We start from the raw sequence: 288,358 nt of genomic DNA on the forward strand, positions 1-288,358 counted from the left end.
GGTAATGGTCGTGGTGTGGTGGTATTCAGTCATGATGCAGAGGTAATGGTAGCGGTGTGGAGGTATTATTCAGTCATGATGCAGTGGTGATGGTAGTTGTATGGTGGTATTATTCAGTCATGATGCAGTGGTAGTGGTGTGGCAGTATTATTCAGTCATGATGCAGTGGTTATAGTGGCAGTATTGCAGTATTATTCAGTCATGATGCAGTGGTAATGGTAGTGGTGTGGCTGTATTATTCAGTCATGATGCAGTGGTAATGGTAGTGGTGTGGTGGTATTATTCAGTCATGATGCAGAGGTAATGGTAGCGGTGTGGAGGTATTATTCAGTCATGATGCAGTGGTGATGGTAGTGTTATGGTGGTATTATTCAGTCATGATGCAGTGGTAGTGGTGTGGCAGTATTATTCAGGCATGATGCAGTGGTTATGGTGTCAGTATTGCAGTATTATTCAGTCATGATGCATTGGTAATGGTAGTGATGTGGCAGTATTATTCAGTCATGATGCAGTGGTAATGGTAGTGGTGTGGCTGTATTATTCAGTCATGATGCAGTGGTAATGGTAGTGGTGTGGTGGTATTATTCAGTCATGATGCAGTGGTAATGGTAGTGGTGTGGCTGTATTATTCAGTCATGATGCAGAGGTAATGGTAGCGGTGTGGAGGTATTATTCAGTCTTGATTCAGTGGTGATAGTAGTGGTGTGGTGGTATTATTCAGTCATGATGCAGTGGTTATGGTGGCAGTATTGCAGTATTATTCAGTCATGATGCAGTGGTAATGGTAGTGGTGTGGCTGTATTATTCAGTCATGATGCAGTGGTAATGGTAGTGGTGTGGCAGTATTATTCAGTCATGATGCAGGGGTAATGGTAGTGATGTGGCGGTATTATTCAGTCATGATGCAGTGGTAATGGTAGCAGTGTGGTGGTATCATTCAGTCATGATGCAGGGGTAATGGTAGCGGTGTGGTGGTATTATTCAGTCATGATGCAGTGGTAATTGTAGTGGTGTGGCTGTATTATTCAGTCATGTTAGAGGTATTATTCAGTCATGATGCAGTGGTTATGGTGGCAGTATTGCAGTATTATTCAGTCATGATGCATTGGTAATGGTAGTGGCATGGCTGTATTATTCAGTCATGATGCAGTGGTAATGGTAGTGGTGTGGTGGTATTATTCAGTCATGATGCAGTGGTAATGGTAGTGGTGTGGCTGTATTATTCAGTCATGATGCAGAGGTAATGGTAGCGGTGTGGAGGTATTATTCAGTCTTGATGCAGTGGTGATAGTAGTGGTGTGGTGGTATTATTCAGTCACGATGCAGTGGTAGTGGTGTGGCAGTATTCAGGGGCGTTGCTAGGGTGGTCAAAGATCCGGGGCACGGGCCCCAATGCATATGTATCACACTTTTAGTAATGCCCACCCTTGTACACAACCTATACACAACACATACAGAAACAGAAAACACAAGAGAAATCCCTACCTGTTACATCCAGTGTCAGGAGGTGAAGTGTAGTTGTCCTCTATCTTCTCTGTTAGGCCCAGCATCACCACGTCTCCTCTTCAGCCACAAGTCCTCCCTGTGGAGTTCACCACACAGACATCTTATGTTCTTTATCGTCCCCATCATCTTGGTCCCCTAATGGTGTTATCCTGCTGCTACCCCTAACACTCTGCCTCCTGTACTGTAAGGCCCCTTTTGCAGGCCAGGACTGCTTGACTGGGGAGGTGGAAGGGTAACAGCTCTTCACCCCTCCCCTCTTCATAAGAAGCCCTGCAGCTGGGCCGTTCTTATGGAATAAGATATTTTTTCCGGCAATGCCACAGTGACACACGACTGCTTACCCTAATAGAGATACACAGAAAGTCCTCCTGAAAACACTGTTAACACAAAAATAATAAATGCTTCCTAATATAACATGTTAAAAAAGCGATAAAACCTATATTACCTATAAATCATATATAAACATATATATATATATACATATACATACAATCTGGTTTACACACAGTACATGGTCCCCATTGTGGGGACACTTTATAATAAAGCCCCATAATTTACATTATACCTCACCATTGTGCCACCAACCTAATAATGTTCCCTAATCGTAAACTAACAAGTAAGAATGCAATCTACACTTAATAACTGTGGCTCCCCACTAAGAATCCCCTCACCTAATACCTACCCTGCAATGTACCCACAGCCCCACTAAGAAGTCCCCTACAGCCACAGTAATGTCCCCCACAGCCCCCCAATGTTGTCACAGACCCCGATGTCCCCCACAGCCCCACTAAGAAGTCCCCTACAGCACCCCGAATGTCTTCATAGCCCCCAACTAATGTTCCTACAGACCCCCAGTAATGTCCCTAACATAGCCCCCCAATGTCCTCATAGACCCACTAAGAAGTCCCCTACAGCCACAGTAATGTCCCCCACAGCCCCCCAATGTTGTCACAGACCCCGATGTCCCCCACAGCCCCACTAAGAAGTCCCCTACAGCACCCCGAATGTCTTCACAGCCCCCAACTAATGTTCCTACAGACCCCCAGTAATGTCCCTAACATAGCCCCCCAATGTCCTCATAGACCCACTAAGAAGTCCCCTACAGCCACAGTAATGTCCCCCACAGCCCCCCAATGTTGTCACAGACCCCGATGTCCCCCACAGCCCCACTAAGAAGTCCCCTACAGCACCCCGAATGTCTTCACAGCCCCCAACTAATGTTCCTACAGACCCCCAGTAATGTCCCTAACATAGCCCCCCAATGTCCTCATAGCCCCACTAAGAAGTCCTCCACAGACCTCAGTAAAATTACTGGAATCCCTCCGTATGGTGCCCCCGAAATAACCGGGGTAACTCAATGGGGGAGGGGGATAGAAAAGAGAGAGAGAAACAAACAGGCGCTTTCCTAGTGTAGTAGGTTGGTACAGAGAGTACAGGTGTATAGGGTAAGTATCATGCGCTCACCTTGTAGCGCTAATGTTAGCGCTTATATGCAGAGTTGTCCTATGTGGCTTGCCGGTTCCTCCTTCCTCACGGTTATCTGCTCCAAGGATTCAGACGACGCTGTGGTAATATGTAGAAGAGCCCAGAGATCTGGATTACGGAAGGTACCTGGTGTCGGCGCTCATGGACGGACTGCTCCGCGAATAGTTGACTGCATAAAATCGTGTTTTATTGAAAATGCAACGCGTTTCGGCCCGGGAAACGGGCCTTCGTCAGGCATAAAACATTGTGAAGTACACACATTCTCAGTTGTATATATACATGTATCTGCCCGGTGACCGGAAACGGTCATAGGGGGGGCACGTTAGAACTGCCGGTCAGTCTAAAAAAGTATTAAATACATTGAACATAAATAAATATAAAAATGATAGAGTTACTGGTTGTAAAAGACAATTATAAAAGACAATTATATAATCATAATTAGTCCAAATGCAGGTCTAAAAAATGAACCGGATGGTTGAGGTTACTTGGGGTTACTTTTGACGTCCGGCTTCCGGTTTGCCGATTGACTTCCGGATAACCGGCGTCCCGTTGCTAGGCAATGTGGCTGTTACCTGCCGAGCTCAAGACCTTCTGGTGTACGTTTGGTTGCGAGGCAACCCTCGTGCTATGGGATAATCAGCACGGGAGGGAGATACAGTGTGGATACACAGTGTATTTCAGTAAGTAGTTTAAAAATCTCAAAAGCTTAATGGGTAATTATGGGTCAGGAAGGGGATGCATGTGAAGAGTTCATATTGTGGAGTAAGATCTTGTTTTTATATTATATATATACAAGTCTAAACATAATTGGAATAAAATATTGATAATAATGAATAATGAATATGAGGAAAGATTAATGCGGATATAGAAAATAATTATTTTGTTATATTGTTTCGAGTTTTTCATTTAGACCATTCGGTGTTAGGGTATTTAACTTATATATCCAGAATGCTTCCCTTCTATTGAGGGTTTTGGTTCTGTTATGTTGATGGACAGAAATCTGTTCTAAAGGAGTCACAATGAGGGTTTCAAAGGAACAGTTCTTTTCTACAGTCAGGTGCTTGGAGAGACTGTGTTGTAAAAAGCCCGTTTTGGCTCTGTGTCTATGTCCGTTCAATCGGACTCGAAGGGATTGCACCGTCCTCCCCACGTACTGGAGACCACAAATGCAGTCTATTACGTATATGACGAAGTTGGAACTGCAGGACAGATTCTGTTTGATCGTAAACCTTTCTCCCGTGAGTTTTGATGTCAGGTGTTTTGCTCCCACGTTAATGTTTTTGCAACAAAGACACTTTGGATGTCCACATTTCTTCACTCCGTTAGATGTATTCTTAGTTGTTTGGTTCATTTCGGTCTTTCTTAGTTTACTAGGGGCTAAGATATTTTTGATAGTTGTTGATTTCCGGAAGGTTATTCTGGGTTCATTGGGGATAATTTCCTTCAGTAGGGGATCCCTTAGGAGTATACCCCAATGCTTGTTGAGGATGCTCCTAATTTTCTTGTTCCCTTTATCATAGGTTGTAATAAAGCTAAGGGTATGGCCCTTGGTTTCGATTGTTTCTACAGAATTCTTTCTCCGTGGTTCCAGGATTTCCTCTTGTCCTCTGTTGAGGTTTAGTTGATAGGCTTTTTTAATCAAGCTTTCCGGGTAGTTTTTTTGTAGAAACCGTCTTTCCAGGATCGAGGATTGTTTTTTGTAGTCCTGTGTTTTACTACAATTTTTACGGATCCGATGAAACTGGCTGAACGGTACATTTTTCAGCCATTTAGGATAATGTGCACTTTTATATTCAAGATAACTATTGGTATCTACTGGTTTAAAGTGCGTCCTTGTAATAAATTCATCATTTTCATGTGTAATCTCCAGATCAAGAAAGATGATTTTTTCACTTTCCAGACTCATAGTGAATTTTAGACCCCAGTCATTCGTGTTCAGGGACTCCACAAAATCCATGGCCTCCTGTTTCTCCCCTTGCCATAGAAAGAATAAGTCGTCAATATAGCGCTTATAATATTTTATGCAGTGTGACCAATTGGGGTTTGTTTGTATGAATAGGGACTCGAACCGCCCCATGAATAAGTTGGCATAGCTAGGGGCGGCCCGAGTCCCCATTGCGGTACCCTTCTTCTGGAGGTACCATTGGTCTTCAAAGGTAAAAGCATTGTGTTCTAAAATGAACTTTAGACCTTCCAATAGGAAGGATTTTTGTGTATCTGGTATTTGACCATCTAATTCTAGTTGCCATTTAATTGACTCGAGCCCTTTTTGGTGTGGTATGTTCGAGTACAATGCGGAGATGTCCAGAGTTAAAAACCAGATGTTTTTCTCCCATTTGATCTGTTTGAGATCACGAATGAGGCTGGTAGAGTCCCGTAGGAATGAAGGTAGCTTGGAAACTAGGGGTTGCAGGAAGAGATCAATGAAGTGAGACAAGTTGCAGGTTAGGGAATCAATTCCCGATATTATGGGGCGCCCTGGTGGGTTTCTTTCATCTTTATGGATTTTCGACATCACCTAGAAACCTTTGCATCACTAATCACCGATGATTTTAAAACCATCAAGACCTCACAAACAAGAGGAAAAAACCTTACCAAGGGAGAGGAAACAGCTCTAAAAACCCTGAAAGAAAACACTTCGATAGTCATAAGATCGGCAGATAAAGGAGGGGGTATTGTCATCCAGGATCGAGAAGACTACTTGAAAGAAGCCCTGAATATACTTAGGGACAACGAATTCTACGAACCCCTCCAGACCAACCCTCTAAAAACTCACCTAGAGGAGTACAACACACTCATTAAACGAGCAAAGGAAAAAAGAATCCTTAATAAAAAGGAAAATAATTTTCTAACAGTAAGCCATCCTGCGACACCCATTTTTTATCACTTGCCGAAAATCCATAAAGATGAAAGAAACCCACCAGGGCGCCCCATAATATCGGGAATTGATTCCCTAACCTGCAACTTGTCTCACTTCATTGATCTCTTCCTGCAACCCCTAGTTTCCAAGCTACCTTCATTCCTACGGGACTCTACCAGCCTCATTCGTGATCTCAAACAGATCAAATGGGAGAAAAACATCTGGTTTTTAACTCTGGACATCTCCGCATTGTACTCGAACATACCACACCAAAAAGGGCTCGAGTCAATTAAATGGCAACTAGAATTAGATGGTCAAATACCAGATACACAAAAATCCTTCCTATTGGAAGGTCTAAAGTTCATTTTAGAACACAATGCGTTTACCTTTGAAGACCAATGGTACCTCCAGAAGAAGGGTACCGCAATGGGGACTCGGGCCGCCCCTAGCTATGCCAACTTATTCATGGGGCGGTTCGAGTCCCTATTCATACAAACAAACCCCAATTGGTCACACTGCATAAAATATTATAAGCGCTATATTGACGACTTATTCTTTCTATGGCAAGGGGAGAAACAGGAGGCCATGGATTTTGTGGAGTCCCTGAACACGAATGACTGGGGTCTAAAATTCACTATGAGTCTGGAAAGTGAAAAAATCATCTTTCTTGATCTGGAGATTACACATGAAAATGATGAATTTATTACAAGGACGCACTTTAAACCAGTAGATACCAATAGTTATCTTGAATATAAAAGTGCACATTATCCTAAATGGCTGAAAAATGTACCGTTCAGCCAGTTTCATCGGATCCGTAAAAATTGTAGTAAAACACAGGACTACAAAAAACAATCCTCGATCCTGGAAAGACGGTTTCTACAAAAAAACTACCCGGAAAGCTTGATTAAAAAAGCCTATCAACTAAACCTCAACAGAGGACAAGAGGAAATCCTGGAACCACGGAGAAAGAATTCTGTAGAAACAATCGAAACCAAGGGCCATACCCTTAGCTTTATTACAACCTATGATAAAGGGAACAAGAAAATTAGGAGCATCCTCAACAAGCATTGGGGTATACTCCTAAGGGATCCCCTACTGAAGGAAATTATCCCCAATGAACCCAGAATAACCTTCCGGAAATCAACAACTATCAAAAATATCTTAGCCCCTAGTAAACTAAGAAAGACCGAAATGAACCAAACAACTAAGAATACATCTAACGGAGTGAAGAAATGTGGACATCCAAAGTGTCTTTGTTGCAAAAACATTAACGTGGGAGCAAAACACCTGACATCAAAACTCACGGGAGAAAGGTTTACGATCAAACAGAATCTGTCCTGCAGTTCCAACTTCGTCATATACGTAATAGACTGCATTTGTGGTCTCCAGTACGTGGGGAGGACGGTGCAATCCCTTCGAGTCCGATTGAACGGACATAGACACAGAGCCAAAACGGGCTTTTTACAACACAGTCTCTCCAAGCACCTGACTGTAGAAAAGAACTGTTCCTTTGAAACCCTCATTGTGACTCCTTTAGAACAGATTTCTGTCCATCAACATAACAGAACCAAAACCCTCAATAGAAGGGAAGCATTCTGGATATATAAGTTAAATACCCTAACACCGAATGGTCTAAATGAAAAACTCGAAACAATATAACAAAATAATTATTTTCTATATCCGCATTAATCTTTCCTCATATTCATTATTCATTATTATCAATATTTTATTCCAATTATGTTTAGACTTGTATATATATAATATAAAAACAAGATCTTACTCCACAATATGAACTCTTCACATGCATCCCCTTCCCGACCCATAATTACCCATTAAGCTTTTGAGATTTTTAAACTACTTACTGAAATACACTGTGTATCCACACTGTATCTCCCTCCCGTGCTGATTATCCCATAGCACGAGGGTTGCCTCGCAACCAAACGTACACCAGAAGGTCTTGAGCTCGGCAGGTAACAGCCACATTGCCTAGCAACGGGACGCCGGTTATCCGGAAGTCAATCGGCAAACCGGAAGCCGGACGTCAAAAGTAACCCCAAGTAACCTCAACCATCCGGTTCATTTTTTAGACCTGCATTTGGACTAATTATGATTATATAATTGTCTTTTATAATTGTCTTTTACAACCAGTAACTCTATCATTTTTATATTTATTTATGTTCAATGTATTTAATACTTTTTTAGACTGACCGGCAGTTCTAACGTGCCCCCCCTATGACCGTTTCCGGTCACCGGGCAGATACATGTATATATACAACTGAGAATGTGTGTACTTCACAATGTTTTATGCCTGACGAAGGCCCGTTTCCCGGGCCGAAACGCGTTGCATTTTCAATAAAACACGATTTTATGCAGTCAACTATTCGCGGAGCAGTCCGTCCATGAGCGCCGACACCAGGTACCTTCCGTAATCCAGATCTCTGGGCTCTTCCACAGACCTCAGTAATTTCTCCAACAGCCCCCCAATGTCTTCACAGACCCCAATAATGTTCCCACATAAAGAATCCCCCCCACCTAATACCTACACTAAGTAATGTCCCCACAGCCCACAGTAATGTCCCTCACAGCCCCCAATAAGATGTTCCCCAGAGCCCCCTGTAATGTTCCCCAAAGCCCTGATTACAATGTCCCCCACAGCCCCCCAATATTGTCACAGCCCCCAATGTCCCCCACAGCCCACTGAGAAGTCCCCTACAGCCCCAGTAATGTCCCCCACAGCCTCCCAATGTTGTCACAAACTCCGATGTCCCCCACAGCCCACCCAATGTCTTCACAGCCCCCAACTAATGTTCCCACAGACCCCCAGTAATGTCCCCAACACAGCCCCCCAATGTCCTCACAGCCCCCTTAGAAATCCCCAAAAGCCCCTGGTACTGTCTCCAACAGCCCCCCCCCCATGTCTTCACATCCCCCAATAATGTTCCTAAAGCCCTCCCAATGTCTTCACAGCCCCCCTGTATTGTCCTCCACAGCACACCCCCAATGTATTTACTGCTCCCAGTAATGTGCCCAAAGCCCCCTGTAATATTCCCCACAGTCTCCAGTAATGTTGCCTCAACCTCCTATAATGTCTCCACATTTCCCATAGCCATCAATAAAGACAAAAAACACACTGATACTCACCTCTGTGTTTCCCACGGCTTCTCACCTTTCACTCCAGCACTGAGGCGCGGTGACGTCATCACCCGGCGTCTCCTGCTCCCGGCAGCTGTAGTGAGCTGCTTGAAGCAGGAGACGCTGCGTGACTGCGTCTCCTGCTCCCTGTAGTGGAGAACGGAGCCGACGGCTCCTTCACCACTACTGTGCTAATCAGTGCCGTCGGCTCCGTTCATCCACTCTTCACTCCTCATCGCTATCTACGTCCTGAGGACATAGATAGTGATGAGAGTGAGGAAAATTGGCCAGGACAATCGGGGCACAGGTCAAAAGATCCGGGGCACGGGCCCCGGATCTTTTGACCTAGCGACGCCCCTGGCAGTATTATTCAGTCATGATGCAGTGGTTATGGTGTCAGTATTGCAGTATTATTGAGTCATGATGCAGTGGTAGTGGTAGTGGTGTGGCTGTATTATTCAGTCATGATGCAGTGGTAATGGTAGTGGTGTGGCAGTATTATTCAGTCATGATGCAGTGGTAATGGTAGTGATGTGGCGGTATTATTCAGTCATGATGCAGTGGTAATGGTAGCAGTGTGGTGGTATCATTCAGTCATGATGGAGGGGTAATGGTAGCGGTGTGGTGGTATTATTCAGTCATGATGCAGTGGTAATTGTAGTGGTGTGGCTGTATTATTCAGTCATGTTAGAGGTATTATTCAGTCATGATGCAGTGGTTATGGTGGCAGTATTGCAGTATTATTCAGTCATGATGCAGTGGTAATGGTAGTGGCGTGGCTGTATTATTCAGTCATGATGCAGTGGTAATGGTAGTGGTGTGGTGGTATTATTCAGTCATAATGCAGTGGTAATGGTAGTGGTGTGGCTGTATTATTCAGTCATGATGCAGAGGTAATGGTATTATTCAGTCATGATGCAGTGGTGATGGTATTGGTGTGGTGGTATTATTCAGTCATGATGCAGTGGTAGTGGTAGTGGTGTGGCAGTATTATTCAGTCATGATGCAGTGGTTATGGTGGCAGTATTGCAGTATTATTCAGTCATGATGCAGTGGTAATGGTAGTGGTGTGGCTGTATTATTCAGTCATTATGCAGTGGTAATGGTAGTGGTGTGGCAGTATTATTCAGTCATGATGCAGTGGTAATGGTAGTGATGTGGCGGTATTATTCAGTCATGATGCAGTGGTAATGGTAGCAGTGTGGTGGTATCATTCAGTCATGATGCAGGGGTAATGGTAGCGGTGTGGTGGTATTATTCATTCATGATGCAGTGGTAATGGTAGTGGTGTGGCTGTATTATTCAGTCATGTTAGAGGTATTATTCAGTCATGATGCAGTGGTAATGGTAGTGGTGTGGCAGTATTATTCAGCTTTTTAAGTTGTAGATTTTGAACCTAAAAGTAGGTATGGATGATTATGGGTACGAACTTATCATTGGGAATTGTTACTCCTCCTCCTGGTTAGGACATCAAAAACTGCATCTGAAAAAGTGTGGCTCATGCTGCGTTCACAGGTTGCATCTGAAACTGCATCACAATTGTGAGGTGGTTTTAGGTGAAGTTTTTGTAAATTTAACAGATGAAAGACCGGTGAATTTCATTTTGAATGGGAAACATGCTCAATAAATGTGTTTCATTTGTGCAGTTCATGTCTTTCACCTGTTAAAATAAGAAACTGCACCTAAACCTCAAAACTGTTTGCGTTGCAACGGGTAAATGCTGCCTCCTGGAATGGTGGATTCCTGCATGGCATTTTTAAAAGGAACCAAAATTCAAGTGGTAGGGGGTTTTGCCAAAAAGCATGTGTTTCATGGTAAACACATGCGTTTTGGCCAAGCCCCCTCAAACTTGCGTTTTGGTTCCCTTTAAAAACTTAACAAAAACTGCCAGTTGGGAATCCGCCCTGTCCAATAACACAGTGGGATATTGGTGCCTTTTTGGTTGTTTACCATGCGTTTGGTAAATTATATGGAGGGACAGCATAGCTCCCAACCGTCCCGATTTTGACGGGAAAGTCCCGTTTTTCTTACCTCTGCCCCGCGTCATGGGCAGCTATGAGATTGTCACAGATTTTCCCCCCAGGTCCCGCATGTCCCAGCGCTGTGTCCCCATAGAAAATACTTTGAAAGCCAGAACTCATAATACAGAATGGCTTCTACAGACATCGGGCAGGGACCACGTCATCAGCTTCAGATCAGCATCTGTCCATATATGGTCTCCAGGGCTTCCCCAGACACAAGCTCTTTATTTAATTAAATAAAGTTTTGCCCAGGCTGAGATTCAAACCTGGGACCTGCTACACTGTAGACAGGAGCCTTAACTAACTGAGCTATAAGCCCAGTGATACTTATCATAAGATTTCTGGTAACTAAGAAGAGTTATCTGCCACTGTCACACTGTGACACAGACTTAATGAACTGATAGAAAGGGATCTTCACAGAGATTATTATTGTAATTATTGAGACCATTATTATTATTATTATTATTATAAATTTTATTATTTTTATTATTATGGAGACGATTATAAATAATAGTAAAAATAATAATAATCATCTCAATAATAATAATAATAATAATAATAATCTCCATAATAATAATAATAGTCGCAATAATTACAATAATCTCTGAGAAGATCCCTCCCTTTATACCAAGGCATTAAATCTGTGTCACTGAGATGATTTTTATTATTATAATATGGCTAAAATTTGGGGCGTGGCCAGGGAGTGATTGGGGGTGTGGCTTAGGGGGATGACACAGTGTGGTCAGTTGTCGTGTGAGGGGTATATATGATATATGTGGGGGCATAGTGAAGGCAGTTGTCGTGTGAGGGGTATATATATAATATATGTAGGGGGCACAGTGTGGTCAGTTGTGGTGTGAGGGGTATATATGATATATGTGGGCGGATTACAATGGTCAGTTGTGGTGTGAGGGGTATATATGATATACGTGGGGGTACATCGTGTTCTGTTGTGGTGGGTATATATGATATATTTGGGGGGCACAGTGGTCAGTAGTGGTGTGAGGTGTAAATAAGATATATGTTGGGGCACAGTGTGTTCAGTTGTCGTGTGAGGGGTATATATGATATATGTGGGGGCATAGTGAAGGCAGTTGTGGTGTGAGGGGTATATATATGATATATGTAGGGGGCACAGTGTGGTCAGCTGTGGTGTGAGGGGTATATAATATATATGTGGGCGGATTACAATGGTCAGTTGTGGTGTGAGGGGTATATATGATATACGTGGGGGTACATCGTGTTCAGTTGTGGTGGGTATATATGATATATTTGGGGGGCACAGTGGTCAGTAGTGGTGTGAGGAGTATATATGACATATGTTGGGGCACAGTGTGGTCAGTTGTCGTGTGAGGAGTATATATGATATATGTGGGGGTACAGTGTGGTCAGTTGTGGTGTGAGGGGTATATATGATATATGTGGAGGTACAGTGTGGTCAGTAGTGGTGTGAGGGGTATATATGATATATGTGTGAGCACAGTGTGGTCAGTAGTGGTGTGAGGGGTATACATGATATATGTGAGGGCACTGTGTGGTCAGTTGTGTATGTGAGGGTCAGATGTGAGGAGAGTATAGGTTGATGTCAACCATGTCTGTTTTATAAACTTGCAGAGATTCATGGCTGGAAGAAGTCTTCTGAAAGATCAGACAGGAGGGAAGATACCACAGGGACGTCATCTGGAAGTCATTGGATCACACTGCAGCCTCTGTTCAGGACTGGTATCTACTACTATATAGTCACTACATGCTGGCAAATACTGCTCTGTGTATAGCTTATCATTTAGTATTGCAGTATTATTAAGTCTTCATATAATGTGTCAGGGTTCAGGGTCAGTGGACCCCCTGGACCACCGCGGGAGATGGTACTAGCCAACACCTGGGACCGGAGTCTAAGTGGCACCTGGTCTTCACCCGAGCCCGCCGCAAAACAGGATGGTCTTGCTGCGGTAGGATGCCAGCAGGTCATTTCAAAGGTCGACAAGCCTGCGGTGGCAGCCGAAGTCGCAGTACAGCATCAGAGTTCAGACTCTAAATCAGACATGAGCAGAAAGACAGGGCAGGCGATAGAGATGCAGAGGACAGAGGTCAGGTCCGAGGTCACAACAGGAATTGAGCAGAGAAGGGAATAGGAACAATGCAGGGAACACAGGAACAAACTGGAAACTTTCTCTAGGACTAATGAGCGCAAAGATCCGACAGGGAATCCTGGGAACAGCCGGCCTTTAAGGAAACTCAGGAGTGCCCAGAGTGCTGGCGTGCACTCGTGCGAGGGTAAGGCCGGACATGAGCAGGATCATGGAGATGTGAGTTTGGTGCTGGGGCCGGGGGCAGTGCCACTGAGAGGGTCACGGGTGTGCCCACAATCTGAGACATGTATAGCGGGGGCACCCGTGACAGTACCCCTTCCTTAGGCCTCCTCCTCTTCTTCTTTGTCCCAAGAAACCTCTTCCGGAGGGCAGGTTGTACAGGAGAGATGATATGCCAAGGGACTGGCCCTTCTCCCACAACATCCGAAGACGTCCGGACAGATGGAGGTGACGCCATGCAGTGTGAGTGGCAATCTGGACTCCAATGCAGGATCTCACCAGTCTTCCGGTTGAGGACCGGAGCATGACGTTGCAGCCATGGAAAACCAAGGAGGACAGGTGAAGTGGAGCGTGGCAGCGTGTTGAATGACAAGATCTCCAACTTGAAGAGAAACAGGTTCAGTGCGGTACCAGACCAGATTGGACAAGATCTGTCCATCGACTGAAGATATGGACAGGGGATTCTCGAGAGGAACCACCGGAATGCGATGCCGGGAGACCAGAGCAGCACCCACAAAGTTCTCCGCAGAACCAGACTCCAAGAATGCAGAAACGTGCACAGGAGTGCTGGTACCATCGCTCAGGAGAGCCGAAACTGTCAAGCGAAGAGAAACAGTATTCACACCTAGGGATGTTTCTCCCTAACTCAACTAACTCAACAATAAAATCATAATTGTGTAGGGCACTTTATTAGCTTTTCAAACATACCTTTCCTTTTTCGTTTGATGTTTTTATAGAGAAAATTCTGTTTTAACATTTATGCAAATTTGAATCTCCTGCATCAAGATCAAACCTGCTGGCACACCTGTTTACTTCTCTAATAAACTTCATGCATTAACCACAGATTTGAAATGCAACTGGTTGGTAAGCAACCATGTCAACAAACCCGACCAGGTATAAATCATTAACCTTATAGCGTAACTGTAAAGTTACTAGACAATAAATAGTTTAGCACACTGGAGATATCTTGTTATGTCTATCATTCCTTTCTGTAAAATGCTCTCAACTTTTCTTGAAGGGGGCAAGCGCTTCCACCTTGTGACTTCAGCTCTGGCAGTTAAGCCAAAATTACTCCTGGCATCCCCATGAACAAGTACAATCTTATGATACAAGGGGAGAATGTGTATAGAAAATCTTAGCACCCGCAACCTAAGTCCCAAGCCGATCACCATCCCCATTGAAAGCAGGGACAGGAGGAGAGATGCAGCATTCGGCCACAGGTGGCACTAACGAGCCGGCGTTCACTGACATGAATGCACAGTCCTACCAACTTTATGCACGTCGCACTGTTGCTTCTCTTTTATGCAAGAAGTGCTTGTAAGAAGTCCTCGCTCCCGATCAGCGGCCCAATGCAGGGGCAGTGGAAGTGGAGCGTGCACTAAGCCTTATGATGTTGCCTAGGAGATCCAATCCAACCTAGCGTGTTGCAGGCTATGGATTCCCTTTGGCAACGAGCAGAGGATAAGAAGACTCGGGGGGGGGGGGGGGTTTGGGGCTGGTAGTATGTAAAGGCATGCTAGCAGGAAAACGATTTCTTTCCTAATATGCAAGTAAATTACAAAAGTACTTATTTCTGCTTATTGCAGGGATGGGCAAAAGTTTTCTAACTTTACAGTTACTCAGTTACAGTTAAAAAGAGCCCTGAGTGAAGCAGTGTTGTGCAAAACAAGTGATGGGTCTTTGCTTCCTCTACCCCCCCCCCCCCTGTTGGTATCATGCTATTATGTTATTCTGATCATGCTATTATTTATATGCTACTGTTTATTATATATTGCTAATGCCCTCTGGGAGGCTTGGGGTATACTATAACTATACCGGCTTAATAGTGCAAAACAGAGGAAAAATACATACACCGAATCTTATAAATAAATATATTTTAATATAAAATATCTCTGAGCATTACATGCATGATTGATTGACAACAGTTTTTGTCAGGTTCGCAGGGGAGAACGCTCGGACATCTAATCCTTCCTCCGATGCTTCTGGTGGTGCTAGCGGCGTTCTCCGACCTCCAGCGCCTCTCCACGCAGACTCCATTTCTCATCCACTACCAGCGGTCTCTGGCGTATGCTCTGGGCAGCAGCTGCAAAGACCTTGCGCTGTTTAGGGTTTGTGTTCTGGACTGTTGGGAGTTGTTGTACCTCCGCATGGTGTCTGCTATTGTGCTTTGTTGTTCTGTACCATGAGGGGTTAATTATTGTTTGTTAGTCGTTTCGTGTTGTTCCCTTCCTGAACTTAGTTATTGTATTCCGAGTCTTCACCCCACGGTTTAGCATGGGGTGGGGCTATATGAAGGACCAGAGGTTGGGGCAAGCTCAGGGAACACTTTCCCCTGTCTTCATTGTTACCCAACCCTAGCAGTTTTAGTGTAATATAAAGGCCAAGGTAGACACACTGGTAAATTGAGACAAGTTAAAAAATACAGAGAATAAGCAATAGCTAATACTAGATATGAATCCCACTTACCGTATCTAAAAGAGCAATTAGGGAAGACAACGGAAGTTGAGAAACACAGAAAGTTGATAAATCACGGCAGTAGCAGAGGGGGTAGAACTCTACTCTGAGGAAGAGAGACGTTGCTCTCGAAAACGCGTTTGGTGCAAGTTCACCCTTCAAATCAGTTCTAAATGCATTTGTGCACGGTCGCAAGAAAATGACTCATGCAAAACTTGCAAATATTATCACCCTGGGTAAAAAACAGCACTGCGCAAGCTTTATTTGGTTTCACAAGTCTATATAGAAAAATAGGAAAGAAACAGAAAAGGGAGGAGAATACAAATCGTAACATCAGAGTTCCCAGCTTATGTAGTCTCTTGATTGGAGAACTTCCCTGCTGTCGCACATTGACATCATCATAGTGCATTTCTGAAATTCTTCAGCATGGAAGTGTTAGGTATGGTCTAAGATAGGTTTACCTTAACAGTCCCCCCTAAATCCTGGAATTTCTCTCAGCTACTCTTAGTCTAGAATGACCTACAGATCTGCCCATATGTGCATCGCTCTCCTGTTCACCAGTTGGATGACAGCATACCCCTGTTGAGTGTGTCCCCATTTAGTGGACTTTCACATATGGGAATCAAATCTCTACTCTACCTCATGTCCAAAGCCATGCGGGTCTGGAAAGCATCTCCGATATAATTCACGAATCTCTGTTGAATAAAAACAGTTAACCCAATCAACATTTTTGCTCATAGTTATCTGGGGAATAATGGACTCTAGACCTGCCCATATCTGATTGTGGGCCTTGAACTCATCTGGGACCCCCTTTGGTACTCCTACTGTATCTATATAAATGTTGTTATATACACTCACCGGCCACTTTATTAGGTACACCTGTCCAACTGCTCGTTAACACTTAATTTCTAATCAGCCAATCACATGGGGGCAACTCAGTGCATTTAGGCATGTAGACATGGTCAAGACAATCTCCTGCAGTTCAAACCGAGCATCAGTATGGGGAAGAAAGGTGATTTGAGTGCCTTTGAACGTGGCATGGTTGTTGGTGCCAGAAGGGCTGGTCTGAGTATTTCAGAAACTGCTGATCTACTGGGATTTTCACGCACAACCATCTCTAGGGTTTACAGAGAATGGTCCGAAAAAGAAAAAACATCCAGTGAGCGGCAGTTCTGTGGGCGGAAATGCCTTGTTGATGCCAGAGGTCAGAGGAGAATGGGCAGTCTGGTTCGAGCTGATAGAAAGGCAACAGTGACTCAAATCGCCACCCGTTACAACCAAGGTAGGCAGAAGAGCATCTCTGAACGCACAGTACGTCGAACTTTGAGGCAGATGGGCTACAGCAGCAGAAGACCACACCGGGTGCCACTCCTTTCAGCTAAGAACAGGAAACTGAGGCTACAATTTGCACAAGCTCATCGAAATTGGACAGTAGAAGATTGGAAAAACGTTGCCTGGTCTGATGAGTCTCGATTTCTGCTGCGACATTCGGATGGTAGGGTCAGAATTTGGTGTCAACAACATGAAAGCATGGATCCATCCTGCCTTGTATCAACGGTTGAGGCTGGTGGTGGTGGTGTCATGGTGTGGGGAATATTTTCTTGGCACTCTTTGGGCCCCTTGGTACCAATTGAGCATCGTTGCAATGCCACAGCCTACCTGAGTATTGTTGCTGACCATGTCCATCCCTTTATGACCACAATGTACCCAACATCTGATGGCTACTTTTAGCAGGATAATGCGCCATGTCATAAAGCTGGAATCATCTCAGACTGGTTTCTTGAACATGACAATGAGTTCACTGTACTCAAATGGCCTCCACAGCCACCAGATCTCAATCCAATAGAGCATCTTTGGGATGTGGTGGAACGGGAGATTCGCATCATGGATGTGCAGCCGACAAATCTGCGGCAACTGTGTGATGCCATCATGACAATATGGACCAAAATCTCTGAGGAGTGCTTCCAGCAACTTGTTGAATCTATGCCACGAAGAATTGAGGCAGTTCTGAAGGCAAAAGGGGGTCCAACCCATTACTAGCATGGTGAACCTAATAAAGTGGCCGGTGAGTGTAGGTGCTTCTCTCTTTGACCTCCAGAATCCCTTGGGATTCTCTACCTTTTCTTTATGTGTCTGATCAAACTTATCCCTGGGGATCACGAGGAAGGACTGCACAGATTTTATCACAGTACACTCACCTTCCGAACATCTAGGCCGGCTTGACCTGGCTCTCCTATCCCTACAAATCCAGTACACATCAGGCACTGCTAATACAGGGTTACCTGTGCTATCAACGTTAAAGAAGGTCAATGGGGTCATTTACTAAGGGCCCGATTCGCGTTTTCCCGGCGTGTTACCCGAATATTTCCGATTTGCGCCGATTTTCCCTGTATTGCACACAATCGGATTTTGGCGCATCGGTGCTGGCATGCATGCGACGGAAATCGGGGGGCGTGGCCGAACGAAAACCTGACGGATTCGGAAAAACCGCAGCATTTAAAAAACCAAAAGTGTCGCGGAGCTTGTACTTACCTTCATCCAGGATAGGCCGGTGTATTTGAGTGCGTTCCGATGCTCTTCAGCGCAGCAGCTCCACCTGGTGGACGTCGGAGGAACTACCTTAATGAATCCCGGCTGGACCCGAATCCACCACAGAGAACGCGCCGCTGGATCGCGAACGGACCGGGTAAGTAAATCTGCACCAACCATAGGTAAAGTCTCCTACCTGGGGGCATCCTGGTCAGCTCTATAGGTACAGTCATGGTTGCAAGTTTGCAATAGAAAGCGTGGAAGCATGCTGGCTTCCCTCTAGCTTCACAGACGTGGCACTGGTCAGCAGAGACTCTCTCTCTGGTGTGTCTCTTTACCACCACGTAGTCTCCAGGCTTCAGGTTATGCATCCTGAGGTCTCTGTTTGGATCTGAAAAGGAATCAGAAACAGTTTTGCGGACCTTTTCCAAGGCCTGGCTCAACTGTATGGCATATTCCACCTGGTTTCCTGCCATCAGCTATAGGGTCTGTGGAAAGTAGAGGCCTAGTCTGGGTGCACAGCCAAAAAGTACTTCAAAGGGGATAATCCCATCTTTCTGTTGAGGGTGGTCCTAACTAAATAGAGGGCAGCAGGAGGGCACTTGGGCCATGGTTTCCCTGTTGCTTCCATGGCCTTCTGGATCTCTAACTTAAGAGTGCCATTTAGTCTTTCTATCCCACCATTAGCTTGGGAAAGGTAAGGGGTGTGTATGGCCTGTTTTACACCCAGGAGGGACAAGGTTTCAGGTCTTTACCTGTCCAGTGAAGTGGGTTCTATGACCGGACTCTATGGTCTCTGGAAGTCCAAACCTGCAGAAAAATCTCACTCACCAACTTCTTGGCTGCAACTCTGGCAGTAGCCTTGTTCATGGGAAAAGCTTCTGGCCACCCTGGAAAGAGATCAATGCACACAAGCACGTATTCCTATGTCCCACTTTTTGGTAGCTGGATAAAATCCATCTGCAGTCTCTGGAAGGGATACAGCGGCTTGGGTGTCACCTTCTGTGGGGTCTTTACCACCTTACCCAGGTTGTGGCGCATACAGACTATACAGGGTTTCACTATTCTAGTGACAGGGGTAGTAATGCCCGGGGAAAACCACTTGCGGTTTGTGAGCACTAGCATGGCCATTTTGGATATTTGTGTGTGTCCGTGAGCTACTTGACTTACTGTCGGGTGCAGGGCTACGGGCAGGCACACCCTCTCTCCCAGCATCCAGGTCCCATCGGCATCTGGGCTCTAGCTTTCCTCCACACTTCCTTCTCTTCTGATGACACTCGGGCCACCAGGGACTGGAACACTTGTGGATCAAACTTTCCAACTCAGAACTTCAGGACAGTCTCTGGGTTCCATCTATGCAGCTGCCTTCGCCACCCTATCAGCCACATACTTGCCCTTGGCTTGTGGAGTTACCAAATCTTGTGTGCTTTTACTTTTACTATCCCCACCTCTTGTGGAAGTAAGAGAGCATCCATGAGCTCTTTAATCTTCGTGCCATTCTTAAAGGGGGTCCCTTAAGACTACACCTTGAGCAGTGTCGGATTGAAGTACCTTGGGCCCACCAGAGAAAATCTTTTGTGGGGCCCACCTTTCATGTAAATAGAAAGAATACTACAGAACCGAAAACATGTTGGGGCAATGAAATATAGCAGTGAAAATATAGCCATAGCAATACCCATATAAATACCCACTGTAGTCAGTATCATAATGGTGCCATCACAGTAGTCATTGTAGTAAGAGTATGCATACAGTAGCCATATCATTAATGCTGGCCCCTCTGTAGCCACCATAGTAACCGTGTCTCCAAAATAACCATTATAGACATAAGGTCCACAACAGTAGCCAATATAATAACAGTGCCCCCAATGTAGCCACTACAGTTTTCCCACAGATGATAAAACTTTAACAGTGCCCCCAATGTAGCCAAGATAGCCAAAGAATCCCCTTAGTAACAAATATAGTCACAGAGCCCCTCATAGAAACCATTACAGGGCCCCCCTCTCCCCACAGCATCAATTCCAAAGACCCCCACAGCATCTATTACAGGGCCACCTCTTCCCCATTCCGCCTCCCCTCCACAGCATCCATTACAAGGCCACCTCCCCCCACAGCATCCATTACAGGGCCCTCTCTTCCTCATCCCCCCTCTACCCCACAGCATCCATTACATCCCCTCCTCTTCCTCATTCCGCCTCCCCTCCACAGCATCCATTACAAGGCCACCTCCCCCCACAGAATCCATTACAGGGCCCCCCCACCCCCCTGCCCCCACAGAATCCATTACAGGTCCCCCATCCACCCCTCCTCCCCACAGCATCCATTACAGGGCCCCCATACCCTCCTCAGCATCCATTACAGGGACCCCTCATCCCCCTCCTCCCTTCCCCCACAGCATCCATTACAGGTACCCCATAGCATCCATTACAGGGCCCCCCATCCCCCTCCCCCCACTGCATCCATTACAGGGCCCCCCTCAGCATCCATTCTAGGGCCCCCTCCCCTACAGCATCCATTCCACTGCCCCCCTCCCCCCATAGCATCCATTACAGGGCCCTCTCCCCCCATAGCATCCATTACAGGGCCCCCCACAGCATCCATTCTAGGGCCCCCCTCCCCCATAGCAACCATTACAGGGCCCCTCTCCCCCTGAAGCATCCATTACAGCCCCCCCCTCCCCCCATAGCATCCATTACAGCCCCCCCCCCATAGCATCCATTACAGGGCCTCTCCACCTCATAGCATCCATTACAGGGCCCCCATCCCCCCATAGCATCCATTACAGGGTCCCCCTAGTCCCCATAGCATCCATTACAGAGCCCCCTCCCCCCACAACATCCATTACAGGGCCTCCCTCCCACCACAGCATCCAATACAGGGCCCCCTCTTCCCCACAGCATCCAATACAGGTCCCCGCTCCCCCCACAACATCCAATCCAGTGCCCCCCTCCCCCCACAGCATCCAATACAGGGCCCTCTTCCCCCCGGCAGCACATGTCGGCAGTACACTGCGACCTGGTGCTGGCGGAAACAGTGTCCTCCAGCGCTTTGTCACAGACTTTGTTTTAGTGTCGGGACTCGGAGCCCACCGGAGGTTTCTCCGGTACTCCGCTGGGCCAGTCCGACCCTGACCTTGAGTATAGATGTTTGCCCTTTTACCTTTCCTGAGTGCTGTCAACTCCATCTCCTGCGCTGACCTGTGTGGAGGGAGTGGTTCTGCTTGTACTACCTCATGTGCGCCACTGACCACTGTATATCCAGTGTAGAACCGTCTGTCTTCTCCTGCAGACCTGGATCCATCTACAAGAAAAAACTCAACATCTGGCTTAAACACTCAACATCTAGTTAAGCTTAAGCACCTCCCCCCCCCCCCCTCTGAATCCTGTAAGACTGGAGACAGAATGTCAGGATTCAGAGCTGTGCACCTTTTCAGTGTGTACTAGGAGTGCAAACTGAAATCTGAGCTATCTGGCCATTGCTCAGATGCTTGGGCTATACTTAGGTGAGGACACTGTGCAAGTCATGTGGGGTTTACACAGTAACTGAGTGATTTAGGATCTGGGATTGACTCACTGGCCTTGCTGAGCAGATTGCTGGCTGCAGCTACTGACACATAAGGGGCTCCCCTCATGACCGAGTCTAACCGGGCTTAATAGTGGGCCACTGGGGAGGCCACCACGTTCCTGGACTAAGAAACCTGTGGCGTGGCCTAGATACTCAGTGCAAAATAAAATAAAAAGTCCGGTTCAGTGGGATGTGCCTAGGGCCGGGGCAGACAGGATTTGCCAGCTTAAGGCTGTGGAATGCATCAATTGCCTCCTGACTAAGAGCAAATGGGGAAGAGGCAATGCAGTCCTAAGAGGCGTAGGGCCTCAGGGCAGGGGCATATTCTGGACTGCCAGCTTTCTTTCTTCTGTCAGGTGTCGGCCTGTGGCTGAGAAGCAGTTACCTAGGAAGAGCACCTTGCCCTGACAACACTGGAGTTTGTGTTCGGAAAATTTGCAACCCTTCTGGAACAGAACACACACAAGGTCAACAGATGCATCCTGGCAAACCTGAAAAATAGAGGTACAGAAACAAGAGAACATCATCCAGTAGGGGGCTAGTCTGCCAAATAACTCCCTGTAGGGCCTTGGAGTACTGGCTGGGTGAGTTTTACCCCCCCCCCCCCCTTGTGGGAATCTGCACCAGGTAGGCAAATAGGTACTGTAGGGGCAAAGAGAGGAAAACATTTGCCAAATCAGTGAATAATATGTCACTCTCGGGGACTGCTGCCAGTGACATTTGTGGGTTAGGAACCACTGGGCTTCAGTACACTCATAGGCAGCGTGGAGGTCATGGACCATAGTACATGTATCCGGCTGTTCTTTCTGGGTCTTTTTCTTGACTGGGAAAGAGTTAAATCTTCACTGGGCTAGCAGGGGAGGACTCAAACTTCAGTTCTACAATGATAGGAGCTAACTGTGTCTTGGGGAGGGTGTGTCTGCTGACGTCCTCGTCCGTTACCAGTCCCCTAGTCCTGTCCTTTCTGGGGCATCTCCGTGAATGTGGCGACTCACTTCAGTCCCTTTAGTTATGTCTCCTCCCCGCAAGTTGAAGAACGCCCCCTTGAACTGGGCTCGTCCGGGATCGGAACTTCTTTCAGTCTTACTTTGGTAGTGGTCTATTAAACCAGTCTCTGTTCTTCCTGGCTTTCTGTCAATCTTATCAGTCCCTCTGTACACAAGTCTGGCAGAGATATCTCTAGCCCGTTAACACCTTTGGTAACAATCCGTTACAAAACAGCTGGAAAGTGCACTAGATGTACACTACACTGTTAGGTCATCCCCTATGTGTCCAAAAGCTGTAAACAGTTCCCGTGGAACTCTTCCATGACCGTTTATGTCTCCGCTTTATCCCATCTAGACATATGGGATCTATAAACTTCTGGCCAGACTGCAGCATCTCAAACAGAAGTCAGGTACACTTACGTTGTTTTTTAGTCAAAAAGTAACAAAAGTCAGTCATAAGCTCTGTCATACAGTTGGGGGGCTTGTACTTGCTTAGTCTGTTCGTGGGGTAAACAGGGGAACATCACATCATACTGTATTCTTGTATCACAAGCAAATTCCTTCAAGTCTTTTAGGCTGTCAGCTCTGTCGCCCCCACTTTTTATAAACACTTACACTTGCAAGGTCACTGTCTGTTCTGTTCTAAAACAGACACAGCATTCCAGACAAAGCCCAGCTGCACAGCTACCCCCACGATCTCCCTCGTTAACGCTATAAACTCCAGAAAGCAGGTACCAAAGACATTGCAACAATTTTTTATAGTAATTTTTCTACAATCATCGGGATCAAATAGGTCTTAACTGGACCATAATTAACAACTTCACACTCCAAGAATTATCCTATCACCTGTTGCCGGTGTTTATTCCAGACACGTGTCAAGACCCTCCAAAGGTGCTCAGCTGCTAAACTACAACAAAAACCCAGGTGTTTTCTACAACTATTTTCCTCAACCAGCCTTTATGGCTGTCAACAGAGTAGAGTCATAGGCAATTAATTTTCAGGTATTTGAAAGGAATATAAACTGTCCTAAGATGGCCCCCACTGAAAAATAAACTGTTCTAAGATGGCCGCCGCTGAAGCATAGTAGGGCGTGTCATCTTCTCTAACCACCAGATACAGGGGTGGAGTCTGCATCCCAGATGCCATCTTTCCCTCTCGAGAAAATATAATAAAATCTCTTTTTCTCAAATTCTCTCCACATCAAAAACTTTGAAATGTCCCTATCACCTATCTCTTTCTTCAATGGGCACTCTGAAGGATTCCTGTCACTCTGTCCTAGTCCGTCCGTCAAAGCCCCTGACACCCGGCCTATTATCCACTATCCTGGCCACCTGTATCAGAATCCCAGACACTCATTCCGACTCTCTGCTTATTTCAGAATCCCAGACACTTGTCCCATGTCTCCTTTTTCAAAGTCCCAGACACTTGTCCCGTGCCTGCTTTTCCCTGCGGTCTCTCTCTCTCCATTCCTCTCAGTATCTTATCTGCACAAATAACAAAAATTTCACAAAAGCTCAAACCTTAACCTATTATGTAAAAGAAAAAACATTCGATAAGGGGTGGGGGGGGGCGGCGCAGGGGAACACAGGTGAGAAAGTCCAAAACACCTAAAAGTTCAACCGAAGAAAAAGATATATTGTTCACCGCATCAACGTCCTTGCCCTCTCTCTATTAGCGCACATCAAGCGCCGAGAGTGAAGTTAGATTACACAGTACCTTTCTTGATGGAAAAAGGTGTGTTCGTATTCCACGCTCTCACTTAGCTTTCCTCCGGTCTTGCTGGACGAAAACTCCGGATCGTTGTTTGTTACCGGAGCGTGGGTAAAATCCTCCGACCAGGAACTGCTGCCACCGTGTGGTGTGTTCCACAAATTTCGCGGTCACTCCAGTTCCCTCGACAACTTTTTGGGTAATTAAGTTGAAACATTTATTCAATATACTCACAAACAAAAGTTAAAATAAGGCCTTTAGTAATTTAAAAATGCACGTTCGGTTTTCCTCGCCCGACTCCAAGTTTCGCCTACACGGCTTCTTCCGGGGCTTTCCGACGTGCATGCATTGTTAGCTCTTTATAGTAATTACTCTCCCAGAATACATCAGTGAGATTTACTTGGATGAAACATCCAAGTGGAGGGGGAACATACATATTAAAAATGTATTAAAAGCATATCAAACTATATAAGAAAGTGTTAATACTAAAAAATTATTTTTCATCTTATCAGTAACTTCCTTCTTATATGGATTCCGTAATGAATGTTGATATATATAATAGCAAAGTATTATTCCATTCTAACATAGATATATATGTATAACATTAAACATAAAATACGAGGTAGATTATGTATTAATACTAATGTGCAAAAATTAAAGTGCTCTGTGTTTAGTGTTCAGTAGTGATTATAAACCTCATACTCAGTTGTAGGGGGATACTAGAGGAAACATTTAATCTCAAAGTCTGCATTGAGTCCCATCGAGATCAGGGTTTTTAATTGATAAATCCAAAAGGATTCTCGTTGGCTCATTTTCTTTTCTAAATCATCTCCTCTCCAATGTGGGGATACCTGTTCAAGGGTAAAGAACTTAGTACCCTTGGGATTGTTTTGATGAAATTTCACATAATGGGCAAACAAAGAATGATCTAATTTACCATTTTTGATGTTCCTAAAATGTTCTCCAACCCTAACCTACAGTTTCCTTATGGTTCTTCCAATATATATATGCAACTGAGTATGAGGTTTATAATCACTACTGAACACTAAACACAGAGCACTTTAATTTTTGCACATTAGTATTAATACATAATCTACCTCGTATTTTATGTTTAATGTTATACATATATATCTATGTTAGAATGGAATAATGCTTTGCTATTATATATATCAACATTCATTACGGAATCCATATAAGAAGGAAGTTACTGATAAGATGAAAAATAATTTTTTAGTATTAACACTTTCTTATATAGTTTGATATGCTTTTAATACATTTTTAATATGTATGTTCCCCCTCCACTTGGATGTTTCATCCAAGTAAATCTCACTGATGTATTCTGGGAGAGTAATTACTATAAAGAGCTAACAATGCATGCACGTAGGTAAGCCCCGGAAGAAGCCGTGTAGGCGAAACTCGGGAGTCGGGCGAGGAAAACCGAACGTGCATTTTTAAATTACTAAAGGCCTTATTTTAACTTTTGTTTGTGAGTATATTGAATAAATGTTTCAACTTAATTACCCAAAAAGTTGTCTGCACTATTGCGTGTTATCTTCTCTTCCTTTTGACGAGTGAACCGGAGTGACCGCAAAATTTGTGGAACACACCACACGGTGGCAGCAGTTCCTGGTCGGAGGATTTTACCCAAGCACCGGTAACAAACAACGATCCGGAGTTTTCGTCCAGCAAGACCGGAGGAAAGCTGAGTGAGAGCGTGGAATACGAACACACCTTTTTCCATCAAGAAAGGTACTGTGTAATCTAACTTCACTCTCGGCGCTTGATGTGCGCTAATAGAGAGCGGGCAAGGACGTTGATGCGGTGAACAATATATCTTTTTCTTCAGTATCTTATCTGACCTTCAAACGTCCTCCCCCTACCTTTCAGTTCTGGCTCAGCAAAGCGCTTACACACAGCAGCCAAGGCACTTGTTTCAATCTCACACAGAGATGTCTAACAATTCTGACCCCGCGCAGGACACCAGTTGGCTATACATATTTACGCTCCAATCCTGGCTGTCTACAGCCACAGGTATCACCACCCCTCGTATCACAGGCAAGTAACAGGTTAACATATGTAATCTGAAACTTACCGTGATCGTGGGTTGATCAGTCCCAGTCTGGAAGCGGTGACCCCGAGGCTGCAGATGGTACAGGAATGAGGGGGCGTCCTGGCCCTGCTCATGGGGTTCTCAGCAGTGCCTCCAACTGTTAGGGTAGGATTTAAGATATCCTCTTTTAGTGTGTGTTGGCTGTCTTTCAAATCAGTTCTAAATGATTTGTGCACGGTCGCAAGAAAATGACTCAGACAATTGCTGATGCAAGACTTGCAAATGCTATCACCCTGGGTAAAAATTAACACTACGCAAGCTTTATTTGGTTTCACAAGTCTATATAGAAAAATAGGAAAGAAACAGAAAAATCATAACATCAGAGTTCCCAGCTTATGTAGTCTCTTGACTGGAGAACTTCCCTGCTGTCGCGCACATTGACGTCATCATAGTGCATTTCTGAAATTCTTCAGCATGGAAGTGTTAGGTATGGTCTAAGATCTCTGCACCATCTTCATTGTTTCTATTACAGTACTTTTTAGGAAAATAAGACAAGTAGAAATGACAGGATTTGATCTATCAGCTAGGTTTACCTTAACAGGTGAACCCTGAAAAACTTGACAAAAATGTAAATTTTGCACCACAATGATACCACTGAAAAAAACAACTCAACACATAAAAAATAAGTCCTCAACCACCTTTGTAAAAAAAAAAATGCTAATCTCGAAAAAGATGGAAATAGAAAAACAAATGAGATTTTCTCTATATTAGTTTTACTTTAAAATTGTATATTTTGTAAAATTGTAAAAGTATATAAATGAGGTATGACTGTAATCGAATATTTATAGAAAAAAGAGAACATATTGGGGAACATTTACTAAGGGTTCCGTCGACCACATTTTCGTCAGGTTTCCCAACTTCTTCCGTTTTGCGCCGCATTCAACTGGGGTTTTTGGCACACGCAATCGGATTTTGGCGCAATTGCGACGACTTTCATGCGACACAAATCGGGGGTGTGGCCGTCGGACAACTTGACTGATTCAGACCAAGTGCAGGATTTCACATTCAAAATTGTGTTGCAAGCCATGCACTTACATGCACTGGGAAGAAGATGATGAACTCCGGCAGGCCTGTGCGGAGAAGCGACACATGTGAATCGCAGCAGCTCCGAATCCTCAGCGGACAATGCACCTCGGGATCGCGACGGGACAGGTAAGTAAATGTGCCCCATTATTTTTATGTTACAGTGAACAGTTCCAAAAAAGTGCAAAAAATAGGATACCAGAATTACAGATTTTTCTTTTCCTCAATACCTTCTAGAGTTAATAAATTCCCATGAGTAAGCTAAAGATCCACTAAAATGAAGTATTTTAAAAAAGCATCTAATCTCGCACAAAATAAGCAAAATAGACTTTAAAAAACGTGGCAATGCAAATCTGCTGTGAATGGCCCACCTTTCATTCATTGCCATGGCGTGTGCCCATATAGAAGTTTAACACCACATATAGTGTATTGTTATACTTGGGAGAGATTGAGTATCAAACTTTGTGGAGCATTTTGGTTTTTTATCCACTGAGAATGTATAAAGTTTTAGAAAAATCCATTCATTTATCCAAAAAAAATATTCAAATGTCAAAATTGTACCACATTTTTTTTAACCCCTGTAAAACAATTAAAGGGTTAACAAACTTTCTAAAAATGTTTTACATACATTGAGGGGTGTAGTTTCTATAATTGTGTAATTTATGGAGTTTACCTATAATTTAGGCCTCTCAAAGTAACTTGAAAGCCGAGCAGGTCCTTCAAAGTATGAATTTGTGTTTTTTATTAAAATGTGAAAAATTGCATGTAAAGTTCTAAGCCTCCTACATCCTACAAAAATTAGAAAGCGCATAAAAACCATGTCAATATAAAGCAGGCATTTGTTGAATGTTGGTTATCAAGTTAGTTTGCTTTTATGTGTCAAATTTATATGACAAAAAAATGAAAAATTTTCAGTTTTAAAGGTCGGGAATTTTTCTAAATTTTCACCAAATATCAGTTCTTTTCATAGATAAACGCAAAACACAGGGGCGTCGCTAGGTCAAAAGATCCGGGGCCTGTGCCCCGGATCTTTTGACCTGTGCCCCCAATGTCAGCTGTCCGGATGGATTTCCCCACTCTCATCGCTATTTATGTCCTCAGGACGTAGATAACGATGAGCACGGTAGTGGTGACCGAGCTGCCGGCTCCGTTCTCCACTATAGGGAGCAGGAGACGCGATCACCCACTGTCTCCTGCTGCAAGCAGCTTACCACAGCTGCCGGGAGCAGGAGGCACCAGGTGATGATGTCACCGCGCCTGGAGTGAACGGAGAGAAGTCGTGGAAGACACAGAGGTGAGTATCAGTGTTTTTTTTTTAATTCTGCAAGGGGGAGGGGGCACATTAAGGGGACTTATCATTACTGGTGTCTAAGGGGAACATTACATTACAGGGGGCTTTGGGGACTGTAAAGACATTGCAGAGAGGTACTGTGGAGGACATTACAGAAGGCTTTGGAGACATTACTAGGAGCTGTGAAGACTTTGGGGGGCCATGGGGAACACAACAGTGGGCTTTGGAGACATTGCAAGGGCGTGTAGGGGACATTGCAGGGGCCTTTGGGGATATTACTGGCAGCTGTAGGGGGACTGTGGGGAACATAACAAGGGGCTTTGGAGACATTACAGGGGGCTGCGAAGACATAGGAGGGGATGTGGGCGACACTGGGACAGCTGTGAGTAACATTACAGAGGGCTTTGAGAACATAGGGGGTCATTCACGTTTTCCCGACGTGTTACCCGAATATTTCCGATTTGTGCCGATTTTCCCTGTATTGCCCTGGGATTTTGGCGTACGCGGTCAGATTGTGGCGCATCGGCGCTGGCATGCACGCAACGGAAATCGGGGGGCGTTGGAAAAGCCGCCGCATTTAAAAAAAAAAAGTGTTGCGGGACTCGCGCTTGCCTTCACCAGGTATAGGCCGGTGAACTTCAGTGCATTCCTGCGGGCCTCGCAGCAGCGCCACCTGGTGGACGTCGGAGGAACTACTTTAATGAATCCCGGCCGGACCCGAATCCACCGCAGAGAACGCGCCGCTGGATCGCGAATGGACTGGGCAAGTAAATCTGCCCCATTATTGGGGGGATGTGAAGACATTGGGGGAGCTATTGGAGAGATTGCTGGGGGCTTCTTAGTGGGGCTCTGGGTGACTTCTAAGGGGGGCTGTCAGGACATTAGAGTGCTGGGAACATTACAGAGGGTTTTGGGAACATTACTGGGGGCTGTGAAGATATTGGGGAGGCTATTGGAGACATTACTGGGTGCTGTGGGGAACTTCTTAGTGACGCTTTGGGGGTCATTACAGGGGGCTTTGGGAACATTATTTGGGGGCTGTGGGGGACATCGGGGCTGTGATGACATTGGTGGAGGTTGTGGGGGACATTACTGGGGGCTGTGGGGGACTTCTTAGTGGGGCTGTGGGGGACATTGGAGGCTCTGATGACATTGTGGGGCCTTGGGGGACTTCTTAGTCAGGGCTGTAGGGAACATAACAGGTGGCTCTGGGGAACATCTTATTGGGGGCTATGCGGACATTACTTAGTGTAGGTATAAGGTGTGGGGATTCTTTATGTGGGCCTATGGTGGGGCAGTAATTGTCAGCTTTATTATAAAGTGTCCCCACAATGGAGACCATGTACTGTGTGTAAACCAGAATGTATGTATATAATATAATTAGGTTTTGTAGGTTTGTTCTTAAGATGAACTTGTATGTCGGAACTGTATATTTTATAATTGTATCTCCAGAGAGAATTTTTTTGGTCTCTGTGACAATTGGATTTTAAAAATGTTGGATTGTCATAAGAACCAGGATTAACAGTAAAGCTTAATTGCAGACACCTGATAACTGTTTATTGTAGCATAAGGCTAAAGTACAGTAAATTACCAACATCCAGAGGTCAGTTTATAACTAGGGGTCGGTTGTTCTTATGTAGGGGACTGCCTGTATATAGGTTTTATGGCTTTTATAACATGTTATATTAGGTAGAACCTCCTGGCACTGGATGTAACAGGTAGGGATTTCTCTTGTGTTTTATGTAGCTGTATGTGTTGTGTATAGATTGTGTACAGGGGTGGGCATTACCGAAAGTGTTATACATATGCGTTGGGGACCGTGCCCCGGATGTTTTACCACCCTAGCAACGCCCCTGGCAAAACATATGCAATGAGTCACAAGAAAACTACCGGTATTTCAAAAGCATCTGGATATTTTAAAGCATTCCAAAGTTATAACCACTTTTATTGACTCATGTATGATTAGAAAAAATGAGCCGTGTCAGGAAGGTGAAAAGTGGCTTCAGTGAAAAGGGGTTAAATAACGGCCTGGGCGGGGGGCGTGGCCTGATGCCGGACTGAGGAGACGTGCGCCGCGGAGCTCCCGGGACCCGACACCCCATCTCCCTCCTAAGGCAGCCATCCCTCACCTATACTTGTCCCCTTCAGCTCCGGGGTGCCCCACAAGCTTGCCGCTGTCCTCCGGTCCCGATTTGGAGGCGGCTACGGACTCTGCGCCGCTCCTCCGTACCTCGCCGCGGCCGACCACGTGACCCGCGCGGCGGTCCGTTCTTAGCCGCCCGGTGCTGCTGCACCGACCACCGGGGAGATTCTCCTGCCTCTGGCTGCCTGGACGCCGCTCCCACCGCCGAGGGCACTGAGGCAGCGCTCCAGCCAGCCCTTCATCCTGCTGGAGGCGCCATCCTGCGGACTCCCCTGCGCTGCCTGAGGCCTAGGCGCGCAGGGTTAACCCTGACACTGCTGGACTGATCCAGGACCAGGTAGGGAAGAAATTCCCCTGCTGCTGCCCACCCCTGCCCTGGGGACCCCAAGCTATACAGCCCAGCACTGAGTCCTCCATACTCTCAGTGATCCCCTGCCCGGGTTCTGTTTTATATTAACCCTTGCAGTGCCGCTGCAATACTCCACGTGGGTTTGGACTGTATCTCTGCTAACTACTGGACACTAGGCTCCTTGATTGTTTATCACTGGCCCCCCCTGCCCAGACGCCATGGGTAACCGGAGGAGGACGGCTAAAATGCTCAAAACAGCGTCCGGGGTGTCTGCGCCTCCATCGGATGATGAATCCGTCCATGAAGATCCTCCATTCCAGTCCCTGGAACCCCTGGATGCGCAGGATTGCTCCACATCCCAAGCCGTTCTAGCACAGATTCAGTCGAACGCTGCCAAAAAGTTAGGGAGATTCTCCCGCACACAACCCTGCTCTCCTCAGGGGTCCCCAAACTCCTCTCCCTCCCTCTTTGAAGGCTCCCAGAGCCCGCCGCAGCTTGTAAGCTATGAGGAGGGTGCTGATCTGCCTGACGCGGCTACGGAGTTGGATCGGAAATTTGCAGAGGTGCTGGCGGCCATTAACGGATGCCAATCCAAACTGGTTACCAAGGTGGATGAGCTGCGACAGGACTTTGTTCTTTTAAGACACGATGTCCACAAAGCTAAAGAGCGAATTACTGAAACTGAACGCAGAATATCTGAGGTGGAGGACGTCCAGAGGCCTATGCCGACACAGATCAGAGAGCTTCAGCGCCAAATGTCTGCATCCATCGACAGAGCTGATGACCTCGAAAACCGCCTGAGACGGAACAACGTCAGAGTGGTCGGCCTCCCCGAAAAAGTGGAGGGGTCTGACCCTGTATCCTTTTTTGAAAATTGGCTCAAAAATATGCTTCCTGCAGATACCTTCTCCCCGTTCTTCACAGTAGAAAGGGCCCATCGTGTGCCATCCCGCCCTGGCCCTCCAGGGGGCAATCCAAGACCCTTCCTGGCCCGGCTGCTGCACTTTAGGGACAGGGACTCTATCCTCAGGGCTGTCCGTACCAAGGGAGAAATTCTCTATGCCAACAGCAGAGTGTCCTTCTACCCTGATTTCTCTGCATCCGTCAGGAAACAGCGAGCACAATTCACCGAGGTCCGTGCCCGTCTCCGTGACAAGGGGTATAAATACTCCATGATGTACCCTTCCAAGCTCCGAATTGTGGATGGTCAGAAGACTCGATTCTTCACTTGCCCAACCGAAGCACTTCACTGGGCTGATGCAGCTCCACGGGCTCCAGCTGCAAGGCCCGCACCTCCTGAGTGACTGGACTCACATATCCTTTTATTTGATGTGCTATGACAATGCTGGACTTAGTCCTGAATAGTTATCCAGGGGTCCCAAATCACTGTTACAGTTTTCTAATATTTGCTTATACTTTACGTGCCTTACAAATGTACCCTGTGATTGATTTGCGCTTTCTTCTTGGTCATCTTGACCAGTGCGCCATTTACGGCACTCCATTCTCTCCCCACCTCCCCCCCTCCCCGCCTCCCCCTACCATTACCTCCTTGCGTCTTCCTTCTTCCCCCCCCCCCTCCCCTATTTCCTCTTGGTTCTCTCTAAATATGGCTGCCTAATAACCTCCTGATCATCTATTCATTAAGGGTTGAAGGTCCCGGGACAAATGGTGTAGGTTTGTCTTGAGTTAGGGACCACTGTTCTAATATTTGACTGTTATTGGGTCTAGGTCTACACTACTGCTGTTAGGGTGTTAGACAGGGGGTTTGTATTCTTGGGATTGTTAGTTCAGTTCTGTTATATTTGTTATGCTCACTGTTGTCTGTCTGTCTATGTCTTTGTGGTATGAAAGGTTGAATGCTTGGTTGCTCATGTCTCCTTCCCCACACCCCTTTCCCTTCCGCTAAGATGTCTTCACTTAAGGTAATGAGCTGGAACGTGAGGGGACTTAACTCCAAATTCAAGAGGGCCCTGATGTTAGATGTCATTAAGCGTCAGGCCCCCCATATTGTATGTATCCAAGAGACACACCTTACGGGTCAGAAGATCCTCTCCCTGAAGCGGGCCTGGGTGGCTAGAGGTTACCATTCCTCCTACTCTGTATACGCTAGGGGAGTATCCATACTCATATCCAAAGCGCTTCCCATAGAGGTCATACAGGTAGCACCGGATCACTTTGGCCGTTATGTGATCATACATTGTGCCTTGTGGGGCTTTACCTTTACTATTGCGTCTATTTATGTCCCCCCTCCCTTTGATCCAGCTGTATTGCACCTAATATCCAGTAAGCTGGCTGCTATGCCTCCAAGTCCGATACTCTGTATTGGTGACTTCAATGCAGTCCCTAACCCCTCCTTGGATCGTACAAGTGGTCTTGACACAGGCTCGGCCCGTCTGAACGAGTGGCTCACCTCTCTAGACCTCGCCGATGTCTGGCGTAGTAAACACCCTCAAGAGAGAGAATATTCATTCTATTCCTCTGTTCATAAGAGCTTCTCTCGGATTGACCTGGCCTTTGTCTCCCCTGATATGATGCAGCACGTTGACCAGGTATCCTATTGCCCGCGCAGTGCGTCAGATCACTCCGCCTTGCTCATCAGTTTCCTTATAGGCCCCCCCAGCGACTCCCGCTTATGGCGCCTGCACCCGGCTTGGCTCCTATCCCCAGCGGTCCAGAGTACTGTTAGGGCAGCGCACAGCGAGTTCTGGGATGTACACTCAACCCATCCTGATCCTCTTCTAGTCTGGGACTCGTACAAGTCCTCGGTGCGGGGGGCATTCATGTCGGGGGTAGCTGGCCATAGGAAGTCCTTAAATGCCCAGGAGGAAAGGCTGACGGCTGTACTGGTGACTGCAGAAAAGGATTATCTAGAGAAACCTACTCCGGGGAATAAAAAGACTTGGGCTCAGGCGCAGAGGAACCATCTAGCTGTAGTGAAGGAGCGCACCAGCAAACGCCTGCTAGCCAGGGAAGCGTCCATCTTTGAATTTGGAGATAAAAACGGGAAGCTGCTTGCGTATTTATCGCGGGCTGAACGCCCCTGTGCTTCCGTTCCCTCTATTATTGATGGTAACGGAGCATTGATCACAGAACCCCGGGCCATTAACATGGTATTTCATGAATACTATTCATCTCTTTACAGCTCCAGATTGTCCGCCTCTTCCGTTGAGATCTCCGGATTCCTTGACAGTCTTCCACTTTGGAGGCTCACACAGGCACAGTCATCGGAGCTTGATGCTCCGCTCTCGGCAGAGGAGGTGGAACTGGCCATCCAATCGTTGCCCCCCGGTAAGACACCTGGACTTGATGGGCTGGGAGGTGAGTGGTATAGGGATAACTGTGAGACTCTGGTCCCCCTTCTCCTCAGCCTGTACTCCGATGCGCTTGATAGCGGTTCCCTCCCTGACTCCATGCGAGAGGCCCTTATTGTAGTTCTTCCTAAGCCTGGCAAGGATCCCTTGCTTCCTGACTCATACCGCCCAATTTCCCTCCTAAATTCAGATGTTAAAATACTAGCAAAAATTCTGGCAACAAGGCTTAACAAAGTAATACTATCATTGGTTCACCCGGACCAGACAGGCTTTATGCCTGGGAGGGGAACTGACATAAATATACAAAGACTACACCTGAACATTGCAGAGGCAGAGCGGTCTCCAGACCCTGGGTTTATATTATCCTTAGACAATTGTAAGGCATTTGATTCTGTGGAGTGGCCTTATTTGTGGACCCTTTTGCCTAGAATGGGTTTTGGCCCTCGATTTACAGCATTGGTTAAGCTACTGTATAACGATCCCAAGGCTAGGGTGCGGACTAATCTTAACATCTCCCCTACTCTCCCTATGGCTAGGGGCACTAGACAGGGTTGCCCACTATCTCCCCTCCTCTTCGCACTCGCCATTGAGCCCCTTGCTGTGGCGATCCGCCACTCTGAGGGCATTAAGGGCATAACTAGAGGTACTATTATTGAAAAGGTATCTCTCTATGCTGATGATACACTTGTATACCTTGGAGACGTGGGCCCCTCTCTGGAATCCCTTCTGTCCCTGATAGAACGTTATGGGGGGTTCTCAGGCCTTCGGGTTAACTGGGACAAATCGGCCCTCTTTCCCTTATCTGATGTAGGGGTACACTCCCTCCCCGTCCCAGTCCGGGTGGTGTCCACCTTTAAATATCTGGGAGTCCAGGTGTCACGCAAGGTCCAGGCATTTACGGAGTTAAACATTACACCCCTGATAGCTGCAACGGAATCGCGCCTAAAAGCCTGGTCCACTCTCCCCTTGTCTTTGTACGGGCGTATTAATATATTTAAAATGATTTTTCTTCCAAAATTTCTATATCTTTTCCATGCCTGCCCTATACTACTTCCTAAGAGTCTGTTTAAACGCTTGGACGGCATTCTCAGGTCCTTCTACTGGCAGAGTAGTGCTCCGCGATTCAGTTTAGCGCTGCTTCAGGCTCCCAAGTCTAGGGGTGGACTGGCTGCCCCGGATCTGTACCTTTATTACCTGGCTTCCCAGCTAGTATATGCCCAGTGGTGGATAGATATAGACATGGGTAATGCAGCTACTGCACTGGCTGGTGCCCTGGTAGGTTCCTACGAGGCCCTTACAAACCTGCTGTACAGGTATAAGTCCCCATCTGATACCCCACTTCCCCTACGTACGGTAGCGGTGTGCTGGCGTAGGGCACAATCCCTGGTAGAACCGAGCTGCTCTCCCCCTCTCTCGCCTAGGACTCCATTGTGGCTCAATCCGTGGCTCTCTCACTTCCTCTCCCTCCCAGGCTGGACAATGTGGGGGGCGGCGGGGGTGAAATTTGTAGGTCAGCTCTTATCCCCGGAAGCAGAATTACTCAGCTTTAACGAGATAAGGGAGAGACATACGGTACCCAATACGGCTAGCTTCCATTACACGCAACTGCGACACGCATTCAAAGCCCAATTCGGCTCCTTCAGCCTGACAGTGAAATTCTCCAAACTAGAGACTCTGATGAGTACCCCGGACCTCCCTAAGCCACTCACTCAGTGCTATGCTCTCCTACAAGAGCAAAAGTCCAGACCGTTTGATAGAGCCTGTGAACGCTGGAGACAGGATATCCCTGACCTGTCAGATGATGACTGGAGGGAGGTCGAACTGTCCTACTTCACATCTGTAGTGAGTGCGAGGGACTTCCTGATCCAATCTAAATTCCTCCATCGAGTATATTTCACCCCTGCTAGACTATTCCGTATGGGAGCAATGCCCAACGACCTTTGCTTTCGCTGTCAGGCTGAAGTCGGATCCTTCCTGCACTGTGTCTGGTCCTGCCCTAGGGTTCATGCCTTCTGGTCCGAAGTGCTGGAGTTCCTTAATCTACACTTTGATTTCCCACGCTTACTGTCTCCCTCTGTGTGTCTCCTCGGCATCATAAACGAAGTTGTCAATGGCCACTATGACAAAATTTTCTTTAGGTTTGTCTTATATTACGCCCGAAAAGTGGTGGTGATGACCTGGAAGGACCAGGAGCCCCCTCCATTAAAAAGATGGATACTACTCATTAACAGTGTCATTCCCCACTACCGGTCCCTGTATACCAACAGGAAGTGTCCCCAGAAGTTTGATCGCATCTGGTCCAGATGGTGCGCGACTCCCCATACAGCCTTATAATCACGTGTGATATATACTCCTCTCCATGATGAAGGAGACTGAGCGTGCTGGTATGTGTGTGTGTGTGTGTGTGACTGATTGTCTATGTGTAAATAGTTATTTGTGTTGTATCAAGATGTCTGGCTGCAGTATCTGCTGTTATCTACTATGTAATATCCCTCAGGTAGTTTTGAAACGCAGTAAGAACCTGACTGTTACCATGGCTGTTGTATAATAATCCTGTATTGGGGGGAAGGAAATATGTGACAGACAATCTTGTTTTCTGGTTTTGTTTATTATGTTTGTATAAAAATTCAAAAAACTGCAAAAATAAATACTTTTAAAAAAAAAAAAAAAAAAAATAACGGCCTGGGCAGACATAAAGTCATGAAGAAGGGCTGATGAAAAGTTCTTTTTTACCACTTCCTAGTAAAACTCTGTAGGGCATTTCAAAACCTAATGCAGTGCCTTGCGAAAGTATTCGGCCCCCTTGAACTTTTTTACCTTTTGCCACATTTCAGGCTTGAAACGTAAATATATAAAATTGTAATTTTTTGGTGAAGAATTAACAAGTGGTACACAAACTATATCGTCCTTGTACTGCGAAGGGTGTATGGAGAAAGCTCACAAGCGGAACTCTCTCCATACACAGCGGGTGTCGGCTATATAACACAGCTGACGCCCGCCTGTTACTGCTGCGTTCGGTGCTGGCACTGATCGTGGCAGTTAACCTGTTTACCTGTTAACTTTCCTTTACATGGAAGCCAACATCTTGAATGGCCGATCGCTGCCCCCTGTGACGTCATTGGAGGGCAGCGAACGGTTGGCTTGGCAGCCTACAGTCTCATTGAGATTCGTAGGCTTGCCATGTGCAATGATCTCTAATAGCCAGCAGATGGCAAGCTATTAGAAATCATTGAAATATTGTTATATACTGCAATACAGTAGTATTGCAGTATATAGTATTAGCAATTGGACCCTGCATGGTTAAATTACCCTGGAGGATCTGAAATAATGGTAAAAAAAGTTTAAATTAAAAAAAAAATAAAATGAAAAAATAGTGAAAAAAAAGGAATAGTTTAAATCACCCCCCTTTCCATAGATCACATATAAAAGCAAATAAACAGTTCGAATCATAAACATGTTTGGTATCATTGCTTCCCAAAATGTCCAATCTATCAAAATATAATAACGATTTTTCTCGGCGTTTCACCCCGTCACGGATAATGGCGCCCAAAGTCGAAAGTGCCACATTTTTGCCATTTTGAACAATAAAAAAATTCAAGAAAAAGTGATCAAAAGGCCGTACTGTCCTAAAAATGATAGCATTAAAAATGTCATCAAAAGTCGCAAAAAATGACATCACCCACAGCTCCGTGCACTGAAGTATAAAAATGTTATTAGTGCCAGAACATAGCAAAATAAAGAATTTTTTTTTTGTACATAAGGTTTTAATGAATACATAATGTATGAATACATTATAAAACCTATACAAATTTGGTATCCTCATTAACGTACCGAACCAAAGAATAAAGTAGACATGTCATTTGGGGCACTCGGTGAAAGTTGTAAAATCCAAGCCCACAAGAATATGGCGCAAATGCATTTTTTTTTTTCATTTTAAGTGCATTCAGAATTTTTTTCCCGCTTCCCACTACACGGCATGGAATAATAAATACCATCACTATGAAGTGCAATTTATTACGCCGAAAACTAGCCCAAACACAGCTCTTTACATGGAAAAATAAAAAAGTTACAGATTTTTGAAGGTGGGGAGTGAAAAATCAAAACACAAAAACGGACCATGTCCTTAACCCCTTAATGCTCTGCGTCTGATATATCGGACGCTGAGCATAGTGACTTAGCGCTCAGCGTCCAATATACCGGACTCAGAGCTGATGCTGGTTCAGCTCAAGCTGTGACTGATAGCCGAAACCCCTGTGTAACACCCGCGGTCGGAGTGGGCTCCGATCGTGGGTATTTAACCCGCCTTTGGGGGGTCTTTCCCCCACAGTCGCCCAAACCCCCCCCCCACACTGTTTTCGGGGGTGCCAAACGTGGCTATGGCAGCAATGGGGTCAGATCAGGACCCCAGCACTGCCTGCAGGCACTGCCAGTAAGATGGCGTAAGTGACATCATCTTAAAGGCACAGTGTCAGCCTATGCATGTGCATAGGCTGACACTGCTAATACCGTCCAATACATCAGTATTGCAGATTCTTATCATGAACAAGCAATCAGATGATTGCTTGTTCATGTCCCATGGTGGAGACAGTAAAAAAGGGTTATTCAATAAAAAATAAAGTAAGAAATCAATAAAAATGCCCATAACCCCCATAACATATAAAGAGACATATAACGCCAAAAAAAAAGTCTAAATCATAAAACAAACCCCACATATATAGTATCACCGCGTCCTTAGCAACTGTGCCGGCGCTATGGGTAGGCAAATAATCTCTTCTTTCAAATGAATTTTGAATTGTGTTCCTAGGTGCTATGGATCTAAAGATATTCAGGTTTAAAGTGAGAATATCAGGTGCCATTTTTATATAAAAAAATCACTCCCGACAGCAGTTTAACAGTTAATATCTCAGTTTTCCTGACACTAAGAAACACAAACTTAGATTCATATAAAAGAGGAGACTCTCTTCTTTCATAGGAAAAAAAGAAGTGAGGTTCTATGTGTCACAGAGCCAGAAATACAGCCCCCTGAAGTGTAGTCCCCTCCAGATTCTTAGCCATCAGGCTACAGGGAGAATTTGCTGGACACAGGAGCTGCTGCACCTCACAGATAATGGAAATACTTCACATGTAACTACATTCTGATAAGGAATGTTATCAACTAATATTCATGTTTTTAACCCTTCTCTATGCAGAATTATCACACTTTCTTTTTTATTGCCTTTTATTTTGTGATAGTTTTTTTTTTGCGAAAATTAAGTGATATGATGAACATTCGATCCTCTTCGCCTAATGTCGCTATTATATATTAACACCGCAACCCGGAACATGTCCATAAAGTTATATGTAACACCAAAAACACACACATGTTCCGGAATAAAGTTTTTATTTCACACCATCCTCCATTATTTACACCTATGTTCTGACATTCTCACTCTCATTCTTCTGAAGCGCGGACGTTCTGTTATGGCGCAGCTAATACATTGGCGCACATTTAAATGTGACTTTTGCTATCTCATTAGTTTGGTTTATGGATATATAGTTATTTATTTGGGTTACCATTGTATAAGGGAGAATCTACAATGATAGATCTGTGTGACGCTCAGTGCAATTTTCTGCAAAAATTGTTTGGCATCCCCTGTGGATTTAAAGGACACCTGTCATCAGGTCTGTGTCACTTGTCCTGTCACCTCTACCTGTTGGAGCAGCTCACAAGGATCCCATCCCAGCCTTTATCTAGTTATTTCATACATTATTCATTGTAAAATCATCTATTCTTTATCATGTAAATGAGGCTGGTCACATGGTCAGAGGCAGTGATGTCACCCCTCTGCTCATGTCTGTGTGTAATGTATAGTAAAGTATTGCTAGTGTGAGTGCTGCATCTGCTGACATGCTGCATCCTCCTAATATACAGGTGAGAGACACAGACATCAGCTACACATGAATCTGACATACACATTCTGGTTTTACATTCTGGTAAAAAACAATCTCAGAATCGCTTTGATAAGTATCAGTGTTCAAAAGTTATAACCATATAAAGCGACGCAGGTCAGAATCCAAAAAAATGGGGCTGAGCCTTAACCTACAAAATGGCTGCGTCCTTAAGGGGTCAAAGTGCAGAGAGCATGAAGACCAAGAAACACACCAGACAGGTCCGTGATACGGTTGTGGAGAAGTTTAAAGGGGTATTCCTACAAAGACAATATTCTTAAACATATTCAGGATAACAAAATAACACATTCTCTAATTCGCTGTTATTAACAAAAATACAGTATTTCACAAATATATTAACTGTCTACTTGTCCAGGTGTACACAATTTAAGTTGCCAAGATCCGACCATAAATCTTCTGATTTTAGAGTCGGGAAGACATACTGGGGCAGATTTACTTACCCGGTCCATTCGCGATCCAGCGGCACGTTCTGTGTGGAGGATTCGGGTCTTCCGGCGATTCACTAAGGTAGTTCCCCCGATGTCCACTAGGTGTCGCTGCTGCACTGAAGTCCGTCGGAGTGCACTGAAGTTCACCGTTCTAAGCTGGGTGCAGGCAAGTGCGTGTCAAGCGAAACTTTTTTTTAAAAAAAATACGGCGTTTTTTCTTACAGCCACGCCCCCGATTTCCGTCGCGTGCACGTCGACGCCGATGCGCCACAATCCGATTGCGTGTGCCAAAATACCGGGGCAATTCAGGGTAAATTGTCCCAAAATCCCTAAGTAAATGACCCCACTGTTCTCCTGTCTGAAGCTGCACTGATCTACTTTCTGCAGCAGCCCCCACCCTTCCATTCTACGCTAAAACAGCAATAAAACTGAATAAAATTGTAAAGTAAGGGGTTATAAATGATCTTTATTATGTAAACATCCTTAGGGGATTGAAATTTGATAACTTTCTTTCATGGGCAAACCCCTGAAGCCGGATTTGGATACAAAAAGAATTCAAAAACTTTAACCCCTTGAAGCTCCGCGGTGAATATATCCGTCACTCAGCGCAGTGAGTTAGCGCTCAGCGGAGAATATATATATCAGCCGGCAGTGAGACATGCAGAAATTACATCATCCTGTCGCAAGTCGGGATGACAGACCAGCGTGACATGCAGGGATTGCGAGGGGACATCACCCCTCTGACATCACAGGACCGATCTGATTGGTCCGGTGATGTCGATCCCTGCAAATGGCCCTGCTGTACAGACTGGCCAATTACAGAGATCAGTGACTGTGGGGAGGGGGGGGGGGTGATTCCACTTCCCTGTACTATCCTCCCATCATCTGTATTCCCTTTCCCCCCAAACCGCACTTTTAAGTGCTAATTGTGTGGAGGAGGAGTAGTGGTTCTGTGGAGAAGGAGTAGCAGTTCTGTGGAGGAGCAGTAGTAGTTTTGTGGAGGAGGATTAATAGTTTTGTGGAGGAGTAGTAGTATTTTGTGGATAGGCATAGTTCTGTGGAGGGGTAAGCGTTTTGTAGAGGGGTAGTGGTTCTGTAGAGTAGTGGTTCTGTGGAGGTGGAGGCACTCTGTGAAGTAGGCATTCTGTGGAGGAGGAGGCTTTCTGTGGAGTAGTGGTTCTGTGGAGGAGGAGGCGTTCTGTGGAGGAGTAGTGGTTCTGTGGAGAAGGAGACGTTCTGTGGAGTAGAAGGTGTCCTGTGTTGTTTTGCGGAGGAGTAGGTGGTGTTCTGGTGTGTACTATCCCCCATCATGTCCCAGAAGACATGTACTGACTTGGAGGTATATTTTTATATGGCCTTTGATACGGAGTCTGCTAGTGTCCATTTTATTTGTTCACCTCGTCATCCCAAAGCGACTCTGAACAACCCCTGAGAAGGCGTTTTTGTAGTAGTGCTGAAGTGCCTGGGACTTCTGACCCCACATGTGTGACCCCCAGTAACTATGGGATATCCTTGTACTAACAACAATACATGGGCACACCACCACCCCTGTCCCTGTACGAGGAACCAGTGCAGAAGCCCCCAAGTCAGACTGTATTCTTGATTACAATAGATACATGGGAGGGGTGGATTTGTCGGACCAGGTACTTCAGCCATATAACGCCATGCGGAAGTCGAGGGTGTGGTACAAGAAGCTAGTCGTGCACATCATGCAGATAGCACTGTATAATGCTTACGTGCTACATCGATGTGCAGGCCAGAAGGGAACTTTCCTGGAATTTCAAGAGGTGGTAGTCAAGAAGTTGATTTTTGGAGACCAGGAAGGGGGAGTGCTAGTACGACTGGAAGCGAGGCCACATGTATTGTACCAGGGCAACACTTTCCAGAAGTTCCCCAAACTGCCAGCAAGGGTAGGAATAAAAAAAGGTGCAGTGTGTGCTCCAAAAGAGGCATGAGGAGGGAATCCATATACTAGTGTGATACGTGTCCTGACAAACCAGGTTTATGCATGAAGGAGTGTTTCAGGATTCATCACACGTCCCTGGATATATAATTGTACTCTGAACATTGCACTTTCACACAGCTTATACATCCTGCCACATGTCACACCGTCCCTGCTGAATCCTGCTGTGTGCACAACCTGTAGATTACAGTATTTCCACAAATGGGATATTGCCGTACCCGGGATAATCCGCACCAAGATGACAAAATAAATATTTTGTACTATGCACTATCCATTGTGCATCATCCTTGGGGTCCACCTGTGGGATTAAAATGCTCACTACATCCTTAGATTTATTCATGGAGCGGTGTACTTTCTAAAATAGGGTTAATTTTTAGGGGTTTCTACTTTTGGCATCTACAAATGTTTCATGATGCTAAAAAAGATAAAACATTTTTAAATGTCTGTGCTCCAAATGCTATTCTTTTCCAAGCCCTGCCGTGTCTCCATCCTGTAGACTATTGCCACAGATAGGGTATTGCCATACCCGAAATAACCCGCAGAATGATTTTTAGGGTGTTTATCCACAGTGGCATGAGTTGGTCTGATTTCATTTGTCACTGCAATGGCACATTTGAGAAAACAATGCAAAATTTACACTGCTCCATTAACTTTGTATTACATTTGGGCCAGCATCTCAGTGGTTAAAATGCTCATACCCTAGATCAGTGATGGCGAACCTATGGAACGGGTGCCAGAGGTGGCACTCAGAGCCCTTTCTGTGGGCACTCAGGACATCAGCCCAGGACAGCATTCACCAAACAGGACCAAATCTATCAAATCTTCCTTCTGTTCCAGGTAACTTGGAGAGAAGCTATAATGAAAGTCTCAATTTGCCCTCCTTCTTTCTACTGTATTGGAGGCCTTAGGCGGCCCATACAATTGAAAGAAGTGGAAGAACAGGTAGCAATAAGTTACTGCTTAAAATGCCACATTGGCACTTAACGGTAAATAAGTGGATTTTGGTTGTAGTTCGGGCACTCTGTCTCTAAAAGGTTCGCCATCACTGCCCTAGATCATTTCTTTGAGGTGTGCCCTTTCCTAAAACGGGGTCAATACTTGGGGGTTTCTATTGTACTGGTGCCTCAGGGGCACCCCAAAACCAGTCCAGTGAAAAGGCTGCTCGAAAAGCTAAATTTTGCTCCATCCCTTCTCAGCCCTGCTGTGTGCCAAGCCTGTCAATTATTGGGACATGTGTGGTATTGCTGACAACCCACATAATGATTTTTGGGGTGTCTGTCTAAAGTGGCATGGGTTGGGTACAATATATTAGGCAGTAAAATGACATTTTTTAGATAAAAACACAATTTTTATTCTGCACCATTTACCTTGCATTAAATTTTGGCCAGCAAGTTGTGAGTTAAAATGCTCACCACAACCCCAGATAAATTTTGTTTAAATTCTGATAAATTAGTTTCCTAAATGGTGACATCTTTGGGGGTTTTCTATTGTACTGTTACTTCAGGGGCTTTTCAAGTACATCACAAAACATTTGAAGCCAAAACATTTGCAGCCAAATTGGCCTGCCAAAAACCGAAAGGCATTAACTCTGTTCTGGACATCGCTGTGCGGGGAAACAGCAGCTGACATCCACATGTCTGGTACAGGCAGTCCCCGGGTTACGTACAAGATAGGGTCCGGAGGTTTGTTCTTAAGTTGAATTTGTATGTAAGTCGAAACTGTATATTTTATAATTGTAGATCCAGACAAAAAAAAAATTGGCCCCAGTGACAATTGGAGTATTAACATTTTTTGCTGTAATGGGACCAAGGATTATCAATAAAGCTTCATTACAGACACCTTACAGCGGATTATTGCAATCTGGGACTATAGTAAAGCATTCAGAGAGCTTCACCAGAGGTCAGAGGGGTCTGTCTGTAACTATGGATTGTCTGTAAGTTGGGTGTCCTTAAGTAGGAGACCGCCTGTATTGCCGCACTCGGGCAAGGCAAAAGTTGTAGGATGTATATTTACCTCAAATTCCTTCTGAATATGGCTAGAAGGGCTAAATGAGAATAAACTTAATCAAAATTGAAATTTCAAAATTTCCAATCCATTTTTGTTTGCTTCCAGAAAAAGAATGAAAGGGTTAACAGACTTCTCAAATGCTGATTTGAATAGTTTGGGATGTTAGGTTCATAAAATGGTGCTACTTGTGGGGGTATATAGTACAAAAGCCTTTAGAGGGCACTTCCAAACTGAAGTTGCTACTAAAACTTGAAACCTTTTCACATCCGTAAAAATAATGAAAACGTAAAACAAATTATGGAAATACAAAGAAGACCAATGGCAAAATGTTTCTACAAAAAAAAATTTGCAGTTTGACTTTTTGTCTAAAAAGTAGAACATTTGAAACTCTGAAAATTGTAATTTTTTAACATTTTTCCTAAATTGTTGAATTTCTACCCCCCCAAAAAAGAAACAGTAGTACTACTAACATAAACTACAATGTCTCACGAGAAAACAATCTCAAAATCACAGGGATATCTTAACCCCTTAACGCCAAAGCCACTTTTCACCTTCCTGACACGGCCCATTTTTTCAAATCTGCCCTGTGTCACTATAAGTGGTTATAACTTTGAAACGCTTTAACATATCCAAGTGATTTTAAAATTGTTTTCTCGTGACACTTTGTACTTCATGTTAGTTGAAAAATTTTGGTGGTATGTTTTGCATTTATTTATGAGAAAATCAGATATTTGGTGAAAATTTGGAAAAATTCTCGATTTTCGAACTTCAAAATGTTCTACTTTTTCCATACATAGTCATAACCGCAAAAAAACGTAATAACTAACATTTACTAAATGTCTAATTTATGTGGACATGGTTTTTTATGCATACTCTTATTTATGTAGGATGTTATGGGCCTTTGAACGTTATGTGCAATTTTTCACATTTTCATAAAAACCGCAAAATCCTGCTATTGAGGGACCTGCTCAGGTTTGAAGTCACTTTGATAGGCCTAAATAAAAGTAAAACCCCATAAATTACCCCATTATAGAAACTACACCCCTCAATGTATGTAAAACAACTTTTATGAAGTTTGTTAACCCTTTAATTATTTTACAGGGGTTAAAACAAAATCGGATACAATTTTGAAAGTACATTTTTTTTTGGCTAAATTAATGTGTTTTTCAAAAAATGTACAAATTCTCAGTGGATAAAATACCAAAACGCTCCACAAAATTTGATACCCAATCCCTCCCGCGTATAGCAATACCCCATATGTGGTGGTAACCTGCTGTATGGGCACACGCCAGGGCATTGAAGGGAAGCTGCGCCATTCAGAGCAGATTATGCATTGTCACTTTTTATTGGCTATACAATCTTTATTTTTTTGGCAATTTGGACATATAAGGGCTTATTTTTTGCAACATGAGATGCACTTTACAAATACTTCATTGTAGTGGGTCATTAGCTTATTGATGAGATTTTATTAACCCTTGAATGTATGTGTGAAAAGAAAATTGTCAATTTTGGCTTCTTTCTTTTTGGATTTTTTGGGGGTCGTACACCATACACTGAAAATACTATATTATCTTTATTCTATATGTCACTAGTCACTACGATTACGGTGATACCTCATTTATATAGTTTTTCATTGATTTTTACAATTTTACTGGAAAAAAAAATAATATAGAGGAAATCTCATTTGTTTTTGCATCGCCATCTTTTCGGAGACGTAACTTTAATATTTTTTTGTTGACAGAGCTAGTTTAGGGCTTATTTTTTACGTGTTGAGTTGTCCTTTCAATTGATACCATTTTGGTGCACATAACTTTTTTTGATCACTTTTTAGAACATTTTTGTGAAGAGATTTAATGAAAAATGTACATTTTTGGCGAGTTTTTCGGGTTTTGTTTTTACGGCGTTCAACGAGCGGGTCCAATAATAGAGTTATTGTACGAATTGTTAAGGACGCGACAATACCAAATATGTGGGGGGTTTTTTTGGCGATTTTGTGTTTTTTCCACTTTAATGCATGCGTATAGGGAATGTTTGTGTTTAGGGGACTTTAACTTTATTTAATTAATTATTTTTATAAAAAATGTTTTTATTAAATGTTTTTAACTGTTTTTTATCACTTTTACAGGTAAGCTTGAACGAGCGCATGATCAGTGTGTTACAGCCGGGTAAGACGTAATAGTACTGCATTTTGCGGGAACGCACCTCCCGCCATGCAGTACTATTATGTCAAATGTCGGGAAGGGGTTAAAGTGTTGAAAAGTTATTACTACAGGATGAGACACTGGTCACATTTTTGGACTGAACCTTAACGTACAAACAAGCTGCATCCTTAAGGGGTTAAACATCCCAATGAACAATGTGCAAGCGATCATATTGAAATGGAAGGAGTATGAGACCACTGCAAATCTTTCAAGACCCGGCCGTTCCTCTAAACCTTCATTTCAAACAAGGAGAAGACTTATCATAGCTGCAGCCAAGAGTCCCATGATCACTCTGGATGAACTGCAGAGATCTACAGCTGAGGTGGGAGGGTCTGTCGATAGGAGAACAATCAGTTGTACACTGCACACATATTGGGGCAGATTTATCAAGCTGTCTGAAAGTCAGAATATTTATAGTTGCCCATGGCAACCAATCACAGCTCAGCTTTCATTTTACCAGTGCCCATGAATATTTTAAAGGGGAGCTGTGATTGGTTGCCATGGGCAACTAGAAATATTCTGACTTTAAGACAGCTTGATAAACCTGCCCCATTGCCTTTATGGAAGAGTGCCAAGAAGAAAGCCATTTCTCTAAGATATCCATAAAAAGTCTCAGTCAGGATCAGAGGTAGTGGATCCTCTGGACCACTGCGGATGATAACGCAGTGGTAACCGGTTTTCACCAGAGCCCGCCGCAAAAAGCGGGTTGGACTTGCTGCCGCATGGCACCACCCAGTTGTTTCACAAGCACTACTTTGTCTGCGGTGGCAGCCAAGGCGTAGTACAAAATATAATGTTAACATTACATCAACAGTGAGTTTACATCACATTTACATGAATGGAAAGTAAAGGCAACATGTCAACACACCCTCTAGCTCCTTAACGACCCGCACAGTGCGGGTGCATATTGCAGCAAACACTTAGGCCCCTTTCACACTTGCGTTTTTCACGCGCGTTTTCTGCGCATTCTTTTGACGCGCAGAACTTGCATTGCACTCTGACCCATTATAATCAATGGGCTTTTTCACACTTCACTTGCATTTTTTTAACGCGCGTTTAAATCTCGACATGCTCTATGGAGACGCATCAAAAACGCATTACACTCTGAGACACATGCAAGTGCAATGGGTTTTTCACGCATCAATTGCCATAGAAAAAATAGAGCTCAGCCCTGAGTTCAACACATTGAAATTGCATTGAAAACGTGCATGAAAAACTGAGACACTGAACAAACTTTGACTGAAAACTGATTGAACTCTGATGCAAAATGTCAGTTTTTCACTGACCAAACCCTGATCGCACACTGATCAAACTCTTATGCGATCTGCAACGCAAGTGTGGAAGGGGCCTTACCGGTAACACCCGCGATCGTTGCTAGCACCGATCGCAGTAGTTATCTGGGTGAAGATCTTCGCTCACCCCAACGTCATAAGGGGCGGCAATCGGATGTCATGACAGGATTGGGTCTTCCGAGGACCCGAGGCTGTTTCGTTTTAACCCATTTATTACAATGTGCGATTTGCACATTGTAATGAATGGAGGGGTTGGGAATCCCCATAAACTTCCATACTGTAGTATGGTAGTATGTGGTAGAATCGATCAGACAACCTAGGGATAAAGTACCCTAGGGGGTCTGAGAAATAGTAAAAATAAAAAGTTATTTTTTTTATTAAAAAAAGAAAAATTCAAATCACCACCCTTTCCCTAGATGTCATATAAACAGTAAAAATCATAAATACATCAGGTATTGCCACCTCTGCAAATGCCTAATTTTTCAAAATATAATAACGGTTTTTCACTGTGTTTAACTCCGTAATGGAAAATAGCGCCCGAAGTCGAAAATGGCACTTTTTGCCAATTTGAAAATATTAAAAATTCTATAAAAAGTGATCAAAAGTTCATATAGTTCTAAAAATGGAAGCATTGAAAACAGCATCAAAAGTTACAAAAATGACACCTCCCACAGCTCTGTACAAATTAACCCCTACGGGCATCTTTTGGCCTAAAGGACGCGGCCCCATTTTTCAAATCTGACCTGTGTCACTATAAGTGGTTATAGTGTGGGAACGCAATGAGATATCCAGGGGATTTTGAGATTGTTTTCTCGTGACACATTGTACTTCAAATTAGTTTATAAAATTTGGATGAAATCTTTTGCGTTTAGTTATGAAAAAAAACAAAATTTGGCAAAAATTCTTTATTTTCAACGTTCTAAATTCTCTACTTTTGATACAGATAGTCAAAGCACCCAAATAAATTCATAACTTACATTTCCCAAATGTCTGCTTTAGGTTGGCATGGTTTTTTAAGATTCCACATATTTTACTAGAATGTTATGAGGCTCAGAATTTAGGTATCATTATTCACATTTTTTGTAAAATCACCAAAACCCGTATTTAGATGGACCTGCTCAACTTCTAATTGACACTGAGAGGCCTAAATAATAGCGAGACTCATAAATTACCCCATTGTGGAAACTACACCCCTCAACGTATGAAAAACCACTTTTAAGAAGTTTGTTAACCCTTTATGTGTTTTATAGGGGTTAAAACAAAATGGAGGTGCAGTCTGCAAATTGTAATATTTTGGGTGGAAAATTAAACATTTACAATGGATTAAATGAAAAAAGGCTCCACAAAGTTTGATACCCAATTTCTCCCAAGTACACTGATCCCCCATATGTGGTGGTAACCTGCTATATGGGCGCACGGCCGGGTATAGAAAGGAAGGAGGCGCCATCCAAATCAGATTTGCTGTGTCACATTGTACAGGCTATAATTTTTTTCTTTTTTTTATTGAGGACCTATAGGGGCTTATTTCTTTTGCCACATGAGATGCACTTTTCTGGTACATAATTTTGGGGCATCTATAGCTAATTGGTGAGATTTACTTAACTCTTTGTTGGTGGAGGAAATGAAAATCATCAATTTTTAGGAAATTTTTTAGGTGTTTTTTTTTTGGCCGTTAACCATACCATAAAAATAGTATATTATTTTTATTCTATGGGTCGCCACGATTACGAAAATACTTCATTTATATATATTTTTTATTTTTTCCCATTTTTACTGAATAAAAAGTAATTTGCCAAAATTGTTGTTAATTTTAGCATCACCGTCTTTCATATGCATAACTTTTTTATTTTTCACCTCACAAATCTGTTTAAGGGCTTATTTTTTGCAAGAATGATAGCTCTTTTTAGTGGTCTTATTTTAGATTGTGTGATAATAATATTACTCCTCCACAGTTTGTTTGTTATATATATATTTTTTTTTTTCTTTGTGTTTCATTCTGCCTGTTATTAATCATTAGGCTCCATTTGTTTAAGACCAGCCAGAAGATGAGCCTGGCAGGGTGGTTATAAAACCCCAGGGAGTCTATGTGTGATCAGAGAAGCATGGTCTTCCTAAGTGGTAAAATTAACACCTTTCGGCCAGAGTAGTCTAGCTAGTGGGGGATGAAAAGAAGCCACAGACTGCATGTTTTTCCCTCCAAATTCAGACAAAGGGGAATATCATAGCTGTCCATAACTGGGACATAATTCATAATTATAGGTCCCAAGTTACACATGACAGTTATGGGGTCTAGACACACTTCTGGACCGAAAATCAGAACATTAGCTGCAATGGAAGGCAGCCAATAGCAGAACACCCCTGATATTAGGCTAAGACACCCCGAGTTTGGTATGGGGTTAATGGGAATAACATACCCGTTTGGTTGGAAGCCATGGCACAATTGTGCCATCTCCCAATCAAAAGTTATGGGGTTCTGATAAAAACACAGACCCAAAAAGTAGCTCACTGATGGGAGGGGGATAGAAAAATCCCCCTCACGGTGACATCACAGCCAGGGGTGGGGGTCAAAAAATCAACTGGGCTTAAATTAATGAAGCAGCCACATAGTAGTGTTCAGACTGAGTGACTCTATGACAATAGAAGGCTGGATCGATGCTTATGCCCTGTCCTCGGGCCAAAGAATTTCTTCCTATTCCACTAGCAAAAATTTTTTGTTTCTTCTTCCATGACTGTTTGTAAGTATTGTATGTGTATTGTTTTAATCCTTTTTTTCATTTTATCTGACAATTTAATTCTTTGAGTGTACTGCATTTTTATGTAAATTAAAACTTTTTAATAAGCCTCTGCTTGTAGCCTTAAAGAATCTGAGTCTCTGAAGGGAATCACGTTACCAGAGGTCATTATTAGCATAGTCCATGTAGTAAGCGATTGCATGTTCTGTGTGAGTTTATAATTGTAATATCGTGTGTAAAGTAGTGAGTGCATGTGCTGAGTTATCATCAGGGTGCACTGTCTGTGTGGTTGAGGTGCCTACGGCCTTCTTTGCATAAGTAACTCGTGGGTGGTGGCAGTGCGGATTGGCTGGGGCTGAGATTCTGTGGAGTAAATTTAGCGTAAGGACGCCATTTTGTGGAAGTGGGCGGAGCTTAAGGGCTAAATTCTGGGACTCCATAGAGTAGGTATCCCCGTGTGTGAACTCCGGTGAGTCGCGTTCGTGACAGATTGGTGGCATAGCGGTGGGATAGTGTATAATTTTTTATTACACTGTTAAGGCTTTAAGTGTTTGGTTTAAGCAATTAACCCTTTCACTTAAGGGCTGGAGTATTCCTAATACTACAGTCCACAAGCAAGAGACTCAGTGCACTCAAAACTTGTCAGTCAATATACATACGTACAAAACAGTTCCCCTCCCCCTCTTTTCTTTTCTATCTTTTGTTTGCTAACTTGAGACCACTGCTAAGATGGCAGATGTATACAGAAACAGATCCAAGGCTGATCTGCTGACTCTCTGTGCGGAGAGAGGGCTAATAACAACGGGCCAGAACAAGGCGGAGATAATTCAAACGCTGGTGGAGTTTGATGTGCAGTCCCATCCTTCTGCGGAACCGGACCAGGGACCTCCAGCCTCAGAGGAACCGATAGGAGATGTCTTGCAGCAACCGGCTGGGCATGGCAGCGCCAGCGGTATGGACACTTCTTTTTCTCTAATTCTCCAGCAGATCGGTGACTGTGATCCTAGCCTTAGGATACAGCTGTTGATGCAAGAACGGGAGAGACAGGCAGCCCGAGAAGCTGCCCGAGAAGCAGCCCAGCAGCGCAAAGCAGAGCGTGAATTTGCTGAACGCCAAACGGCGCTGGAAGCTGCCCGAGCAGAGAGGGCGGCTGAGGAACGTAGACGTGAGTTTGCTGAACGCCAAGCAGAGCGGGAGCATGAGCTGCAGATGGCCCAGATACAGCTCCAACAACAGCAAAGAACTTCACCATCATCACAGAGTGAGTCCGTGGACAGTGTCTCTTTTAGGCCCCGCCTGGATCGTTTTCCTGTCCTGGAGAATGATGGGGACCTGGATATCTTTTTGCAAGGATTTGAGAGGGTCTGCAGGCAATTTCAACTGCCGCCTGCTGAATGGGCCCGATACCTTACCCCTGGACTTAAAGGCAAAGCACTGGAGGCGTTTGTAGCCTTACCTGCCTCTGTGGAGCACGATTATGAGGCTATCAAAAGGGCTCTGATACAGCGCTTTAACCTCACTCCAGAGTTATACAGAGAGCGTTTCCGTACTGTCAGGCGCACAGATACGGATAGCTATGCCGAGTTTGCCAGGAAACTGCTAAACCTGGTGAAACAATGGTCCAGAGGATGGGGTGTGACCACTCTAGAGGAGATGGATGACCTGATCGCCATGGACCAATTTATTCACCCCTGTACAGCGGAGGTGCGACAGTTCATACGAGAACGGGGGCCAAAATCTTTGGAAAAGGCTGCCCAGCTGGCAGATGTGTTTGCTGCCAGCAGAGTGCACGGAAACCTGCAGCTGCAGGATGGAAGGGGGGTAAGCCCCCTGTTAACTCTTCTACAGTTTCCCACAAAGCTTCTGGGGCATCCCCTTCTTCGTCATTTAAGCCAGCGGGAGACCAACGTAGGTGTTTTGTTTGCAACCGATCGGGGAACATCAGCATTACATGCCCAGAGAAGAGGAAGACCACCCCTTTGCCCAAACCAACATCGTCTTCACCATCTGTTTTGTTTGTGGGTGGGAGTAAGCGGGTGGTTGGTGACAACCTACAGGAGGTTACTGTGGGTGACAATGTCACAATGGGGTTGAGGGACACTGGTGCAGAAATGACCCTTGTGCACCCCTCACTTGTCAAGCCGGAGGATCTCATCCCAGGACGGACTCTTACAGTTGCTGGAGTTGGAGGCCTCACCCCTGCATTGCCCATGGCCCGGGTGTACCTGGATTGGGGGGCGGGGAGAGGGATGACAGACGTGGGTGTAACAGATAAAATTCCCGCCAATGTGTTGCTGGGGACCGACCTGGGGCGTCTGGTCTCTAGATATGTAATCCAGGATGCCAATGAGGACACAGGCATCCCTGGTGCCCCACGTGAGTTAACATCTGATATTGTTGGGACTGTGCCTACTGTAAACTGTGACGATGATGCATCCTGTGATATTGTTGAAATGTGTAGTAACCATTTACCTGTTTCTAACCTAGCTTTTATTGCCATAGACCATGAATGTGAACATAGTAATGATGTAGAGTTTAACTGTGTTAATAATGTGGCTAAGAGTGGTAGTATGTTAACACCCACAGCTCTGCGCCAAAAGCTGTAGTGTGGTGTGTCCATGTCCGCTGTAACTCGCAGTCGGAGTCTTCAGGAAGCTCACCGTTGCCTGAGTCCTGAACCTCCTGCTGTCCGGGTTACAGAGGAACAGGAGCAGACTGACAGCCTGTCACCAGTGGCTGAGACCAGTCAAGGGGTTAAACTATTAACCAGTACAGAGTCAGAGCGTCGCCAGTTTCTGGACGCCCTGCACTCAGATGAGAGTCTACACAAGCTACGTGAGAGGGCTGGTCAGACCCCTGAGGAGGGGGACAAGGAATGTATTACATGGGACCAGGGTAGGCTATATAGACAGAGCCTTCACACTGACCCCCAGCAGGATGTATCCCTTGATAGGCAACTGGTGGTACCTCGCCCTTTCCGGGAGCAGCGTTTGAGAGTTGCCCACGAGATACCACTAGCAGGCCATCTGGGGATAAGTAAAACCAAAAGTCGACTGAAGCTGAATTTCTATTGGCCCAATATGGGGAATGATGTGGCGGAATATTGCCGTTCCTGTATGGTATGTCAAAGGGTGGGGAAGGCCGGCCAGGTACAGCGAGCACCCCTCATCCCTTTACCCATAATTGAGGAGCCTTTCCAGAGAATTGCTGTTGACATTGTAGGCCCTGTGAATGTCACCAGCAGCTCAGGTAAACGCTTCATCCTGACGGTTGTGGATTATGCCACACGTTACCCAGAGGCCGTGGCATTGTCATCCATCCGGGCTGACAAGTGGCAGATGCGCTCCTCACTATATTCTCTTGTGTAGGGTTCCCCAGAGAGATGCTCACAGATCAGGGGACCCAGTTTATGTCTCACCTTATGCAGTGCCTCTGTAAGAAAATACAGGTGCAGCACTTGGTAGCCAGTCCTTATCACCCGCAGACCAATGGACTCTAGAGCGGTTTAATGGGACCCTCAAACAGATGCTCCGGACGTTTGCGGGTACCCATGGGAAGGACTGGGATCGTTATCTACCACACCTGCTATTCGCTTACAGAGAGGTACCGCAGGCATCAACTGGATTCTCTCCCTTTGAGCTTCTCTATGGCAGGAAGGTACGGGGCCCACTAGATCTCATGAAGGAGTCATGGGAGGGAGAATTAGGGTCACCAGAGGTCTCTGTAGTTGACTATGTTCTGAAGTTCAGGGACAGACTGCAGGCATTGACAGGGATGGTGCAGGAGAACCTGACTCAAGCCCAGGCCGACCAGAAACGGTGGTATGACAGGAACGCCAGGGAGAGAGTGTATGAGGTGGGCCAGAAGGTGTGGGTCCTGATCCCCACTACCCAAAACAAACTCCAAGCTGCGTGTGAAGGCCCATATCCCATTCATCAACGCCTAAATGACGTGAACTATGTAGTCACGATCGACCATGTTCGCAAGAAGCACAAGGTTTTTCATGTCAACATGATCAAGGCTCATCATGATAGGGATACGTGCGTCCTGCCAGTTTGCAGTATACCAGAGGAGGGAGAAAGGGAGGCCTTGCCTGACTTAGTGGCATCCGCACAGGAGGGAGGGTCCATTGAGGATGCCATAGTCAGCGCCCAGCTGTCTGGATCTCAGAAATCCCAGCTGAGAGAGACACTCAACCCATACCTTGACATTTTCACCGGTAAACCAGGAAAAACCCCACTAGCCTCTCATCATATAGACACGGGGGAACACCCACCAGTCAGACAGGGTGCATATCGGGTTTCTACAGAAGTAAGGGCTGACATTAAGAGGGAGGTGGAGGAAATGCTGGGACTGGGGGTGATCCAAGAGTCTCAAAGTGCGTGGGCATCACCTGTGGTGCTTGTCCCCAAAAAGGACAAGACCACACGCTTCTGTGTGGACTACAGGAAGCTGAACAGCATCACAGTTTTTGACGCATAGATGAGCTTTTGGATCAACTCGCCAGTGCCCAGTATAACACCATCATGGATTTAAGTAGGGGGTATTGGCAGATTCCCATGACAGTGGAGGCGCAGGAAAAGTCCGCCTTCATCACCCCCTTTGGACTATATGAGTTTAAAGTCATGCCCTTTGGCATGAAGAATGCCCCTGCCACATTCCAGCGCTTGGTGAACAAACTGCTAAGTAAGTCTGAAGGGATTGCTGTGGCATACCTGGATGATATTGCAGTGTTTAGCCAGACTTGGGAGGAGCACTTGACACACCTGTCACAGGTGCTCAAGCGCCTCCGGGAAGCCGGTCTCACCATCAAGCCTGGGAAGTGTCAGATAGGCATGTCTGAGGTGCAATACCTAGGACACCTGGTAGGTGGGGGGACACATAAGCCCGAGCCAGGGAAAGTAGAGGCCATTGCAAATTGGCCTACCCCCAAAACGAAGAAACAGGTGATGTCATTTCTAGGAACAGCTGGGTACTACCGTAAGTTCGTCCCTAACTACAGTACCCTGGCCAAGCCCCTCACAGACCTCACAAAGAAGAAACTACCACAGGTAGTCAGCTGGACTGCCGATTGTGAGCGGTCCATGGCGGCTCTGAAATTGGCTCTGACTAGCTCTCCAGTATTACAGAGTCCAGATTTCAGCCGCAAGTTCGTAGTCCAGACTGACGCCAGCGCCTACGGCTTGGGTGCAGTACTCAGCCAGGTCAACCCAGAGGGAGATGAGCACCCCATCCTATACCTAAGCAGGAAACTCTTACCCAGGGAGGTGGCCTATGCCACCATAGAAAAAGAATGCCTTGCCATTGTGTGGGCCCTACAGAAACTACAGCCCTACTTATATGGCCGAAAGTTCTGGGGATAACGGAAAACTGCTGAGATGGAGTCTAGGCCTACAGCAATATGACTTTACCATTCAACACAAGAAGGGCAGTGAACATGGGAATGGGGACGGGTTGTCACGGCAGGGAGAGCTGGCGGACAATGGCTTGGGATATTGATTAGAATATCAAAATCCCATGCCATATCTCTGGAGGGAGGTGTGATAATAATATTACTCCTCCACAGTTTGTTTGTTATATATATATATTTTTTTTTCTTTGTGTTTCATTCTGCCTGTTATAAATCATTAGGCTCCATTTGTTTAAGACCAGCCAGAAGATGAGCCTGGCAGGGTGGTTATAAAACCCCAGGGAGTCTATGTGTGATCAGAGAAGCATGGTCTTCCTAAGTGGTAAAATTAACACCTTTCGGCCAGAGTAGTCTAACTAGTGGGGGATGAAAAGAAGCCACAGACTGCAGGTTTTTCCCTCCAAATTCAGACAAAGGGGAATATCATAGCTGTCCATAACTGGGACATAATTCATAATTATAGGTCCCAAGTTACACAGGACAGTTATGGGGTCTAGACACACTTCTGGACCGAAAATCAGAACATTAGCTGCAATGGAAGGCAGCCAATAGCAGAACACCCCTGATATTAGGCTAAGACACCCCGAGTTTGGTATGGGGTTAATGGGAATAACATACCCATTTGGTTGGAAGCCATGGCACAATTGTGCCATCTCCCAATCAAAAGTTATGGGGTTCTGATAAAAACACAGACCCAAAAAGTAGCTCACTGATGGGAGGGGGATAGAAAAATCCCCCTCACGGTGACATCACAGCCAGGGGTGGGGGTCAAAAAATCAACTGGGCTTAAATTAATGAAGCAGCCACATAGTAGTGTTCAGACTGAGTGACTCTATGACAATAGAAGGCTGGATCGATGCTTATGCCCTGTCCTCGGGCCAAAGAATTTCTTCCTATTCCACTAGCAAGAATTTTTTGTTTCTTCTTCCATGACTGTTTGTAAGTATTGTATGTGTATTGTTTTAATCCTTTTTTTCATTTTATCTGACAATTTAATTCTTTGAGTGTACTGCATTTTTATGTAAATTAAAACTTTTTAATAAGCCTCTGCTTGTAGCCTTAAAGAATCTGAGTCTCTGAAGGGAATCACGTTACCAGAGGTCATTATTAGCATAGTCCATGTAGTAAGCGATTGCATGTTCTGTGTGAGTTTATAATTGTAATATCGTGTAAGTAGTGAGTGCATGTGCTGAGTTATCATCAGGGTGCATTGTCTGTGTGGTTGAGGTGCCTACGGCCTTCTTTGCATAAGTAACTCGTGGGTGGTGGCAGTGCGGATTGGCTGGGGCTGAGATTCTGTGGAGTAAATTTAGCGTAAGGACGCCATTTTGTGGAAGTGGGCGGAGCTTAAGGGTTAAATTCTGGGACTCCATAGAGTAGGTATCCCCGTGTGAACTCCGGTGAGTCGGGTTCGTGACAGATTGTGTAACTTTTTAAAATCACTTTTTAGAGCATTTTTAAAGGGCATTAATAAAAAATCATCTTTTTTTCAGACAAAGTTTTTTTAGGTTGTTTTTTACGGGGTTCACTTTGTGGATCTAATAACGATTCTGTTTTATTATACAGATTGGGATACCAAATATGTGGGGGTTTTGTGTCTTTTATTCAATTGTACTGAATAAAAACTACCGTATATACTCGAGTATAAGCCGACCCGAGTATAAGCCGAGACCCCTAATTTTACCACCAAAAACTGGGAAAAACTACTGACTCGAGTATAAGCCGAGGGTGGGAAATACATTGGTCAAACCCCCACAGTAGTATACAGCCTGCCAGCCCCCAGTAGTATACAGCCTGCCAGCCCCCAGTAGTATACAGCCTGCCAGCCCCCAGTAGTATACAGCCTGCCAGCCCCCAGTAGTATACAGCCTGCCAGCCCCTAGTAGTATACAGCAAGCCCCTAGTAGCATACAGCAAGCCCATAGTAGTATACAGCAGCCCCTAGTAGTATACAGCAGCCCCCTAGTAGTATACAGCAAGCCCCCTAGTAGTATACAGCAAGCCCCTAGTAGTATACAGCAGCCCCTAGTAGTATACAGCAAGCCCCTAATAGTATACAGCAAGCCCCTAGTAGTATACAGCCAGCCTGCCCCCACGGCCCTTAAAAAAATAAACTTATATATTCACCCTCCGATGTCAACACAGCTCCCCGATGTCGGCGCGACTTACCGATGTTCCCGATGTCAGCGCGTCCCGTCTTCTTTCTTCTCTGCGGCTCCTCTTCATTCTTTCGGCATGGACGCGGCCATCCCTTCTTCTAGCAGGCGCATACTATGACGCGGCCACTGCTGACATCATATTATGCGCGGTCACTAAGAAACCATGGCCGCCTCCATGCCGGAAGATAGAAGAGAGAAGAGGAGCCGCGGAGAAGAAAGAAGAGGGGACGCGCTGACATCGGGGACATCGGTAAGCCGCGCTGACATCGGAGGGTAAGTATTTAAGTTTATTTTTTTTTTAAGTGGGTAATTTTTTTGTTATAGACTCGTGTATAAGCCGAGGGGACGTTTTTCAGCACATTTTTTGTGCTGAAAAACTCGGCTTATACACGAGTATATACGGTAATTTGGAGAAAATCTTATTCATTCTAGCATCACCATTTTTTATATGCATAACTTTTTAATTTTTCGGCTGACAAATCTGGTTAGGGGCTTATTTTTTGCGAGAACAGTTGTTCTTTTTAGTGGGCTTATTTTAGAGTGCATAAAATTTTTTAAATCACTTTTTAGAGCATTTTTTATAGGGTATTAATTAAAAATTATCTTTTTTCAGAACGTTTTTTGCATTTTTTTCCTTCGGCGTTTACCGTGCGGGTCCAGTAACCATTCTACTGACTCGAGTATAAGCCGAGGGTGGGAAATACATTGGTCAAACCCCCCCAGTAGTATACAGCCTGCCAGCCCCCAGTAGTATACAGCCTGCCAGCCCCCAGTAGTATACAGCAGCCCCTAATAGTATACAGCAGCCCCCTAGTAGTATACAGCAAGCCCCCTAGTAGTATACAGCAGCCCCTAGTAGTATACAGCAGCCCCTAGTAGTATACAGCAAACCCCTAATAGTATACAGCAAGCCCCTAATAGTATACAGCAAGCCCCTAGTAGTATAAAGCCAGCCTGCCCCCACGGCCCTTAAAAAATAAACTTATATACTCACCCTCCGATGTCAGCACGGCTCCCCGATGTCGGCGCGACTTACCGATGTTCCCGATGTCAGGGTGTCCCGTCTTCTTTCTTCTCCGCGGCTCCTCTTCATTCTTCCGGCATGGACGCGGCCATCCCTTCTTCTAGCAGGCGCATACTATGACGCGGCCGCTGCTGACGTCATAGTATGCGCGGCCACTAAGAAACCATGGCCGCCTTACCGTGCGGGTCCAGTAACAATTCTGTTTTATTGTGCAGATTGTTACGGACGCGGCAATACCAGATATGCAGGGTTTTTTTTGTGTTTTTTATACTTTATTAAGTTTTTTATGGGAAAGTGACATTTTAGGGGCTTATATTTTTATGTATTTATTTTTTATTTATTATAATGTGTAGTGTTAAGTGTTTTTGCATATTTTTACTTATACATACTTGAACTTAAACCAGCGATGCTCTGATCACTGGTTTAAGTTCAATACACTGCTCTACAATACTATTTTATTGTAGAGCAGTGTAAACTGTCTGAGCAAGCTTGCGCATGCTCAGACAGTTTACAGTCAGACCCGGAAGGGGTCTGACTGCCATGGAGACCGGGCAGCTCCGGGGCACATGCCAGTCCTCGGAGCTGCCCAGAAGAGGATTGGATCCCCCGGTAAGCGGCACGGGGGATCCGATCCACAGCAGGAACACCCTTACACGCCGCAGTCATGCTTGACCGCGGCGTGTAAGGGGTTAACACCCGCGATCGGAGTCGGCTCCGATCGCGGGTGTTACAGCGCGGTGTCAGCTGTGTCCCAGAAGCTGGACGTTATACTACATCCCGTTGCGCTAAGCTTCTAGCCCCGGGGACGTAGTATAACGCGTGGTGCGCCTAGGGGTTAAAAAAAAACAATATGTATAGGTTTTAAGTTTTGTAAATGAAACTTTATAAAACCTATACAAATTTGGTATCACCGTGATCGTACAGATCCAAAGAATAAAGTAGACACGTCACTCAGGGTGCACAGTGAAAGCCGTAAAAACCAAGCCTACAAGAAAATGGCGCAAATGTGGTTTTTCACCATTTTCACTGCATTTGGATTTTTATTTCCGCTTCCCAGTACACGGCATGGAATATTAAATTCTGTCACTATGAAGTGCAATTTGTTACACAGAAAACAAGCCATCACAGAGCTCTTTACATGTAAAAATAAAAAAGTTATAGATTTTGATGGTGGGTCGTTAAGGGGCTAGATAGGTACAGGGGGATCACATTGTGCACTTCATAAAAGTCCATCTGACAATGCCTGCCACTGATTGGGCAGTGTCATAGAAGATTATCATAACAGCCTCCTCGGCTCCAGCACCTTCTTTCTGGCATTGGAGAGAATTACAATGGTCAGATACCAGGACTGATATCTCTGCAACTGAGGGCTAAAAAGAAAACGTGCCCCTGAATCTGTGTAGCAGCCCCTACCTTATCATTTGTTAAGCTCCATATTTGCGAGGTTCTCTTTAAAGGGAACCAGTCATCAAGTACTTTACTCCCCCCCCCCCCACTGAGCCTTTGTTTAAAAGTGCAGTGCGTGCATCCCAGCTAAAATCTACCTCCTCACACGAATAGAATCGAAATAGAAAATGACAACACAGTGAGTGAAATGGTAACAAGATCTGCAGTTTCCTACACTGTGATCACTGCTAAATTCACCAGGTGTGGGGGAAAGCATTCTGGCAAGGACAGGAAATGGTCAGCAAGAGGACTCCTGTCTGCTCAAGCTGAGATCTGAAGAGACACTTGGCTGTCAATCAACAGAAGGATTGGTGGTTCACTGGCAGCCTGGGGAAAGCCTGACTCTTCTCTTTAGAATTTCACTCTATACTTATTTGCATATTAGAAAAATGTCTGTAAGGTATCTCAGTGGTGGATAGTTTAGGTGATATGGGGAGGATCTTTAACCTTTTACCAGCAGGTATTACTGTTGTCAAGGGTATAATTCTGGTGACATGTTGTCTTTAAGGCTGAACAATAGTTCCATCACTTAGGGATTAAAGGGGCTGTTTACAATGCCAAATACTTTTGTTTTGTCATGCGTTATTAACCCTTTTGTGACCAAGGGTCATTGGTAACTTAATGTCCAGATCAATTTTTGCTGTAAAATAGCTTCTAACCAGATTGGGTGGGACAGTCTAGTTTTTTGGGGACTATCCTGCCATCCTGGACGGCAGGGAGAATGTCCCATGCTGTTCTGCCTCCTGGTCTCCGCCCCGACACACTAGAAGTGCAGAGCCGGGACCAGCTCCTGCTACCTCCTCTAAACAAACTTCACTTATTTCGCTATCGTTCCTCCGCTCCTATGGGCTCCGAGTAGAAGGGGATGTAGTCATTCAAGGGGAGGAGCTACCACTAGATGGCTCGCTCCTTCCGAGTCATCTGGGAGCCCCAAGTAGAGGAGGAAGCAGGACTGTGGGGGGAAGATGGAAAGGTAAGTAAGGTTTTTTTTAATAACCAGGAGAGGAGAGAGGCCACAATAAATGAGGTTGGAGGAAGGGGGCCACAATATTCAGAGGATGGAGGATAGGAGGCACAATATTTAGAGGAGGATAGCCACTATAGGATGGAGGAGGGAGGCCAGGAGGAGGCTTCAGGACATGAGGCCACAGGAGGATGCTAGAGGACAGGAGGAGGCTGGAGGACAGGAGGCTATAGGAGAAGGCTGGAGGACAGGAGGCTATAGGAGGAGGCTATCGGAGAAGGCTGGAGGAAAGGAGACTGCAGGAGGAGGCTGGAGGACAGGAGGAGGCTGGAGGACAGGAGGCTATAGGAGGAGGCTATAGGAGAAGGCTGGAGGAAAGGAGACTGCAGGAGGACAGGAGAAGTGTGGAGGACAGGAGGCTAAAGAAGGAGGCTGGAGGACAGGAGGCCACAGGAGCAAGCTGCAGGACAGGAGGAGGCTGGACGACAGGAGCAAGCTGCAGGACAGGAGGAGGCTGGACAACAGGAGCAAGCTGCAGGACAGGAGGAGGCTGGACAACAGGAGCAAGCTGCAGGACAGGAGGAGGCTGGAAGAAAATGGTCATAATTGTTTTCTCATGAATTGTAGCTTGATAAATGACCCTCACTGAACCCAGGTGTTTTGGTCAAAATGCAAACACATTCGCATTTCAAAATTCGATCCAACGCGTCACATAAATAACGTCTGAGATGCTGCGCTGGATAGCACTGGGGTATTTTGGGGGCTCCTAATTAATGCCCCGTTATTTGCCTCCTTTCCATTTTTTTTCCCCACATCGCTAAAAAGTCAGGTCCGGAATTATAATATTCAGCAATTGCCAAAAAACTGACATGTCCCCGCAGTATGGAAAGAAAGCTGCTCATTGTCCACGCTCCCTATGGTATAATTACGTAATGCTATGTAAAAATCACGGAGAAACTCCCCTCATGACGTATTGCTACTTCCTATGGATGTGCAGTTTTCCTGTACATCATAGGGGGGGGGGGTTTCTTTACGACAACTCGCCATAAAGTTACTGCTCAGTCGCCTGGCACTTGGCTCATAGGTTTTGACGAGTTCCGCCTTGTTTCCCGTCAGCGACATGGAAGGGCCGTCTTCTGAGGAGAAGGGGCGGCAGCTTATTGTGTGAGGCAGAGACAGGCTTCTCGGGCACAGTTCCGGGTGCAGCAGTACCAAGACACCGGGCGGAGAGCAGCGTCCGCTGGGCGGCGTTCAGGTACACTGCAAGGAGACGTTACCGGGCACCGGGCTATCTTTTCTCTGTTGGTCGTCTGCATAGGCGACTGTAGCCGCTGGTTTCTGCGCCATGAGTGCTGCTCCTGAGGGCACACCCTTGTGTCGTGTGTAATGCATTGCTGTGCTCCAGACATGCTAGATAAGGCTCTGCCGGTGGGGTCAAGGCGATGGTTGCTGTGCTTTACGAGCGGGTTGGTTGGTGCAGATGTTTCCTGCTGCTGTCTATAGTTAGGAGGGGAGGCTACCCCTCTTCACTTTGTTGTGCACCTGTTATATGTGAGTGCGGTAGTTCCCTGATACCAGAGGGGGTCTAATTGCCCCCCACCTCTGATACCCTTAAGTTTATTTTAAATTGCTTTTATTTTATTCAAGGGTCAAACTAAACCTTTTTAAGCTTGTCAAGTGCTCTCTCCCAATCACAACTGAGTGCAAGTGCCCCGTTCACATACAGTAGAGCAGTGGTCCCCAACCTTTTTGCCCAGGTACAGGCAAAAATTTCTCCAGGGACCGGTGGGTGGGGGATAGGGTCTGTTCTCTAGCCAAAAATGTATGTTATGTTGTCCCCTTTTCTGTTTGATGCCTCCCCTACTTTCATTGTATCTCCCCTACTTCCTGTAGCTTGCCCGCCTCCTCCAATGTCTCATTTCCTGCAGCATGCCCCCTTTGCCGGCCAAACTCAAAAAAAGAAATGCAATACTCTCCTTTCCCTTTCCCCTGCAGCCTACTCTTCTTTCATTTCTCTTCCGGGTTAATGCATGCGTTTTTTCACAGAGTTTGGCCATGGCCCGGTGGTTGGGGAACACTGCTGTAGAGAGAGCAGAATGAACAGGGACAACTTCTGTGGTGTTTCTTCTCTGAAGTTTCCACAAGTTATTAGAAACTGGAGGTGAACAGAATGGCTTTGGGGAAAGACTCCAGCAGCCTAGCCTCCAAGTTCAATTTCTGTGGTGCTTCCTTGAAAATATGTCCCACCCAATTGAGGAGAAGAGCCCAGGCTGCTATTGCCTGCCAGGTGGTATAGGCCCTAGACATCCTTGGCAAGATATAGTGGCAAGTATGACGATTGACGTACATGTCTAGATCTCTTCTTGCCGTATTTACGGCGAGGAATGCCATTTGGCATCTGTGCCCCAAAATCTCAAATCGTAGCTAGGTAATGGTTGGCATAGTCGTTAGCTACTGTGTAATTTAAAAGGATAGGGGAACATAATAGACAGTTATTTCCTGTTAGCAGAAAAGAATGGGTAACTAAAAGTCTCTTGAAATCTAGTTAAGTGGACTTTATGGACTTTTGATTCCCTTTTGAATCCAAAAAAGATGTCAATACTCACCTTTCCGATACCCCCCGCAGGTCCTATTCTTTCTTCCGGCAACAGCAGGTCCAGGCATGCTGGCCGCACATCCACTTTAATGTCAGCAGCTGTGACAGCAGCTGGGGGGATTTAAAAAGGTGACTATTGACTTTATTTTATTTATGTAGTGGGCATACTGGCTGCGGGCTATATACTGCATAAGGCCTGGAGGCGGGCTTGCACCAAGGCATTTTCCATGACTATGATTGGTCAGTGAATTCTCGACTAGCTGGTTTTCATGGAACAAAAAAATCTTGGGGTAGTCACAGAGACTGGGCTTTGGTTTGGATGCATTTCATAAAAACAACATGTGACTTGTCTGAGCTGCAGGCTGCCTCCTTCTTTGTGCTCCTGTACAGCTTGTCCCTCCCCAACTGATGTCAGGCTGACCAGGCTGTGACCTCTGAGAAGGAGCAGGAGGTTGAGCTGTACAGGAGCACAAAGATGGGGCAAGATCTGAGGAGTGAGTAACACAGACAAGGCACATGTTGTTTTTTGAAATGCATCCAAACCAAAGCCCAGCCCCTGTTTCTACCCCAGGTTTTTGTTAGGGTGCAAGAGTAAGTTATAACACACAAATATTTTGTAATGCAAATGCTTAGAATAGGCAGAAAGGCAGATTTGCACTGCACGTGTGATAAGCTTCAGCAACCTGTCTTTAGTGAAAATGAGGTCCCTGGTAACAGGTTCCCTTTAACCTCTGCACAAGTGTTATAGACGCTTGCACATGAGTTTTACTCCTTTGATAGTCTAATGTCTACAGTCATGGCCATAAGTTTTGAGAATGACACAAATATTATATTTTCACATGATCTGTTGCCGTCTGGTTTTTATGTGTGTTTGTCAGATGTTTTTATCACATACAGAAATAAAAGTGCAATCATATTATGAGTAACAAAAGCTTTTATTGACAGTTAGAATGAGTTAATGCAGCAAGTCAATATTTGCATTGTTGACCCTTCTTCTTCAGGACCTCTGCAATTCTCCCTGGCAGCTCTCAATCAACCTCTGGACCAAATCCTGACTGATAGCAGTCCATTCTTGCACAATCAAAGTTTGCATTTTGTCACAACTTGTTAGTTTTTGTTTGTCCACCCGTCTCTTGATGATTGACCACAAGTTCTCAATGGGAATAAGATCTGGGGAGTTTCCAGGCCATGGACCCAAAATCTCTGTTTTGTTCCCTGAAACATTTAGTTATAACCTTTGCTTTATGGCAAGGTGCTCCATCATTCTGAAAAAGGCATTGTTGATCAACAAACTGCTCTTGGACGGTTGGGAGAAGTTGCTCTTGGAGGACATTCTGGTACCATTCTTTATTCATGGATGTGTTTTTAGGCAAGACCGTGAGAGAGCCGATTCCCTTGGCTGAGAAGCAACCCCACACATGAATGGCTGCAGGATGCTTTACAGTTGGCATGAGACAAGACTGGTGGTATCGCTCACCTTGTCTTCTCCGAACAAGCTGTTTTCCCGATGTTCCAAACAATCGGAAAGGGGATTCATCAGAGAAAATGAGTTTACCCCAGTCCTCAGCAGTGCACTCCCTGTACCTTTTGCAGAATATCAGTCTGTCCCTGATGGTTTTTCTGGAGAGAAGTGACTTCTTCACTGCCCTCCTCGACATCAGGCCTTCCTCCAAGAGTCTCTGCCTCACAGTGCGTGCAGATGCACTCACACCTGCCTGCTGCCATTCCTGAGCAAGCTCTGCACTGCTGGTAGCCCGATCCAGAAGCTGAAACACTTTTAAAAGACGGTCCTGGTGCTTGCTGGTGCTTCTTGGGCGCCCTGGAGCCTTTTTGGCAACAATGGAACCTCTCTCCTTGAATTCCTTGATGATGCGATAGATTGTTGACTGAGGTGCAATCTTTCTAGCTGCGATACTCTTCCCTGTTAGGCCAGTTTTGTGCAGTGCAATGGTGACTGCATGTGTTTCTTTTGAGATAACCATGGTTAACAGAAGGGAAACAATGATGCCAAGCACCAGCCTCCTTTTAAAGTGTCCAGTGGTGTGATTCTTACTTAATCATGACAGATTGATCTCCAGCCCTGTCCTCATCAACATCCACACCTGTGTTAATGGAGCAATCTCTGAAACAATGTTAGTTGCTCCTTTCATTTTTTTGGCAATTATTGACTTTTCAATTAATTTCTGTAAAGCTGATCACTCTTTATAACATTCTGGAGTATATGCAAATTGCCATTATAAAACCTGATGCAGCAGACTTTGTAAAAATTAACATTTGTATGACTCTCCAAACTTTTTTTTTTATTTTAAAATTTTTTTATTGTTCAAACACTGTACATTACGAAATAATTGACATGTGTGCATCCAATAACACATTCCATGCAACAACTTTACACACAGTAGACAATTAAATAACCTATACAAGATATTTTTATCCACTCCCCCCACCCTCACCCCTACCTTCTGGCGACCACTAACCAATCCGTGCCTATAAATACATTTATAGGCATCCCCATCCCCTGCACCTCCAGTCTACTTGGGCTATTGTTTATTAAGTCTGTTAAGCCAATTGTCCCTCATCCCAACTCTCTTTATTCCATTTTCATATTCTTCATATCTTTCTGCATAGAATAAGGTATCCAGTCTTTCCTCCCAGACCTTAACCCTAGGCGCATCCTTGTCCTTCCAATGTCTTAGAATTGCTAATCTAGCCATAAGGAGTCCTTTCAATACTCTCGGGATACAACTCATTGAGCCAACAATACTTATTTTGGTGCCCAGGATACAAATCTGAGTACTTAAAGGAATAACACAGTTAAACACTCTCTGCAATTTATCCACAACATTGGTCCAGTATCGATGCAACTTTGGACACCTCCATAGCATATTCACAAGGTCCGCATCTATCAAATTGCATCTTGGACACTTCTCTTTGGTTTTCTTTCCAAAAATAATTTAGCCGCTTTGGTGACATATGCGCCCTATGTACAATAAAAGTCTGGGATACAATATGGGCCATGTTCTTAACATTCTTACTGGTCATATACAATGAGTCCACCCACTCCTCCTCTGTCAGGTCTGGTATATCTTTCTGCCATCTTTCATAGCCCTCATTTGCCGGGAGGTCGTTCTCACTTTTAATCATAAACTTATATATTCTAGACATCAAACCCTTTCTGTGCAAGGGTTGTGCAACGCACCAAAGTTGGGTGTAAAAAAAAAAAAAAAAAAAGTCCTTGGTTCCCAAATCAAAATCTAACACTATTTTGTCAAACGACTTTAATCCATCCTCATCTAGTATCTGGTGTACATACAGAACCCCCTTCTCACTCCAAAATGTCATCGAGTCCAAGTGCAGCGGATTCCACTTAGAAAATCCCCACAATGGTGTTTCCTTCAAGTATCCCTTAACCCTTTTTTGATTTTTTTTTACCCTATTCCAAACCCATTGCATTAGTGCAAATAACGAATACCCCACATTAAAGTCCAACTTCAAAAAAAAAAAAACCCTCTCTAATAAACTCCATATATCAAGACTACTTAAGCATCCATATTTCTTTTTCAATGTGAATTTAACCATTACCCTATCATAATCGATTATATTGTGCCATTGTGCAGCTGTAAAATAGTTGAGAAAATCCGGTATTGCTAACCCAACTCTATCAATTTGAAGCGTGCAATTTACTCAAACTAATGCATGCATTTTTCCCATGCCACAGGAAATGTCTTAGGAGAGAGTCCAAAGTAGAAAAAAAACCTCCTGGGAATAATCATTGGGCTATTCTGAGATATAAATAAAATCTGAGGCAAGATTACCATTTTAAAGATGACTACTCTTGCTACCAGCGGGAGATTCAGTCTATTCCATACCGCAATTTTTTGTCTAATCCTAAGAACAAGGGGCTTTATATTGAGGTCGACATAGTCACCTGGCCTGTTGCTGGCTACTACCGAGAGGTGTCCAACAGAGGACAATGCCACTGTAGCGGGGTCCAAAGGTAGGCATGTAGAATTTCTCCAATTTATTCTAATACCTGACAGATGTCCAAATTTATCTATCAAGTCCACCACCACCTTTATGCCCTGCTCTGCATTATCCAAAAACAGGAGCATATCGTCCGCGTACAGCTGTATTCTTCTTTCTATCTGCCCCCATACTAACCCCCTTATGTTCCTGACTGTTCTTATGCTGCACGCCAAGGGTTCTAGTACCACTGCAAACAACAGGGGGGACAAGGGGCACCCCTGCCTTGTTCCTCTAAACAGCTGCCAAGCCGCAGAAGCTCTGCCATTAATACTAACCCTGGCCAGGGCCCCACTATATAGAAGTCTCGCCCAATTTATAAACTGTGGCCCAAAACCCATTCTTTTCAATACCGCCCATATATAGTCCCACTCAACGCGGTCAAATGCTTTTACTGCATCTAGTGAGACCATCAGTGGATCAGTGAGATCTCTGACGATCTCCCCGGCATAAACCCTGACTGATCCTCGTGGACCACTGAGCGTACAACCTTCTGCAACCTAGTTGCAAGAGCTTTTGCTAATAACTTATAGTCGTAGTTCAGCAGGGAGATTGGCTGATATGCATCCAGGTCTGTGGGGCACTTCCCCTCCTTAGAACTTAGAATTAGAACTAAAATTGCCTCCCTCATCGACTGGGGTAATTGACCCTCAGACACTGAGTGGTTTAAGACTTTCAACGGAAGGGCGAGTAAAACATTGGCATACTGTAATATGACCTCTGGTGGTACTCCGTCAGAGCCAACAGCCTTACCCCTAGGGAGATCTTTTAGAGCCTCGCTCAACTCCTCCAGGCTAAGAGGGCATTCTAAAGCCTCCCTCTCCTTAATTAATAACCTTGGAACGGGAACACTCACTAAGGTTTCATTTATTTCCTTTTCCCCCAACGTTAACTCAGAGGAATATAATCCCTCAAAAAAAGCCTAAACTCCTCCCTGATTCCTTCTTGGGTTGTTACCAAGACTCCATTTCTCCCTTTTATGGCACCAAGAGTATTTCTCCTGTTTTGAGTTTTCAACAGGTCCACCAATCTTTTCATTGACAAATACTCCCCCAATATATCTCTTTGGCCCTGCCTCTTTTTTTCCCATGATGCTTTCTTAAGACAATATCTCCCAAGACATTCCTGTGCATCTACCCATAATCTCCTATTTTCCTCTGTAGGATAGTGCACAAATTTTAACACCTTCTCTTTTACCAGTTGGAAGGTCTCCGGTTTCCTTTTTTTATAAAATACAATCTGATCCTGAATCAACCCCCTCAGGTACGCCTTCAGTGTGTCCCAAACCACCCTTATATCCTGCCCCTTTATATTGCAATTCCAGAAGAATGCAATTTCTTCTTTTAGGTTTTTATTATCTTTTATCAAGTTAAACCAGAAGGGCTTAACTTTATAGAAGGTGATGCCAGTTATATTATGCTTTTTTATTGTAAACTGGAGAGTGGTCTGAGAGGCCTCTCGCCCCTATTGCTACCCCCGTCACTAAATCACTTCCGAGATCATTCTCAAAACTTTTGGCCATGACTGTACAAACATGCACAAGACGTTTCTCTCTTCAACGTCTATCAGGGCCGTAAGCTGCATACTGTTACCCTGCACTGCCCCAATGGAAGAGCCTTCAATAGATACCCATTTATATGGAAATGTGTTCTGATAAAACCACAGTATGAATATTATTTTGGGGGTGGCTGCTAAGTGCTGTACCTGAAGGGGGATTCCTGGAGCAGAGGATGGTGAAAGACAAGATGCAATGTGTAATGTTCCCTGATGACTGGGCTCGTGGTTGGTTTCTGCACTGCTCCACGGAAACCTCTGAGTAGATGTGGGCTCCTGGGGATTCCCTTGACAGAGCAGGCAAGTTCAAGTCATCAAACCATGCATGACACTGGGGGCATTGGGTAGCACATTTAGTAACAGATTACTTCACTCTAAGTGTGAAAGGGAGTGTTATCGGAATTCAAGCAACAAGGCCCAAACAGAAGTAAGCAGTGCTCACCACCTAACCAGTCCACGCAGGTCCCATCCACAGGCTGAATGCCAAACTGCCGATCATTGCTTGTCTTCTTTTTATAATTTTTTTTTTTTTTTTTTTGTTCATTTACCTCCAATATGATTGTTCTGTACTCTCTGTACACTCTCTTCTGCTGTAACATTGGGAATTTCCCCACTGGGGGACTAATAAAGGATTATCTTATCCTAAACCCATCACCTTGACTATCGTGATCCCGCCTGCTTAACCCTATAGACACCACAGGGCACGGAGGTGCTTATAGTTTCCATGGCAGCTATGAGGTTTGATGGAGGAACCCAGGGCTGCGTTCAGTAGAAGCCTGCTAGATTGTGCTTTCTGCACGATCTAACATGGCTGATATACTGGCTGTGACCAATGCACTTTCCACCCTAGGCTTACACTTGAGTCAAAAGGTTTCCCAGTTTTTTTTATGGTAAAATTAGGGGCTTTATATTCGGGTATATAGGGTACATTATTCACAAAACTTGGTACATATATGTGCAAAAAGATTGTCTATCTGTAAGTGAAGTATAATTAATATTAAAAACAATTAAAAGTAGTAGTATGTATAGTATTTAATTTTAATGTACAGTATACATGTTGTACATAAGCAATATTTCAACACATTATTGGTTTGGTTAACCTGATGGAACCAAAAAAAAGTAAAATAGCTAGGAAAAAGAATATATGAAATGAGAATGTGGAATGAACTGGTTAAGTAATGGAACATCAGTTCAAATTCAGAATGCTTCCCTATCAAAGAGATACCTCTGTGTATATCCATCTTTTACTGGTTTCTCTAAGCTTTTTTTAAAAAAAAAAGAAAAAAAATAGTGTGAATTGCAGGTTAAACGGTGGTGGTGGAGCCATAAAAGGCCATAAAGGTTTATATAGCTCCAGCACGTATTAGATCAGGGGTGGTTATAGAGGAGGTGGAGGGCTCACTGTAATGCTGTGGCCCATAAATACCCCCCAAGGTACTCATCAACAGGTGTGTATCAAGTCTGATCCAATGGCACGAAGTGTTGTGATAAACCATACACAAAAGGATTTACATAGCCGACCCTGTGATAATGCAACGAGAGATTTAAAGGGGTATTCCCATCTGGGCATTCACATTTAATTTTATTCATGTGCCGTATGTGAACATTTCTTCAATTGGATGTTATTAAAAAAATGTTCCTGTGTGAAGATAATTTCTCATACATGTAGCTATGTTGTCCCTTAGAAACAAGATAGCTTCCTCGGATACGACCACCTCACATTTTGGCAGCGGTGGCCAGGCTTGCGCTATTGAGTCCTGCCTGACCACCTTGAGTCAGCAATCATTACCACAGGACGGCTGAGGGACCTGGAGTAACTCCCGGACATTTCATATACAAAAACCTTTTGTTTCTTGTGCAATCACTCCAGCAGAGGTGGCCGTATCCTAGGAGTCAGTCTTGTTTCTAAGGGACAATATGACTACATTTATGAGAAATTATCTTCACACAGGTAATTTTTTTTAATAACATCGTATTGAAAAAATGTTTTTACATGGCAGATTACTGAAACAGAATGTGAATGCCCAGACGAGAATACCCCTTTAAGTAAACACCAGTTGATCCAAAAAATGTACATGGTATATATATTATCGGTGAATAATATTGCAATGTGACCAATTTGCAGTATATACCAAACTACGCTTACAGACTACGATATACTAAAAGAAGTAACTGATATAAAAGAGAATATATATGTAAAATATGCGCTGCTAGGTAATGGTAAAGAGCCTAAATATGTCCGTGAATGTAGACACATACAAAGTGCAAAAAGGGATTTTACATGTTCTATAAAGAACAACAAATAGTGATAGTGTAGTCAATTAAAGAAATATAATTAAAGTACAATACTACGGCGTGATAATAAGTTAATATAGAGCAGTGATGGTGAACCTATGGCATGGGTGCCAGAGGTGGCACTCGGAGACCTTTCTGCGGGCACCCAGGCTGTCGCTCCAGGACAAAGTTCACCAGACTGGACTTGAATCTTCCTGCAGTCCTAGACAATTGAGATGCAGCTCTCGGCAAGCTTTTAAGGTGACATATTCTTGACTGATTGGAACTGCAAGAGGAGTAAGAAGGTGTGAACAGGGCCAGAATATTTTTAGAGGTCTGCTGGCCTTGCGTTCTTCCTGTCGAGAGACCCTGGAGAGAAGCTACAATGATATCTGAATTTGCCCTCCTGTATTGGTGTCCTCTGTTGTGGAACAACAGAGAGCAATAAGTTACTGTTTAACCCCTTAACGCTCTGCGCCGTAGCTCTACGGCGCAGAGCTATAAGGGATGTATGAAGAGGGCTCACGGGCTGAGTCCTCTTCATACAAAGGTGGGGGTTTTTGCATTTTGCAGAAAACCCCCACCGCTAATAACCACGGTCGGTGCTTGCACCGATCGCGGCTATTAACCCTCTCAGTTTAAAAGATTTTTTACGATCGCTGCGCCCCCGAACGTCATCGGGGGTGCGATTGGTTACCATGGTAGCCTCGGGTCTTCTTTTGACACGAGGCTACATGGCTTATGCAGGTTCGTTACAATGAGCCAGTGGCTCATTGTAATGTATGACCTGCAAAAATGCCATATATTGCAATACAGAAGTATTGCAGTATATGGTAGGAGCGATCTGACCATCTAGGGTTAATGTACCCTAGATGGTCTAAAAAATAGTGGAAAAAAAAAAAAGTTTAAAAAATAAAATAATAAAATATTAAAAATTTAAATCACCCCCCTTTCCCCAGAACGGATATAAAACATAATAAACAGTAAAAATCACAAACAGATTAGGTATCGCCGCGTCCCAAAATGCCCGATCTATCAAAATATAAAAACGGTTACGGGCGGCGGTGACCTCCGAGGCGGGAAATGTCGCCCAAATGTCTGAAATGCGACTTTTACACCTTTTTACAGAACATAAAAAATGAAATAAAAATGATCAAAATGTCGCACAGACCTCAAAATGGTAGCATTGAAAACGTCGCCTCATTTCGCAAAAAAAACAATAAAACCTATAGAAATTTGGTATCACCGCGATCGCACCGAACCAAAGAATAAAGTAGGCATGTTATTTGGAGCGAAGAAAGTCGTAAAAACTGAGCCCACAAGAACGTGACGTTTTTTTTTTCAATTTTTCCACATTTGGAATTTTTTTTCATCTTCGCAGTACACAGCATGCTAAAATAAATAACATTACGGGAAAGTAAAATTTGTTACGCACAAAATAAGCCCTCACACAGGTCTGTACACGTAAAAATGAAAAAGTTATGGATTTTTGAAGTTGGAGAGCGAGAAATGAGCCGAAAAACCCTGCGTCCTTAAGGGGTTAAATTGTCAAGTTGGCACTTGATGGTAAATAAATAGGTTTCGCCATCACTGTTATAGAGGATCATTGCTATATAGAACGACATACAATTTCGATACAGTGAGTAATTCATTATTAGTAAAAGACACCAAAGAAAAAAAAGAATTTGCAAAATGTTCCATATAAAGGACAAACGTATAGTAGGTAAAATGAAATACAGTATAGTGATAATGTACCATTGTCAGAACTCCCTAAGTTGATAGCGTCATGCAAATTAACCCCCTAAACTAAATATATTTTCATAAACTGCCATTAGAAAGCATTGTCCCTATCCGGTCATTGTCCCTCTACATCCTGTAAACTTAAGCAATGAGGTCCTAAAGCTGTATGCAATTGACCTGTGAGATGTCCAATGAATCATCAGCATATTCGGCTGCTCAGGTTATTTATGAGTGGGAGGCACAGCCCCCCCCCCCCCCCCCCCCCCCCCCAGTGCTTGACTGACGGCCTGTATAATTATGTGGGGTGTAATGGCTCCTCCATGTGCTTTCTGGTGGCCACGCCCCCTGCTGCCATTGTGTGTGTATATAGGAGAGATACAACAGCTCCAGGCAGCCATGTTTTAGCAGAATATGTCATATTCATATGTAGCTGATGTCTGGGTCTCTCATATGTGTATAGCAGAACACAGCATGTCAGCAGATAAAACAGAGACACCAGCAATACTTTACTCACAGACAGGAGGGGAGGGGTGACAGAATTTTCTCTCTCCATGTTCACTGCCTCAATTACAAAACAAAGAAAAGATGAATTTAAAATAATTATTGTATGAATTGACTAGATAAAGGCTGTGATGGGATCCTTGTGAGCTGCTCCAACAGGTAGTGGTGACAGAGACCTGATGACAGGTGTCCTTTAACTGCTTAAGGACCGGGCCCTTTCCCGTTTTTTTCATTTCCATTTTTCACTCCCCACCTTCAAAAATCTATAACATTTTTATTTTTACACGTAAAAAGCTATGTGACGGCTCGTTTTTTGCGTAACAAATTGCACTTCATAGTGATCGCATTGAATATTCCATGCCATGTACTGGGAAGCGGGAAAAAAATTCTAAATGCAGTGAAAATGGTGAAAAAGCGCATTTGTGTCGTATTCTTGTGGGCTTGGATATTACGGCTTTCACTTCACGCCACAAATGACGCATCTAATTTATTCTTTTGGTCAGTACGATTACAGGGATACCAAATTTGTATAGGTTTTATAATGTTTTCATACATTTACAAAAATTAAAACCTCATGAACAAAATTTTTTTTTTTATTTTGCCGTCTTCTTGTGCTTATAACTTTTCCATACTTTGTTGTATGGAGTTGAGGGTGGTGTCATCTTTTGCGACTTTTGATGATGTTTTCAATGATATTATTTTTAGGACTGGATGACCTTTTGATCACTTTTTATAGAATTTTTTATTTTTTTTTAAAATGGCAAAAAAGTGCCAGCTTTGACTTTGGACTCGATTTTCCGTTACGGGGTTAAACGCAGTGAAAAACCGTTATTATATTTTGATAGATCAGGCATTTTCGGACGCGTCGATACCTAATGTGTTTATGATTTTTACTGTATATTTATATCAGTTCTAGGGAAAGGGGGGTGATTTGAATTTTTAGGTTTTATTTATTATTTTTTTTTTAACTTTTTTTTAATTTTTACTTTTACTATTTTTCAGACTTCCTAGGGTACTTTAACCCTAGGTTGTCTGATCGATCCTACCATATACTGCCATACTACAGTATGGCAGTGTAGGAGATTAGCTCCGGGGATCGTCGTCTCCTAAGCAGACGACCAGCACACACAGGGAATTCACACAATGTGAGTAAGGTTAAGACTGGCCTCAGCCAGCTTTATTAGGCAGTACACAAACTCAAAACATAAAAATAATACCTAAGCCTCTCCGGCACTAACTAAACATCGAGGTTCCCTACCTCACCAGGTGCTGGCCTACTGCCAGCCACCCCAAAAACACAGCAACAGTTCACTGCCACCGCTCCACAGGCCTTTGCCGTAGCCTGTCTCTTCCCCAGGGTGGAGCCCAGTGTGAAGTCTGTCCCATCTATTAGTGCAGCCCCTCCAGCTGAAAACTAATCAACTTAATTAGACAGACCCAACTTTTCCAGGTCTGTCTTCTACTCAGCTTTTCATAAGGCAAAATGCACATTTTATGCCCAAAAGCTTCTCTAGTGGCAGCCACCCTGCCACATATCCTCCCCCTGTGATCAAGGCCGTAGGCCTGATCAATAAACTTAATTCTCCCTCCGGGGTCAAAGCTCCTATATTGGGGTCTAATCCCTACGGTTCCTAGAAGCACTGTAGAGACCCTACTACCTACTACATCTTCTATACCTGGAAAATGACAGCTTTTTTCCTTAACTGCAGGAGACACAGACAGCTCAAAATTAGTCCCAGCATCTCTTCCTTCACACAACTGATCATCTTCAATCATGTCTCTATTAACAATGATAGATTTTCTTCTCCTCTTTCTCTTGCATTTCACTGGAGACTCCACATACCCCTCAGGGCTTGGCATGGTTAGGCCCCATCTCTTCATCACCTTGTGGATGCCGTCACACCGGTTACCATCCACTGAGGCATATGCACTGTGCTTATTCCCCTTAGCATTGCACACGACACGCACGGGTTTGCCCGTTTTCCAGTCTTCAGCTTCGGCACCTTCTTTGTCATTGAAGGGGGTATTACCGTTCAGAACCAGGGCACGATTCACATTGGTGAGCTTCTGGTCACATGTCTGCAAAGCTGTGTGCTTGCTACCTCTGAGGTCACAACCTCCGCTCTCGGTGTAGGTGAAACTCAACTCAACATCAGCATCATCCTCATCACCTCCAGCTAACACTTCGGACTTCGGACCCAAGTCCTGGCATGGACTTTCCACAATGGCAGCCTTAAGCTCTTCATGGCTTGCACTAGGTTCCTGGCTGACCTTTTCCTCGGTCAGTCCGTCATACGCCTTGCTGGCCAACACCACAGTCTTCACCGAGTCTTTCCTGTGTAGGAATTTCGAGGGCTCTGTTGACATTATATCAGACACCTTCTCCTCACATCCACTGCAGTCATCACCCGGTATATCTTCAAGGCACTTCTCACCATCCAGACCATCTTCACTTTCGCTCTTCAGATGATCAGGCAGATCTACCGTTGGGTGCAGCTGTGCTGGAGTCTCTGTAGGGCCCATCTGGGTATTCCTCCACTTGCCCAGAGAATGCTGGCATGCACTATGACAGAGACGAGACGACAGAGCTTCCACACGTACACAGCAACTCGGCTGGTCCCTTTGTTGTAGACTTGGCGCCACTTCAACCTTCTCCACAGGTTCAGCAGGCTGAGACCGCTCTTCATCTGTCTTCGGGGGGTAACCATTAACCCATTCTTCGGATTTTCCCAAGACTGTATTCAGACTACCGGTTATAAGCGATCCCACTTGGGTGGCCATCACGGTTGAGACTACAGACTTAGTCACACCCACACCGCCTTGTACTGCACCAGCTTCCCAGCCCAATATATCGGACGTCGCACCTGTAACAGTGTCTCGGGCACCAGTCACTGTATTTGTCTTCAATACGGCTTTTCCCATTGGCTGCTGAAGAAAAGCCAGGTTGGACTCCTGTTTCCCCAAACCTTTGCAAGCAAAGTCATTACTTGTGGCAACCGGTGGCTCCAGAATGCCTATGAGAGGCCTTGATCCAGTCACTGTAACGTCAGTCAAGGGCTTCTCCTCCTTCTCAGCAACCTCACGATCACTGCGGATGCATGGGCGACCTTCCCTCACAGAGTTGTAGACTGCACTCACCACACTGCAGGCAGAACTACCAAAGGGCTGGTGCATCACATGTTCCACCACCTTCTGGGGATCTGGGGTCCCCTCATCCGTAGGTGTATGATTAAGAGTGGCGCTTCCACCCTGTTCACACACACTTTCAGTCAGCACGCAATCATGCGTATTCTGCGGTTCATCAGCAGGTGTACAGGGGTCTGGTTTACGCCTGGTCTCCTTCCTAGGACACTTCTGGTGCCACATCACGACAGAACACACCTGGAGGTCGGCATCACCATTTTGGCACTTTCTTTTGTTTCCCGAACACGTACACATGTAAACCTCCCATTCACTTTTCTTTGCAAACACTGTATCACAGAAAGGACAGTACGAGATATCAATCTTCAACTCATGTTTCTGTAATATATGTCTCTTTAGGTCATCTTTTCTTCTATAAGACACGTGACAACTGTAGCATTTATACCAGTTATTCCGCAAACCAGTATTCACATGACGCTTCAGTTTATTGATGCTTCTTCTGGCCTTGTTCACACACGAACTCAGTACATCAATCTCCTCAGAAGCCTCAGGTGTATCAGATGTCTGGTCTCCCCCTGACATTTCCTGAACACTGATGTGAGACTCCTCCACAGGTGACTGACACAGGCTATCCTCACCTCCTGCAGGTTCTGAGCGAGTAGCTGCTTCTCTAGGGCTCTGTTCACACTCACTGTTTGTGTAACTCTGGGCTGAAGGGAAACCACTAACAATCAGGATCTCATTATCTTCACCTGCCCTTGCTATGGCGGTATCCCTATCTGAACTGCCATTAGCTACATTACACATCTCAGGCTCGCTACCTGTGTCATTACAACTCACAACCTCTAGGGGCACCTCTGAGCTAACTCTCTCAGTATCTAGGGCTGCACCTAGTTCACACTCTGCATAATTCTGAACAGACATTGTAACGCTATCAGATGTTATCGGCATTGCAGAATTGTCACATGTTACAGGTAGTGTCATATAATCACAGTTAACACTATAATCACAGGTTAGAGGCAGATTATGCACAACATTACACTTTTCTGGTTTAACTTCAGAAATTAAGGCATCACAAATATTATCATCATCACATAGTCCATCAGACTTTATCAGTCTCAGTGGCAGAGTCTCCTTCTGTGGGATCAAGACCCCTTGGTCACAGTTCAGACTGCAACCTGTTGAGACTCCACCCACCATCACCTCAGGTCGCTGAGACTTCTCCAGATCGTCCTTTGGGGAGATTGGGACTGTACCCGATGTCAGAGGGGTCTCCCAGGAAAAGCAGCTATTCCCACTACTTGGAATACTTTCCCACAAGTCCCAGAAAAAAGGGAGGTTTTTCCCCAGGACAAACTCCACCTCCAGATCTGCACAAATCTCCAGCTTATGTGTCACAATCGCAATATCACTTTCAAAGTCAATCCAGACAGTCTTACCCTTCCCTGGCTGGTACTTCAGGAACAATAAGATGTCCGGTTTAACTCTGGAGACATCCTGAGAACAGTCCAGTTCCACCATCAGCGGGATTCCACCCACTATCATCTCACAGGTCTTGACTGGCAACTTCTCTGGTCTCCTGACCAGAGGACAATGAGGTGCACTGACCTCACATGGCACAGCCGCACGCTGTCGCCGTTGGTTGCCCCTAGCAACCACATCTTTGCGCTGCTGCATACACGTTGCAACACGTGGCCACTTGGCCGCAGGACATTCCGCCACACACCGGTTCATCCGTAGACATCTGCAAAGCTGCTCCCGTCGGTTGCCCCCGGCAACGGCACATAGCAACCTCTCCTCAGGAACTGCAGACCGATCACAGACATCTCGAACCATCGGCTGGGATCCGCTCGCCTTGGCAGTTGGGGTCTCCGTAACCCGAATGGCTTCTGGCATTCCAATGTCCTCCCACATCATCTGCCGCCAGCGTCTCTGGAACTCATCCATCGGACCCATGGTGATTACTCCCACAGCAAACAAGCAGTCTCTGTATATCTCTCACACCAAGACAAATCTTCCCGTGCCCACAGCGCCTCCAGCAGCAGGAACAACAGTCTCTCACATGAGGGTTACTGGCCCTTTAAATCTCGCTGTGTGTGCCGATTTCCATGCCATAGCATACCGCCACCATATGTAGGAGATTAGCTCCGGGGATCGTCGTCTCCTAAGCAGACGACCAGCACACACAGGGAATTCACACAATGTGAGTAAGGTTAAGACTGGCCTCAGCCAGCTTTATTAGGCAGTACACAAACTCAAAACATAAAAATAATACCTAAGCCTCTCCGGCACTAACTAAACATCGAGGTTCCCTACCTCACCAGGTGCTGGCCTACTGCCAGCCACCCCAAAAACACAGCAACAGTTCACTGCCACCGCTCCACAGGCCTTTGCCGTAGCCTGTCTCTTCCCCAGGGTGGAGCCCAGTGTGAAGTCTGTCCCATCTATTAGTGCAGCCCCTCCAGCTGAAAACTAATCAACTTAATTAGACAGACCCAACTTTTCCAGGTCTGTCTTCTACTCAGCTTTTCATAAGGCAAAATGCACATTTTATGCCCAAAAGCTTCTCTAGTGGCAGCCACCCTGCCACAGGCAGTATATGGGGATTTTACTCCTCATACATTACAATGTGCTGATAGCACATTGTAATGAATGGGTTAACCCGAAGTAGCTTCAGGTCTTCGTGAGACCCGAAGCTACCATGGCGGCGGATCGCCGCTCCCCGATGACGTCACGGGGAGCGGCGATCCTCGTAAAGATGGCGGCGCCCATGCGCCGCAATCATTTTGAGGCCGCCGGCAGCTTTCCCGGCGGTCAGCAAGAAATCACCCGCGATCGGTGCCGGCACCGATCGCGGGTGTTACCGGTAAGCCTTTGCTGCAATATGCAGCAGAGACTTACCGGCTGTGGAGAGGGCTCGGCGGGCGGTCGCGAACCGGTTAAAGGGGTATTCCAGGAATAAGCATAATTCTTATACAAATGGGTACTCAAAATATAAGCTATTGTGTAATTAGTTGTTATTTAAAATGTTGCTCCCCTTAGCAGAAAATGCTGGAGACATAGACTGCAATGAAGAATTAATATGCTACTGGCCCTTTCATCAGTCCGTTAATTTTCTCTGCGCAGTCCGTTGCTGAGCAGCCACAGGACAGAAGATGGCTGCTGGTCACATGTCCACATCACATGTCCTGCACCTGCCTGGGCAGGTCATGTGATCACCACTAGGTTTGACTGTAGTCGGTTGGTTGAAGTGCAGCCCGTATGGACAGTGTTGTGGTGATGCGCAGTGATGACAGTTACACATCATTACTATGGTAACAGAGCAAGAAAGTCTGTTATATCATCACTGGGAGCAGAGCATAAGAGGGAGGAGGAGTTACTGAGAACTAAAGGATCATGGAACCTGTAGTTTCTAGTGGCAGCCATCTTAGTGATAACTCCACCTACATTAGAGAGGCCATACATTTTGTAAATCATAAAATCAAACTATTTAAGCTTCATTTTGCTACCAATTACATTGAGTATTGTTGTATTCATTTATTTATATCATTATGTTTTTTTGTGTCAAGACGTTCATATTACCGAAATACGCCTTTAAGGCTACACTCTCGAGTCTTCACAAGTAATACAATAATTTCTAATAAGGTAGTCAATCATGTAAGTTTAGTGGACCAATAGAATTATCCTGATTGCTAGTGAAGTATTTATTCCTTCCTAATAAGAACATATGGTTATATTCAATTAGGTATAGCATAATATCAGTGGCCAACGTAGCCCTGATGGTGAGGTATCGATGGGGGGCACAAAAAAGAAGCCGGCATCTGAGTATATAGAGGATATAGAAAAATAACAAAAGTAGAAGTCCACCATCCCTGTCAGATGTCTGTAAGATACAGATAAAGGTAACCAAAATAGTGATTAACCCCTTCCCGACATTTGACTTAATAGTACCGCAGTTTGCAGTACTATTACGTCAAGCTTATGGTGCCGGCTCCTCAACGGAGCCGGCGTGAAAAGCTGCGGATGTCGGCTATGTATTATAGCCGACACCCGCCTCTAACACCCGCGATCAGGGTGTTAGGGGAATTTAACAAGAATCAAACCACCCCAACTCCCGTGGCGCTTACTGGGGGGTCCGCTGCTCCAATCGCAGCCCCGGGACTGCCAGATCCTCTTTCGGGAGCTGGGTCCCTGTCTTCTGTGAATTTGTATTGCACTGTGTAAGCTGTATAAGAGCTTGAACAAGTGATCAGAAGAACACTTGTTCAGGCTTACATGTCAGTAACAGTAAAAAAATGTTTAAACATTAAGTAAAGGTTTTTTAAAATATAAATAATAAAAGAAAGTGAAAGTCCCCCCAAACACCACATTTCCCTCTACATAAGTAATAAAGTACAAAAAATACTAAATCACCAAAAACCCCCACTTATTTGGTATCGCCCCCCCCCCCCATAATAATCTGTACAATAAATCATAATTGGACCCACTCGGTGAACGTGGTAAAAAAAAAAAACCAAAAACTTGCCAAAAAATGTAAATTTTTTAAAATCAAATTGCTTTACAAAAAATGTTCTAAAAAGTGATCCAAAAAAGTTACAAGCACCAGAACAACTTGTCACGCAAGAAATAAGCTCACAACCAGCTTCATCAACCAAAAATACTATAGTTATGCCGCTGTAAAAATGGCGATACTAAAACAAATGGAATTTTTTCTATTCTAGTTTCAATAGTTCTAGTTCAATAAAATTGGACAAATATAAATCTATATAAATGAGGTATCACCATAATCGTAGTGATCCGTAGAATAAAGATAATATATTATTGATATGCTACAGTGAACCCCCCCCCCAAAAAAAAATGCTAAAAATCCAAAACAAGAAATGATGATTTAATTTCCTCCACACGTAAAAACCCACTAAAATAAAGTTTTTTTTTTTCCAGGGCATCTCGTCTTGCAAAAAATAAGCCCTTTGTCTTAATTGGCAAAAAAATAAAGATTGTAAAGCCTATTCCCGACGCGCGTTGTCATAGAACGTTGCGGCAGGTAATGACTTGACAACACAGTTCAGACACCGTGATTGGGGCACTATGGTGGCTGTTCCTGACAGCCATCCATCCTGCCCCATGGACCAGAAATGTTACGTCGCCCCCCTACCCCCCAGTTCATGATTGCTGCTATTGGCTCATCAATGCAGAGCAGCCAATAGCAGCGAATTTACTTATTACGTCAGTAGTACCAAACACCATGTCTGTAGACACGGTGATCGGGGCAGGGTGGCGGCTGTTCCTGACAGCCAACAACTTTGCCTTGCGGTCCAGAGGGGTTTTGCTGCCCCCCTCTCTCCATGTTTGCCGCTATTGGCTGGTCGTTTTGGTCCAGCCAATAGCAGCAATATTCATCACAATGGGCATCGCTAGGGTGAATAAGAGCAACACTTGGCGATAATTTCCCTACGGAAAACGAAGATATGGTACAAAAGCGCTGGCCGTGCACATTGTACAGATTATGCTGTACAACTCTTACGTGCTGTTCCAATGTGCAGGTCCTGCCATATCATTTCTCCGTTTTCAAGAGGAAGATACAAGGAAACTAATTTTGGGAGAAGGAGGACGGGGCCCCAGTACCTCTGGATTAGATGTTCCGTGTTTTGCCAGGATGGCATTTTCCCGGTGAATTCTGTTGCTTCTAAAAGTAGGACTCCATAAAGAGTCTGTTCCAAAAGAGGAGTTAGGATGGACACTACATACTACTAATAGACCTGCGACACCTCCAGAGTGACAAAAGTTTAGTTGGTCCCCTGGTATATTCCACCTCCTTATACGCAACACATTCACAATTCACGCCCAACCTGTTGTGAATTCATTTCGGTAAAATGAATAATTGTAACAACTGTTATGTCACGTTGCTCCCTATACCCCTCGATTTATTTCATTGCGGGATGTAGTTTGCAAACTAGGGGCACTTGTGGGTTTTATGTTTTTTATTTAGGTTTTCTATTTCCCCTCTAAGTCTCTGGACTTGTTAGCAGATCCTTTATATATCTCCAAGTTCTTTATTTATTTATTATTATTTATATTCCAAGTGCTTTATCATCCCGGTGCCCTGCTGGACTCTCTGGCTACAGTTTAGGATCACATGTTGGGTCTTTCTCGCATCAGGAAACATGGCTTCCTAATCAGAGAGCTGATAAACTGTCAGTGGCACAAACTGGGTGCCCCACAACGGGCGCCACATAATGGGCACTGAACTTTCCAGAAATAATTGCAATTTCCATCTTGGACTCCATTGCACATCATATTTGGAAACCACCTGTATGTTCAAAATGCTCATTTCACCACGTGTAATATGTGGTGTAGTGTAATACACCTTGCTATATTCCCCAAGGGGTTTACATTCAACAATTAGGGTCACTTTTCGTGTTTTCCTTTTTGGTACCACTCCGGCTCTCCAAATGTATCCTGACACATGTGAAGGATTTCTGTCAAATTTGGCCAAAGACAAACATCCCTCTTTTCCTCTACTGTGCGCCCATAAAGCATTTTATATGCACATGTGGGGTTCTTCTACACTCATGAGAAATAGTTTTACACCTTTTTCGGGGTTATTTAATATATTATCTCTTGTGGCTTACAAAAATTAGGGGTAAAAGTGACATTTATAGGAAAATTTTTACCTTTTTAATTTTTAGGGCCTAATTGGATCATACACCTGTAGGGGCAAATACATATATTACACATTGCAAGGGCTGTGCGTTAAAAAATTATGGTCACTTTTCGGATTCTTATCTGTTTTATACCACTAGGGTTCTCCAAATGCATGTAAAACATTTCTTTCAAATTTGGCTTCTAACATTTCTTTCAAATCCCTCTTTCCTTCTACTGTGCACTCATACAACATTTTATATACACATGTGGGGTACTTCTACACTCGAGAGCAATAGGTTTACACATTTTGGGGGTTATTACATTTTTTAGGGGTAAAATGATCACCTTTTTCCTTTTTAAGTCCTAATTAAATCAAACACGGACAAATACACATATTACACCTTGCTAAATTCTCTAAGGGGTGTGCTTTCCAAAATGGTGACACTTGTTGGAGTTCCCCTCTGTTTTGCTACCACTATGGCTCTCTAAATGCATCCTGACACATGTAAAGGATGTCTGTCAAATTTGGCTTCTAAGAGGCCAACGCCCTCTTTCCCTTCTGAGCTTCACTGCGTACCCATACAACATTTTATTTGCATGTGTGAGGCAATTTTATACTCGGGAGAAATGCTAGTACACATTTTTTGGGGTTGTTTTATCTTTAATGCCTTAAGGGATAAAAAAATTAGCCGTAAAAGTGACTTTTTTTTGGGCAAATTTTCATCTTATTCCTTTAAGGGACCTAATTGAAGCAAACACCTGTAGGGGCAAATGCACATATTACACCTTGCTAAATTCTCCAAGGGGTGCACTTTCCAAAATGGTGACACTTGTTGGGGCTTCCCTCTGTTTTGATACCACTAGGGCTCTCCAAATGCATCCTGTAAAGTTTGTCTGTCAAAGTCCCTCCTTCCCTTCTGAGCCCTACTGTGTACCCATACAACACTTTATATGCACAATGGTGCAATTCTGTGCTTGGGAGAAATAGTTTTACACATTTATGGGGGTTGTTTCATCTTTTATCCCTTGTGGCTTACAAAGATTTGGGGTAAAAGTGACTTTTTTGAGAAAATTTTCACCTTTTTCCTTTTTGGGACCTAATTGAATCAAACACACCTGTTGGGGAACATACACAAATTACACCTTGCTAAACTCTCCAAGGGGTGTACTTTCCAAAATGGTATCTCTTGTTGGGGCTTTCCTCTGTTTTGGTACCATTATGGCTCTCCAAATGAATCCTGACACATGAAAACTTTTTCAGCCATATTTGTCCTCCAAAAACGAAACAACGCTCTTTCCATTCCAAGTGCCCCCCTGTGCCTGTACAGCAGGCAGTGACAAAATGGGTATTGGCATACTCAGGAGGAATTGCACTAAACATTTAAAATGCATTTTCCTTTTTAACCCATTGTGAAGGTGCAAATTTTAGTGTTCAATCAATCTATTGTAAGATAAAATTACATTTCTGTAATTTCACTTTCATTTATTTTTCACCCTCATGAAATGCTCACAGGGTTAACATATTTCCCAAAGGGTGTTTTGAATCTTTTGAGGGGTGTAGTTTCTAAAATTGTGTCATTTGTGGGGGGTTTCTGTCATGTGGGCCTTATAAAGTCACTTCTAACTAATTTGACCCTCCAAAAGTAGGTTTTGATGATTTTCGTGAAAAACTGAAAAATTGCACCTTAAGTTATAAGCCTCCGAACGTCCTAAATAAAGGAAAAGATGTTTGAAAAATGATGCCAAGTTGAAGCAGACAAAAATGTCTGGAAAATGTTAGTTATCAAGTTATTTTAGTGATATGACCAACTTTCCAAAAAGTAGAACATTTTGAATTTGGAAAACATTGTTTTTTTTTAAAAAATTTTTGCCAAATTTCCATTTATTTCATAAATAAATACAAAACATATTGCTTAAATTTCTCAACCAACATGAAGTACAATCTCAAAATCAACTGGATCTGGTAAAGCGTTCCAAAGTTATAACCACATAAATAGACACGTCAGATTTAAAAAAAATGGGCCGTGTCAGGAAGGTGAAAAGTGGCTTCAGCGTTAAGGGGTTAAAATTTGTTGGGTTGGTATATTGTTGAGTCCCTAGGGTCTATTTCATAAAGGGGATGAGTCCATCCAAGATTCAGAAGAAGCAGTAATGCCAGGATAGAGGGTTCTTTTGTATAGGGGGTGGGATCAGTGACGGTCAGCTATACTTAAACCACACAAGGTTTTTTTTTTGAAGGAGAACCTCTTCTCATTCTATCACTGCATACATTGGTTGAGAAGAGCAAGTGTCCAATTGCAATCATTCAATGGGCGAGTGCCAAAATATAAAAAAGGGGGAAAAAAACTGAAAAATGAATAAAGGGGAAAAATAATGAAATTAGGGGGACTCTTAGCATCCCAGTACAGGCGGTCCCCTACTTAAGGACACCCGACTTACAGACAACCCATAGTTACAGACAGACCCCTCTGACCTCTAGTGAAGCTCTCTGGATGCTTTACTATAGTCCCAGACTGCAATGATCAGCTGTAAAGTGTCTGTAATGAAGCTTTATTGATAATCCTTGGTCCCATTACAGCAAAAAATGTTTAAACTCCAATTGTCACTGGAGCAAAAAATATTTTTGTCTGGATCTACAATTATAAAATATACAGTTTCGACTTACATACAAATTCAACTTAAGAACAAACCTCCAGACCCTATCTTGTACGTAACCTGGGGACTGCCTGTACTACAAATGGTAAGATTTTAAGAGTCCCGAGGCTACAAGAGGCTGAGCGACCGTTAGGTGAAAATATGAGGATCCTGAATCTATGAAAGACCAAATATACAGTGAAATAAACAAGGCCTTTGGAATACGTGAGAATATATATAGATATAGATATATAGATATACAAAGAGGTGAGGCAGCACTCGGGAAAAGTTATGAACTCGGGTGCAATTCCCAGGACCTGAACCAAGGTCCATCAAACCATAGAACAGCAAAAAAAGGCAGCACTCCGAGATTTGTGGAAATCAGAAAAACATACTCATTTATTCACACATGTGTCAAGGCTACGTTTCGGCTCCTTTCATCTGGAGCTTGAGAAAGAAAGGATAAGCTCTTGTAGATAATTCTGCCCGGTCGTGTCCCAGTCAGTGGAAACTAAGGTTCATCTGCGCTTGTAGAAACCTCTTTGATGCGTCAGGAGGAAGCGTTCCCAATTTATAGATCCAACGTGCCTCACGTCTATGAAGTTTGGGGGTTACATCCCCTCCTCTGATATTAGTGGGGATCAAATCCAACCCTACAACCTTCAGACCCCTTGTTTTGCCTACATGGAAGGTACATGGCAGCTACAGTGGAGAGCGTCTTACCTTACAAAAAATGTGCACTAGCATTGATGACTTGATATTGACTTCCCATGACTATTACAATATAATTCCACCTTGAACTCGGAAGAATAACCACGGCACTCTGAAATAAGAAAATTTGTACTACAGTAAGCAGGGGCATTGTTGGGCAATTGTTTTTACAGAGCTGGGGTGATGTATAATTTGCAAAAAATAAAAAAATAAATAAACCTGCTCAAGTCACTAAGATGCATTTTTATTTTATTTTTTATTTCCTTCTAGAATTCATTATAATGTTACCTGTGCCATATATAGCTAGAAGAACTTGGACTGTATTCCTGATTTTCCAGGCACTATTAAATTGTATAAAGGGTAAGTTGTGTTTTTTCCCAACTTGATTTGGGTTTCCTGTATTTTAATTTGTTACCTCTGTTGAACAGGCATGCAGCATATCTCAAAAGAATAGCCATATCCAGATATCCAAAAAGTTTAAATGGTGTGCCTACCTTGTCTCCTTTAAAGGGGTAGTCCAGAAATAAGTAATTCATATACAAATGGGTCCTTAAAATATAAGCTAAATGTAATCCGTTATTTAAAATTTTGTTCCCCTTAACAGAAAAATGGTGTGGACATACAGTGTAATGAAGCATTAAAATATCCTGGACCTTTAATCAGTCCATTGATTTTCTCAGAGCAGGCACAGGACAGATGATGGCCACTTTTCACATGTCCACATCACATGTCCTGTACCTGCCTGGGCAGGTCATGTGATCACCACTATGTTTGGCTGTAGTCGTTGCTTGCAGTGCATCCAGTATAGCCACCTATAATGTTCCCTTGTCTTTGGACTTTTCAGTGTGAAGAAAAAAATATTCATAGGGGCAACATGGTGGCTTCAAGTCTCAGGGTGAACATTTGCAAAGAGTTTGTATATAACTCTCTGTGTTTGCGTGGGTTTACTCCGGGTCATTGTGTTTCCTCCCACACTCCAAAACATACTGGTAGGTTGATTAGATTGTGAGCCCCATTGGGGACAGGGACTGATTTGGCAAGTTCTGTGCAGCGCTGAGTAATCTGTGTGCGCTATATAAATAATTATTATTATACCACATGTACGCAAGTATAAGCCGACCAGAGTGTAAACCGAGGTACCTCATTTTGCCACACAAAACTGGGAATACTTGGCCTTGAGTATAAGTTGGCAAATGCAGGTGGCCTCCCTTCTTTAATTAACTGTTCAGCAGCACCCTCCCTCACTAATAAAATGTCCAGCAGCAGCCTCCTCCCGCTAATAAAATGTCCAGCAGCGGCTTCTCTTCACTAATACAATATGCAGCAGCATCCTCCTTTCACTAATAATATGAAAACACTTGCCTCCGACGCATCTCTTCATCCCACAGCTCTGACTTCATCTCTACTCAGATTTGCGGCAAAGGAACGTCTATGCTCTCTGCCTGCACACACCCGCTTGATGACACCCGACATCATCATAGTGGATGCTTGCAGGCAGAGAGCATAGATGTGCCCCAGCTCACACTGACAGCAATCTGAGATTAGAAGAAGCCGGAACCGTGGGTGAAGAGGAGCGTCTGAGGTGAATACCGATTATATATATATATATATATATATATATATATATATATATATATATATATATATATATATATATATATATATATATATATATATATATATATATATATATATATATATATATATATATAATGTGTGTAATTTTTATTTTTTTTCTTCAGTTGATTTTTCTTACTAATGTTTCCTTTTTGCAATGTACAGTATTTGTCATTATTTAATAATAAAAAATTGATGCTAATTATTTTAATAAAATAAAATTAAAACAATAAAGTTAAAACTTATGTAAGTTGTTTTTTTGTTTTTTTCAGCTGATTGCGGCCCACCGCCAGTTATAGAACACACCCTGCCAGTTGCAGAGACATCAGGTGTACCAGGGACAGCTGTTGTCTATAGGTGTGACCGCAACAATGGATATTATGAATTACCTGGCAAAAGTAGGACTATTATGTGCCTAGATGATAACACATGGTCATCAGTCTCTGATTTTTGTGCAAGTGAGTCTGTATTCTAAACTTTTATTCTAACTTGTGTAGGTAAATGTGCATGAGCCTACATGCAGTCCCCAAGTAACGTACAAGATGGGTTCTGTAGGTTTGTTCTCAAGTTGATTTAATGTGCAAGTCGTAACTGTATATTTTATAATATAGGCACATTTTTTTGCTCTTAGTGACAAATGGATTTCCAAAAATTTTTGTTTGTCATAAGGACCAGGATTAACAATAAGGTTTAATTGCAGACACCTTTTATAACTATTATAGTTCTTTTGTAGTCTAAGGCTGAAGTACCGTATATTCCGGCGTATAAGACAACTTTTGAAGACAGAAAAATCTTCTTTGGGGTCGTCTTATACTCACGGGCTGAGCCCTCTCCACAGCCGGTAAGTCTTTGCTGCATATTGCAGCAAAGGCTTACCGGTAACACCCGCGATCGGTGCTAGCACCGATCGCGGGTGTTCTCACAGCGTGGACTGCCGGCAAAGCTGCCGGCAGCCTCAAAAAGATAGCGGCGCATGGGCGCCGCCATCTTACCTGGTATCGCCGCTCCCCGTGACGTCATCGGGGGCGGTGATCCGTCTCCATGGTAGCCTCGGGTCTTCCGAAGACCCGAGGCTATTTTGTTTTAACCCCTTCATTAAAATGTGCTGATAGCACATTGTAATGAATGAGGAAAATCCCCATATACTGCCATACTGTAGTATGGCAGTATATGGTAGGATCGATCAGACAACCTAGGGTTAAAGTACCTTAGGGAGTCTGAAAAATAGTATAAATAAAAATAAAAAAAAGTTAAAAAAAAAAAAATAATAATAAAAAAAACTATTTCAAATCAACCCCCCTTTCCCTAGAACTGACATAAATATAAATAAACAGTAAAAATCATAAACACATCGACGCGTCCGGAAATGCCCGATCTATCAAAATATGATAACGGTTTTTCAATGCGTTTAACCCCATAACGGAAAATAGCGCCCAAAGTCGAAAATGGCACTTTTTTGCCATTTTGAAAAATATAAAAAAATCTATAAAAAGTGATCAAAAGGTCGTACAGTCCTAAAAATTATATCATTGAAAATATTATCAAATTTCGCAAAAAATGACACCACCCACAGCTCCGTACACCAAAGTATAAAAAAGTTATTAGCGCCAGAAGTTGGCAAAATCAAAAAAATAATTTTTGTACAGGAGGTTTTCATTTTTGTAAATGTATGAAAACATTATAAAACCTATACAAATTTGGTATCCACGTAATCGTACCAACCCAAAGAATAAAGTAGACCTGTAATTTGGGGCGCTCAGTGAAAGACGTAATATCCAAGCCCACAAGAAAATGGCGCAAATGCGTTTTTTCACCATTTTCATTGCATTTGGAATTTTTTTTCCCGCTTCTGAGTACATGGCATGGAATATTCAATAAAATAAAAATTTAAGGTACAGTATGGTAACACTTACAGTAAAATGGACGATGGTAATGTTGTTGTTGTATGCCTTATGTATATGAGCGACAGTTTTCCTGCTATATACCTTCATGTCATAAGAATTTAAATTAAAAAAAAGGACCATGTTAAATTCAAATCTGTTTTTTTTTTAAATTTTTACCGGTGTTTTGTATGCGTTGGAAAAGGGGTAGTCTTATACGGCAAATATATCTTAAACTCTATATTTTAAACCGGAAAGTAGGGGGGTCGTCTTATACGCCGGAATATACGATACATTAAATTACCAACATCCAGAGGTCCGTTTGTTACTAGGGGGTCGTTTGTAAGTCGGGTGTTCAGAAGTAGGAAACCGTATGTATAAGGACACCTGTTCCCAAGGAATAGCATATTGGTGGGTCCTATACAGAGAGAGTAGGTTTAAAATTTGGGAATGTGATGGGCCTGTCTAAAAACATGGGTTTTTAGGGAATGTTTGTTAACGTTTCAAGTTGAGAATTAGTCTGATGGCATTCCAGAAAATTAATACTAAAGGAAAAACTGAATAGAAAATAGTCATCTCACCACCAAATGGGTAAGGTGAAGAACCATAGTCATGTTTCTCAGAAATATACTATATACCAGTGCATTGAGCTTGGATATTGAGGCTCTTGGTTAGATAAAATCCTCACATTTAGAACCAGTAGGTCCATAGTCTGGTGTCAAATGGCAGTGTATCAATATGTGACAGTAGAGAGTGGATACTGTGAGATCAAATTTTTCCAAATTCAAAATGTTCAACTTTTTGGAAAGTTAGTTATCAAGTTTTTTTGGTGATATGACTAACATTGTCCATATGTCTGCTTTAACTTGGTTTAATTTTTCAAACAGCCTTTCCTTTTTTTTTAGTATGTTAAAAGGTTTATAACTATGTGCTATTTTTTTTGTTATTTTTTTTTTTTTTTTTAGATTTTCACAAAAATCATCAAAACCTATTTTTGGTGAGCCTGTTTAGTTAGAAGCGACTTTATAAGGCCTATATGATAGAAACGCCACACGAATTACACCATTTTAGAAACTGCAGCCCTCAAAATATTCTAAACAATCTTTGGGAAGTTTGTTAACCCTAAGAGCGCTTCATCAGGTTGAAAAAATAAATGAAAGTGAAATTACAGAAATGTAATTATATTTAACAATATATTAATTGAACACTAAAATTTGCACCTTCACAAGGGGTTAAAAAGGAAGATGCATTTTACAATGTTTAGTACAATTTCTCCTGAGTGTGCCAATACCCATTGTAAAACTGTACACTGTTGTACGGGCACATGGCGGCACTTGGCAGTGAAAGAGAGTTGTTTAGCTTTTGGAGGACAAATATGGCTGAAAAAGTTTTCATGTGGAGGATACATTTGGAGAGCCCTAATGATACCAAAACATAGGAGAGCCCCAAAAATAGACACCATTTTGGAAAGAATTTGGCACGGTGTAATGTGTATTTGCCCCAACAGGTGTTTTGATTAATTTATGCCCCAAAAAGGAAAAAGATGAAAATTTTCCCCAAAAAGTCATTTTCACCTCTAATTTTTGTAAGCCACATGGGATAAAAGATGAAACAACCGCCCAGAAATGTGTAAAACTATGTGTAGTGTAGTGTGTAGAATTGCCCCACATGTGCATATAAAATGTTGAGTGGTTATTTAGCTGGGCTCAGAAGGGAAAATGGGATGTTTTAGAAGCCAAATTTGACAGAAATTTTTTTCACGTGTCAGGATGCATTTGGAGAGCCCCAGTGGTACAAAATTGAGGAGAACCCAAACAAGTGACTTTGGCCATTTTCCTCTACATGGTGTCTGAGAGGGCCAGGCACTTGAAGGCCGGGAGCCAGACGGGGCCGGGCACTGGAAGGCCCTCTGCTCTCTGCATGGAATGTCATAGACTTGGTTTTGCGCCGAATTTTCACCCCGCACTTTCCAAAATACATTTTATTAACCACCATATACAGGAGCCATTGTCTGCTTCTTCTGTGGCAGTTAGAAGCTGTGCCAGGATTAGTTGCTATTCTGCTACAGGTCATTAATATGAGCTCTCAGATTTGATAGGTTCGCCACCACTGGCCTATAGTAACCAATGGCACGGGTGCCAGAGGTGGCACTTGGAGCCCTTTCAGTGGGCACCCACGCCTTCACCCCAACACAGACTTTGCCAGACAGGACTCAGGGCTTCCTCCTGCGGTCCAATACAGCTCAGTACATGCCATGCTCAGCGCCAATTTAAAGCAACATCCCTTGCTGCCAGGGCTACAGGAGAAACAATAAAGTGTGGACAGAGAGATTATATTTGGAGCTCCTGGTCTAGGAACTTGGATTCTTCCTTTTCAGGGGACTCTGCGAGAAAGCTACAATCCAAATTTCTCCATCATATTTCTATTATATTGGTGAACTCCGGACGGCAATACGATTGAAATGTGTGATATAGCAGGTGTCAATAAGTTACAGCTTAAACTGTCATGTTGGCACTTTGCAACATATAAGTGGGTTTTGGTTGAAGTTTGGGCACTCTATCTCCAAATGGTTCGCCATCACTGCTATAGGCAATGAGCTTAAGACAGATCATGTGTAAGGTAAGGTGGATAGGTATAGAGAGAGAGGCAGGCAGGGGGAGTGAGAGACCGGCAGAGGGAAAGACTGAGGGACAGGCAGGGAGAGATCAATACCTACATCAATATTAAATATTTTGTTACAGCTAAGAGCAGTTATCTACTATCCATGTTTTTTGATACGTTTTTGCTGCATTCCAAAGGCTTCAGCCTGGATCACATGCTGAGGTAGCATTGGGTTTCCTTTGCATTTGCTAAAACGCAATGCTACTTCAGCATGTGATCAAGGTTGAAGCCTTTGGAATGCAGCAAAAACGTATGAAAAAACGCAACACATCGTAGGTATAAAACACATTCTGCCTGATGTCCTACTCTAGAAGATCCTGTCAAACAGACAAGTTCTTACATTCTGCGTCAGCTTATGCATCTGCATAGGTTGACAGTGATAATACCATGCAAAACTAAGTTTAAAAAGTAAAAAACTAAGTTTAAGTTTTTAAATAAAAAGAAGTCAATAGAAGAATAAAAATACCCCAATGTTCCCATTACATATTGTTAAAGATATTATACTGGACTCAGACGCCATCTTACATATTGTCGGACATTTTAATGATTCAGTATTCATTTCATATAACTTTGTGTAGTGATAACTAAAGTTTGGGTGTTTCCCTCTGTACACAAAGACTTAGTGCTCACTAGCACCACCTAGAGGAAAGTATCCAGGCGAGCACCTGGGAAGTTTCAGTATTTGCATGTAGCCAATAGTATTAGACTCCTTTGTGTGCTTACATCCAATAGTGTTACATTTCCTGGGTGAGAACACCCAATTATAGTTGCTGCTTTCCTAATTACACGCCTTATGTAAAGTGCCTTATGGTTTTCTATAAATGTCCGTCCCTCAATAAACTTATCAGTCTTGTTGCTAACTTCCTGCAAGGACAGGTCTTGTCTTTCCTTCAAGTTAGTCAAATTCCAGCGCTGGACACAGACTCATTTAATTTGAAAGTCACCTTACAATGATTAGGGGTTTGAGCCCCAGATATAAATCTATAAGAATATGATAATCCCATATAATGGGGAAAAAAAGTAAAAATCATCACACAAACCCTACACATATGGTATTGCTGCGTCCGTAATGACTCATACAATAAAACTATCATTAGTGAACCTGCACGATAAACACCGTAAAAAAAGCCAACAATATGTGGTTTTACACATAAATTAATCTTCTTTAATTAAGACTCTGTACCGGTCATTTAAATATAGCATTTATAGCTATTTGTATGGATAATATCAAATCTCCCAGAATGTCAAAGGACATTACTGTAATCCTGACAGCATCCTGGATAACGAGGGGTGTCTTCTTGTTTGTTACTTTCCAGCAAGAATCAATCTGATTTTTGTGTGTTGATAAATATTTTGAATACATTTTATTTATTTTTTTATTGTATTGATACCGGTACAACCCTACCCCCAGTATCTCTAAGGAAATAGTGTCACCTATATAAATAGATAGAGGGCTGCACAGAAGGGGACAGTAGTGATCACTAGAGACTTTAACTTTCCAAATATAAATTGGGGCCAGGGTTCTTGAAGGGGAGACATTTTTTTATCAGGACACCATATATATACTGTAGTATAAGCCAACCCGAGTAAAAGCCGAGGCCCCTAATTTTAACACCAAAAACTGGAAAAACTATTGACTTGAGTAGAAACCGAGGGTGGGAAATGCATTGGTCACAGCCTCCCAGTATATAGCCAGCCCGCCAGTCCCCTTTGGTAGCCAGCCAGCCCGCCCGTCCTCCCGCCCCCAGTTTGACCAGCCCATAAAAAAAAAAAAAAAAACGTACATACTCCCCTTTGGGCAGTCCCCATCCTCGGCGCGGCTCCCCATGCTTCGGTCCCTGTGGTTCCTCTTCTGTCTGTGTGCGCTATGCCGCCCGGCGCATACTATGTCATCAGCGGCCACATCCGAGTGTGAGTCAGCCAGCAGAGTGCATGGCCGCAGCTCTGCCAGCTGTAACAGAAGAAAGAAGAGGAGCCGCGGTGATGGGAGGATTGTTGAGAAGACAGAGTACCCGCGCCGAGCATCGGGGGCGCCGGAAGGTGAGTATGTAAGTTTATTTCTTTTTTATTGACACATGTATAAGCCAAGGCGAGGTTTTTCAGCACATATCTTGTGCTGAAAACCTCAGCTTATAAACGAGTATATACAGTAATTTTATGGTGCAGCTCGTAGAAAATCCCACAAGAGATGAAGCTTTGTTGGACCTTCTGATTTCTAACAAGGCAGAAATTGTCCAAATGTCATTGTCTGGGAAACCCTTGGGAACAGCGGTCACAACACTTAAAACTTTAAATTTTAATAAGGTTAATTTCCAGAAATTCAGGGCTGCGCTACAGGATATAGATTGGGATCACATACTGTCACATGATGTTAAATGTTAATGTTAATGTTAAATGGGAGACTCAAATCTATACTGGGCCATTATGCTTCTAAATGTATTCCTATGTTGCTGCAAATGTCTAATGCAGGGGTGTCAACTCATTTTTTGGGGGGGGGTGAGGCGCCAAATCGGCCTCGTAGTTGCCCTAAAGGGGCCGACTACCATTTTATTATGATATACATATGTCGACTTGAGTTGTTTTAGTAGTTAAATTTATACAGAATTGCCATTACAATTAGCTGTTTTGAGGGCGAACACAAAGCTGAATTTTCCCAACAGCCATAGTTTCTCCAGCAGTCCTATTGCTCCCAGTATCCACACTGCCCCCCAGTAGCCATTGTCCTCCTAGAAGTCACACTGTCCCTCAGTAGTTACAGTACCCAAGTAGAAAGTGCCTTTCCTGCAGTCACACTGCCTCCTTTAGTCACACTGACCCCCAAGCAGTCACAATTCCCCCCCACATATTAACCTGATGACGTAGTCCCTGCTCTGTCGCTAACCCCGCACTTCTATACAAAGGAATTCCTACCCGATGTCTACAGATACAAGAAGTCTGTCGAGTCTGTGGAAGTCTTTCTGTACCGCATGCAACAGAAACCTGGTATTGAACCATTCTGACTTTGAAAGTATCGCAGAAGTACCGAGATTTCGATGTATCCTGCTACACTGCTGTGCAGCACAACATCTTGGGCCCATTTCACACGTGCATTCACACGTGCCTTACATCATTTATATTTGTTGTGTTGTGACTGCAGCGTGATTCTAAACGATGTTACATTGTCAGCATTTTTATGTACAGGACACTGAGGATTTACTACCTTGTTTCTGGTCCTTTTTCTTGTGCATAGTGTTAAGTAGCTAAAGGGGTTTTTCCTCTGTAGACATTTTGCGCATGTAAATTAATTTACTGAAGTGGAATAACCCCTTCATGGTTTATTGTTTTCCAGAACAAATTTGTGCTACAATGCTTTTTACAAAACTTTTATTTTCATTCATAATTTTTGTTTTTATTAGGAGCCTGTGATCTTCCTGAAAGAATCAATTTTGCAGTACCGAGAGACTCGGATCTTGAAAAAGATATCTTTCTTCCTGGTACAAAAGTGAACTATGATTGCGTGGAGGGTTATAAGCGTAAGCCTTTCACAACCAATTATGTCACATGCCTTGATAATTATACTTGGTCTACCACAAGTGAATTTTGTGAGCGTAAGTAAATATTCTACCTTTTTAGCTTTGTATGAAAGTAACCCCCCAACCCAAACAAATTTGCTTATAGGCCATGGAGTGGACGGATCATCTACATAAAGCTATTACTGACAGCTATATTCCTATAACTACTATGCAGTGGTAATGGGTGGGCATAATGCTTGATAGATTCCCTTAATGTATTATTGTCAAATTTAGTTTTCTGGGTAAAGGGTTTACTCACTTTTTGAGTAATGATCTTTTATAGCACCTATAAACTTTTAAAGGGATTTTACTAGGGTAAGGAAAACCTTTTATTTTCCCCTGAAACAGCATATTGGTCTATGTTGCAGATCAGATAAGCTTGATTGAATAAAATGCATGCATGTTTTTTTTTTCTGGTACAGTACAAATACAGCACCTTGAAATAATGAATGTTGCCAAACTGTAATTTAGTATGTTTAATAAAGGAAATCTACCAATTCGGAAATCTCACCTCCGCTCCTCTTCATCTTGATCTCGGTGCTGTTCTCCATTAGTCTTGACGTGCCAGGATCACCTAGAAAAGAAATGTATATTTAGCAGCACAGAGTGCGGGGACAAGATGTCCAGCGCTTCAGGCTCCTAATTATGCTGGGAGAGGGCAGTGACGTCACGCAAAAGGCTTGAATTCAACTCCCTCTCCTGGGCTTCCAGCATGGAAGAGGGAGGTGGCGAGGGCTGTAGACTGTATTTTCTAGACTGTAGTCTGTATTTTCCAGTAATTTACACAGAATTTTTTTTTCTGCAGCCAAAAGTTGTGGGCATCCTGGAGATCTATCAAATGGGGATTTTAATGCCACAAATAATTTTCTTTTTGGTTCCAGAGTAGAATATTTCTGTAATGAAGGGTGAGTTTAAATTTCAAAATTATCTGTTTCTCAGAAATTAGAATGATAAAACTTCTAATACACTAGATTATTGTAACCATAGTTTTTTGTACTTTATTGGAATTATACACAGTGACTGGCCTATTTCCATTCTCAATATTTTTCTCTGCCGGCGCTCAGAAGCCAGATTTACTAAAGAACTATAAAGGACTAGCTTCTTACAAGATCTGGAACTAATCTCCACCAGGTCAGCCAATGTAGACGATGTCTGACCTGGCGGAGATTTTAGCTGTAGCTTTTCGGCTCTTTGGTGGAGACGTTAGTGCATAGCTGGAAGTTCACACCCCTACCTACTCAGTAACTGGCATGCAGGGCGGAATAGCTTAAAGCAGTATTCCTACGAAGACCAGTTTCTTTTACGTACTCAGGTTAAGAAAATAACACATCTGTGAAATGCTATTTTTTGTCAATAACAGTGAATTAGAAAATAAGTCCAACCTGTCTCTATCAGTCCTGCTGTACACTATTTCAGTTGCCCTGAGACAGGACCCAGTAACGTCTGACTTTGGGTCAGGCACCATCTTGGATGAGATTATGCAGATGAGATTTGTCTGTCTCTGCTGTGTGGCTGTAGCCACGCCCTGCACAGAGACGCTCATTGATCACACCCTGTCAGCACATGGTGAGCAGAGAGAGAGAGAGAGAGGCTGCAAACTACAAGCTACAAGGAGATAAGTGATATGGGAAGGGGAGGCGGGCACATATCTGTGACATGTAGCAGAGCCCAGAGTGTAATGGTGTATCAGCCTCTGTGTAATCATCTCGGGCATCTCTGATCTGTCTTATCTCCTTCATGTGTCAGTGTGTTAGTTCAATGTCAGAAGCCAGATGAAGGTGCATATACACCTTGTACCCTGATGATCTTACCACATTGTCACCCCACAAAACTATATGGGTCATAATGTGTCGGCTTAGAGAGACCCCGCCCACACCCGGGGATTTTCCATTGAGAAGTCGAGGGAGAGATAGGAGCTAAAACAGCAATAACACTGAGTAAAATTGTAAAGTAAAGGGTTTAAATTATATTTATTGTGTAAACATCACTAGGGCATAGAAATGTGGGAAAACCCTTTTAAAAAGCAGCGGGGATGGGTTTTTTTACATGCCCTCTCCACCAGAAAACTGTCAGGGCAAGCAATGTAAATATCCAACTTTTGTCTTTGACCTTTTAACGATGTGTGGCTTATTACTCCATAGCCAGAGAGTGTGTGCTTATCGCGGTTGTCACAATGCATAAAAACAAATGGTAGAGACCCTTTCAACTTTTCCTTCATTTTCTCAGTTTTGTTTCTATAATCTTTATTATATTATTATTCATAAAGGAGTAGTGGATAAAATAGTGGGTAAACAAAAGTGAATTATCCAGATATAATTTGAATTATTACCCTATAACAGTGATGGCGAACCTTCTCGTGACAGAGTGCCCAAACTACAACCAAAATCCACTTATTTACCATGAAGTGCCAAAACGACATTTTGAGCAATAACTTATTGCTACCTGTTCTTCCTCGTCTTTCAATCGTATTGACCCCCTGAGGCCACCAATACAGTTGAAAGAAGGAACACCGATGCAGACCCTCATTGTAGCTTCTCTCCAGGGTCTCTCTGTAGAGAAAGAATAGTGGGTCCAGCAGGATGACCTACATTGTACTTCTGTCAACACCTTCTCACTTTTCCCACAGTCCCAAACAGCAAATGAAATGTCGCTTTAAAACAGCATCTCTTAAGTTGCATGGGACTGCAGGTGGATTTGGTCCTATTTAGTGAACTCTGTCCTGGAGCGATGGTCTGAGTGCCCACAGAAATGGCTCTGAGTGCCACCTCTGGCACCCGTGCCACAGATTCGCCACCACTGCCCTATAATAAGTTACCGTATATATCCCTGAAAAATGTGCTATAATAACCAATGACAATACAGTTTGTAATCACATATTATAGAAGTGACCAAAAATAATAAAAAATTTCAGTTTGATCAAAGCATATTAGTAAGAGTAAGGCTTCATGCACACTAATGTATGCTCTCCCAGGTTGTAGCATGGTCGAGCATACAGCCGGGTGCAAAAGAGAGTGGGGGTGAACTATCCTCACCCCTTCCCTCTTCAATGAAAGCCGAGCTGCCAGCGGCGTAATACAGCAATATATAGGACATGTTCTCACCGCATCGTGACTGGATGCCATAGACGTCTAAGGGGGCTGTGATCCCATATGTTCATGTGCGTGAGGCCAACCTCTATAGTTGTCACAATTCTAATAAGGCCAGGATGAAATCTTGGGTTTTGGATGTAAATTGTTTTGTGGTAATTCTTTTCTTAATTACCTCTATATCCCTTTGGTGATCGATGGAAGTATACAATGAAACAACATCAAATGATGCTAAAATGACGTTTTGTGTAGGAGGAATAGGAGTGTCATTCAATTTATTGATGAAATCGGCAGTGTTGCGGATATATGAACTACCTATGATGGATAAGTCCTGTAGTGCCCTATCTAAAAAAGTAGCTATGTTTGAATAAATGGATTCCGTGCCAGAGACTATAGGTCTACCAGGGGGGTGTGTCAAACTCTTGTGGAATTTTGGTAAAATGTACATCACTGGGATGATTAGATGTTCTACATACAAAAATGTGTACATTTCATAATCTATGATACCATTCAATAATGCTTCATCGTGAATGCGTTGATTTTTCCAAACAATGAAAATTTTGGATCTGTCGAGATCCTTTGATATACCCCCCTTTTTTAAACACTAAATTATGTGATCTTGACAGTCATAATGATGCTTAGTTTGTTCTTGTATCTTTTAGTTATCGCTTAGAAAACAGAAGAAATTATCGAGATTGTCTAGCAAATGGCCAGTGGAGTAATTCTGTCCCCGTGTGTGAAGGTAATCTGACCAGTGAAGTTAAAGAGGACCTGTCACCCCCGAAAAATACTCCCACCAAATATTTCCCCCCTAATCCTGTCCCCAGCCCGGCATGTATTGCACAATCGCTCCCGGCTCTATGCGATGCTGCGGGCTGACAGCATCGGCCGCACTCTGCTGCCGGCGGCCGCAGAGGGGCTTATTCACATTCAACCGGCACTGTGAATAAGCCCGGCGCAGCCGCCTCCTGGGCGCTGCTACCGGCGATTCTTACATGTCCCTGACTGACAGGGGCCCGGAGGGGGGGTGTTGGCCGACCCCCCCTTCATGAATACAGCCGACTGCCAGGGGACCTGTAGGACGATCCAACCTCTTATTTGGTAAGTCGGATCGATTAAAACTATGTTTGCACACACAAATTGTAATAAAAATTTAATAAATATGAAGGGGCTGGGGACAGGATTAGGGGGAACATATTTGGGGGTATTTTTCGGGGGTGACAGGTCCTCTTTAATGGTTTTCCTTTCTCCTTTATGATTAATTATAGTGAAATAATGTGTCATCTGTTTCCTGTAGGATAACTTAACGTTATCCATATGCCTTTTAGGGCATTAAGATACATACATACATACAGGGGATTTGGCAGCCTTGGACCCCTCTTTTTCACTATATTATTATTTCTTTCTAGAGGCAACCAGCCTATGGTGAGAACTATATTGTCTCAATATTGCCAATATTTTAACAACATCGCACTATCCTAAAAGTAGTGCCCTGAACGTGGAAAATGATTGCTGTCGTCTCAGAAAAGGCTTTTTCAGTACAATGTCACTTACCGTTGGTAAAACTACCTCCCTGGCTGTGGCTTATCTTTTAGGACTGTTTCTTATTTCCATATTTACAGTTTTGTGCTTTTCATGTTCACTGTGCCCTTCATGGGGTAAAAAGCTTGAAGGGGTATTTCTGTCACGGTATATGATTTGCAAGCTATGTTTGTCATATTTTTCTATAACTGTTTGTCCCCCATATATTATGCACAGTTATGGTGTGGTAAGGCACACTGTATCTGCAAATAAATAATAATTCTTTCTTTATATAGCGCCTACAGATTCTGCAGCGCTACACACACTTGTGACTTAATTCACTCAGATTTTGTCTATGAGTGCAGAATAGTCAATTACAGCAAATGAGAATTCTGAGCTTGACTTCATTGCTGAGTTTCCCACCTCCTTGACTCTATACCAGTGGTTCTTAAACTTTTTGTAATCAGGGTGCGGCTGTACCAATTTTTTCTTTTTTCTTTTTCCCCGGGACTGGGTCCCTGGAAAAAGAAAATGAGTGTGCCCGATACAGGAAAAAGGGGTTGTACTACTGCTATTTCTCCAGTCCCCCTCCATCCACACTCATAATATCCCCCTGGTTAACATGCCTCCCCCTCTGACCCACCTAGTTGCTGAGAAAACAAAATCTATATATTTACCTTTCCACGCCCCCTTATCTTTTCCCTGACAGATGCAATGAATCATCTACCACCAGAGAGACTGCTGTTGTTTTAGGGGAGTATAAGGGCAGTATTTTATTTATTATTTTTTTTTAAAGTTTTTGTCTGCGGCCTGGGAATCGGGTTTTCAAATGAGCAGTATTGGGCCACAGCCACCGAGCTTTGGGACCGCTGCTTTTAGACTCACTCCTTGCTAGGCCATGAAAGAAACATGATCTGGAAGTTGTTTAGGCATTCTGCTGACAGTTTCCTTTCATAAAAAGAACCTGATCATGTTCCTTATTTCTCACCTGTCATTGGAGTAGAGACAGAGCTGATTTACAAACTTCTTACATATGGAAGAAGGGCACAGGAATAAAGTATATTACAAAGTTCATTATGATCATCTGTAATATTGATTTATGCAATTTTGTAGTTTATTTTTGGTTTTAATTTTTGTTTTATGATAAAACTATCTTGAAGCGTGACAAAAAAAATCTGCAAGGTGAGCCATTAAAGTATTCACTATGAAAGTTATTCTTTTGGTATGACATGTTTGGGAAATGTTTAGGCCATCTCCCACACTCACCCTATAACCAATCTATTTTATATGCAGGGAAATTGGTGCTCATCTCCTCTTTCAATCTTTACAACTGAAAATGTGCTGGAGTTTCATAAGGAAAACTTTGACATAGTAAATGACTTAAGATTTTTATCCAAATCCCATTGAGGAGTGTCCTTACATGTACATAATTTTTTTGTTTACAGTTGTAATCTGCTCTGCACCAAATACACCAGCTCATGGAAGGTATACCCCTGAGAAGGACGAATACAATTACTTGGATGCTGTGACCTTTTCATGCAATAATGATTTAAAAGTAAATGGTTCAAGATCAGCATCGTGCACCAAGGATGGAACCTGGAGTGAAGAAACACCAACTTGTATAGGTCAGAATTTGCATTTCTCTGTAGCAGCTCTAGTTTACAAGATGTTGATGCAATGAGTTTCTTGCTCTTATGACGGTGGCTCCTTTAGTTCTTATAGTTGTTATGACTGACTACTGTTGGAGCATTCATCGCGAATGCCCAAGAACACCTCATTGCAGGAGATCACAGAAGCGAGGTTTCACTGACCTGATTTCTAGTCTACAGCCACAAAATATGACACAATTGCATAATTTCAAAAGACTTTTTTTTTTTCAAATACCAGGGCACAAGAAGCTAAAAGAAGAGCAGATTCTACTAGAGGGGGCGCACACCAGTATGTACCACCAGATCCTTCACCCTGGTGGTAGATGTCCTTTAAGGTGTCTGCAGTGAAGCTGTGTTGTTAATCTTTTTTCACATGTCAACCCCAATTTTTTTTTAAATCCAATTACCAAGTGCAAAAAAATACTTTAGATGAAGTTATACCTACAAAATATACCTGTCCACATGGGCATACAAATTAAAGCTATCTTGTAAGGAACCTGCCTTCTGGAGCAAAGGGGGAATATAAAGAAATATATATTTTCAAGCATTTTTGAGGGTCTGATTGCTCAAGCTATTATGCAGTATATTATGCATATACGGATTTTCTATTACTTTCTAATAAGAATTGCTTAATGACAGCCATGGGATGCTTTCCCGACTGCCATAGCAAGCAACCACCAATGTCTCCAGTGCTGCAGCCGTGTATGTGAACGTTAGATAAAAACAGTGCACTTAATGCACATTAAAAGTGGGATGGTCTTCTTCCAGACCAAGAGCCCTCTAAACTAAAAACCAAAAACCCGGAGAAATAAATGAAAGCCAAATGGCAATTTTGAATAATAGCAGGAGTGAAAGAGCAGTCCATATGTATGGAGGTACTTACCTGAGTGCAAAAGATAGAGTGCAATAGAAAACCATAATCACACATAGATCTCAGTCCACACAGAAATCCAGCTTAAGATGTACATTTAATGCATATAGCTTCATGGCGGATGAGAGAGGTGAATCTTCTGCATATTTGCCGAATATTTGCATACTTTCTAGGTTTGTGTTGATATTTGTATTGCAAGTCCAGCTCTGTTATTGGCATAGATGTCCATCTAAACATTTCTTGTTACTGGCTTTTCCTTAGTGATATTGTTTTGGAAATACAGGTAGTGAACCTGACTAAGGGCTCATTAACACGGCCTCTTTGGGGCTCGTGATCTGGGCACCACAGAGTCCCCACCTATATTTAGGCAGATTTGCGGCCGCTCGTCTGCCTATGGGGTGATGAGAGGGAAAGAACGCTCCCCCTTCCTCCTCCCGACCCTGTGCTTGCTGTGGGAATCTACCATTAAACTCAACCTTTTAATATAGTAGAGCTAAAAAGGATTACTAAAAGTATTGTTATGAGTAATGTATAACAAATGGTGTTTAAATGCTAGCCACAAGAGGACGAATTATCGTCTTTTCTGTATAAAAATACAAAAAATTCACAATTACTCATGCAACATAAATATTTCATTTTATTGTGTGTCTGTGAGATAAATTCTATTATCTGAAAACCCCTAAAGGTAGGTCACCATACCTTCCAGCTCCGCTGTCATCTTGCATACTCCTTGTCGGTAAACCGTCACTGATGTTGTGGGAATGGTCAGTGTAGCGAGGGACAGAGAGCAAATGAAACCTTGGACACCTAGGTAGTGTGGAAGGTAAATAAAGGACAGAGACAGCGTTGGCAGATATGAATTGGCAAATGGTGAAATGATGGCGGGGTGGGGGGGGGGATCGGAAAATCTCAGATCCTGGGTTTAACCCCTTACATGCCAGGGTCAAGCATGACCGCGACGGTTAAGTGTGTTCCCCGTGGATCAGTCGCCAGCTCCTCTTCGCGCCGGGTTCTGCCTCCTGGCAGGACCCGGCTATAACTTACTGAGCATGCGTCAACGATCATATGAATGCTTGTTCAAGCCCAAGTGTCCCCTAATCAACTCGAGTTACATATAAAATCCAAATAAAGTATATAAAACACAAAAAAGTACATATTTGGTATCACTTTGTCCGTATTAATCTGTACAATAAATCTAAATCAATATTGAATGATGTAAAACAAAATCTTCCCATAATATACAATTTTTTATCAAAAAACCCTCACAAAAAATGTTTTAAAGTGATCAAAAAAAGTTACATACCCTATTTTTTTTGCAAAATGAGTTGTTCTTTTCAGTCGTATCATATAAGCCAAGTGTGGCGAACCTATGGCACGGGTGCCAGAGGTGGCCCTCAGAGCCCTTTCTGTGGGCACCCAGGCCTTCACCCAAACACAAAGTTTGCCAGCAAGGCTTTCTCCTGTGATCCAATACAGCCCAGGACGCACCATGCTCAGCACTATTCTTAAGCAACATCCTTGGCTGCCAGGACTACAGGATGAGCGGGAAGGGTTGGATAGAGATGGATTGTCATTTGAGCTCCAGCTCTGGGTCCCCTGATTCTTCCTCTTCAGGGGACCCTGGAGGGAAGCTACAATCCAAATTTCTCCATCTTTCTATTGTATTGGTGAACTCTGGACACCAATTCAATTAAAACCTGTGATACAGCAGGGGTCAGTAAGTTACTGCTTAAATTTTCATGTTGGCACTTTGCGACGTACATGTAGATTTTGGTTGTAGCTTGGGCACTCAGTCTCCAAAAGGTTCGCCATCACTGATATAAGCCCTCAACAGAAAAATACAGAAGTTATGCTCCTGAAAGTTGTAAATTAAAAAAAGTGATTTTCTCCAATATTGGTAATTGGAGCTTGAGTGATTGAGCAAAGATAAGAAAACCTATATAAATGAGGTTTTTACGATAATTGCAATGAACCAGAGAATATAGATAAATAATATTTTTACATTACAGTGAGCGGGGAAAAAAAGTGCTAAAAGTCCAAAATAAAAGTTGATGGTTTTGTTGGTGTCTCCCTTGAAATAGTTAATAAAATCTCATGAATAAGCTATAGACCCCCAAAATTTTCTATGCATTGCATCTCACTTCGCAAATAATAAGACCTCATATGATCACATTACCAAAAAAATTAAAAATGTATAGCCTGTACAATGTGATAATTCAAATCTGCTTTGAATGACGCTGCTTTAATTCTATGCCCGGCCGTGTACCCATACAGCAGTTTACCACCACATGGGGTATCGGTGCACTCAGGAAAAATTGGGTGTCAAACTCTGCAGAGCATTTATCATTTAATTCATTATGAAAGTGTAATTTTTGGCTTACATGAATGTATTTTCCAAAAAAAACAATAAAAAGTTTCTAAATCTCACTTCCATGTTGTCATAACCCATGTGAAACACTTAAAGGGTAAATAGACTTAAAGGCGTATTCCGGGAATATGAACGTCTGATACAAAAACCCATGATGATATAAATAAATGAATGTAACAAAACTCAATGTCATTAGTTACAAAATGGAGCTTAAATAGTTTGATTTTATGATTCACAAAATTTTATGGCCTCTTTAAAGTGTGCTGAGTTACCACCAAGATGGCCGCCACTGGAAACTACAAGTGCCAAGATCCTTTAGTTGTCAGTAACTCCTCCTCCCTCTTATGCTCTGCTCCCAGTGATGATCCAACAGGTTTTCGTAATGATGTGTAACTGCCATCACCACAACACCGGCCATACTGGATGCACTGCAACCAACCGACTACAGTCAAACCTAGTGGTGGTCACATGACCTGTCCAGGCAGGTGCAGGACATGTGATGTGGACATGTGACCAGCAGCCTTCTTATGTCCTGTGTCTGCTCTGCAACGGACCGTACAGAGGAAATTAACGGACTGATTAAAGGGCCAGTAGCATTTTAATTCTTCATTATAGTCTATGTCAACAGCATTTTCTGCTAAGGGGAGCAACATTTTAAATAACAACTAATTACATATTAGCTTATATTTTAAGCTCTGTATATGAATTATATTGATTCCTGGAATATCCCTTTAATAGAAGTTGTTTTACATGCGTTGAGGGGTGTAGTCTCTATAGTAGGATAATTTATGGGGTTTTACTATTCTTTAGGCCTTTCAAAGTCACTTGAAAGCTGAGTCGTCCCTCATAATGTGAGTTTTGGAGATTTTCATGAAAATGAGAAAAATTGCACCTAAAGTTCTTCTAAGCCTCATAACATTCTAGAAAAAGGAGAGGAGGCATAAAATAGAATTCTGACATAAAGCAGCCATTCCGGTAATGTTAATTATCAAGCTTTTTGGGTAGTTTTACCTCCTGCCTGGGATGCAGAACATTTAAACCTTTGAAAATGAAGAATTTTTCTGAAACTTTTGCCAAATTTTAATTTTTTTTTCGAAATGAAACTTGAATGAAAACTTATCACCTAAATTTTATAACTGTATACAGACAACAAATGGAACCTTGCACAACCATGGACTGGACTATATATGAAGAATATTCAACACACTTTCAACAGAACTATCAAATAGAGACAAGGTAGTGTGTCACTGACGTAATGGTACAAAAACGATGAAATAAATTAATCTTTAATAAAATATCTTTAGCCCTGAGGAAGTCTCCAGTTAGAGACGTAACGTGTGGGGGGCCCTCCACCTCCTGGCTATTACACCACCCCGCTTTGATGCTGCTATTGTACTAGTCTATTGCCAGATTACTCGTAATGTATAATAGGGTTTTGCCTCTGTTATCCTATTCCCTTTGACCTTGGTTGGGTTTTTTTTACTTTTGGTGTACTCTATAGGAATTAACTTGTATGGTCTTCATTTCTATGGCAGCTTGACAGATGCATATGCACTTTCTACCGGTTTACATATCTTTTTGGGTTGGTCTGGGTGTATTTAACCCACTCAGGAGGTGTTATATTACTGCACCTGCCATAGTGCAAATAACATGGTATGTAATTCTATTTACTTTTGGTACAATTTTAATTGATTTTATGCTTATGTCTGTCTGGTTTTTGATAAAAATTTATTTCATGGTTTTTTACCATTCTGTCAGTGACACACTACCTTGTCTTTGTTTGTTATTAAATTTTACAACTATCATGAAGTACAATGTGTCACAAGAAATCACCTGGATATGTTAAAGCATTCCGAAGTTATAACCAATTATTGTTAGATTCAAAAAATTTGAACTGAAAACAAGTGTTCGTGATGGGGGTTAAACCCTTAACTTCAATGTTATTTGTTATTTATGTGATTGAAACTTTTTTTTTTTCTCTTTGTACATTTCTAGTTGTGAGTTGTCAAGATCCAGGACAAATACCAAATGCAAAGAGATTATCTGGTTTTGGTGGCTCATACTCTTTAAATTCTGCTGTGAGATTTGAGTGTCAACCGGGCTTTGTGATGAAGGGTTCCAGTTCAATCATCTGTAACATCAACAGTCGGTGGGAACCTGATATTCCACAATGTCTGTGTAAGTATTATGTATTGCTTGCTGTATACCTAATACATGTGCACCCTGTACAGCCACACAGGGGCCCACAGGTAAGGTGGCCCATGCCACATTTAAAAGCAGCTTTTTGCAGAGCTAATATGGCTCACAATTACTGGTGGATTGCAGAAGCACCTGAGGCTTGAAGTGGTAAGGTATGCAGTTAGTAATTTCAGAAATGACTGGAACACTAGAAAAATGACCGATTTCACATGCTTTGTGCAGGGCTGCGTAATCTGTGTGCGCTATATAAATAAAGAATTATTATTAAAATACATTTCAGCTTTTCAATTACAGAAAATGGTCAATGCCGTACATTTTAAAATGCTGATCCAAGCGTGACTGCAATGTAAAACTGCTTGCAGATCTTGCTTTTATTTATTTTTTTTTAATTAATAATCCATCACTACTGCTATCAGATATGTGACCAAAGCTTGAAAAGAAAGGGAGCAGTCATGTTGTAGAGTTTGACCACATCTGTGCGCTGAAAACATAGCTGGTGAGGTATGTGGAACTAAATAATTCCCTCCAGATAGAGAATGGCATTTATTAAACCTTTTATTCTTGTTTATGAAAATGTATGTTTTCATTTGTAAATTCATTTGTGTTCATTTTTAGAACATATTAGGCATTGTATTCATAGGTAGTATATCACAAATGTTCGGATTTAACTTATGCAAACCAGATGATGAAACAAATCACTTTAGCTGTTGTATTTATTTCCTGATTCCAGATTCTATTATCTGTCAGTGATTATGGAAGCGGGTATTTTGTATTATATATACAACATTAAAACATAACAGAAGGGGGGCGTGGCTTGGCCTAGGATGTGAGCGGTTGCACGCTGGTGAAGCTCCACTGTATAGCCTGAATTTATCCTGTAACCTGCTAATTTATCCGCCCAGCGGCACCTGGAGAGTCTGAGCCGCGGACCGGAGAGACGGGCACAGTATTATGGCCGCTGGCGGCATGAAACAGAAGAGAAACGCTGGAGGAGGCAGCCGGAGAAACCCAGCGCACGAGCCACGGCGCGGCTATAGACCCAGCAGAGGTATCGGCTCGCCTCCAGAAATTTGCGCATGTGCTGTGTGAGAGCAGCGAACCAGCGACAGCTCCGGAGCTGACATCAGAAGGTGAGTTGGGAAGCGTGGACTGGCTGTCCCTGCCATCCCCACAATCCAACATGGGGGCTGCAACAAGATCCAGGGCACCAGATACCCCAAGGCCACCACGTGGTCTGCAAGCATCAACGGACCAGGCAGCTACTTCTTCTCCTCCTGCAGCCACAAGCAATGAACCTACTCTGCATGAGGTTTTGTCTGCTGTATACAACCGCAATAATGCCATTTCCTCACTCACAATGCTAGTGGGTGTTGTAAAAAAGACCTTAATATTATACGCCACGATGTGCAGAAGGTCTCAGAGAGAATGGGGGCCCTAGAAGGCCGAGTAGGGGAGGTGGAAGATCAATTCCTGTCAGTCAAAAGGGAAGTTTCCTGTATGCTTAACTCTATAGCTGCCATACACGCTAAACAAGATGATGGGTTAAGGCAAAATAATATCGGGGACCCAGAAAGATCAGAAGGTTGTAGTCCTGGTGAATTCTTTGCGCAGTGGCACTTATCTCTCTTTGGCAAAGAGACTTTAACTATGTTATTTGCTGTAGAGCGCGCCCATCAGGTGCCATCAAGACATCTGCCAACGGGTAATATACTGTAGGATACGGATAAGCACCGGTGATGGTACAAGGATAGAGACATCATCCTGCGCAAGGCAAGGGATAAACAAAATCTGCGTATTGATGGAAGACTGATATGAATCTTCCCTGACTTCTCAGCTGAGGTCCAGAAGAAGAGGACGATTCTCCTAGGAGTAAAGCAGTGCCTATGCCAGTGTAATCTAACATACTCTATGTTCTACCCTGCAAAATTGAGGGTTGTGGTGTTAACAGCTATGCACTTTTTCACTTTGCCGGAGGTGGTTATACCCTGGTTGGATGCCCATGAAAACGATTTGAGGAGGTGAAGCCCCCAGAGTGATTAAACTTTCTGTGGAACAGGGGAACATATTCAGAGATGCAAGTATACATGCTGGCATGCTTTATGATGTAGTGGCAGGGTACAAAATGTGAACTGGGATATATTTGATCAGCAGGTTATGCTTTTCCAGTAACTTTGTTTTTTTTTTTTTTTTGCTGGTTTTTCTCTACTGTATTGCGGACATGCAAACTTCAGGCCGCAGTTACTCTCCCCCCCCCCCCCCAGCCCCCATGGGAATGAAAACACATCCCATGAGAGAAGGGCACAACTGTGAAAAGGGGACACTCTATGGGGGCCTTGATCCGGCTGCAAATTGTGTGGCCCCCATGCGCTTGTGTTAATGGGGCCTTAGTTCTTAGAGGTGTCTTGCATATGTTTTCTAGCATTTCTGATGAAATATCCTCTCTGATAATGTAAAAACATTCAGCTGAATGTTTAGTCCAAGCTGGCAGTGGCCACTTTGCTGATCCCAATGGTCAGTGTATTTCTTAGTCGTCCCAGGTTCATACACTGTCCCCGCACTTGCATGGTAAGCCTGCATTGCTTGTAGGCTGTAATTTAAATCTGTTGTATAACTTGAAAAATAGTTTTTCAACTTTCTAGTCAGATTATTTAGAAAAGCTTCTGTTGCCAGCAGTTTCCATTGCTTCCAACATGTAAATAGGTTAGGCAAATTACATTGGTATATGAATTCCATTCCATCATTCAAACCTGCCAGTGTTGGTGTATTTAACTTTTAAATCCAAAAAATGTTTCTCATGTTGAATGTTGCAAATGGATCGAGAATGATTTCTGAAATGTTGCCAATAGGTATTTTTTTTAATTAAATAAATCTCTTGCATCAATGAATAATGTTTGGATAGTGCTTGGTGAAGGAATCCATTCTTCACATTGTCCCTGTCAGAGTTGTCCTTTTGACATTCAGAAGTTTGCAAGGGCATTCTTTTACATAGAATATATAGTTTATATACCGGTAGATTATATAATATGTTTTTATTCCCAGTCCCCCTTCAGTGGATTTGATGCAGCTATCCTGTGTGACCTAGACAAATGGCAAACTTGGAGCTAGTATGTTTTTAAGAGTAGGGGCTCCCTTGTATGTGAGCATAGGTTTATACATTTTTTAGTTTGCTTTTTAACTGTGAATCTTCTAGTATACCGTATTTTCCGGACTATAAGGCTAAATTCACACTGCCGTGAGCCCGCCGCACCGTAGTACGGCGGGCACACGGCAGCGCGGGGAGAGGAGGAGGAGGTGAGTGCAGCTCACCCCCGCCCCTCTCCATAGAAACTAATGGCGCACGGCGCCGTAATACGGGGAAAGATAGGACATGTCCTATCTTTCCCCGGGCTACGGAGCGGTACGGTGCCGCACGTGTGCTGCACCGTACCGCTCCCGTACAGGGCCGTGAGCCGTATATACGTCCCCCATACTGTAGTGTGAATGTAGCCTAAGGCGCACATAAAAGCCTAGGATTTCCTTAGAAATCCAAAGTGCGCCTTATAGTCCGGTGCGCCCTATGTATGGCGCAGGGCAGCGGACCCTACTTACATAGGTCCCCGCTACCAGAGACCGGAGACGGCAGATCTCCGGCGGGAACTGCAGACCACGCGGCACGAACAACTTCTGCCGCGTCGGTCTGCAGTTCCCACAGGAGATCTGCTGTCTCCGGTAGCGGGGACCCATGTAAGTATGGTCCGCTGCCATCCTCCCCCCTGAAAGGACCCCCTTCCCCGCTCACCTCTCCGGTCGCTTCGTCTCCGCTCTGCCACGCCCCCGGAACTCCGCCACACCCCCGGCCACCCTGCGCCTTATAGTCCGATGCGCCTTATATATGGAATAATTCCATATATAAGGCACATCAGACTGATGCGCCTTATATTCCGGGGCGCCTAATGGCCCGGAAAATACGGTAATATGTCTAGTACCATATGCCAGTATGGAGCCGAGCCGGCATCGGGAGTTGCGGAGTGTCAGCAGTATCCACCACTGACATCCCCGAGTAACACCCGCGGTCGGAGTGCGCTCCGATCGCTGGTGTGTAAGCCGTTAAATGCCGCGGTCAGGGCAACCGCGGTATTTAACTCGCCTGCCAGGAGTCTCTGCCCCTTGATTTATCCCCACCCACCTGCGCTGACTTGAAAATATGCAAGTATGGTATGCCTGTAATCGTATTGACCCATAGAATAAAGATAACATCATAATTAGGCTATACAATGAACACCAAAAAAGAAAAAGTAAAAAATCCACTCAAAAAAAAGTTAATACATTTTCAACAATAAGAGATACCAACCCCAAAATTGTAACACTGGAAAAAGCATTTTATACCGCAAAAAAAAAATTCCATCACATGGCCCCAATAACGAAAAAGGTAACATTTTTATAGCTTACAAGAGGGGCCTACGAGGAAACTGAAATCCTGGCAGCTGCAGGGCGCTCCTTCCCTCCTGCGCGCGGATAAAACAAGTAACTGCCACATGTGGGGGGTTCCTGTACCCGGGAGAAATTGCATCAAAAATTTTTAAGATGGGTGTTTTTCTTTTTATCTTTTGGAAATTTGTAATTTTTAGGGCTAAATGAACATATACCGTATATACTCGAGTATAAGCCGACCCGAGTATAAGCCGAGGCCCCTAATTTTACCACAAAAAACTGGGAAAACCTATTGACTCGAGTATAAGCCGAGGGTGGGAAATGCATTGGTCACAGCCTCTCCAGTATGTAGCCAGCCAGCCCCTGCCCCAGTGTATATAGCCAGCCAGCCCCTGCCCCAGTGTATATAGCCTGACAGCCCCTGCCCCAGTGTATATAGCCTGACAGCCCCTGCCCCAGTGTATATAGCCCCCCCCCCCTTCCCCGTCGTGCAGCACAACAATACCGGATGGATCGCACAGAAGATCTATGGGTACCGCCAGAAAGGCTTATACTCGAGTATATAAGGTAACTGACAAAATTTTGACCATTCTAAATTTCACCTCCATTTTGAAGATCTCAGGGGGTTAACAAGCTTTCTAAAAACTGTTTCTGATAATTTGAAGGGGGCAGATTTGACTATGGGTTGATTATGTAGGGTGGATATAATGCTAATTTATTAAAAATTTCATTCAAAACTGTATCTCCAAAATAGTCAATTCTTCTGAAAATACGGAAAAGCAATATTCGATTTGTAAGCCACGTGAAATTAAAATAAATTATCCAGACATTGAAAAAAATTATGAAAATGTAAAGTAGACATATGGGAAATGTTAATCATCAACTTCTTTAGGTGGCAAATCTGTCTGAAAACGTGATGACTTTGAAAATTTTTCAAAAAATTCTGAATTTTTCCCCCTTTTTTTTGGTAAATAAATGCAAAACTTATCAGCCCAAACTTTATGATGTACGACGTGTGAGGAAAAAACAATCTCATAATCACTTTGATAAGTAACAGTGTTCAAAAAATATAACCATATAAAGCGACACATGTCAGTATACAAAAAATGGGGCTGAGCCTAAAGCTATAAAATGGCTACATCCTATAGGGGTTAATATCCTGAGGAGTTAAGTGTTTTATAAAATTTCACCAGTAGGGTATGTGGACCTCAAAATTGTGCTGTTAAAGACTACTCTTGTCCAAAAAAAAAAAGGCCCAATACAACTATAGTGACAGAAAAATAAAATAAATGTATAGCTTTTAGAAGGAAAAAACATACATGCATTGCTAATCTCCACGTATATTACCGGACATCCAAAATGTATTGATTTAAATTTTTATTTGTTACTTTAATGCTGTATTAATAACCTGTATTAAAAGCTGAATTGCTACTTATTTCTTAGCGACATGTGGTGCTCCTCCCCTTTCTTATTTTGCGGTACTTGAAGAAGACTCTGCCAGCCACATTTACGTTGACGGAACAACTCTCCATTACAAATGCAAACCTGGATATGAAAGGAATCCTAGTATCAATAATAGCATAACTTGTGTAGGAAGAAGTTGGTCTGCGCTTGCAGAGTTTTGTTCACGTAAGTACCTTGATCTGTTGTGCGGAAAAGTATTGTGTGGTGTTAGTGTGCTATTAATCCATGATGACAATTTGTATCTTTTTTTTTTTTAATAGCCATTTCTTGTGGTGACCCTGGGGAAGTAATTCATGCAGAAAGGTCAAATTCGCAATTCACCTTTGGTTCTAAAATATTCTATACATGTGAGCAAGGGTAAGTTTTATCTTTGCCATTTCCTGTGAATTCAGTATGTCCGCCATTTCATGCCCCCCTTGCAGTTTTTGTAGTGATACTCTATACAGGCAGTCCCTGGGTTATGTACAGGATCTATAGTTTTTTTGTTCTTGCGTTAAATTTGTATGCAAGTTGGAACAGGCATATTTTGTGAGTGTAGCACCCAACGAAGTATTTTTGGTTTTTGATTTTTAAAATTTTGGATTGACAAGGGAACAAGGATTAACAATAAATCTTCATTGCAGACACCTTCATTGCTGTCTGGGACAAAAGTAAAGTAGATTACTTCCATCCCCATAGGTCACATAAAGCAAAGGGGATGGAGGACAAACTAGTGAATTCATTAAGGTATTAATTCATGTTTATCATACTCCTGAAGTTGGTCCTATTCGGAACAATTTTCAGTTATCTGTTTGCAGTTTTCCTACATAATACATTCTTGTCCGTTGTTTATAGATTTCCGTTAAAATAGTTATTTCTACAGTTGGGAGTCTGTTACTTTTTGAAAAGACTTGCTGGTTTGGCTGTTCTCACATCATGTCCCTAGGATTCTTGAAAGTCAGACATTGATGTAGAGGGACCTGCCCTATTCAACATAACACTGGAGGCATAGTTTTCCTTTTCCCACCCTAGAAAACCTATTTGAAGTTCTGTATTAATGGTGCTTTACAGAGTGCCAACAGTCAGCACTATTCCCATATTCACATTTTGCATGGCCTCCTTTGTTCATGACAGAAAATCTACTACTAAAAAAATACCAGCTATACCCTATAAGATTTTTGCAAGACTTTGTTACAGGAGCTTACAGAAGCGCAGGCAGAATGTTTTATTAGTTTACAATAAAAGGGCTTTACTTAACAAGAATATAGGTCTATCCTTCTACAGACAATAGATTACATTCGGCTCTGCAGCATTGTAGATTTAGCTATAATATATGACAGACGAAACCACTGAGACATTTTAATGTATTTAAATCCTGAAGGACTCCTTCCCAGCTTTATTAATGAATATTATCTGCATTTTTTTTTTTTTTTTTTACAGATATGAGATGATGACCTTGACTAATTTTAGGGAATGCCGAGCAAATGGAACATGGAGCAATGGGGAAATTATCTGTTCAGGTTGTTTTCTAATATTAATGAAGCACTTAAAGGGGTTATCCGGGTTTAAAAATTTTTTATGGCCGGGCTGAGGAGGGCTATTTAAACATAATAAACATGTACTTACCTCCTTCGGTGCTGCCGATGTCCCGCGCCGCGGCCCATCTTCTCCGTGCGCCGGTTTCAGTACAAGGGCGCACAGGGAGCTTCCGGCCGGCTGTAAGCTCCCATGCGCACCATCTCCCATAGCTGAGAGATAGGGACGGATGGGAGGAGCCGTCCACAACGCGGACCGGAAGCTCCCTGTGCGCGGCTTCCGTGCCCCTGTTTGTTTACAGGGGCACGGATCGAAGGGACCGCGGCATGGGACATCGGCAGCACCGGAGGAGGTAAGTCCATGTTTATTATGTTTAACTAGCCCTCCCCAGCCCGGCCATAAAAAAATTTTTAAACCCGGATAACCCCTTTAAGCTTCTGTAATCCTTTGTGCATTTGCGTGTAAACCTTCTGCATTTCCATTTAGGGACCCTTAGTCTCAGTTTGCTTTAACCAGGTGCCTGAGCAGGTGCAATCTTTAAACCATGGTGCCAAATGTATCTGGAAGAAAAAAATTAAAGCTAAGGCTAGGCCGTAAAAAAATGTAAATTTAAATTGAAGCTACCACTTCTAAAAACGGTCAACTACATTAGAACTGTATGCAATATCACCACAAGTTCACTTTAGATTTGATGATCACAATCAGGCCAGTGGCAAGATGAAATATTTTCACTTGTAGAACAAATGGTTGCTCAGAAGCAGCCTGAACCAAGCTGCTATCCATATCGGAGAGCTTAATACCTAACCAGTTCACCTTGGATCATGGATCAGCAAGTACTTCTGTAATTTAGTGGTGGGCGGACACAGCGTAACTACACGTGCTGGAATAGGCTTCCTATCATGGCCCAGAAACCCAGCCACCACATGAAATCAAGCAGGATACAGATACCTGGGGTACCTGAAGGTATCTACATTTTTTGAAAATACAGTTTATATGATGAGACCCCCGTTATTAAAGGTTGTTAAAGAGTTGGGAGTACCTTATTTAAAATTGAATCTGGAAAAGTCTCACTATATGGATCTCAGCACTTGGCAATCCAGGAACGGCACAGAATAAACATAGGATGCCAAGAATGGCACAGAGACCATTTTATCTACTTTTTCAGAAAGTTGGCAATTTGTTGCAAGTATCCAACTGCAAAGGATCAAACCAGATTTTTAATAATAAAACCAGATTATAATATTGAAGAAAAAAAATATTTGTACAGATTGTAAAGCTGATTGTAATGGTCTCCACCTACAGCCATTCAACCACTTTATGGTATCAGACACCTATTACAGCACTTAAAGGGGTTTTCCCACAAACAAAAGTTAGGCCCTATCCACGATGGACCCCTCGTCTTTGTGATATGTGGGGGGGGGGGGTCTCATCACGGAGACGCACACTGATCAGCAAGTTAGGCCCTATCCCATGGATAGGGACTAACTTTTGTTTGTGGGAAAACCCCTTTCAGGAATAACATTTTTAAAAAAAAAAAATCCATAATGTAACAATATGTTCTTTTGCATGGAAATGTAAATAAATGAGGCGTACAACATCTAACTAAAATTGGTAAAGAGGTTTATTCAATATTTATAGACTGGGAATAACCTCCACCAACTTGAATATTATTTGGCCATTTTGTGCTTAATGTGTCTATACTTCCTTGCTCATCTCTGATTATGCCAGGCCTGGAAACCCCGTTTTAAGGATTTAATCTTGACGTCCGCACAGATTCCATCCTCTGTCATAATCCTATGGGATTATGAGCCATCAAACAGCTGAACACTAACTGGTCTTCCCCAAATTTTCTCATACAATTAATTCAGCATTGTGACATATTTGCTCAATGAGTGCTTGCTGTGTGTTTTTTTTTGCCGTTTTGTCCCCAAGATGTTCTCCAGAGTATTCACAGATAATGCTTGAATTTTGCATCAAATTTGATTTTATTGGATTGGTTTGCGGGTGAGAGAGAGCTTGCTATTCTGATATACATAAAGCATACCTGATCAATTGATTGGTACAGAGGCAAAGTTTTGGCCCTACACTATCAGATGGCACTTCTGGGCCAACCGCAGGTCTTATTGATGATCTCCACACAAACTGCTTGTCTGAGCTCAAATCACTGCCTTCTAGAGCCATCACAAGTAAAAAAATACATGGAAACTGGTAGCCATATATTAATGTTTATTTTGTTTTATCTCAAAATACACTCCTGTTTTCAAGCAGCATTGTGTTTGAGTTGGACAACAACTTTTAGGCACTTTTAATAAGTTTCCTTTTTATCCCCTTTATTCACACTTCATATTGAAATGGTAATTTAAAACAACTATTTTCAATATATATTTAGAGTTACAGATTACAAGGATTCTTTTCTTTGTAGTGGTATGCCAAAGACCGACAGTTCCCAATTCAAGGTTTTTTGCCATTAAACGTGTCTATTTCCCGAATGAAGTTGTGACCGTTCTATGTGATAAAGGCTTTGTCTTGAGTGGCTCAAGTTCTATCACCTGCAGCAGTGTAGGTCAATGGGAGCCTTCCCCGCCAAGGTGTAATGGTATGTTCCCATTTTTGCCGTACAAATTTGAATTAACAATTTATTCAAGTTGTTTATATTTGCTTATTTTCTCTTTATCTTACAAAAATTTAACCCTATGGTTTAATTTTGATCCGTTCGATATGGAGTACACTTGAGTTGGTAACCTATGCTCATTAATGCATCTGTTTTAACTTTACTTACAATTATTTATTTTCAGTACAATATTTGTGGTTCATGCTTAGCAATATTAGAACAAAGCCATGTTTTTAAAATACAACTTTTCTGCAGTGCATGTGGGAGTCTAAGGTGGTCTGCATTGATGTTGAGTCTCAATGTTTCAGACTTCTGCTTTCTTCCTTTATGCCTCAATGACCAACTTTCCATTAGGACATAAAGGGTATTTAAGCAACACCTTTTTTTCCTACCAGTCTTGATTACACAATCTAACAAGCTGGACAGTAGTTAACCATCATTGGCCACCCATTTGCAGGATTCTTATGGATTGTGACTGCATCTGGGTCTCTAGCAATAGCCTTGGAGTTTGTGAAGGTCCTTGGGCTACCTGCACACACAGTTGAATATTCACTACACTTTCCTTAGTGGTTATTCCACAGGCATTAGAAACCAGGCAAAATAGTTTCTGATGCATTATTACTGCACCATGATCATGGGCAATAAGACTACATGCTCCAGATCATACATTTGCGGTTGTAAGCTCTTTCTCCTGCAGATTTTTTTCAACTACATGTGTGTGAGAGATTCTTAAATCCCATATACTCAATTTTTTTGTATTATGCAGTGGATTTTCCATGTGGCAGATCTGTATCCCTGCTAATGGTTAATTTTCATGTCAGTGGTAATTTAAAACAACTATATTTCAACTATTTTTTGCGCGTGGGGCACTTGTGATCTCCCGATCTCCAAGCCGTAACTACTTTGATAACTCTAACTATGTAAGCTGGACCCAGGGGGATCTCACAGCTGTGACTCCTTTGGTAATGTAGCTATTTGTACTATTTTAGCACTATTGTCTTCACCTCCACTTGCGAATTTTCCGATTGCAGTACTATATAAACATTACCTTAGTTGAGTAGTATTAATTTTTGCTACATTTTACATTTATTGCAGATTACTCTAACTATATAAGCTGGACCCAGGGGGATCTTTGTTCTTTTTCCCTGTTTTGGGATTTTTAATTGGTTTTAATTGTATATTTGGCATTTAATAAAGATTTATACATTTTTTTTTTTCATCGCATCTGCTTTTTTCTTCTTGGTATATATGGAAGTGTACATATACAGATAACAGTAAAGAATAAATCTCATTGCTTTGCTCATGCTATAGTGCTTAATACAGTTGAAATAATGCTGAAAAGCTGCTAAATACTTACTTTTACTCTAAAGAAGCATCTGTCTGTGTTGGTGCATGGTAATACTCTTCTACTCCTCCATAGTCTACTCCTACTCCATATAGTATGAAGTACAATCTATCTTCACTCAAGACAGATCTGAGCAGTGAATTGCGTGGTTGTGAAACAATTACAGTTTAAATGTAATTTGTTATATAATGTTATAATTTGAAATGTTTACGACTGTTTACTCCCTACACATACACACTGATTTTTCCAATAAGAACTGTTTTGGTTAAAAAAAAAAATGTATGAAAACCTGGTATTGCGTTATCCATTCTAAACAGAAAATTAACACCCAATGAACAATGTAATAATAAAATTAGATTTAAAAAGTCTATGCAAGCCTTGTTTTTTGTGTTTTTTGGGGGGATATATCAAAACTTGTATGTCCGTTTTCATACAAGCCCTGAAATAGTCACAAATTCTATTTGGCCAGGAATTGTGACTATTTTCCCCTTTGTGCCAAATGGGTGTGGAGAGCATGATGGGGCCGGCCAAGAAGTGGTCACATGTCTGTGCATTAGCTGTAGTCTGTGCCAGGAACTAGTGCAGATCTAAGTTCTAGGCCTGGCAGAACCTTGCATTGTATTGCCTGGCCAGAGCCTCTTGAGGATTAGCACCACGCACCAGTGTATGAGAAGTCTCCCTAATATTATTTTTTGGACACCAAAACAAAGAATTTATAGTTTTTAATGTTCAAAACTCCTAAAACCAAAAAAAAAAAAAAAACCTCGGGTGAGCACACAGCAGTGAGCTGGAAAGGAGGGTTGAGAGCTGCTCTTCCCTCTCCTTAGCGATGCTTGGCCTTACTTACAGGGAAGGATAGAATATGCTCCATCTACTGCCACTGGGCGCCATAGCAGTCTTTAGGAAGTGAATCCATCCACAAACATGCAATGTAAAAGGGGCCTAATACTAGCGCCATAATTATCCATCCACTGAGATAAATGTGTTTATGCTGCAGTAGTATTTATGATTCATGTAATGATCAAGGAATATTCAATGTTATAAATGTTACAAAAATACTAAATGAAATCTAAACAAACTTTGCAGACTCAAACTTTAAAAAGTCATAATTCCTCATATGTAAAAAGGAGAAAACTGAATGCATTTGTCACCATTTAAATAGTTCTAATAAATGTTGAGATGTCGTCTTTCTTTCTGTTCCTTCAGTTACATGCCAGCTCCCAGAAGTTGCCAATGCAGAGGTGAAGTTAGGCTTTAAGAAGGGTGAATATTTAGAGAATGATATTCTTGAATTTGAATGCAAGAACGGATACACCATCAGTGGTTCAAGTGCCATCAAATGCAGCAGTGAAGGCCATTGGAGGCCACATCCACCAGAATGTAGTAAGTAACTGTACAAAGTTGAAAGAATTTATATTCTACTGGAAGCTGAATTAAAGTATAACGAAACTTGATCAATGAATACGATTCAACCTCCACTTTCAGCTGACAATGAGGTGGGGTGTGGTGTACTGTTTCTGCATTCCCTTTTATCGTTGAAGCAGAGTTGTGTTGGCATCTTCTGCTACACCTTTTTTATTTTATTTTTTATTTTTTTTGCTACACCTTTTTACTTATCAAAGTTTCTCCAGTGGCAGATTGCCCGGGGCACTGCAGTGACGCCTTTTTGCATGTCTGCTTGGTGCTAACCCACCCATGTCCACCTGTAAAATACAGGCCGCAACTCCAATGGTTGCAGCCGTATTTTGCACACGGTCATGTACATGAGGTGTAGCTTTTTTTTTTTTTTTTTTTTTTCCAAGACCAGTGATACCATTTTGGAACTGTACAACCTCTTGATCACCCAGCATGATTATGTATTTGTTTTGTTTTATATTTTATTTTAACCTCTAAACGACATGTGACTTAACTGTATGTCACATGTATGTTAAGGATGTATGCAGCAGGCTCTTTAACAGATCCAGTAAATTTACAATATACTACAATACTGTAGTGTTACATTATATTGTATAAGTGATCAGTGGCAACCAAATGTCCAAAATGGCACTTTTTATTCATTTTGCAATACATGAATAAAAAGTGATCAAAAAGTTGTACAGTCCCCAAAATTGTAGCAATGAAAATGTTATCATGTCCCACAAAAAATTACACATTACGCTAATCCACACGATAAATTATTAGACAATTGTAGAATTTTTTTTCATTAAAAAGCCTATAAAAATAAACTGTATAAATTTGGTATTGTAATTTGTAACACTCAGTTACAAGCTATAAAGCTATAAGCTATAAAAGCTATAAAAACCAACAAGAAAATGGCGCATAAGCATTTACTGTTCACTGCATTTGGAATTTCTTCCCCCACTTCTCAATACACTGCTTTTTTAAATCCTGCCATTAAGAAGTAAAATTGGTTAGACAGAAAGGCCGCACACAAAAAAATAAAAAAAGTTATGGCTTTTTAAAGCAGGGGAGCCAAAACCAACGCAAAATTGAAAAATGCCATTTGCAGGAAGGAGTTGTCACCTTTTGTATGAAATGAAATATATTGGAATGCTTGTAAAGTGCCCTTCATAATATTTTTTTTTGTTTGTATGATGAGACCCATCTTCCTATTCTCTACTAACCCCTTCCCGACGCGCCGTACTAGTATGACACGCGCCGGGTCCCAGTGCAAGGAGAGGGCTCGTGGGCCGAGCCCGCACCATAGCCGGTAAGTCTTTGCTGCACCGCTGCCGGCATCGCTGCACCTCGATTGCTGCCAGCAATGCTGCCGGCGGCTTCAAAAAGATGGGCATCTTGCCGCGCATCGTCGCTCCCCGATATTGTTACGGGGAGCGGCGATCCATCACCATGGTAGCCTCGGGTGTTCCGAATACCCGAGGCTACTTCGTTTTAACTCATTCATTACAATGTGCGATCAGCACATTGTAATGAATGATGAGTAAAATCCCCATATACAGCCATATTGCAGTATGGTAGTATATGGTAGGATCGATCAGACAACCTAGGGTTAAAGTACCCTAGGGAGTCTGAAAAATAGTAAAAGTAAAAATAAAAAAAAGTTTAAAAAAAAATTATAATAAAAAAACCTAAAAATTCAAATCACCCCCCTTTCCCTAGAACTGATAAAAATAAACAGTAAAAATCATAAACACATTAGGTATCACCGCATCTGAAAATGTCTGATCTATCAAAATATAATAACGGGTTTTTCACTGCGTTTAACCCCGTAACGGAAAATAGCGTCCAAAGTCGAAAATGGCATTGTTTTGCCATTTTGAAAAATATAAAAACTAATAAAAAGTGATCAAAAGGTCGCACAGTCCCAAAAATTATAGCAATGAAAACGCCATTAAAATTCCCAAAAAATGACACCACCCACAGCTCCGTACACCAAAGTATGAAAATGTTATTGGCGCCAGAAGATGGCAAAATAAAATAAAAATTTGTACAGGAGGTTTTAATTTTTTTTAAATGTATGAAAAAATTATAAAACCCATACAAATTTGGTATCCATGTGATCGTACCGACCCAAAGAATAAAGTAGACAGATCATTTGGGACGCAGAATGAAAGCTTTAAAATCCAAGCCCACAAGAAAACGTTGCAAATGTGTTTTTCACCATTTTCATTGCATTTGGAATTTTTTTCCCGCTTCCCAGTACACGCGATGGAATATTAAATACCGTCACTATGAAGTGCAATTTGTTACGCAGAAAATAAGCCATCGCACAGCTCTTTATATGGAAAAATAAAAAAGTTATAGATTTTTGAAGGTGGTGAGTGAAAAATGGAAAACTAAAAAAGGCCAAGTCGTTAAAGGGGATTTCTTGCAAACATATGCAGTTATTTTTGAAAAATAAAAACACCTGCAAGTGCTAGTTTTAGGCTTACAAAATCTCTTCCATACCCAGAGCAAGTATCAGTGATCGCGGGTATTAGCCCTTTCGATGCCGAGCCCTTCTGATTAACCCTTTCGCTTCCGCGGTGGCATCTTTGCTGCGATCATCCCTCCCCGAACTTCATCGGGGAGGGGCTATCAGTTTCCATGACAGCCTCGGGTCTCCTTCAGACCCGAGGTTGTCTGGTTTCTGCAGTTTCGTTACAAAGAGCTGGTGGCTCATTGTATTGAATCCTGCACAAAAAATGCCATATACTGCAATACAGGAGTATTGCAGTATTTAGTAGGAACGATCAGACCATCTAGGGTTATAGTACACTAGAGCAGTGATGGCAAACCTTTTGGAGACAGAGTGCCCAAGCTACAACCAAAACCCACTTATATGTTGCAAAGTGCCAACATGACAATTTAAGCAGTAACTGATTGATCCCTGCTGTATCACAGGTTTTAATCGTATTGGCATCCTGAGTTAACCAATACAATAGAAAGATGGAGAAATTTGGATTGTAGCTTTCCTCTAGGGTCCCCTGAAGAGGAAGGGTCATGGGACCCAGAGCAGGAGGTTTAATAACAATCCATCTCTATCCACACCTTCTTGCTCCTCCTTTAGTCCTGGGAGCCAAATAGCGCTGAGCATGGCACGTCCTGGGCTGTATTGGATCACAGGAGAAAACCTTGAATCCTAGCTGACAAACTCTGTGTTGGGGTGAAGGCCTGGGTGCCCACAGAAAGGGCTCTGAGTGCCACCTCTGGCACCCATGCCATAGGTTAGCCACCACTGCCTTAGAGTGTCTAAAAAAACAGAAGAGAAAAAGTTGAAAAAAAATAAAAAATTTTAAATGCCTAAAAATTCTAATTGCTCCCCTTTTCCCTAGAACTGATATAAAACCGTAAAAATCACAAACCATAGTATGAAATCGTTTTTTGCGATAAGATGGCGCTAATTATTTCATACTCATTTTTGAAAATTATGTAAATTTGGTATCATTGTGATCGTATTGAACCAAAGAATAAAGCAGAGGTGTTATTTGGAGCGCACAGTGAAAGTCTTAAAAACTGAGCCCACAAGAAAAAGAAGCAAATGCGTTTTGTTTTGCCAATTTTACCACTTTTAGAATTTTTTTTTCAGCTTCCCAATACACACGCCATGGAATAATAAATAACCTCACTCGAAAGTAAAATTTGTTTTGCAGAAAATAAGCCCTCACACAGCTCTGTACATGAAAAAACTTAACTGTTATTGATTTTTGAAGGTAGCGAGCGAAAAAAACCCTTAAGGGGTTAAGCAGTACCTTCTGGTACTCAATACCAGCATTTGTTTACAAGAATTTGCATGAAGGTGTCTTGTACACGTATCCCTGCTGCAGCCAATCATTGGACTTCACAGTCTCAAACTATATACCACTGCGTCCATTGCTTGAATGCTGCAGGGGCATCTATATACAGACATCTAAGTGATGTAAACAAATCCAAGACCGGACCAGTTGGTAGGGCTTGAAAGATGAGGAGGACTGGTAAGAATAGGTTTATTTGCCCTTTTGTTTTTTAGTTTTTCCACTTGAGAAGTCTTATTAATTAATTTCCTGTGACTGGTCAGGCTTTGTTACAAATCATATATCTTAATTAAATAGATCATCAAATGCTAAAGATCCCATATATTTTCTTCCTGTTCTCCATTTACTAAATTCTCCATTCTCTCTTTTCAGAATATTACCCAATTCCTCTAATCATCGGTAAGTGATAAAAAAATATACCATACAATATCTCCACTATTCGCAAATCAAGTGCAATGTTTTTACCCTGAAACCAAACTAGTTTATAATGTTGTCGTAATATATTCCCTTAGATTAAGGGAATATTCCCACATTCTTTAAGGGGCTGGCCACTATTCAATAAATCTCTTCCATTAGACAGGTCTCTGCATGTATATGTACCTGTGTCTTTGCCTCCTGTGAAAGCTTCAGCCTTTAATCCAGAAGCTGCACTTTGCATCTCCCCACAACTTCCTGTTTCTCACTCCTTCAGTCCGTCTGTCATGGCAGCCTCCAATGTGTCTATTTTTCCTCTCAGTCCATCTCACTAACTTACACAGGGAGGTGGGAGGGGGAGCAGCAGAATGAGTCATAATCTCCTGCTGCAGGTCCCTCCTATTTATCACTGTGGGATCTTTGTTTACAATGCTGAGAGCACAGCTAGTCTACACACGGGGGTGATGAATTAATTGGTAAGCATTCAGGGATTATTATTAAGGCATAAAGGCACATAGGAAATTTATGTTAAAAAGTGGCCAGCCCCTTTAAATGTACTCAAAATGCCAAAATAACACACTCTAATTCGATATTAACAAAAAAGTGTTTCATAGATCTAATTCTAACCTGTTTGTTTGCCCATGGATCCTAACAATGATAGGGCAGGTCTGGGGGAAGGATGTTCCTGCTACGCTGCTGTGTGCTGTCTTCTCTGAATGTGCTTGCAGCCGCCCAGCATTACTCATTACTGACAGAAAATTAAACGTTTAAAAACCGCTCCATGTGTCAGCAGCAGCACCCATATCCATTTGAAAATAAAAATCCCTCAAACCCTTCAACACTCCCCCCAACCCTTCTTCCTGTGGCCATCTATTATTTTTGATAAGATTTCTGAGGGCTCTGGTCTTCGCACATCTTACTGTTTCAGGGTCTGGCTACTAATGATTTATGTTAGACAGTTCTGGATGAGTAACTGAATTTGTTAACCCTTTAATATAACCCCTCTCCCAAGTAAGTGGGCAAAAAAGTTAAGGAACTGTAACTTTTCTTTTTTCCCCCACAAATCAATAGTTCTTGGGATGTAGAACAACTTTGCCTATTATCTTTGTTACCTATGTCCAGCAATTTCTTTGCTATACCCCTCAGATTCTCAGTGCTGAAGTAGCTCCTTCTCCTGCCTTTGCTGACAAGACCTGGAGTCTGTCCTATAAACAAATCTACAACAAATCTATGGACTAATAGGAGGGGAGAGGATGCAGCTCCCTGCTCACAAAGAAGATCATGTGACAGGGCTCTCTGTGTAGCAGGCTCAGTGTGTTCACGACTGGGGATACAGATGTCTCCTACACAGAATAGTGAGGCACAAGATCTCCCCTATTAGTTCCTCCATCACAGTTTGTGTTTCTACAGAACTCTTCACCTCATGCTGCGACCGTCCCCTACTTTGTACTGGCACTTTAAAGGGGTTCTCCAAGGGTTAAAAAAAACCCTTGGGTGGCCAGGATGGGGCAGGTTAAAAAAAAAATAAACATGTACTTACCTCCGCGGTCCCTCCCGGCGTCCAGTCCTGCAATCTCTCCGGTCCATGTCCCATGTAAGCAAACAGGGGCATGGAACCCATGCTGCATTCAGCTTCCTGCCGGCCACTCCCACCCGTCCCACATGACACAGCGCTGGGAATAAGGACAGATGGCTGCACGGCTTCCGTTCACCTGTTTATATGTGGAACTGACCGGAAAGATCTCAGCGCCGGATAAAGGGAGGGACCGCAGAGGTTAGTACATGTTTTTTTTTAAACCGCCTCATCCTGGCCACCCTTGCATAGTTCAGTGGCTGTGAGTTGGTATTAGGGAATACTATTTAGTCAAGGTATATAGGCTGTTAGGTGGGGGCCAGATGTACAAAGTAATCCCAAATGACCCTTCCTTGAAGTACCGACGAAGCTTACAACCTTCTTAAGGTCCAGTGTCGACCACGGCCCATTGTCCCAGAAAATGGCAGAAAAACTATTGCCTAAATATCAGAAAAAACCTAATTGGTACTTTGTACTTTAAGTCCATAAAAGTATGAATAAGCCCCCTGGTAGGCCCATAGTGGCGGCTATAGGTTCCATTAAGGAACCCCGCTCCCAATACTTTGATTGGCTAGTGCAGTCCATTTTGCATTCCATGCCATCCTAAGTAAAAGACACTAATGACTTCCTTTGGATTGTTATGGGGATACACTGAGAGGATACTTCAAACTGAGTCCATAGATGTAAAAAGCCTATATACCCGCATTCCACACAAGGTAGGCATACATGCAGTTAGGAACATTATAATGTCAGCCGGCAAGAGTGAGTTGTTTATGGACTTTGTTTGCGATGCACTTAGATTTATTTTGAAAAACGGGTGGTACAGCCAGAGAGAGGGTACCGCGATTGGGACCCCGGTCTCCTGTACGTACGCCAACCTCTTACTGGCCGTACTGGAGGATCTGTACATTTTTTTTTCTAGTACAAATAAATATTCTAGGTACATCCACACTTATAAAAGATATGTGTATGACATATTTATTGTATGGAGAGGAGAGGAAGAGTTGATTGTTGAAATGGTACAGGAATTAAATAAGGTGAACTGTATGTAAAATGTTCTTCACCCACAAAATAGGCGGTCGGAGTTTGGAATTCCTTGACTTATTTTTTTTTTTTAAAAGTATTTATTTTTGCAGTTTTTGAATTTTTATACAAACATAATAAACAAAACCAGAAATCAAGATTGTCTGTCACATATTTCCTTCCCCCCAATACAGGATTATTATACAACAGCCATGGTAACAGTCAGGTTCTTACTGCGTTTCAAAACTACCTGAGGGATATTACATAGTAGATAACAGCAGGATACTGCAGCCAGACATCTTGATACAACACAAATAACTATTGACACGTAGACAATCAGTCACACACACACACACACACACCAGCACGCTCAGTCTCCTTCATCATGGAGAGGAATATAAATCACATGTGATTATAAGGCTGTATGGGGAGTCGCGCACCATCTGGACCAGATGCGGTCAAACTTCTGGGGACACTTCCTGTTGGTATACAGGGACCGGTAGTGGGGAATGACACTATTAATGAGTAGTATCCATCTTTTTAATGGAGGGGGCTCCTGGTCCTTCCAGGTCATCACCACCACTTTTCGGGCGTAGTATAGGACAAACCTAAAGAAAATTTTGTCATAGTGGCCATTGACAACTTCATTTATGATGCCGAGGAGACACACAGAGGGAGATAGTAAGCGTGGGAAATCAAAGTGTAAATTAAGGAACTCCAGCACTTCGGACCAGAAGACATGGACCCTAGGGCAGGACCAGACACAATGCAGGAAGGATCCGACTTCAGCCTGACAGCGAAAGCAAAGATCATTAGGCATTGCTCCCATGCGAAATAGTCTAGCAGGGGTGAAGTATACTCTATGGAGGAATTTAGATTGGATCAGGAAGTCCCTCGCACTCACTACAGATGTGAAGTAGGACAGTTCGACCTCCCTCCAGTCATCATCTGACAGGTCAGGGATATCCTGACTCCAGCGTTCACAGGCTCTATCAAACGGTCTGGACTTTTGCTCTTGTAGGAGAGCATAGCACTGAGTGAGTGGCTTAGGGAGGTCTGGGGTACTCATCAGAGTCTCTAGTTTGGAGAATTTCACTGTCAGGCTGAAGGAGCCGAATTGGGCTTTGAATGCGTGTCGCAGTTGCGTGTAATGGAAGCTGGCCGTATTGGGTACAGTATGTCTCTCCCTTATCTCGTTAAAGCTGAGTAACTCTGCTTCCGGGGATAAGAGCTGGCCTACAAATTTCACCCCTGCTGCCCCCCACATTGTCCAGCCTGGGAGGGAGAGGAAGTGAGAGAGCCACGGATTGAGCCACAATGGAGTCCTAGGCGAGAGGGGGGGAGAGCTGCTCGGTTCTACCAGGGATTGTGCCCTACGCCAGCACACCGCTACCGTACGTAGGGGAAGTGGGGTATCAGATGGGGACTTATACCTGTACAGCAGGTTTGTAAGGGCCTCGTAGGAACCTACCAGGGCACCAGCCAGTGCAGTAGCTGCATTACCCATGTCTATATCTATCCACCACTGGGCATATACTAGCTGGGAAGCCAGGTAATAAAGATACAGATCCGGGGCAGCCAGTCCACCCCTAGACTTGGGAGCCTGAAGCAGCGCTAGACTGAATCGCGGGGCACTACTCTGCCAGTAGAAGGACCTGAGAATGCCGTCCAAGCGTTTAAACAGACTCTTAGGAAGTAGTATAGGGCAGGCATGGAAAAGGTATAGAAATTTTGGGAGAAAAATCATTTTAAATATATTAATACGCCCGTACAAAGACAAGGGGAGAGTGGACCAGGCTTTTAGGCGCGATTCCGTTGCAACTATCAGGGGTGTAATGTTTAACTCCGTAAATGCCTGGACCTTGCGTGACACCTGGACTCCCAGATATTTAAAGGTGGACACCACCCGGACTGGGACGGGGAGGGAGTGTACCCCTACCTCAGATAAGGGAAATAGGGCCGATTTGTCCCAGTTAACCCGAAGGCCTGAGAACCCCCCATAACGTTCTATCAGGGCCAGAAGGGATTCCAGAGAGGGGCCCACATCCCCAAGGTATACAAGTGTATCATCGGCATAGAGAGATACCTTTTCAATAATAGTACCTCTAGTTATGCCCTTAATGCCCTCAGAGTGGCGGATCGCCACAGCAAGGGGCTCAATGGCGAGTGCGAAGAGGAGGGGAGATAGTGGGCAACCCTGTCTAGTGCCCCTGGCCATAGGGAGAGTAGGTGAGATGTTAAGGTTGGTCCGCACCCTAGCCTTGGGATCGTTATACAGTAGCTTAACCAATGCTGTAAATCGAGGGCCAAAACCCATTCTAGGCAAAAGGGTCCACAAATAGGGCCACTCCACAGAATCAAACGCCTTACAATTGTCTAAGGATAATATAAACCCAGGGTCTGGAGACCGCTCTGCCTCTGCAATGTTCAGGTGTAGTCTTTGTATATTTATGTCAGTTCCCCTCCCAGGCATAAAGCCTGTCTGGTCCGGGTGAACCAATGATAGTATTACTTTGTTAAGCCTTGTTGCCAGAATTTTTGCTAGTATTTTAACATCTGAATTTAGGAGGGAAATTGGGCGGTATGAGTCAGGAAGCAGGGGATCCTTGCCAGGCTTAGGAAGAACTACAATAAGGGCCTCTCGCATGGAGTCGGGGAGGGAACCACTATCAAGCGCATCGGAGTATAGGCTGAGGAGAAGGGGGACCAGAGTCTCACAGTTATCCCTATACCACTCACCTCCCAGCCCATCAAGTCCAGGTGTCTTACCGGGGGGCAACGATTGGATGGCCAGTTCCACCTCCTCTGCCGAGAGCGGAGCATCAAGCTCCGATGACTGTGCCTGTGTGAGTCTCCAAAGTGGAAGACTGTCAAGGAATCCGGAAATCTCGACGGAAGAGGCGGACAATCTGGAGCTGTAAAGAGAAGAATAGTATTCATGAAATACCAAGTTAATGGCCCGGGGTTCTGTGATCAATGCTCCGTTACCATCAACAATAGAGGGAACGGAAGCACAGGGGCGTTCAGCCCGCGATAAATACGCAAGCAGCTTCCCGTTTTTATCTCCAAATTCAAAGATGGACGCTTCCCTGGCTAGCAGGCGTTTGCTGGTGCGCTCCTTCACTACAGCTAGATGGTTCCTCTGCGCCTGAGCCCAAGTCTTTTTATTCCCCGGAGTAGGTTTCTCTAGATAATCCTTTTCTGCAGTCACCAGTACAGCCGTCAGCCTTTCCTCCTGGGCATTCAAGGACTTCCTATGGCCAGCTACCCCCGACATGAATGCCCCCCGCACCGAGGACTTGTACGAGTCCCAGACTAGAAGGGGATCAGGATGGGTTGAGTGTACATCCCAGAACTCGCTGTGCGCTGCCCTAACAGTACTCTGGACCGCTGGGGACAGGAGCCAAGCCGGGTGCAGGCGCCATAAGCGGGAGTCGCTGGGAGGGCCTATAAGGAGACTAATGAACAAGGCGGAGTGGTCTGACGCACTGCGCGGGCAATAGGATACCTGATCAACGTGCTGCATCATATCGGGGGAGACAAAGGCCAGATCAATCCGAGAGAAGCTCTTATGAACAGAGGAATAAAATGAATATTCTCTCTCTTGAGGGTGTTTACTACGCCAAACATCGGCGAGGTCTAGAGAGGTGAGCCACTCGTTCAGACGGACCGAGCCTGTGTCCAGACCACTTGTACGATCCAAGGAGGGATTAGGGACGGCATTGATCCTTGACTTATTTTTGAAGGTGAAAGAGGAAGTAATCACGAATACAGTGTTCCGAAAACCAATGGCAAGAAATGCTCTACTCCACTACACCAGTTACCATCCCCATTATATTAAACATGCCCTTCCGTATAGCCAATTCATACAACTAAGGAGATAATGGGTTCCAAATACAGGCAGAGGACTTGAAGGTGCGCCTAAGATGTTACCGAAAAGAGGTTACCAGTCCCCCTGGATTGAAGAAGCCTTCGATAAGGCGTTACAAAAAGATAATGCAATCTTGAAGCAGAGTTTAAGGAGAAAGCATCAATCCACACAGGATAGGTTCATGTTTTGCTTTGACTTTTCATCATTGGCTAACGTTATTAAGGCAGCCATAAATAAGAATTAGAATATTACAAAATGACAAAGATTTGGGCATATTGATCCTGCCAATGGTGTCAGTGAAGTGAGCTACAGATTTAGCCTCTTTCGAGACCTAAATCACCACTTGCAATGGCATCATAGGAAGTGGGAGATGTTGTTAACCTTCCCGTATGGACTACAAGGTCTGATGCCGCAAATAGCATAAGTGATGCTCTAAATCGGGGAGATGTCCATCTAGTGCCCAGTGAAATATATATTGCAGTTGTCCTGCTAGGAAGTACAAATAAAAATCTGGGAGAGCCATACCAGATTGTAATTTGGGACGTTGCAGGGCTGCCATATTAAGTTTTTACCTAGAGTTTTCCCATATAAATCTGCCTATACAGAAGTTCTTTGAAGAACCTTTTTGGAACAGGGTCCGCAGAGTGCTGCAGGAGTAATTATTTTAACTATATAATATATAATATGGCCTGCGACCGATAGTTGAAGAGATTTCCAGGCTTTGAATTTCATTGTGACAAATGTCAATATTGGTTCAGTAATCTGTTGTAGTGTGTGCTGGTGGAGTTTGGATATAATTATTCCTAAATATTTGAAAGAAGTGACTACCTATAGTCCTGACACATGAGCGAGGTTTGCCTTGAAGTCCAAGTGGTATGTAAACTGAATTAGCTTAAGCGTGAACCAAATTAATGATAGCAATGCCTCTTGGTAGCGAAGAAGAAGGGTTGGAGAGGAACAGTATCTATGATATCATCCAATTGTAGACATCCTATGAGAAAGAGTCAAAGGCCTTTGCTTTCTGTCGAGAGAGGCTAAAGCCCAGTCCTCCTTGTAGTGTTAGCCTATCTGTGTTACCACCTGAATCTGACTGCAGGCATAAATCACGATTGATTGGGGCTGTATGAGATAAATTATAACTTTGCAGCTAAAATGCAGGTCAGAAGTTTGTAATCTGTGTTCAGTAGAGAAATGGGCCTATATATAGGAGCCACAATCCAATGGATCCTTTTCGTGTTTAAGGAGTAAAACTACAGAAGCTTTAGAGAGTCAGAGAGCAACCCTTCACGGAAAGCAGTGTTGTACATCTATAACAATTTGAGAAGAAGCAGGTCTTTATACCAAACATAGACCTCTTTATCATTATCCACTTGTATCTCCTGTAAACCCCAGGCCTATTGAAGAATCTGGTCACAATCTCTGCTGTTTATTAATCTAGCAAGGAGAGGACGTGGTTGATCTCCAGGTAGGGGACCCTATCTACTTCAATGGAGAAGAAGGAAGAAAACTCTGCAACAAGGAACAGGTTTTTCATCCAGGAGACCACCCCTCAGCTCTTTATGAATCCGGATATTATTGCGTCGTAGGTGCTTTTCCGGGTCATCTGTTGCTCAGAAGTGGAGTTAAGATTTGTGATCGCTCTAGGCATCTGAGCAGTATGGTCCTCCGCTTGGGAGATTCTTTTCTTGGTGTGTTATACCCTCTTCCACGTGTTCTGTAGGTCTTGGCGCAGGAGGCTTATATCCACTCTAACCTCATCTAGCTTTCCGGTCAGTAAGCTTTTACATGCAGTGATAGCAGAGAGAACTTATGCTGTGACCTGCTCCAGGGTGAGTTCTTCTGCTGGGTCCTCTGCGTCTGAGGAAGCACCTGGTGTAGCCGTGTTAGCAGCAGCTGAACCGAGTGCTGAGGCAGCGGAGAGAGCGCGTTATCTGCGGATTGGGATTTTACAAATTCCTTCAGCATTTCCACTGTGTTAGATTTTGGCAAAAAATTTCTAGGTGAAGAGGTTGCAAGTATGAATCTCCTGAAACTCACATTCCTATAGCAGCACTAACCAAGAATGGCCAGTAGGAGGCAAGCAGTACCCTGTATACGTACAAGACTTTTTTCTAAGCTGAATAACCCCAAGTTTAGTAATCCATCATTGTATTCTACTTTGTCCATTTCTAAAATAAGTTTAGTTGCTCTTCCTCGCACCAGTTCAAGTCATGCTATGTCCTTTTTATACACTGGTGCCCCAAACTGTACACCATATTCCATGTGCGGTCTGACCAATGATTTGTATAAGGGCAAAACTATGTCCTAGTCATGAAAATCGCCTAAGCCCCTCTCAAACGCTCAATGGCTCCTTCTGTTCGGCACTCTAGTGTGGGCCCCTAAAGTAGTTTACATTGACATGTGGGGTAATGCCCTATTTGTAACAAACTGCACAACAAAATCTGAGATGTGTTTTACCATTTTCTCCTGCATCAACGTGGGGTTATCCAGGTTTAAACATTTTTTTATGGCCGGGCTGGGGAGGGCTATTTAAACATAATAAACATGTACTTACCTCCTCCGGTGCTGCCAATGTCCTGCGCCGCGGCCTGTCTTCTCCGTGCGCCGGTTTCATTACACCGGCGCACAGGGAGCTTCCGGCCGGCCGGATGCTCCCATGCGCACCATCTCCCAGCGCTTACAACGCTGAGAGATAGGGACGGATGGGAGGAGCCGTCCACAACGCGGACCGGAAGCTCCCTGTGCGCGGCTTCCGTGCCCCTGTTTGTTTACAGGGGCACGGACCGAAGTGACCGTGGCGCGGGACATCGGCAGCACCGGAGGAGGTAAGTCCATGTTTATTATGTTTAACTATCCCTCCCCAGCCCGGCCATAAAAAGATTTTTAAACCCGGATAACCCCTTTAAGACTAAAGTAATCATTTTTTTTTTTTTTTTAATTTTTTATTTTTCAATTCTATTATAAACAATTAATCTTCCTTATATTCACATATTTAACAGTATATTCCATTGCACTATATAAATTTAACCATTTAAACAAGGGCCCTACAATATACAAAATAGTATTCACAAAAACATAATTATGTCTTTTCCCTGATGGACTCTTCATACCATTAACAGTGTTATGTTCCCAATACACAATTGTAACAGTTTACCTGGAGTAATGCCTTACTCCCTTATACGTGGCACATAGTAGGAACCATAGATTAACAAGGAATCATTTATACCATTAATCAGAATACATATCATAAATATTTCTTCACTTCTTCTTTAATCTTATAATCCCCTTCCCCCCCCCCCCTCCCCCCCTCCCTTCTTCCCTGTGCTGGTGCCTGCTATTTCATAAATTTACTTATAATTATTTGGTTATTTCTTTTTCTTACTTATTTATTTGCTCAAAAATCCGAGTTACTGTTATAAATTCCATTGATCCCATATGATTTTTAATCTATTTCCTCCTCTAAACCATTTCTCATATGCGCATTCATAACTCTTGATTCTAGTCACAGAATTTAGCCATTCCTTAAGTCTAGGGGGTTTGTCATCTTTCCAGTGTTTAACAATCGTTAACCTTGCTATAAAGATGAGTTTAATACTTAGCTCTCTCTTCTTCCTATCTCGCACTTCCTCTGCTATATATCCCAGTAAACCAAATATTGCTGTTCTTGGTACTACTATACCTAACTGGTCTTCTATCTTATCAAATATCCCACCCCAGTAGTCCTCTAACCCTGGGCACATCCATAGAACATGCATCAAATCAGCATTTTCCCTCCTACATCTAGGGCAACAGGAGTCATTTCTAATCCCCATCTTACACAACAGTGCTGGTGTATAATAAACCCTGTATAATATATTCAATTGTGTGCACCTGTGGTTTAAATTCATCGAACACCTCTGCACATTTTTTAGGATTACCCCCCATTTTTCTCCAGTGATACCACCTACATCTTTCTCCCATTTAACCTGACACACGTGATATAAATTCTGCTCAATAATATTCCTTAGAAAGTGATAAATTTTTGCTAAGTTTTTTGGTGCCAATTCCATATTCCATATTACATTCCACTTCGTGTTATCTTCAATTAAAAAAATATCTAATTTTTTTTCATTCTTTAATGCGTGAGATATTTGCCTATATCTAAATAGTTCCTTATCAATAAGTAATCCTTGGTTTACCCACCATTGAAATGGGGCCCCAATTCCTTCCCTTCCAATTTGTGACACATATTTAACACCCTTCTTAAACCAAAATCCAACATCATCTAACTTTAACACCTCCGGTAAATTAACATTTCCAAATAATGGTGTACATTCAAAACTCCCTTTAACTCCTAATATGTTCCTAAAACCTGCCCAGCTATTAACCAGCAGTCTTGTGATCGGGATTCTCCGTAGCTCTTTCTTATTTAACTGCCCTGACTCCAGTAAGGAGAATAACGAGTCATAACTTCCCTTCACTAGCTTCGTTAGTGCTAGGAATGCGCCATTCTTTTTATTTTCTGCAATAAATTGGATCTGAGCCGCCAAAAAATAATGGAAAGAAGAAGGAAGGGCTAGGCCTCCCCTTTCTCTATTTCTCCATAGAACCTCCTGCTTAATACGGACCTTCTTCCTTCCCCATAACAGCTTATTAATTATGGCCCTTATGAATCCGAACCATTTTTTTTCCAGCCAGCAGGGGCAATTGCTTAAGACATGGAGAAGCTGAGGCAGTATTATACTTTTCGTTAGTACTACTCTCTCTGCTCTTGTTAAAGGGAGACTAGACCACACATTAATTTTTAGTTTAATCTTTGCCAATAATGGAGATAAATTCAAAATGGGATAGTCTTCTATCCTTGGGCTAATCCGTAGACCTAAGTAGTCAAATGTATCTGCCATTTTTAATTCTAATGCGTCCGGATCCCCCGGACAGTAATCCTCCAACGGGGTCATACTTGATTTTTGCAGGTTAATCTGGAACCCAGATACTGTTCCGAACTCCCTAATTATTTTCAAAGCCATGGGGACCGATATTTCAGAATCTTTCAGGACCAGCAGAATGTCGTCTGCAAACAACATGATCTTATCCTGCTCACCTCCATACCCTCCACCTACGATCTCTTTCATTTCCCTTACCTTGGCTGCTAATGGTTCAATAAAAAGCGCAAATAGTAGGGGGGATAGAGGACACCCCTGTCTGGTGCCTCTTGTTAAATGGAAGAACAGAGAGAGATCTCCATTCACCCTAATACAAGCCCTCGGTGTTTTATAGAACAGCTTTATCCAATCCACAAATCTAGCCCCCAAACCAAACTTCAGCAAAGCCTCCCATAAAAAGGCCCACTCCACCCTGTCAAAGGCTTTCGCCGCGTCCAATGACAGGATGGAGCGGGACCCCCCCCAACCTAGTTGCATACCTAGAAATAACCGTCTAATATTAGTTTTAATATTTCGCCCCATGATGAATCCGCTCTGGTCCTCATGTACAAGAGCGGGGGCCCATCTCTTTAAATGATTAGCTAACAGTTTGGCCATCACCTTGGCATCGCTATTTAATAGGGAAATGGGCCTATATGAATCGGCATCAAGTGGGTCTTTGTTTTTTTTATGAATTAAAACTATAATAGCTTCATACCATGGTTCTGGTAAACTCTGTACCTCTTGTGCTTTTTCCCAGACTTTAACTAGAACTGGTAAGAGAATATTCCCAAATCTTTTATACACCTCCAATGGTAGCCCATCTGTTCCCGGGGAGACCTTGCCTTTACATGAGGCTATAGTCTCCTCCAGTTCCACGGTTGTTATTATATTCGCTATGTTATTCCTCCCATCTATCCCTATCTCAGGTAGATGTAATTTTCCCAGATATTCCTTAATTTCCTGTAGCGAGGCATCCAAATCAGAGGTGTAAATATTTTTATAAACCTGTAGGAAAATTTCCTTCATATCCTCCTCCTTTGTTACTACTTTCCCCTCCCTATCTTTAATAGCTTTAATTCTAGTTAGGTCTTGTTGTTTCTTGATCTTTTGTATAAGCCCCTTCGCAGGGATCCCACTTTCACAATGTCCTTTCAGATCCAAGAAGAATTGTTTGTGCATTGTCTTATTAGTCAAATAATTATTATACTCTTCCTGGGCTTTGTTATACTTGTCCAGGTTATACTGGGTTCTATTACTCTGTACTTCTCTTTCTCTTTGTTGCACTGTCTCCTTCAGCTCCTTTTCTTGCCTCATAAACTGTTTGCGCATATGAATAATTTCTGTATTTAATATACCTCTTAAGAAGGATTTTAGTGTGTCCCAAAACAGGGCCCAATCATTTACTTCAGCGTTAGCCTCAATAAACCCACCCAGCTCCCTCCTTATCTTATCCTCATTTGATATTAACACCAGCCAGTGTGGATTACATTTCCAGTATCTTATTCCCTTACTGTTGTTCCTTACAAGTTCAATAACTACAGGTGAGTGATCTGAAATAATACGGTTGTCATCTTTACAGTCCCCACAATTGCTAACTCATTTGCCAAAGCCAAATCTATTCTAGAGAATTGGGTTAATTTATTTTTACCTATTCGGTCTTTAGAGTTTGAAAAAACAGAATTAAAATCCCCCATAGCCCATACCGGGCATTCTCCCACCTTGGTTATGAACTGTACTAGTTTTCGCAGGACATCATAGCAGAACGGAGGAGGTATGTACACCCCTGCTATTACGCATTTCTTACCCTCTAGTAAACCACATAGAAAAACGTATCGCCCTTCCCTATCGCAAACGTGCTCCAATAATTTGAAATCAATGGTTCTATGTATCAAAATGGAAACACCTCTCGCATAGGATGAAAAAACCGCACTGTACGACTGGCCCACCCAACTCTTATTAATTAACTGCATGTACTCAATTTCCAGATGGGTTTCCACTAATATTACAATAGCAGGTAATTGTTTTCCAATATAATCAAATATTATACGTCGCTTCGTGCGGTCTTTCATTCCTCTAACATTCCATGCTATTAACCTTGTTCCCATTGTTTAACACGTATCGTATTCGAACGGCATCGGAGTTTAATTTTCCGAAATAATAGTAAAAAAAGAAAAAGAAACCCACCCCCTTTTTGGCTCCAGCACAGGGAATTCTCCCTCCCCCACCCCCACCAATGTCCCACAAACATATAGAAGTCTACCTACTAAAGCCACCTACCTCCCCCCGCCCTAGCTGTCTCCTGTCCACCATATTTATCCATATTATGTTTATTTATTTTATCGTATCCTTATATTTATAATCCCTTTAAATCCATCCATTCAGAGATTTGTTCAGGGGAAGTGAAAAAATGGGACTGGCCCAGATGGATAACTTTCAATTTTGCTGGAAAAATCAGCGAGTATGGGATACCCTTATCCCTTAGCCTCTTTTTTACTTCTACAAAACTTTTCCTTTTTCCTTTAGCTCCCGGGCTCTTCTTAAAATAATGTCCCTGTCCCTAGAAAGGACCGTTTTACAAATCAGTGTTCGAGGAGGATTTCCGGGTATATGCGGAGTTCCAGGGATCCTATGTGCTCGTTCTATATCAAAGTTTTCAGATAGATGTTCCTTCCCAATGATCTTTACCAACCAATCTTTCACAAAATTAGTCGGGTTCGGACCTTCAGCCTTCTCAGGCATCCCAATAATTCTGATATTAGCTCTTCTAGATCGATCCTCTAGCTCGGCTATTTTATCTTTCAATTTTCCATTCTCATGGCTAAGGTCATTAGTTATTTTTTTCACTGAGCCCATTTCTTTCTCCAGCTTTTGCACCCTTTCTTCCGTGGACTTCTGTCTATCCCTAACTTTATTTAGATCTTCCCTTAGGAGCGACATCTCGTTTCTTAAGCCTCCGACTTGGTCAGTTAACTCCACTATCGCTGCATTGCATGACTTAATAGACAGTAGAATTTCTTTTAACATGGGATTCTCCCCCCCCTTCCCCTGAATCCTCTTCCAATTGATCCTCTCCCTCTAGCGGGGAGTATCTAGACCCTTGCGGTTTGTTTTTCGCCTCTTGAAGATCACTTTTTTTGTACAGTGGGCATCGCCCGTGTTTTCACTGGGGGGGACTTCCATAGTTTGTCTAGTTTGGCTAAGTTCTCTCCCTTGCCACTGCCTTTTTCTTTCGGGGAGCCCAGAGACTTCCTTGCTGCGTTTTTAGGTCCCATTTTTCCCCCGTTTTCCCACTTGGCCCTCCTCCCTACTTGTAACAATATCTGTACACGATAGCCAGTTCTTAAACTATCCCCAATCGGTATCTAATTGGTTAGACAACCTACTATTTGCAACTTCTTAATATATCACGGATAAATGACCTTTTTGGGTAAATTAGCATACGTATTACCAGTTCGAACTGTACCGCAGATATATAACCTAACGGTTAGTCAGTATACCCGTTACCTCTATACCAACAAAATGCTATCAAATCAGCATGCAGATGTACGACCATATATGAGTAATATACACAGAGAGCACACTTATATCCTATTGTCCGTGATCATAAACCAATATGTAGAGGCAGCTTAGGATTTAAGCGTTCAAGCATTGATTTCCGTCTGTTCCTCTCGCAAAGTTCCTCAACTCAGATAAGGAATTAGATAGTAGAGTCAGTATTAGTAGGGGTTAATCAATAGCAGTTAGTAGAGATTTCTCGCCTTTCCTTCCCCTTCTTAGTCCATCCAATCCGTAGTATAGTGTTAGTAAAAGTATTGGTAATGATGGCAATTAGTAGTGACTAGACACGGTTCTCCACAACTCAGCTTGCACTCAGAAAGCGGCCTTATCCATATACCAACAGTCGTCCAGCACACTGTTAAATGGAAAACACACAGAAGCGGGAAAGAATAACAGCGGAGCTCTTCATAGATATTACACTAAGTGCCAAGCCAGTTCGTACAGAAGATAGAACACAGTTAGTTTACTCGCTTTCCAATTAGGGATTAAATGGATTTAAATGGGTTTATCTCACAAATCCCGCAACTTCCACAGGCTCCCAGGGGGTATCGGGGCTTCTACAGGACCATCCTATGTCATCATCATCTTTAAAAATAAAGGGCTCCAGACAGCATTCGACCTCCAGGCTTCCAATCTGGGCAGCAACCATCCGCGAGGACCCCCGACGTGTCACAGCTCACCGCACGATCCAGGCGTCCTCCGCGTCGTCCACTGTTTGCCTCCACTTCCTGTATTCGAGGTCACCGCTGGGGCTCCTAGTCGATCAGCTGACGGACCCTCAGCCCCGCTTCCCACCGTCGATCCCCAGACGTCCACGGCGCCACCAACGGGTTCACCCCTCATGCTAGAGGTATCCACCCTCTTATTGCAGCCATCCGTCCAGCGATAGTGGTTCTCCTGTATGCGGGACGTTTACGGCATTCGGATCACTACGATCTGTCCGATCTAGCTGGTAGCCGCGGAGACAGCAGGCGAGGGGAGCCGTGCAGCATGACTTGCGTATTACGTCATGCCGTTACGCTTCCTGCCTAAAGTAATCATTTTATTTACAAAATTAAAAAATTCCAAATAGAACCTCCATTTTGTTTTCATTCTTGTCTTAACAAGCTCAACAAAGGCTGTTTTAGTTTTAGGGGGGCAATTTGTGGGAAGGTTCTAAGAAATAGAACTTGGAAAACCCTAACGAGGATGAATTGTCCTTAAAAATGTGGAAAAGCGCTAATCAAATTGTTAGCCCCCTCATTCTAATAAAATAAACATATCAAAATATAAACCAATTTTTTTTTACAAATAAGTACAATATATTTTAACTAAAATATAGCATTAAAGTACAAGTCATGAAATAACAGTCTGAAAATAAACTCGGTAAAATGAAGTATTGCATATCATGACACAGGCACATTTGAAAAAAAACATCTGTGTCCTAAGGGTGAAAATGAGCTGTGTCCTTAAGGGGTTACATGAGAGCAGATCCTGCCAGAGGGCAAACGCCAGTACGTCAGTGTGTTTGGTTTACAATCCTTGATCCTGGTGGTAGATGTCTTTTAAGGTCCTGTTGAATATTTGCCCTGCCGAAGTGTAGAGCGTCTGTTGCCCCTCTTACTAACCATCTTCGTAAATGATCATTCAAAATCAATTATATTATATATATTATTATACTATTCCCCTTTTCACCCCAACCAGTAGGTTTCCGCCTTCTATTCTAGATCAGGATAATTGAAGTTTCCCATGGAGAATACTACCCTTACATATAAACAAAAATAGTTTTTACATATAAACAACCCCCCCCCTGTTAAATGTATACATTTCTAAAAAAAAAGACTAACCCTCTATTTAACTGCCATGACTACTGTCCAGCCATGTTTTAACCGATACCCACTATATCATACATTAGGAGTTTCCATTCCTCCATCACTTTATATGGTTTTCCCAATCCCTTTTCTTTGGTTCTTATTCCCCAATACTATCCCAACCCCCCTTCCTCCCCCATGTATCAATTATGCTGTTATACAAAGCTAAACTGTTTTGCTCTGCACAAGTGTAGTTGCTCTCCCCCAGGTCTCTAGTTTAAACACTTTTCTAACCTTCTAGCTGTTTTCCCCCAAAACAGCTGCACCCTCTCCATTGAGATGCAGCCCTTCCCTGCTGTAAAGCCTGTAGCCGACAGCATAGTCTCCATAAACCCAAACCCCTCCTTCCTACACCAACTTTTGATTCACTTGTTTACCTGCCTAATATCCCGCTGCCTTTCTGGTGTGGCATGTGGTACAGGTAATATTTCAGAAAAATTGCCTTTGAGGACCATGACTGCTGGATTCTCATCAGCCCCTCACAGTTATCAGTCAACCACATGCGCAACATGCCGAAACAGAGCACCTGGCAAACACACTGTTTGTTATGCATGGTCTTTGTAGCAGATTGCCCTGTCTGTTCCTTATTATAATGGAATCTCTCACTACCAGTACCTGTCTGACCTTTCCTCACATTGCCCTCCTTACTGGAGCAGCCCCTGGTTGCTAGAGGTTGCAATATCTTGCTGCAGCATTGCTACCCTTGTACTATTATCCCCTTCATCCACCATCTTTGCAATAAAATTTGGATGCAGCAGGACTAGACTCCCTGCAATGCTCCCCCCCACCTCACCTTCTATATGTTGCCTAACTCTAAACCACCATACTACCATCCGCACACCCAGCAAACTCTGCTCCTTGTCAATTGCATTCAGCCCTGAAAGTTGTTCATTTAGATCCAGAATCTGCTTCCAGGTAAACAATTTTCACACATTCCACACAGACGTAGATCTACTGTTTAAGGGTTAAAGGAAAACTTTCAAGGCACACTATGCATGTACTTCTAAGTTTGCATGCCTTTTAACCATAAGGCAACCTTTTTTTTTTTTACGTTAATCCAATACAAAGTGAAACATTGATTTGTAAAGCGCTACGGAATATGTTGGTTGGAGGATTGGCACAAGCCACTTAGACGCCGTAGTCATCCGTGACCGCAGCATGTAAGGGGTTAGCACTCGCAATCAGAGGAATCTCAACTTGCAGAAGTGAAAGACGATTGTCAGCTTTAATATACAGCTGACGCCCTCGGCTTCTTTTGCTTGCTCCATTCGGAAGCTGGTGCAAGAAACTGGACATAATAGTATGTCACTGCCACCCATGATGTACTATTACATCAAATGTCGGGAAGGGATTAAGGGTGTGTTTATTTAGAGTAGTAAGCTGCACAGCAAGATTTTATGCAGGTACAAAGCCATTGAAACACACATGGAATGCTCAAGTGGGAAAGTCTGTCTTTCTATGTATGGACCTGGCATACTATGTACTCCGCATAGCATTGGCACTTACGGAGTCCATTGCTGTAAAGGGGATTACAGGGGAAAAAATATTCTACAAATATCTTGTATGATTTTCAGATACATCCATGTAAAGATGCACCAGATCATTCTATATGACCTACTGTGCTTTTGGTGCCACTATAAAACATACCCATGTTTATACTGTCTAACCATTATAGGTTTAGGTATTAGGCATTGGCAGAGATTTATTCAGTATTTTACTTATCCAGATCCTAAAAGTATTTAAAACATCTTTACATTGATTTACTTTGCAACATGAAGAGATCATGTGTAACTATTTTGATCGGTAAAGCTGGCAATGTATCTCTACACACCTGGCAAAATGTCTGACGTCCATACGACCTCACAACTTTCACTAACGACAAATGTTAGATGAAATAAGGAACAGTTTACTGCTACGCTGGAATAGGATGAGGGTGTCTGATAAGCCAAATATCTGGCTGACCGATATTTAAACTAGCTGGCTTTACAGTTATACCGGGCCCTGTTGGTGGTTTTATTCATTTGTCTGCTTATGAACTTACACATGTATTTTTTTAATTTTTTTAAGGAATTGTTGTCGGAGTTTGTTTGACTGCAGCGATTGCCTTTGGCCTTTGGTGGTATAAAACAAAGAGCAAATCTGGGTAAGCATTCTGTTTTCTTTTCCATATATGCTTTAAAAGTTACAAATCCTTTTTTTTTCTTTTGTATTTTTTAACTTTTTTTTCTTTTTTGAATGCTATGACTGCTATGTCCATATTACAGAAGATTGCTATACATTGCTGAAACAAGTCCCTTATGTTTTACACAATAAAGACAAACTTTGATTTTCGAATTTTACCTGCCACAAATATTTTTTTCATTTTATTTAATTTTTTAAATCTGTTTTACAGATGTTTTCAAAAACATGTGTAGAAATGTAAACGCAACATTTGCTACATCTCAGGAGGGTTTCTTTTGCAAATTGATGTTGGGTGACCAGTGCACACCGGCCTTAAACTAATCTATGAATTAGGGTTTTTTTGTTTTATATATAACAGCTTTATTTTTTTTTTATCAGCTCTGAAGACTTATACCACTTCTATCAATCTATTCATATGGCTTCAATGTAATTAGATGGAGCATGTCTCTGTTTTACCTAATAGTTGTACAATTTCTTTTATCCTAGTTTGGGCTCCAGAAACACAATTTGATGAGTCCAGATCAATGGGATATATTTTTATGGCAACTGGTGATTCTTGATATTTGGCATGTTCTACAAAATCTCTATTCATAATTATTTTCCTTTGAAAACAGAGTCATATTTTCTGCTGTATTTTCTTTGATTCATTGATTGCAGTATTAATATTATTGTGTGAAAGAATAAGCATTGCTACATTAAACCTTTCACAGACCAAAGTAATCCAAATAGAATAAAAAATGACAGATAAAAAAAAGTCCAGAGTGAAATGCAGCAGGTACAATCTGCTTACCTACTCATTTAATGTAGATGTAATGTACAAAAAGAAAGGAAATTTTCAAAACAATTGGCAAAAACACACTGAAATAGTGTTTAAAATAATTGTATTTTTGTACGTAGCACTTCACATACTAACATCTTTCCGTTGCTTGTCTTTCTATTGCAACAAGCACATATTACAATAACGGTTGTGTTTAAAATTGTATGGCAAGTACAGCAGAAAATGTGACACCATCTCTTTGATTTCATTCTGATTTTTGGGTCTCTATTTTTACAATTCTAATGAGCTTTAATGTAATATAGTAACCTTCTTGATTTTTAAGGAGTTTTTTTTTTCTAGCTTTCCTTAAGAATGGGGCTTAAATACCCTACTGACAAGGCTCCAGTGAATGATTAGGTGGTCCCATATGCATTGCTTTTACTCCCAACTACAACAAGCCTGCTGTTTTAGAGTCCTTGTTCCACGTTACGGTTTGTAGGTGAGAGGCCATAGAAGTGGTTCAGGATGGGGAATGTTTTTCTGTAAACAGACTCTCTTTTCCCACATCATGTCACAAGGCTTCATTAAAGATGGGCATTTATGAATAGGGAAGTATCTTTCAATGGGTTGGCCACTTTACGTAAAGGATATCTGGTAACTTACCAATATACATCTTTGTTCTGCACTGTTCTCTTGATATGTGAAGCCCCTCTGGTTTAGAAAAGTCTTTTACCTCATCAGCCACCATTCATGTCCATAAAATTGCAGGAGATGGAGGGTCCTTTGACCCAAACTGTCCATGACCCATCTACCTTTAAATCTGGGGGGGGTATTGCTGAGTGAATTGAGAGCCACACATACACAGCTACCCCTTTACATTCACTGCAGATATAGGGGGTTCTGTGGCTATGAGATCAATACCCCATTCCATGCTCTATATGTTTTTATGACTTTAGGACAGGATTACCACTCTATCAATGTGCTTGTTAATTGCAAAAACTAGCTGCACTCCATTTAATTTCCAGGTTGTATCTTGTTTGTCAGATTACATTTACAAAAAAGACTCCTTAAAAAGTTTTTAACAATGATGTTTCTATTTTTGAGCATTCTTGGCATTTTCTTCTTTATCCAGTACATATAAGTGTGAAAGCAAAAATGACAAGTTCGGGCAGACTGTACAGCAGGAGCTTATTGAATCAAATAATTCCCAAAGGTATCTTTAATCTTACAGATGTGCCCCTATTATATTGAATAGGGTTTTCTGGACTGAAAGATTAGAATAGGAAATCAATGTGTAATATTTAGGAGCCAGATGACATATGAATTGTTTATCTAGGTACAATAGCTGATTTATGTGTACTGTATATGTGGTTGTGCCTCTTATTTCAGCTCAACCTTATTTCCTTATTATCTCATACTAATGTTTTAGTCCTAGAAAAAAAACCTTTAAAGATTTTTGGTCAGCTATTTGGCAGTGTCTATGTTTCACTGTACTGCTTGTCTGTTTGTTGCATACTAACACCATGTAAACTCCACTTTGTAGACTCCCAAAGTCTCCCAAGAGTTGTGTCTGTGTTAAAGCCATGTGAATACCCATGTTTCCCATAATTACAATTATGCTTTCCTTTTGCTAGAAAAGTATAAAATAGTCCCTGAAAATGTTAGTTACAGTCTTTTGAGCTTGTGTTTTTTTTTATATCATAAAATTTTTTGCTAAATGTATTTTTTTTGTAGTAAGTTGCAACAGTGGGATAAAGAAGAAACCGCTTACACTTGGTGTCGGGCTTTCTGCTAATACATTATATGATATGAGATTCTTCATTTATATTTTAGTTTTAGGAAAATCTGGTTACTTAATATGAGAAAATGAATGCTATTGATTGAGTGCCGCTAAATCATCTCCTATCCCCAGTGCCAGCCCAGTTTTAAAGTGAACCCTTGTGTCTTGTGATTCAGACTGGTTACTTTAGATGTATTACACCCATTTACTCCAGTGGTCCCCAAACTGTGCATCTTTTTATCCTTGTGGATTGTGGTTTTAGTGAGACTGAAGAGACACAGATTGGAGATGACTGGACTATTAAAGGGGTCTTCCCACAAATAAGAAGAACCTCCAGGAACTGGGGTTAAAAAAAAATTTATACTTGCACTCCTTCTCCTTGTTTCAGTGTCACTTCAAGTTTTGTGCCCTGTGTCTGACTGAAATGTCTATTCCTTGGACATGGGAAGTCACTTCAGTTTCCATGAGACGTCACTTTCTATGTTGTCCCCTTTCCCAAGAGGCCATTCATTAAATGAAACAGGGCTGTGACACCCCCTGCAGAACTCAGGTGCTGGCCACAAAACGGCAAGTACCGGAGCAGAACAAGTATTTGTGGGAGTTTTTTCCCCTTTTAATTTTACTTGCCTCAGCCCAGTGTTTAATTTTGTGTTCATGATTCTCATTCCCAGTTTCTCATGGTTTATAGCTTATTTTTTTAAAACCTCTTTAGGACATTTGGTATTTTTATGCAATCTCAGAATGGTTAAAATGGGATATGACGCCTATTTGAAACCTAAAATTGAACCATTGATGATTTTTTTTCCATGTAACACGTACTGCTTGCCGTTTGACCAACATCACTATGTTTGTATCTAACCATGTTGTCTTTTGCTTGTATTTGTTTAATCACAATTGTGCTTCTGTGCAAATGTATTGCAAGTTCTCTTTTGTCCCTTTTAAGGAGCCTCAGTGAGTGGTATTTAAATGCTTTATAAGAATGCTACTTAACAAAAGGCCATCTTGCAAAATGATTTTACACTGTTTACTTTTATTGACTATATATTCTCTTTCACTGTTTTCTTCAAAAAGCAGGAATTGGGAAGTTTAAGTCCTCCAACCTCCATCTCTGAAGAAACCAATAACTTCATGACTGGCCGACTAATTGCACTAAATTCAGATAAATACATTTCTTAAAGGGATTGGTCACATTTAACAAGGTTTACCAGGATTAGTTTCAATACCATAGTCATCCATATTGTACTTGCCTTCATAAACTTTCTCCTCCTGCCCGGAAAAGCTGCGGATCACATGTCTCACAAGCAGGCAGGATTTCCTATGACATTCCATGACCACAGGACATGAGACGTACAAACTCATGTGAATAGGCCAAGTACAATATGTGACCCTATTAGGGTATTGAATTTCTATTGGTAAACTTTCTATTATGTGGTCAACCCCTTAAAGCGCTGTAATCCACCTACAGATTATTGAAATGGTGGACAAATAGCTAATTCAAAGAATTATGAAGCAATGTTTTCTTTTTAAGAGCGTTTTTGGTGGAACTCGAGAACTTCAACTACTTACTCCTGATTTCGACCTAATTTATTTCCCATTTTAACATCTTTCCTTACAGATTTTGACTTTTTTGGTTTCTTTTACTTGTATTTGTATTTTCATATCTGTCTTTTCATCCTGTCATTTTTGTTGGTTATTGTTATTTTTTTCTTTACATTAAAATATATATATTTTTTTAATTCACCTTTTTAGGAAATCCCTATCCGATGCAGCAAATGTGCAATACACCGCTTGCAACAATGCTAGAGACAAAGGAGATGCAACTGCATGAGTTTCTGAAAAGTGGATCTTTTTATAAAGCTTTATCATCAGGCTATATTTTTCAATAATGTGACTACTGCAGGCTGCCTTAAACTGCTTTACTTTGTGATCAAGGATAGCCTCACATGTGCCTATATACTCTTCCCTGATCTCTTACTAGGGAGTAGTACAGAAATTATACAAAATTCAAATTAGATATAAGGTCATTTTATTTATTTATGCACATATTTGTAATCCTGATACCGTTCATATTTTTCCCTAAACAAGCAAGTGTAATCTGTTTAAAAGACTTAAAGGAATTCTCTGTACTGTACTTAACAATATAATGTATAGTGTAGTAAATATATAATTGTAAAAATATTGTGGTAGTTAATTAGAAGTGTATTAAAATGTCAGAACTTTTGAGCCACGCATTGTAATATACCTTGAAATTGTGCTGTATGTACTATGCCATGTGTGATATTTTTTATACAGAAATTGTGCAGCATGTATTATGCCATTTGTGATATTTTTGTACACTTGGCACAAACACATGTTTATTATGTATAATAGCTATGGCATAAAACGTATGATACGTCACAATTTGCCATATTGGCACCAAAATTATGACACTTTTTTTTTTTGTGCTTCACTTCTTTATTTTTTCATTCAAAATAGATTTAAAAGACATCTACCATCAGGATCAAGGATTGTAAGCCAAGCACCCTTACATACTAGTGTGTGCCCTCTCTGGCAGGATCTACTCTTCTTTTAGCTTCTTATGCCCTTGTTTTTACAAAAACAATTCTTTTAAAAACATGCAAAAGAGCTTAGGGGCTCGACGATCCATTAACATCTATGGAGCCTGGAGCCCCTTAGGCTCATTTGTATAATTTTTAAAGACTTTTTTTTGTAAAAACAAAGGCATAAAAAGCTAAAAGGACTACAGATCCTGCCAGATAAAGCACACACCAGCATGTAAGTGTGTTGTGTTTTAAAATCCTTGGTTTTATTTATGGGGAGCTAGGTAATCATTCCTCAGGACGGTGAAAAATACATTTATATTCCAAGAATGTATATGGACTTCAGATATCTTATCACAGCCTTTCCCCTGAGTAACTGCTGTAATATTTAAGCAGAAACTGCTTCACTTGTAACTGATAGTTGAGAGGGGAGCTAGAAGAACACGAAAAACTGAAAAAGCATACAGCCCCACTAATAACCCAGCGTTTATTAAAGGCCATAAAGAAAGTTAATTAACCTCTGGACGCACAGTGACATACAATTATGCTGTGATGACGAAAGAGATGTATGGTAAGCACTCTCAGGGTAAGCCCTCTCCATACAGGGCAGATGTCATGTGTATTATACAGCAAACTTATACCTGCTTTTAACTGTCGTGATCGGTGCTGGCATCAATTAGATTGGGTGCCACCATTTTGCTGTTGATCGGATTGGATATACATGTGACATCAACAGGAGACGCCAATCTGATGCCATGACAGCCAGGAACTACTGGCCAGGCTCCCAGGCCTGTCATTGAGTATAGTCTGCTGGAGGCACACAATCCTAGGGGTCCTAATAAAATTTTTTTTAAAAATTGAAAGCATCCAAATCCCTGCCTTTCCCATACACATGTATAAAACAAAATTGATAAACATGTTAGGTATCCTTGTGTCCCAACATTTTTCAAAATATAATTTGTATTACCAGGTTAACTCTGGAACACAAAAAATGGCAATACAGTTACAGAGAATATTGCCATACGAAGAAAATGAGATTTTTTAAATACATTTTCACACTTCATGGCACACTATAATGTTGTGGTGCTGCAGGGGATGTATGGAGAGGATTCACAGGCTGAGCTGTATCAATACATGGTGGATGTCATCTGCATAACATCACTGACACCTGGCTCTAACTGCCTTCCCAAAATATAAAAAACACTAACGAAAATAGCGCCCAAATGTCCACATCTCTACCTTTTCGCCAATTTTTTACATTCATACATATTTAAATTAAAAAATCATCAAAAGGTCATATTGGTCCCAAATTGATATAGATGAAAACGGCAGTGCATCCCACAAAAAATGACATGGTGCAGTGAAAACCGTTAAAACGGAGCCCACAAGAAAATGTTGCGATTGCGTTTTTTAAAAAAAATAAGTTTACCGCACTTATCTTTTCAGTACATTGAATGGAATATTAAATGGTGCTAGTAAGGGCGCTGTTACACTCAGACGTACAAACAGCTGCATGCTGGAGAGGAGAGAGGTATGATTGCTGCTCACACCCCCCCTCCACCATAGGAAACCCTGACGCATGGCTTGTCTCACAACTGAAGATAGAGCATGCTCTTTTTTTTTTGCAGAAACGGCACAGTACAGTGAGTACACATCTATGGGGACGCATTTACGGTTGGCTATACGTCCCCACGCTGGTCGTGTGAATGCAGCCTGAGAAGTTCGATTTGACCCACAGATAGCAAGTTTTCATTAAACTGAAAAGTAAAAAAGTTAGTTTTTTGGAATGAGGGGTGTTAAAAACAGAAATGAGAAAAAAATTAAGAAGTCCTGTAGTGGTTATGATATTAAGATTTAACAAAAACTATAAATTTGGCAGCTGCATGATTTGTGCTAAATCAAAGAATAAAGGAAATGCTTAATTTGGTCCACATAGTTAAAGCCGTAAAAACAAAGATCGCTAGAAAAAGACACTTTCGGAATCGTGTCACTGAAAAGAACAACCCATTATACAGCTCTGTACATGGGAAAACTAAAGTTCAGGCTTTTGGGTAGAGGGGAGCAAAAACAAACAAAAGGCCTGAAAAGGGCATTGGAGTCAAGAGATCAAATAAAGAATTGTTATGTTAAAGGGGTTGTCCGAGTTTTAAAAAAAAATATATATATATGTGGCCGGGAGCGGGCTGCCTAAAACAATAAAGCTGTACTTACCTTCCGGTGCCCTCCGGTGTCCAGCGCCGCTGTCGCTCCGATCCGGGCACCACGTAAACAAACATGGCCGCCGGAGCAGCGCTGCATTCAGCTTCCGGCCGGCCGTGGCCAGGTACGCCTATCCGTCCCTATACACAGCATTGTGTATGGGGGCTGGAAGGTTGTTGGGTCCGGCCAGAAGCTGAATGCAGCGCTTCTCCGGCGGCCATGTTTGTTTACATGGTGCCCGGACCGGAGCGACAGCAGCGCTGGATACTGGAGGGCACCGGAAGGTAAGTACAGCTTTATTGTTTTAGGCAGCCCACTCCCGGCCGCATATATTTTTTTTTTCCTCAAAACTCTGACAACCCCTTTAATAACTGTATGACTGGGTGGCTATAGAGCACTATCATTTTGTTTATTACTCAAACGATAGAAAGATATCCAGAGATGAATTGGTCGTCTTCTGGGACACCAGATAGCCAGGCACACCGTTTTTATTACTACTTTGTGACATGTATATGTAATCTATTTTCTTTAACATTTCCACCTTCACCAATCCCAACTCTCTGCTTACGTCAGCAGTCATTTTTTTCATCATTAATAGTTTCCTACTATCAGTTGGGTGTGAGATGCTACCGCAGGACCACCCATCTGACAGTAGAGAGTCCAATTGGCAGGTTCAGGATAATATCATTACCCAATATTCACTTGGGCCCTCTTCTGTTGGAAGGTTGGTCGGCAGGTTCAATCAGCCTCACCCATGTAGCAGAAAACAACTCCATAATGCCGGGAAGATGGAGACTAGAGAAAGAGTCCAACTATGCCAGGGTCCGTATCAGTGTGGCATACATCGAAGGATGCAAAGATTTTTGATGCCAGGACTTGCTTAAGTGGTTTTCTAGTGGGGCTGTATACATTTTTAGTAATTTTTTTTGTTGGTCTGAAACCAAAAAGAACTTGGAACCAAGTTATTTCCTGTCCTTATTCTGTTTTTGAAAATGCAGTGCTTGTGCCAAGTCGTTTGTTATGTTTTAGGAGAAGGAAAACTATTGTGATTTTTCATTTGTTTTTCGTTAGTTTTTTTGTCAATAGCTTGTAAAGATGGAATCACTTATTTTGACTCTGTTTGTCACTGACTACTCAAAAACTGAGAGGTTTTGTGCGGGTCCCTTTATTTAATCATCACAATAATCCATCCAGGAGTCTTCAATATATTTCTAAAATTTTTATAATTTACCCTTTCTGTAGATATAGCAAAATTTAAAAGCTGCACTTTTAAAGCTGCCATTGATTCCCTGCTGATGCTGAAGGAATTGTATGTCAGCTAGAAGTCGGAAGATTTATGTTTGTTGCATATTATTCTTTTTCTATTTTACAGGTAGCTTGTTTTATCACAGCCCTAAGTGTTCAAATTCGGCTCAGTTAACATCCCTGTTATTGGGAGCCAAAACCTGAAGTCTTTTCATTGTAGCTTGCCTCTGTAGCCTTGCTGGAAAGACTTCCATCTGTTCTGTGCATTACACCACTCCTGGTTTTGGCTGACAATTAATGAAGGACATAAGTGAAGACCTAACGGAAACTTCAAAAAAAGGCAATGCCTACACTGGGTAGCGGGCTTAAAGGGGTTTTCCATAAATCCTGGGAATTCGTGTGGGGGCTGGGGTGCCACAAAACAATTACTTTCCCTTAAAGTATTTGTCAGTGGTGCTCAGCTAGAAGTATCGGGGGTTGCGGGAACTGCATGGTCAACCAGTGGCACACCTGTCCTTGGACATTGGTTCTTTTTTTTCTTTTTTTTTTTTTGCTGCCCCAGTCCCAACTTGGTTTTCCAGGTAACCTTCTAACCCCATTTTGCCAGAATGTAACGCCCATGGGTATAGCTTTTACTAGATAGTATTATTTATCATTATCCATTACGTGTAATACTTGATTCTGAACTTCACTATATAATATTTGTTATGGCGGGGCCCTAGAGGTGTTGATATTGTTTATGCTTTGAATGGTAATTTTAGATCCGTATTTAATCATTAGTTGTGTTTTATGTATATATAACGTTAAACTGCTTTTGGATTTGTCTGGAGCAATTTTAATTTTAGAAACCTTATTTTGTCTTTGCATATATACCAGTTGAAATGAAGGAAAGTAATTTACTTATAATTTACTAATGAATGCAAATAATCTGACACTGTGGAACTTGATCGTTTTAATGTCTGCAAACCGATTTATTATATTGTTTTTGCAATTAAAGTTCATTAAAGTATTTTCTTTCATTAGTGAGAGGCTCTGTTTATGTAAAATCACAAAACTGGTGCAACCTTTTCTTCAAGCTTTGCTTTGTTGTTCCTGTTAATATATGAACAATTTGTCATCCAATATGTTGTTTTTCTTTGTCAGTGAGGTGTATTAGTATTACTATTAGTATTACTATTATTAGTATAGTCAGCAACAATATTAATACTGTCAGTTACAATAGTACATGGTAACATCCAGCTGTCAAATTAATAATAATTAACATTGCCATGTAGGATTTTAGAAAAATGGCTCCAAATTTGTTTTTGGGAAAGGGAATCCTTTAATAAACAGACAACCTCGGGCCATGTGACTTTTCAAGACGCATAGGTATGCACACAGGGTTCCCTTTTCAAAGCTTTCTTTGTTTGTCATGTTTAACATAAAGTGGGTTGGAAATTTAATTCTAACAATTTTTAACTTTTCCTGATTTTTGAACTTTATAGTTAACAAGCATGTACTTTATGTAATGTGGCTCCAAACCTGTTGGCTTAGTTGCGCAACATTTGTGAAGTCAAGCAGCAGGTTCTCATTTTATCACATGCTTTGATGTTAACCATTTATTGTACTCTCGGCTGTATGTTTAGGGCCAGTGTCCTGCTGGAGGGTAAACCGATAGCCAAGTCTTAAGTCTTTTGCAGTCTTACAGGTTTAGCCTCATTTATTTTCTCATTAACCCAGCTGAAGCTAACTATCTCCATAGTATGATGCTGCCAAAACATGTTTCATAGTAGCTTTCTTCTTGCCACTCTTTCATAAAGGCCAGAAATGTTCTCCTGTGTTCAGTTTCTCCAGCCTGAGCTGTAGATCTCTATAATGACCCTGGATCTCTTGGCTTCTTCTCTAATTAGTGCTCTCCTTGTATGGGCTGTCTGTTAAAGTCAGTGGCCATATCTTGGTAGGTTACCAGTTGTGCCATACTCCTTCCATTTTATGAATGATAGATTGAACAATTCTCTGGTATAAAAAACTACGCTCTGAATCACAAACACTGCAATACGCTTTGACACATGTCCTCCCGAGTTGTCTGGTGTTTTCCGTCTGTTCTCAAAATGCTGTTTCTCTGTTCTCTACCAAACCGCTGTGTGTATGTGTGCACATCCAGGGACAAGGACGGAGAGTCCCAAATATAAGATGTGCCAAGCTACGTTCGGCTCCTATGGCCTGGCTTGAGAAAGGCTCCAGGCCATAGGAGCCGAAACGCAGCTTGGCACATGTTGGAATAAACTAGTACCTTTTTTCACAAGCCTTTTGGAGTACTGCCATTTTTTCCTATTTTAATTATATAAGGCAACTGAATACATTTCCACGCCCTATGTTTCTGTTTTGTTTGCAAAAATTTGGAAAATCATGTATCATTTTCTTAACTTTTGCTGTCGCATAACAATTTTGAAAATTACTTTAAAGCTTGTTGTGGCTGTAACATTTACAAATAAGGGAAAAGTTGAAGTGGTATACTTTTGCAGCCCATTTTATGTTTGAAAATATGTCCTATGCTTGGAGGACACTTTGGTTTACTTTTGGATCCGTAGGATGCGTGAATCTAACATGCACTGAAAATTAAGTATGAATAAAGCCTTGAAGGGGTTGTCCTTTTTTGCAGGCACATTCCAACAAATAACTGATAATTATTGATAAATATTGATAATTTAATGAAAAATTGTAAAAATTTTCCAATATATGTTCTGTATCAATTCTTTACAGTTTCCAAGATCTCGCTTTTTGTCTTCTTGCAGTCCTGCTTCATTGGTTATTTCTTGTAGATAAACTCCAGTCCATGGTCATCTGATGTCACAAAGGTGCATAGCTTGTTATAACACACAGTGTAATCAAAGCTGGGTGATTCTAGGGTCGATAAACAATGAAGATCAAAGTCTTTATTAGCTGGGGTAACACGGTAGTGTGAGCTTGAACAGTATATATGATACTAGACACTTGTGTACTGTAAAAATGGGAATGTCTCCTTTTAATATTTATCATGTATTTCAAATGGGAACAGTGTCTATCCTCCTAGTAGCTGGGTTTGTGACTAGGTAAATATTTATCTACGTACACAAGATGTATTGCTCTGTCCACTTGACAGCATAGAAAATATCACTGCTGGTGCTATACCACTCAGGTCTCAGCTCAGTAAGTCGATTTACCAGATGACTATAGTGTAGTCACCAGGTAGGTATATATTGGCTCACTCCACCATCGCAAACACACTCTCCAATTCGATATCACTGCCTACAACTCCAAGTAATCCTACAGCTGTTAATCCTAATATTCATACACTGTCCCCTAGTCTATCTTGCATGCTCATGCTAGCTAGTAGAGTGGAATAGGTCACAGATCACAAGTATGTTACTGCTAGTTAAAATTGACATGGGATAACATCCCATTGCTGCTATGACAGCTTTGCAATGAGGATGAATGATCCATCAGTCATGTGACTGGTTGACCCTGCCAGTAGTATATGCTTGTTTTAAAAATTAAGCCATGCATTTCTAAGTACTGACTATTCTTTACGGTGAAACTGCGAATGGCTCATTAAATCAGTTATGGTTCTCAATGACTCATTGAGCCTAGGGTGGATGTATGACATGCCAGTCATGTGACTTGATCATATGACTTATGATGTCAGGAGACCTAGGAGGAGCTAATTATATCACTGATGACATCAAGGTTACACCTTCTTGTTTCCTTGGACCTGATTGGACAGTTTAGGATGAGATGGGAACGCCCTGTATATGACTATTAGGAGTAACATCAGGAGTTGCAGGCAGTGATATTGGAAAGTGTGTGTTTGCGATGGTGGAGTGAGCCAATATAGTCATCTGGTTGGATAAATTGACCTAGTGAGCTGAGACCTGAGTGGTATAGACACAAGATGCTGTAGTAAGGGACAGTTCTCTAGCACCAGCAGTGATATTTTCTATACTGTCAAGTGGACAGAGCTTTTGTGTGCATAAATGAATATATATGGTTACTTACCGTTAGATAAAATCCTCCCAACAGGTTGGATATGATAGGCACTGCACATCATTAAAGTTTCTGTGCTTTTAAAGTTTGTGTATTTCACAGCTAATGTATTCCATTTTAAAATTAGGAATACATTTTTAGTACTTGGATATGGTGTGTTGGGGATTGTTTATCGATCCGACTGAGTAAATTCTAAAACTACATGCCAAGTATAGATCCTAGAGGTGAATTATTCTAACTAACCATGCACCTGTGTGAGATCACATGACCATGGACCATTGTTTATCTACAGGAAGTAAACAATGATAGATTCCTATAAAAAGACAGCAAGCAGAGCTCTAGAAAACTGCATGGAATTGATGCAGAAATTATATTGGAAAATTCAATAACTTCTTTACACAAACCATATTATTTGCTGTAATGTGATTAAAGTGGACAACCCCTTTAACAATGCTATTGTGAATACAGATTTTCAGAAAAAGAAAAAAAAAATATATATATATATATATATATATATATATATATATATATATATATATATATATATATATATATATATATGTCTGCATGCAAACAACTGCTCTTTGGTTTGGCATATAGAATGCATTTAACATCATTGAGCCGGTTTCATTTGATGTATTCATGAAACCACATTTAGCTGCATCCTGAATATGTTGCTTATGCAGTAATACGTGTAGTCGCAAACATGGAGAGGAGCCAAAGATGAAATGTTGAAGATGTTTAAATTTTTTATGATTCTTTCCTATCTTTATGAACTTATTTTTATTCATTTGTTTTGTACTTTAATAAAAGTTGGATCAAAGTCCTAAGTATTGAATTTCAAGTGTGTTTGTAGCATTTTCAATTACATCTTTTGTTCTCAGTTGTTAATATTTTAATTTTAAATGGGTATTCCAGGAATAAAAATAATTTGTGCATTAATATATATTCTAATTACCGTATATACTCGAGTATAAGCCGACCCGAGTATAAGCCGAGGCCCCTAATTTTACCACAAAATACTGGGAAAACCTGTTGACTCGAGTATAAGCCGAGGGTGGGAAATGCATTGGTCACAGCCCCTGCCCCAGTGTATATGGCCAGCCAGCCCCTGCCCCAGTGTATATGGCCTGCCAGCCCCTGCCCCAGTGTATATAGCCTGCTGCCGGAAAGATAGCACAGAAGATATACAGGGGTCGCCGGAAAGGTGAGTTTAGATATATTTATTTTTTTGACTCCAGTATAAGCCGAGTTTGGATTTTTCAGCACATTTTTTATGCTGAAAAACTAGGCTTATACTCGAGTACCTATTTAAACACAATTTTTATTTTAAATTCAGCTAGCCTTTGCAGAATATTGGTCTGGACATAATGTACTATTATGATAAAAAAATGCTACTGGCCCTTTAATTTGCCCTGTACATTTATCCCACTGTAGTTTCTACAGTATGAAACATGGCTGCTCCCTGGGCTGGTCATATGTCCTACAACTAGCTGCCTTGTAGAAGAGATGGTTGCTGGACAGGTCATGTGATGATCACTATGCTAGGTTATGGTTGCTCCTGACAAGTTTCATAGTATCATAGTAAATAAGGCTGGAAAAAGACGCAAGTCCAACCTTCAAGAATTAAACAAATGTCCTGCAGCAGAGAGTTCCATAGTCTCACTGCTCTTACAGTAAAGAACCCCCATTTATGGCGATGGTAGAACAGCCTCTCTTCTAAGTATAGAGGATGCCCCCTTGTCCTGGTCACAGGCCTAGGTATAAAAAGATCTTTGGAGAGATGAGAGTGAAAATTTTCCTATAAAGGTCACTTTTTAACCTTAATTTTTTATAGCCACAAGACAAAAAAATGTAATAACCCTTCCGAGTGTAGAAGTACCCCACAGGCGCATATAAAATGTATGGGCGCACAGTAGAGGGAAAGAGGGATGTTTGCCTTTTAGAAGCCAAATTTGACAGAATTGCTTTACATGTGTCTGGATGCATTTGGAGTACCCTAGTGCTATAAAACAGATGAGAACCCAAAAAAGTGACCCCAATTTTTGAAAGCACACCCCTTAGAGAATTTAGCAGGGTGTAATATGTGTATTTGCCACTACAGGTGTATGATCCAATTAGGCCCTCAAAAGAAAAAAGGCAAACATTTTCCTATAAAGGTCACTTTTACCCCTAATTTTGTATAGCCACAAGGGATAAAAGATCAAGTAACCTCCCACACTGTGTAAAACTATTTCACCCGAATGTTGAGGTACCCCACATGTGTATATAACATGTTGTATGGGCGCACAGTAGAAGGAAAAAGGGACGCTTGCCGTTTAGAGGCCAAATTTGTCAGGATGCATTTGGAGCGCCCTAGTGCCATAAAACAGGAAAACCCAAAAAGTGACCCAAATTTTTGAACACACACCCCTTGGAGAATTTAGCAAGGTGTAATATGTAGTGTAGTGAGCATTTTGAACATACAGGCGGTTTCCAAATATGATATGCAATGTTCAAGATGGAAATTGCAATTATTTCTAGAAAGTTTGGTGCCCGTTATGTGACGCCCAGTTAGTGCCAATGTGAAATGTTAGGTCTCTGATTAGGTAGCCGATTAGTAAGTTTCCTAACATGAGAGAAGACATGTGATCCTAAACGCTAGCCAGAAAATACACCAGGGCTCCACAATGATAAAGCACTTGGAATATAAATAAATAATAATAAATAAAGAACTTGAAGAATTACAAAGTATGTGCTAAAAAATCCAGACACTTGGAGGGATAATAGAAAACCTAAATAAAAAAAAATAAAACCAACAAGTGACCCTTGTTTGCAAACTACATCCCGCAATGAAATGATCGAGGGGTTATCATGGTGATCGGTATTACTGACGTCATAAGTAAAATTGCTGCTATTGGCTGGTCTGCATTGATCAGCAAATAGCAGCGATCATTAACTGGGGGGACCCAAAACCCCTCTGGTCCACAGGACAGGATGGATGGCCATCAGGAACAGCCGCCATCTTGCCCAGATCACGGTGTCTGAACCGTGTTGGCAAGTCACTTCCCACCGCATGGTTCTTTTACAGCGCATGTCGGGAAGGGGTTTATAGGCTATACAATCCTTTATTTTTTTGGCAATTTGGACAAATAAGGGCTAATTTTTTGCAAGACGAGGTGCACTGTAAAAAACTTCATTTTAGTGGGTCTTTAGCTTAATGATGCAATTCTATTAACTCTCTTTTTTTTAAAACGTTCACCGAGCGGGTCCAATAATGATTCTGATTTATTGTTATGGACGCGGCAATACCTAATGGGGCTCATTTACTAAGGGTGCACCATTTTCGGGGCTAAAATGGCTTGCACAGATTTGTGCAAGTGTGTTTGCTGGAATTGTGGTGCACATAACCCTTTTGTGGCGCAGCTGCGGTGGCTTCCATGTGACACAAATTAGGGGGTGTGCCATCGGACAGTCAAACTGATTCGGACTGAGCACGAAATTTAACTCTCAAAATGTGTTGCAAGCCCAAGTACTTAGATGCACCACTAAAAGGATGGTGAACTCTGTCAGACCTGAGCGGGGAAACGACACATTCATGATATGGGGCACATGATCTTAGTGAATCGCCATGGCTGCCATCGGAGATATGGACCCCCAGGTAAGTGCCGCGAGGGGTCCGATATAGTCTAGAAATTTTCTGTCGCAATGTGTAAAGGGTTAAAGCCTGCGATCAGAGTAAACTCCGCTCGCGGATGCTAGCGACGGGTGCCAGCTGTAACATGCAGCTGACACCCACAGCTTCTGGTACCAGCTCCGTTCAGGACACTGGCCAATTTAGATTTTTCCTTTTTGATGTAGTGCAAATTATCCAGATGTTCAGCTTTAATTTCAGAATATCCACATTAAAACTAGATGATGGGTTTAGGCGTTTCACCTCAACATGTACCACCCTGTTTTTCAATGGACAATTTATTTAGAGGCTGTTTCATGAGCAGATGTGGGCAATTCCATCATTGCACAACTTATATGAAGGAATGACCTAATAAGCATAATACAATAGTTACTCACCCACATCACGAGAAACGCCCACATCTACCCAAATGCCAGACACCAGATGTGCGTTTCGGGGCGCTGCCTTCATTCAGGGGTGGTGCCATTCAGGTAGAAGGGGATTGCCAGTAGCCAAAATGATTTCAATAACCGACCTGTATATAATAGAAAATCCCCATAATTCATTTCGTAGTGCATGTGCCAGTGCGGATCTCCAATAGCTCAAGCATCCGACCCTGGAGCATCACATGACTGGACACATGACTGTGTTTTCGCGTTCGAACATGCTAGCGAAACCTGGAAGTCGGAGCGTGTTAATGATATAATAGGAATGGGAGGGGGCATGGCATACACAGAATAGTTCATTCATGTATAAAACATTCAAGCATAATGAGAAAACAATTTAACAGGCCATTTATGATAAATATCTTTTTTTATAAAAGACATAATGGCATTCCTAATGTACCCGTGACAATGCTTTTATCATTAATTTGAATATATATGTTTTATGTTGTACTATAGAGCCATAATTACAAAATTACAATATAAAGAAAACAGCAGCACAGTCCAAAGTAGATTAAAGGACAGGTTTCTACCTTCATACCGTTAAATTTTAGAAGCGATTTGAATTATATATACTAAATACTTTTTCATTATCACTTTATGGTATACTCTTTTTTTAAAAATTTTTGTATTTTTGTATGTTTTTTCATTGTTCTTTGCTGTTCTGCTGCCATTCCCCCCGCCGTTAATTAGGTGTATACTGCTCACAGCCTGTGCTGTAGGGTGGAGCACTCTGACGTGCTTTCTTTTTCCCTATATACTTGCTGTCAGTACTCCATGATGTAGGTATGAATAAGGACCTCGTTCTTCTGGTCCGAAACGGGTCACCTTCTCTTTAGCCAAGTGATCATATTTTTAATGTTTTTTCAATAAACTTTTTCTTTTTTATTTACCTTGTTTTTTGCTTGTTGCTGATGGTTCCTTTTTTCCATTAAAGTATTTATATTCTTGCACATGAGGCAGTATTATACTAGTTATACTCTTGTAAATAAGATTAAATATAGTAGTTATATTCTTGTATTTTGGGGCAGTGTTCTAGCAACTATATTCTATACACATGGGACAGTGTTAAAGTAGTTATGTTTTTGTATAGAGCAGTATTGTAGTTACAGTATATTAACATAGGACCAGTAACTAATCGTTATATTCTTCCACATAAAATCTGCATCAAATACGCACAGAAGATTGCAAACAAAGACTACAAAAAGTTTTCAAGCAAGTTCAGATTTGCCCAAAAAGAATGCAACTAAACTTGCTTACATACAGTACTTTGCAAGAGGTGTCAAATTATATTATATAAACTTATTAGAATTAATTATTTAGTGAATAAATAGATAGAAATTAAATCAAATCATTATTTAGCATAATCACCCTTCGCATTCAGAGCAGCTGAGTTTCTTCTAGGACAGCAAGGGTTCTGGCCAAGTCAAAATGGAGAAGTTTGTTCACAGAAGTTTCAAACACATTTTGATTTACAGCCCCGAGGTAGCTTCGGCGCTACCTCGGGGCTGTAAATCAAAATGTGTTTAAACCGCGATATAGCGGTTTAAAACACTAGCTAAGGTAAGCTCCGGCACCAGCTCACCCTGAGCTGGTGCCCGGTGTTTACATCTAATACCTACCATCAGAAGTGGTAGGTTTCCTTTAAGTAAATTGACCCCCAAATATAAAGCCAAGCCAATTACAAGTATCTCCTATTTAAAATAGAACCTTAAGTCCTGGGACTGATTTCATGAAACCCATAGAGCCCTGATCTCAACATCATCAAATAAGTCAGGGTTAGCGATAAGAGACAAAAATGATACTGGTAAGTTCTATTGCACAACACTGCCTGTAGTCAGGTTTTACACTTTGTTATTGTAGATCTTTTTAATAATGAGTTTTGGCAGCAGACATATATGATACATTTTTCCCACAACAATTCTCTCCCAGTACTTTTCACAGTCCGTCCTTTTTATACCCTCTTCCCAAATCTGTCAGTTTTTTGTAAAACAAATGTTATTTATGGTGCAGTCACTTGTGTGTATCCCCATGCTATTAGGTTAGGGTGTAAAAGTGTCTTCAGTGACAATAGGGAGTAATGTTGGTATATATCCCGTATTTATTAAAGGAGTAGGGGATATTAAAGGAGATCAATGAGTCAAATAGAGATAACAAGCAGGTGCTTGCTGCCTTACAGGGGTCAACATGATGCCAGTGACAAATCAGATGTCATTAGCAGCATCTGGTGCTATCTTGGTGGATAATGGGTTAAAGACTATATAAATTCATTAGGTCCTGTACATCTACATGGACCAATAAAACAGTGGGCACATAAACAACAGAATGTTTTCTCATTGGCCTCCAAAGCTCAATACGGATAGTCCAATATATTGATTGCATTGAGAGCCGACATTTAATACAGTAACTCGCGGATATGCATGTTGGGTAATAATTTACCTGCATATTGTAGACCCCAACTTCAGGTGGCTTGATAAACCAGTCCTATTGATTTGTAGTTGATGAACTGCTTTATAACAAAAAGTATTGCCTGTGGAAGTACCTGTAAAGCACAATCCCCAAAAGGTTGTTGGTGAGCCATGTTTTGGTTACAGGGGGCGCTTAGCGGATTTGTACCTCGTCTAAATGTCAACTTGGGTAATACCCCACTAGATTTCCGACATCAGGGTCAGATTTAAGGATATCCCAGAATGATGCAAGCATCAACCTCACCTCTTGATGACATGAGTGATATGTGGTAATAATTATGACATTCGAGTTGTTTTCAGTTTTGGGTTCCTGGTGTAGCAAACCTTTTCGACTGGCTACTGGAGCGTGTTGATGGGCTTCTTTCAAAGCTCATTTGAAGAATCCTGTGTCTTCAGTGGGTTGAATTAAAAGTTTAAATCCAATCAGTTCCAGTGTAAAACCTTTCAGCATACAGTATGGATGTAATGTCAGTGTGCAGTATATACATTGGGCAAATTTACTAAGAACAGTGCATACTGCACTAAATGCAGGGTGCGCCAGATTCAGGATTTCTGGTACCCGTTCTTCATGAATATGCCACCCCCCGCACTGCTCCAACAGAGTGCACCACTTTTTTCTGGTGCACCTTAAAATGGGGCGTGCAACACAATTCTGTCTGACTTTGCATGTTAAATGTGGTGCACGGTCCGACTAGGAACTGGAACGCCCCCTAATTTTTGTTGCATGAAGACTAGTGCAGCTGTGCCACAAAAGGGTTGTGTGCGATACAAATGTGGGGGGAGAACTTCTTAAATACTTGTGCAAGCCGTTTGCACTAGAAAGCATGCAAAGTCTGATAGAAAACTGGCACAAGGAGCTTAGTAAATGTACCCCATTATGTCCTAAACAGCATTCCCACATTAGGACAGTGTACAGTAGCGGTTCAGCTAAAAATATATATACTATTTTAATATACCGCACATGAATCAAAAACTTCCTTTCATTACGTTTCAATGACAATAAAATGTAGTCTAGGCTTCATTTATTTTATTGACTGCCATCTGCTAGAAGTTACAGAAAAGAATAAATACAACAAGCAGTGGAAGACATTGAATCACATATTGTAATTCTTTATGCTGATGCTTTTTGCCCTCCGTCATAACCGATTTCAAATGGTGCTAGATTACTACTTTAGCCTCTGAACACCAAGAGAGATCGGTCATTCAGTGTAAGGGAGTACTGCCTAGAATGAAGAACCGTCAAATATCAATATCATACATTACACACTACAGTTAAACATGCATAATATAGGCTGTAAAAAATCAGCTCTAATGGCAGCCATTTTATTTCGTTTTGTCATTTTATAGAAAATTCCATACATTTACTTGTGTTTTATCGCATATTTAAATGTAAATGCACTCTAAAGTCTTGTCTTAAAGCAAAAAGTATAATGGGATGATTTGTGTATCTTCTGTGTTTAGGGTCTATTTTTTTAGTTCCCAGAGACTGAATGTTATATACTGTTTTTGAACGTTGCTGAAGATTTTATTAAAATTATTATGTAAAATGCTAATAAAAATAGATGCATAGTCATTGCAGCTTGTGATTGTTAATCAAGCCTGCAGCAAATGTCTATCTCCAAGAGAAAATAAACCTTTTTAGAGACAATACAGAAACCAATGTTGATTTTGCAAACAGTAAAAAAAATGTGGTTATTACTTTGCAGAACCAGTCCCAGTGATTTCTGAAAGTAGGACAAAATCATAAAAGACTATTGGCATGTGGAATTGTTTATTACTGGATGTCCCACAGAGGTCCTCTCACTGATAAAGTGACATCCAAATGGACAACTCTTAAGCTAAAACAGAACACATCTTGGGAAGGTCATGGAGGCATAGACCCATTATTTATTATCACTTTTATCATAGTTATTGTAATAGTTGTATGTTCTTACAGTACAGGGCTGCAGGAACTTAGGCAACCGCCTCTAAAACCCATGACTGGAGAAAACTCTGATTGTGGGTGTTAACCTCTTACACTGACTGCAATGTGTAAGAGGCTTCCCTGCGGATCGGACCCCCCAAGTTACTTATCGAGGGGAACTGATCCCCCAGTGTCTGAGTGCATGGGGCTGGCTGATAATTCTAGTTGGCAGATCCTTTTCGGATCTGAGTGTAAACTGGGTATGCATGCTCAGTTTACACTGCGCTGCAATACTAATGTGATTTGGACCTGATAAGAGCATAGCTTATTCAAGTGTATATAAATGTTAAAAAGTGTAAAAAACATTTAGCATTAATGAAAAATAAAGTTAAAGTTCCTAAAATAGCATTTCCATATTAATACCTACAGTAATAAAGTATAATAAACACAAATACAGTAAAAACTCGAGTATAAGCCAACCCAAGTATAAGCAGAGGTACCTAATTTTACCACAAAAAACTGGGAAAACGTATTGATTCCAGTATAAGTCTAGGGTGGAAAATACAGCCTCTAATAAAATAAAATGTTCAGTAGTCTCCCCTCAACAATAAAATGTGCAATACTTTCCCCTCATCAATAAAAATGTCCATTAGTCTCCCCTCATCAATAAAATGTCCACAACAGAGTGCCCCTCCTTAGTGTAATGTCCACAACAGAGTGCCACCCTTAGTGTAAAGTCCAAAGCAGAGTACCCCCCTAACTGTAATGCCCAGCAGAGTGCCCCATAAAAAAATTAAATTTAGTACCCAACTTCTGGCACTCTCCCCGATGTCCTATTCTCCCAGCAGCACCTCCAGAGGTTCCTGGCCGGGCCTGCAGATGCAAGTCTATGCAATGTCTTTGACTTGCATCTCCTGGCCCAGCAAGGAACCTGAGGAGGTGTGTAAGCCGAGATGGGCTTAAAAACTTGCATTATACTCGAGAATATATATGGTAAAAATCCCCTACATGCTATGCCCGAGCCCGTAACAATATGTACAATAAATTTCAATTCTTATATGACCTATACCTTGAACACTGTAAAAAAAGACAAAATTCCAGAAAACAAAAATCATTTTCACCCATCACAAAAAGTCAACAGCAAAGGTAGTGTCAGCTCACCTGGATCGTTGATTTTGCACCCATGTGGATCAGTGTAGCACGGACTCTTATCCCGCCTCCTCCGGATTGTTAGTAACTTAAAACCATGTCCAGCTTCACGACCACAGATCCACTTGCGTTTTTAGTAAAAGCAAATATTCTTTATTGTCCAAATCCAGTATACAATATAAAAGTTGCATGGAGTCATCACTCAAATCAATGATTTCATTGATTTCAGTGATGACTCCATGCGACTTTTATATTGTATACTGGATTTGGACAATAAAGAATATTTGCTTTTACTAAAAACGCAAGTGGATCTGTGGTCGTGAAGCTGGACATGGTGTTTTACATCACAAAAAGTGTTTCATAAAATTAAGCAATGCCTCTTACAGATGAGCGAGCACTAAAAAGCTCGAGTGCTCGTTACTCAGGTCGAACTTTTCCCGATGCTCGAGTGCTCGTATGGAATAACGAACACCATTGAAGTCAATGGGAGACTCGAGCATTTTTCACTGAAAGAACACATTGAAAGAACACTAGAGAAGAACAGATTACAGATGTTGTCACTGAAAGCACACATTGAAAGAACACAGTGAAGAACACATTGCACACATATTGTTCTTCACATACTATTATGAAGAACACCGTTCGGCACGCGTGTCTTCGGATAAGTTAGCAGATGTATGGAACATCTGCAATGTGTTCTTCACTATGTTCTTCACTTAAATGATTCTGTGTTCACTGTTTACATTGTATTCTTCACTGTTCTTCACTGTGTTTCGTTAAGTCGGCGAGATACTCGTCCGAGCAACGAGCCGTTTCGAGCACGCTAATACTCGAACAAGCATCAAGCTCGGACGAGTATACTCGCTCATCTCTAATGCCTCTGAAAACATGGCGATACTAAAACAAAAGAGATTTCTCCAAAATAGTTTTTATTCAGTAAAATCTTGAAAAAAGATTTCAATGAGGTATCACTGGAATTGAAGTGACCCTGAGAATAAAGATGACAAGAATTGATGATTTTCCACATATGTCCATATTCCCCATAAATTTAAACTTTTATAGCCCATACAATGTGACATTGTAAATCTGCTCTGAATGGCGCTCTCTTCTATGCCCTGTTGTGTGCTCATACAGCGGTTTACAACCACATATGGGGTACTGGCAATTTTGGTCCAAAATTAATGTATTTTCAAGTTACGTCAAACATGTAAATAGTTAAAAACCTTTCTAAAATTTGTTTTTCATACGTTGAGGGGTGCAGTTTCTACTATGGAGATTTACTATTATTCAGGCCTCTCAGAGTTCATTTTAGTGGATGCATAAATTAGTGGATGCATAAAAATCCTTGCCAATCTAAGACAGACATTTAGGAAAGGTTAGTTATCAAGTTATTTGGGTGGCATCACTATCTGTCTGGAAAGCAGACAATTTTGAACTTTAATCTCACGTGACATAATAGCATGTCGCGGGTCAGCTGCGGGTGCATGGAGAGGGCTCACGGGCTGAGCCCTCTCCATAGCCGGTAAGTCTTTGCTGCATATCGGTGCTAGCGCTGATCGCGGGTGTCAACAAGCACATTTCTTCATAAAGATCGTCGCTCCCCGTGACGTCATCGGGGAGTGGCGATCCGTTGCCATGACTGCCTCGGGTCTTGTTTCAATCCATTGATTACAATGTGCGAATTGCAGTAGTATGTCACTATATGGTAGGATCAATCAGACAACCTAGAGTTAAAGTACCCCTAATAAAAAAAAATAGTAAAAGTAAAAATTAAAAAAGTATTTAAAAAAATTTATCCCCCTTTCCCTAGAACTGATATAAAAATAAATAAACAGTAAAAATCACAAACACTTTAGGTATCGCGACATCTGAAAATTCCCGATTAAAATATAATTAAGTTTTTTTTCTTTGACCCCATAACGGAAAATAGCACCCAAATTGGAAATGGCACTTTTTGCCATTTTGAAAAATATTTTAAAAAATCAATAAAAATCAATAACAAGTGATCAAAAGGTCATACACTGCTGGTAGCATTGAAAACTTCAATGCAAAAAAAAAAAAATACCACACACAGCTCTGTACACCAAAGTATAAAAAAGTCATTAGCGCCAGAAAATGGCAAAATTAAAAAAAAAAATTGTACACAAGTTTTAAATTTTTGTAAATGTATGAAAATATTATAAAACCTATACCTATACATATTTGTTATCCCCGTGATCCCACCGACCCAAAGAATAAAGTAGACATGTAATTTGTGGCGTACAGTGAAAGCCGTACATTCCAAGCCCACAAGAAAATGGTGCAAATGCGTTATTTCACCAATTTCACTGCATTTGGAATTTTTTCCTATATCCCAGTACACGGCATGGAATAATAAATAATTTGTTAAGCAGAAAACAAGCCATCACAGAGCTCTTTACATGTAAAAAAAAAAAGAAAAAGTTATAGATTGCATATGTAAAAGTGTTCAAAGGTTATAACCACTTGTAGCTACACATTCTAAAAGAGGGCTTGGTCAGGAAGCTGAAAACTTCCTTTAGTGGCAAGGGGTTAATTCAAAATACTCACCGTGATCTTATGGAGAATGAATCTGTTCCTGATCTTACAGCCCCAGCCAACATGTGCTGTGTGAATAAAGCTCTATAATGCTAATATCAGTGATATGTTTTGTACTGTTAAAGCCCAATACAGTATGTGCCTTCCCTCTTTGATCAACTTGTAATTTTATTAATTCATATGTCAGGCTCATAGTTAATATCAGTAAACATATAGCATTAATGTGTATAATAATCAGTGCTACCCAGCATATGTCCAGTTCCAGTTTGCTTTAAAATGATGGGTTGCGTTATAATGAAGCATCACCACTGATGGATATGTTTTACTACAGATCCAAACACAGATAGGCCTTCGATAAATTTAATGGAGTACAATGGGGATCTGACATGGCTGTAAGTATTTTAGCTATAACAAAATTTCCAACAAACTTGATGTAAGAACCAGACGCCCCCCCTGAATGTAAGTATACACAAAGATTAGAGGAAATGTAACACCATTGCATACCTTTTCTTAAGAAATCTAACTTTTTGATTTCATGCATTATAAACCAAACATACCTTGAGAATGCTGCAGCTACAATGATGCAGATACATATCTTGTTTAATCCCTGTGCTGAGTGGTTTTGCCGAAAAAACTATTATAAAATTATAATAGTGAGGCTCTCTCACTTCTGTGCCTGGCTCTGGTGCTTCTCCTTTCACATTAAGTATTCACTGCTCGAGAGAATGATGTTATCACTGTGCTGTGCCTTGCAGGCTAAAGTAATTAATCGCTGCCAGCTGCTGTGTATGAGTGATTCAGATTAGGGGGATTAGTCCTGTCTGAACAGTTCAGGAAGCTCCATGTGTAAGCCAGCAGCACCCAGCTTTCCCAACTTGTACTGGCAGTCGGAGGCATCCTTTTTGGTCAGTATATGCTGTGTCTAGGAAAAATACAATCAACTGATATTTATATCCTGCTTTCTCCCCCCCAAAAAAGTCAGTTTATGCTCAGTTCATCCACAGTGATGTATTTTTCCTACACTGTTTGAGCATACAATGGAATATGCTACTTCGCTCCATTGTAGTGATAGGTTGGATATCCTTACAATGGAGAGATAAAACAAGATGTGAGTGTCGCCATGCAAACAGCTGCTGAATTACCTTTGGTGTGTATGAACCTTAAATTGGGCTATCATAGAGATGAAGTGTATGAGCACTCTTAGTATGCCCTGGCATTGAAACATTTTCTCTATAAATCTTATAGAAAATAAGGTGGCATTTTCCTTAGAAGCAAAGCTTCAAGGAAGACAAGTTCTGTCAGAACTTGTACAGCAGTCCACAAAGGGTGTATGAGTTTGTATGCTCTGCCGTGTACATGAACCTGCACTGTGTATAAAAAGTCAGAAAATACATTCTTAGGGTTCTCGGAAAAAATAAATATTTGGAAATGTGTGCCCCTAGCCCATGTCAGATTAGACAAAAATGAAAAATATATACACAAAGGATCTTGTAAAGTGCAGTGAATAATATGCAGTCAGTCATGACAAATTGAAAACTAAAATTTATTTGCCAATACATTAAAGTTCATGCATCTAAAATGGAAAATAAAGCAACTTTACAAACAGTTGTCATTAAAACTTTTTGCATCCAAAACTGCTATGCAGACCTATGTTTCCATTTAGTAACAGACTACATTTAGTTTGTCTGTAGTCTGTTACCATGAAGATGGATAATATTGCAGAGCAGCAGTAGTTCCCAAGTACTAAATCTGTAAGACTATTTGCAAAGTTTCTCCTTTTTGTATTGCAGATGCATTTCAGTAGTAAAGCTGAGCAAATCCTTAAAGGGTTGAAATTTGGTTGAACATTTTTAGAATTTCAGCAGCTATTTATTTAATTGAATCAACATTTATGTTTAATAGTTCTCACTTTGGGATCTTACTCCATTTTCATGGTTTTGCCGATGCATTTCATACTCCTAAAACACTGATTTCAAATGGTGCTAGATGCATTCATTGTTAAATCTAAGTCACCATAAGAAATCAGCTTCCAGGAATAGAGAGTGTTCTCAAATCTTGTGGGACCACATGAAAGTCCTTAGAATTCTGCAGAGACAAGAAGTATTTTAGTTATTATAAAACATAGATGTTTTCAGCAAAAAGACACATGCATTGGGGAACATTTATCATACGCCGCTCATGTGCCAGTTGTAGTGAGTGTGCCCCATGCTGGCCCACTGTAGCGCTGGCCATGCCTCACCATTCTACACCCTGAGAGAGGGTGAGATAATGACAATTACTGGTGGTTCACTACTACTTGCGTGTTCAGGGCTTGTACACCAAAATATTGGTGGAGCGATGAGGCCGGAAACCACCCCGGCGCACATCGCTCTTTGAACCTGCATGCGCAGGTTAAAATTTGCAACTTTTTAAGAAGTCTTTGGTGCCGGAGTGATCAACATTTCTTCTCAAATTAATTTATTCATTGGGCCATTATCCGGCCCTTCAATGGTCTGAGAGGGACAATGAACGGCCCCCTATGTAAAAAGTTTGGGGACCCCTGACGTATGGCATCGCTATATTGACAAAATTTAAAAGCCTATTTGTGCATTAAAGAGGTTTTCGAGGAAACTGAAGGAAATATGTTAAGGCAGGGGGGAGAAAAAGTTTATAAATGGAAAGCAGTCAGCTCACCCATATGCTGTGATCCAGAACTGCTGTGGTGGCCAAAATATACCCCGCAGTAGCCAAATTCTACCCTGCTTAAGTTCCCGCACTGCGATCTGGACAGTTTCCCCAGAAGTGCAAGGGGTGACTGGGTCCACAAGTCAGTGGCTCCACAGACAATTGTACCCAACTTCCTCTTATGTTACATGTGAGTCCAATGGTCCAAATGAAAGGCCTAACCCGATATTGTGACCCAGAATACTTCTATTTGAGTATTCAGTGCTGGAAAAGCTCATGGAATACCCCTAAATCTCCCTTCTTCAGTTTTAGACCTATACTCTGTACATGGAAAGAAATCACATACAGGTGCATAAAACTAGGAGCAGGGTAGACCAAACTATAATTTGTAAGTAGTATTATACCTTAATGATACTTACCAAAACATAACGTAATTTAGTTACTTACAGCAGAATGGTAAAATTGTAGAATGGCTGTGTTTACATTCAATTCACCTGTGAAAATAAATATTCATTAAATTTATATAATTATAATTAAGTTAATTAATATACATTAAGTATCCCTAAAGTGTGCCAGTAGGAAATAAAACATGTGCTAGTTATTGTAATATCAAAGACTTAGTTATGGCTGTTTGTCTGGATTAATACTTACCTGGTAACCTGTCGTGATAAAAGTTATATGTGTGGCCTCTCACCTAGCAATACATGTTCCCTGCAGTGAAGAGATGTAATAACATCAGAATAACATTGTCTGCAGTTGAGTTTATTTCCCTTTGGAAGAGACTTACTGGCTTGTCTATTCTGCCATGTCATTTTACAAGGCTTCTTGAAAGTCAGACATTGTGGAGAGCATTCTCAAATGTAGTTACATTCCATACACAAACCCTGCATTGTGGGAAAAACTTCTACTATTTAGTCTTATATATCAAAACATCTGCATGACCATAACAAAGAAGTCAAATTTAGGATTAAAGTGTAACTGTCACTTGAGATAATTTCTTATATTGTCTTATATTATAATAAAAAATTCTGTTTTAGTTTGTATGAAAAATCAAGCTACTCCCTTCCATAGGGATGAGTATTTAAGCCTCTACAGTATGTGCCTTTGGAGATTTCATTATCTCCCTATGTTTGGTTAAAAAGCACTGAGATGGAAGGATTAACCCTTCAATTTCAGCCTTTTCTTTGAAAATAATGCTCATAACATACTGCAGCCAGGGAAAGGATAGAAAGGGTTAAGAACGAGACCTGTCTTCAATATTGTAGACAGATTTTCCATAGCAACATAGAAGTAACATTGCAACAAAGAAGCGCATGAAGTATATTATAAAAAATATCCCCCCCACGCACCCAATATCAAAAATAATCTGAAATGACGGTTACTCATTAAGGACGTTTGTTTCTCAAAACGCATCAGTTGACTTATTTCTATATAATCATGAACATTTTTTTTCAGTATAATTATACGAGTTTTAACCGCAGTGCCGGGATTTATTCTTTTTATGGAATTTGTAACTGCGTTCCAGACTGGCTTCCTTTCCTGATGCATAGCAAGGAGTCATGGACATGCGGGGAAGATTCATTTGGCACAAGGAGCCGGTGAGCTATATTGGGCATATTTCTTCTTTTTTCTTAATCGATATGGAGGCAGCTGCTTTATTCAAGGTAACACTGAATGCATTGTTTTGTGCAAAACTTTTTTGCACATTCCTTACAAAGAGCATTGCGTCTATATGCCCTGGTGACATTAGGATGCCACAAAGCTTTGAAATACTGACCAAAGAACACTGGATGTGTGTATTACTGAACAAATAATAGGGGAACACCAACTTTAATCACTTTATTATACATTTTCTACCAGCTACTAGGCATATGTTACTGTTGGTTTTATCACAGGTTTTCTACATTGCAGTACACTATCTTTCCACACAGTGGGGCTATATATTAAACAAAGAATTAGGTGATGTAAAATACATTTGCTAAACAAGACAAAAGCATTAGAAGTGTGAAAATACAAATCTACCATATATTATATAAATATAGTGTAACTTTTGAACTCTGGCAATAGTTGTATCATCTAAACATATTGAATGCATAGATTCATGACAGTACCATGATACTATGGCATATGTGGCGCTACGTTAATGCTCCATTATATTTAATTACTGGTCTGTATTGCATTAAGAAACGTGTTAAAATAATGATTTAATTTAACAAGACATAGTAGCATATGTCTCTATTTCTAAATGCCTTGTGGATTGGGATATACTGTATGTTTTCTTTAAAAGCCTTTAGGTTTGGATTAAGGAGGTAAACAAATTCTAAAAAAAATTACTATATTTGGCTATTAGACTAACTGCTTAGAGCTAACATTAAAATGAGTTTTAGAAGGTAAAGCTTTCCATGTGTTGTACCTGGAAATGTACTTCTCTTCCTGTTCCTTCTCAGCACTATGACGCAGGCCAAGTCAAGTGGGTGTGATTCTAATGATCCTGACAACACAATTGGGAACATTTCTACCTGGTACAGCGTCATGTCTCCTGCTCTGCACACAATGTCACCCTCCTATGTTCTTCAGCTGTTTACTATGTGGTTTGCATGGCCTGGTTAAAATGACTTCTTGGCTAATAAACAAGATACAAAGATTACAGTGACCTTTACCAGCTATAGAAGATTGTACACATAAAAGCAGGAAAATCTACTCCCCATCACTAGCCTTACCATGAAAGCTGATATACCTGAACACGTTGCAGGATGTTTGTCCTGGTGTTACCTAATATTTCGACTATCAAGGACCAAAAGCAAACGTTCTGGTTAAGTGCTTCAGAATGTAGTGCATACGTAAGAATGCTGGGCTGCTGCCAAAGATGCAGTCACATGTAAATAGTTCTTCCTGTACACCTCATTCGTTAACCGTCTCGTGACTTTTTATGTATTTAGTCAATGGAAGATAATAAACTTGACTGCTGATACATAAAAGTGACCTGATCATCAAATCTACAGAACAGAGTTATATTGATGAGCATGAGAGTAACATTAAAAGGAATGTATCAAGAGCTGGCTCATCATGCGCAAGTCTCGAACCCCCCCTTCCCCCATGGCCTCTCAGTATATATGCCGCAATATTGTGCACCAGCATAACAGGACCTGCTGGTAACCTTAACTTGACTTGAGGGTGGTGTGGGGGAAGGAGGGACTTTATACATGCCGTGTACACTAAAAAACTGGCATACAAGCCATGATAAATGCCCTCCCCATCCGATGTTTTGAACTTTGGACTTTCTGGATCCATACTTTACCATCCACTACAGCTTTGAATGTATTGTTACTGTTTTGCTTCTGGTAGTGGAACAATCTTTTTCTTCTTGTATACTATAAATTACAATCTGTTCTCGCGTTCCTCAACAACTTAAAGTATTATTAGTTTGATTCACTGGTATGAAATTAAAGGAAGCCATGAAGAAGATTTTCCAAGAAAATAAAAACTGCATCATCCAGCAGTTGATCTCTTGACTTGAATATCTGATCAAGGATCGATGGTGATCTCAATTCTAAGCTATATGTGAATTTCTTCATACACTCGAGTACTACAGTATGCACATAAAAAGGTGCACTTAGAGTTCCAGTAGTACATGGATTCAAAGAAAATGTTGAGATTGGCGAAGAAATGGTTCAATGACAATGAACAAGTGTTGCTGGATTGGCCCTCACAGTCCCCAGACTCAAACAAACACTAGTGGGAAAAAACTGTATTTGTGCCCGAGGGAGTCAACCAGTGTGCACCAACACAGGGAACGTGTAGAAGACCTAGGTTAAGATTTTGGTCGAGACATGTTTGAATTTGATCAAGATTTAGGGAGTGTTGAAAGTCAAAGGTAGATTTACAAAATAGCAACAAAATAATAAAAAATTACATGCAATGATTTGGTTTTCCCAATAAGATAAAACAAAATGAATTTATCAAACTGTTTGCAACATAATTCTGTCATAATCCTATGTAAAAGGAAATGACTTCTGTTTAAAGGGGATAATAGGACAGTCTTAAATAAAGCCACATTTATAATTCCCCATCAGTCACTTTAATGCACAGATCTGGTGCAGTATAAATCTTATTTGGAGATACTTTTGAGAAAATGCACCCTTGTCTTTAACAATTGATTTTGGTTTTATCTACAGCCCCCATGAATACTGAATTTAAAATCATTAAAATCCTCCAATTTTGGCAGGTTTGGCTGATCATTAAAATCTGTCCCCCTACTCCCCTTTGATATCAGGGGCAATAAGGCTTGGGTAACTGCCCAATCCTGTTGCCCTTGATAATTATGTCTATCCCATTGCTGGCGAATTAAGAATCAATTGATAGGGAGACCGTCCATCTGATTTGGGAACCTTTCCCAGAAATCCCAGCAATCTTAAATTTACTCATCATAGAGATACAATAAGTATCTGGCAGAATCAACCCTTTTGACCACCTTGACTGTAGTGTCTACAATGACTTGTTATTTATAATAATATAGATAACACATGTATGTCACATTGGAACAATGCTGATAGGTAAAAACAAAAAAAAGTAACATTTTGTTTAACTAATAAAGTGTTTCTTATGCAATGAAAAACGTCCTGCAGCAAAACAGTTAAGGAAATGTGTAACCAGCTGAGTCAAGGTCAAGGCACGTAGAATAAACTTGTGAGAGGTTGTGACGCAGCACAAATGGAAAAAGTTCCAACAGAATATAGAGCGTGCCAGCTCAAAGCTGAAGCACAGCAGCTGTGGACATGCAGGGCCCAGTATTACACCGCAACTGCCGCATGTGAACAAGACACAGACGGAGAATCTCTGAAAAACATGCTAGACTAGGACCTTTCAGGTCACGCTAAAGTTACTTGGAACTGGGAAAGGTGTTTTGTTTATGTAAATGTTGATATTTTTAGCTGCTGGAAAATGTGACACTATATTTGTAATAAGGAAGTGATCCCAATCTGGCTAAAGCTAATATAATCATGAAAGGTGGGCTCCTTAGTGAGGCTCCTTGTAATATTGACTATTTTCATCCTGTGTGTATAATTAGGAGAGTCATTTTATCCTGGGTTCACATACTTTTTCTGTATATGTTTAGCATATTCGTATACCCATTGACATATACTGACAGGCAAAGGCATCTGTCTAACCAGTATATGTTGCATCTGCTTAAAATGCCAAAATGAACAGAAGAAGCAAGCTACGTCTTTCCATCCTGCTCCCTCCTGCTAAGCTGTGTATAGGTGCCTATGGGGCAATAGGAGCCTATAGGGAGCAGAAGCAACACATTGCATCCCTTACAAGGCCAGTGACATCACTGGGGAAAGACCCGCTTCCTTTGTACTCTCCTCACCCCGTATTCAGGGGGAATGAGGGGTCCCCAGGCAATGTATCCCACTGTATAAGCATACAGTGGGATATATCTGTGCCATACATTGTCATAACACATTGGAATGCACCTGACTTGTCCTTACAAAGTATGACACAAAACGTAATGTGAACCCAGCCTTAAATCATTTGTATAAGCAAGATTTTAATCTCCTTATACAAGTTGAACCAAAAGATAATTTATCTGGCATGGTCAAAGAATTTACAAAATTACATTTTTCAAAAACCTAATTGGCTTCTTCTAAAAAAGGGACCCTGTAAGTTGTGGGTAAAGCTTAAGCAAACAATAGGACAAATATTTTAGAGTATATGTTTTTGGACACGTTTCCGTGAAAAGACGCCAAAAGGTGCTTGTGTCTATCAGTGACCTAAATAGGAAAACAATGAATCCAGCAGATATAGCGGACATGGAGAATAAGTCATACACACGCAGCAAGACTGCACAATATGCACAATATTGCGAGACTAACACTATTATTACATGTTACAAAGATGAACATGAAACATGCACAATTTATATACGTATATCTGCATCCATGCAAAATGTACACCCCCTCAGCAGCTTCAGAGTTAAATAATGACACTGTGGCTATGTGCCATCACCACTGAAGACGAAATCACAGGGACTGCTAATTCTAAATCCACCTGCATATAGTGCACACAGAAGACAAGTGTGACAGAACAATGTATATTAATCCATAATACTATATATATTCTCATATTAAACAGCACAGACATTATTTTGGTAATATAACAGGAACCCATCAGTTCTTCTAAGAAATCTTTAAATTCATGCTTTCTCAGGAGCAAATTTGCAAAACAATGCAGAATTATAAAAAGGGATGTTCCTTATTTTTCATTTATTGTTGGGGAAAAAAAAATCTGTATTACATATCAGGATTGATCACACTCACTAAAATGAGGATAACTTGCACATACCATTTAACCCCTTCACACTCACTGACAGATATATTTGTCAGAGAGCTATGAAGGGTGTATGAAGAGGGCTCACAGGCTAAGCCCTTTTCATACAGAGATAGGGTTCGCTGCCTATTGCAGCAAACCCCATTGCTAACAGAGGGGGTGGTGCTAGCATTGTTTGCCGCTGGTATTTAAAAGACCTGGGCACCACTATCTTTGTTGAGATCACCGCTCCCCTGATGTCATCTTAGCCAGACCCGAGACAGCATGGTTTCAGATTCATGAATATTCATTAATTAGGGCAGCACGGTGGCTGAGTGGGTAGCAATTCTGCCTTGCAGCACCGGAGTCCTGGGTTTGAGTCCTGGGTTTGAGTCAACATCTGCAAAGAGTTTGTATGTTCTCTCCGGGTTTGCGTGGGTTTCCTCCCACACTCCAAAAACATACTGGTAGGTTGATTAGAATCTGAGCCCCAATTTGGAATGCTTTGTACAGCGCTGCGTAATCTGTGTGTGCTAAATAAATAAAGAATTATTATTATTATTATTATTATTATTACAATGAGTCAGTTGGTAATTGCAATGAATGTAAAAATGCTGTATACTGCAATATGGTAGTGTTGCAGTATATGGTAGGAATGATTAGACCGTCTAGATGGTCTAAGAAATAGTGAAATAAATTAAAAAGATAATAACATATTAAAAATTCAAATCACTCCCTTTTACTGGAACTGATATAAAACTAAATAAACAGTAAAAATCACATGTTAGGTATCGCCGCCTCCAAAATGCAGATCTTTCAAAATATAAAAACTGTTTTTGCCGGCGGTGAACCACATAACATAAAATGGCAGAAAATGGCCGAAACCCAACTTTTACACCATTTTACATAACATAAAAAAATGTAATAAAAAGTGATCAAATGGTTACATGGTCCTCAAAATGGTAGCAAAAATGAGCGAAAATAAGGCCGCATTTTTAAGGAGTTAATAATAAATGATAGTGAAGACAAACTGCTCCTGCATTTCATTCACCTTGGGTCGTTGAACGAGATATGGATTTATATGTGGTACAGCTATGAAACCACTCAACAGCTCATACTATACCCTATACAGAGCAGTTTTACATGACATAATAGTCAGAATATTATAAAGAGGAAATGGAAATAATAAACTGTTGTATCCTTTGGAGTCCTAAACAAACGTCAGTGTTAAAACACTAGTTATTTATAAGTTGTGTATGGACTACTTCCTTTTATTTTTTTTTTTAGAAATCCTTACTCAATGTACTTCCTCTTTCAGCTCAATATAAGAGATCACTTGTGGCTTGACCAGTAACATTCACTCACTGTAAGCAACTGTAATTGGCATTTAGCAGGTTGTTGTCCTTACTGTAGCTTAAAGGACATCTACCACCATATTACTGGTGGTAGAGTGTCCTACATAGGCTGCTCGGAGGGATGGGCGGGTCCTTGTTTTAATTGTTTGTCTGCATTTTTATTGCCGAAATAATAACTCTGTAAAAGTGCCAGAGGTTCTCTGGCTACCAGTGCCCGGGCGCCAGTGGTGTAACTTGAAGTAGACGACCAAGCCCCCGACTATAATCTATGGTTTATAATACTAGTCTTTTCATATGGGAAATTGACACCTTATGGGCCCCCTAAGCCTCTTGGGCCCGGTTGCGTCCGCACCCTCTGCACCCCATCAAGTTTCGCCCCTATCGGGCGCCTCTCGGCTTCCCTGTACTTTAATTTATGCATTCACCCCCGCTGTAAGCCTCCTCCTGCCGCCGGCCGGGGAACTAGGATCCAGCCAATGACATTAGAGGGCCTGGACATGGAGAGAGCAGGGCTGTGCCCTCACCTAGTTCCTGGCCGGCGGCAGAAGGAGGCTTGTAGCCGGAGGGGGGGCTGCATAAATTAGTGCAGGGCACTTTTACAAAGTTTTTATTTCAGCAGTTAGAACGCCAACATACATGTAAAACACTGTCCCCCCCATAATCTAGACGTAACAAGCAGCCTATTTAGGATACTCTACCTCTGGTAATCTGGTGGATGATGTCCTTTAAAATATATGTCTTAAAACTATGAAAACTTAAATAAAGCTTTGGCACATTTGGCAAATATATATAAAGAGCTCCATTCACCTGGTGTATGACAAGAGTGTGCTAGACCAGTATACGTTAGCAAATGTATTTTATTCTGTACAGAAAAGTATGACTTAGCTATTTCATTCTGTTAAGCTTCTCTTGGTTACTGTGGGCAAAGTTTTCTGAACTCTGATTTATAATAGTAAAGTGGAAAAAAACATTTAAATGAAATCAACCACATGGATTTAATTGTTTTAACCCAAGCATACTTACACCCTGGCATTTGCCCTATAAAACAGGATCCGTTATTCTTTTAGATGGTAATGGATTATATTTTGTGTGTTTAAAATACAAATTAACCTCAGAGGCTGCTGTGCACGTTACAGAAGCCCCTTCTGGCTCTGGCAGCTATCACAAGTATCTGGCAGGGGAAGGCGGGAGGAGGTGGGCATAAGCACTGAAGGAAGTCAGGAATAATTAGCAACCGATGGAGCCAATGTGGCTTCTTTGACGTAAACAGGAACCCCTGAGGCTCATTTCCATATTTTTAAAAGTCCTTTTTCATGGAAAATAAGGCATTAACAGCTAATGAATAACAGATTCTGTTTAAGGGGTAAGTATGCTTTGGTTAAAGGAAATCACCCGTTAAAGAAACACAAAAAAATTTAGAACCTCCTTCCTCTTCATCACAGCGCTGCCTGGCGCTAGTCTTGAAACTGGCAAGAAATGAGAACAGAGTCTGTGTCCATAGCTTAAATATCTTCCACAGAAGGAGGAATCCTAGGTCATTTAACTCCAACTCTCCTATTGACCCCCGAGATGGTTATTACAAGTGTGACACCCCCTCTCCATATGGAAAAAAATATGTCTGTAGAGGGTGAGCAGATGTGAATGTGATGTGTGATGCCATTAAAGAAAAGGGGCAGTAATGTGTGATCAAATTTTTGTCTACATTTTTAGCTACACTGATGCAGGATCATATCTTGGTTAATCCCTGTGCTGAGTGGTTTTGGTCATACAACAGATATAACATTATGATAATGAACTCTGTTGCTTCTATGGCTGGTTCAGCGCTTCTCCTAGCACATGTTTCACAGGATGCTGTAAACCCTGGGTTGTGCCTAAAGGCAGCATAATCAATTGCTGCACCACCCCCAGCTTTTGTGTGTGAGTGATCTAGTTTAGGTTGATTAGTCATGTCTTGACTAATCTCCATTTGTAATTACAAGCTCTGCGTGTAATGTGTTTATGTAGGCAGCCAACCTCAGCTTTCCCAAAGTCCTGGATGTTGTAATTGTTTTTTCAGCAAAACCATTCAGCTCAGGAATTCACCAAGATATGATCCTGTATCAGTGTAGCTACAGCGTTCTCAAGGTATGTTTGCTTCATAATGCATCAAATCAAATGATAGGTTTCCTATAACAGCATGACAGCATAAAAAGCATACAGTAGCATTCCCTTTTTTGAAAAAATTTAAGTCGTAGTTGATTTATTCAGTTGTACTTCACTGCAGTTTTTAAAATAAATGTGCTATTTTTCTATATCTAGTCCATTTGGCAGTAGACTGGGGTATTTGCATTGAACCATGTGGTTTATGGTTATTTATGGTTTAATCCGCAAGACGGAGACCTTCAAATCACTAAAACTTTGGTGCCCATTTTGACCATTTTGATATTGTCCTCCCTTGGACCACTTTTGACAGATAATGCTTTGACCACTGCATTACTGAAATTACCTTTAAATGGGCAATTAATTTAATACTTAACATTTAATTTCTATTCCTTTGCCATATACAATTTTTTTTTCAATTGGAGGTTATTAAAAAATTTTACCTTAATTTTTTAATTGCACAAAATAAAAAGTTTTCACATGCTGGTGCGTCCTGTGAAAATGAACACTGAATCCATGTGCTCAGGCAAGGCTCAATAGTACATTTCTGGACATTGCTGCTGCTGCGGGGGTGGTCATATCCAAGGACAGGTATTTTGTTTTGTAAAGGACAACATGGCTACATTTATGGGAAATTATCTTTAAACTGGTAAATTTTTTTTAATAACACGCAATTGAATAAATATTTGAATACGTCACTTGAATAAATTAAGTGTGAATGTCCTTTGAGAAAACAACTTTAAGTTTCAGAAAATCTCTTATCATTTAGAAAACCATTGCTTTTCTAGATTTCAACAACTTTAAGAACTGACAGTTCTCTTGCTGGATTAATTTGAGTTTCAGCTGAATATGCCATCCAATTTTCCTCAGATGCTTACATATCTTTATGTTTCTGTCCTGTCAAAGTATGAGCAGTAACAAGGATTAACATGAACATTCAGACACCAAGCGTAAAATGTACTAATGGATGGCCTGGGAACAGGGTGCGGTGCTTGACTACAGTATATCAGGATTCACTTGTCTATGGAAAACCTAAACCGACAAACCAACTACTAACATTCCGCAATGCAGATTATCATAGGGAAAGTTTCCAGCAGTACATTACAGGTTGTATTAAACTGTGATGTGGAATTCTGAATCCAGCATCTCAGCTTCAATCTGTGAGTCATTGCTTATTCTTTACATTGACGTAAGAGACAGAAATAGCCCACAGGACATTTATATGGAAGATGAGTGAGTAGGACGTTTCCTCTAGTGTTAGGGACTAAGTTAATGTAGTGTGGCAGGCTGCATTGTAGGCAGATTGAGTCACAAATAAAATTAACCCTTATGTGTCAACTGAGACAAAGCACATGCCTGTTAGTTTTAGCTTATGATATTGTGTATTGTGTACCTTTTCAGAATTCTGGATTACAAGCTTTTAAAATACATTATAATGGGTACAGGCGGTCCCCTACTTAAGAACACTCGACTTACATACGACCCCCAGTTACAAACGGACCTCTGGATATTGGGAATTTATTGTACTTCAGTCCTAGGCTACAATAAACTGCTGTAACAGTTATCACATGTGTCTATACTGAAGCTTTATTGTTAATCCTGATTCTAATGACAACCCAACATTTTTAAAATCCAATTGTCACAGAGATCAAAAAAGTTCTGGCTGGGATTACAATGATAAAATATACAGTTCTAACTTGCATACAAATTCAACTTAAGAACAAACTTTCAGACCCTATCTTATATGTAACCTGGGGACTGCCTGTATTTGGTTTGTGTGACAAACAAAAAAAATGGTATTGTTGTGGACTTGGTCCAGCAGCCGATCACAGGATAGGGCCTAAGTTGCTGATTGGAGGGGGTTTCAGTTATGAGACCCTCACAGATCACGTAAACGAGGGGTCCAATGGGGTCCCACGTAACTCAGTCGGACCCCTTGTCGCTTCATGAGAGTAATGGAGCAGTTGGAGGTGCATGACCGTTCTGCTCCATTCATTTCTATGGAGCTGATGGAAATTTCCGAGTGCAGAAAATTACTCTCTGTGATAAAAACGGTTTGTGCGTCTACATGTCCATCACAAGACCAGGGACAGATTTCTACTTTCAGTGGAAGTAAACATATAATGGGGTATTCCAGGAATAAACATAATCCATATTTAAATGGTCATTATAATAAGCTAATATGTAATTACAGGAAGTCCCCTTGTTGCATAGAAGATAGGTTCTTTAGATTTGTACTAAGCTGAATTTGTACGTAAGTTGAGACATATTTTCTAATTGTAACTTCAGTTAAAAAAAATGTGGTCCCTGTGACGATTGGATTTTCAAAATGTTGTGCGGTCATCGGAACCAGGATTATCTATGAAACTAAATTATAGACACATTACAGCTGATCTTTGCAGCCTGGGACTAAAGTAAAGCATCCAGAGGTCACAGTAGCCAGACAAATACCTCTGTAACAAGGGGTTGCCTGTAAATCGGGTGTTCTTAAGTCATGCCTCCCAACCACCCTGGATCCAGCGGATAATCCTGGATTTTGGGCTCTGTCCTGCCAGACAGAAGGTATGGCCCAGGACATCAACTCTATTGGCATCCTCCGGTCTCCGATAGAGTTGGATGAATTTTTATGGTGATACAGAGACTGATCAGCTCTCTGTGTCAACGCCGGGTCCACACATTCAGTTTTTTAGATGCAGTTTTTGATGCCCAAACCAGGGATGGAGTAAAAGGAGGAGGAGAATCATCCACACCTGCTTTTGGCTCCAAAAACTGCATCTGAAAAACTGAACGTGTGGATGCACCCTGAATGTGTATGCTGGGACTGCCCTAAACTAGTAGCCCAATCAATTCATTTACACATTTATGTGTAAGAAAACATGCACAAGATCATACAAGCAGACAGGTAAAAGATTCTTGAGCAAAGTGTAAGTAAAGGTGCGGTACGGGAACATGTTTAGAAAGTGCAGTTCTAAAAGAAATAAATTCCTGCTTTTTAGACTGGATTCACATTTTTTCATGATCAGTGATGTGCCATGGACTGATCAGCCATCAGTACAGTGAAACAAGGTACATCCAGGAAACAAGAACTCCATGCCTCTATATCAATATTTTGCACAGTGTTTGCACATCACAGACTGATCATGGAAAAATGTGAATCCAGCCTTATGCTGCAATACATACAATGAACATGAAAGATTAACCATTATATATGTTATTCCCACTTACAAGCCAAGCTGTAAAGGCAATAGGACATATTCTTAAAGTATGATTATGAAGGATCAGCTGTAATTCTCACAATCAATGACTGCAGCACAATTATGGGAATTGAGCTCTGTGACTGCCTACAAGAAACTCCAGGTTGCCAGTAATATCTCTGCTGACATCACAAACGGTGACGCTGTTCGTGTTGTCAAGATGACTTAACACCCTCTATTCTTTATGGCAGCTGATTCATGCCTTAAGGCTAATCCAGGAGGAACTTGTAACTCATTATTTTCCACTGATTTAACATTGGTCTTTATTATATCAGCTTCAATGCATTGCTGCAATTTTAGAACTGGGTGATTGTATGTGAGATGAAGCTGAAACAATGCATTTACTCCAGTATGTGGGTTGTACCAGTGGACCTCATAAGGTACGCATTCGGCGGGACCTTTCAGACACTAGGAATAAGGATGCGGTTAATATTTCAATGGCATCCCGTCATTTTCAAATAAAACACGGTGGTAATTGTAGTATGTTCCAGTGCATGGCCATAGAAATAGTGTTGAGACCGATTCGCCGTGGTGACCATAAATGTAAATTATACAACCGGGAGACGTTTTGGATATTCTCCTTAGATACTAGAGTCCCGAAAGGGTTAAACAAAAGAGTTGACGTGATATGCCAGTATTGATACGTATAGTACATCTATACGTACCTCTTTGTCTATGCATTAGGTCCTCTATGTTTTTAGTATTATGACTTGTATATGTTTAATAATTGCTAAATGTAAAAAGTTATGTTTAAAAACGTTTAGAATGTTTACGGTGCCGAGGCCCCTCAAAAGCTGACTCTGATTGTGTGATCTCTTCCGGTTGTGAGACGGGCTCCGCTACCACATAAAGACCATGATTGTTGTAAGTAAACTTAGCCATGATTAAGAATAGTGTATCTATTCGAAACGCGTAGGCGATATCTCCTGACTTGTATTTGGACTCCTGTTCGGATGTAAAGCTTTTATCTGAAATTCTAAATAAAGATTGAAGATTTTATGGATACCTGATCCTGGAGCTGGTCCGTGTTCGTTTGTATTAGTATCATACTCCAAAAGAAGCTGGAGAGACCGTGCTGGATCATGCCGTCGGGGAATTAGTCTGCATTCTAGGTGAGCTGATTTACAATTTTTGCAATGCATTTACTCATCATTTAATCAGAATGGTCAGATAATTTGCTCAATCTTAATTTGGAGGAACTTTGGAAAAAAATCTCACACCAAAAAAAAGATATATGGCCTTTAATAAGTTTTAAAAAGAGTGTGGTTCATTCTATGGACTCACCAATTTCTTAACCCCTTACAGTAGTCCAACTGTAACCCAATCATTGGACTATGAGAAATTATCTTCACATTGGAACATTTTTTTAATAACATCCAATTGAAGAAATGTTTACAGGTGGCAAATTAATTTAATTAAATGTAAATGCCCAGATGGGAATACCCCTTAATGTGTATTGTATACGAGTTGTATACAAGTGCAATGTTGTTTTGCCTTCTGTTGGCCTATATCAGATATGGCTTCCGCAGAGTTGTTTCTCCCTACTGCTCATGCTTCTACTTTGGAGCATGCATAGTGGAGTCAGTAAGATGCAGGGGCCTTGTGCTGGCTGTAATGGCTGCCTATTACTTTATGGGGAGGTACTTCTGCCATTTGGGAGTTTACCACACATGCATCACTGGTGCATGTTCATCTGTAACTTTTATTGCACTTTATATGAATGAATTACCGTATATACTCGTGTATAAGCCGAGTTTTTCAGCACAAAAATGTGCTGAAAAACCTCATCTCGGCTTATACACGAGTCAATAATAATAATAAAAAAAAAATAATACTCACCCTCCGACTCCCGGTCCTCGGCGGCGGCTCCTGGTCCTCGGCGGCAGCTCCCGATCCTCTGCGGCGGCTTCTATCTTCACGTGCCGGCAGTCGCGTCTATGCAACTTGCTGGCGGGCGCACCATATGATGTAGCGGTGTTGCCGCTGATGACGTCATCAGCGGCGACACTGCCGCATCGCACTGTGCGCCCGCCGGCAAGTTGCATGGACGCGACTGCCGGCACGTGAAGATAGAAGAGATAAGCCGCCGCAGAGGACCGGGAGCCGCCGCCGAGGACCGGGAGCCGCCGCCGAGGACCGGGAGCCGCCACTAAGCATCAAAGGTGAGTATCGTCAGAGGGTGAGTATTAAGTTTATTTTTTTATTATTCGCTAGGCATACTGAGGGCAGGCTGTATACTTTTTGGGGCAGGCTGTATACTTTTTGGGGGCAGGCTGTATACTTTTTGGGGGCAGGCTGTATACTTTTTGGGAGCAGGCTGTATACTTTTTGGGGGGCAGGCTGTATACTTTTTGGGGGGCAGGCTGGTTGTATACTACAGGGGACTAGCTGGCTGTATACTGCACCCTCGGCTTATACTCGAATCAATAGGTTTTCCCATTTTTTTGTGGTAAAATTAGGGGTCTCGGCTTATACTCGGGTCAGCTTATACTCGAGTATATACGGTAATTGGCACATGATAAACAATCATTGTAAAATTGAGAAATGTTATTCTATTTATTCACAAATTGGTTATGTATGTAAATTGATTATGAGGCATGTCCTATATGTATGAAAATATGTTATGAGGGATTTTATATAAAAAAAAAACGATAGGGGTTACTTGTAAATTGCTTGACAAAGATCTTGCTTAAATCTCTCCTTTAATTGACACTGAAAATTTTAGTGCTGCCTACTTGTCTGGAAATATTATATGATAGACGATGAATATTTAAATTCCAAAACACCTGCTTAGGGTGCAGTCACACGGTGCATTTTTGCTTGTTACCATGTGTATTGCTGGTTTTAATCTGTTTTTCTTCATTTCTGGAAGTGTATGCAGTTGTGAAAAGTGTATGCAGCTGCTTATACTTCCAGAAATTAAGAAAAGCAGATTCAAATCAGGCAAATGCACAGTAAACATGCAAAAATGCATTGTGCGAAAGCAACTTTATGGGAAGAAACAGGGGGGTGAAGTGATTTTACAGCTTAATTATAGTGTTTGGTATCAAAAGGTTTCTCAGAATCAGGATCTCAACCTTGCAGCTGATTGATGTGGTCCCAAGTGTTGGACTCAACTGATCTCATGGATAGAAAATTCAAAAAAGGTGGTACAATGCACGGGAGTTTAGAATAAATTGAGGTCAGGACATGATGTGTCCCCTTAACTTCCATGTGATGGTGATTTCCAGCATCACATCTTACAAATGTCCACTTTTCATTTTTCTTCTAAAAAGTGAAACATGGGGACATTCATATTAAATGGAGTGAAACCTCTGCACTATGTGCATAAGAAACTTATATCCATGCGAGCCAAGAGCAGGTGTAAAATATAACTAATCTGTTGGTTTAAGGTAGGCAAGGCCCCTACTGCCAAGCTCTGTTACCAGTGCAACCTCTTTTCAGAAAGATGAAAGGTGAATATAATATCAAAAACACACAAATATAACAGGGGGGGATGTATAAAAATTGTTGGAGAATAGACCAGAGCAGAATCAAACTCCATAGTCTTATTCTGCGCCAGATAAATCATGGTGGATGATGTATATGGAGCAATAGTGGATTGCAATATAGGCAGGTTGGGTGGTCCATAGCCTTTTATGGGGCTCATAGCCATCTACCAAATTTTATACTATGAAGGACCTTTACCCATAATAATAATAATAATTCTTTATTTATATAGCACACACAGATTACGCAGCGCTGCACAAGAATGAAAAATTGGTCCCTGTTACTTGTAAATTGCTTGACAAAGATCTTGCTTAAACCTCTCCTTTAATTGACACTGAAAACTTTAGGGCTCACAATCTAAACAACCTAACAGTATGTTTTGGAGTGTGGGAGGAAACCAGAGTACCCGGAGGAAACCCACGCAAACACCAGGGGGGGGGGGGTACACGTACAAACTCTTTGCAGATGTTGTCCTGGGTGGGATTTGAACCCAGAACCCCAGTGCTGCAAAGCAGAAGTGCTACTGCCGCCCTAAGATCCTCATACATTGGTTCCTGCTCTCAATACACATGTACACAAGGGGGATATTTATCATACGCTGGTGCTCGTGCGCCAGCGTATGATAGCCCCGCCGCTGCAAATTCGCAGCCCGATACATGAAGAGGCTTCTGCCTCTTCATGTGTCGGGCTGCCAGTCGCGCAGCGTTTATCCTACGCCAGGCAGGGCCTGGCGTAGAAAAGACGCGACCGGCAGCTTTTCACGTATAAAAAGTCTCCGGCAGCAGCGAGTGCCGGCCGGCCGTGCCCCCCCCTTCACGCCCCACTGGCGTCAAGGTGGCGGATTGGGGAAAATAATCGCAAAAGCTAGCAATAAGCTAGCATTTGCGATTATTTCAGGGCCTCTGCGCCACTGGAGGTGCGCAGAGGTCCTGATAAATATCCCCCAAGAAACTGATTCTAGTACCATATTTAGGAAGTGAATTCCAGACTTGTAGGGGTGATAATATTTATCCAGCGCAGGGCCACTGGCAGTCTTAATCCCTGATCTGGAGTACTTTAGAAATGTGAACTCCTGCTGACCAGTAATTAGTTGGTCTATAATTTATGTCTGAATTTTCTGACACTCAGACTGAGTTTTCCGCCACTAAGTTAACACCCACATCAGAGAAGTCGGAAAATGGCCTGAAAATGTACATCATGGTAGTCTTTTTCAGTGGAGTGCCTGATTTGTCATAAGTTTCCAGATGTGTACATCTGAAAAATGTGCAATTTTTGTGTAAATAAACTCCAGTCCAGAGCAGGCGCCGGCACGGTGCTGCTTAAACATTTGAGAATTTTGTTCCATTTCTGAAACAAAAGTCTCAAAAAACAAAGACTCACATGCCTCATCTATCAACTGCTAAGATATATCAGGCAAGTCCAAAGCCTTACAAAAAATCCCAAAAACTAGACATTTCATGCGGAAACCACTCCATAATTATGGCGTAGAGAGATTTGATGAATCTCTCCCAATGCATGGCCACTAATAAACATATACACTCACCGGCCACTTTATTAGGTACACCATGCTAGTAACGGGTTGGAGCCCCTTTTGCCTTCAGAACTGCCTCAATTCTTCGTGGCATAGATTCAACAGGGTGCTGAAAGCATTTCTCAGAGATTTTGGTCCATATTGACATGATGGCATCACACAGTTGCCACAGATTTGTTGGCTGCACATCCATGATGCGAATCTCCCGTTCCACCACATCCCAAAGATGCTCTATTGGATTGAGATCTGGTGACTGTGGAGGCCATTTGAGTACAGTGACCTCATTGTCATGTTCAAGAAACCAGTCTGAGATGATTCCAGCTTTATGACATGGCGCATTATCCTACTGAAAGTAGCCATCAGATGTTGGGTACATTGTGGTCATAAAGGGATGGACATGGTCAGCAACAATACTCAGGTAGGCTGTGGCGTTGCAACGATGCTCAATTGGTACCAAGGGGCCCAAAGAGTGCCAAGAAAATATTCCCCACACCATGACACCACCACCACCAGCCTGAACCGTTGATACAAGGCAGGATGGATCCATGCTTTCATGTTGTTGACGCCAAATTCTGACCCTACTATCCAAATGTCGCAGCAGAAATCGAGACTCATCAGACCAGGCAACGTTTTTACAATCTTCTACTGTCCAATTTCGATGAGCTGCACATCCAGTTCTATCAGCTCGAACCAGTCTGCCCATTCTCCTCTGACCTCTGGCATCAACAAGGCATTTCCTCCCACAGAACTGCCACTCACTGGATGTTTTTTCTTTTTCAGACCATTCTCTGTAAAACCTAGAGATGGTTGTGCGTGAAAATCCCAGTAGATCAGCAGTTTCTGAAATACTCAGACCAGCCCTTCTGGGACCAACAACCATGCCACGTTCAAAGGCACTCAAATCACCTTTCTTCCCCATACTGATGCTCGGTTTGAACTGCAGGAGATTGTCTTGACCATGTCTACATGCCTAAATGCACTGAGTTGCCGCCATGTGATTGGCTGATTAGAAATTAAGTGTTAACGTGCAGTTGGACAGGTGTACCTAATAAAGTGGCCTGTGAGTGTATAGGAAAAATAGCTTATCACTTGGAGTTGTCATTTCCTCCTTTTGTAGTATATTGCAAAAGCTGCTCATTTTGTCACACACATACTGGACATGTACATTAAGAAGGAAAGTTTGCTGCATGTAACAAGCTGAATCAAGTTTTCCATGCAGTTCCACAGCTGCAAGGGCTAGATCTTTATTGGAGCTCATGCTCCAGGCCCCATAACACATAAAGCTGACATTCCAACACATCTAGACTCTCTCCTGTATGTTCATGGATGGTCAGTGCTAGCTGCCTGATTTGTTAGAGCAGTCAGGAACTATCCTTCTGTTCATCTTCATAGAGGCTAGAAGTGAGAGGATAACATTAACCCCTCAAGGACGCAGCCTGTTTGCAGGTTAAGGCTCGCAACTTTTTTTTGAAATTTGACCAGTGTCTCTTCCTGTGGTAATAACTTTTCAACGCTTTAAGATATTTCTGTGATTTTGAGATTGTTTTCTCATGAGACATTGTAGTTTATGTTAGTAGTGTCATTTCGGTGATCCGTTCCTTTTTTGGGGGGTAAAAATTCAAAAATTTTGGAAAAATTTGAAAAAAATGACTATTTTCAAAGTTTCAAATGTTATACTTTTTAGACAAAAAGTGATACCACAATTTTTTTTTGATAGAAACCTTTTGCCATTGGTCTTCTTTTTATATCCATTATTTGTTCTAAGTTTCCATTTTTTTTATGGATGTGAGAAGGTTTGAAGTTTTAGTAGCAACTTCTCAGATTTTCTTGAAATTTGAAAAATTTGAAACACCATTTTATGAACCGAACATCTCAACCTATTCAAATCAGCATTTAAGAAGTCTGTTAACCCTTTAATTATTTTTGCGGAAGCATATGAAAATGGAGTGGAAATTTTGAAATTTCAATTTTTGGAGCACACCCTGCACCTCTTCTGTGTCCTTCCCTTGCTGGCTGTTTGGGGAACTACTCCTGGAAAGTGCTGCCCTGGTACAATACGTGATGGGGCCTCACTTCCAGATGTGCTAGCACTCCCCCCTTCCTGGTCTCCAAAAAGAAAGTACTTTATTACCACCTCTTGAAATTCCAGGAAAGTTCCCCTCTGGCCGGCATATCGATGCAGCACATAAGCATTATACAATGCCATCTGCATGATGTGCACGGCCAGCTTCTTGTACCACACCCTTGACTTCTGCATGGCATTGTACGGCTGAAGCACCTGGTCAGACAAGTCCACCCCTCCCATGTATTTGTTATAATCTAAAATACAGTCTGGCTTGGGGGTTTCTGTACTGGCACCTCGTACTGGGACAGGGGTGGTGGTGTGCTCATGTATTGTGGTTAATACAAGGACCTCTCTCTTGTCCTTGTACTTAACACACAATACAGAGTCGCTGCATAGTGCCCTGCTTTCGTGCCTTTTAAGTTTTTGCCCAAGCAGCGACTTAGGGAGACCTCTCTGATTTCTGCGTACAGTGCCGCATGCTGCAGTATTTCTGGAAGAGAGGCACTTGAACAGGGTGGTGCTGGTGTAGAAATTGTCCAGGTAGAGGTGGTAGCCCTGGTCCAGCAGTGGGTGCACTAAATCCCACACTATCTTCCCTGTAACACCCAGGAAGGGGGGGCATTCTGGGGGCACTATAGTGGAGTCCTTCCCTTCATATATCCTGAACTTGTATGTGTACCCTGATGAACTTTCCCACAGCTTATACATCTTCACACCATATCTTGCCCTCTTATTGGGCAGGTACTGGCGGAAGTGAAGTCTCCCTTTGAATTGTACCAGGGACTCGTCTATGCTCACATGTTTGGCGGGGGTATATGCCTGGGCAAACTTGGCACTAAAATGATCTAATATGGGCCTGACCTTAAATAACCGATCATAACTGGGGTCACCTCTGGGTGGGCACTGTGTGTTGTCAGTGTAGTGCAAAAACTTATGGATGGCTTCAAAGCGCATCCTGCTCATTGCCATGCGGAACATGGGGGTGTGGTACAGTATATCTGAGCTCCAGTAGTCCCTGATTGAAGGCTTTTTTACTATCCCCATAAGGAGTATTATGCCCCAATACTTGTGCATCTCTGCTGCAGTGACAGGGGTCCACCTGTAGGGTTGTGCATAAAAGGACGTGGGGTTTTGGGCAATATGTTGTGCAGCGTAGAGATTTGTCTGAAATATAATAATATTCAGCAGCGCCTCATCAAAAAAAAACTTAAAAAAGTCCACTGCTCTGAGCCCTGTCGTGTCAAAGTTAATTCCAGGATGGCCCAAAAAGTCAGGGACCTGAGGGGTATAATTATCTGGGGCTACCCATGTGGGGTCAGTGGAAGCCCCAGACGCTTCTCCTGCAGAAGTCCCAGAAACTTCTCCTGCCGAAGTCCCAGGCACTTCTCCTGCAGAAGTCCCAGGCACTTCTCCTGCAGAAGTCCCTGGAACCCTACGGCGCCTTCTTGGGGGTCCTTCCAGGTCACTGGAAGATGTGCAGGAGGATGATGATAGGTAAAAGGGACCATCATCCCCACTAGCTGACTCGGTGTCAGAGGCAAGCATGTTATATGCCTCCAACACGGTGTACGTCTTCTGAGACATTGCACACAAAAAAAATAGAGAACTAGAAAAATTAGATAATGTGCACCAAACTACACGGATAAACCGTCTAGCAGGCACACAAAAAAAAAAAAATATAATGCACACCAAACTACACGGACAAGCCGCACAGATGGCACACACAAAAAATAATGTGCACTAAACTACACGGACAAGCCGCACAGATAGCACACAAAAAAAAAAATAATGCGCACCAAACTACACGGACAAGCCGCACAGATGGCACACACAAAAAATAATGTGCACTAAACTACACGGACAAGCCGCACAGATAGCACACAAAAAAAAAAGATAACGCGCACCAAACTACACGGACAAGCTGCACAGATGGCACACACAAAAAATAATGTGCACTAAACTACACGGACAAGCCGCACAGATAGCACACAAAAAAAAAAAAAAAGATAATGCGCAGCAAACTACACGGACAAGCCGCACAGATGGCACACACAAAAAATAATGTGCACTAAACTACACGGACAAGCCGCACAGATAGCACACAAAAAAAATAATAATGCGCACCAAACTACACGGACAAGCCGCACAGATGGCACACACAAAAAATAATGTGCACTAAACTACACGGACAAGCCGCACAGATAGCACACAAACAAAAAAATAATGCGCACTAAACTACACGGACAAGCCGCACAGATGGCACACACAAAAAATAATGTGCACTAAACTACACGGACAAGCCGCACAGATAGCACACAAAAAAAAAAAGATAAAGCGCACCAAACTACACGGACAAGCTGCACAGATGGCACACACAAAAAATAATGTGCACTAAACTACACGGACAAGCCGCACAGATAGCACACAAAAAAAAAAAAAAAAAGATAATGCGCACCAAACTACACGGACAAGCCGCACAGATGGCACACACAAAAAATAATGTGCACTAAACTACACGGACAAGCCGCACAGATAGCACACAAAAAAAAAAGATAATGCACACCAAACCACACGGACCAGCCGCACAGATGGCACACAAAAAATAATGCGCACTAAACTACACGGACAAGCCGCACAGATAGCACACAAAAAAAAAGATAATGCACACCAAACCACACGGACCAGCCGCACAGATGGCACACACAAAAAATAGCTAAGTACGGGTACACCTACGGCGCTCTGGAAAAAAATATTACCAGGCTCCGAAAAAAAACCTATGTGCACCGTGCAAAAAGGCGCTACAAATGCACCTAGCTTGCCCTAAGACAAACTAACTACCGCTAAGACTGCTAAAGATTCTGTGCAGCGCTATTCACACGGCGCACTGAAAAGTGCGTCCAGTGCAGAACAACGCTAACACAGCGCACTGAAAAGTGCGTTTGGGTTCAGAAGGGACAGACAGGGAAAAACGGAAGACACGTGGGATCACACAAGGCGATCACACAGGGAACACACAGGACACAGGAAAAAACAGATAGGGATGGGAATTTGTAGGGAACAATAGGGATCAGATAATGATCAGAACACTATTTATAGTGTAAAAGTGTATTTTGGTGCACACAGTAACGCTCTTTCCTCTCTCCAGCGATACCAAACCAAAATGGTGCCGCTGGAGGAAGAGGAAAGTGCTAAAAGCACGTTTTTTTTAGCCTAAAATCGCTGTAATTGGTCAGTCAGGTTTGACTGGCCAATCACGGTGATCGGCGGGCGGGACCAATTTGATTGGTCGGGTGACGGAGACAGGAACTCCTCCTGCCTCTGTCACCCAAATCTCGTCCCGATGTCACCACGTCTCGCGACGTGGTGACAATTCTAAAATAGTATGCGCTCGCGCCGTAGCTGTACTGTGCTGAGCGCTAATCGTCGGAAGCTGCGCAGTACAGCTACGGCGCGGAGCGCTAAGGGGTTAATAGTAATAGTGCCAATAGGAGAGAGGTGTCTGTTGGGGTCGAGGAATATTTACAAATCGTGGTGCAGGAAATGATGGTGCCCATTAGAAGAGGTTGGTTAAGAGGAGACTTAAGTTGAGGGGAGAATTTAACATTGTACAGTATTGCAATAAATCCTGATGTGGCCCCAGGAAAGTTTAACACTCATGCAGTATATGCAAACCATCTCCTCTCTGATGTTAAAACATTTTATAAGGTATGTATAGAAAGTTCTTCATTATCTATAGCAGCTCTAGTTTAAGAGATGTGTAACATTTCCATCAAGAAATAAGTACAATGGAAGAACGTTGCCATGGTCGATTGGATACTACACATATGATGGCTGATTACTGTTGGAGCATCCAGCGAAAAAGAACACCTCATCACAAGAAATCACAGAACCGCGGTTTCAGCAAGCTGATGGAACATCTCTACAGCCACAAATGATTACATTAATGATGTCATGCGGCATGCATTCCAGGGTGTACGGCTCACCACGCAGACGTGAGGTTTCTATGCGCTGAGCTGACGTCACCATGAGAATTGACATGAAGTGTGGGGGGGGGGGGGTTAACTGAATAATCAGCTCTGGGGGCCCAGCTGAGGATTATGGTAATGAGGAGGCGATCGCTGAGATTTGAAATGCGACATCACCCCAGGACATGACTAGGACTTTTGGCAGAGAGCCAGGTAATCTATGTGAGGAAATATTATGGGAATGGAGGGGAGCAGAGTGTCAATCAGGGTGTCATATAGTGTACTATGCAAGGCCTATTCACTATGCACGTGGTTGGTTTCCTTTAAAAACAGTTCCAAATTTTAGGCACTAAAATGATTGTTCCCCAATGTAATCAGAGACTAAATATCTACTAAAAATCTTAACTATTGTGTTCTATTGTTAAATTATAGTTTTCTTACTCACTGCAGCTACAATATGACAGGTGCCAAATAAACAAAGTTGCAAGAACGAGTATGAAATCCCTCTTTCTTTTGGCAACATTTTTAATCAGAATATCACAGCTATTTGTCATGGACTCCCTGTCTAGTGAACTTAATTCAACATCATCTGACTGTTGCAAAACGATATTAAAAATGTCACACTTAGCAGCAGGTTTTCATATACATATTCATAAACAACTTTACTTAGCTGAATATTAGACATCACCATCTATTCACTAAGATGTTTGTTGCTACAATTATCTGCTCTGTTCTCTGTGCACAAAAGTGGCTACAACACCCAATATACTGTCTGTGTATTGTGAATAAACAGCTTCATGTGGCAATAAAGCAGACTATACAAACCTCTTTGGTTAGGGTTTCTGTTATTCAACAGTGTTCCAGACCATTTGGAAAAGGTAATCCTTTGTACTTTTGATCCAGAGGTGATCTATGGCCTGATTCTGAATTTGGCAGTTAAGCTTGAGTTCTTGAGAAATACAGGAGACAGAATGCCGTCACAACCAGTTCAATCCATACTAGCATCCCTGTATCAAGGAGAAAAACATAGGAAACAGAGTGAGAAGAATTAATCAATTCAGCAAAAGTCAGTCCCTGCCTCTTAATATTTTCAAGTTTCATCATCAGATACTATGGTGAGTTTAATATTCCTCTGCAAAAATGGCTAAAATGTACCCTTGGAGAACATTGTTGTGAAGGTTGTGAAAAACTGTTATTTTATGCTAGACTTTTTATTATAAAAACCTGGGTAAGCAAAGCAGACGGGTGACATTGTACCTGGAATGTGAGACATCAGTTATGCAACAAGAGGACATCCTAATGTTACTTAACCCCCCCCCCCCCCCCCCATAATGTCCATAACAGGTTGAAGGCGGGTTTTGAGCCTAAAACCTCATGATAGGTTCCCTTCAATAGATTACAATTTTTCATGAGCATTGTGGTACCTGTATCTCTAAACTGGGAAATATGTAAAACATGTGTATTAACAGATGTATAGAATGAAAATGAAATAATTATGAAGTCAGACTATATAGAAAATATATCTGGGTCATATGAAGAATATATTACTTCTTTACCAACAATAATTCATATTACCAACCTTTAATATCCTACAATGGAATAACCTTCAATACAATTAGAAGAAGCCTAATCATATCCTTTACATGAAAAGAAGTTATCATTCAGTTGTACTCAGTCCTTTAAATCATACCCTCACTCTCCTCATCCCACTATATCCTTAAATACAGCAAGAAGCGTGGGGTAGAATATAACGCACCTACATACCGCAATGATTAATTTGTAAAGGATTACAAACTTTCTGTCAACCACAGAGTTCATCTCAGGTGGCATTTAGAGAGAGGAAGTAAGAAGTATTTTGTTGCTCTGGAAACACTTTGAAGCAATATAAAATACATCAATGTATAGCAGCGAAACCCATGCAGGTCCCGGAACTCACAATTGAACTCAAGACCCTTTACAATAAACATGATATCACAAATAAGCTAATTACTGGCACCAGTGGCCACTTCTTAACGGATCAAAGGTCCTAGAGACCACTGAGCCAAAGGTTAGAAGTGGGACCTTTGGAGAGGTAACCCATTAAAAAGTTTAAATTCTTATTTGTTTCCTCTGTTTAATATTTTATTAATTGGAAATGTATTATTATGTTTGTATATGTAGCCCACAATCTGTACAGGGCTGCAGAAAATGTTGATGTTATATGATTTCAAAGTCTTTCTAACCCCATTTCGCCTAAAAGAGTTAGTCAAAGTGACAGGAGTGGAGTCTGTACTACGACTTAAAGTATCATAGCCCAATATATATTTTTGCTAATGCCCTGGAGTATGGATAATGTGGTAGCATTATTTAAGAAGAATAAAAAAGTAGAAGCAGATAAATACAATTAGGTAAGTGTGAGCTAGAGGGGAAGTTGAGGAGAACCTGTCACTAGCATTTTTACCACTAAACCCACTGCACTCTATAATATAAAGTATAATATTCAATACTCTTTTATACATCTTTTATGAAAAAAAAAAACCCTTCCATTATCTATTGAAAATAGATATGTATTTTTGAGAATCTAAGTAAGCTTTTCTCTGATAGTAGGACAGTTAAATGGAATCTGAAACCTTGTTCTAAATGTATGCATATTTATGGTTTTGCTTGTGGTTTCCTTTAAAGCCAAATATAAAAAAATGTATATCCTGTAGGGATTTTGAGCACCCAGGACACTGGATCTGGTTCCTGGATCATTGTTCCCTGGGGCCAACTTTTTGCCCCAAGGCTTATCTCCTCCTTCCTATGCTTACCACTTTATTTTAATGTTCCCTTCTAATGTACACGTCTTCTGTTTGTTTGCACATACCTGTGACCACTCACTATTTCTGCACTCATAGTCAATTGCCTGTATGCGGAACATACAGAGCATGTATGCTGAACAGCCTGACACTCGTGTACACTGAACTTTGGCAGTGTGCTCATGGAGGGGAGAATGTAAACCTTGGAATAAGGAGGATCTGGCCGCTGTTCGAATATCTATATGTATGTACCAAATGTTAAGAGGTTCTAAAGACCAGGTGATTTTTTCTTAAGCACTAAGGCATAAAACCGTAATGACGATATACAGTATCTGCCTATATAACATTTTTTTCAGACAAAAAATTTACTTTTGAGCAAGAAAAGCTTTGCTACTGCCTCTCATTGGCTCTGCCCAGCTACCTCTCATAACAAACAAAATAAAAAAAACGTCAGGTATATCTAAAAATATGAAAAGAATTCCATAAGGTGAAGTGCATAATCTGAAAAAAGGTCTTAATTGCCATTTTTTACCATTTTCCCACCAATAAAAGTTTTAATAAAAATCAACCAAAAGGTTGATTCTGAAGCCGATCAATAGTTCTGGTATACACCAGTAGAGATTGTATTCAATATAATAATTGCAAAGAGACAGTGGTCTTCACCATATCATGATACAGTGTTGTAGACTTTAGAGGAAACCTAATAGAAAGTATGCAACAGTTAGGTCAATCCATGACCCTTGTCAAACTTTATCTGTAGGAGACATGAGTAAATGGTGAGGCTTCAAGCTTCCTGAATGGTTGGTCTGACTGTTTATCCTCAATTAAAGTCAATGTATGTTTGCTCAGCTATTTATGGTGTTCCCATTGAGTTGAAGGAAAAGCACAGTCAGTTACACCACCATTGCTTTAAAGGAAATCTACCATCAAAGTCAAGCATGATAAACCAGAGACACATGCTCATAGATCCAGGCACTGTGATAGTGTTAACCATGGCCTCATTCCTTCTAAAATCAATGATAATGCCCCCAAGCCTGCCATGAAAGAAACATGATCTGGAAGGTGTTTAGCTATGTAACAACATACTGGTAATAGTTTATTAGGTGAATTTCTGGTGACAGGTTTCCTTTAATTAGTTACACATACAGTATCTCACAAACAGAGGTCTCCTAACTTCTGCTTAAACGGAGCGAAGGTTGATCTGTATTCCCACTGACTTGATTAGAGAAAATGCAGTCATTTCCTGAGATAAGTGAGGTGAGGGTGCTTGAGTTGCTTTATGGGTAGATCCACCCTTTAGAAAGCTCCCTTAGAAATTGCCCGATAACAGTGATCTTGTGTAGAAAATAATAAATTATTGGTGCACCAATCTTGATGGGAACTGAGCTTAAACTGAGCATATAGAGTAGAGCAGTGTTCTGACTGCAGTTGAAAAACTGTCAGTCTCAATATTCAGCTGTGTCAGCAAGAGCAATGACTAAAGTAGCCTTACCGTACCACACATATCATTCTCCTATAGATTGATAGGATATAGATGAAATTCACTTTAATATGTAGGTTTATATGCCAACACTTTAGCCATTTTACAATACAATAGACACCCATCCCTTAGTATTGAGAACTATCTCATTCCCTTATTCTTTTCCTCTTTTAAGCTGATATTTATTTTACAATACTTGGATAACAGGATGGTGCTGTCAGGGCGATTATTGCCCATTGTCAACTAAGACCTCATGCCCATGAGCATATTTTGTTAACCCCCCTTTGAGGTCTATTTTGCACCTTGACCTAGCCAAGTGGCCGCATCCACCCATATCCACCAGGACGAAACCTTCCTGTTTGCGGTTCGTTTTCCCACACGGTCATGAGCATGAAGTCTTATATTTCTTTTCCAAGAATAATACTGTATTTCTCTTATATACTTATATTATTATATATTATATATTAATTATATATAACTTATATACTGGGTACAAGTTTCACCACAAGTTCCCCTTTAAGCAATGTGTTCCTAATTGTTCCTTGTTAACAGGGCAGAGTTTCTTCTTTTCAACAAGATCTCTACATACTGAAACCAAAAATTCAGTACACCATGTCCAGTAGAAGAACAATGAAATGATAACAAATAGCATGCTTTGACTTTGAAGACTTCCAAGTTTTCTATTTTTGGAAACACTAATGATCTCACTTTAGGACGCAAATTAAGTATTATCAGATGTTATAAAATCTGACTTTCTATACTATGGAGATTTTCAGCTTTCCTAAAAGTTGGGAAGCCTTATAATGAGCCATCTATGGGCAAAACATAAAAAAACCCAAATGTTTATGCTTACCTAGATGTGAGTACAATGAGGCTCTCGGAGGCGGCACCTCCTATTGCGTTGCTTCAATAAAGTCGGGAGTGTTGGGGTGCTCTACATGCAACTTCACTTGCAGCATTGTGCAGGTGATTTTTTTTAATGCAGTCACGAACAGAGCCCATATTGGCAATTTGGGTCACTAAGCCACCGGTCCCAAAGGACTATTTCAAAACTATTTCTTCTGCCAATTGTACTCATGAAGAGGCTAAAATCATTTTTACCAATAAGTATATGTATTAAAAATGTCCTACCCTTTTTGCCACACAGTTTCCACACAGTGAAAGCTGTACAATCCAAGCCCACAAGAAAACGTTGCAAATGTGGTTTTTCACCATTTTTACTGCATTTGGAATTTTTTTCCCGCTTCCCAGTACACGCCATGGAATATTCAATACCATCACTATGAAGTGCAATTTATTACGCAGAAAATAAGCCATAACACAGCTCTTTATGTGGAAAAATAAAAAAGTTATAGATTTTTGAAGTTGGTGAGTGAAAAATGGAAGTGAAAAAACTAAAAAAGGCCAAGTCGTTACGGGGTTAACATCTTCTGTGGGAATCGAAATGTAACATACTATGTGACATTCAATTGACAGCATATAAACATTGTTACATTTAGCCCCTTATATTTTTTGTATTGTTCTTTACTTTTTATTTTTATTTAGAGTTTTTCAGGATCCCTAGAATAATTGGACCCCAGGGCTTCTGAACACTACTGTATTGCAGTATGTGGAAGTTTTGCTGAGGATCTGTCTCAATCTGTAGTTGATGACTCCGAGCTTTCATGGAAACAAATCGTCGCCCTCTGAGGACACCGAGGGGGTTAACAATCATTCCAAAGATGGTGGCAAGTTTTGCTGGTTTAATGGTTAACAAACAATATATAGCTACTAGAAATGCATTTGCATATAAGGCTCAAAACACACTGATAAAAACAATTAAAAGTACAAAAAGTACATGGGCAATACCTTCTGTCACATATGGTAGCCCGACCAACTAGCTCCAAAACCTTACACCGTGCCTGCCTAGTACAAAGTATCTATGAAACATACAAAAAGTAAATGTAAGCATACAGTACAAGATCAAGATAGCCGATACTCTTATAGGTGAATGTAGACATGGGTAGCCCAGTACATACGAGTCACAAGAGGCAGGAAGTGGAAATGTTCCTACTTATTTGGTTTGACTTTTAAGGCTTAACACCTGTGATTTTTTGCTGCATTATGCAGCAGGGGTTAGCAGCTGGTTATGGGTCATTAGCTGAATATATATTCATGATTTTGAGCATTTTATGAATTTAACATATATTTTACATGCATATATAGTAGTTTTGAAACATTTTTATACTTAAAGTAAAATGCCACAATTCTGTGAGCATATATTTTTATTGTTAAAGGGAATAATCACCACTATTTACCTACCATAACAAACAGCTATGTTATGCAGGGCTATGCCCACACATGTCACCTGTACCTTTGTTTTTATTGTCCAGCTGCATCTTACATGCCCAAACTTCATTTTAGAAATACGCAGATTAAAGAGTTTGGCAGAGCTAAAGGGCAGAGTTTGAGAAAAGGCGTTGGGCTGTAGTAGTTTAACAGTGAGTATTGTTATTGCTGTGGAGCTGGATCCCATGATGTGCTCTGAAAATGCTCCCCAAAGTCCTTAACCCCCTCTTGCTTGTTTCTAACGTAAACCTTTGGCAGAGAAGAAGCAGCTGGAAATGAAAAACAAAGGAATAGGGGGCATGTTTATGCATAGTCCTACATAACTTAGTAGTAAGTAGCGGTAAATCATGGTAATGGACTTTCTTTAAAGTGTAACTGTAAAGTTTAATTGTTTGTTTTTCTATAGCTGTAATAGCTGAAAACTAACATTTTTCCAGTATACTTTCATTGCCTGTTAATCCTCAGTTTTCCTCCTTCCTCAGCCTCTCTACCTTCTGCCAAAAATCTTCTATGATGAAAATACTTTTGTGTAAAAACTACAAAAGTGCTTAAGGAATGATACCTTTATTGGCTAACCAGAAAAACAATGTTTGTTGCAAGCTTTCAGGGCACACATGCTCCATCGTCAGGCATGGATACAAATGAAGCACTGAGAGAAAAACAGAACATTCAAGAGATGGTAAGCCAAGATAATTAGTACATATGGAGAAACACAATTAAGATAAGCCAGGGCAATAAAACTATAAGTTATGTTACACCTTCTCCCCCTGTAACAGCTCAATTCAATAAAGAATCTAGTATCATCCATTAACCTGCTCTGCACATCTCCCCCTTCTCTAGGGGCTTTAACAAGGCTACAGTCGGGTGAGTGGTTGGTATGTACCAGAAGGGGGTAGGTTCAGCCCAGAAGCCGGATATGTAATACAAAAACAGTTGTGTCTCTCTCCTCCTTTTCAATGTCTGTAGTTCCTTTCTTATCTGTTAAACAGCCTCCCTGACACCCATTGTAGCATGTAGTGAGCACAGCAGTCATGTCTGTATCTTAATACAATCTCTTTCTGTGTAAAAAAGCATTGCTGTATATGTAAGTGTGTGTAATAATCTGTGTGTATAGGTCACTGCAACTGCAATGCTTGTTGGTTGGTATGAGAGTATGTAAAACTGACATTGCATTTAGCTGTTATGTTAGGGTCATATATGTGCTGCGGACACAATTAGACATAGTTTAGTGAACTACTGTACATTCAGTACAGAATGCAGGAATCCAGTGATCTGTCCTGTGATCTCTGCTTCATCCATGCTTTGCTCTGCACTAGATGCCCGTGCAACACTTAGGAGAGGTTTCAGTCTGAGATTCTGTGTCCTGAATGGTTGGGCTGCTTGTGCTAGTGCATGTAAGCAAAGTTACATGGGAAGTGAGGGAAACCTGCGCTGGCATCAGTTCTCTTATCTGATGTCACAACCAGTAAGTGCCAGCGCACTTCAGAAGAAGCTGGAGAAGATTTTTACAGATAGAGCTAAATTGACATTAGGAGGAATGGATCAGCATTAAAAAGTCTACGGGAACCCGTCAATAGGTGAAAATGTGAAATCTGAATGACAAGTTTGCTTTATTAGAAAAAAACTGGACAAGTATTTCTTGATTAGCCAGTTAAGGACCGGGCCCTTTCCTGTTTTTTCATGTCCATTTTTCACTCCCCACCTTCAAAAATCCATAACTTTTTTATTTTTACACGTAAAATACATGTACTCGGAAGCGGGAAAAAAATTCCAAATGCAGTGAAAATGGTGAAAAAACGCATTTGCGCCATTTTCTTGTAGGCTTGGATATTACGTCTTTCACTGAGCGCCCCAAATGACATGTCTTCTTTATTCTTTGGGTACGATTAAGGGGATACCAAATTTGTATAGGTTTTATAATGTTTTCATACATTTACAAAAATTAAAACCTCCTGTACAAAAACTATTTTTTTGATTTTGCCAACTTGCTAATAACTTTTTTATACTTTGGTGTATGGAGCTGTGGGTGGTGTCATTTTTTGCGAAATTTGATAATATTTTCAATGATTTCATTTTTAGGACTGTTCAACCTTTTGATCACTTTTTATAGATTTTTTTATATTTTTCAAAATTGCAAAAAAGGTGCCATTTTCGACTTTGGGCACTATTTTCCGTTACGGGGTTAAACGCATTTAAAAACCGTTATCATATTTTGGCATTTTCGGACGCGTCGATACCTAATGTGTTTATGATTTTTACTGTTTATTTATATTTATGTCAGTTCTAGGGAAAGGGGGGTGATTTGAAATTTTAGTTTTTTTTATTATAATTTTTTTTTTAAACTTTTTTTTATTTTTACTATTTTTCAGACTCCCTAGGGTACTTTAACCCTAGGTTGTCTGATCGATCCTATCATATACTGCCATACTACAGTATGGCAGTATATGGGGATTTTCCTCCTCATTCATTACAATGTGCTATCAGGGGTTAAAACGAAATAGCCTCGGGTCTTCCAAAGACCCGAGGCTACCATGGAGTCGGATCACCACTCCCCGATGACGTCACGGGGAGCGGCGATCCCAGGTAAGATGGCGGTGCCCATGCGCCACTATCTTTTTGAGGCTGCCGGCAGCTTAGCCATCGCTGTGATAACACCCGCAATCGGTGATAGCACCGATCGCGGATGTTACCGGTAAGCCTTTGCTGCAATATGCAGCAAAGACTTACTGGCTATGGAGAGGGCTCAGCCTGTGAGCCCTCTACATGCAGCGCGACCCGACCGCCGCCGTGAATACACGGCGGGCGGTCCCGAACTGGTTAGAACGGCTACCAAAAGAAAGCATATTCTTTGTAGAACCACATCTTAAATTTGTAAAGTTTTCTCTGAACAAGCCACATGACGTCTGGAACAATGTGGGGCTCATTTACAACACTTTGTGCAACAATTTTCTGTCTGACTTTGCACGTTCTTTCTAGTATATCATCAACCGAAAAAATGATCAAGCAGTGGGTGTGGGCGTGGGATCGCTGTCACATATCACCCCTGCTGTTTTACATAATACAACCAAAATGTTGAAAGTACTGAAACTTAGATCAAATGGATGCCAGACAAATAATTTTATTCAATACACAATTACACGGCAACAAAAGAGTAACAATAAAAGTATAAAAACAGAGAGTGCCAGAATGCATATATAATCCAAAAGCCAATAAGAGGAGTAAGATACAGTGTATAGAAAAAAGATAACACTTAGAGCCATATATATAAGTTCCAACGATTAAGGGAACACACAGTACCTCGTATGGAGTAAGCACTAGAGTGTAAATACCTATACCTGTAGGGCAGGCACACGCTGTACACCCCGACACGTGTTTCGCAAGTAGCTTTATCCCCTTGATAAAGCTACTTGCGAAACACGTGTCGGGGTGTACAGCGTGTGCCTGCCCTACAGGTATAGGTATTTACACTCTAGTGCTTACTCCATACGAGGTACTGTGTGTTCCCTTAATCGTTGGAACTTATATATATGGCTCTAAGTGTTATCTTTTTTCTATACACTGTATCTTACTCCTCTTATTGGCTTTTGGATTATATATGCATTCTGGCACTCTCTGTTTTTATACTTTTATTGTTACTCTTTTGTTGCCGTGTAATTGTGTATTGAATAAAATTATTTGTCTGGCATCCATTTGATCTAAGTTTCAGTACTTTCAACATTTTGGTTGTATTACGTTCTTTCTAGTGCGAACTGCTTGCACAGGTATTTAAAAAGTGTCTGAGACACCTTTCTGGCGCAAACAATACTTTGTGGCGCATGCTGTACAAGGCACCATGCGGTTTTCCGGAGCTCATTGTGACCATGTGCCAGATTTATCATGCAAAGTCCGACATAAGTGTGTTGCAATGCCTATGTTAAAGGTGCATCAAAAAAAGGTGAACTCTATCGGGCCAGTGCAGGGAAGCACCAGATTCATGATTTCTGGCGCACATTCTTCATGAATTTGGCGCAACCTGCATTATACAGGCAAAACCACTTTTAGTGCAGTTTGCACTACTCTTAGTAAATGTGCCAGAATATACTTTTTACAGACCCTGTTTGACCGATATGGATATTGCCAATGGTTGATAACAATCAAACACAGGACATCAGCACAAACACCTCATACCAACCGTCATACATGTGCTAAAAGGGTGAAGATTTGTTTTGGTTTTACAGTAACAGGACCATGGCACAGGGTATAGAGGGCTTTGAAACATGGAATCAACTGTCTCTAGATTCAAATGTGAAGCCATCTAACCATCAGATAAAACATGTCTGAAACTGGGTCATTCTGTAGAACACTGTCAAAGCAGATTTACAACACAATGGCTAAGAAAGAAGACTAAAAGTTCTGTACTGATCCACTCAAAGTTTAGACCTATACCTATTAGAAAAGCTGTGGTGAGAGAAATTAACCGTTTGTTTTTATACATTGTGAACCAAACATACCTTGAGAATGCTGTAGCTACACTGAGCAAAAGCAAATATTTTTAAATCGCTGAACCGAATGGTTTTTCTCAAAACACAATTATAAAATTCAGGACCTTGAGAAAGCTGGGTTGCATACAGGCCGTCTACATAAACGCATTACATTGAGCTTCCTGAACCTTCCAGACAGGAATAATCAGCCTAAGCTGGATGACTCACATAAAGAAGCTGAGTGATGGTGAAGCGATTGATTACTTCTGCCTGTCGGGAACAACACAGTGAATAAAGCATGCTTTCAAGCATCAGGGCATACACATTTAATCAATATTATATTATATATATATATATATATATATATATATATATATATATATATATATATATAGTAAAGACCAAAAGTTTGAACATGACTTCTTTTTCAAAGAGCATTTGCCATTCTCTTGATGAGCTTCAAGAGGTAGTCATCTGCAATAGTCTTCCAACAATCTTGAAGGAGTTTTCAGAGATGCTTAGCACTTGTTGTCCCTTTTGCCTTCACTCTGCAGTCCAGCTCACCCCAAACCATCCCAATTGGGTTCATGTCTGTGGAGGCCAGGTCATCTGACATAAGCACCCCATCACTCTCCTTCTTGATCAAATAGTCCTTACACAGCCTGGAGGTGTGTTTGGGGGTCATTGTTCTGTGGAAAAATAAATGGTGTCTCAAGTAAATGCAAACCTGATGCAATCACATGCCTCTGCAAAGTCACCATCAAAGCACCCCCACACCATCACACCTCCTCCTTCATGCTTCACGCTGGGAACGAGGCATGTAGAGTCCATTTGAACCAAAGATCTTAAATTTGGACTCATCAGACCAAAGCACAGATTTCCACTGGTCTAATGTCCATTCCTCGGACTTCTTGTTGCCTGTCCTTAGGAGTGGTTTCCTAGCAGCTATTTTATCATGAAGGCTGCTGTACACAGTCTCCTCTCAACAGTTGTTGTAGAGATGTGTCTGCTGCTAGAACTTTGTGTGGAATTGACTTGGTCTCTAGTCAGAGCTGCTGTTAACCTGCGATTTCTGAGACTAGTGACTCGGATGAATTTATCCTCCACAGCAGCGGTGACTCTTCTTTTTCTGGGGCGGTATTCATGTGAACCAGTTTCTTTGTAGAGCTTGATGGTTTTTGCAACTGCACTTCAGGACACTTTCAAGGTGTTCCCAATTTTTCGGACTGACTGATCATTTTTATTTTTAATTTAATTCTCTGCTTTTTTTTCTATCCATAATAATTAATACAAATTAATACAGTAGGACTATCAGCTGTGTATCCACCTGACTTCTGCACAACACAACTGATGGTCCCAACCCCATTTATAAGACAAGAAATCCCACTGAGGGTGCAGTCACAATCGCAATCAGGAGGAGGAGTCTGTGGACGAGTGGACCCTCTGGACCACCGCGGGAGATGTAGAAGTTACCAGTGGCACCTGGTCTTCACCAGCGGGATGGTCTTGCTGCGGCGGGATGCCACCAGGGGTGCAACTAGGACCGTGGTGGCAGCCAAGAAGACAGGGGTAGCAGGACACAGTCTGAGCCTGGGGTGACAGCAGGAGTATGGTTTGGAAGGATGAGCTGGAACTCACGGCAGGAGGCAGGAGCTGGCACAGGACCCAAGCGGATAGGAATGGACAAGTCATTGAAGAAACACAGGAGACATGGAGGCGTCTGGAAATGCTGAAGACACACTGAAGACACGGAGGCGCCTGGAAAAGCTGGAGCATATAGGAATGCAGAAGACACTCAGGAGCATATAGGAACGCTGGAAACTATCTCACACCAGTACAGGAACAGCTTAGGGAAACTTGGTACAGAAACCACAGAAGTCCCTTAGGCACAGAAGATAGGGCTTTCACTTACAGGAACAATGCTGAACTGAAGATCCGCCAAGGCAGAAAGGGAGGTACCGGATTATAAGGGTGAGGGCGGATTAATGAGCTCCAATCAGGAGGACGCTGGTCCTTTAAGGCTAGGAGAGCCGTCCCGCACACACCAAGGGTCATGGATGTGCCCGCGATCCGTAGCGAGGATCGTGGGTATGGGCGTGACATAGGTCAATAGGTTTGCACATTAAACTGAACACTGTGTCTACATATGTTATTGCAAGTGTGTTACACATCACAAATTATTTCACAAATCACAAATTATTTCCATTTAAATGTCAACATCATCAAATGAAGAAAGTATGAGTATCGGTATGTTCCTGTGAAATAGGAGACGAAGAAGAAAGAGAAGGAATGGGGTGAAGGGAGGGAAATGGAGGAAAAACAGGGAAAGGGAGGGGAAGGGGGCCATACATCCCTCCCTCCCAGCTTCCCACTCACTGCAAGCTGATCAAACAGTCAGCTCCAGGTAGCGGGAAGAGGTAACAAAAGTGGACCAAAATGGCCAGGTTTTCCAGGAAGTGGGGCCCTCTTTGGATCCGTATTCAAGAGACTTTCCATCCTATGCTGTTCGTTAATGCGCTCAAGCCACTGGTGTAATGAGGGAGGGTTATGAGAGTGCCAGCCGGCTGAGCCTTGTTCAGAAGTTTCCAAAGCAAGTACTTCTTGTATGTGACAAGGGAAACCTTGTGGTGGTATAGCAGGATCATCTCTCAAATCTCTACCCGTTATCTCATCGATCACCTCTAGCACTGCGGTCTGATAGGGGACAAGCTCAGGGCAACTCCAAAAAATATGGAGGAGCATGCCCTCCTTCCTTCCAAAACACCAACTGTTTGAAGAAACTGTGGGAAACATTTTATGGAGAATACCATCTAGAGAGCAACTTTTAGTTTGTCTCTTGGTAAGCTGTGCTGATTTTTCCCTCTGCTTTTCAGGGAGATTAAGATCAAACATGTTCCCATTTGGTCATAAACATGATCCTGTGGGGAGGCGACCAAACGGCTGTATAAGAGTGAAAGAGTCCCCTTAGCCGGGCCCTTTGCCGTGCATATTCCCTCAAAACTTGTCAGGAACCTGCTAAGTGAAGGGGGTGGAGTTTTAGAGCTCAGATAGTACAAAATCTGAAAACCCTGCCACTGAGGGACTCTTAGCAGGTCTGATGGAACTAGTAGGTTACTTCCCCTATGCCATATCCCGTCGACTAGGAACCGACAGGCCCATGTCTACATGTCTACACCATTCAGCCACCCTGCTTAGGTCAGAGGCATAATAATACTGGGTGATATCAGGAAGGGCGACACCACCCTCATCCTTAGGGGCATTAAGTATACTCCTTATCAGCATCGGGGGGTTAATTGGACCAGACGAAAGTGGAAAGCAGGCATTGTACTGAATTAAGAAAGGAAGGGCAGGCTTTGTACTGAATTGAGAAAGGAAGGGGCAGGGCTACGAGATGCTTATTTTAGAATGCCGTGTCATGTGGGTCCCCAGGCCCAATTTTTTCAAGAGGCCCATCAGGAAGGGCCAGCCCACCCAATTGAAGGCAGCCTTCAGATTCCCAGGTGGTGCCACACCTACTACTTATGACGTTCAGTTTATTTCAGGCACTAATGAGTCATCTTGGTTATACAAAAATCTGGGACCAAAGTTCGGATGGAGTTATTGTCCTACTACTAGTCTACCCTTACTCCATAGCAAGTAAGTTTAATAAGGACTTTAGCAAGGGTCTATGCTGTCTTATCCAACATAAACAGACTACTCCTGCTTACCATATAGGTGCTTTAATGGTAAACACACATGAAAACACACATGTTTTTAAACACATGCAGACCCCTCTGACCTCTGGTGAAGCTTTCTAAATGCTTTACTATAGTCCCAGATTACAATAATCAACTGTAAGGTGTCTGTAATGAAGCTTTATTGATAATCCTTGGTCCCATTTCAGCAGAAAATGTCACTTGGGCCAAAATTTTTTTTGTTTGAAACTACAATTATAAAATATACAGTTTTGACTTACATACAAATTCAACTTAAGAACAAACCTCCGGACCCTATCTTGTACATAACCTGGGGACTAACCTGTACAGGATTCAAACCAGCCAAATGCATGGTAAACATTAAAAACAAACCAAGAACGTTCCAAGAACGTAACATGTGACAGCAACCTAAGCATGCGTTTGCATTGTATTTGCAAATGCAATGCAAATACCATGGGGACAGGGCTCAGCCCGATCGCATTTGTTTTTCCAGTGAAACAAATGCGATCGGCAATAAGCCCCCCGCTGTTTTGCATTGGGAATGCATCATTAGGCTGCGTTCACATGTTGCTTTTTTATACATTTTAAATGCAATCCAAAGGATCCAAATCTATTGCGTTTGAAACCAAATGTTACCTCTATGTGATCATGATTGGAGCCTTGAGGTTGCAGCCAAACGTTCAGTTTTTCAGATGCAGTTTTTGAAGTCAAAAGCAGGTGTGGAGCATAATGGGTGAGAATTATAATTGAGAAGTGCTCCTCCTCTATTGTTACTCCTGTTTTGGAAATCAAAAACTGCATTTGAAAAACTGAATGTGTGGCTGCGCCCTAAAAAATGCATCAAAAAATGTGCAGCCTCAGGCTACTGCAGACAAATCCATGGATTTAACTGTACACCCTTTAACTGCTTGTAAGCCAGCTACACCCCTCACTTTCTCACATTGTATACTATAGTATACACTATAGTTCATTATATTTTGCCAACAAAGCAGCATAGCTCAGTGAATATCCTGGATTTTCACTATACCGATATGACTACTGTATTAAGTTGTTAATAAATAGGTCACACACTGTATATCATGGCATAATACTGTACCGTCTAATTCATTGCTACGTAGAGGCACCTTGTAACTTGGATGTTGATTGACCTACACCCCCTACAGGTGGTTACTGCAATGCCTGCATGATGACGGCCATGACTCAGCAGAGGGAAATGCTACGCAGCAATCTTACACAGGCACAGATTCATTTTTATAAAGAGAATTCTTACTATAGCGGATAATATACCGGAATAGATTGCTACTAAACAGAACCTATGCAGATGCACACTCTTACATACAAACATTTATTAACTCTTTTGTGCGTTTTTCCTATTGTAAAAGCACTGGGATAAATTGCAAGCTAAACAATCAATTCTTTACCAAAAAACATAAAACAGTACGTACTTAAAATATCAATACACTTTAAGTGCTTGAGAGTGGTATCCCTACCCTGAAATGTCTCCCTATTAACGTTTCATGCAGAAAAACATTAGAAACAACTGCACTAAATGAAAAACGTACTACATTTATCAGCACATATACTGCACAGTACATGATATAATACAAGCAAAAACTTTACTTAGGAGTAACTGAAAACAGAGATCCAAACTTAAGCCTTGCAAGAAAAAAAGATTTCATGTGTCTCCACAAAGCTTCCAAGACTACTGTCTGCCTCCATTCTTTTACATCTACTTGGTCAAACACTGACGGGTAACTTCATGAAGAGCAATATATCAAGTTCACTAACCTGGGACATCATGTCAAGTCGTTTATTGAAGTAAAACGTCAATAATTACATTTTTCTTTATGGACTATGAAAGACATAAAACAGATTACACTTCTGTGGGTGCCCAGTACCCTGCTCAAACTGATTCATAGGTCTATACTTTGTAAGATCAATGAAAGCTGCCATATGGGTTTAAAGTGGGTACAAGAGTCTATAAAAATAGAGTGGGTGTTCACAGTAAAACACCTCTGCAACATACCAGAATGAAAAGTTTGAAACAGAAATAACGTATCTATATCAGGTATGCACTGTTACAACGGATATAAATATGATATAAAACGCTAAGGGTTAACCAGATGTACATAACTGATAAAAATGTGATGTTAGATCTTAACTGATACTATCTATCTGTCTATATTTTTATCTATCAATCTATCTGTCTATGTATCTATCTATCTATCCTTTTGAAAAATGGTGTGATACCTTCTTAAGAGATACATCCGACCTAATCACTTACTATTGAACTTCTATTAAATGACTGCACAGTCTCACAAATCTGCCTTAGATGCTCTTTCCTATAAGGGAAGTGGTTAAACTTAACTGAATATTATGGTAAATTTTGTAATATGCTAAATATATAATTCTCCTTGTCAGGTTAGTGACTACAAACAACATACGCAGTAAAAACACAAGAGATGCCACTTCTGAGGATGATCTCTGCCAATGGAAATCAGCAATTCACCTGCCAGTGTCACTGCCCACCAATAAGATGCTGTGCTTGGGCTTGAAGCCCACCCCTAGCCAATCCTATTTGAGCTCATACTCTAAACTAAAGCAGAAGCATAGGCGAGTATATCACATGGAGCCTGGAAAGCTGCCAACATAGAGATGGTTAGAGAAAGAAACAGACAGGTAAACAAGTTCTCTAAGCAGGGAAAATGACATTTAGTTCTTAAACAGGGGCTGGTGTTCTCATGCTGTACAACTGCCTTCAGAGACTCCTTAACCCTTTCATGTAGAAGAACATAGAAAACAACCTGTAGACAGCGTTGATGTTCAAACATTCTGTACTTTTTCCTTGTCCCCTTCTTAACACTAAAAATACCAAATTCTCACCAGCTCTTGAAGAAATGGGCTACTGCGCCATCATCGTTCTACGTAATGAAGAAACGGCAATAAAACACAGTACAGAGTGCAACTGCGACATGCAACAACATAACCAAAATCGGCAGTATCCATACAAAGTATCTATACAAATCTATTAAGGGAATTACATAGGAAACATCTTATTGGATTTGATGACCCGTGGACAAGCGTATGATCTATCAGATAAGCAATCTACCACTTAAAGAGAAATCATGCAGTTCACTAATCTATCCCAAAGAAAGTGCTGTTTTGGGTAAAGGTTTTACCGTTACAAGCATCCATTCATGGTAAGGTAGAGGTGACGCAGCTTCCAATACCTCCGGGTTCAGAAATACGTCTGTGGAAGAAGCCAGACTCTCGGAATATGAGAATGCTTGCCCCAATTGCTGCTGCGTAGGTTTGGGTAACCGCGTGACCTCCATGTACGGGTAGAAGGTTCCAGAATTGCCATTAACCCATTCGTAAGCCCAATTCCCGATTACAAATCTTGTCACTCTGTGCTTCCACCTCCCTTAGTCCGAACACACCAAAATCTCACCTCCTCCCTCTCCGGGATTAAAATTTGACGCCTTTCCATCAGCTAAAAGATGAAAATAAAAAAATTTGGTGATGTGCCATTGGTTTATGGAAAGATGTTATGATCGAGAGAGAACCCAGCCCATGATACTTCCACAGCTCTCTTCTCCACTAAAGCAGCAGCAGCAGCTGATTTCCAGAGACCTGTCGACACAGACTGTTTCTTCTCTCTCTGCTCTGTGACGCAGCTGAAAATTCTCAGCTCTGCTCCCAGTGTCACTTATTGGAACTGCAGCTTGGGAAAAGTGTTTTCATAATTCTGCACAGAGCTTGCTAGTAAGAATGATAAGGTTTCTAGTACTAATAATCCAGAGCTAAAGGCAGATGCAATCCTCTTGAAAAAAAAATGATTCTGTTAAACACCAATTTAGGACATAATAATGGAATGGTACAAAATATAACCATTTGGATACCACAATACAACAAGTGCAAAGACGCTCTCTCAAAGATATCGGCAATGTTTCTTTTCCACTTTCTCAAAAAAATAAAAATAAAAAAAGAATTATGCCAAGTTCAGGTTACTGCTGACTAAAGCCGTCTGTTCTGATATGTTGGATACGGCTTGTCAATGGAGTTTATAATAAAGATTTGGCACCTCCTGCTCTCAAGGTCTCCTCTGTATTCGGTCTATATGGGACTTCCCCAGGATGTCTACCATGTTATTGTTACCAGTAATTGACAGTGCTGCTTTATGGACACAACAATGTGATATATGGCATCCATTATAATCTCTGTAAAATTGAATAGCATTTGCGATTAGCAATATCAGTGTTTATTATGAACAATCTACATAAATACAAATTATAAAAAAGCTGGGAAATGATTTCCACATCTAGTGGCCATCATACAGGCTTGGAAAAAACCTGAAATAGTTTTACAGCATGCAGTGAAATTTCATAACATCTTTAGCTCTAGAAGGTAGAGGGTTAAGTGTTTCAAGTGTATCCATAGAAACTTAATGGCCTGCCAAGTGCCAAAAACATTTACCTCACAGTTACCATTATTCCTAATAGAGGCATCCAGGAATAACACAAACAAAAACAAATTCTCCACAGACCCTATTGGCCCATGCATGCTACTGTCAATGCATTCACTGGTATATGCTGGCTTACTGGAACATTTCTTTGCAGGTATACCTGAAGAGCAAGTGTTAACTCTTGTTTAAGGAGACTTGACTTACCCTGGGACACTGCACGAAGGAAATGTTATCAAACTGCAGAAGCCATGAATATTTTGGAAAGTTTGGGTTAACAACCTGTCCAGAAAACATCACAACCGCAAGCAGGCTTGGCGCAGGCTGACAGACTGGGTAAGTGGTGGGCGAACTAACCATGCAAAGTCCCTGCAGTCTAGGGCCCTGCCTACAGCAGATAAACCCCTCTCACAAAGGACAACCCACCCATCCGAAACCTGTGAACAGACCCTGAGAGATCCTACAAGATGAGAGGGTAAATCCACTCCATCTGTAAGCTGCTGGGTGGTGGAATAGGCAAACAACAGGAAGTCAGAGACGTCTGTATCCAGAGTTCACACAAGGACACAGAAATATGTCAAGGATAAAACTAAACACAAGTCTGAGTCAGGGAAAGCGGGGTTACACCAGGAGAGACATGGAGGGACAAACAACATATAATAGACAGACAAGTGAAGTCACAAAGAACCAAGTCAAACCCAAGATGGCAGCAAGGCACAGAATAAAATGGCAAGAGAATGGTCAAATAAATGTAACAGGGGTCAGAAGCACAAAAGTGATGGCAGAAACAATTGATTCAAACAAAGAGTAAGAGAACTGTAATAACCAGCAAGTGGCAAGTGGCAATCAAAACTGGGCAGATATATAAGGAGTACCTATCCTCCAGCAGCAACTGGTCCGACCATACATCACTTACGTCACAGCTGACACGAGCACACAGGTTCTGATGACACCACCCAGCTCAGCCAAGGGAACTAACTCTGAAAGGCAGCCGTCAATCAACACTCCCAGACAAGCAACCCTAGGTGTGGCTATAAGCAAAGAAACGCGAAATCTGATCCAATTCATGGAGTCTTACTACTCTACAGTTGGTTGTAAAAGTACTTTTTCCACATTTGTGTAGCAGTCACAAACTTAAATGTGTTTAATTCATATTTTACAGTATTAAAGAACAACTGTAAAGTTTTTTTTTCCACATATCAATAGCTCTTTGGATGTAGAACAATTCTGCCTATTATCGTTACCTATTTCTTTGTTATATACCTATATTGCTATATTCCTCAGATTTTCTCAACGCTGAAGTAGCTCCTTCCTCTGCCTGTATTGACAAGCCCCGTGAATCCGACAAATAAACAAGTATGGACTCCTGGGAGAGGCTGCTGCTCCCTGCTCACAGAGGAGGAGGTCATGTGACAGTGCTCTCTCTGTGTATATAGTAGAGAATGATGTGTTCAGGACTGTGGATACAGATGCCTCCTGCACAGTGAGGTATAAAATATTACCTATCAGTTCCTCCATTCTCGTCTTTTATTCTACAGAACTTTCTCTGTCTTTCTCTTCACCTCATGCTGCAACCATTCCCACAACTTCTGCTTGGCACTGTAAGCTTTGTGCAGAGAAACTATTAAGGCTAGATTCACACTGCCGTTGCCCACTGTACTGTAGCACAGTGGGCACACGGCAGCATGCGGGGAGAGGAGGAGGAGGAGGTGAGCGCCGCTCACCCCGCCCCTCTCAATAGGGTTGTATGGCGCATTGCGCCGTAATACGGGAAACGCACCGCTCCCGTAGGGCACTGTGCGTCCACTGCCGTCTATGGGGGACATATATTGGCCGTATATACGTACCTATGTGGCAGTGTGAATGTAGCCTAACCCTTAATACTCAGACATCACAGACTATACACTTCATCTAACTGGTTTGCTTTTTTCCAACTTATTACATGTTATATGCTCCTCATTGTGGCGGCTGCCAGACTGGTCACCATATACATCCTGTATGTACACTGTAATGTTCAGTGGTTTTACTTGTGGGAATATAAATGGATTAAATGCTAAATTAGTTTGAACACACAGCATCATGGGATCTTTGGGGAGAAAGATTTTTGTCAAACACATTTAGAACAGAAAATGCCATAACTTTGGGGAAAAAAAGGACAAGCGGCACAATATGGGTATTGTTCTGTTTGTTTTGAAAGGGGTATCAAATATGATATAGTAAAATTACAGTTATGCTCTAAAGCAGTGATGGCAAACCTTTTAGAGGCCGAGTGCCCAAACTACGACAAAGACCCGCTTATTTATCACAAAGTGCCAACACAGAAATTTCATTAGTGATTTATACTCGCTTCTCTGTCACAGTTTTCATTGATATCAGCACCTGAGGACACCAATTAAGCAGAATATATATTCCCAGGTAGAGCTGTCACTTTAAAATAGCTCTGTGCACAGCAAGTCCTGGGCTGCCTGGGACTGCAGGAAGATACCTGGAGTCATCTCTGGTGATGGCCTGAGTGCCCACAGAAAGGGCTCTGAGTGCCACCTCTGGCACCAGTGCCATAGGTTAGCCATCACTGCTCTAAAGTATCAATAAAGTGAAAAGAAAAAGCTTTCCAAATTTTGGCCATTTAAAAACTGAAAAGTGTGGTGATGTATTCAGTTCTCTTTCCTGATACCCATAAATAAAATTCAGTGTGGTTAATTTTCAGTCATCTTATTAGTAAATAAAGAACACCTTTATCTAATTTATTCTTAGTATCATTGCAGCTAATTTAAAGAGGCCTCAGAGGTTTGATAGAGAACATTAATGAACAAACAGCAAAATAAAAACTAAGGAACACCCTAGACAGTTCAGGGAAACAGCTGACTAAGCATATTGCAGGCTTTGGTTGTAAGAAAAATAGCTGAATATTTTAGGGCACTGTTAAATCCATCAACATTAAATGGAAGTAGTATGGCAAATGTTAACCTACCAAGATATCACCATCCACCTAAACTGATAGGTGGGACAAGGAGAAACCTAATTAGAGAAGACACAAAGAGGCCCAGGGTCACAGCTCACAGCTCAGTCAACCACTACATTAAGCCTGAAGAATGTCAAGTCCTGTCAAGCCTGGAAGTGTCCCAGGAGCTAACAGTATGGATATCATCAACAAGTAGTTCAGAATGATCAAGAGCAATATCGGTCATAATAGGAGCTTGACTTTAAAAGGTTGCAAACCATGTTACCTTTGTGAAGGACAAAACCAAAGCTGTAGAATGATCTAGCTACCATGACACAAACATTTTACTCGGGCTCGCCACTTCACATGCACTGTATAAATGTTGTATTGCCACTATGGAGGAAAGGATAAAATGAATTACAGATGAAGTGCTGGTTAACATGACCGGCTTAATATGTTAACCAGATGCAATAACTATGCAGCCTAAGTTAATGCAGGGACAGAACCATTTGGCAGTTAGGTAATCACACCTTATCAAGCGTAATAACCTTATTGTGCAGATAACATGACAAGATTTCAACCCTTGTTCTTTTAATTTAAAAGATTTGTAAAGAGGTTGTCATCCCACTGAGATAATCACAGACATGGCAGTTTCTAGGTCATTTAGTCATATGGGTGAACCTAAATATTTGCCCCCCCATAAAGTTATTTTGACAGCTGCCTCATAATTCACACCTAAGCTGCTGCAGAACCTCAGAATACACAACACAACTGCTGTGGAGCCGTATAACACACAAATTAGCTACTGCAGAACCTTGTAAAACAAAGTAGGATTTCTACTGTCATTCCAAATATGGCTGTCATTCTATTTTTCTACTTTAAATAACTTTAAAGGGCAAGACAGAACACTCTGGTGCCCCTGGCTGTTGCATGCTCTAACCCAATGCTTAAAATGGCCCTGATCACAGATCACTACTGTGACCAAAAATTGACTGAGTGGGCATTTCCTTTAGATCAAGAGGGAAATCTATAGAACTGAGTATGACTTCTTTTGTTTTGCCTCACTATTTATTTTAATTAATTGGCCAGATAATCCCCTAATCCACCATTGGAATATGCAACAACTAAATACTCAAAATTTTATAAAAAGATCAGCTTGCTTGACAAAGTTTTAATGGATTTATTGCTATTCTCATAGAATGTAAGCAATGTTTCATATAACTATTTAATTACTGTATGTTTATTTTTTTGTACATATGCCTCCTAATTAGTAAAGTGCTGTGGAGTATGATGGCACTATATAAAAAATTATTATTACTGTTGTCCTATTTATAAGAACCTGTTTAAAGCAACTTTGTCATATCTTCTCTGTAATGGCAGATGAGCATGAGGATGATTAGGGCAGCCTCTCTGGGGCCCCATGCTCTTAGTGTGCCCATGGCCGTCCAAACCGCCAAACTAGGAAAACAATCTGCTTGCACCTGACACTTCCAGGCAGATCTATCATCAACAGCTGTAGCAGAGCAGAGGAAGGGAGGGCGGGCCTTACAGAAGCTGCTCTTCCTCTGCAATCAAGTAGGCAGCAAATCCAAGGCTGTGATCTTTGCTGCTGATCTTGGGTCCAACAGGAGGGGGAGCTCCTTAACCCCATTGTGTCTAAGCCATTTTAGACCTGTAGGACCAGGCCTGATTTTTCAAATTTGCCTTGTGTCATTATAGGAGGTTATAACTTTGAGATGCTTTAACATATCCAGGGGATTTTGAGATTGTTTTCTCATCACACATTGTACTTCAAAGTAATAGAAAAATTTTGAAAAAAAATTTAAATTTGCCAAAAATTTCCAAAAATTATTCATTTTCAAAGTTCCAAATTTTCAGCTTTTCAGGCAGATATTCATAGCACCCAAGTAACTTTATAACCAACATTTTTTAGTATGGTTTTTAGCATTTTTTTCCCCCGGATGTTCACCGTTCCATAAAAATAATGTGTTATCTTTATTCTATGGGTCATCACGATTACGGCCATACGACATTTATATGGCTTTTTTATGGTTAACTTGTTTTACAGAATATAGAACTCATTTTGTGAGAAATTAGCTTGTTTTTGCATTGCCATGTAACAATGGGCAGAACATTTATATATTTTTGTTTACAAAGCTGTTTTAGAGCTTATTTGTGTGGGACAAGCTGTACTTTTTCTTGTTATCATGTTGGGGTAAATTATACTTTTTGGTCACTTTTGATGCCCTTTTTATGAAGTCAGATGTGAAAATTTCCCAATTTTTGTGAATTTTTTGTGTTTTTTTACAGCATTCACCGTACGGATTCAGTGACAATTTTATTTAATTGTATGGGTTGTGATGCCCATTATGTTGTGTTTTTTTGGTGATTTTCACTTTTTTTATGTTTTATTTGATTATTGCATGGGACTTCAGGAGACTTTTATTCTTTTCTAATAATTTTGTTAAATTGCACTTTTTAAAAAAAACTAAACTTTTTTTTTACTGTTTTATTTGTTCCAGGGTGGGACATGAACAAATGATTATTTGATCACTTGTTCATTGTAATGTACTGCAATACTAATGTATTGCAGCATATTACATAGTCAGTATTCTGCATGGGCTGACAGCTGCACTGTTAAATTGTTCAGAGTCAACGATCCTAACAGGTTGTTCAGGGTTGCCATGGCAACGATCAGCACATCGGTGCCCTGCATGGAGGGTTCCGATTGTCGCGCCGATGCACCATAGACGCCCCGGTCACTATGAGACGTGTGGAGACTTATAGCCATAGACTCTCCACTAGGGGAGTACATCTATTCCAGAAGGAACATTGTCCAAACTGTAGACAGCGCTGGTTCGACCTGGTTGCACTGAAATGACCCAACCAGGTTGAAACAGTGCTGTATACATTTGGAAATCTGTTCCTTCTGGAATAGATGTACTGGTTTGGTTTTAATCCCATATCACGTCATAAGGCTTCCTGAAGGTCATGCTTGATCTCATGGGATCTGCCTTACAAGGTAGCTAAAAGAAGCATGTTTTTTTATCCATCCTGGAAAACTTGTTTGCATGTTTTCCTAGCAGACCTTATGACAGGGTCTACCTGGGCTCCATTGTGGTGTCATTATGGTATTTTCATAGAAAGAATGCTGCCACAACACATAGTGCTATATTCTTCTCATAGCATTTGTAGGGGCTGCCACAGAGACTCCAATCTTGTCTTCTGACAGTAAAGGGCAGCGAAGCCAAGTTTAAGAATGTATGAGGTTTTGTTGTGACTGGGGTAAATAGCCATTAGAAACTTATGGGTAATTTTTTAAAAACAACTGTTAAAACAATGTAAAATTCTTGGACTGAGGGATCCTTCATTTGTTTTACAGCCCAGGGCCCATGGTACCCTCAATCTGCCCCAGCCCATATGTACAGTGGGTTATTGAAAGTATTCAGACCCCTTTAAATTTTTCACTTTGTTTCATTGCAGCCAATTGGTAGGATCAAAAAAATTCACCAGGTAAACTCTGCACCCCAAAAAACAGAAATGTAGATATTTACTGAATTAAATAGGAAAAACTGAAATATCACATGGCCATAAGTATTCAAACCCTTTGCTCAGTATTGAGTAGAAGCATCCTTTTGATCTAGTACAGCCAAGAGTTCTTGGGAGTCTTCTTTGTTGGAAGGTGAACCTTTGGCCCAGTCTGAGGTCCAGAGCACTATGGGAGAGGTTTTCATCCAGGATAGCTTGGTACTTGGCCGCATTCATCTTTTCTTCAATTGCAACAACTCCTCCTGCCCCTGCAGCTGAAAAACACCCACTTAGCATGATACTGCCATGATGAATTAACACCAAAAAGTTCAATATATGTCTAATAAGACCTGAGAATGTTATTTCTCATAGTCTCAGAGTCCTTTATGTGTTTTTTTTCAAACTGTATGCAGGCTTTCCTATGTCTTGCACTGTGGATAGGCTTCTGTCAGCACAATCTGCCATAAAGCACCGACTGGTGGAGGGCTGCAGTGATAGTTGACTTTGTGGAGTTGACTTTCTCGCATCTCCCTACTGCATCTCTGAAGCTCAGCCACAGTGATCTTGTGGTTCTTCTTTACCTCTTTCACCAAAGCTCTTCTCCGATGATTGCTTAGTTTGGCTGGACGCCCAGGTCAAGGAAGACTTTTGGTTATTCTAAACTTTTAAGGAATTGCCACTGTTCTCTTAGGAACCCTAAGTGCTGCAGAAATTCTTTTGGAACCTTGGTCAGATCTGTGCCACAATTCTGTCTCTGAGATCCTTGGGCAGTTCCTTAAAGCTCATGATTATCATAATCTCAGACATGCACTGTGAGCTGTCAGGTCTTATATAGACAGGTGTGTGCTTTCCTAATCAAGTCAATTATTCAAACTATTTATTCAAACAAATTATTCAACAATTTATTTAAACACACTAAAGGAGTAGAAGCATCTCAATGAGGATTAGAAGGAAATGGACAGCATGTATGTTAAATATGAGTGTCACAGCAAAGGGTCTGAATATTTATGTACATGTGATATTTCAATTTTTATTGTTTAATAAATTAACAAAATATCAACATTTCTATTTCTTTTCTGTCAAGATGGGGAGCAGAGTGTACATAAATCAGCAAAAACAAACACAGAATTTCATCTTAAAATATGTGGCATTCATGGATCCCTCAGCAAACATGGTTCCCAACCCAATTGTTTTCTATTTGGGGCACATTTTTTTTTATCATAAAAGTCAATTTTTATCTATTTTTTTAAATAAACTTTTACACAAAATTGCATGAACGTGCCTATGTCTATAAACTCCTTAATCAAATTTGAAAATGGAGCAAGTGTCTGCTTTAAGAAAGCAGCTGCTTCAAGAAATGATATTGTTTGTTGGGGTTTTGTATAATTATTTATGCTGTGATTTTGGTTTTATTTGTACTGTGTATCATAGTCTAAAAATAAATGTGAAGAATAAACACAAAAGTGGTTTGACAGGTTTCGAGGTGTCTAGATTTTCTCCAAGTTGGACATACATCTGCCAAGGCAACAAGTGGAAATAAGTAAGAGATGAACACTAAAAGTATATGACAAAGCATTTTAGAATGTGTAATGCACCACCCATGCTTCGGACACTTGCTGGATCTCTGTATGGTGGTATACCTACACAACTTCATGGTGCACTTGCCAGATATAGCTAGCTATTGGTGACATGTTTCTCTGGTTTTGACTTGAGAGCTGCTATTACCCAAAGTTCAGAAGTGTCAAACTGAAAACAGTGCTGAAATATCCTTGTCTTTTTGTATTATTGTGCCATTCAGCGATTCCTTGGATAGTAAATTTCTACCGGTAGTTTATTACAAATTTCATTTCTATGGCGACCCAATCTCTGCCCTGCCTCTGGCCCAATTCTGCTTCAAAAATCTCCAAATAGTTCTTCTTGAAGGTTGATGCTTCCTTTGTGGGTGTATGTGAGAACTGCAAGCCATCTGTGGCATCTACTCCAATATCTTGTTTTTGGAGAAGCAAAAACACACATCTCTGATAAAATGCTTAGTTTTTGAGGAATGGAGATATCAACTGGAAAGAACTATATGCCCTGTGGTCATCAACATGGGCATTAAGAATCATGTTGATCTCTAGACTGCTCATTCTCTGAATCCTCATTATTTCAGTCATGGAGATGTGGTTGTGGACTGGTTCGTTATCGAGGAGTTCTCAAGACCCTAGTGGCACAGCTTGCACTGTCTATGTCCTCCCCATCGCCAGGTAGCATACTCTGCCAACAAGGATTTTTATCACATTTGGCATGATATGAAATCTACTTTAACCCCTTAATGCTGAAGCCACTTTTCACCTTCCTGCAATGGCCCATTTTTTCAAACCTGCCCTGTGTCACTAAAAATGGTTATAACTTTGAAACGCTTTACCATATCCAAGTGATTTTGAAATTGTTTTCTCGTGACACTTTGTATTTCATGTTAGTTGAAAAATTTTGGTGGCATGTTTTGCATTTATTTATGAGAAAATCAGATATTTGGTGAAAATTTGGAAATTTCTTGATTTTCGAACCGCAAAAATACATAACCGCAAAAATACTTAATAACTAACATTCACTAACGTCTACTTTATGTGGACATGGTTTTTTATGCATACTCTTATTTTTGTAGGATGTTATGAGGCTTTGAACTTTAGGTGCGATTTTTCACATTTTCATAAAAAATGCAAAATCCTGCTATTGAGGGACCTGCTCTGGTTTCAAGTCACTTTGAGAGACCTAAATAAAAGTAAAACCCCATAAATTAACTCATTATAGAAACTACACCCCTCAACATATGTAAAATAACTTTTATGAAGTTTCTTAAACCTTTAATTGGTTTACACGGGTTAAAACAAAATCAGATGCAATTTTGAAAATAAAATTGTTTTGGCTAAAAGAATGTGTTTTTCAAAAAATGTACAAATTTTCAGTGGATAAAATACCAAAACGCTCCACAAAATTTGATACCCAATCCCTCCCGCGTATAACAATACTCCATATGTGGTGGTAACCTGCTGTATGTGCACACGCCAGGGCATTGAAGGGAAGCTGCGCCATTCAGAGCAGATTATGCATTGTCACTTTATTGGCTATACAATCTTTATTTTTTTTGGCAATTTGGACATATAAGGGCTTATTTTTTGCGACAGAGATGCACTTTACAAATACTTCATTTTAGTGGGTCATTAGCTTATTGATTAGATTTTATTAACTCTTGAATGTATGGGTGAAAAGAAAATTGTACACTAAAAATACTACACTACTAATACTAAGCCCTAAACTAGACAGAGCTAGTTTAGGGCTTATTTTTTACATGTTGAGTTCTTCTTTTCAGTCGTACCATTTTGGCGCACATAACTTTTTTTGATCACTTTTTAGAACATTTTTGTGTAGAGATTTTATGAAAAATGTACATTTTTGGCGAGTTTGTCGGGTCCAATAATGTTTCTGAGTTATTGTACGGATTGTTACGGACGTGGAGATACCAAATATGTGGGGGTTTTTGGCGATTTTGTGTTTTTTTCACTTTATTGCATGTGTATAGGGAATATTTGTTCAAGCTCTTCTTCACATTACAAAGTGTAATACAGAAGGCACGGACCCGGCTCACAGAGGAGGATCGCGCAGTCCTGGGGGTTTCAATCGGCGCAGTGGACAGTGGAGAAATCTCCGATCGCTGGTGTTAGAGGCATGTGTTGGCTATAATATATATAGCCGACACCCGCAGCTACTGGCCCCGGCTCCGTTATGTGTATTGATTAAAATACACATAACAGCAGTTCCATACATATTCTCCCTGTCTATACTCTGGGAACACAGTGAAGACATGATATAGAGTGTATAGTGGTGAAAGGGGGACAACCTGTAAGATTCAGGATGAAAGCTCAAATATGGAAGATCAGTCCCAGCACAGCTCTGCCCCAGACATTTCCCCCATAAGGGAAATATCTAAAAACACATATTAATATATCCCAACAAAATCATAAAAAAATCCCTTGCAATGCTATGAAAAATAAAGCTATAGTCTCCCTATTTACCCTAGAGAATACATATTTTATATCAATAGGGAATTGATTTATAATGGTTATTTTGAGTTAAATTGAAAACATTTATTATACATTACCAAAAATGCCCTTTTTTCTGATTTTTGTAATTGAACCTCAAATAAAGCTAACAATCAAAATAAAACCCTTAAACATTTGTTAATTTTTAATGGGTTAGGATACCGTTAAGCATTTTATACTGTAAATTTTGATATATTACATATCTGTTTTAGGTTAACTGGGTGTCTTATTCGATAATGTTAGTGACTGGGGGTGAACACATTTTTGGGGTATATTTTTCATGTATTTTTTTTTATAGTGATTGATTTTTGGCTTTTTGTCCCTAAAATGTCAGAAAGGAGCTTTGGGATCATTTTTCACCTTTAATTTACATTTAAGTTTTCCACTGTAACTGTGATTGCTCTTCTCCCCTAGTTCAGGTAAAACGGACAGACAAAAAGTGATAAATTACAACTACCTGTGCTGCCTTTCACTGCCAGCATCCCAGTGATCGCATGTTTCAGTCCAGCCACTGCTTTGATTCTTCACACAGCTTCTCCCTCATTTCATCAGGTCAAGTTAGACACGAAGTACATGGTTACATAAAACATTTAAGAAACAACAATGAAGCACCACAGACACAGGAAATTGCCTGCAGCATCCAATATCCACCATTAGAAGTCATACTTAGGCGCCCTCTATAGGGGGAAAGCATTAACTGAGAAAAGTGTAAAATACCAAAAATCCATCAAAGACTGCAGGCTTCCTCTCATGCCAATAGGCAAAATTAATAATATTCTTACAATCCTGCAGCAATAGGGAACTCCATACCTGTGGACATGATGATAGTTATAAGCAACAGCAGAAGACACCTTGGTGCACATTTCGTCGATTATAGGGTCTGGCCAAAAAATACAGACATAATGTCCACCTATCGGATGTATGCGGCACATCACTAATGTGATGCCGCCCACACCATCCAGGAATCACACCAAGCAGTGTCTTACCCTGAGACGGCAGTCAGCCTTCAAACTGCTAGCTGTCAGGGAGACGTGTCGCTTACTGGCATATAACTGGCCATGCGACCCATCCGAAATAAATGGGAAAGTGAGTGAGTCCAAAAGAGATCTAATTAGGAAACAATATATGTAATATAGGGCAGAAGGCACACATATTGAAGAGACGGAAAAATTGGAATGCGTACTGGATTTTTGTTTTAAATACAACATATCCTAAGCTTAAGGGCATGAATAAATGACAGGATTTAAAGGGAACCTTTCACCACTGTTTGAAAAAACTTAGCATTAGACAGGTTCCCATAGAGCACTTATGGCCTAAGGGCATCTTTTTTTTTACTAACTTGATTGATGGTCACAAGTGGAGAAAATGACCTTTGATTCTCTGCCTGGTAACCAAGCAGAGAATCTAGCGAGTCGGACTGAGCGTAAATACTCACGCTTGGGTCTAGCAGCCTCCTCTCAGCACATCATCAGTTCCATTCCTTATTCCATTCCTCTTTCCCTACATCACTTGGTGTCCTGCTGAATTATCATGCATGTCATGCGCAGCTTTCCCCTCCTGCATGCGCAGTGTGGCAGTGAGGTCGTGGACCGACAGTCGCAATTGGCTTATGCACATGCGCAAGAATTCGGCGAGACGGCCATGTGACGTAGGGGAAAGAGGAATGGAATGAGGAGTGGAACTGTCGATGTGCTGAGAGCAGCTGAGAGGAGAACACTTGATCTCTTTTATAATGCACTGCACTATCCTATGAGTTCTCATGGGCTTATGATAGGATGATACAGGCAGCCCAGGGGCACCCAGCTAGCTCGTGAGCCCTCTCCAAACACCTGCAGCCAATGCGTGACACAACTATAAGACAAGCTGCATTTAGGAGTTAACATCCCTATTAATTCCCCCATCTCCTCATCTGCCTCCGAGCTTCAATCACTAACTACCTCTTTATATCTCACAACTCTCTTACTCTCCTCTCCAGGAGGTTAACAACTTGTCTTGGTCTTTGCCCACCTATCTTCATTATCTAATTTTACTTATACATCATACATAACGAACCCCACTGATATTTACCATCTCACAGAAACTCTGCAGTTACCGCAGTCCCCATCTCCTCTCATATCTGAACTAATGGACACAGAAATTGGCAACCTCAGCACATGCCCAAAACCTGTTTCCTTTGGCAGTGCTCTAGTTGTGCAGCACATCAGCAGACTTTTAATTTAAAATTTATGTTTAGAACCCATTTATACTCTTCCATACTTTTTTACTTCTTACTAACTCCCAAGGTGCAGCCACCTGTCACAAGCCTTGGGGGTGCAGGCCTGGTGAAATACTTTAAAGGGTGTTCTCAATTGGGCATTCACATTTAATTTAACCCTTTCAGTACTGATGGTCATTTGTGCCAGAAAAACCAGGTCAATTATTGACATTCTGCTATGCACTTCTTTAAATGACGATATCTCTGAAAAAGCTTTACATATAACAAATTTAACTTTGTTTTTTTTTTAAAACATGTGAGACTTTATCTCGATACCATAGCTTTAATAATTACATATTTAACATTTGCCAATAATTGACTACAAATGTGAAAAAATAAAGATTTTTAGTCATTTTTCCAATTAAAGTGTTTTTTAAAAACTAGTAACTTTTACCAAGCTATGTTCTAAATATGTACAACATCATTACATCACCCTTACCCAGGTTCAGCTACAGATGCAGAGGGTGCATTTTCCTCTGCAATAATGAAAAGTGAAAGTGAAAGTTTTTCCTGCAGCTTCTATATTCTGCCCTCTGCTGACCGTCTTGAGAGGGGCACACTTCAAACGCTTTTATCTCCTGAACCCTTGCACCTAGAAACACAATTCTGGTGTCATATTAAACAGGAGAGTTTCCCTTTTTATATTCCATATGATATATATGGAACTGGAGATATCCACTCAGATATAACTGATTTTCCATATGAAATGGATGAGAGTTACTACATGTACCAAAGCCATCCTGTGGTAGTAAAAGCTGAATCCAGATGGTCATGCATTTCAGCATGAGGGGTAGTGGACCCACTGTACCACCGCGGACGATGACGCAAGGCGACACCTGGGTGCAGAGTCTAAGTGGCACCTGGTTTTCAGCAGAGCCTGCCGCAAAGCGGGTTTAACTTGCTGCGGCGTTGTACCACCAGTTCGCTCCACATGCGCAACTTTGCCCGCGGTGGCGGCCAAGGTGAGGTGCAGAATCGTGAAGCAAAGACAAAGTCGAGGACAGGCAGGAGGTCTGGATAGGCAGCATGGGATCTGCGCCCGGACATAGGGGTAGGTCAGGGCAGGCAGCACAAAAGCAAAGTCAGGAACAGAATTGAGGTCAAAAAGGGAAATCGGGATAAACGAGGGGCCCACCAGTGGAAAGTGTACAGCTGAGTGCCGCTGCTGCGAAGAAGGGGCGGGAGAGGTCGCAGTTGCACTCAGGACAGTACCCCCCCCCCCCTTCAGCCTATCACTCTTCTTCCTCAGGCTCCTAAGATCTCGCCTCAAGCCCGAACCCCTTCCAGTCAACAAGGAAGAACCACTTCCCTCTAACTGTATCCACTTCGTATCCAGGACCTCCTTAACCTCGAAGACATTGATGTAGTCAGCCAAGGGAGTAGCAGGCGCTACTTGCCAGAAGAAGCAGTTCAGGATGACTGGCTTAAATAAAGATACTTGGAAAGAGTTCAGGATGCGCAAAGTGGGAGGAAGGTGGAGCTTCTACACCACAGGATTAATGCGAACGTAGGTCTTGTCATGATGAAGCTGCCGAAGGTCCACTGGAGCGGGGCCGATTCTTCCCCAATAACATCAGAGGTACGAGAGAGGGCATCAGCCTTGACATTCTTTTCTGCCGGACAGAGGTGGATCAAGAAATTGAAATGGGAAAAGAAGAATAACCAGCGAGCTAGTAGAGGATTAAGGAGCTGAGCAGTCTGGAGATAAAGAAGGGTTCTGTGATCTGTATATATGCAGACTGGATAGTGAGCTCCTTCCAAAAGATACGGCCACTCTTCTATGCAAGTTTTATGGCCAGTAGTTCTTGGTCTCCTATGGAATAATTCCTCTCTGCAGAAGAGAAAGTGTTAGAAAAGAACCCACAGGTGAGAGTCAACCTCCAGCTGAAATGGCTTCTCTGAATCAGGCCGTGTTAGAACTAGAGCAGAGGAAAAGGAAGACTTCAGCTTAGAGAAAGCTTCTTCAGCCGCCGGAGGCCAGAGTTTAGGATTGGTCAGTGCCACAATGGGAGATACGAGGGAAAAGAAGTGTGGCATGAACTACCGGTAATAATTAGCAAAGCCCTGGAATCTCTGAATAGCACCCTAGTTCCACTAAACGAGGCCACTGAAGTACTACAGGCAACTTGGCAGGGTCCATCTGTAGTCCCTTGTCAGAGATAATGTATCCCAGGGACGGGAGACTGTTCTGATGGAATTGGCACTTCTCAAGCTTGGCACATAGGCAATTGGCCCTTGGGTGCCTGGGAACTTGCCATGCGTGGGATCGGTGGGACTCAAGGTCCCTAGAGAACACCAGGATATCATCAAGATAGACCAAGACACAGGTATAAAGCAAGTCTCTGAAAATGTCATTGACAAACTCCTGGAATGCAGCTGGAGCAATACAGAGTCCAAACTTCATGACAAAATACTCAAAGGGTCCATTAAGAGTATTGAAAGTGGTCTTCCACTCATTTCCTTCTTGGATGCGGATGAGGTCTAGTTTGGTAAAGACCTTGGCTCCACACAGGCGGTCGAAAAGTTCCGTGATCAACGGCAATGGGGAGCGGTTCTTCGCAATAATTTTGTTAAGGCCTTGGTAGTCTACGCATGGATGAAGTGACCCATCCCTCTTGGCTACAAAGCAGAACCATGCACTGGCAGAAGAGGACTTACTTAGCCCCGGCAACAGGTCTATAGGGCAGTCGTAGGGACGCTGTGGTGGCAGTCTCTGCTTGCTTTTCCGAGAAGACATCAGCAATGTCCATTTATGGAGCGAGGAGACCCACCAGAGGTTTGGAGGACATCAGAGAAGACATGGTGGACAGGGGACAAGGTACCACCAAACAGCAAGACTGGCATTCCGGTCTCCAGCGGAGAACTTCACCGGTACACCAGTTGAGCTGAGGAGCATGTCGTTGCAACCACGGGAGACCCAGTAGAACTCAAGACATGGACCGGGGTAGGACATAGAACGACAGCCTCTCTTTATGTAGGCCCCAACTTACAGGCATAGGGGTTTTGTGCGATATTGGAGAGAGTCGCAGAGGATCTGCCCACTGACCAGATATGACCAGCAGATTCTCTAGACGAACCATGAGAAAACGACAATGGGAGACCAGGACAGCATTCACGAAGATCCCCGAAGAGCCTGAGTCCAGGAAGGCAGAAAACGACTTCAGTCAAGAGCTCTGAAGTGTTCTTTGGAAGGCAGGAGCCAGGCGGGACAGATGTTGGGTCCTGACTTGCACTTGTTCAAGACGCTGCTCCTCAGAGCGCTCAGTATACCGGATGTCAATCTGAGTGGCGAGAGAGATGAGACCACTCAGAGAAGACATCAGGTCACATGCAGACTGTGCATCTTTAATCTGTCCAGAAAGTCCCTTCTTAAAGGTCGCGACGTAGGCTGCTTCATTCCAGGCTAGCTCAGAGGCCAGGGTACTGACTTGAACGGTCACCAATTGATACAAGTTCAGCAGGGCGGTCTCAGCAGATGAAGCATGGGCTGGTCCCTCAAAGACGGACCGGAATCCATCAAGGAAGGTGGTGATATTGGCTGCGACCGGGTCTTTCCTGTCCCAGAGGCGAGTAGCCCATTCCAGGGCCTTCCTGGAAAGGAGGCTGATGATGAAGGCCACTTTAGATCGTTCTGTGATTAACTGCGTCAACATAACTTCAAGGCCGCTGAAGCGAGGAGCCGGCCGGTGGAACATGGACAGACGAGTACCACTGCTGCAGGAAAGAGGGGGCACAGGGAGAGGTGCACCCGGGACAGTACAGTACTCATTAGTGCATGCACGGCCACCGCTACCAGGGTGCAGGGGTGGTCATATCCAAGGACACCTATCTTGTTTCTAAGGAATGACATGGATACATTTATGGGAAATTATCTTCATACCGAAAATTTAATTGTAGAGATTGTAACTGAGATGGGAATTCCCCACTTAACCTGCTATCTTCCTTTTATACCTGTGATGGAAGAAAAAATTTCCAAGCTACTGTGCATCAGAAACCCTCAGCAGTCACTTCTTGCCTCACAATAATATTTTACTTCTCTCTTTCTTCTGGCAGCTTTCCTTACTTTTTCAAACACTAGAGGAGATTCATTAGGACTGGTGCCAGTCTTGAAACTCATTCCGCCGGTGATCCAGCGCCCATGCACCCTAAGAGGCTCCGGCCTCTAAGTGAATACTTTGCCAGTTCCGAACTTTAGACCATATCAGAACTGGAGGAGCTTTCTACTATAGTCCCTGCCAGCGAGAAAAAAAAGTATTAAGCCGCCAATTGTGCAAGTTTTCCCACTTATAAAAAATTAGACAGGTCTGTATTTGACATCATAGCTAGACCTCAACTATGAGAGACAAAATGTGAAAACAAATCCAGAAAATCACATGTCTGATTTTTAAAGAATTTATTTGCAAATTATCGTGGAAAATAAGCCTAAGTGTCACTGGTAACCCTGCGTCACAGGCGCACCCGTGTACCTCCGTATGCTCCAGCCAGCCTGCACGCCAACTCACCGTTCCAGTTCCAGTGGCGGTCTCCTTGATGGCTACGCTCCGGCGGCACACGCACACCAGCTCTGTAAAATTTATAGGGCCAGCAAGCCAATAATTGGCGAAGGCCAGCCTGCCCTGATAAATCATAGCCCCTTCCTGTGTCCGCTGCCGGATCTTTGTGCCTCATAGCCTTAGAGAAAGCTTGTTCCTGATACCCTGTACGATTAGCCTAAATTTCCCATCGTGCCCTCTATACCGTTCCTGACCTCGCTCCTGTGCTGCCCTTCCTGACCTTCCACTACTTCCTCGACTCTGATCCTGTGCTGACTGTCTCGACATCCTGCCTGTCCACGACCTTGCCTTACCATTCTGTACTTCGTCTTGGCTGTCACCATGGACAAAGTCGTGCCTGTGGAACGACCTGGTGATGCCACAACGCAACAAGTCCAAACTGCTTTGTGGCAGGGTCTGGTGAAAACTGGGTACCACTTGGACTCCGGTCCCGGGTACCACTTAGACTCCATCATCGTCTGCGGTGGTATGGAGGATCCGCTACCACTGATCCTAACAGTAAGATGAATTCCTCCCAGATTAGCCTGACCTAGCTAATCTTACCACCGTCGTGGCTCAACAGTCTCAACAGATTGCCGTTCAAGGTCAGCAACTTGTACAAGTCACCACCATTTTGGAGCAGTTGTTGTCTAACCAGTAGTTGTTGGGTATACCCCTTATCTGTGCCCGAAACTGCGGCTATGTCGCCTTACATCAAGCAGAATTTGCAGAAGGGATTCATCCACAAGTCATCTTCCCTTGCTGGTGCTGGATTCTTCTTTGTGGTCAAGGATGGTTCCCTCTGTCCGTGCATCCATTACCGCGGTCTCAATAAAGTCACGATGAAAACCCGCTATCCTTTTCCTCTCATCACTGAACATTTTGATCGCCAACAGGGTGCCAAGGTTTTCACCAAGCTGGATCTGCGGGGACATATAACCTCATCCGCATACATGAAGGCGATGAGTGCAAGACAGCCTTCAATACTCGTGACAGACATTTTGAGTATCTGGTAATGCCCTTTGGACTCTGGAATGCTCTAGCGGTGTTCCAAAAGTTCGTCAACCATATCTTCAGAGACTTGCTCTACATTTGTGTCATTGTCTACTTGGAGGATATTCTGGTGTTTTCTCCTTACCTATAGTCTCATCTGATCCCTGTCCAGCAAGTTCTCAGGTGCCTAAGGGCCAATCACTTATATATGTAAAGCTCGAGAGTAGTCTTCCGTTGGGATGGGATACATCATTTCTGACAAAGGACTACAGATGGATCCTGCCAAATTGTCTGCAATACTTCAGTGGACTTGCCCAGTGGAATTATGTGCCATACAGAGATTTCTGGGTTTTGCTAATTATTACAGTCAATTTATTCCACATTTCTCCTCTCTTGTTTCTCCTATTGTGGCACTGACCAAGAAGAACGCTAATCCTAGACTCTGGCTTCCCGCGGCTGAAGAAGCTTTCAATATGCTGAAGTTTGCTTTTGCCTCTGCCCCAGTTCTCACACGGCCTGATACAAAGAAGCCATTCCATCTGGAGGTTGACGCCTCATCCATTGGTGCTGGAGCCATTCTTGCCCAGAAAGGGCCCAAAGGTCGAACCCTCATTTGCGGCTTCTTCTCTAAGACCTTCTCAGCCGCAGAGAGGAATTATTCCATTGGTGATCATGAACTTCTGGCCATAAACCTAGCTTTGGAGGAATGGCGCTATCTTCTTGAAGTCTATTTACAAATTTAGCATTTCTGCAAACAAGGAGGTCCTTCGACCAATATTGGTAATGATTTTGTTAAAATATAACTTTTATTAATCGTTCATTTAAACCATGGGGAATATTTTCCCAGTGTGTAGAGACAATCAAAATTTTTTTAATTAAAAATAGGAATGGTGGGAGAAGATATTGATTTTTCCTTTTGAGCAAGGAGAGGAATGTGAGGACTTGAGATGCACTACCTTTTTGTGTATAAGTTAGGGAGTTGTGAACCCACAGGTGGGTATTGAAAGTTTCACTGTGCTAATTACACCCTTTTAGGGTAGTTAGGGGCTATACAATGTTGGATTTTATAGCAAGTCTTGACCACATTTGCATTAGGGTGAGTATGGACTGTTAGGAGTGTATGTCCACACTAAAAAGCTACCCCCTCACAATTCGGGGTGTTTAGACCATATAATTCCCTAGGCTGCAGTCACTTGCTGGGTGTGCATAGTGTTAATGATATTGTCTTAGCCATGCGGTGACCGCAGAATGGATCAGCGCTAAGTACTGGCTTTCTATTTGCAAACACACATAGAGTTCGCTCCCTTGGATGTTTTTCAATTGTTCATTCACTCACAAATTCACTCACACTCCTATTGCTGCTAATCTTGCTACTATTCAACGCCTCGGTTTTCTGGCATTACTAGCTATCTAATCCATTTCCTTGAACACCATTCAATCTAAAATTGGCACACATTCAAACAGCCCCCCCCCGACATGTTTCATCATGAGATGGCGTCTTCAGGGGGTAACGGGGCTGATCTGAGGCTGTCAGTGTGCTCCCATCAGCTTTTTAACTTTGGTCGGTGATGTCATGGGACGGGGGTGTGTTAGAGGTTGGCCAATAGGTTGCAACTACGTTGAGCTGTCATCACAGGTGTTGGACCGCCTTTTTTTGGTCTGCCTCTGCAATTGGTCCAAAGGATGTGTATGGTACTGCATCATCATTGTGCGCCCGCTGTGGTCATGGTAACGTAAACAGCTAGCGGTAAGTATTAGAGATCACTGAAAATCGGACAGTGCCTGTTCTTTTTAAGAGAGTCACCATGGTGGTTGCGAACGCGCTGCATCCTATTTAGTATTTGTTATTATTTACAGCCGATTTTTGACTCGGCAGGTGTTTACTGATCCAACGTAAACAATATTATTTACAACATTGTTTACAATGTAGTAGTGCAATATATTAAGATGCCGGCTAGATCAATCCTGTTCATTCTAGTGACTAGGGAGTTGGATGTCACCATATCAGGGGACCTCGATAGGGGAAAAAAAGAAGTGTCTCCCATGTTATTGAATACCCTTATGAACAGTGACGTGAGGGCAGACCTGGGCGTGTGTGTACTTTTTGTGAGGGAATCTTAAAGGTTGTAGTCGCTTTCTGATTGTGGATCACCAGAGGCGTGGCCCTGTACCAAACCAACTTTCATATTTTATAGTATTCTATCATATCTGTAGTTACTATGAGAATACTTAAGTAGATCCCATATGTGTTTCCAAAGTGTATTTCTCGATGGGACAATCAATTGCTTGTTAACACATCATTGTGGAGGAATCAGTTAAAGTGTATCGGAAGTGTATTTCTCCATTGACTGTTTGAGATCTATTTTGCGATCTACTGTAATGGATTTATTGGTGGATTGCATGTCACTATATAAATGGTGTGAATGTGAAGCCCTCATTCAATCCATGCGGGCTAAGCCTTTTGAGACGGTATATCCATCTGGCTTCAAGTTGCATCAAATGGCGATCTGTGTTTCCTCTTCTGGGGCCCGTTTTGAGGGTGTCAATCCCCCAAAATTTTAGGTGTGTCATATCCCCATTGTGTTTCAGGCGTATATGTCTCGCTAGGGAGGTGTGTTTCCCAGTTCTAGTCGCGCTTAGATGTGCTGAGATCCTTCTCCTCAATTCTTGCACTGTTTTTCCCACATAAAGCTTGGGACAATTACATCTTGCTATATATATATTACGTTCATGGTTTTGCAATTAATAAACTTTGTGATATCATATGACCTGTTGTCAACTGGATTCGTAAAGGTTTTTGTTTTTTTGAATGTATTCACAGAAAATACAAGTGCCACAGGGAAAAGTGCCCTTTAATGAGCTTTGTAGCCAATTGCTGCCTTCAGAGACTTTGTCTGTTAGGTGACTGTGCACCAAAAGATCCCTTAGATTTTTCCCCCTTCGATAGGTGATACTGGGGGAGATTGGTAAGACCTCTTTAAGGTCTTTATCGTGACTAAGAATTGGCCACAGTAGTCTCAATATTTCCATCACATTTTGTGAACACGCATCGAAGATGCATCTTACTAGATGTTGCTCGTTTTGTTTTGTTCTTGTTATTAGGAGATCCTCCCTTTTTGTGTCCTTGGCTCTTTGATATGCCTTGTGAAGAGTTTTTTAGGGGTTACCCCTTTCCCTGAAGCGTTCATATAGTCTCTGCGATTCTTTTTCAAATTCAAGTTCAGTAGAGCAATTCCGCCTTGCTCTTATGTACTGTCCGGTAGGAATTCCCTTCTTTAGGGGTTGTGGGTGCCAACTGTTCCAGCTTAACAGATTGTTAGTGGCTGTTGCTTTTCGGTAAATTGTTGTCTGTAAGCGACCAGTTGGGTCTTTTGTGATAGTTAAGTCCAAGAAATTTATGGAGTTAGTGTCAATTTCTGAGGTAAATCTCATGGCTATGTCGTTCTTATTCAGTCTGTGGACAAAGTCATGGAAGGTGGGGATGTCACCTTCCCAGAGGACCAGCACGTCATCTAGGTATCTCAGGTAATGATAATCTCACCCAGGGCATTAGCAGCTATGTGGACAGGATCCTGCAACCCTTTGTCACTTCACTTCCATCTTTCTTAAAAGACACTAAAGATGTCATAGCAAAGTTACACGACGTCACGGTCACCTCACAAACTTGCTTGGCTAGTCTCGATGTCGAGACCCTCTATAGTAGTATTCAACACCATTTAGGAATTGCAGTCGTCAAATTCTTCTTGAACACCAAGAGCACACAGTTTTTACAACACAATGATTTCACCTTATCTCTACTTCATTTTCTGCGCATAACTACTTTTTATTTGGCGGTACCCTTTACCATCAGTTGAAGGGTACCGCCATGGTACTTGCGCACCAACGTATGCAAATCTTTTTTTAGGGTGGTGGGAGGACCAGCACGTCTTCACAGAAGAATTGATCCCCTTCACCAAACACATCCTCTTTTGGGGAAGGTATCCAGATGACGTGCTGGTCCTCTGGGAAGGTGACATCCCCACCTTCCATGACTTTGTCCACAGACTGAATAAGAACGACATAGCCATGAGATTTACCTCAGAAATTGACACTAACTCCATAAATTTCTTGGACTTAACTATCAAAAAAGACCCAACTGGCCGCTTACAGACAACAATTTACCGAAAAGCAACAGCCACTAACAATCTGTTAAACTGGAACAGTTGGCACCCACAACCCCTAAAGAAGGGAATTCCTACGGACAGTACATAAGAGCAAGGCGAAATTGCTCTACTGAACTTGAATTTGAAAAAGAATCTCAGAGACTATACGAACGCTTCAGGGAAAGGGGTTACCCCCAAAAAACTCTTCACAAGGCATATCAAAGAGCCAAGGACACAAAAAGGGAGGATCTCCTAATAACAAGAACAAAACAAAACGAGCAACATCTAGTAAGATGCATCTTCGATGCGTGTTCACAAAATGTGATGGAAATATTGAGACTACTGTGGCCAATTCTTAGTCACGATAAAGACCTTAAAGAGGTCTTACCAATCTCCCCCAGTATCACCTATCGAAGGGGAAAAAATCTAAGGGATCTTTTGGTGCACAGTCACCTAACAGACAAAGTCTCTGAAGGCAGCAATTGGCTACAAAGCTCATTAAAGGGCACTTTTCCCTGTGGCACTTGTATTTTCTGCGAATACATTCAAAAAACAAAAACCTTTACGAATCCAGTTGACAACAGGTCATATGATATCAAAAAGTACACACAGGCCCAGGTCTGCCCTCACGTCACTGTTCATAAGGGTATTCAATAACATGGGAGACACTTCTTTTTTCCCCCTGTCGAGGTCCCCCGATATGGTGACATCCAAATCCCTAATCACTAGAATGAACAGGATTGATCTAGCCAGCATCTTAATATATTACACTACTACATTGTAAACAATGTTGTAAACAATATTGTTTACTCTGGATCAGTAAACACCTGCCAAGTCAAAAATCGGCTGTAAATAATAACAAATACTAAATAGGATGCAGCGGTGCATATGTGGTGTGGACACTTCTTAAATACATGTACAAGCAGTTTGCACATAAAAAAGACAGAAAACTGGCGCAAGGTCCTTACTAAATGTGCCCTATTGTCCTGTAGCCTCTGGAGTTAATTTACATATTACTAAAATAAAGTTTATTAACAGGTTAGATTAGGTTCCAGGATTATTAAATTACAGATTAGGGCAGAGGCAGACAGGAGGAGTCTACCATCAGATCTACTTCTGATAGTAGATTTATCATTGTAGGTTTTTTTTTTAAGTTGATTACAATAGTATAAAATGCATAAGAAACAGCTAGAAGCCTGTGCAACAGCTACTAAATCCAATAAACATCTACTTTTTATGAAACTGTAAAAAGTTACTGCGAGGCCTGTGTTTGCATTGTTTTAAACTGCAATGCTTTTTTATACATAGGAAAAGGATGTGGAAGTAGCTAGCAGCAGCTGTAGCACGCAACCAAGAACAACAAGCATGGACTGAGTTGTCACAGCACAAACAAGCATAACACTTACATAACTAGAAGGGTTTAACATAATCATCTGGCTCTCTCCACTAACTCTCTCAGCTCTTATGCAACTGCGTAAACAAAGTTCAAGGTTAGGTTCACTTTAGCCACAGCTTTCTAAACAAGATGAGCCCTGTATGTTATTTTAATAACCAGTGTGTACCACTGAGCCAGTAAAGGTAATGTACTTACATGATAGTTCATGCTACAGAAAAGAAAAATCCAAGTACCATATATACTCGAGTATAAGCCTAGTTTTTCAGCACAAAAAAAATGTGCTGAAAACCCAAACTCGGCTTATACTCGAGTAAAAACAATATATATAAACTCACCTTTCCGGCTTCCCCCGCTGCTGGCTATATACTGTGCACACCTATCTTTTCTATGGCAATGGGTCAGTGAAAATTGCATTGCATTTGCATGTATCCCAGAGTGCAATGCCTTTTTGATGCGTCTCCATAGACATGTATAGGGTGTTTTTCACGTTAATGCAAAAGTGGAGCATGCTGAGAGTTTCATGCTTGTGAAAAAAAATCTGTCACACAGTTGGGCAGATTTACTTACCTGGTCCATTCGCGATCCAGCAGTGTGTTCTCTGTGGAGGATTCAAGTACTAAGGTAGGTCCCCCGATGTCCACTAGGTGTCGCTGCTGCGCTCAATTCCATCGGAGTGCACTGAAGTTCACCAAGCCAGGCCGGGTGCAGGTAAGTGCGTGTCAAGGAGCCCCTTTTTTTTTTTTTAAAATACAGCCGTTTCTACGAATCCGACGGGTTTACCCACGGCCACGCCCCCAATTTCTGTTGCTTGCATGCCGGTGCCGATGCGCCACAATCTGATCGCATGCGGCAAAATCCCGGGGCAATTCAGGGAAAATTGGTGCAAAAACGTAAAATTCGGATAACCCGACGTGAAAACTCGATTCGGGCCCTTAGTAAAAAATGCATGCCTGACAAAAGCCACTGGATTTAACATGTCAGTGTTCAATGTAAGCCCTGCGCTTCCGAGACTTGCACAGAACATGAGTGTGAAAAACACTCATGTGAAAAGGACCTTAGTGGACCTTTGGTGAGCTTTTACATACATTTATCCAATTCTGTAAAACAAGAACATTATCAAGATAAACTACTCTGTGTAAATGGTCAATTGATCTCAGAGACATCTGCCAGATCCATTTATTGAATTGCCTGTGACAAACTTTTGCAATTTGTGTCAAAAACTGTTGTGAAATGCTTTTGAAAAGCGCAAATGTAAAAATTACACAAGTGTGACAACATTTTGGTACAGTTAAGATTCCACAGTCTTAAAATACGGCAGATTTATCATCCAGACCGACTAGTCTAACTCTTTAAAAAAAAATCTCAGTCAAAGGGTGTGATGTCTCCTTGTTTTTTATCTGTGTGCGGCACAAATGCTGTTTTGCGACCATCCATTGTGCCAAGTGACTTTGACATAACCTGCATTAAATTCATTAAACTTGCATAGCCAGTTTTTTACAATAGGACTGAATTCATGAATTGCGACTTTCCGTTTAGGCGCAAGTTTTAGGGCAAATTGACGCCAGTCCCTACCCAGGTCTATATGGCGGAACATTTGATGTTATTTTGCAACTTTATATGCATCTGTCGCAAACAACGCCCATAGCATGAAAACATTGCCAGAAGATTATCAAGGGCCATAAGCCACTTTGATATAACTGACGGGCAGTTGAGTTTCAAAGACAAAACTGTTGCAAGGTGCCCGGGTCTTTATATTTGGATAGGCTAACTGGAACCAAATTCATCATTTACTATAACAAGCTCAGAGATCTAAAACGTAGCAGTTTGAGTACATGCCCCTAGTGTACTTGGAGAAGCTAATATTAATGAATACAAATCCTTTTAACTTATAATTTGATTAAACGGTTAACGTCTGTTTTTACACTTTAATTTTCACATCCCGCATTTCAAAAGCTTGATTATCTTTACACTTACAGAGCCACATAAGGGCTTGTTATATGCGGTACAAAGCGTTCTTCATAGTGGCACCAGTTATTATTCTGTGCAATGCACTGTAAAAGAAAAACAAACAAATGCAGGGTAATTTACAGAGGAAAAAAAATTATTCCCATGACATATGGGTTAGTTATATTTTTATTTTATAATTGTTTAATTGTGAGTTATATGAAGAGGGGAAGAGGTAATTTGAATATTAAATTAGTGTTTTTTATTTTACCCCCCCTTTTTAATTTTTTTTTTTAGAATGTTTTAGACCCCAATGGGTACATAACCCTAGGAGGTCTGATTGATCATGAAATATACTGCAATACAACCTAATGGAAATCCTCACCACTAGCATCATCCCTGTCTTTTTATGGTCAATTTACTTGCTTGCTAATGTTTTGTATGTTGTATGCAATGTGATTTTTATCCACAAGTCCCCAAGTCCATGTCTCGGTTTAATACTTGCTACTGGGTCAGTTCCTCACCCTATAGAATCCCATTACTGACCGGGCTGATATTAAAGGAGAGCTGGTGGTGGCTTATTTGGGTTGATAAGTTCTGTTTCACTGAGGTTAGTGAAAGGGGTCTTTCAGCCATTCAGGGGTGTGATTTATTGTTGTGACATATCCAGAGGTTGCTTGAACAACTCTAAATCACTTCCTGTGCCTTCCAGAACCCGTGCATTCTGAGATTGTCTAAAAGAGGATAATTAACTGACCTTGCGTACCCCTCAGGGGTCCAAAACATCTCGTTTTCATCACACCTAGTCTTGTTGTCACACATAATTGTTCTAATATGGTTGTTCTCTACATTTGTGTATTGTAACTGTCACGGGTGCTCGGCTGCAGAGGAACTCACCTCTCCATGATCCAGCGGCGGCTCCTTTGACCCCTGCTGGATCTTTGTGCCTTGTGCCTTTCGGAAAGCTTCCTACCCATGATTCCTACGTTTACTGTGATTTCCCATTGTGACCTCGATTCCTGTTCTGCTGCCAACCGTGACCTTCTGCCTGTTTCCTGACTCTGATCCTGTGTCCTGACCTCCAGCCTGTCTACAACTCCGTTTCAGCTCTACGATTCCGTACTTCACCTTGGTCACCACCGAAAAGTGGCGCCTGTGGAGCAACCTGCTGGTATCCCGCCACAGTTCAACCCGCGATGGGCTCTGGTGAAAAACGGGTGCCATTTAGATTCCGCTCCCAGGAGTCGGCTTACATCATCGCTCGTGGTGGTACAGTGGGTCAACTACCCCTGAATCCTGACAGTAACTATATGATGTAACTGTTTTAAAACCTATAAAACATTATTGAAACTGAAGTATAATGCAATAATACTGTATTACAGTATATTTATAATATACTACTTCCCTATTACATAATGACTGTAGAATAGGGATACATGAAAGTCCTAAGAGCCTCTTCAAATTAATTCCGCCCTTAATGACAAAGGGAGAGAGCAACCTGTACTAATATGGTTAACTATGATGATCATTGCCGGCACTTATTGTGGCAGTTAACGACAAGTGATTGCTGTTTTATACAGCGGACAGCTGTCCCCTATGAAGAGGGTTCACCAGATAAGCCCTCTCCATAGTCTTAAAGGTAACATGACAAACTGGTACATTTTGTTAAAATGTATAAAATCTTTCCAGGGCTTCTGCTTATCATTGTAGCTTGCCTGATGGGCTCAATTCATGGCATTCCACCTCCCTAAAGTGACTCAATTACTTGGTTTGAATCACCTTCAAAAACATAGCACATATTGATTTTTTGATAAATCTAGGATTTAACAAGTGTAATGTTTCTAAAACCAAAACAAAGGGTTTGCAGAGTGAACAACCAAACTAGTGAACTGATAAAGTCAGATGCAGTATACAGTACTTGGAATGAAAGTTTTGTTATTCAGATTTCAGAGAAGATTTTAAAGAGAATGCCAAGGTCCCAGTTTTCATAAACTGGTCTGGTCTCATGGGGTGTGAAGTTATTTGCATTTGCAGGAGTTATTTTTATATCTCTTAAACAGTGAATAATAAGGATTTATTTCAGGACGCAGCTCATTTACATTTCAGATACTCTTCTGAAGGGAAGCTGTTCCTATCTTCCTAACTACTAATCATATAAAAGGATATAACATCCGTATGTCAGAACATTACCAGTATAAAAGATGTTGGGAAGTGTTGGCACCAGTGAACATACATGTACTTTCGCGTTGTATTAAGAACTATAACTATTTAAAAGGTTAACCTAGGAACCCTTGAGTTCAAGCATCCTAGGGGTGATAAACTGTAAAATAAATAAAATGAAAAGTTAAAATCTTCCCTTTATTTCTTCAACTGAAAATAAAAATAAAGAAAAGATAGTACAGTGATACCTGTAAAAACAAAGCTTGTAAGAAAATTAAACTGGATTTTTTTGTTGCTTGCCACAAAGAAAGGGATTATTATGATACTTTTACTAGAATCTGGGATCGCTTCACTGCTTCCGGGTTTCAGAGGACATGGGTAACAGCAACGAACAGCAGTGGGGGTAATATGCAGGCATTTGCTTGGACTTCCCCTACCTTCCTATGTGTGTATGTTGTTGATGTTACCTATGCTGTAAAGTGGTGATTTGTAATTGAGTGAGCCTGTGCGATTTCTCTGTATATTGTATTGGCTCTATATGCTAATATAATTTGGAACATTTACATCATTGCCTGATTAAAATAAAAAAGAAGCTTACAAGTGTTATGCGCCAAACTGTGAAGTGTAATAATATTGTACTGTACGTCTATGGCACATCACTTGGACATGTAATAAATGTACCATGAGGGCTGATGACTGAAGTGAATGGGGATTATAACTGGTGGGCTAACACTGCCCATTGAAATCTCAAAGAGAATAGCTCTAAGATTTGTGTAGTGATCATATTAGTTTACTATTCAGAAGCATTTTTTTAAAGGGACACTTTGTCCAGGACAGGGGCGTTGCTAGGGTGGTAAAAGATTCGGGGCACGGGCCCCAATACATATGTAGCGCTCTTACAGTAATGCCCCCTCCTGTACATAACCCCCTCACATGTGGTTGTGCCAATAACAAGGTTACTTCTAGTATATACAGCTACAGACAACACAGGAGAAATCCCTACTTTTTCCCTCCAGTGACTGCAGGTGACGCGTTCTCCATCTTCTCCATTAGGCATCACCACATCTTATGTTCCTCATTGTCCCTACATCTTGGTTCCCGGGCAGTGTTATCCTGCTGCCGCCCCTAACAATCTCCCCACATACTGTAAGGCAGCGTCACACTTTGTCTTGCATTTAAACAAAACCAGGTGCGTGTTACCCATCACATGTGTATTACTAGAAACGCAAATGAGATCAAACCAAGGCCTGTCCTAGTGCCATGTGTGAACAGGCTCCAAGAAATGTGCTCATTACCCCCCAGTAATGGTCCCCACACAGCCCCCCAGTTATGGTCCCCACACAGCCCCCCAGTAATGTGCCCCACACAGCCCCCCGCACAGTAGGTAACGTGCCCCACACAGCCCCCCAGTGAGTAATTTGCCCACACAGCCCCCCCCAGCAAGTAATGTGCCTCACACAGCCCCCAGTGAGTAATGTGCCTCACACAGCCCCACAGTGAGTAATGTGCCTCACACAGCCCCCCAGTATATAATGTGCCCCACACAGCCCCCAAGTATATAATGTGCCCCACACAGCCCCCCAGTATATGTGCCCCACACAGCCCCCCAGTAATTAATGTGCCCACACAGCCCCCCAGTAAGTAATGTGCCCACACAGCCCCCCCAGTAAGTAATGTGCCCACACAGCCCCCCCAGTAAGTGATGTGCCACACAGCCCCAAGTAAGTGATGTGCCACACAGCCCCCAAGTAAGTGATGTGCCACACAGCCCCCAAGTAAGTGATGTCCCCACACAGCCCCCAAGTAAGTGATGTGCCACACAGCCCCCAAGTAAGTGATGTGCCACACAGCCCCCAAGTAAGTGATGTGCCACACAGCCCCCAAGTAAGTGATTTGCCACACAGCCCCCAAGTAAGTGATGTGCCACACAGCCCCCAAGTAAGTGATGTCCCCACACAGCCCCCAAGTAAGTGATGTCCCCACACAGCCCCCAAGTAAGTGATGTGCCACACAGCCCCCAAGTAAGTGATGTGCCACACAGCCCCCAGGTAAGTGATGTCCCCACACAGCCCCCGGTAAGTAATGTCCCCACACAGCCCCCCTGGGAAGTAATGTCCCCACACAGCCCCCCCGGGAAGTAATGTGCCCACACACAGCCCCCCAGTAAGTAATGTGCCCACACACAGCCCCCCATTAAGTAATGTCCTCACACTGCCCCCCAGTAAGTAATATGCCCACACAGCCACCCAGCATATAATGTGCCCCAATGTCCCCCACAGCCCCCTCTAAAAAGTTCCCCCCAGTCATAAGTAATGTCCTCCTAAGTCCCCCATGTCCTCATAGCCCTCCTTTAATGTCCCCAGCCACAAGTAATGTCCTCCACAGCTTCCTTTCTATGTCCTCATAGCCCCCTGTAATGTACCCCACAGTTCCCCCGTCCCCCCCAAAAAAAAACCTGTAATGACATCTGCAGCTCCCATGTCCCCCACTGCCCTCCCTTCCCATGTCCCCTCTAAGCCTCCTGTAATGGTCGCCACAGTGTCCTCAATGTGCCCTCTCCCCCTCCACTGTATCATTAAAAAAAACAAACATACTCACCCAAGTCTTCTCTCTCTCTTCCGTCTTCTCGCAGCACTGAGGCGCGGTGACGTCATCACCAGGCGTCTCCTGCTCCCGGCAGCTGTAGTGAGCTGCTTGAAGCAGGAGACGCTGTGAGATCGCGTCTCCTGCTCCCTGTAGTGGAGAACGGAGCCGGCGGCTCTGTTCTCCACTACAGTGCTGAGGAAATGCGCCCAGACACCGGGACATTCGGGGCACGGGCCAAAAGATCCGGGGCACGGGCCCCGGATCTTTTGACCTAGTGACGCCCCTGGTCCAGGATGGTACATTATATATTTAGCCTACATTTAGCCAGTGAATATCAAGTTCATACATTTCTTACGCCTTCATTACCTTACGTTATTATATTTAGAAAATGATTGAAGCCATGTTTTAACCTCTGTGAGCATGTTGTGATATGTTGCTTTAATTTCTTTGTGTTCACTTATTACATACAGTATAACGACACAGCGCTTCTCTGCCGCTAAATAGAATTATCCCTCTTAGACTGTTTAAGAACATCACAATTTAGACATTAGCTATTTCACAGATCATGACTGTAGAAAAAACTAAGGAATTGATAAAACACATGGATCCCAGTGCATTTGTGCCTAAAACCAAGACCATAAAATGGTCCCAGAACATTCACTGGTCCATCCACTGGTGTGGTGACTAAAGTGGATCATCTGACAGAGAGGTTTGTCCCTCATCTTCCATTGTTGTTGATGTAAGTAATAGGGACTGACTGTTAGGCTCCATTCCTTATTCATCCCAGACCCATTCCTAAAAAATATATTTTGTTTCCCCCATCATTCTACACTCAGTAGTGAATAATAACAAAGTAACAACAGAACGTTAGAAATCGTTGTTTATTTATTAAACATAAAAAAGCTCTAAAAGCTTTAACTGAGTCTAATTTAGGCTTTGGCTTAGTCACTCAAGTACATTAACATAATTGTCACTAAGACCCTCTTGTGTTGCCTTGGTTGTGTGTTTGGATAATAGTTTTGTTTGTAAGTGAACCTTTGGCTCAATATACATGCCAGATCACTCTGGATAAAATTTTTTATAAAGGACTAGCTGTAGCTTCCGGCATCACCCAGGACAGTAAATAATTGCTCTTAGCTACAAAAAAATAGAATAGGTTGAAATCTTTTTTTTTATAAGTATCTATATACTGTCTCAGACTGTTACTGACCGTCTCTGTTAGACTGTCCCTTTTTATAAACTTTTTTTGACAGTCGGTCTCTTTAAAGTGACTGTCTGTCTCTGACACTCTCTTCCAGTGACTGTCTGTCTCTGACACTCTCATTCCAGCGACTGTCTGTCTGTCTTTGGCAGTCTCATTACAGCAATTGTCTGTCTCTGACACTCTCATTCGAGTGACTGTCTCTGTCTCTGATACTCTCATAATAGTGAATGTATGTCTCCAAATGTTACTTTGTCTTTGGGGGGATTTATGAGAAGTATTGTAGAGCAGAACTGCTCTAATTGCCCATGGTAACCAATCAGAGCTCAAGTTTCATTTTCCCACAGCTGTTTATAAAATTACAGCTGGTCTCTGATTGGTTTCCATGGGCAACTGGAACAGTTTTACCTCAGACATTTCTGATAAATCTCCCCCTATCTCTGAAGCCCTATCCACCTCACACATAAGTTATCTTCTACTCATTGCCTATAGTAACCAATCAAAGCTCAGAGCTCATATTAATGAACTTTGGCAGAACAGCAACCAATCAAGGCTCAGCTTCCAACTACCACAGCAGCAGCAATGACTCCTTTATATGGTGGGTAATAAGTGAATTTTGGAAAGTGTGGGGTGAAAATTTCAGCTCAAAACCTAGTCTATGACATTCTATGACAAGTCACAGGCAGTGACTGTGCAGAATTTGGTGATTGTAAATGTGACAGTACCGATTCCTTTAGCGGACATACATACATACATACACACACACTCACCTTTATATATTAGATTTCTCTGTATTTTGCTCTATTTAAAGTTTATTCTACCCACACCAGTTTTCATATCTTACCTGCTGCAAAACAACCCCCGTATTATGATAATGCCATGTTTGACTGTAAGGACAATATGGTGAAGCTGATGAGCAATGGATGATTTCCTTCACACATGAAGCCAGAATTGAGGCCTAAAACATCAATCTTGGCCTCATCAATATTATAGATAAATATAAAATATTGTTTCTCAAGTTAGAGTCCTTTAGGTGTTTTGTTTTAACTCCAGTTCAACATTCATATGGCCTTTTCTGAGTAAAGGCTTCATTTTGACCACTTTGGCCATAATGACAAGATTAAAGATTAATACATTTAAAAATAAATTCTGACGTTCATGAGTTTAACCTACATGTACAGAGCAGGGTAAGGCAAAATGTTATGCAGGCTGAGCTGGAGTTTTCATTAATACAATTTTATAAAAATAACTGTTGTGTTAAAAAGGTGAAAAAGCTGCAATTGGGATTTAGAAGGTTTTTTTTCTTGTTACAGCATCTAAAATGTTTACCATCATGCTTGTTTATTTATTTATATTTTCATTAAAGGGAACGAGAGGGACTTTTTATTATTGTTTATAGTTTTTAACTTTTATTTAATATTCATTTCCATTTATCAGGCCCCTTAGAGAGCTTGAACCATAGTGGATCTGATCATTCATACAATTACAATATACTGCAATACAAAGGTGGAGTGTCTTTCCAAATCATGTACAGTACTTTCAACAGAATTTCGCCAAAATTTCAAGTCATAGAAAAAATTGTAAATGCTTAAGTTCATGTGCAATTTTAGATCTTTGTTTTAAATAAATTCTACTTTCAGATTATGAATGTTGGTGAGAATACATATTTTTAGCAGAAGGCTGCAAAAAAATTCAAGGGGTCTGAAGATTATCCAAATGCATTGCAATTCTAAAAATCTTTTTAGACAGTGGTTTTCTGATATGAGCAAACAAAATATCCTGCTTCCTATTTCAGAACCACAAAGTAATATTATACATTTTGTTTAGCTAGCAGCTTCCAGTAGAGAGGGTTCACAACAATACTGTGCCTACATACTTTATTTGTGGGGTTGATTTTATAATTGAATCAGCTCGCCTCTAGCCAAAATGAAACAGAATACAAGGAAATATTGTTTTCTTTGTGGAGTTTCAAGGACATCATGAAAATGTTTGTATATATAAGGTGGTTACAGCTTTTGTAGTTTTCTATTTCATCATTCCTTTCAGTAAATTTATATCATATAGCAATATTTTCCAACTTTTTTATAAAAGGGACCGACCGCATCCAAAAAATTTTCCCACTGACCTATTTGGGTAACCTGGAAAAATAATTGTGTGGCCCACAAATACTCCATATTTAATACAACCCATATAAAATGAAATAAATAAATTATTTATTGACCCCAAAAGAGGGGAATATGTCACAACCAGTTAAACAAACACAGACAATTACATAAAATACAGTAAAAATATCAATTCTTTAAAAAAATTCTACATTATAAAACTTACATACAATAAGACTGCTTGTCATCCCATCCTTTACCGCCCACTTAATACTCAGGTCGAGTACCTATACCAGTGATGGCGAACCTTTTAGAGACCGAGTGCCCAAACTGCAACCCAAAACCTAATTACTTATCGCAAAGTGCCAGTACGGCAATTTAACCTGAAAACTGTCGGTTTAGTTTAGAATCAATAAAATGATACATTCCCCATCAGAGGTAGCTTCCCTCCTATTGCGTTTTATTTGCATTTCAAAACTCCTATACTTGTTTCATACATGTGACATTGAGGAAGAGGCAGCAGTCCTATACACACTGAAACGCCACTTTTACACCATTTTACATCATATAAAAGAGCAATAAAAAGTTATCAAAAGGTCACACAGTCCTCAAAAAATTCTTTGAGTCCTTTCTGGTGTACTGGGGAAATGGCCCGGGTGCCCACAGAAAGGGCTCGGAGTGCCGCCTCTGGCACCCGTGCCATAGGTTCGCCACCACTGATATAGGGCATTGCTTCTTATTTCCACAAGCAGACAAATTTAATTAAGACATACCTAACATGGAGTCACCGCAAGCCATGGAGTCCATCTTGCAATTAGAGGAGCCTATATAAAAAAATAACATAGAATTAATTAGCACAAACTTCTTCTTGAATATTTGCAGAGTAAGCAGACTGATCCACTTTCTATGAGGAAGAAAAAAACACAAACGACAACCAAAGAGGATGACGCCTTGCGTGATAGAAATGTGGGTAAAAATGTACGAGAAGGAAAAAAGGGTGGGGTTCAACGGGTGTGCTTGTAACCAAGTAGTGTGAGGTATCCTCATCAATGACCAAAGAGATTCAGAATCAACAAATTTTATTAGCGAGATGAAAAATTAAATGGCAACGTTCATCAGATCAAAAAATAGAAGTGCTAAACAAGTTGCGAGAGACAGCTACAAATCGGCTGCTGGCACGGTGCCAGCAGCTGATTTCAAATTCCAATAGAGCTCTCCTTGTATAAAATCTATACTATAAAAAACTATAAAAAGCAATACATCAACAAAATTATAATAGCATAAAAGGTCTCTCAGAGTGGTATTATATTATATTATGATCATATGGTATTAGACTGCAATAGATAGGAGACATGTTTCAAGTCTGAACCAGATCTGTTGTCAGTCTACAGGTGTGAGGAGACTTACAGCTACTGGGGATTTCTGGGAAATATTCACATATATTTTCCAAGATAGGATTAGAAAAACATTGCCACTTGGCTACTTGTATTGTTTGACATAAAGTATGACTTTCTCAGAAAGCCTAATGACATGATGTTGGATAATAACCATAACCTACACCTATCCTGAAGAACACATATGCACACATTTTAGACCCAGTCTGGCATAATACTTGAAATTCCAATATGCCAAAATATTTAAATAAACATAAATACACACACATAATGTATTTAGATTGCAACCCAATAACAAGACATGATGAAACTGTCTAAAAGAAAAACTGTCTTTGTTAGAAACCAATATTTTCCCAGCAGAACTGAATCTAGCAAAGGGGAAAGAGGGGTTGCTACAGGCCCAGCGACCTAGTGGGGCCCACCCAAGGTGTCAGTCAGTGCCGGCGGGTGTCAAACACAAAATGTTTAGTGACAATTTTACTCTACCCTTGATAAATGTGGAATTTTTTTTTTTTTTTTAAATACATTCAGCCATTTAAAAGACATGGACATACTAACCAAGGAGGTGGTTTTTATTTTCATACTGCACACACAGGCACACTACTAGAGAAATGCAAAACTTCCCAGGACCATATCTTTTAAAAAAAGTGAACAGAAATAAAAATAAATAAATAAAAACTATGTTCCTTAGGGAAGCTAAGTTAGGTGTATCAATCACCATTTTTGTTTGGTGACAGGGACCCTTTAAATGTACAAGGTTATTTGATTGTAATTGGTAACCACTGTTGTGGGGCTGTAGATAACAATCCCAATTAATCTCCAGAATATACTTGTACATAGATGTGCCAATGGATGAAAAATAATGGTCTGCAAAATCCAGAATCATATGATTTTAATCCATAGAAATGAGTTTGCAATGTTTTACATAGAACGGCAATGTTGTTATTGAAATGCTATTTTTCTGCATTCAAATGATACAAGAGATATACATCTGCTACCATTATACCAACTTTATTTTTATATGTGCTGAAACTGATGAAAAGAGAGCTGCAAAACAAGCTAGAGGCACAGCAGTGTCATGATAAAAAAGAAATGACTGAATGAAATCCCAGCAGCCTTTGCAACAGGATCAGCTGAATTAGGACAGTGCCAGAGTGTCACACTGCTTGTTGACATGCTAAAAAAAGAATATTCTCACTCAGAGGCCCCTTCTCTGTGTTCAAGGTTTCTGATTTCACATGCTGAAAGGAAGACTAGGCACTACATCTACTAGATCACTTAACTCCTTTATTACTGCATGTACTATTCCAGAAGAAAATAATTCAATACACACAGAAGCAAATGACAGTAGGCTAATGGATTGTGTGAAAATGTTGCATTTCACAAGCAAATTTTGAGGCTGCCATTTAATCCATGTTAATAGATTATAATCTCTTATCAGCAGGGCTCTCATTCATATGGTTTATAAGATTATACAGGGGGCCATCAGGGGGGGTTTAGTGTGACCGTGTTCAGGGGGCCCCAAGGAGGAGAAGGGGCCCTAAGTCACAAAATACCCTCCTCCCTTCAAGGGTGCAGGGAATTCACTGTTCACACAGGGCTGAATTATCATTCTGTGAGGAGTGAAGGCCAAAAAATTTGCCAGTCCGGCGGCCCCAAACTTACTAGTGGCGGTCCTGGATTAAGTTATAGCTTTGCATTGTCTTATTTTATTAGTATATGTACCACATGACGCTTGCATGGGACAAGGCTTTTCCTGACATAAGACATGTACTAAGCCAATCAGATGGAAACCCCTCCACGTCTATTTCCTTTTCACTCTCCTTCAAATTCACTGACCTTTCTATTCCTTTTCTTCCAATATCCATATATTTACTGTCATAAAAAAGAACACTCTCTTTGACATCTACAGTTTTATGAATCAGGACAAAAAAAAATCAACTATACATGATCCTGACAAAGGCCAATGTTCTTGGCATGCTTTTATTTTAACTTGATGAAGGCCAATGCGTTGTTTTTTCAACAATAAAAGTACAACTGTAGCAGCGGCCAGAAGTCTTCAATTTGAATAGCTGGCGCTTTACCATCCATATCCTCATCCTGAGATACACACCCAGGCTGGACTTTGTATCCTTGCCGCAGACCCAGAAGCTGAGGCTGCGCTAGATATGAAGTATGTACTAACTTACCTCTGGTGAGCACAATTATATTAAGTGTTTGTTCCCGCTGCCTAACTCTGTACTTGAACTTGCGCTATTTATATCTCGCTCCTTCAGCATTGTCCTCTATTCTGAGGCCTATTTAGCTCACCTTACTCTCCAGCTATTCAGTATCAGAATCTTATTGAGATATTTGTCAACGGGTTTTTAATGCTACAATATTTGTTACAACATATTTATGTCATGTTAAGGCGATAGATTTAATCCTAAACCCCCATTTTGGCAGAAAAAGATTGTTGTTAATTGTTTTAATCTAGTAAAGAAATCTTTTGAAATATCATTTGTAAGGTTTGAAGAATATGAGGTAAAATAATCATTTTGGTTAAGTTATATCTCCCTAAACAAGATATCGGAAGGGAATTCAACTTTTCAAATTGCTTTCTATTTTTGCGAGTAGGTATATTAAATTATAATAGGGATATAATTTAGATTATATAATGTCACAGTGGCTTCACCCGTGCCCCTCTCCGTGCTCCAGCGCTTCCGCAGCTTCACCCACATGTCCCCATACCTGCTCTGGTGGTCGTGCGTGTCTGTTGACTGGTGGTGGCCATTCCCAGAATCCTTTATAACCTGGTTTCTCCTGCACACTTTGCCGGATCGTTGTGCCTTGTAGCCATTGAGATATCTTGTTCCTGATGCCCTGTGTTTTTTCTGAGATCCTGCGCTGCCTGGCTCGAACACCTGCCTGTCCCCAACCATGATCTTGCCTTACTTTTATGTGCCACCACCACGGACAAAGTCGTGCCTGTGGAGCGACCTGGTGGTACCACGCCGCAGCAAGTCCAAGCCCAGAGCGAGTGCCACTTAGACTCCTCTCCAAGGTGTGGCTCCACTACCCGTGGTGCCTTAATTTCAGTCCTAGAAAGGAGAAGTATGGGTTGTTGTAAGTGAATAAGGACTTTTTTACATTCCGTTTCGGAGACACAAATGTTGAGAAGTTCATATTTAGTGAAGTTGACTCTAAAATTTGAGATAGAGCTATAGAGATTGATGGTTTGGGGTGCCGCTTTAAGTGAATTCATAGGATCAGCTAGAATTAGGAGCATGTTATCAGCATATGCTGCTGTTTTCTGTGTATGTGTATCCCCTTTAATTTGATATCAGAATTTTCATGCATTAATTGAGCAAATATTTCTATTGTACGTATAAAAAGAATTGGACTGCCCTCTATAGTTCTGTTTGGCTGGCACTGTGCCTTTAAGATGACGTCATAGACGCCATCTTAATGGCACTGCCTGCAGGCAGCCCTGGGGTCCTTATCGGGCATTAATTTGATTCTGAAACATATTCCATTAGTGTGTGAGGTATAAAGATGCAATCTATACTAGAGTACTTTTTATGGACTTGGGGGGGGGGGATAAAAAGGACTAGTTGTTAACATAAAGCTTTACAGTTCCCCAGATATCTATCAACCTGCAATCTGAGATTTCTACGTTTTCTGTAGGTATGAAGAACCATTAAAGTCTAGTAATGGATTTAGCGGAATATTGATATAACCTTCTGCAAAGTTGTTTAGGCTAGTCATAGTATATTTTATGAATTCTATTTGTTTAGTATTAAAGGACACCTTTCATTGGGTTTCTTTAACTATTTCTGTCACTGTTCTGTAACTGTTGGTGCAGCTCACAAGGATTCCATCCAAGTTTTTATCTAGGCAATTCATACATTAATCAACCTAAAATCATTTTTTCTTTATCATGTAAATGAGGCTAGGGACATGGAGAGGGTCCCTAGGGTCACCCCTGTTACCCCTCCCCTCTCATGTCTGTGTGTAATGTATAGTAACAACTTTTTACAAAACTCCCATTGGCAGAGAATGTGCCCATATCGCAACAAATAAATTACATAAAACGTAACTTTTATTTAGCTAAATTATAAACAAAAGTAGCAAATCTCCTCTTTCAGATGTATCCACTCATTTTCATGTTTAGAGTGAAAATTTTGGATGGGATTTTTATATATAAAAATCACTCCTGATGGCACTTTTAATAGTTAATATTTCATGGCACTAAGAGACACAGATTCATATGAAAGTAGAGATTCTCCTCTTTCTGATGAAAAAAAGAAGTGAGACACTAGGTGCCACAGATTCAAAGTTATAGCCCTCTGAAGTGTGCCCCCCTCTAGATTATTAGCCAGCAGGCTGCAGGGAGAATTTTGAGAAGGTTGCACACAAAAGCAGCTTTTACATTATATATTGCAAAATAGCAACAATAGCATAAACTAATGTTCATGTTCGTAAATCTTTCCAGAACAATCTGAAAGCACACTTGGTCTCTGATTCTCATATATTCAGCAATGTTTTTTTAACATAAATTTAGCAAAAAGATGAAAATTCAAACCACTTCGCCTAATGTGGTTACATATTAACACCATGATCCAGAATATGTCCAAAAAGTTATATGTAACACGAAAAACACACACATTCCTGAATAAAGTTTTAAAGTTTCCATTATTTACATTGCCTTGCAAAAGTATTCGGCCCCCTTGAACTTTTCTACCTTTTGCCACATTTAAGGATTCAAACAAAAAGATATAAAATTGTAATTTTCTGGTGAAGAATCAACAACAAGTGGGACAATATTGTGAAATGGAATGCAATGTATTGGATATTTTAAACTTTTGTAAAAAATAATAAACTGAAAAGTGGGAAATGCAATATTATTCGTCCCATCTACTTTCAGTGCAGCAAACTCACTCCAGAAGTTCACTCCAATGTTGTCCTAAATGATTGATGATGATAAATATAATCCAAGTGCGTAATCAAGTCTCCGTATAAATACACCTGCTCATGAAGAATATCCAAAGGAGCACTGTGAAAGCGATCATACTGAAATGAAAGGAATATCAGACCACTGCAAATCAACCAAAACCTGACCATCCCTCTAAACTTTCATCTCAAACAAGGAGAAGACTGATCAGAGTTGCAGCCAAGAGACCCATAATCACTCTGGATGAACTGTAGAGATCTACAGCTGAGGTGGGAGAGTCTGTCCATAGGACAACAATCAGTTGTACACTGCACAGATCTGGCCTTTATGGAAGAGTGGCAAGAAGAAAGCTTTTTGTCAAAGATATCCATAAAAAATCTTGTTTAAAGTTTGCCACAAGCCACCTGGGAGACACCAAATATGTGGAAGAAGGTGCCCTCGTCAGATGAAACCAAAATTATACTTTTTGGCCCCAATGCAAAAAAGATATGTTTGGCGTAAAAGCAACCCAGCTATTCTCCCTGAACACACCATTCCCATTGTTAAACATGGTGGTGGCAGCATCATGGTTTGGGCCTGCTTTTCTTCAGCAGGGACAGAGAAGATGGTTAAAATTGATGGGAAGCTGAATGGAGCCAAATACAAGACCATTCTGGAAGAAAAGAAAACCTGTTGGAGTCTGCAAAAGACCTGAGACTAGGAAGGAGATTTATCTTCCAACAAGATCATGATGCCAAATATAAAGCAAAATATACAGTGGAATGGTTCACAAATAAACGTATCCAGGTGTTAGAATTGCCAAGTCAAAGTCCAGACCTAAACTCAATCGAGAATCTGTGGAAAAAGCTGAAAAACTGCTGTTCACAAACAATCTGCATCCAACCTCACTGAGCTTGAGCTGTTTTCCAAGGCAAGAATTTTAGTCTCTCAATATTCAAAACTGATAGAGACTAGAGATGAGCGAACATACTCGTCCGAGCTTGATGCTCGTTCGAGCATTAGCGTACTCGAAACTGCTCGTTGCATGGACGAGTATTTCGCCAGCTCGAGAAAATGGCATCTCCCGCCGTTTTGCTTTTTGGCGGCCAGAAACAGAGCCAATCACAAGCCAGGAGACTCTGCACTCCACCCAGCATGACGTGGTACCCTTACACGTCGATAGCAGTGGTTGGCTGGCCAGATCAGGTGACTCTGGAATAGACTAGCCCCTGCCCGCGCTGCTCGCGTCATTCTCTGTCTGGATGCCGCTAGGGAGAGAGCTGCTGCTGGTCAGGGAAAGCGTTAGGGTGTTCTATTAGAATAGTGTTAGGCAGGAGTGATTCTACAAGAACCCAACAGTCCTTCTTAGGGCTACAATAACGTTTTATTTTCCTTTTTTTTGGTTTGCTTGTGTCTGGGCTTGCTGGCATTAGTAGTGCAGCTAGTACCATATTGTGAGGAATTTGCAGGGAGACTTGCGACCGTTGTGTTTAGCTCTTAGTGACACACATATCCACTTCAAACACCGAAGTGGGACAATTTATTAGGGGTTTGATTTGAATTACGCCGAGTCTGCTGATTTTTTTTTTTTTACGTTTATTTCTTTTTAGAACTCACAGTAATCTGCCAAAGCAGTGTGCTTTGAGTGTGGGCTAGAAAATAGCCATAGGAGAACCACAACGGCCTATTTAGGCCTACAATAGCGTTATATTTTCCTTTTTTTTTGGTTTGCTTGTGGCTGGGCTTGCTGGCATTAGTAGTGCAGCTAGTACCATATTGTGAGGAATTTGCAGGGAGACTTGTGTTTAGCTCTTAGTGACACACATATCCACCTCAAACACTGAAGTGGGACAATTTATTAGGGGTTTGATTTGAATTAGGCACAGTCTGCTGATTTATTTATTTTTTACGTTTATTTCTCTTATAACTCAAAGTCATCTGGCACAGCACAAAATCCAGTTGTGTGCTGTCAGTGTAGGTTAGAAACTAGCCATAGCAATAGGATAGCATCGTTTTGTTTAAAAAACAAAACACACACAAAAAAAAATAGAAGTTTACACTTTAATTTTGAAAATGTTTAACCCGAGGGGTAGGGGTAGAGGACGAGGGCGTGGACATGGGCGTCCAACTACTGCAGGGTTCAGAGGCCGTGGTCCTGGGCGGGGTGAGACACCACCTGCTGATGAGGGAGCAGGGGAACACCGCAGAGCTACACTCCCTAGGTTCATCATGTCTCAAGTTACTGGGACTCGTGGTAGAGCACTGTTGAGGCCAGAACAGTGCGAAGAGGTGATGTCGTGGATTGCGGACAATGCTTCTAGCCATTTGTCCACCAGTCAGTCTTCCACGCAGTCCACCCATGTCATCGAAATCAGCACTCCTCCAGCTCCTCCACCTCAGCCTCCTTCCCCCCAGTCTGCCCCCTCCCAGCAAAATTTGGCATTTGAACCGGCATACTCTGAGGAACTGTTTTCTGGACCCTTCCCGCAGTCACAAACCACTTATCCGGTTGCTGCTGAGCAATTTTCCGATGCCCAGGTTTTTCACCGGTCGCAGTCTGTGGGTGATGATGACATTATTGACATAGTGTAAGAAGTGTGTAAAGAGGTGTCGGACGATGAGGAGATGACCGAATGACCGTCGGATGACCGACGGACTGTGGTGTGCAACCACACGGTTGTCAGACAGTGGTGAAGTTGTTGTCAGGGCAGGAAGTCTGAGGGATCGAAGTTGTTGTCAGGGAGCAGACTGAGGGATCGGAGGATGATGAGGTGACAGACCCAAGCTGGGTTGATAGGCCGGGTGAACACAGTGTTTCTGAGACGGAGGCGAGTCCTATAGCAGAACAGGTTGGAAGAGGCAGTGATGGGGCCAGACGGAGAGGCAGGGCCAGAGCTGGTGCATCAGCACCAAATGTTGCCCGTAGTCAATCTCCCGTGGCGAGGGCTAGATTTTCAGAAGTCTGGAGGTTCTTTAAAGAAACACCGAATGACCGACGGACTGTGGTGTGCAACCTGTGCCAAACCAGGATCAGCAGGGGTTCCACCACTACCAGCTTAACTACCACCAGTATGCGCAGGCATATGAATGCTAAACACCCCACTCAATGGCACCAAGCCCGTTCACCTACGGCCGGGCACACCACTGCTCCTTCCCCTGTGTCATCTGCTAGTCAGCCCCCTGCCCAGGACCACGGCCCAAACACCTCCCGTGCGAAAACCCCATCTTCTCCTCCACGATCCTCCACAGCATCCACCAGTGTTCAGCTCTCCATACCCCAGACGCTGGAGCGCAAAAGGAAGTATAGCGCAACCCACCCACACGTCCAAGCCCTCAACGTCCACATCTCCAAGTTGCTTAGCCTGGAGATGCTGCCCTATAGGCTGGTAGAGACCGAGGCCTTTCGAAACCTCATGGCGGCGGCCGGTATTCGGTCCCCAGCCGCCACTACTTTTCCCGGTGTGCCGTCCCAGCCCTGCACAAGCATGTGTCAGAGAACATCATCCGTGCCCTGACCAACGCCGTTTCTGACAAGGTCCACCTTACCACGGACACGTGGACGAGTGCTGCCGGGCAGGGCCACTATATATTGCTGACGGAACATTGGGTTAACTTGGTGGAGGCTGGGACCGAGTCTGACCCTGGGGCTGCTCATATACTGCCGACGCTGAGGATTGCGGGGCCTACCTCGGTCCATGTCTCAAAGGCCTACTATGCCTCCTCCTCCTCCCACCCCTCCTCCACTTCCTCCTCCGAATTACCATCCATGGGCGAGGCGCCATCAGTCGGTAGCTCTAGGCGCAGCAGCAGTGCCGTCGCTAAGCGACAGCAGGCGGTGCTCAAACTGCTGAGCCTAGGCGATAAAAGGCACACCGCCCAAGAGCTATTACAGGGCATCACGGCGCAGACCGATCTGTGGCTGGCACCGCTGAACCTGAAGCCAGGCATGGTTGTGTGTGACAACGGCCGTAACCTGGTGGCGGCTCTGCAACTCGGCAGACTGACACATGAGCCATGCCTGGCCCATGTGTTAAATCTCATAGTTCAGAGTTTCCTCAAGACATACCCCAGTCTGTCTGATTTGCTCACGAAGGTGCGCCGCATCTGTGCGCATTTCAGGAAGTCCAGCACAAATGCTGCCACTCTCAGGGCAGCACAGCGCCGCCTCCAACTGCCCACTCACCGACTGTTGTGTGACGTGCCCACGAGGTGGAATTCAACATTAACCATGTTATCCAGAGTTTACCAGCAGCGCAGAGCGATTGTAGACTGCCAGATGTCAACTTCCACCAGAACTGGTAGTCAGGTAAGTCAGCTTCCTCAAGTCTACAATGAGGAGTGGACGTGGATGTCTGATATCTGTCAGGTGCTGAGTAACTTTGAGGAGTCAACACAGATGGTCAGTGGCGATGCCGCCATCATCAGCCTCACCATCCCGCTGCTTGGCCTGTTGAAAAACTCTCTGGTCAGCATGAAGACGGAAGCTTTGCGCTCGTCACAAGAGACGGGGGAAGAAGATTCCCTTGTTGATAGCCAAAGCACCCTTAGGTCTGTTTCTCAGCGCATATCAGAGGAGGTGGAGGAGGATGAGGATGACAGAAGAGGGGACCATTGTTCAGTCCTTCACTGTTCAGCGTGTATGGGCAGAAGAAGAGGAGTTGGAGGAGGAGAAAATGGGCAGTCAGGCCAGTGAGGGGAGTGAATTCTTAAGCGTTGTTACTCTGGCGCATATGGCAGATTTCATGCTAGCCTGCCTATCCCGTGACCCTCGCGTTCAAAGAATTTATTCCAGCACCAATTACTGGGTATTCACTCTCCTGGACCCATGGTACAAGCAAAATCTTTGCACTCTCATCCCTGGAGAGGAAAGGAGTGTGAGAATGCATGAATACCAGCAGGCCCTGGTGCACAAGCTGAAACAGTATTTCCCTTCTGACAGCGCTAGCGGCAGAGGGCGTACTTCTGCGGGACAAGTAGCGAGGGAGAGTAGGCGAGCAGGCAGCTTTTCCAGCACTGGCAGGGGTACGCTTTACAAGGCCTTTGCCAGTTTTATGTCACCCCAGCAAGACACTGTCACCTGTCCCCAGTCTCGGCAGAGTAGGGCTGATCTTTACAGAAAGATGGTGAGGGAGTACGTAGCTGACCATACCATCGTCCTAAATGATCACACAGCTCCCTACAACTACTGGGTTTCAAAGCTGGACATGTGGCACGAACTGGCGCTGTACGCCTTGGAGGTTCTTGCCTGCCCTGCCTCTAGCGTGTTGTCCGAGCGGGTTTTCAGTGCAGCTGGTGGCATCATCACCGATAAGCGTACACGCCTGTCGACTGACAGCGCTGACAGGCTGACGCTTATCAAGATGAATAAAGCCGGGATTTCTCCGGATTTTCATTCTCCACCAGGTGAAAGAAGCTCAACCTGAATAATGTATGCACTCCTCCTCCTCATTGTCCTCCTTCTCCTCCTCTTTGTACACTAAAGCAGAGGAAACTGGCTATTTTTTGCCAGGGCCAACTGGCTCTAGCTATAGTACTCTATGTATTTAATTTTTCTGGAGGGCCACCTACCCGGTCCTCTCTTTTAATCAATTTTTGGGAGTGCCACATACAGGCACTCAATCTATTTAATTTTTCTGGAGGACCACCTACCTGCTCCTCTGGTTTGAAAACTTTTTTGGACTGCCACATACAGGCACTCAATTTATTTAATTTTTCTGGAGGACCACCTACCTGCTCCTCTGGTTTGAAAACTTTTTTGGACTGCCACATACAGGCACTATCCAAACTAAATTGTCTCCATAGCAGCCTCCACATGTCGTCTTTTTAGCTGGCTCCACATGTTGTCTCCATTGCTACCTCCACACGTCATCGCCATAGCTGCCTCCAAAAGTCGTCCATATAGCTGCCTCCATACATGGTCTCCTTATCAAACGAACTGTGTCAGGCAGAATTTTGGGTTGTTTTCATGGATTCCACATCAAACTTGTTAACTTTGTCGCCACCCTGCTGTGTAATCCACAAAATATACTGGCAAACTTTTATCATTTACCGATATTATTTCAGCGCTTCTTGCGCATCTGTTTACATTCCCCTCACCCGCCATAACCCAAACTTATAAGAACGCTACTACACTTGATCTTATTTAAAAGGTTCTTAGAAGTGCTGTTTGGGGAGTAGCCGAGAGACAGGGGCTTGGATAGGCAAAAGCTAGCCTGGCAGCGGAGCGCCAGCTCCATCTCAAGATCCAACTAACATAGTTTTAACTGCAGTACCTTTAATCTACTACTAGTTCACTGCCTCCATACATGGTCCCCTTATCAAACGAGCTGTGTCAGGCAGAATTTTGGGTTGTTTTCATGGCTTCCACATCAAACTTGTTAACTTTGTCGCCACCCTGCTGTGTAATCCACAAAATGTACTGGCAAACTTTTATCATTTACCGATATTATTTCAGCGCTTCTTGCGCATCTGTTTACATTCCCCTCACCCGCCATAACCCAAACTTATAAGAACGCTACTACACTTGATCTTATACAAAAGGTTCTTAGAAGTGCTGTTTGGGGAGTAGCCTAGAGACAGGGGCTTGGATTGGCGAAAGCTCGCCTGGCAGCGGAGCGCCAGCTCCATCTCAAGATCCAACTAATATAGTTTTAACTGCAGTACCTTTAATCTACTACTAGTTCACTGCCTCCATACATGGTCCCCTTATCAAACGAGCTGTGTCAGGCAGAATTTTGGGTTGTTTTCATGGCTTCCACATCAAACTTGTTAACTTTGTCGCCACCCTGCTGTGTAATCCACAAAATATACTGGCAAACTTTTATCATTTACCGATATTATTTCAGCGCTTCTTGCGCATCTGTTTACATTCCCCTCACCCGCCATAACCCACACTTATAAGAACGCTACTACACTTGATCTTATACAAAAGGTTCTTAGAAGTGCTGTTTGGGGAGTAGCCGAGAGACAGGGGCTTGGATAGGCGAAAGCTCGCCTGGCAGCGGAGCGCCACCTCCATCCCAAGATCCAACTAACATAGTTTTAACTGCAGCACCTTTAATCTATTACTAGTTCACTGCCTCCATACATCGTCCCCTTATCAAACGAGCTGTGTCAGGCAGAATTTTCAGGTGTTTCACCAGATACATAGTGGAACTCGGCCCATCTGTCGCCGCCATGCTGGAGACCTGAAGTTGCAATCATAGCAGCGCAATATGGATGCCCCATACTGTCGCTCTTAATCATGGAACCATTTCCGTAAAAACAATTAAAAATAGAACCACTATGCTATTCCATTATTCCTAGGTGAAATATTCAAACGACCCGGCCTGCTTTGAAAATTATAATTTTTTCAAAGTAAACGCTTCTGGCCCCCAGGCCCATTTTGGGTGGGGAGAGGCCGAGAGACAGGGGCTTGGACAGGCGAAAGCTCGCCTGGCAGTGGACCGCCAGCTCCATCCCAAGATTAGGCAGCCTCAGAGGCATCCATGCATGCTGCCCCTGCTGTTTCCTGTCCATTTTGCCTCCACGATCCTCCACAGCGTCCACCAATGTCTCATTTCAACTCTCTATACCCCAGACGCTGGAGCACGAGAGGATATGCAGCACATCATCCCCTTATCAAACGAGCTGTGTCAGGCAGAATTTTCAGGTGTTTCACCAGATACATATAAGAACTCGGTCTATCTGTCGCCGCCATGCTGGAGACCTGAAGTTGCAATCATAGCAGCGCAATATGAATGCCCCATACTGTCGCTCTTAATCATGGAAGTCGTCTCAATGGCTGTCTCCACATGTCGTCCCCTTATCAAAAGAGCTGTGTCAGGCTCATTTTTCGGTTGTTTCACCAGATACGTTATGGAACTTGGTCACTATGTCGCCACCATGCTGTGTTTACGACTAAATATACCGTCAACCTTTTGTTCACATAGGAAATCATTTCACCTCCTTTGGTGAAACCTGAGTCCATTTAGGGTATGTCGCCATGACACTCTCTAGCCTGCCACTGCTGCCGCTGCCTCTGCATGCCACCCCCTATAGTGTCAGGGTCAATTACTGCATGTTTTAGATGCTATCTAGCCTCATTCGGTCACTCTGTCATGGCCATGCTGTTGCCCATAATTTTTGCATAATGGTGCGATTAAGCAGCCTCAGAGGCATCCATGCATGCTGCCCCTGCTGTTTCCTGTCCATTTCCATGGTGTTTCCATCCTTTTCTGAGGTTCCCAGGTGTTTGGCCAAGCTTCCCTGTGCAGAGCCTAGGTCCCCTTGAAAAATGCTCGAGTCTCCCATTGACTTCAATGGGGCTCGTTATTCGAGACGAGCACTCGAGCATCGGGAAAAGTTCATCTCGAATAACGAGTACCCGACCATTTTAGTGCTCGCTCATCTCTAATAGAGACATACCACAAGCGACTTGCAGGGTGGAGCTACAAAGTATTAACTTAAGGGGGCCAAATAATATTGTACAGCCCACTTTTCAGTTTATTATTGTTTTACAAAAGTTTAAAACATCCAATAAATTTTGTTCCATTTCACAATTGTGACCCACTTGTTGATGATTCCTCACCAAAAAAAATATGAAAATTTATAATCTTTATGTTCAAAGACTGAATTGTGGCAAAGGGCAGAAAAGTTCAAAGGGGCCAAATACATAAGGTAATGGCGTTCTTACTCAGATTCTTATGAAACACAGAAAGTTCCCTTTGCTGCATATTTTGGTGAACATACACATGTGGGGTATGTATGAAGTCCTCACATCTTACTGTTTTCAAGAACATACATTTTGTTTTGTATATATTTAGTGTAAATTTTCATTTTCATGTAATTTGACTAATGTCTTATTCTGCAAAGTTGCATGAAGGTGGTAGTGTGTATGAATTAAAAAGTTAGTGCATTTGTAGATTGCAACCAAATATTGCATGGCTTTTCTTTTAGCATTCTTGGGAATGTACATTCTTGTTGATGTTGTGTATTGTGGTATATTCACTGCTCAAAAGTTTGGGGTCACCCAACTTTGTGTTTTCCATGAAAAATCATAATTTTATTTTTCAAATAAGTTGCAAAGTGGATAGAAAATATAGTCCAGACATTGACACGGTTATTTTTTTCCAGTTGAATTAATAAATGTTGTCCTTCAAACTTTGCTTTCATCAAAGAACACTCCCTTTGCTGCAGCATTGCATTGCAGACCTTTGGCATCCTAGCAGAGGTAATCTGGAGAAATTTCACCCCACGCTTCCAGAAGCACCTCCCACAAGTTACATTGACTTGATGGGAATTTTTTGGGTACCACTCTATTACAGATAGAATACCAGCTGTCTGCTTCATCCCTAAATACTTCTTGCGTAATGTGGAAGTGTGCTTTGGGTCATTGTGCTGTAGGATGAAATTGGCTCCAATCAAGCACTGTCCACAGGGTATGACATGACATTCTAAAATGGAGTGATAGCCTTCCTAATTCAAAATCCCTTTCACCTTGTACAAATCTCCCACTTTACCAGCACAAACTCCAGACCATCACATTACCTCATCCATGCTTTACAGATTGCGTCAGGCACTCTTCCAGCATATTTTCAGTTGTTTTGTGTCTCACAAATGTACTTCCATGTGATCCAATCACCTTAAACTTAGATCTGTCATCCCGTAATACTTTTTCAAATCTTCCTCTGTCCAATGTCTGTGTTCTTTTGCACATATTACTCTTTTCCTTTTATTAACCTGTCTCAGATATGGCTTTTTCTTTGCCACTCTGCCCTAAAGTTCAGCATCCTGGAGTCATTTCTTAACTGTAGAGGTTGATACTGGTGTGTGGAAGATACTATTTAATTTAGCTGATGGTTGAAGACTTGTGAAGCTTTCGGTTTCTCAAACTAGAGAGCTGTGAAGTGGGGGCCTCCCACTTAGCTTCTACGTTGGTTAGAGCTTGTTTATGCTCTCCTCTGAAGAAGGGAGTAGTACACAACGTTGTAGGAAATCTTCATTTACTTGGCAATTTGTCACATAGAATGGCCTTCATTTTTAAGAACAAGAATAGACTGTAGAGCTTCACATGAAAGTTCTTTTTTTCTGACCATTGTGAGAGTTTCAAACAATAAACAAATGCAATGCTCCAGATTCACAACCAGCTCCAAAAAGGTCAGTTTTATAGCTTCTCTAATCAGCCAAATTGTTGCTTGAAATATTGTCTCTTATATTTTCCACAGTTCAGCAGTTTTGATAGCTTTTAAATATTGTTTGATGTGTCTGACATCTGTTTGAGTGTCTTCTTTAGCTTCACTTTCCGATCCCCTTATGTTATGAGTGGTGAAAGGCACTTGTTCTTGGTATGCTCTATTCTTGGTTCAGGAGCTTGAAGGTTGTTCAAAATTTTACAAGATTTATTGGAGACTGAGGGGCACAATTACTAAGGTCTTTGTGCCATTTTTCTGGCAGACTTTCCACATTTTCTTACGTGCACACTGCTTGCACATGTATTTAAGAAGTGTCTGCATATGTGTCGCAAGCGATCCTTTTTTGTGGCAGCTTCACCATTTTCACGCGACACAAATTTTGTCACTTAAATGGGCGTTCCGGTGCACAGTCGGAGTGTTTGTCACATTTATCAAGCAGAGTCTGACCGAAGTGTGTCACATGCCCCATGTTAAAGGTGCACCAAAAAAAGCTGGTGCACACTGTCAGAGTATTGCAGGAAACACTAGATTGATGAAGAATGGGCGCTAATCTTCATGAATCTGGCGCACCCTGCACAGTTTCTACTTTGTTTAGTAAATGTGCCCCTGAATGTTTTGAGTTGTTGTTTTTGTTTTTTCCTCAAAAGTCATCTTTGATAGTTGATGTGAGCTGCTTCTGCTGCGGTGCATTATGGACAAAAGATCTCCACATTGGTCTCTTTCATTCAAAGGGAATTTTAAAAAGACATGATGAAACACCCACTATCTGAGAGATTCTGCAATCTGTCTATGACAGAATTCTGGAGTAATTTTTGGGTAGTTTTCTGACTTTTCCAAGGCATGGTCTTGGAAAAAAGGGGATGCAGCCTAACTCAGGAGCCAGAAAATTTGGTATCATTCAGACGTAAACTAGACCAACTAATAGCTGGTCTAAAGTCGGACTTAACAGGCAAAGTCCAACAGAAATGTGTTGCACACTCTATGTTAAAGTTGTACCTGTGCAGAGGGCGCTAAATTCATGAAGAATGGGCACCAGAAATCCTGAATGTGACGCCCTCTGCACGATACACAGACAGGCATAATACTGCACATAGTGTAGACTGCACTAGTCTTAGTAAATGTACCCCATTGTATTTTAATGAAAAAATAACAGCGGGTGTGAATACATCACTAAATCCAGAACTAAATCCAGAAGAAGAAATGTGTTTAATAAAACCTCAAATATGATTTATTTACAAATAATGTAAACCAATAAACAATTGGCATATATACACGTGTGAAGAAGACAAAAACGATTTGTTTTTGGAAATTTTTGCTAATTATAACACTGTAAATTATGGAATACATATGTTTTCAGCCTCCAGTACTCATAAAAACCTCCATTAATAAATTAAGTTTGTATTTAGAAATCATATAATTAGTAAATAAATTACATCTCTATGTAATTTATTTTAAAAATAACTTCAGCTACTATGAGAACACCTCAGAGGTTTGTTCAAGAATATTAGTTAACAAACAGCATCATGAAAATTAAAAAACATACCAGACTTTTCATAGATAAAGTTGTGGCAAATTATATTGCAAGGTTAGATTTAAAAAAAAATTGCCCAAGTTCTGAGCATTTTACAGAGTTGTTCAATACATCATCATAAATGAAAGAAGTATGGCACAATGCTAACCTACCAGATAAGGACAGTGCTAATTAAAGATGCAGCCAAGAAGCCTAGGGTCCCTCTGGAGGAGCTTTACCACTAAGGTGGGAGAACCTTTAGTCGTGGCTTATGTGGCAATATTTGTGCTGTTTACAAATGTTCCCCAACCAATGTGACTAAACTAGAGCTATTTTGCTAAAAAGAATGTGCACAAATGTAGGCTCTAGATGTGCAAATCTGGTAGAGACTTATCTCCTCTTGCAGCTTTCATTGCAGTTGAAGGTGGTCCTACTAAATTTTGACTAAGTATATGCTCTCCACACTATTCAGTTTTTTAAAATTCGATATAATTTCCTTATACTTCATAAAAACAAGATAAAGGGGATGTCCAGTTGCTTTCATTCTATAGGAAGATTCAATGTTAACTTTTCGTGGATAGAAATCTATCCATGTTCATTTCATATCACATGCCGTGTTTAGTATCACAGAGAGTAAGGAGCTATGCCCCACTGTGATATCGCATGACCAAGGACAGATTTTTATCTACAGGAAGTAAACAATGAAGCATCCTGTTGAATGTTGGAATTCATATATAAAACACAGGCAGCTCCCGGGTTAAGTACAAGATAGGTTCTTAATGTTTGTACTTAAGTTGAATTTTTATGTCAGAACTGGTATATTTTATAATTGTAACTTCATAATTGGTCCCTGTGACAACTGGATTTTTGAAATTTTCTGCTGTCATGGCAACACGGATTATCAACAATGCTTCATTACAGACACCTTACAGCTGATCAGTGCAGCCTGGGACAAAAGTAAAGCATCCAGAGAGCCTCACCAGAGGTGACAGTGAGCAGAGATGTCCGTCTGTAACTAGGGGTCATCTGTAAGTCAGGTCTCCTTAAGTCGGTGACCTTCTGTATAAGAGAAAATTGTATAACTTTCCCTATATAAACAATTACATTTATTTGCTGAAAGTGGACAACCCCATACATTTATTTTTCTCGTTCATTAAATATCAATGAAATACAAGATCCACCATGTTCTATAATCTGAACCTTTTTACTTAAAAAAAAAACTGTTCAGTGGTTTCACATTCTGGACAGGTATAAATGTGATCAAGGCTAAAAATAGGAAAGGCTGTGTCCCATAGAAAAACCCTGTTCAAACGTTTTTTAACGCTCCAAAACTATTAGTGTACTTGCACATTTTGTATATTATGTGCAGATTTGAAGCATGGCATTTCTCTGTAGTAAATTAGCAATATACTACAGTAGCAGTGGAAAAACCCACCAGCAGGAAGCCGATTTATGAGCTGCGGCAATTAGATGACATGTCACTCATTGCTGTGGATCATGGTGCAGAAATCAACCTCTGAAATGGAAAGGTTAAGCTCCACTCTGAGGTAAATTGCTTGATGTCAAAAACTGTGCCCCAAACAGAGAATATTTAGTCTCTCATCTCCTAAATGTAATAGATGAACATGTGGAAAGTTTACTTCATAGACATATAGTCACATGAATAAATCATCAAAAAATCACTAAAACTCAAATAATAACCAAAATAAAACAATAAAACAAATTAAAAACCTGTCAATAGCATTTGTATTTATTAGCAGTTGACAGCCTGTACCATTTTCATGCAACTTTGTGACAAAGCGCTTTGAAAATGCAAAGAAAACATACATTTTTTATGTAAAACACATCACATCAAAATGGAAATTTATGCACAAATAGGAATGTGAAAATAATACCACAAAGTGAGCAGATTTATATATACCACAACAAACAACATCATCAAGAATTTACACTCCCAAGAATGCCAAAACAAAAGCAATGCAATGTTTGGTTGCAATCCACAAATGTTTTTAAAAATAAACAGTATAACGGACAAAGTAAAAAGCTCCTACTTGGTGAAAATCATATTTTTTTTTAGAACTCACCGCCTTCCGTGTATAAAAAAATAACTTTATAATTCCTACACACAACCACCTTCATGCAGCTTTGCAGAAAACAGGAATCTGCCACACCACAATACGTCAGACATGAAGGGGTTGGCAGAGCCATAGATAATACCCACCTCCCACCATGCCATAAATAAATTTGCCATGGAAGGGGTAAATTTAGACCTGTATTTTCCTAATAACAGTAAGAACGGAGGAGTTCATACATATCCACATGTGTATATTCACCAAAATATGCAGCAAAGGGGAACGTTAAATCCACAGGGGACACCAAACTATTTTTGTCCTCAAAGAGAAGGAAGACCTAGGGGACAACTTGGATATAGTGACATCTATTTTTGGAGAAAAGTCCCAGGAGGTGGAAGCTTCAGTATCAAAGGGGTATTTTCTTCTCGCTCCCCTGAAAATAAAGAACCTACTCTATAATTATCTATAGCAGGATGAAGGATAAAATGGTACTATGGAAAGGGAAGACACACCAGTCAAACATAATTTTTTGAATGCACCTCCATATTGTTTTCCCTTTTTTCATAGTAACTGTGACCAACTTTAACAAATGTTTTCTCGTCCTAAATCAGAAGAGGTGGTGGAATTGCCTTTGTTAAATGCACCCTTCTCTTCAGAAATGGGAGGGTTCACTATCCAGGAAGAAGGGCCAGGATGATCAGGGTTCAACATTACTGACCTTAAGCTAGGGACATTGTTTACAGACTTCTACACTTCCTCCCTAACAACACCACAGAGTGATTCTTGCCAGGAGGAGGATTCCTCTGCCATAGTTTCACTGATACAAGCAGTGCATGTAGCCTTTTCATAACCAGAAGAAAGGTTACAACTCGAAATTCTACATTCTCTCTGATGCGTTTTGCAGTTCGTTTGTAAGGGCGCCTATACCCATTAAAACAGCAAGAAAAAAAACATCTGGTATAAAGAGAATTCATGTCTGCCATATGCTTTTTAGGGACTTTGATAACAGTGACCAATCTACAGAATACATGAGCAATATCAGATCTGTCTGAGTCCGACAATTGGGACATGAACGATCGGTAAAGTACAGAACAAAAAAGTCAAAAAAGAGAGCACTCCCTCCACTGTGTAGATGCCATGCTACAGAATGTAACTCAGCTTTCATTCTCTTGAACAGAGGCTGATTTCCAGTACCCAAACAATACACTGCCATAAAATATCTCAATGTTTCTTTGTTTGCGAAAACAATTTACAGTTTAAAGGGTTAGCCACTGGTTTACTGTTTTACTTCATTAATGGTACATTTTTAGAAACATGTGAATTACAAATACAAATACTTTTTAGAAATAAAATATATAATGCATTTTTCTATTAATTTTGGGAAATTAACCCTGACAAATTAATCCAGCAGAAAAAAATGAGGTGGAAAGAATATGTGCAGTACATCTTGTATGCTTCCAAAAACATCATGGAAAATCTATTTAATAAAGCAAACAATGGAGACTTTGGAAATATGCATGGAAACAAGATTAGTTCCTTAAAGAAACCTGTTTAACAGCATACTCGTCACAGAGGGATGAATACTACCTTCCCTAACTATTACTGTTTAAATAAATGTTATGAAATAAATCTATTACCCTTCCCTCATATTTATAAATAGTGCTCAGATTTGTACTTACCTTGGTTAGAACTACACTAGCACCATTCTATTAGATTACAATACAGTGCACAAGCAAGATGATAATAATGATGATGGAAACTGTCTGAACCCATGCAGCAGGAAATAATTGTAAATAACTGGCTGCACGCAGGGGCTCTGATAGACCCCTGTACTTTGCCCTAACTAGTATAATACTGCCTTCTATGTACAATAATATAACTATATAACTTCTGATCATTTAGGGAAATTATTGGATTATGCAAATTTTTCATCATCCAGAGTAACATAGTGTTAATAATGATATTTTAAAAGAGTTTCTCCTGTCCACCGTCTTTCATTTATTCCAGACTAATTATTTTTGCTTTAATGGAGAATATTTTCTAAAAACAGAAGGAGCCCTTCTGGGGTCTAAATTTACCCCTTCCATGGCAAATTTATTTATGGCATGGTGGGAGGTGGGTATTATCTATGGCTCTGCCAACCCCTTCATGTCTGACGTATTGTGGTGTGGCAGATTCATAGACAAGATAATATGGACAAAGGACCCAAGGAAAGAATAGATTTGTTCAGAATATATGTAGTAAAATATATTAATAACAATGATTGTAATTTACAAATTACTGGTTTAATCTGCAATCTGGAGCATTTCTTGGAAAATATAAGAATTTATTTTTGGACCTGTTATTAACAGGTGATCCTCATTCAGGTTCTGTACACACTGAGACCTATGTTAAAGGGGTTATCCGGGTTTTTAAAAATTACTGAGGGCTGGGCTAGTTAAACATAATAAACTTGTACTTACCTCCTCCGGCGCTGCCAATGTCCCGCGCCGCGGTCTGTCTCCTCTGTGCACCGGTTTGTATACAGGGGCGCACTGGGAGCTTCCGGCCGGCCGGAAGCTCCCATCCGACACCATCTCTCAGCGCTTACAACGCTGAGAGATAGGGACGGATGGGAGGAGCCGGTCACATCCCGGACCAGAAGCTCCCTATGCGCGACTTCTGTGCCCCTGTAAACAAACAGGGGCATGGATCAGACGGACCGCGGCGCGGGACATCGGCAGCGCCGGAGGAGGTAAGTACAAGTTTATTATGTTTAACTAGCCCACCCCAGCCCGACCCTCAGTATTTTTAAAAACCCGGATAACCCCTTTAAACAGCAGGCAGTGAATTGCCATCCAAAGCACACAATTCGTTCTATTCCTGTAGGAGAAATGTGTAAGCTTAAGAGAAACTGTTCAAATGAAACAAGATGCAATATACAATGTGAACTTACTAATGATCCACAACAACGTGGCTTGGTGCATAGAAAGAGCAAAAAAGCATATTGGTAATGTAATTAGGGAATCTCTTATATCTACGTACACCAGGCAGAGGAGTTCAACTAATAACAAAATAATATTTTCTATGAGCTATAATAGCAATTTTGATGAAATACGCAAAATTATTAGGTACGTACCGATGTTGAATAATGAGTGATGTGTATCTAGATGGGGGGAAACCATTGGAAGTTTAATTTCTCCAAGTATGTACCTTTTATACTCGAGCATAGGCCGAGTTTTTAAGCCAAAAAATGTGTGGAACTCAAACTCAGCTTATAGTCGAGTCAAGAGAAAAAATAAAGTCAAAATTCACCTTTCCGGCACCCCACCGCAGGTCTTCTCTTCTTCCGTCAGAAGCGGCAGCTCCGTGCACAGCGGCACTCAGCTATGACGTCAGCTTATACTTGAATCAAGAAAAAAATAAAGTCAAAACTCACCTTTCTGGCACTCCCCCCCTCCCCACAGGTCTTTTCTTCTTCCGTTGGCAGCGGCAGGTCTGTGCGGCGCTGACCTGGAGCCGAAGCAAGTAGAGGACCTGCCTGCAGTGTCGGAAAGGTGAATACTTTGTTTATTTTTTTTGTGCTGCGCAAACTGGGGACTGGCTCGCTATATACTACATGGGGCTGGCTATATACTGATGGGGGCTGGAAGGTTATATAGTAAAGTGGGCTGGCAGGCTATATACTAAATAGGGCTGGCAGGCTATATACTAAAGGGGTAGGCTATATACTAAAGGGGGCTGGCATGCTATATACTAAAGGGGCAGGCTATATACTAAATAGGGCTGGCAGGCTATATACTAAAGGGGTAGGCTATATACTAAAGGGGGCTGGCATGCTATATACTAAAGTGGCTTGCAGCCTATATCCTAAAGGGGGCTGGCAGGCTATATACTAAAGGGGGGGTGGCTGGCTATATACTATAGGAAAATGACTGGCTATATATTACAGGGGGCTGGGTGTATACTACAGAGGGCATGCTGGCTATATACTGGGAGGCTGTGAACAATGCATTTCCCACCCTCGGCTTATCCTCGAGTCAATAGGTTTTCCCAGTTTTTGGTGGTAAAATTAAGAGCCTCGGCCTATACTCGGGTCAGCTTATACTCGAGTTTATACGGTATAAAGAAAAAAAGAACAATATGATATGGCTGTCACAGAAAGGTTTCCTCCCTTGCCATGGCATTAAATGCAACTTTGCAACTACAGGCAGTCCCCAGGTTACGTACAAGATAGATTCTTTGGGATTGTTCATAAGCTGAATTTGTGTGTAAGTCATAAATGTATATTTCTTAATGGTATAAAAAAATTAGTCCCAGTGAAAAATTGGATTGTCAACATATTTTTTGCTGTAAATGGGACCAAGGATTATGAAAAAAATCTTAATTACAGACACCTTACAGAAAAACATTGCAGCCTGGTAACTAAAGTAAAGCATCCAGAGAGTTTCACCAGAGGTCATAGAGGTATATCTGTAGGGGACTGCCTGTATTAGATAATTTATTAATTGTAACAGGAAATATGCAGTATATGTTATTGAGTGTACTAGATTCTGCATTAGATATGGGCACTGATGTCGGCTCACCAGGCTGTGACCTCTGTGAAGGGGTGCAAGAGATAGAAGCAAAAAGGTGGGGGCCAAGAGCTGAGCAGTCTGCAGTACAGACAAGTGCATCCAAACGAAAGCCCAACCCCTGGGACTACACAGAGGATTCTGTCAGGATGCAACGTTATAACACACAATTATATTGTCATGCAAATGCTTAGAGAAGGCAGAAAGGAAGCTGTATTGGGCTCCTGCAGCCTGTCTTTAGTGAAAATAAGGGCCCTGATGAAAGGTTCCCTTTAAGATAATTGTCTTTAAGGTTCTGTCAAAGGGAAATGATGTTGTGAGGCCAGTACACACACCCACTGCTCTCCCCCCTCCAGAGAAAGCTAGCAGCTAGTCCCCAGGTCTTGTTTCTCTCCTCACTCAGGTAGCCCCCCCCCTCCATCTCACACACCAAACCCGGCTGTATGTAGCTGTGTTACTGGGGGCAAAGGTTTCTGTATGTAGCTGTGTCACTGGGGATGAGGCTGCTGTATGTCGCTGTGTTTCTGGATGCAAAGGCGGCTGTATGTAATTGTGTTACTGGGGGCGAGGCGGCTGTATGTAGCGGTGTTACTGGGAGCCAGACGGCTGTATGTAGCTGTGTCACTGAGGATGAGGCGGCTGTATGTAGCGGTGTCACTGTGGGTGAGGCGGCTGTATGTTACTGGAGGCGAGTCGGCTGTATGTAGCTGTGTTACTGGGGGCCAGGTGGCTGTATGTAGCTGTGTTACTAGGGGCCAGACGGCTGTATGTACCTGTGTTAGTGGGGGCGAGGTGGCTGTATGTAGCTGTGTTACTGGGGGCGAGGCAGATGTATGTACCTGTGTTACTGGGGGCAAGGCGGCTGTATGTATCTGTGTTACTTGGGATGAGGCGGCTGTATGTATCTGTGTTACTTGGGATGAGGCGGCTGTATGTAGTTGTGTTACTGGGGTGAGGCGGCTGTATTTAGTGGTTTTACTGGGGGTGAGGTGGATGTATGTGGATGTGTTACTGGAGCCAAGGCGGCTGTATGTAGCTGTGTTACTGGGGCTGAGGCGGCTGTATGTGGCTGTGTTAGTTGGGGCTAGGCGGCTGTATGTAGCTGTGTTAATGGGGGCGAGTCGGCTGTATGTAGCTGTGTTAGTGGGGGCGGGGCGGCTGTATGTAGCTGTGTTAGTGGGGGCGGGGTGGCTGTATGTAGCTGTGTTAATGGGGGTGAGGCAGCTGTATGTAGCTGTGTTAGTGGGGGCGAGGTGGCTGTATTTAGTGGTTTTACTGGGGGTGAGGTGGATGTATGTGGATGTGTTACTGCAGCCAAGGTGGCTGTATGTAGCTGTGTTAGTTGGGGCTAGGCGGCTGTATGTAGCTGTGTTAATGGGGGCGAGTCGGCTGTATGTAGCTGTGTTAGTGGGGGCGGGGTGGCTGTATGTAGCTGTGTTAATGGGGGTGAGGCAGCTGTATGTAGCTGTGTTAGTGGGGGCGAGGTGGCTGTATGTAGCTGTGTTAATGGGGGTGAGGCAGCTGTGTGTAGCTGTGTTACCAGGGGCGACGAGGCTGTATGTAGCTGTGTTAATGGGGGTGAGGCGGCTGTATGTAGCTGTTACTGGGGGCGAGGTGGCTGTATGTAGCTGTGTCACTGGGGATTAGGCGGCTGTATGTAGCGGTGTTATTGGGGGTGAGGCGGCTGTAAGTCGCTGTGTTACTGGGGGAGAGTCGGCTGTATGTAGCTGTGTTAGTAGGGGCGAGGTGGCTGTATGTAGTTGTGTTAGTGGGGGTGAGGCGGCTGTATGTAGCTGTGTTACTGCAGAGATAGTTGATAGTGAGCAGGAGGAAATGTATTCACGCTACACTCAGTGGGGGCCTCCACCATATTTTGCGCCCAGGGGCCCCCACCAACCTTAATCCGGCCTAATTGTTCAGCATTCGAGCCCGACGTTCCTTCCAGCACACTCTACAAGTTTGACAGATGTGTAACTGCTTTGTTTTCCCCGGGCCCTGGGCTGTTCACACAAGGAACCAGCTACACCCGACAAAAATAAGTCATAAAGTTGTTCAGGAGCTTCTTTAGTCAGCCTCAGAAGATCCATGCTGCAATGGAGAGTGACTCAGAGGTGACACAATGCATTTGAAGTCATATGGCCAGGACCTAATCATTTGGTGCCAGTAGTGGTCCATTTAATTAATTAGTGGTCCATGTCAACAGCAGAAACCCCTCCTTAAAGGTAGAATGTAAGTAGGCAACCTCTCCGAATCCCCTCCCACCCATCCCTACCGGTCTAGATCTCAGAGACAAAAGACATACATCCAGCCTGAACCAACCCCGCAGGCCCCTGCTCACTCCCTGACTCCACTGATCATCACTATAAGCTCTTGTTCCAACCCCCGCTGAGAATTGCATTGTGGTGTATGATGATTAATTATGAAGCTCCCAGGTGCATCCACTTCTGGCAGTGCTGTTGGACATAGGGAGGACAGAAAGCATTAGGCAGTGCCTGTGGGGCAGGCCAGCCAACTGTCAGGATAGGATTCGTTAGCAGCACTGACAGCAAGATGACTCCATTCCTTGCACAGCCAGCTGGGTAGCAGTGCGGTTGCACAAGCAATGTAATTATCTTGTATTCGCTAGATTCTCAGAGAGCATTACAAGCCTTCATAAATCTCTTTAAACTGAAAAATAAAAAAGTTATAGTTGTACCACTTGATGGATGGACTATAGTATTAACAGTAATGAACAAAACTTAAATAAACACAATTTTATGGGGACAGAATACTAAGTTCATGGGCAATTAATCCAGCTCAGGGGCGGCACCGAAAGGTTTCGGAAATCACATATTCCTTGTATGATACATCAAGTTAATATGAAAGAAGGACTGAGACTGTTATGAGAAACATGTCCTAGGGCAGTGATGGCTAACCTATGGCATTGGTGCCAGAGGTGGCACTCAGAGCCCTTTCTGTGGGCACTCAGGCCATCACCAGAGATGACTCCAGGTATTTTCCTGCAGTCCCAGACAGCCCAGGACTTGCTGTGCACAGAGCTATTTTAAAGTGACAACTCTACTTGGGACTATTTTCTGCTTATTTGGTGTCCACAGGGGCCGGTATCAATGAAAGCTGTGACAGAGAAGGGAGTATAAATCACTAATGAAATTTCTGTGTTGGCACTTTGTGATAAATAAGCGGGTCTTGGTTGTAGTTTGGGCACTCGGCCTCTAAAAGGTTCGCCATCACTGTCCTAGGGTGTAGCGACCTAACAGACACCTGAAGTATATATTACGCCTACAATTATGTGTTTGTCTGTGACTTTATAACATTACTAATTATTATTTCTTTCTGTTTTTCCTTTAACATACTGTATTTTTCGGACCATAAGAGGCACCTTACAATAAGACAAACCCAAGATTTGACACTGATTAAAAATTCCCTGGTAGGTACACACACGTCTGCAATAGCTCTGCTACATGCAATAATACAGCTCTACTACATGAAAGCCCCACTCCAATATACACCATTAGCTATTGACCGCATACAATGACTTAACCCCCTACATGCCCCCAACTCTATATCCACCATCTTTACAAAATTCCCTATCAGTTAATCCACACCCTAAGTTTACCCACATCGCTATTTATCCCCTCTTTAAAACATTCCCGCCCCCAGCATAACCTACCTACTATTCCAGCTCCACAGCCTCAGACCCTTAGTATGACATGCCTTACTCTTCTCTTCAAGTTCACACACTTCAGGACATTGTTCAGGAGGGTCTGGCAGTGTTGGATCCTCCTGACATCCAAATATTATACGTAGACACTTTTAATCAAGTTTCATTCTAGCTAAAAAGTGAATCTTATAGTACAAAAAACATGGTAAGTCTTTGTACTTTTTAATGAATTTTATTAACATTTATGTGTATAATATGTCTTTTTGTATATGTGTTCAGTGGTGTTGTGGGCAATGAATTTTATCTTATCTTATAACAGCCCTGAATGATTTCATTATTAAGGCCTAGAAGAGGAATCCCACACCTGAGTGGCAAGAATCCTAGGGAAGTCAAAGTGAGTATGCAAGAATTTTCTAATCCTTCAGACCAAAAGGGGAACACACCCATACACAGTGAAAATATATAACAGTGGTGTCTGTAAGAATAGAATAGAATACTTTACTATGTGGTAGATGGCCAGGAGGTTGAATCTGGTTATGCACAGACAAAGGAGAGGAGACAAGACACAGTCAACAGTGTAAGACAACGTAAGCTCCTCTAGCACAGAAAGTCCTCATGCAACTCAGAAGGGGGGGCCTTGTGTGTGCTTCCATAGCAGCCAAGACAAACCGTTTGTAGATAGAAAAATACAATTGTAGCATTTCTGGGGACTTGCAACTTGCAGTTTGAACAGATACTGCTGCCAGGAATCCGAGAGTAGATAGCCAGGGCTTGATGGTAAACATATATCAGTTACCAATGTAAAAATAATTACCAGGAAATAACATTTGGAAAAAAAAACATTGTAAAATTCTCATTTTTGTTTCCTGCCTCATTCCTCTTTACAGATGACAAGCCCTTAGTACACAATGACACCTAGGCAGATTGTTCGTGTGACGTGAGCAATGTGTGAAGATTCTGGCTGTATGCGTAAAGTCCACTAATCTTCTTACAGATTACAGTTCCTAATATAAACCTTCATTCAGATGAGAAGAACTGGGTCAGAGTAACAAAAGAGCAGGCACAGAGTGTGCTTTTTTCAACCCTCAGGTCATTCACTGGCAAAACAAACAGAAAAAAGTACCCACCACTGCAAAATGGTAGAAAATACTCAAATAATAAATGATAAATATTGACAGAAAGCAGTAAAGTGTGTTATGTTATGTCTTCTCTCATAAAACATTTCAACCAATAACTGATGTTAAAGCTAGCTTAAAGGGATTTTCCAGGATTCTTGGAAAATTCCCTGAGGGCTGAGGCAGGTGTAGCAAACGAGAAAACTCTTCGATAACACTCCGGGTTTCAGTGTTGCATCATTAAATCATCTCAGCAAAAAGGAGATCATGCCTCCAAGTCACATTCTGGGCTCTGCTGAGGCAACCCATTAGCCAAACCTAATGGTAAGTTCCCATAGCACTATGCTAACAATTGCTCACACTGTCTTTAGCTAAAATATGGATACTTCCTGTCCACAGAAAATGAACTTTGTAAGGTACCCTGCCAGAAGGAGCAACAAGTCGCAAAGGATGTATGTTACTCATGCAAGTCACTGTGTGACACAGCCTGTGCTTCCGGTATCTCCCTCATTTCTCCCTTCCTTTAGCGGAGTAGAGCAGAAGATGATGTTAGCCGTAGGGAGGAGGGATGAGGGGGATGGCGGAGACATTGTCTGAATCCCACAGTAACTCGCATGAATAACACACGCGCCTTTTGAATCGCTGTTCCTTTTGGCAGGGTGCTAAGTAGGATTATAAAGTTCATTTTCTGGGGAAAGTAAGAATGTATCTTTTTAGCTAAAAACAGTATGGGTATTAGTTATTATAGTGTCATGGGAACCTGTCATTAGAGAAAATCTGGTGACAGTTTCCTTTTAATTAAAAGCTAAATTGCCACGATCCATCAGTGTAGAGAGCTTTCTTCTTCCTGCTCTGTGTTTTTCTCTTTTTCTCTCCGCATGACACATATGGAGTTACTGTTGTCTATTGTTATTGTTTTATACAGAATTTGCTGCAATTGTTTGCGTTAAAGCAACAAGTGGATTTAGCAGGAAGGAACATAATTCATCCCTTTATATTTCTCATTTATTAATAATCTACTCCAGGCTTTGGCTCAAAGATACAGCAAAAGATGCAACAAAATTCTTGAGGTGTCCAATGTTGGCTTCTTTAGCAATAATACAGTGCTTTTTTTTTAACCAGATATATCGCTACTAGAGATGAGCGAACATACTCGTCCGAGCTTGATGCTCGTTCGAGCATTAGCGTACTCGAAACTGCTCGTTGCTCGGACGAATACTTCGCCCGCTCGAGAAAATGGCAGCTCCCGCCGTTTTGCTTTTTGGCGGCCAGAAACAGAGCCAATCACAAGCCAGGAGACTCTGCACTCCACCCAGCATGACATGGTACCCTTACACGTCGATAGCAGTGGTTGGCTGGCCAGATCAGGTGACCCTGGAATAGACTAGCCCCTGCCTGCGCTGCTCGGATCATTCTGTGTCTGGATGCCGCTAGGGAGAGAGCTGCTGCTGGTCAGGGAAAGCGTTAGGCTGTTCTATTAGAATAGTGTTAGGCAGGAGTGATTCAACAAGAACCCAACAGCCCTTCTTAGGGCTACAATAACGTTATACATTTTTTTTTTATTATTTGCAGCTAGTACCATATTGTGAGGAATTTGCAGGGGGACTTGCTACCGTTGTGTTTAGCTTAGTGACACACATATCCACCTCAAACACCAAAGTGGGACAATTTATTAGGGGTTTGATTTCAATTAGGCACAGTCTGCCAGTTTCTTTTTATTTTACGTTTATTTTTTCATAACTCAGCGTCATCTCATCTGGCATAGCAGTGTGCTTTCATACTTGGCTAGAAAATAGCCATAGGAGAATCCAAACGGCTTACTTAGGCCTACAATAGCGTTATATTTTTTATTTCTGGTTGATCTGCTGGTGGCTGGCCTTGCTGTAGTGCATCTACTACCATATTGTGAGGAATTTGCAGGGAGACTTGCGACCGTTGTGTTTAGCGCTTAGTGACGCACATATCCATCGCAAAGACCGAAGTGGGACAATTTATTAGGGGTTGGATTGAAATTAGGCACAGTCTGCCATTTCCTTTTTATTTTACGTTTATTTTTTCATAACTCAGCGTCATCTCATCTGGCATAGCAGTGTGCTTTCATACTTGGCTAGAAAATAGCCATAGGAGAATCCAAACGGCTTACTTAGGCCTACAATAGCGTTATATATTTTATTTCTGGTTGATCTGCTGGTGGCTGGCCTTGCTGTAGTGCATCTACTACCATATTGTGAGGAATTTGCAGGGAGACTTGCGACCGTTGTGTTTAGCGCTTAGTGACGCACATATGCATCGCAAAGACCGAAGTGGGACAATTTATTAGGGGTTGGATTGAAATTAGGCACAGTCTGCCATTTCCTTTTTATTTTACGTTTATTTTTTCATAACTCAGCGTCATCTCATCTGGCATAGCAGTGTGCTTTCATACTTGGCTAGAAAATAGCCATAGGAGAATCCAAACGGCTTACTTAGGCCTACAATAGCGTTATATATTTTATTTCTGGTTGATCTGCTGGTGGCTGGCCTTGCTGTAGTGCATCTACTACCATATTGTGAGGAATTTGCAGGGAGACTTGCGACCGTTGTGTTTAGCGCTTAGTGACGCACATATGCATCGCAAAGACCGAAGTGGGACAATTTATTAGGGGTTGGATTGAAATTAGGCACAGTCTGCCATTTCCTTTTTATTTTACGTTTATTTTTTCATAACTCAGCGTCATCTCATCTGGCATAGCAGTGTGCTTTCATACTTGGCTAGAAAATAGCCATAGCAATAGGATAGCATCATTTGGTTTTAAAAACTAAAAAACACAAAAAAAAAAAAAAAAACATAAAACAACAAAAAAAAGTAAAAAAAAAAATTAAAGTTATAACTTTCATTTTCAAAATGTTTAACCCGAGGGCTAGGGGTAGAGGACGAGGGCGGGGACGTGGGCATCCAACTACTGCAGGGGTCAGAGGCCGGGGTCCTGGGCGGGGTGAGACACCACTTGCTGATGAGGGAGCAGGGGAACGCCGCAGAGCTACACTCCCTAGGTTCATGTCTGAAGTTACTGGGACTCGTGGTAGAGCACTGTTGAGGCCAGAACAGTGGGAACAGGTGATGTCGTGGATTGCCGACAATGCTTTGAGCAATTTGTCCACCAGTCAGTCTTCCACGCAGTCCACCCATGTCACCGAAATCGGCACTCCTCCAGCTCCTGCACCTCAGCCTCCTCCCCCCCAGTCTGCTCCCTCCCAGGAAAATTTGGCATTTGAACCGGCATACTCTGAGGAACTGTTTTCTGGACCCTTCCCACAGTCACAAACCACTTGTCCGGTTGCTGCTGAGCAATTTTCCGATGCCCAGGTTTTCCACCAGTCGCAGTCTGTGGGTGATGATGACCTTCTTGACGTAGTGGAAGAAGTGTGTAAAGAGGTGTCCGACGATGAGGAGACACGGTTGTCAGACAGTGGTGAAGTTGTTGTCAGGGCAGGAAGTCCGAGGGGGGAGCAGACTGAGGGATCGGAGGATGATGAGGTGACAGACTCAAGCTGGGTTGAGAGGCCGGGTGAACACAGTGCTTCTGAGACGGAGGAGAGTCCTCGACCAGAACAGGTTGGAAGAGGCAGTGGTGGGGCCAGACAGAGAGGCAGGGCCAGAGCTGGCGCATCAGCGCCAAATGTGTCACGTAGTGAAGCTCCCGTGGCGAGGGCTCCCGCGGCGAGGGCTAGATTTTCAGAAGTCTGGAGGTTCTTTAAGAAAACACCGGATGACCGACGGACTGTGGTGTGCAACCTTTGCCAAACCAGGATCAGCAGGGGTTCCACCACTACTAGCTTAACTACCACCAGTATGCGCAGGCATATGAATGCTAAACACCCCACTCAGTGGCACCAAGCCCGTTCACCTCTGGCCGTGCACACCACTGCTCCTTCCCCTGTGTCAGCTGATAGTCAGCCCCCTGCCCAGGAACCTGGCACAAAAACCCCATCGTCGCCTCCACGATCCTCCACAGCATCCACAGCGTTCAGCTCTCCATACCCCAGACGCTGGAGCGGAAAAGGAAATATAGTGCAACCCACCCGCACGCCCAAGCCCTTAATGTCCACATCTCCAGATTGCTTAGCCTGGAGATGCTGCCCTATAGGCTGGTAGAGACCGAGGCCTTTCGCAACCTCATGGCGGCGGCCGCCCCTTGGTATTCGGTCCCCACCAACCACCACTACTTTTCCCGATGTGCCGTCCCAGCCCTGACCAACGCCGTTTCTGACAAGGTCCACCTGACCACGGACACGTGGACGAGTGCTGTCGGGCAGGGCCACTATATATCGCTGACGGCACATTGGGTTAACTTGGTGGAGGCTGGGACCGAGTCTGACCCTGCGGCTGGTCATATACTGCCGATGCCGAGGATTGCGGGGCCTACCTCGGTCCAGGTCTTTCAGGCCTACTATGCCTCCTCCTCCTCCCACCCCTCCTCCACCTCCTCCTCCGAACTACCATCCGTGGGCATGGCGCCATCAGTCGCTAGCTCTAGGCACAGCAGCAGTGCCGTCGCTAAGCGACAGCAGGCGGTGCTCAAACTGCTGAGCCTAGGCGATAAAAGGCACACCGCCCAAGAACTATTACAGGGCATCACGGCACAGACTGATCTGTTGCTGGCACCGCTGAAACTGAAGCCAGGCATGGTTGTGTGTGACAACGGCCGTAACCTGGTGGCGGCTCTGCAACTCGGCAGACTGACACATGTGCCATGCCTGGCCCATGTGTTAAATCTGATAGTTCAGCGTTTCCTCAAGACATACCCCAATCTGTCTGATTTGCTCACGAAGGGGCGCCGCATCTGTGCGCATTTCAGGAAGTCCAGCACAGATGCTGCCACTCTCAGGGCAGCGCAGCGCCGCCTCCAACTGCCCGCTCACCGACTGTTGTGCGACGTGCCCACGAGGTGGAATTCAACATTAACCATGGTATCCAGAGTTTACCAGCAGCGCAGAGCGATTGTAGACTGCCAGATGTCAACTTCCACCAGAACTGGTAGTCAGGTCAGTCAGCTTCCTCAAGTCTACAATGAGGAGTGGACGTGGATGTCTGATATCTGTCAGGTGCTGAGTAACTTCGAGGAGTCAACACAGATGGTCAGTGGCGATGCCGCCATCATCAGCCTCACCATCCCGCTGCTTGGCCTGTTGAAAAACTCTCTGATCAGCATGAAGTCGGAAGCTTTGCGCTCGTCACAAGAGACGGGGGAAGAAGATTCCCTTGTTGATAGCCAAAGCACCCTCAGGTCTGTTTCTCAGCGCATATCGGAGGAGGTGGAGGAGGATGAGGAGGAAGAGGAGGAGAATGTTGGCGAGACACAAGAGGGGACCATTGTTCAGTCCTTCACTGTTCAGCGTGTATGGGCAGAAGAAGAGGAGTTGGAGGGGTTGGAGGAGGAGGAAATGGGCAGTCAGGCCAGTGAGGGGAGTGAATTCTTGCGCGTTGGGACTCTGGCGCATATGGCAGATTTCATGCTAGGCTGCCTATCCCGTGACCCTCGCGTTCAAAGAATTTATTCCAGCACCGATTACTGGGTATTCACTCTCCTGGACCCACGGTACAAGCAAAATCTTTCCACTCTCATCCCTGGAGAGGAAAGGAGTGTGAGAATGCATGAATACCAGCAGGCCCTGGTGCACAAGCTGAAACAGTATTTCCCTTCTGACAGCGCTAGCGGCAGAGTGCGTAGTTCTGCAGGACAAGTAGCGAGGGAGAGTAGGCGAGCAGGCAGCTTGTGCAGCACTGGCAAGGGTACGCTTTACAAGGCTTTTGCCAGCTTTATGTCACCCCAGCAAGACACTGTCACCTGTCCCCAGTCTCGGCAGAGTAGGGCTGATCTTTACAGAAAGATGGTGAGGGAGTACGTAGCTGACCATACCATCGTCCTAAATTATCACACAGCTCCCTACAACTACTGGGTTTCAAAGCTGGACATGTGGCACGAACTGGCGCTGTACGCCTTGGAGGTTCTTGCCTGCCCTGCCACTAGCGTGTTGTCCGAGCGTGTTTTCAGTGCAGCTGGTGGCATCATCACCGATAAGCGTACACGCCTGTCGACTGACAGCGCTGACAGGCTGACGCTTATTAAGATGAATAAAGCCTGGATTTCTCATAATTTCCAATCTCCACCAGGTGAAGGAAGCTCAACCTGAATAATTTATGCACTCCTCCTCATTTTCCTCCTTCTCCTCCTCTTTGTACACTAAAGCAGAGGAAACTGGCTATTTTTTGACAGGGCCCACTGGCTCTAGCTATAGTACTTTATGCATTTAATTTTTCTGGTGGGCCACCTACCCGGTCCTCTGTTTTAAACAATTTTTGGGACTGCCACATACAGGCACTCAATCTATTCAATTTTTCTGGAGGGCCACCTACCTGCTCCTCTTGTTTGAAAACTTTTTTGGACTGCCACATACAGGCACTCAATCTATTTCATTTTTCTGGAGGGCCACCTACCTGCTCCTCTGGTTTGAAAACTTTTTTGGACTGCCACATACAGGCACTCAATCTATTTCATTTTTCTGGAGGGCCACCTACCTGCTCCTCTGGTTTGAAAACTTTTTTGGACTGCCACATACAGGCACTATCCAAATTAAATTGTCTCCATAGCAGCCTCCACACGTTGTCTCCATTGCTACCTCCAAAAGTCGTCCATATAGCTGCCTCCATACATCGTCCCCTTATCAAACGAGGTGTGTCAGGCAGAAATTTGGGTTGTTTTCATGGATTCCACATCAAAGTTGTTAACTTTGTCGCCACCCTGCTGTGTTATCCACAAAATATACTGGCAAACTTTTATGATTAACCGATATTATTTCAGCGCTTCTTGCGCATCTGTTGATTACACTGCTGTGTAATCCACAAAATATACTGCCAAACTTTTACCATTTACGGATATTATTTCAGCGCTTCTTGCGCATCTGTTTACATTCCCCTCACCCGCCATATCCCAAACTTATAAGAACGCTACTACACTTAACTTGGTGGAGGCTGGGACCGAGTCTGACCCTGGGGCTGGTCATATACTGCCGACGCCGAGGATTGCGGGGCCTACCTCGGTCCAGGTCTCAAAGGCCTACTATACCTCCTCCTCCTCCCACCCCTCCTCCACCTCCTCCTCCTCCGAATTACCATCCGTGGGCATGGCGCCATCTGTCGGTAGCTCTAGGCACAGCAGCAGTGCCGTCGCTAAGCGACAGCAGGCGGTGCTCAAACTGCTGAGCCTAGGCGATAAAAGGCACACCGCCCAAGAGCTATTACAGGGCATTCCACATCAAACTTGTTAACTTTGTCGCCACCCTGTTGTGTAATCCACAAAATATACTGGCAAACTTTTATCATTTACCGATATTATTTCAGCGCTTCTTGCGCATCTGTTTACATTCCCCTCACCCGCCATATCCCAAACTTATAAGAACGCTACTACACTTGATCTTATACAAAAGGTTCTTAGAAGTGCTGTTTGGGGAGTAGCCTAGAGACAGGGGCTTGGATTGGCGAAAGCTCGCCTGGCAGCGGAGCGCCAGCTCCATCCCAAGATCCAACTAACATAGTTTTAACTGCAGCACCTTTAATCTACTACTAGTTCACTGCCTCCATACATGGTCCCCTTATCAAACGAGCTGTGTCAGGCAGAATTTTCAGGTGTTTCACCACATACATAGTGGAACTCGGCGCGTCTGTCGCCGCCATGCTGGAGACCTGCAGTTGCAATCATAGAAGCGCAATATGGATGCGCCATACTGTCGCTCTTAATCATGGAAGTCCTCTCCATAGCTGCCTCCACATGTCGTCCCCTTATCAAAAGAGCTGTGTCAGGCTCATTTTTCGGGTGTTTCACCAGATACGTTATGGAACTTGGTCACTATGTCGCCACCATGCTGTGTTATCGACTAAATATACCGTCAACCTTTTGTTCACACAGGAAATAATTTCAGCGCTTCTTGCTCACCTCCTTTGGTTCCTCTCTGCCACCCATTGGTTTGAAGCCTGAGTCCATTTAGGGTATGTCGCCATGCCACTCTCTAGCCTGCCGCTGCTGCCGCTGCCTCTGCATGCCGTCCCCTATAGTGTCAGGGTCAATTATTGGATGTTTTAGATGCTATCATAGCATCATATTCTGTCACTCTGTCATGGCCATGCTGTTGCCCATAATTTTGGCATAATGGTGCGTTTAAGCAGCCTCAGAGGCATCCATGCATGCTGCCCCTGCTGTTTCCTGTCCATTTCCGTGGTGTTTCCATCCTTTTCTGAGGTTTCCAGGTGTTTGGCCAAGCTTCCCTGTGCAGAGCTTTGGTCCCCTTGAAAAATGCTCGAGTCTCCCATTGACTTCAATGGGGCTCGTTATTCGAGACGAGCACTCGAGCATCGGGAAAAGTTTGTCTCGAATAACGAGTACCCGAGCATTTTAGTGCTCGCTCATCTCTAATCTCTACTGCATGCAAATAACCACAATGATCAATGTAATAGATAATAGGGATAATCTAGTACAGTGATGACAAACCTTTTAGAGACTGAGTGGCCAAACTACAACCAAAATCCACTTATTTATTACAAGTTGCCAACAAGGGAATTAATGCATTAAATTATTGTTCCCTACTTTCAATATTATCAGCATTCTGAGGAAAACGATGCAGTAAAAAAAGGAGGAGAAATTCAGATTATCATTGTGGCTTCTCATCAGGGTCCTCTGAACAGGAAGAATTATGGGGCCAAGAAAAAAGAGCTCCAATGATAATTCAGCTCTGTCCACACCTTCTCAGTCCTCCAGTAGTCCAAGGCAGTTAAGGATGGTTCACTTTAACACCTTACAGACATGTGACGCAGCATTACATCACATGCCGGCTGCAGATGTATGGAGAGGTATCGGTGTATGGGTGTATAATATCG

The 288,358-nt window shown here is 42.1% G+C and overlaps 1 protein-coding gene and 3 long non-coding RNA genes across 10 annotated transcripts; 2 read left to right on the forward strand and 2 right to left on the reverse strand.

Annotated features, from left to right (window-relative positions):
- Positions 1-16,407: 16,407 nt before the first annotated feature.
- On the reverse strand, positions 16,408-26,784 carry LOC140118967 (uncharacterized). The gene is made up of 3 exons (XR_011853293.1): positions 26,646-26,784; positions 18,493-18,687; positions 16,408-16,462 (listed from the first exon to the last, which is right to left on the reverse strand). It is a non-coding gene; the product is annotated as an uncharacterized lncRNA (long non-coding RNA).
- Positions 26,785-63,356: 36,572 nt separating this feature from the next.
- LOC140118963 (C4b-binding protein alpha chain-like) lies at positions 63,357-152,790 on the forward strand. Of its 4 annotated transcripts, XM_072137463.1 has the most exons (18): positions 63,357-63,610; positions 83,126-83,228; positions 88,445-88,534; positions 90,064-90,249; positions 97,728-97,919; positions 98,689-98,788; positions 101,632-101,711; positions 103,936-104,115; positions 109,374-109,556; positions 115,431-115,616; positions 115,712-115,808; positions 116,871-116,950; positions 119,389-119,562; positions 122,129-122,305; positions 126,529-126,555; positions 145,417-145,492; positions 147,420-147,500; positions 149,817-152,790. In XM_072137463.1, the coding sequence occupies exons 3-18, from the start codon at positions 88,456-88,458 to the stop codon at positions 149,893-149,895; spliced, it is 1,977 nt and encodes a 658-aa protein (XP_071993564.1). In that variant the 5' UTR covers positions 63,357-63,610; positions 83,126-83,228; positions 88,445-88,455; the 3' UTR covers positions 149,896-152,790. The 4 variants fall into 4 exon arrangements, with proteins under 4 accessions (XP_071993564.1, XP_071993566.1, XP_071993563.1 ...); XM_072137465.1 differs by lacking the exons at positions 83,126-83,228; positions 147,420-147,500 and adding an exon at positions 146,017-146,079 and having other exon boundaries at positions 63,358-63,610; XM_072137462.1 differs by lacking the exon at positions 83,126-83,228 and having other exon boundaries at positions 63,358-63,610.
- An 18,958-nt stretch (positions 152,791-171,748) lies between these two features.
- LOC140118968 (uncharacterized) lies at positions 171,749-215,444 on the reverse strand. Of its 4 annotated transcripts, XR_011853297.1 has the most exons (4): positions 215,187-215,444; positions 197,821-198,002; positions 173,308-173,382; positions 171,749-172,309 (listed from the first exon to the last, which is right to left on the reverse strand). It is a non-coding gene; the product is annotated as an uncharacterized lncRNA (long non-coding RNA). The 4 variants fall into 4 exon arrangements; XR_011853295.1 differs by having other exon boundaries at positions 171,749-173,382; XR_011853296.1 differs by lacking the exons at positions 171,749-172,309; positions 173,308-173,382 and adding an exon at positions 173,413-179,730 and having other exon boundaries at positions 214,915-215,443.
- LOC140118969 (uncharacterized) lies at positions 197,920-215,165 on the forward strand. The gene is made up of 3 exons (XR_011853298.1): positions 197,920-198,110; positions 204,063-204,259; positions 214,157-215,165. It is a non-coding gene; the product is annotated as an uncharacterized lncRNA (long non-coding RNA).
- Positions 215,445-288,358: the final 72,914 nt, after the last annotated feature.

This window comes from Engystomops pustulosus, chromosome 2 (genome assembly GCF_040894005.1).
Source record: "Engystomops pustulosus chromosome 2, aEngPut4.maternal, whole genome shotgun sequence".
In the NCBI taxonomy this organism is placed as follows: Eukaryota; Metazoa; Chordata; class Amphibia; order Anura; family Leptodactylidae; genus Engystomops; species Engystomops pustulosus.

Excerpts from the sequence above, each read along its gene's own strand:
- LOC140118963 (XM_072137463.1), top strand. The coding sequence starts at position 88,456 with ATGTTACCTGTGCCATATATAGCTAGAAGAACTTGGACTGTATTCCTG. Across the intron at positions 90,250-97,727 it reads AGTCTCTGATTTTTGTGCAA|GAGCCTGTGATCTTCCTGAA; the intron begins GTGAGTCTGTAT and ends TGTTTTTATTAG. Across the intron at positions 119,563-122,128 it reads TTCCCCGCCAAGGTGTAATG|TTACATGCCAGCTCCCAGAA; the intron begins GTATGTTCCCAT and ends CTGTTCCTTCAG.